At 32.4% G+C, this 220,581-nt stretch overlaps 5 protein-coding genes across 15 annotated transcripts; 3 read left to right on the forward strand and 2 right to left on the reverse strand.

Annotated features, from left to right (window-relative positions):
* Window positions 1-1,387: 1,387 nt before the first annotated feature.
* Window positions 1,388-38,085, reverse strand: LOC126775087 (angiogenic factor with G patch and FHA domains 1). Of its 2 annotated transcripts, XM_050496845.1 has the most exons (11): window positions 37,735-38,085; window positions 37,338-37,628; window positions 36,830-36,982; window positions 36,503-36,550; window positions 36,166-36,415; window positions 35,356-35,522; window positions 34,307-34,435; window positions 32,885-32,990; window positions 31,894-32,098; window positions 30,401-30,500; window positions 1,388-2,600 (listed from the first exon to the last, which is right to left on the reverse strand). In XM_050496845.1, the coding sequence occupies exons 1-11, from the start codon at window positions 37,918-37,920 to the stop codon at window positions 2,427-2,429; spliced, it is 1,809 nt and encodes a 602-aa protein (XP_050352802.1). In that variant the 5' UTR covers window positions 37,921-38,085; the 3' UTR covers window positions 1,388-2,426. The 2 variants fall into 2 exon arrangements, with proteins under 2 accessions (XP_050352802.1, XP_050352803.1); XM_050496846.1 differs by lacking the exon at window positions 36,503-36,550.
* A 738-nt stretch (window positions 38,086-38,823) lies between these two features.
* LOC126775071 (dystroglycan 1) lies at window positions 38,824-131,886 on the reverse strand. Of its 8 annotated transcripts, XM_050496805.1 has the most exons (21): window positions 131,735-131,886; window positions 106,692-106,733; window positions 71,166-71,215; window positions 57,334-57,504; window positions 56,990-57,136; window positions 53,742-53,909; window positions 53,121-53,285; window positions 50,828-50,947; window positions 50,381-50,536; window positions 49,067-49,198; window positions 46,508-46,789; window positions 45,765-45,929; window positions 45,110-45,385; window positions 44,468-44,610; window positions 44,091-44,231; window positions 43,531-43,882; window positions 42,913-43,134; window positions 42,589-42,759; window positions 42,231-42,469; window positions 41,254-41,627; window positions 38,824-40,713 (listed from the first exon to the last, which is right to left on the reverse strand). In XM_050496805.1, the coding sequence occupies exons 4-21, from the start codon at window positions 57,436-57,438 to the stop codon at window positions 40,427-40,429; spliced, it is 3,645 nt and encodes a 1,214-aa protein (XP_050352762.1). In that variant the 5' UTR covers window positions 57,439-57,504; window positions 71,166-71,215; window positions 106,692-106,733; window positions 131,735-131,886; the 3' UTR covers window positions 38,824-40,426. The 8 variants fall into 8 exon arrangements, with proteins under 8 accessions (XP_050352762.1, XP_050352763.1, XP_050352765.1 ...); XM_050496806.1 differs by lacking the exon at window positions 71,166-71,215; XM_050496808.1 differs by lacking the exons at window positions 106,692-106,733; window positions 131,735-131,886 and adding an exon at window positions 88,495-88,651 and having other exon boundaries at window positions 45,110-45,382.
* Window positions 131,887-141,860: 9,974 nt separating this feature from the next.
* On the forward strand, window positions 141,861-146,200 carry LOC126775101 (carboxypeptidase B-like). 2 transcript variants are annotated; one of them, XM_050496867.1, is made up of 10 exons: window positions 141,861-142,003; window positions 142,099-142,129; window positions 142,264-142,368; window positions 142,450-142,506; window positions 142,865-142,912; window positions 143,657-143,711; window positions 144,314-144,670; window positions 144,748-145,014; window positions 145,168-145,356; window positions 145,827-146,200. In XM_050496867.1, the coding sequence occupies exons 1-10, from the start codon at window positions 141,937-141,939 to the stop codon at window positions 145,998-146,000; spliced, it is 1,350 nt and encodes a 449-aa protein (XP_050352824.1). In that variant the 5' UTR covers window positions 141,861-141,936; the 3' UTR covers window positions 146,001-146,200. The 2 variants fall into 2 exon arrangements, with proteins under 2 accessions (XP_050352824.1, XP_050352825.1); XM_050496868.1 differs by lacking the exon at window positions 142,865-142,912.
* Window positions 146,201-148,964: 2,764 nt separating this feature from the next.
* On the forward strand, window positions 148,965-157,493 carry LOC126775100 (carboxypeptidase B-like). The gene is made up of 7 exons (XM_050496865.1): window positions 148,965-149,383; window positions 153,854-153,905; window positions 154,142-154,354; window positions 154,461-154,542; window positions 155,144-155,294; window positions 156,419-156,579; window positions 156,821-157,493. The coding sequence occupies exons 1-7, from the start codon at window positions 149,320-149,322 to the stop codon at window positions 157,445-157,447; spliced, it is 1,350 nt and encodes a 449-aa protein (XP_050352822.1). The 5' UTR covers window positions 148,965-149,319; the 3' UTR covers window positions 157,448-157,493.
* A 2,706-nt stretch (window positions 157,494-160,199) lies between these two features.
* Window positions 160,200-165,856, forward strand: LOC126775116 (zinc carboxypeptidase A 1-like). 2 transcript variants are annotated; one of them, XM_050496891.1, is made up of 6 exons: window positions 162,392-162,511; window positions 162,587-162,620; window positions 163,085-163,184; window positions 163,780-163,875; window positions 164,441-164,659; window positions 165,230-165,856. In XM_050496891.1, exons 1-6 carry the CDS (start codon window positions 162,469-162,471, stop codon window positions 165,839-165,841), a joined length of 1,104 nt encoding a protein of 367 aa, XP_050352848.1. In that variant the 5' UTR covers window positions 162,392-162,468; the 3' UTR covers window positions 165,842-165,856. The 2 variants fall into 2 exon arrangements, with proteins under 2 accessions (XP_050352849.1, XP_050352848.1); XM_050496892.1 differs by lacking the exons at window positions 162,392-162,511; window positions 162,587-162,620 and adding an exon at window positions 160,200-160,262.
* The last annotated feature ends 54,725 nt before the right edge of the window (window positions 165,857-220,581 follow it).

Below are 220,581 nucleotides of genomic sequence, written 5' to 3' on the forward strand. Positions count from 1 at the left end.
TAAGATTAAAAGAAAATTATTTACTGTATTTTCTTACAAACTATGGGCAAAAATAGTTGATGACCGTTTTTTTGTGATATTAAACGCTTAATGTAAAAAAAATTGATTATAATGAAAAATTTAAAGCTGGCATATTATAATTTATAAGTTTCTTTTGTCCCGGCTATCCATCCGCCCGAATATCGTTAGATATTTTAGCGCATAGCATCAATACTTTGTATTACTGTTTCAGTTTGAAGGGAGAGTAAGCCCGAGTAATTACAGACTCAAGGGATATATCATCTCACATGCCATGCCTGGCGGCGTATTGATAGTGTAATGGTACCACTTACCACCAGGTGGCCCCTTGCTTTAATATTCTGTTCTATATTTAAAAAAGTGGTTAGAATATACATTGTATTAATACATATATATACAAAATTAGCAGACTGAAATTGCAGTGCGCTGGTCGTCTATGTCTGGAAGAGCGATTGCCGTTGAAGCAAAGAAGTCCTAGAGTGGAGCACCATTCGGCGGAGAACATCGAGCTTTGGCGCATCTTGTGAGAGGCTTATTTCTAGCAGTGGATTGAAATTGGCTGATGATGATAATGACATGCTATTTTTAACAAACTGAAATAATGCATTATTCTATAACTCTATATACATTAGTTTCAAATAAGACAGACATATAATTACTTGATTTTTAAAATAACGATATATGTGATAAAATGAAGTAATTCTTCATTTTTAAAATAAATTTGAATTCTCATTTTAATCATGTGTTATATTTAAACGAATATGTAACGTTATATTATTTAAGTAATATCAAGTGTTTAATTATTGTTACTTATCTTGTCTGTCTTAAGTAGAAGTTAGAACGATTTAGTTAGTTACTTAACTTGTAATTTGTTTACATTACACGAACGTTAATTCATACTCATGATATAAATGGGAAAGCAACTCTCTCTTTGTTGTGACTGTTGCATTTTCACGACCAATGTCCTGTTACTTTATTTAAGAAAAGATTCGTTTTACTTACGGATGGTTGACTTAGCTCCGAAGCTGGATTCAAAAGCGTCCTTATACGTTTCGTACTTGTAAGTTTCGTAGACGTGAAAATTTAATGAAACGACTAACGACTTCTTACTCTATAAACAACCATATGTTACCGTGTAATAATAACCGTGATCAAATCCTTTAACCATTTTGACAGATTATTTTTGGAGATAATTTGAACAATGAGTTTTTAATTATTTCGGGTACAGGCTATTTTTATCAATAACGTCAAGTGAGTACTTCACTTGACGTGAACGATGTAATTCTAAGTCGATAGAATTATAGTCAACGAAATCCTTTTAAAAAACAAATATATTTTTAACTTAGGATATATAAATGATACAATATAATATTTACAATTTTTTATTCAAATATTAAGACTTCTTAATGTGAAATTACATTGCAATGTATTCATGACTTAATAATTAACACATTATTATTTACCGTCTAGACACTAGACGGCTGGATTTGTAGTAGAATAGTTACGATGAAATATGTAGACTTTTAAATCTTAATTCTTTTCACTATACGATTCATTTGCATTAAAATAGTTTCAATATGTGTCTAGTATCTATAATAACTAATAACTGCCACGATGGTCTAGTGGCTTGATGTAAGGCCGAAGACCCGGAGGTCAAGTTCAATTCCCAGGTCGGGCCGATAAAAATTTATTGGGTATTTCTCTCAGAAAATTCTCAGTAGCAGCCCGGAGTCCGGAAGTTGGAAGCGTTTACACTCCCGCGCCTCAGAAAGCACGTAAAGCCGTTGGTCCTGCGCCTGAATTCTTTCTGGTCGTGTCGGATTGCCGTCCCATCCGATTATGAGAGTTAGGGAATGCACTTGTGTTTTGCGCACTGTAATATCTCCTGCGTAGTTGGCTAACTCTCTTGAGATTGGCCGCCGTGGCCGAAATCGGTCTGGAGGGCATTATTATTAGTATCTAATTAAATATAAATTATTAAGGACAGTTTTTTTTTATTTAATCGATGATTTTATTTTGTAGGTTTCATTGAAGTGCCAGTTTTAAGATTTAATCTTTTCTGGTAATTTAATTATCATAGACAATGTCATTTTTTTTTCTTATTAATCTTCTTACTCGTATATGACGTTCGTATTATAAATAATTCCAAAGTTTTAAAAAGTTATGTTTTTATTATGCGATTAAAGTCCGGACAGGTTTATTTATAATTTAATATACATTTCATTTACCACATTAAAATAAAACACTAGCCGGTAATATATACATTATTCAAACATTACTAGACTGAATTAAACGTTTATTAACTCCTCAAATGATAATCGTATTCATTAACTTTACAACAAGGATTTAAATTGGTCTTTATTTTATCATCACTGATACAGTTAGTTAATTTACATTTATGGATATAACTATTCTGAATCTTCATCCATAGGTTCTTGGAAGGCTTTGGCGGGTGGTTGGAGCATTTTTGTCCTAGCAGCTAGACGGAGAGTTGCTGGTCCAAGGGTCTTGGACGCCATGGGTGCGTCGGGTGCGTTTCTTGCTCCGAGGCCTGCCTTACCATCATTACTGACGAGAGGTACCTAGTGGAAACATTGTAATATTAAAAAAGTTATTTTTAATAATTGTTGAAATTTTTGCAAGCCCATCAAGTTACCACCAACATACCAATTATTGCCAATCATCAATACTTTGCATTATGTATGCCGAGTGAGCCAGTGTATTAACAGTTTAACATTTTAGATTTCGATTGTTGAAGGTACAATAATGGAGTGTCAGTGCCTATAGGCAAAGGTGACTGTTATCCACCAGACCTATTTGCACAGCCTTTTTTTTTGATAAAAAAAGTTAAATAATCATTTGGGTTAATTATTTTATTATACAAATGTTCATTTTGCAATTTCAACAATAGTAGCCGGCAAACATGTTCATTGTGAGTAAAACAAAACAAAATCTTAAACTATAATGAATATAAATAAAGTTATGAGATACACGTATCTGATTATCGTTTGGTCCAACTGTGTTTTTTTTTAATATCTTTAATGACCGTGATATTGGTGAACGATTATTAAATAATTCTGCAATATTTATATGGCTATGGGTACTGTCAGATTGACATATTAGTTTTTTTTAATTTATGAACCCTACCACTGTACCGTCATCATATCACACACGAGGTTGGACAAAATTGAGCGCTGCAACGATGGACGCAGCTTGTAACTTGTATAAACTAGAGATTTAATTGAATTTTCCAAGTAATCTCTTAATGAAACTGATTATTATTGCCTTAATTAGTACGTCGGCGCTAATAATATTCCAATTACATTTATTTCTTATAAAAGGGACTGTATAAAACATATATCCAATAATTAATATAATTGAAACAATAAATTCGAGAAATAAAAACGTTTTAATAAAAAAAATGCGACAGGAAACTAGACAATTACGTCCATCTGCAATGCCAATCAACTAGTTGTCATTAAAAATCGGTTAGTCATTCACCGCGCGAGACTGTTCCTATGACAGCGCAGACTGGCCTAACAGCGATGAATGCGTATTGTGAATTGAAAAAAAGGGGACTACCAGACCGTAAAAGGTCGGTAAGTACGCGTCGATTACATTTAACGATAGACAGACGATTTTATTAGCGGTTCATTGTCTAGCGGGAGAACGGTGAACTTAGACGAGCGGAAGTCAAGATTTCCTGTGCCATACGCGTCTCGGGTTAGACGTCTATGATCCACGAGTTCAACAGAATAGATCAAAACAACTCCATATACGGCGACTTCAATGCCACTCAGTTACTAATATTTGCCGCACGTCTAAACGCCGTCGGTTAAGGGTTACGTTTAATTTAATCGCGAGTGTCCCGACGATTACAATCATTCATGATAAATTATTAGCGATCGAAGAAAAACATGGCGTCGGAAATATGGCTTCTGTTATTACATGATATATTTCAAATTTATTACGAAATAAATATTTTTTTATTGAGTAGTTTGAATCAAATTCTCTGCTTTAATTAGAATAAATTTAATTTACTTTAAAAAATGATATTATAATACTGCAATAAAAAAGGAAAATCACCGACTGTATTTGTGAAGTCAGTATTTCTTATGTAAAAAATATATAAAAAGGAACAAGTTTATTATTAACGTTGCATCCAAATACAAAATGCATAAAAGGCATCTTATAAATGAACTTGCATGATAAATAAAATGCAAAATAAAACCAGATTTGACGAGAACCTCTTAATTTTGATGGCTGTTTTAAATTATACCTACACACTGGACATACGAGAGGTGTGTCTTAGCGACTCATAAAGACCATATCCGAGAAAGTTAAAAGCTTTATATAGAAATGAGTTATGACGCAGGCCCATGGAGTCAACCTACGGTGATATAATTTAAAAATGCTAAGAGACGGCGTCCTCTTACGTCTGAATATGGGCATTGTCGCTTTAAACGCAAACAGTCCAGGGATGCGGGCGCAGTATTCACGACTAGCGTTCGTCATAGATTATTCGTATTGGAAGATACAATATTTACATTTACATTGCGCGACTAACTTCAAAGTATGCAAAGAAATTATAATTATTATATTTAGTATATTTTTCATTATTAATAATTATATTAAAAATCCAAGCAACTCGCTCTCTCTGGAGTAAGCAGTAACTTAAAAGGAGAGGAAGCCTATGCTCAGCTGTCAACACATTTACGGGTTGTTCAAATATTAAAAAAAACATTTTTATATATTTGGATTAATCCAACTTTTTTTTTACAAATCTGGCAGGCTAATTTCGATTTAAATGCTCGTTTGATTGGACTACTATTAAAGCAATTAGTAATCCATTGTCACGAAAAGGGGAAAAACATGTGAGCAACTTTTTCGAGATTACGAGTACTTAGAAGTGAATTAAGTGATTACGAGTACTGCATGTAAATATATTTTTTATGTTTTTTATAAAATATTTAGAAAAAAGTAAGTATTTTCAATGAAACAAAATTTACAATCCATATAATAATATTTTGATTCATATATATGTATATCTGGTGTCTGCGAGTTCTGTTAAAATTAAGTTGCACACAATCGCAGACAATACTGTAGATTGTCTACACCAATTTGACATTGTGTGTCACCTAGTATGTGTCATGGCGTTAATCATCGTCTTTTAACGTAATAAATATACTTCATCTTGCTTAAAAATCGAAAACAAGATTAGTGATTCAATATTTATTTGATTTGTAACCTCAATTCGAAACCAATGAGAATTCCTTTTAACCTTGAAAATAAGTAAAAGTTTATTTTTGGATCAATTTTAACTTATTAAAATAAAGAAGGTCTTTCAATAATTATTTTCGTTAATTATATAAGATAATAATTACGCTGTCGCATTAAAAATATTTTATAAAAATCAATTAATACATTACAGTTTTATTTCCTTTTTAATTCGGTATTATATTTGTATGTAATTCATTAAGTATTATTTCACGGCCTGCAGTGTTAAGTGCATTTTTTGTTATCTAAAGTATCTTACTTATTATCTAAAGTAATATGGGTAGGTATTTGTTTTTAGTTTAAAATCATATTAATAATAAATATAGGGTAGATATAATTATGTTACTTTGTAGCAAGATTTTCACACTCGTTTATAGAAAAAATGAAACGAATGAATACGAGTACTATGTAAAAGTTAGGTCAAATGCATGTAAGAAGCATGTTTTTGCGTAAGCTTACTGTCCACGTGCGCACACGTGGCCTATTTTTGAATAAAACTGGGAACTCGAGCGATTTGTCAAAATCCTCAAACTTATTTCAATCAAAGTATACTTTATTTTTCCGAACTCGTGAAAGACTGCTTTGGTGCACCCGATACCAAAAAAGGGCAACCGCAGAGAACCAATAAATTATAGTCCTATTGCCATCACCTCCTTGTTCTCCAAGATAATGGAGTCTATTATCAACGGCCAGCTTCTGCGGTACCTAGAAAAGCACCAGCTGATTAGCGACTGTGAGTACGGTTTTCTTTTCGTTTTATTTTTGGCTCGTACAATCACTTTGTGGCCAACCAGCTTTCGCCAGCGACTTTTACGAAGTGATATAACATAGAAACCTTCAAGAAAAGATCGTATTCATTCTTTAAAGGTCGGCAGCGCACCTGCAAGCCCTCCGGTGTGGCAGGTGTCCATTTTCGGTGATAGTCACTTTCCATCAGGTGAGCCTCCTGCCCGTTTGTTCCCCTCTTACATAAAATAGAACTCTATCGAGAAAAAAATATTTTAATTTTAATAAACCTTATTATATTCTAGGAACCGAAGACTCATAAGTATAATGACTTAAAGCAAACTGCTAACAATTGCAGTTATAATCAAAATGGGAACTAAAGAAAATAATAAATGGTACGTGTTTTTATTTAATTTTATATTCTATGACTCGGTTAAAGGATCAGGCGATGCAGTTTAGATCGACGATGCGCCCGCGCAATGACTTGACGAGTTTCCGACGATACACGCTGAAGATAGACGCTGTTCGCGGAGCACTTTGTAAATTAGATAGGTAATGCTGATCTTTGATATGCTCATTTTGATATCTTTGTTTAAATAAACAAAGGAGTTGTTTAATTACCTGAAAAATACACTAAATTCAATCTTTGTGTTTGTTTTTTTTTTTAATATATATTCATCATTTCGATTTAACGGTAAAAGTTCGTGACTATTCTATGAAATTTTGCTGAATAAATAACATGAAATCTTATCGGTGTTTTCCCAAATGAGTATTACTTTTAACAGAATAAAAAAAAGTCTTATATGTACAATAAATATATATTTGTATAAGTGTTATAGTACATTTAAGTTACATCAATAACCACAAAATATTAATAGATTTAAATGTAACATGCAATTACTAATAATATTTAAATACAGCAATATATAAAGAATAACATAAAAACGAAATCTCACGAAGACTTTTAATAAATATTTAAAAAAAAAATAATAATTCCTCAGTAATTTTTTTGAAGTAGAAATTTAATGCCTCTATGTGTTTTATTGTTAAAAAAGCATAATAGAATATAAATATAATATAGCTACCAATCCGCCTATCTCAATAAATAAACTGTCTAATGAATGTAATGTTTTCAAATTAAACTAGTAGTGTTGAGATTAGCGCGTTTAATAAAAGTTTCACATTTATATATATACGTATTATGAATTAAAAAAGTCGTAATGGCCTAGTGGTTAGAACGCGTGAATCTTAACCGATGATCGTGGGTTCAAACCCGGGCAAGCACCACTAAATTTTCATGTGTTTAATTTGTGTTTATAATTCATCTTGTGCTTGGCGGTGAAGAAAAAATCGTGAGGAAACCTGAATGTGTCAAATTTCATTGAAATTCTGCCACATTTGTATTCTACCAACCCGCATTGGAGCAGCGTGGTGGAACAAGCTCCAAAGGGAGCCTTCTCCTCAAAAGGGAGAGGAGGCCATAGTCCAGCAGTGGAATATTAACAGGCTGTTACTGTACTGTAATATTATGAAACAATTATAACCCATACATATACATACCATACATATATCAGTCTAGCTTTATAAGGATATGGATATATACAAACAACTCCAAACAGCAGTAATGACGAATACACGCATAATGCAGTCTGATTAATGTGCGAGATAGTCCAGACGAGATGAGAAGGTCCTGTGCATAAATCAAATTGTACGACATCTAAGCGACGCGTCAATGCAGAAACCTAGACCGTCGTTGGATACGCTTCAACAAACAAACTACTAACGATTGCAGTTATGATAAAAGTGATTAATATTTTGTACTAAAAAATAAAACCTTTCTCATATTATACTCAAAAATTTGTCGATAAAAAAAGTTATGGCTCCGTTAACGCGGGTTGAACTGCTAAATCTATAACTATCTGGACAAAATTTTAATAATTGAAGCATCAAAAATCGATTCAATTACAAAGTCAACCAATGAATTTGGTCGCTTAAATCGAAATTTACAATTTTCGACTCTTTTACACTTTTGTTGAGCAACAGATGTTGAACAAATAAAATTGTACCGTGTAAATGTTCTATTAGTACTACTTTTGTTTATTTAGTTTAGTTTTATTCGTGAAAAGGTCATACGTTCATAGAAAGTGTTAGTGTAGTAAAAAATTAGATGTTTATAAACATTTCAAAATATTTGTAAAATTGCATAAAACCCGTACTAAGAATGTGAATTGCCAGATATTTCTTAATTTTTAAATGAATAAATATTACCATTGCCTACAAGTACATAATATGTCATTATCTTTATATAACTCTTCTTTTTTCATTTTAATTCTATCAACTTTCAAAGAGTCCAAGTCCAATGTAGGTACCACCCTCTCATCAGATATTCTACCACAAAACAGCACTTGGTATTGTTGTGTTCCGCTTTGAAGGGTGAGTGAGCCAGTGTAATTATAGGCACAAGGGACATACCATCTTAGTTCCCAGGGTTGGTGGCGTTTTAGAGGTGTAAAAAGTGTTAACCATCACATTTTTTTACAATGCCAATGTCTATGGGCGTTGGTGACCACTTACCATCAGGTGATAAGTAATAAAATTTATGCTTGGGATAAGTGACTTTGAGTTCATGTGACTTCATTCAGCATACTCAAAAGGGAAAATATAATTTAGACTGAATTATTGGCTGTTGATGATTGATGATATTGGAGTATAGTGCACAAGTGTGTGCGCAAACACAGGTGCACTCTCTCTTCCCTCACTCCCATAATCCGATGGGACGGCAATCCGATACGCCTGGAAAGAGTTCAAGCGCAGGACCAACGGCTGTACGTGTTTTCCGAGGCACGGGAGTGTACACACTTCCAACTTCCAGACTCCGGGCTGCTACTGAGAATTTTCTCACAGAAAAACCCAATAACTTTTAATTAGCTCGACCTGGGAATTGAACCCAGGACCTCCAAGTCTGTGGCCTTACATCAAGCCAACCAACGAAGCAGTCTATAAAATATAGTGTATAAATACAGGAGACAATTAAAAAGGCGACTAGTCCTTCAAAATTAAAATATACTTTATAAATAAATGTCACGTAATTAACTCTTGCAATATCATTTACAAGCGACAATAATTGTACACGCTTCTTGATGTAATCCCAAACTATCTTGAAATATTTACAAGTGGTATTTTATTGAAAATACCTCGAAAATTATCTGACAATTAAGTCCATAATGAACGTCAAGAAATACCGACATACGTAACATAAATATTATAATTATTAAACTAATTACAATACAAAATCGCACCGAAAAGTTTTCGAAGTCATTTCATATGAAATCTTGGAAATAAGAATGTGAGTAATTCTACGAAAAAGAAATATTGAGGAAATATGTTCACGAGAAAAATATTAAATTATTTCATCAATAAGAAATTATTATTTCATAGAAGTTATATATATATCAAAAATGAATTACTGAGAATATATTTTCATTATAGAGTTTTCGAATTAGGTTCGTTTGTTTTAAATAGATATGTTTACCAACATGTTATTATTTTTTCCGATTATCGAGTGATACCTTATGTCGATATTCTACCATCAAGAAAAACTTATTATTTATTATCTGTACGAATAAATCAAATTGTAGTCTGTGTTAATTGCTGTAATAACTGCCTCTTTCTAAGTGAATATGGCGAGTTATCAAAAACAAAAAAAATATTTTTTGTCCGTCTGTTTGTGTGATTCGCGAATAGCCATATTAACTAAAAGAGAGGAATTTATTTCAAAATCACAGAAAAATACTTCAATTTTATTTATTTTTACAGATTCAGAACATTGGATTGTTATGGATTGAATACTAGCAAATTGTCCCGGCTTCGCATCGGTAGATAAGAAGAACAATGTATTTTGGATACGATTTGCGTGAAATCCGTTCTTAGTGAGCGTCTACATCGGGGACGGAGTAACTGTGACAAATTTAAAGTCAATCGAGCGGATAGTTTAGGAGATCTCGTGATGAGTGGTATTTTGCTTAGTATTTGTTTATATAAAGATTAATTTTATTGATATATCTAATATAGAATATTTATTTACCGGTGGTAGGGCTTTGTGCAAGCTCGTCTGGGTAGGTACCACCCACTCATCAGATATTCTACCGCAAAACAGCAGTACTTGTTATTGTTGTGTTCCGGTTTGAAGAGTGAGTGAGCCAGTGTAATTACAGGCACAAGGGACATAAAATCTTAGTTCCCAAGGTTGGTGGCGCATTGGCTATGTAAGCGATGGTTGACATTTCTAAGGGCGTTTGGTGACCACTTACCATCAGGTGGCCCATATGCTCGTCCGCCTTTCTATTCTATAAAAAAAAATTATATAATAAATACGCTTTCGCTATTTGGTGGGAATTCACGTAGATAATCAAAGTCGACGTTGCAAGTACTGTTTACAACAATTTCAAACGATTACTCCAATCAGTTCAAATTTAAACCAAACCAGAAACACCGATTATATAAAAACACAAAACACAATTATATATATTTTTTCAAAAAAAGTTTCGTTTTATTATATAAAATATTAATACATGTAGTTATTTATAAACGTTGAAGTAATAAAATAACAACGATGTAACGATTGGGGCTTTATAGCGGGAGTAAACACTAATAGTAAGGCTTGGCTCGCGTGGTGTTTCTACATCTGCATACGAATTGCAGTTCTTGGATATTTCGTTTTACGAGCATCGTTGGCCGCGTCGCGAGCCGCACACAAATGTTCATGTCGAATGACCGACAAGTTAATACTTATACTTTGATTGATGAGACGGCTTTTGAGGACTAGACGACGATAGGTAGTATTTACATTTATATATATTTAATTAAAAACATATTTTGGATTTCATGCTGCTGAACTTGTATGTACGTTTATGTAGAATTGTGTGAACGTGTTTAAAGCAATTAATAAAAAATAATCAACGTCTATTACCTTAACTCTAGTTACGAGATTATAAACTAAAATGGTGATCGAATACGTTAGTTAAGAAAATTGAAGTTATAGTTTTATGTATCTTTATCTCCATCATCATGTAATATTAAACGTTCGAGAAGAAACTCAATAATATCTAGTTTTATAGAAATAAAACTATACACAAGGCTTGATTATTATAATTAAACGTTTAAACTTATAAGAAACTTTTTTTGACATTTGTTGTCTATCAGTAGCACCTTAGACTTTTTACTTTAAAAAAAAAAAGATACAAAGAATAAAAAAAAAATAGGAATATTACGATCTTCAAAATTCTTAAACGAGTCTTTCAAGAGCGTATCTGTAGCCGTTAAGATTAAAATATCTAGCCTTGGTGCCTCAAATTTCCATTATGAATATAATATTCTTGGCACAATATCATTAAATGCATTATTCGAAACTTATTCAGTTTAATAAAAGTAAAATTCTCTATTAACGATCAATAAAACCATACGCTGTGAATGAAAACGACCCATTTCAGCGGTTCTTTATGTTAATAGTTTTTATAAACCGCCTACGATATTAACACTGTCCATGAGATCGGTAAAGCAAATATGAAATGTCATATTCAATTACCAATATCAAGCGAATGAGATTAAAATTTAACGACTTGTATCACGTTCTCGTATTTTGTACAAGCTGGTAGTAATCACCGTCTGTTTTGGTAGTTATCACATACCGATTATTCTAACGACAAACAAAAATGCACTGTGTTCGTATGTTTCCAAGAAAGAGATAAAATCAAAATATTATTTATTTGAGTAGGTTCCTTTAACTATATATATAAATACTGCGTAATATCTTTTTCGATAGGAGGGTGCACACACATTCGGTTTGGACAAATTCAATAACTGTAATCTCGAATATCGAATATTATTTATAGTAAATCAGAAAATAGCACAGAAAATGCTTAGAACTAATTAATGTTTAGTACAAGGGGCGGACTTATGGCTAATTAGTCATTCCGTCCAGACAACCGAAAACAAAAAAAAATAAATAGAAACCATAGATATATTTTCATTGAACCCGCAGGTATAAGTGAATTGCCGGAATGCGGCTGACGTTTTATTACTCATGACACAGACAACGGCATATTTAATACCTCGTTTAGATTTTCAGAAAACCCCATTTAATTCGGTTAGTCGGAAAAAAAAACAATTCACGGCATTATTGACTCCATTGGTGGACTGATTGGCATTTTTCGAAACCCACGACTTGTCGTGATGATTCACATCGCGGTTAATATAAGCCAAATAACACAGTTTCTTTATGTTTAAAAGTGGATAAAGTTTCGAAGTTCGGCGAAAATTCGCCACATAAATCGTACTAATATTATAAACGCAAGTTTGAGATGATGGAAGGATCTTTTTTACTCTTTCACACAAAAACTACTGAAGGAATTTGAATGAAATTTGGAATTGAGTTCACTTAACAAATAACGCAAAAGTAACTGCGGGTGGAGGCCATTAACAATTAAATTATTATAAACCAAACATTGATTTTATAAACCGTAATTAGGATTTTAATTACGTACAAAAAAGCTAAAATCATTAAACCGTTTTTTAGCAGTAGTAAAATCAACACTAAAATCAAGTTTTTTTTTATTTGGAAACAAATCTTGTTTATTCATATATGGAGCTCGCATCTTATCAGCAGTTTTTGTAATACAAGCATTCGCCCAGAAACATTTAAATTGAAACTTTACGATTGTTTTTATCGATATAATATTCGCGCCAGGCGTGTAAATAATGTACATATCGTGCAAGAATGGACGTGGACCTACGGACAAACGTCGAATTTATCTAACTTATATTTTTTACAGGCATTTACAGACGTACGAATAAAGCGTCTATTTTATAGACTCCTAAACGTCGTAACTTCGTAATGCGTTTGATTGGCCATTGACAGTTGGGATTTCTTGCCGGACGTGCTCTGTACGATCATCTCATCAAGAGATCGGTTTATGGTACAGTTGGAAATAATACAACTCACTTTATTGGCTAAAAATATAAGTTAGAAGTAACTCTACATTCAACTTTACAAATTAAAGAATTTATCATATTAATAACTAGTATCTAAGCTATTACTGAGTTTTGTTCGGTCTTAATAATTAGTTTTTTTGTGAAAAATGTCATTTCTCTGGATATACACTCTCCAGACCGACACAGTGTATTGATGCTACAAGCACGATAAGATTAATTTTTGTTTTGTGTCACAGTTATATATTTTTAAGTAATATATATTTTTAAGATAATTGTAGAAATGCTTTTAAGGACTAATATTCCTATTTACATCTTCAATTAAGGGTACAGTTCTATAAGGAATGGGTTGCTCGAAGTCCAAGACGAACCTGCGACTTTGACATCGCTAGGCAGCCTTATAACCATTGCTCTATTGGCGCTTGATATTCCTTTGAAATTTGTTAAAGTCAGCGTCGCACGTAATACTTTTAGAAATCTATATCATATATCGATTATTATAGGCCGATTTGTAATTAGGGTAAAATGAAGGTGATATGACATAACTAGTTCTAGAAAGACAATTGATGTCATAGTATAATATAGGTATGTTGAAACGCTGTCTGGAATTTTTAAATAGCTGGAGACTACCTGTTACCTATTATAACTAAATTACTAGAAATATTAGAAGACATATTTCTATCAAAACGAATTCAAATGAAAACGATCGTAAAGAGATTGAATGATTTCATACATATTATGATAATTCAAAATTTGATTTGAAATTATAAGTAATGTGATAAGTGAATATCGGTCGCAACGCGCATATCAACTTTCAAGGAACGCATTCTGATGGCCACTTTAAATATCGCTAGTCGCTTGCTTAAAAAAAAACTTAACTACTGTTTAATACTAAAAACTCATGTAAAAGCAAACTGTATAATAAAATTGAACTACTTCCTTCCTTATTATTTATGGCGTTCACATTTCATATGTTGCTTTCAGTTCAGTGACAATGCATTTTTATGGTAAACATGACATAATTCTATACATAGGATTGGCTCCAGATAAAGGATTCATTCTTTAGCATAGACACCGAATCTTGTATTTAAAGGCTTATTTTAAAAAGGTTTTTTGAATACATAACGAACGTAAATAAATAAAAATACTTAAATTAATTACACTTTTAATATATTTTCAATTTACGAATCAACTAATTAAATTTTATTTAATAACGCAATCTTTTTGATTGTGTAAGAACATTAAAAGTTTATTCAGATTAAATTTAACGCGTCAAGTAATAAAATTAATTATTTGTAAGAAAATCTATAATAAAGTGCTAATTAAGGCCGTAATTGATATTAAATTTTGTCCGTTAATAAATAAAACAAAGTAATTAAATAGAATATATTGTATATACCTCAAATAAATGTATATCGACTGCTTCATTCTGGAGTGGCATTTGAATTTGTTAAATAATTATAAAAATCTGTTGTTTTTTTTTTCGAATAATTGGGTAATAAAAAAATTAAATGAAAACATAAGAGTTAACTTCCTACAAATAGTATAAAACATACGTATTATATACAGATACGTAAAGATAGATAATGATTTATGTTATATTATTTTCACAAATATATCATATATTTACTCTTAGAAATTAAATGTTACCAATCAATGAAATAAAAAGTATTATAATATTCCAACTTTCATGCAATACCGTGTCTGTAATAAAAATAATCTTTATCTTGGCCTATGTCTGTCAATGTCTCAATGCAGGTCGAATGTCTCCTCTTCTCTTAAAAGAGGTTTAGATATTACGGGATGTATTTAGGGGTATATAGTATATGACGGAATGTTTACAACTTTGTTTGAGCCCTGCTGGGTAAGTTTATTTAGTTTTGTTTTGTTCCGGTTTTAAGGGTCAGTGAGGCAATGTAACTACAGGGACAAGGGACATAAAATCTTAGTCCACAAGGTTGGTGGAACATGATTGATGTACGGAACGGGTAATATTTATTACAGCGCCAGTGTCTATGGATGGTAGTGACCACTTACCACCACGTGGCACATTTGCCCGCTTACCTTTTTTACATAAAAAAAGAATGACATCCGATACATGCAGATTTCCTAACAATGTTTTCCCTCATAGCTGAGAAAGACAGGAATTATAAACAAAAATTAAGCACATTAATCTCAGTGGTGCTTACTCGGATTTGTACTCAAGATATTTAGTTACTTAATCTTTGCAATTATACTAATATTATATTATAATAATTTATATATTTTTACGTTAATCGTGTGTTTGTAATAATATAATCAATAATCATAAAAGTTAGTATGCACTTCCATATTTTGTTTTATACGTGCAAAGTGATCAAGTAGTCAATATAAAATATAAACCACGTGAAAGTCAGTGCCCGAAGGTGACATATATTTGCACCAGAAATATACGTCACGTTCGTTTCACTTAAACATTAAAAACTCACATTCGAAATTGATGATTAGATATAATTTTACTCTTCAAGCGCTGATAATTTTTCATTTAAAAAATCTTAATTGACAATCATGATTTCAGCTTTAAATTATTCTGAATATAAGCTTCACAATTATTTAAAAGCACACACATATTTTGGCATACCTACTAACTAAAAATATAGTTCGTGAAATATGAACGAATCTTACATTATTTATCACCGGATATAACACACGAACGTTTGTTAAAATTTACATATGTATCGCCCACGCGTCGATTGCAACATTGTAGCGTAGGTCCCGTTTCAATGACGTACGTTTTAGCACGGCTTTATCATACGAGTACCAACTTAGCCGCAAGCGTGATTTATGAAACAGGCATTTGTTAGATAAATTGGATTTTTATTCGTAATGCGAAAACAGATGAACATGGGCTTTAAAGTAAGGTACGTTTTTAATAACATTCGCTCACTCACCCTTCAAAAAGGAAACACATTATATTGTTGTTTTGCGATAGAATAATTGATGAGTGATACAACTAGACAACAACACAAAGAACAAAACTCTAGTAACATTACAATATCTAAAGATATTGTAATTTAGCTGGAAGCCATGCGCTGCTTTTCTTGAGTGTTAAGTGAATTATTTACAAAGTTGCAAGTACGAAAACTAGTTCACGACCCGTTGTAAACGGTGCATAATTGGTAAAACCGTACACTAATATTTATCCTACAATTATAGGTGAAGTGTATTTCGTAAAATATGTTATTACGTCTAGACTACAACTTGTATTTATTTTAATGTGAAGTTTTTAAATGTACGACTCTTTAAAAGTATCATCGCAAAGCGAGCCTTTTTAATTTAAATTCATATTTTGTAATTCAGATAAAGTATATTACTTTATATTTGACGGTAGCGAGTAATTTATACTTATATGTATCTTTTAAATGTAAAACGCAAATGGAAAGCGTCGCGGTAGATTGATGGTAACATTTACTAAAATTTTGGAACATTCATTTTATACCTTTTCGACCGGTTAAACAGCAGTTTCACTAAAAATAAAAAAGGGTGGATTTTAAGACTTCGCATTTTTGAAGTCCCAAAATAAAGTTTATTGTCAGCGGCGTGGGATGGGATGGAGCGGGCGTTTTTTTTTTACAAAAATAATCTGCTCCATACGAGTCCACTTTTCATATAAAAAGCTACATACGTCGCGTCATTTATTAGCAACATTGTATGCGAGTAAAAATTTCGCGTGAAATGCCATTTGACGTGTGCGATTCGTAAGCGACGCAGAATGGGGCTCGTACAAGCATCTTTCAAGCGGGCCCGAGTGGGGCGACGACGGTGTTTGTTATTCACTTATTCGCATTGTCAACAGCTAATTATGCAGGCTGAAGTTAAAGGCACACACTTCCTTTGAACTTTTTTTTTCTTTTTTATCTGCATAAAAAATCAAGGGAGGGAATCTATTGATCGCGGGCTATTGATTTAAAATCACTTATCGCAGTGAATGGTTCTCGTTCAGTATTTCTTTTGAAATATTACTGACGTCGGGTCTAGTAAATGGCATTCTCCGGCAACCCGTTACACTTGAATAGAACTACTTATTATAATTGCATTGAAATCTAGTAAATCATAGAACTTGGACTGTTCGGGATACGTCTTTATATTTTATTGTGTTTTATTTAACCGCCAGTCTTGTAAGGGTATCGATCCAAATTTAATTCTTATGGGAATAAATAACGCACTTTTAATTGATGTATACAATAGTTACTATGTATACATATAGAGTTCTCTGTACCGGTAATATGGTTCTTTTTATCATGATTTTTTTAAAGAAATTATATATTTAGTTACTTGTTTGAGCTTGTTAAATTATTGATTTTTAAACAAAAATAGTTTAAAGATTTATAAATTAATATAAATAAATAAAAATCCGATTAACAAGATGACCTTTACGGCTGTTGTCAAACCCTATTTTAACGGAATCCGTTAAGACATTTCCATTCAAGACTTTCAGCATAATATTATGAGGTACGAGCTGATTTCAATTTTCAACAGAAGAGTCGGTATGTCATGTTGACACAACACTCACAATTGTTTGAAATTCTCGGCCGAGACGACGGCGTTCGGACGAGATAAGTGCCCGTTTATATTACACGCTAGTGACCCAGCCTGGCTTCATACATGTAAAATTTAAGTTTTTAATTTTATTTATTGCGAGCTTTTATTTAACTTCAACTTAAGCATGTGTGGGTCGAACATTCGGACTGAATTTTAAACCAGTTCTACTCAACTAATTGAGCTAAAAGTTTGCATAACCTTTTCGTTTCACCAGGATAATACAATACTATGCAAAAATTTAAAATCGTTTATTTTGCTTTAACCTCTGAACAGAAAAAGCATATTCTTCATGGAATTTTATCTATGGCTTGCAAGCATATTATAAAATCGGTTATGTTTAATAACATTTTTGACATTGCTTGTTAAATGTGTAAAATTTTAGATTCTATGTTTAACAGTGGTTTAAGCATCATACATCTCCAATATATATATATATATATATATATATATATATATATATATATACCAATGTAAAGTATTACACCAAATACAACACTTATTTGGTGTAATACAAAAGAATTAATTTTTTTTTCGATATGATCATACTTTTGCAAAGTCAGGCTTTTGTAACCACAATTTATTTATATTTAGATTTCTTTAAAATTTTAGATGTTATTACTTATGTATATATTTTAACGTATTTCATTTTATTGTTATGCTTTATTTTTTATTGTTTAGCTTTTGTGTATTTATATAATGCTTTGTGCTATTTGTAATAAACTTATATATCTATGGACAAAGATTATTCATTCTATTAACAAAACTAAGTTCTCTTGACCGACCTTCTGTCGAGGCACTTAATGATGCACAAGTGTGTGTGCAAACACAGGTGCACTATTTAGTCCCTTAGTTAAAATATACATATACAAATATAAACATAAATAATAATGGGTTTTGAATAAAATTTTATACTAGTTTCAGATGTAAGGGTATTTATGATGATCTTAAGGTATATTTTTAAATAAATTGCGTACAATATATTATAGTAAAAACGACAATTTTAGGAATGGCTGAAGCCACATAACTCTCATTAAATTAATACATTATTAAATATTTAACAGTAACAGCCTGTGAATGTCCCACTGCTGGGCTAAGGCCTCCTCTCCCTTTTTGAGGAGAAGGTTTGAAGCATATTCCACCACGCTGCTCCAATACGAGTTGTTAGAATACACATGTGGCAGAATTTTAGTGAAATTAGACATATGCAGGTTTCCTCATGATCACGAAGGAAAACTCCTTCACCGTCAAGCACGAGATGAATTAAAATCACAAACTAAGCACATGAAAATTCAGTGGTGCCTGCCCGGGTTTGAACCCACGATCATCGGTTAAGATTCACGTGTTCTTACCACTGGGCCATCTCGGCTTTTTATTAAATATTTACTCCATATAAAAGTCTATAGAAATATGTTGTAAATTGTTTTAACAAAACGACACTCGTTTGTTTAGTGGATCCGAGAGTTTATAATTGTTGTCCTATCGAATCATCAAGTCAAAAACGATTAAATAGCTACTATAATTTTTTTTAATAGTCATGTCGAGATGTCACAGTAGTTATGACATGTGAATATTACACTTAACCAAAGAAGCGGGTTGAAATCCAAGGAAGCATCACTAAATTTATGCATGCAACTTGCATTATTTATTATACGATTTTTTCCTTCACTGCTGAGTTACATACTCAAAACTCTAACTCAAAAATCGTGAAAAAAATCTGCATGTGTCGAATGAACATTAGCTACATGTGTAACCAAACCGTATTGGAATAGCGTGGTGGAATACGCTCCAAACATTATCCTTAAAAGGAGAAAAGGCCTTAGGCTTTAAACGTTTAGTCATTCTTCATATGCCACCAACAATTATCTATGGTTTACAAGCATATTATATCATACTTTTGAAGCGGTAATTTAAAATATACTTTTTTTAATAAAAAAGAATATAATATTAGGTTTTATTATCTGCGCTGAGCCGTCATGTTACTTTTAGTTAATGGGGTTGATAATGCAAGTCACCACGATGTGGAAAAGTGCATGGCGAGTTCCCAGACAAGCGGACCGTGTCCTGATGTCCAATTTATGCATGAATTTATTTATGAGTTATTAAATTTTATTCTGTTTAGCAATTACTGGTTTACAAAATGTCAATATATTTAACGTTTGCTGGTAAACGTGTTATAATTAATTATTTATATTTAATTTATACAAATCTGTATTTAGTCATTTTTACTAACAACTGCCTGCTTTATTTTCGTTTTTAGATTTATTATTGTTTTTACTCTTTTAGTGTACAATAAATTATATTGAGTTTCTAATCGCTTCTGACCGGTAAAATCTACGTTTGTAACAATTCTTCTTCTTCTTCCTTGCCCTTATCCGTAGGGTTGGCACAACATGTATTTCCCTTCTCTGTCATATCCTTTCTTACGCAATCCATCCAAACTTTCTTCGGTCTCCCCCTTCCACTATATTCATCAACATTCATTCATTCATTTGTAACAACTATTAAAACTAATTGATTAAAGTAAGTAAATATGACAGATGTAAATATGGTGGACCGACGACTTAGAACGAGTCGCGGGAAGAAGTTATGAGATGTGGCCAGCGCAAGACCGGCCAACGTGGAAATCCTTGGGGGAGGCCTTTTTCCAGCAGTGGACGTCTTTCGGCTGATATGATGATGATGATGATGAAGTAAATATATTTTTGAATATTTTTTATTTGACCTTAGTTACATATATTGATGTTATAACGAAAATGCAATTTAAATATAATCTAATATAACTATGTATAAGTAATAAATATATATTTATTTATCGGTAAAATTATTGGTAAGGCGGTATCCAAGTTGATGTGCGGTAGCGCCATCTAGGTGCGAGTTACAGCATCCTATAAGCTGATAGGATAAAACCTTCTTCATGAAAAATATATACATATATGTCAACTTTCATGATGAAAGGTCGAAGCATATTAATCTTAAGCGATTATACCAACTTCGCATATATTATGTGAATTTATATACATTTGTCCTTTTCACGCTTGTACAGCTGGGCGGGTTTTAAATAAATTCAAAATAGACGTCGATCATCTTATCAATGATTAGGAGATACTATACTTTTAATGAAATATAATGTAGTTGTGTGCAGCGGCTACAGCGTAAGTATTTATAAACAATCATCATTACATATGTAAAGTTAATTATTAATATGCATGGGTTACCAATATTAATGATAAACTTTAAATTTAATTGTCATAGACTGTGTTAATTTTGTAACCTTGGCTTCATTAACGAAAAAAAAGGGTAGCTTTCAGAAGTCACCTAATGTATATTCCAATCGAAGAAGGAGTAAAGTAGTAGAGTAGTATTAGTAGTATTTTAGCATTTCAAGAATACACGCATTAAAATAGTATTGACCATCACCGAAATAGTATAGGTCTATCACCATTAATCGGTCAACGTTTCCTGAGTTAGTAATGAAGTGAGTTCTTACTGAACTACAGGCACAAGGGATATGACATCTTGATACCCAAGTTGGTGGCGCAATGGCGATATGAGGAGTGGTAAATATTTCTTCTTGCGTCGCCAATGTCTATGTGCGGTGATAACCACTTAAAATCAGGTGGCCTATATGCCCGATAAAAGCGTTACATTTAATTTATGTACAATTATAAGTTGTTATTAAATAAAGCCAAACAGATAACAATACATGTACAATTTGTACTGGTGGTAGGGCTTTGTGCAAGCTCGTCTGGGTAGGTACCACCCACTCATCAGATATTCTACCGCAAAACAGCAATACTTGATATTGTTGTGTTCCGGTTTGAAGGGTGAGTGAGCCAGTGTAATTACAGGCACAAGGGACATAAAATCTTAGTTCCCAAGGTTGGTGGCGCATTGGCTATAAGCGATGGTTGACATTTCTTACAATGCCAATGTCTAAGGACGTTTGGTGACCACTTACCATCAGGTGGCCCATATGCTCGTCCACCTTCCTATTCTATAAAAATAAAAAAATAAGTATAATTATAATTTAATCCAAAGGGTATGTTTAGACAAACTAAAAATCTTACAACATATTAATACTTTATGATGCTAATGAACAAGAAGTATGTAGAACTAACTATATAATATATAAAATAAAACTATGTATATTGTATATAACTGTATGTGTATGTGTGTGAGTGTGTGTTATATTATTATGTCGATGACAATGTAAGTATGATTTTATTATATAAGCTTTGTTTTAAAAATTAATTTGATCTTATTTAGTAACTTATTACGTGTCATATATCTATCATCTACATATTTAAAAAGCATTCATATGAAAATAAAGAAAGGTATACGTGGAGAATCGAGACGTCTCTTCACATGTCAATTCACAATGAAGTACCGTAAGTTTGCTGGTGTCGTATCATTAAAGGCATATTTTATCGAAACATATATATATATATATATATATATATATATATATATATATATATATATTAATATTATAAAACTGAAGATTATGTATGTTTGATCGCACTTATATTAGGATATAAGACTAATGACTAGAATTAACTTTGCATTAAAAGACCTATTTATTAGAAAATTGTGATAAGTCGATATAGGTATAGTATAGGTGACTGCCTCGTTTGTCTAGTGGCTTGATATAAGGCCGCAGACCCGGAGGTCCTGGCTTCAATTCCCAGGTCGGGCCAATAAAAAGTTATTGGGTTTTTCTGTCAGAAAATTCTCAGTAGCAGCCCGAAGTCTGGAATTTGGAAGTGTGAACACTCCCGTGCCTCGGAAAGCACGTAAAGCCGTTGGTCCTGCGCCTGAACTCTTTCCGGTCGTTTCGGATTGCCGTCCTATCGTATTATGAGAGTTAAGGAATAGAGAGTGCACCTGTGTTTGCGCACACACTTGTGCACTATAATATCTCCTGCGTAGTTGACTGAAATCGGTCTGGAGGACATTATTATTATTATTATAGATATAGGTATATCACGCTACGACAAACGGGAGCAAATAGGTAACATTTATCGCGGGTGAAATTACAGCGAGGTCATGTCTGTGCGTGAAGTAGTTATTATTATTTAATCATTGATGTCATTATCAAGAACCAATAAAAAAAAAACAAATTATACTAGTAGAAAGTCGGCGTATAGAAGCAATGAACGCTTAAGCAAACATCAACAGCAGGACAAAACCCATACGAAAATTGTCTTACGCGGTAATTCAACAGAGGCCACGTAGCCACTTGCAGTGTAATGTGAAAACTAATCGTCATTAAAAAAAAAAAAAAAATATTATAAACAACAAACACATAACTACAGAGTATGATAAAATATTTTCAACAATTTATACATGTAATTCGTTTTCAACAAAGGAAAAATCGCGATTTCTTAATAAACTTAAAAGGTTTACATAATAAAATGTCAAATATATACAGATTAAAAACATAATTACTGTACAAATTATAACCGCGTGGAATGTTATCTAAAACAAATCATACTACTGATATTATTCATATAAACCATTGAAAAATACATTTTTTCATACAATATATAAATTGTATGTAACTAATGGAATAGGTATTATCGCAACGTACTTAATTCATAACGAGTTTTTATTATAACTTCATCAACGTGAATCCGATCTGATGTTAACCGCAAGAGTAAAAACACGTGTGGCTCTGATCAAGTCACCGTCATCTAATCTCAAGCATAAATTACTTATAATCAGCTCAAGTACGGTGTACCACAACTTCGATACATCGATATTGAAATTTAGTCCTTATATCTAGGCGTACAAGAGATATCAGTGCTAGCGACCGATTGTACACTAATGACATATAATACAACCACGGTCCATATCTCATTGGTCGATGAAATATGATGTGTAAATCGTGTTCTACAACAATGTTGCTCGCGGGTCTCATACGGTATTAGTATAAGCAAGCAGTCGATTGCGCGTGTGAGCGCGTGACCGCAATCTGTGGAGATTCCTTAGAGCTTCTCGGCCTCGGACGCAACGAGGGTATTTCCCTCGTATACTGTTTCGCTTTGATTTACATGGTACGTAAAAAAAGCAATTCACATGTATTGTACCAAGCAAGCATTACATCAGTGACTGTATAGACGTAAAGACGAACGTTGCAAGGCGCGCACTTGTTATGTTATAACTTCACTCTACTGATATTCGCGACATTGCCAAAATAACTCAATCAATGTGATACACATACGAATGGTACTAATTGGTAATAGGGCTTCGTGCAAGACCCTCTGGGTAGGTACCACCCACTAATCAAATATTCTAATGCCAAACATAACATCTCAGTCCCCAAGTTTGGTGGCGCATTGGCCATGTAACGAATGGTTAATATTTTTTACAGCGCACATGTTTATGGGCGGTGGTGTTACTATACGGTGGCCCATACGTCCATCTACCTACCATGAGATACCATTTTATGTTTTTGTTTTAATTTATGAATACAAAAACATAAACTTTACACTATACGTTACATACTCGGCTTGCGAACCTATAGCATTCCGCGCGCCTGCAACCGCTTCATTAGTGAACACACACGGAGTTCACTGCAACGTTGCATGCTTCGTGGTGAGCGCTTGGCATTTTCTGTACGAACACAAAATGGATTGCAGTGTGCTCATGGATACCATCTCCATTAGGCCAGTTGAATATGCACGAAACAAATTAAGTTGAATGGAGGTGCGTACCTTACTGTAATGTTCGAATCATAAATGGTCTTTCGGCCAGTACTGTGCCGCTGCCGCAATTCGGCATTTGTTACATTGCACGCAAATGCTCTCAGCCAATACCACTCTAATATTTTGTTATAATAAATTCCTTATTTTACTGAAAATTCATACTCCTAAACGTTCGAGTATAACTATGATTTTCATTTCAGTTGAAAGTGTAGCGACTGTAAGTAAATATTGTATGCAGCGAAAGTATTCGTTACATCGTCAACCAAATGAACGGAATGTTATTCCTTAAATATTGAATATGGACTACAGTAATTTAGTCTAGCTGGCGTTAGGCAGGCGCAAAACTAATGAGCATAATTAAATACAAGTATAGAAACGAAGACGCCAATGACTGAACAAAGACAGTGTTTGTAATATATTAAATACAGATTCTTAACACAGATATTAAGTGTGCCATGTATAGTTCATAGTATTGAAAATATGATTATGAAGACCATAGTGTATATAATATAATGAATGGCATTGGACTTTGAAGTCTTGAAATAATTAAATAAATCTCTTTTTGGAGAAGGAAGTCTGTGTTTAATATGGAAAATTCGAATACATCAAAAATGCATGGAAACAAGTGTCGTAATACCATCGTCATTTTAATGGTGGTAGTGTACTGTACAAGTCAGTCGGAGTAGTATTAATACCAGTGAGCCAGTGTAATTACACACGAGAAAACCTATTCTCATCATTGCAGTGGGTTCGACGTTTAAGAAATAAAAATTCTTACTGTGCTCAAGTCTAAATGCTTCACTTAGTATCAAACGACCTGTTAGTCTGCCTTATTATTTAAACGAAACATTTTTTTTATAAAGTAGGAAGGCGGACGAGCATATGGACCACCTGATGGTAAATGGTCACCAACGCCCATAATCATTGGCATTGTAAGAAATGTTAACCATCGCTTACATCACCAATGCGCCACCAACCTTGGGAACTAAGATGTTATGTCCCTTGTGCCTGTAATTACACTGGCTCACTCACCCTTCAAACCGGAACACAACAATACCAAGTACTGCTGTTTTGCGGTAGAATATCTGATGATTGGGTGGTACCTACCCAGACGAGCTTGCACAAAACTCTACCGCCAGTATAAATTATCGGAATATATTATATGTGTATATATTAAAAATGAACCCTCGTACCGTTGAAAAATGTTAAATAACGAGCTACAATCGTTTTATTCGTTCGATATAATACCTAATAATTACAGGCACGTATCGATGATGATAGATCGAGACAATTCGAATGATTGCAATAATGGCAGCCCTGAGCCCTGACGTGCGACAAATGACTAAATTGCGCCTGAACCTATAACGGACTTACCGTTTCACGATATTATTATGCAGCTGCGCACTCATTGTGAACTACTGAAAAATATTCACGAATAAACTATAATAATAATAATGTCCTCCAGACCGATTTCGGCAACGGCGGCCAATCTCAAGAGAGATTAGCCAATTACGCAGGAGATATTACACACTTTCAACTTTCAGATACCGGGCTGCTACTGAGATTTCTGATAGAAAAACCCAATATTTTTTTATTGGCCCGACCTGGGAATTTAACCCAGGACCTCCGGGTCTGCGGCCTTATATCAAGCCACTAGACTAACGAGGCAGTCGAATAAACTATATAAGTATATACTTTGAGTACACGCAAAAATATGTACATTCTATATGTATATAGGATATACCAAAACCATAGACGATACAGATGACATACGAAATTAAAACAAAGGCATCATTATTTTTTTGTCAAGTGCCCATAAAATGCTGATTGACTGTTTTTCATGTAAGTATTATTTCATTGTATCGGAGCAAAAAAGTCGTGACAGCAGAATTTACTCAAATATCGTCTGTTTGTCTGTCTGAATACGATAAACTCAGGATTTTTTTAAGATTTTCACCAATAAACGGAGTGAATCATGAGAACGGTTGAAATGTATAATAGATTAAGGTGTTGTGTAAATTGGCTGATATATGACCATGATTGTTGAACATGTCGGAAAAAAAAATCGTGCCGAATGGGCCGCATTACTAACGTGCGCGGCGTAAACCAGTAGATATGTGTTACGATATAAACATTCTATGTAGACCTTTATTCCACCCGTGCAAAGCCGGGACGGGTGCTAGTTACCATTTATTTTGGATCTTTATAATTCAAATAAATAATAAGGATTAATAATATTAAATAGATAATAAAATTTATTAAAACAGCTATGACATAATAGACTAAAATTGATATTTCTCAGGAAATAATTTATTGCAACATAATACGCAAATTAAATAGTCATTTCGGTATGACCTCGTGGCATTCAAATTGCAGCCATTCCTTTTTTCTTATTCACATTCATTTTTAGGAGATTAATGTAAATTATAAACAAGTAAAGTTAGTTTAGTTGTTAGAGGTACTATTTATTTATTTATTTCACTAGGAAGCCAACATAACGTGTGTATCTACAATATAATATTTTCTTATTCTTTAACACATTATAATCTTAACATTTCAATATACATTTTAGTATAATATAATTTTTTACTGCTTTTAAAAATAATGTAATTTTTGTTTGTTTTTTCTTTTGTTGATTTTTTTCTATTTAATTCAAAGAATGTCATAATTTTATGCGTGCTGTAAGTGGCATTGTACACGCCGCAAACAAAAATTGCATTATTTTCAAAAGCAGTAAAAATATATATTATACATAGAAAAGTTACTAGTATTATGATGCTAAAAAATCTTTAAATGTTGAGGCGGAATGATAAAAAATATTGAATGAACTTCGGTATCATACAATTGCTCAGCCAATTTCAGAAATCTTTTCCCGTATTTAGAATACATCTTAAGGATAGTCATAGGCTACATAGTACTCTGTTAAAATGAAAAATTTCGTGTACAACAGTTTTGCTAAACTAAAGACGACGGTCGAAGCGAACGCATTTCTTACGCACGCTGGATACTTTCTATAAAATAATTGTAGCGCTTAAAAATCTTTGTAAAATAAGGAACAAAATATCATATTATAACGGTTACGATTGGTTCCCGATTCAATTCCTAATAGGACCAAATAGCAACTTTATCGTTTTATGGTACGATGACGTTACAATTTGAATGCGATAAAATGACAATGTGCTAGTAGAATTGGGCTTTTTTAATTTGGAATTCACAAATTAATAACATATGACTAATATATGTATACATTCAAAATTAATTTTATAATATTATAAAGGACCACGTTTACCGGATTTTGCTGGTTAAATTACAAAAAAAATGTTATTCCCGCTGTGCACAGATTAAACATCAAACGAAGTAAACATTACTCATTCCCTTCACTCGAGATGTTATCGGTAACATTAAGGACTCATGATATGAGTGCTGATTTGTATGTCAGCGAGTTACTGCGGCATTGTTGAGGCTGTATATCAAAGTAATATAGCCATTTGTACTGTACAGATTAGCATGGGTTTAGCTGAGCCGACTTAACTTGACTTGGATATTTATGGAGTTATTATCTGTTTTTTTTATTGAAATAATACTCAACTTTTGAATTCTTTATATTTAATAAATGGATTAAGAGACAAGATTGTCCAGTTGTTAGTATAAGGAATTCTTAATCGAAATTGCGGGTTCGAACCCGTCCTTCCTAAATGATTCATCTCGTGTTCAGCGGGGGTAGAAAACATCTTGAGGATACTTGCATGTATCTGATGAAAATCTGTCTCGTGTGTCCACTAATCCGCATTCGAGTCGCGTAGTTCTCAAAAGGAATTTAATTCACTGATAACCTTAAGAGTTTTGCCTATAATTTAAGTCGTTTGTAAACAAATCTAAATTTAATGTCAACAACAAAAGCACGCACTGCAAATATTTTAATCTACTAACTATTATTTTATTTCATTTAACATTAAATATCGTATTAGCTGTGTCAAATTTCTTATATCATAAAAACTGAGAGTAAGCATACCCTTAACGTCACCGTCTGGACACAAGTTAATGGCAGACCGTCATTCGGCCGGGCTCTAATGCGAAACATCGAAAAAAAAATAAGCAAATTGTTTTAAATGGGCAGGTAGGCCCACGCCCGGCTGACCTACAGACGGCCAGTTATTACAGAAAATAATAAAAAAAACGTTTTAGGGTCTCGTGGATAAAGATAAAATAATTGTAGTACTTATAAATCAATTACATTAAAATGTATTTTCGATACAATCGTTAAAAATACATAAATATGCAAAATAACCTAAATCGAAATTAATGTTTATAGTTACGTCGACGTTTTTGCCGATGGAGAATTATCTATACTAATGTTATAAGTGCGAAAATAACTCAGTCTGTTTGTTACGCTTTTACTAATAGAACACTGAACCGATTTTGATGAAATTTGGTATGAAGCTAGCTTGAACTCGGAGGAAGGACATGGGATTTTTCATAACAACCCCTCCTCCCAACATCAAATCTCCTCCTGACCTAACATGCAGGTGATGCCGCGGGCGAACGAACACTATTAATAAAATAATAATAAAACATGCCGAGTTTTCGTAATCATTTCCTGACCCTTCACGTTCAGCAGCGTTTATAATTTAAACTAAAACAGCCAGTCAGCTAAACAAAAATAAAAAATGACATACACGACATACTAACCGTGTAAAGTCCTAATAATTGAAATAAGTTAATAACAACGATGTGAACTTACTTCGACCTCGGAAGTCGTCTGAACTGCGCAGGGTATATCTATTATATACCCTGCGCAGACCAGACGACTTCCCTTGAACAACTGTAGGCTCAAACACTGTTGCACATTATTTTCTGTCACTCTCTCACATTATTGAAACTCGACACGATCGGATAGTGATCAGGATCATCGGCTTTTCGTGGTTTCCGGCATAGAATGTGAGCACTGCCAACTACCAGAACAGCTATTGAGTAATTTATTTGAACATTAGAGCAACCGGACAAATTTTCATTGAGAAACAATATAGTGAAGTAAAATGGAATACTTGATATTTATTAGAAAACGATTAATCGATCGCTGGCAACAAATTTTATTACGAAAGAATGAAAACACAAAAACTTCAGTATTTATATACAATGCCAATAATTTGTTCCATTTGTTACGACGGAACCCTAATCGTAACAATCCGACGCGCGATTTTCCAAAAAATTTTTTGTTCAAATTTTTTTGCGCGAACATTAAATATATTATTCAGGTGAACTAATTAGTCACGTCGAACCATAATGGAGATATAATAATTCATCGCGTTAGTTTTTCTCATCGGTTGTCAAATGATGGACGACTTTATCTCGATCTAGTCGAGAGACCCGGTTTCGCTTGCGTATAGGACGTATTAAGATACGTAATGTTCGTTACAGAGATGAGCTCTTAAGTTATTCCGGCTTTAGTTATCTATACTTATTGAGCTGGAGAATATGTATGTTTTTTTACGCTAATCTCGGAAACTTAGTCCGGTTTGAAAGGATATTTTTCAAGCTATTAGTTTAAGGAACAGAGCAGTAACTATAAAAATCAACCAATCTGGCATATCATTCGCTGAAATACATCTGATAACATATTTATCAAATGTGCAACAGGCTTGAATAATCAATATTTAACGTGGTCGAAACCGCGCTGATCTTTAATATAATTTATATAAGATTTAGTATGGGAATATGGAGTCGGAATTCACAGTCTAGGAGGTACATAGGACGTTAATACTTTCTGTATTAATCAAGATTAAAAACTGGAATATTCCTAAGATTGTTGATGTTAATATTATTAATCAATAATCACTTGTTGGAAAAAGTTTAGAATCCAAAAGATATTTATCATTTAAATTCGAATAAAATTTATCGATGAAAATTGTAAAAAAAATTTTTAATCAGAAACTTTAATCAGAAACGTTGGTAATGTTTCAAATCAAATTAAGGAAAACTATAGAAAAATATAGAATTGAAATTTTAAGTTATCAGTATACGACAATACACAGACATGTATATTTTTAATCTGTATAAAGATTTTACAGAGTATAATGATAGATTATAACATATATTTAACTCACCGGCTCCCTGTCCCCTTGGCTGTCCTTGCCGAGTCCTTCGCCCTTCGACCAGCCCATTTTCTCCAGCAACTTGAAGCCTTTGTTCTCAGCTGCTATAAACCTGTCATAAATATAAAGTGGCCGATTTAGTTTCGTATCAGCGGCGCTTTCGGAAGCGATTATGCAAATTGTTACGATGGAAAATGTTTTTTTAACACTTTAGGATGAACACATATGTTAAAGTTGAAGTTCGATTATGTTTTTGGTAATTAATTCTTGTGTTTCAAGCGGTCGGGACACTAATGACTTCTAAAGGCTGCAATTTTCGTGATAAATACCTCGAAGGTGGTACTTTATATATACATATATATTATACATACCTCGAAGGTGGTACTTTATATATACATATATTACTGGTGGTAGGGCTTTGTGCAAGCTCGTCTGGGTAGGTACCACCCACTCATCAGATATTCTACCGCAAAACAGCAATACTTGATATTGTTGTGTTCCGGTTTGAAGGGTGAGTGAGCCAGTGTAATTACAGGCACAAGGGACATAAAATCTTAGTTCCCAAGGTTGGTGGCGCATTGGATATGTAAGCGATGGTTGACATTTCTTACAATGCCAATGTCTAAGAGCGTTGGTGACCACTTACCATCAGGTGGCCCATATGCTCGTCCGCCTTCCTATTCTATAAAAAAAAAAAAAAAAATACAATCAGTTTTTATTTAATGTGTATTTGTACACAACTTATGACTTTTTTATTACATATAATAAATTTATGTATTTATTTTTTATAAGTAGGTGAGCCTCAGGAAAACCTACACTTGGCCAATTGACATTGTCATCGCATTAGACAGACGCGCGTCCTTGAGCTTAAGTTTTTAGTGTTTGTAATTGCACCCAGATTTTTTTAAACTGAATTACTGCAACAGAAAGTGTTGCCATATAGCAGTAACTGGTAAGCTTATCCAGAAACGCCTGAACTTCTATCAGTCAAATGTCACGAAATACATAAATATGGCTTATGTATATTGCCATATTGGAAAAAATATCTTTTAACTATATTATTAGTTAAAATATTTTGTGCACTTACAAAATATAAAATTTCATAGTAATGTTTTCGCTACAGCCTAACCATTATTAAAAACTTAACGTGGACTACCATCGGCTGAGATTCCTTTAACGTTCTTAGATATTGACTAAGACATACAAATCATTTCTTACACAGTCAATGCACCACCAATAATTGCTTGTAAGATGTTCTGCATTAAATTCCACTGGCTCACTAAGTAACAGCGATTTCAAATTCGATTAATAAGTATATATTACAGCACCACCTGCCTCATATCCTATGAGTTATTACATCGTTGGTTGCCTGGAAGAGATCGCTATGTAGCGATAAGATCGCCAAAAGTGTATGCTACTTTTATTTAGTCTGTATCCGTGTTTTGTATTTTTTTTTCTCTTTGTGGTGTACAATAAAGTATAAAGTAAAAGTAAAGCATTCTTACGTGTTAATATCACTGCTCTGCGTTTTCTCAGAGTGGTGCGACGAGCCGACCTTTTCTCTCCTCGTCTGCGCCCTGTCGTTGTACGCGGTCTCTTCTATCGCTAACGGTTTTGGCGCGTATTTGTTCTTCAACCTCGCGAGTTCTAGTTGATGTTGTTTCTGAACGCTGCACGTACGTGTGTAAGCGACTTTTTCTTTTTCTTGTGCTGTACAGATAAAAAAATCTTTATAACTAACACTTTTTATATCTCTATTTGCTTATACATTTTAAATATTATTATTTTTTTTATTCAATATGAAAAACTTTTCCTTTTCCAAGAATTAAAAAAAAACCTCATGCTTGCATGTTTTTTATTTTAGCCTATTGGGCGTGTTATAAAATTGTATTAACTTTTATTATTTAAGTAATTTTATCTTATTTAACCTTTTACTGCACTGAATGTAACGTTTGTGTTGGCAGCATATGTACAAGGCGTAGACTGAAAAGCAGCCTAGCTGAGAATACGACCTTTTCACCAAATTATCAAATATCATATTGTCAAATCTTTTTTATGGTTTTGTATCTTAATTTTGTTTTTGTTTCTTTAGGTGAATAAAGTTATTTATTATTATTATTACTTATAAGAATAGCACAGTGGAATAAGCTTAACTCCCGCAAAAGGTGAGGCTTTAGATCTGCACATGGAACATATGCATGCTATAACTTTAAAATATAAATTCTTCAACGTGTAGCATTATTAAAATATCGATATTCGAAAATAAAAATATTCAATTCATTTTAGTTTCTAGAATTTTTCATTCATTAACATTATAAGCTTGATTGAACAGACCAGTATAACGCGACTTATTTTCACAAGTAAGTAGTCTAAAGAATAAACATTTAGAATTTGAATAGCAACATCAAAGCCTTTGTGTCCACTTCTAATGTCCACGGATTATTTTTAAGACAAAATTATCGTAGTGAAATAACAAAATTACTTGAATCTACTTACTTTCCATTATAAGCCCCGGTTCACAATGGCCACACGTATCATTGCCGGCGTGAATGTGACAAAGCAGCTTCGTTTCACCCAACTGTATTGTACTTCCATGTACTACCTAAAATATTAGGAGAATTAAGTTGTAGTATACAATTATGTTTAAAAAAAAGCCGAGATGGCCCAGTGGTAAGAACGCGTGAATCTTAACCGATGATCGTGGGTTCAAACCCGGGCAAGCACCAATGAATTTTCATGTGCTTAATTTGTGATTATAATTCATCTCGTGCTTGACGGTGAAGGAAAACATCGTGAGGAAACCTGCATGTGTCTAATTTCACTGAAATTCTGCCACATGTGTATTCCACCAACCCGGATTGGAGCAGCGTGGTGGAATAAGCTCCAAACCTTCTCCTCAAAAAGAGGTGCGGAGGCCTTTAGCCCAGCAGTGGGACATTCACAGGCTGTTACGGTATACAATTATGTTTTATACTTTATTGTACACCACACCACAAAGAGAAAATACAGAACATGTGTACTGCCTAAATAAATGTACAATTATGGCGACCTTATATATACATAGCGATCTCTTCAAGGCAACCAACGGTGTAAGTAATTACAGATAGGATATGAGGTAGGTGGTGGTATGAATAAAATAATATTAATATTTAATTAAAACAAAACCAATTAACAAATGTAAATATAAAATACACATATTATGCATCCATAAATAAATTATATTATCAGTAAATACAAAATTACAAGTATATGATATAAATACATGCTATATACTCTTTATCAGAAGAGAAGCCTATCAGTCTCCACAAGGCCAATTTTTTTTTTAAATATGTTTTTTTTTTTTTGTAAAAAAGTATCCGGTAACACCCACGACAAATGAATTGCTCATTCATTTCTATGCCAGAAACATTAACGCAAGTGTCAACAAGACTTGTCCAAGTTTCAGAGCAATCGAATGAACGGTTTAGAAACGCATACAATACGCTTGTGCTTAATATGCTGATAATATATAAATAAATAGTTTCGTTCAGATAAATCTTACATGGTAAATTTACTGGTGGTAGGGCTTTGTGCAAGCTCGTCTGGGTAGGTACCACCCACTCATCAGATATTCTACCGCAAAACAGCAATACTTGATATTGTTGTGTTCCGGTTTGAAGGGTGAGTGAGCCAGTGTAATTACAGGCACAAGGGACATAAAATCTTAGTTCCCAAGGTTGGTGGCGCATTGGATATGTAAGCGATGGTTGACATTTCTTACAATGCCAATGTCTAAGAGCGTTGGTGACCACTTACCATCAGGTGGCCCATATGCTCGTCCGCCTTCCTTTTCTATAAAAAAAAAAAAATCTATTAATTTCCTTGTCATCTTGGATGATTTAAGTAATAATTCATCGATAAGTTAAAAGATATTGTTACCTCTACAGGACTGCTCCTCTCTTGACTCTCAGACATACGAATACCGTTAATTATTGTGCCGTTCTTTGAACCTAAGTCAACTGCCAGATATATTCTTTTATCCATATTGTAATTGATATCCAAGTGATTCTGTAAAATAACATTACATTGTTAGAAACAAATATAAAAAAAAAATAAAACAAAAAATAAAAATACATAATTACGATAGCATTATCAGCATCAGATTAGAAATAAATTATTTTAAATTTTTAGAGGGCTTGTACATAAATTTGCTAAAGCTTATCCTTTCAAACGAATTAATATACTAGAATCTAAAAGTTTAATTTGAATGCATGCATGATCTGTTTGAGGGTTGCATGCATTGCTTTTTTGCTAAAATAATGCTATTTGCTAAAAAAGTGTCAATCAAACAATAAGCTAGAGCTTTAACAGCTAACAATATGGTTTTGTGCAAGCTCGTCTGGGTAGGTACCACCCACTCATCAGATATTCTACCGCAAAACAGCAGTACTTGGTATTGTTGTGTTCCGGTTTGAAGGGTGAGTGAGCTAGTAATTAAACAGGCACAAGGGACATAACATCTTAGTTCCCCAGGTTGGTGGCGCATTGGTGATGTCAGCGATGGTTAACATTTCTTACAATGCCAATGTCTATGGGCGTTGGTGACCACTTATCATCAGGTGGCCCATATGCTCGTCCGCCTTCCTATTCTATAAAAAAAAAATATGCCAGGATGAGATTTCGTCAATCTTTAGAAAGTAAGAGCAGAGTTAAACATATACATATGGAGAAAAGTTACGAGTGGTGCAAACTGTTACAAAATGCTATTGACCGGGTTTTTATACACACACTCACACGCGTACGCGAGCTCACATTTACACACACTTAAAACAATTAAATATCTTTATTATATAAATTATCTACTGAAGTTTTTTTCGATTCAATTCAAGATCAACCACACATAACCTGATTGTTGTGACAATGAGCACATAGAAGCAAATATACAAATTTCATATGAGCCAGCTATTATAATAAATGTAAATACTTACCCGGGACACATTGTGATCCCTTATAACAATAGCATGTTGATCCCCTTCTCTGCCTATCGTTCCACCGTCCTTAGTTATAAGATACAAACTGCCTACTTTCAGTTTAGGTAAGTTTGTCTCCCTTACTATGACACGCATGCATGGTGGATGATGCTTGGCTACCGATTCTGAAAACAAGACACCCTTTCAAATAATTAACGCTTGTTACAATTGCAAATCATTGAAAAATTATATTTCCTATTTATTTTTGCATAATAGTAGAATGAAAAATATTCATTACAAACAATATAATAAACAACATTTTCATCTCATATTTTAAAGAAATAAAAAACCTATTTTTTTTTCTATAACCTATTCTAGGCAAAGGAATAAAGACAAATAAACAATATTGAAATCGATATCATTGGCATTTATAATGAATTTTCAAAAAAATTGCATAGCTGTCATCCGAAATTAAAGTGGATATAAGTAGTTACTTTGAATCTTATTGTATAAATAAAGATACACTAATCAAGGAGTGTTTGCAGTGCTTAATATAGCTAAGCTTTTAGCACATTGTATGGAATATATAAACTTACTTCTTATTTAAATGGAATAGAATATACATCTTATCATAATACAGATAATCAATTTGGAGCTAAAATTTTAATTCATTGGTTTTACGAGGCAATTTAGTGATATAATTATTATTTTTACAATTTGCAACAAGAAACTTTTTAAGTTTATTCCTATTAGATAGGTCAGGTATACTTGTGATATACATTTATATTTGTACAATATAATCGTGGCTGTATTGTGTTCTTCATTTACCGTCATCAGTAGCAGTAGATGTACTTGCATCTGTTTCTGCATCGGACACTTCACTAGAAGTGTCACTGCACTCTCCGTCTTCTAACTGTTCTGCAATTACTTTCTCTTTATCATTCACAACTTCTGATTCATCAGAAGCAATGTCTCTTTTAGCTTCTGTAATTTCATTTTCATTTGTTTCCTGTGTTTTCTTCTTTGAATCTTTAGAAATTTTCTTGCGTTTTGGTTTGCTTCCTTCTTCTTCCTTTTCCTGCAATATAACATTTCAGATGTTGGTATTTGGAAGCAACTTGTGAGCATTGTATTTACCTAAGGCAGTTGCGCCTCGGAGTGAAACCTGAGTGAATTGTTTGGTCAGGTTTTCAACATCGTCAGTTTTAGTAGCCTGAAAGGAGTAAACATATATGGTAACAGTACAATACACATTATGTCGAAAAGTCATTATTTTGTGACAGCTAATATTTAATGTCACACAAAGATCATCTCAGACAGCCTTACTTATAAACATTGTTTTTAATCTCACTTTCTCACATCATTGTTTTGACATTAGAATGAAGAAGACAGCATTATTTAACTTGTCACCAACTAAACAACATTTATAGATAAAGCCGAAAGAGTTTTGTAAAATTTAATTTTACACATTTGAAAATTAAGTTTCATATACCTTTTTGTTTTTCTTTGCTTTCTTCTTCTCATGAGCAATAAGAGATTTATTCTCAGCACTTTTATCAGGATATGAATGAAACACAAATGTTTGTTTTTCATTTGAATAATAGTAGTAACATCCCGTATCTGTATGATAATAGAGTCCAAGTTCCTATAAACAACAAATTCTATTAATCTCATAAAAAAATCATACTTAGCTATAAGCCAAGAATGAAATTATTATTAGTTTGTATGATAATTTAATTAGAACATAGAAATAATAATAACATAATCTCTATATGAGTCAGAGATTATGTTTTTATTATTATTCCTGACTGCTCAAAAAAAGGAGTTTAATGTTTTCATGGTTCATATATGCAAGTTTGTAGGAAATGCCTTAATAGTTTTAAATGTTTGTCATTGCCATAATGTGTTATTTTATTTCTTGTACACAAAAGTTTCAAGACAGAAATAAATTCTTCAACAGATTTAATATTTACAATTTTATGTACATATAAGTAACTCACAGAATTATAATAGTACCCAGTCTTGTAGTCATAGTACATTCCAGCAGATTCTACATACACCATACCAGTATCTTGGAGAGCACTTTGAGCTGCTTCTACAACTTGCTCTGCTATACTTTTTTCACTTTTTCCATTGTTGTGAGTAGTCCATGCGGCAGATTCTTCAATTTTATTATCTGATACTTCTGTAATTGATATATTTTCTTTTCGACTAGTAGTTTGGGTGTGTGAAGATATCAAATTTCTTGATTGTTCGGAATTGGAGGATAGCTTATTTTTACTTGTTCTCACCTATAAATTGCATGTGTATAAATAATAAATGCGGTAGTAATTTAAAAAAATGGGAATCTTATTAAAATGAATTAAAATTAGCCAATAATATTAATACAAACTATACCTTTTCGAGTTGTCGCTTTAGAGATTTTATAAGGGAATTTTTCTTTTTTATGCAGTGTCGCATTTTCAATAGCAAATTTAAGATTTCCGGCCTGTATTTTAAAGATATTCGAAGTGATCTTAAATTAATAAGATGTCGTTTTTTCGGGTATTTAATTTTTTTTTCAGAATTATTAATTTCTTCCATTCTTACAAGAGTAAGTAAAACTTTAAGTTATATTTAAATTAAAATAGACATATATATATATATATATATATATATATATATATATATTTAAGTTTAACTTTCTTAAGTATTTCGTTTATTTTTATAGGTAAACTTATGAATTAACAGGTAAAGTAATCCCTCAAAACAAAATTTCATACTTCAAAACTATGACACTTGACAGTTGACATCAGTGTCATCGAAAGCAACAGATTCATAATTATATATAATTACAGATAATCGTCTTCTATATTAAAAATCAATAATAATTTAGTGTCATGGTGTAAAAATCTAATAGATTTATTACTTGATATAAGAAGGTGAATAATTACGTTCACTAGAAACAGTCTTTCGTAAGAAGTTTATATTTATATTCTCTTTCGGTGACTCAAGGGTGGTTTGGTGGTTGTTGGTGGTGGTGGTGGTGGTTGGTGCAAAATATGGCCATCTTCACAAGACTTCTTCTTCATTTTTGTTAAAAAAATGTTATTTTAAATGTTATCCACTGACTAAGTGGTTTTGTACTTTAATTTAAAAAAATGAAGAGAAATGTCGTATGACGATCGTGAGTCGGTTCGGTTGTAATGTAATTGAAATTGTAAGGTTAGGTACTCAAAGGATCATTAAAACAAATTATTATAACGAGAAACAAAGAGTACCACCACCACACAAACCTTGCCGTAACAACGTTACGGCAAGGCGAGGCAGAAACGAGGCTATTATGTGTTATTATATTTCAAACAAAAATACTTAATTTTTAAATTCTTTTTGAAAAATATTGCAAGCTCTTCAGTCACCACTTTACTTCTTTCTCTAAAAGTTTACTTATTTTTATAATAACATTTACTGTAATTATTTATTACAGTAATAAATAAAAGAAACGAATCACTAGACCATTTTATTAAATTAGAAAAACTCAATAATTACATAAATTATGTGCGTTTTGATGTGAAGTGTTTAAAAATAATATTTGTCATACATAAGTATATTATTAAATTATAATAAAATGGTTCGGTTTTATATGGACATTATTAAGTACAACTACTGAGAAATAAAAATATAATATAATTAAAAGAAAATTTTAGCTGATCTATAAAATTGTATACGACTAAAAACATCTATAAATGCAAAAATTCTAAATGAGTATACAGTAGAAAAAAATACATCCAAAGTAAAAGTTATTTTATAGCTCATTTCGTTTAATTCCCTATCGTTTACATAATCTGATTAATCTTACGCCTATGGTAATAATTAGACAAGTACAAAATGATATTTTAGTCTTAAAAAATATCTATTCGTAGCCTAAAACTAAATTCAGTTGTATAACACATGTTATTGTATAATGTACACGCCAGCTAATTGTATTATAAGTTTTAACTTACTCTTGTATATTTAATTTTAATAATTGCGTGAGCAATTTTATTGACCAATAAAAAAAAATAGCTAACGGCAAATATTTCGTAATTTCCTGCTCCATATTACCGGAGCGTCTATTAAATTAAATATGCGAAACATCGCTTCCCATTTGTAGAGATTATAAACGTGTGTGCTTTTATTTAGTCTTAGTTTTATAACCTCTCTAATACATCATTTTCTGTTCTACGTTCACATACACGCACGTACAGCCTAATATATTTGTGTATGGAAGAACTAAGCTAAAGGCTAATGTTACATTTTCGATATGTTTATTAAAATACATTATTACATAACATTTCTCAAACAATGGCACGCATTTAGCCAACACACGTATCGAACTGTTTTTGGTCTAGCCTTAAATATTTATTTATATATTATTGTTTCATGATATCTTTCGATTAGTTTATCACGTATATATTTTATTCATCTGTTTAAAAATGTAAAGATATTCGTACAACGACGCCGTATAGCCAATGTAACATTACCTACTTCAACAATAACATTCTAATGTAGCATTTATTGTGAAGTACTTTTTTTACACTTTAACATCATACATATACGCATACAACTACGCTTCAAAAACTACTTCGTGACGTAACTTACAATATAAGAAATTCGTAGTCACATTTAATTGTGCACAATTCCTTTTTAGTCGATATGAGGTTCGTTCACGTTATCTTACGTTTACAATAATTTTCGTAATAAATGCATTCATAACATTACTTTTTCGTAAATGCTCGTTAAATATACTATGTATTATTGAAAGAACCGAATTAATTCACGAAAATAATAATCGAATATGTGTAAACGAATGGGTCGACTAGTTTTCTTATTAACAAAATTTGAGAAACAATATTTTGACCCGCTCGACGTGTTACGTACATAGAGAAGCTAGGATATATTTGTGATGGGGTAAAAGAGAATTTATAATAAGTCTTCCATTCTTAAGCCAACCATCAAAGCCGTGTTTTACGAGTTTACTGAATTTCAGAGATGATCGATCTGACTTTTCTAGCTTCGCCTATAGCTACGCAATGTAAACGGGTTTCTATACTATTGGACGTAGGCAGTTTTAGGGTGGGACGTATGGAGGTGGCTTCCTGTATGTTGGGGTCGCTTTAGGGCGTGGAGGTGTACGAGATGCGGCGAAGGGGGGCGGAGGGCGGTAGGGTGCGTCTTCCCCCGAACGGTATTCAGGCGCAGGGGGTAATAGTGGCGGTTTCTCCTCTCTCATGATGACGGGGCTTTTGTCAGCTGGTTCCGCATCAGCTCTTTCTTCGAGTTCATCTTGGAAAATCACAGGTATTCCTTTCGAACGGAACGCTTGACGTTCCTCTTCATCGCCAACGCTCATTTTACCTGTTTTTAAAATAATTACGCCATTAATTGTAGAACTATTAAAAGCTATTAATAAACTATATAGCTCGAACAATGCTTGCGAAAATATTCTAGCCTTTTAGTATGTGCAAGTGCGAATATAAGACAGATATGTGCATAGATAACATCGTTTAATTAAGCGAACATTAAATCTAAGAGCCAGGTCTAAAAAGAAAAAAAAATCAACCATAATATACTAATTTAACTGAAGTGCTCTAAATGATTAATTAATAAATCACCTTTTTCGTGTCAAGAATTTGCATCCGCTATAGTTAAAATTCTCGTTAATAATTGATATATAAATATTAATGTTATTTAGCGAATTTATAATATTTTGAATGTTGTCTACTGTACATCCAAATTGGAAACATTAATTAATTTGTTACGTAATATACTACGATAATAATAATAATTGTTTACATAATTATAGGGATTAAAGTATGTTAAAAATAAACACCAGATGGCGTTTTGCATCTCACCGATTTTAATTAAATATTTAGTTGCAATATATTCGATTCTTACCGGTTCGCCGTCTTCTATATAGAACGCATGCGATAATTCCAGCAACGACGATCATACACACGATCACGATGGCCGGTATAACGAACGTCACCAAGTAATCGGAATATTCTGGACTTGCGTTCGTTGCTTTGTTTTGCGAATTCGTACCGGGCTGTATCGGGACTAAGGCCTTTGTTGTTTTGGTGTTCTGATCGGCACAAAGTCCGAGAGGAATGAGACGTATGGACATAACCTTGAGATCTTTGTCAAATATTTGATCGACATGCTCTCTGAGGTTTCCCCCAATAGCTCCCCGTTCGTCAACTATAATCATTTTACGCAGTTCCTCGATTTCTCTCTTGGGACACCTGTCCATCGGTAGACTTGTGTTGTACCTGAGAAAAAATTTAAATAATATTAATAATATAACTAAATGAAAAATCTAAGACGTGTTTTTTGCAATAGGCTCTATTATATCCCATTTTAACCAAGTGGGTGTCGGAAGAGTCGATTAAGGGATCTTTTTAACGAGTGCGCATTCATAAATATCATCAGTACCTTTCGTCTAGTCGGCTACGTTACTAAAGTTTTTCCGTCAGGTTGTAATAGCCTGCCAAAACTTTGCAGTGTTAATAAAACACACTTCGTCCGCCCCATATAAGTAAGTTATCCTAATTATATAGTAGCAACAGCCTGTAATTATCCCACTGCTGGGCTAAGGCCACCTCTCCTTTTTTAAGAAGGTATGAAGCTTATTCCACCACGCTGCTCCAATGCGGGTTGGTGGAATACACATGTGGTAGAATTTCAGTGAAATTAGACACATGCAGGTTTCTTCACGATGTTTTCTTCACCGTATAGTACGAGATGAATTATAATCACTAATTAAGCACATGAAAATTCAGTGGTGCTTGCCCGGGTTTGAACCCATGATCAGCCACTGTGCCATCTCGGCTTAAATAACGCGAATCGAATTCACGAGCCAGTAAGATAATTACCAAATGATGGTAGTAGGATTGTCCGTGATGCTCTGTATCCGGATATTGTCGGTCTCCTTCTGCCCGAACAGAGCCGCCAACTTCTCCACGACCTTGCGCTTGTTGGTGGCGCTGTCCACGAGGTTGGGCGACGGGTCCATCGTCATCTGGAATTCCACGGTCGGACGGATCGTTGGTGCCTTCGCCACTTCTACTATCAAGCTGTCATAAGCACTCTTCTTGCTGGAGTCCTCCGCGATCTGAAATACATTAACGCGCGGAATTTGTAATTGGCAAGTATTTTACTCCATGTTACACGGATGCCGCATTATTATTATTATGCTTAAAATTAGCTCAATAAATACAATTAATTTCTTACCAGCTGGTAATGGACGCTTCTTTCATCGTTAGATGTAGGCAGGCCATAGAATTCCTGGTTACGTGCATCAAACTGTAACCAGTGGGTCGCGGGGATCTCGGAGCGGTCGCTGAATCTAAGAGATAATTGCAGATTGCGAGTACCGCCGTCCTCTGGATCGAAGAATGTATCCTTGAAAAAAATTAAGCAGTGATAATATGATATATCTGGACGTCGCACGGAGTATGTCGATCGAGGGTTTGTTTACTTTAATTCCTCCCGCCATCGACATGGAGGATATGAGTGTGACGTGTGAGCGTGTAAAACGTAAAGGCGGTCCCTCACCTCCGGCACCTTGTAGACGAGCAGGTGGCCCACGGTGGCGGTGAGGTGGTCGACCTGGTTGCGCGTGACGGGCGGGTAGGTGTCGGGCGCGCGCGCCGGGCCGCGCGCCGCCGCGCAGCGCCCCGCGCCGCGCCAGCGCACGCCCGACGCCGCGAGCTCCGGCGACATGGCGCGCGACAGCCCCGCCGACGGCGCGCCCGGCCCCGCCGGCGACTCCATTATCTGGGAATATAGCATATTCGGTCTCATCGAATGGTTTCACGTTCGTGACGAGACAGCCGTGTTATTATGTAATGCAATAACAGCAGTACTTGTTATTGTTGTGTTCCGGTTTGAAGGGTGAGTGAGCCAGTGTAATTACAGGCACGAGGGACATAAAATCTTAGCTCCCAAGGTTGGTGGCGCATTGTTAGCATTTCTTACAATGCCAATGTCTAAGGGCGTTTGGTGACCGTACCATCAGGCCCACGTGCTCGTCCGCCGTCCTATTTTATAAAAAAAAAAAGTAATGCAAGCGAGGTCGTCCGGTGATCTGGTGCGGTATCGGTTCGAGTACGCATGCGTGTACAAATATTCGCTGTGAGGTGTGAGTCGTAAAGCTATTGAATGGGAAATCACCTTCATGAGCCTGTTGATGTCGTCCATGGGGCAGGCGGGGTCTTTCGGCAGCGTATCGTTCGTCCACACGAACTCGTACAGGTCCCCGTTCTGGGTCGCGTTCAGAACCGTCAAGTGATCCATGTCCGTGTCCCTGAAGAGATTGACGATTCCCTCGAGAGCGCGGATTTGCCAGTCGATGACGTTGTTGAACTGTTTCAGGAGTTTGAACTGCATGATGAACTGGTGGTTAATAGTCCGTCCGCTCTTGTGCTGCTGCACTGTGATGTCTAACGGCCCTCGAGCGAGGAGACCTTCGCTGTCTTGTGCTTCTACGATGAAGTTCCAGCGAGACACGTGCGCTTCTAATGGTCTAGAAAAAAAATGGCAGTTAACAAATATTTGATTCCTCGAACAAATCATGAAGTACTAACAATAATTAAACTAAGTACAAGATACTTGTTACTGTTAATTAAACGTTAATGGTACTTTAAAAAAACAAGTACTGTTATTCATAGTGATATTTTAAACTCTATATCAGACAGTTTTTTACGATTATTAAACATGGAAAGATTACTCACAATCCATAGACTTCTCGTTCAGAAGGAATGAATTGAATCCAAGAGTTTTTGCTTAGCGGGACGTTTTCAGCTTCATACATAGTGAATGTAAGGTTGCTTCCTTCTTCTGGATCAGTAAACAAGTCGGCTGGTATGATATATCTAAAGAGAGAATAACCTTTATTGTATCAAATAATCTGTAAGTTAATCTTGAGATCAATTAAATCTTTTAGTTTGTAAGTCTAACCTTATTAATTTTATTGGTGGTTTGAAAATTTGCAGGCTTTTATGGTTATTTATATTTAGAATCAACTTTTTGTGGTTAGCTACTCAATAGTTTATTGTATTGTTAAACAATTGTCCAACAGTTAAGGATTACACTTATGGGAGGTACATACCTGAAGGCTTTGCCGGCGGTGATCGCTAGTTTCTTCATATGATGTTTGAGCGTGGGAGGTTGGTTGACGGGCATCGGGAATGGAACGGTTTCTGTCGTCCTACCGATTACTGTGCTCGATCTCTCCGTCGATGTTATAATCTCCTGTAACATGTAGTTTGCTTATGTCGCTACAGAAGTAATAAAAGTTTAAAATTATAAATATATTACAAACATAATATTACAAGTGAATACTGACACCATTATTGTTACTATTTCGTGAAAATTGTATGCTACCATTGAGGTGAAAAAAAATAATAAAGTTATATAAGCATGTACTTATTTTAGTTATTAATTGTTTAATGTATATTTGTACTAATAATAATATTGTGTGATCACTGAGTATATTTTTGAATTTAGAATAAAGATTACAGTAAGTAAGAAAATATTATTCTTTTAGCCAAAACAACACTCCCAATTCAACCATCATCCAGTCTGATTTATACAATTGGTCCCACAAAATATACACACTTTTACTTGTTTAATACTTACAATTTTCCATGTTTGAAAATTAAAAAAAAAGTTCAATCGAAATAGTTTTTACTTTTTCACCATTTGATAAAATATCTGTTGCATGCAGTATAATCATATTATCGTAACAGACCTGCTTGGTAACCTCCTGAGTGGTAATTTCAGGTGTTGGAGTCGTAGTTGGAATTGTTGTTGGAATGGACACAATCGTTGTGGGTGTCGGCGTTGTTGACGTCGTTGTTGAAGTTGATGTTGTTTCTGTCGTTGTCGATGTTGATGTGGTAGTGCTTGATGTTGTTGAAGGAGTGGTCATCGATTCTGTTACGGTTTCTTCGGTGGGTGAGGGCGATGTCGGTGTTTCAGACGACACAGGCGGTAGTTCGTTTGATGCGCGTATTATAACGGTCTGCTGAAAGTGCCATGCGGACGCTCACAACGTGATGTGATTTGCGGACGTGAAGGCAAATTTGACTATCGAAGACTCCAATTTTTCATATATACAAAAATTTTGGTGACTATTTAGAATCATATTATAATATATTTATCATATTTTGATTGATAATTTTTTTTACATCATCAGTTATTTGTCTTTACGTCCATAAGATTAGTTTAATGTATTTACAGATTAAATTACAATGTGATTTTAAATGGGCGTCCGTTTCTATTCTATCCCATGTTAAGAAAATCCACACCCACACAAGACATAAATTAGTGTCAATATCAAAAATCTACAAAATGTGAGGTTAAATTTAGATGGTGATAATAAATACTCATGTTAGTTCACGTACCTGTTCCGGTTCCGTGGATGTGGTTATTTCCTCTGGTACTATTACGATAGGGGAATGCTCTTCTACTAATAGACGAGGGTTCACTGCTATCGGTTCCTTCGAGAATTTGATGTTTGTCGATTCGGATGCAGACTCCGAGTATGGAGTTATTTTCACTTTGTGATCCTGTACAAAAGTTGACGTCTTTAAAATTGTATAAGCGTGATAGATTCAGCTAAATGTTGGTGTGTTAAGAATAAAAACTACTGTAGCTATTAAACTTGGGTACTTTGCCAAATCATATACATATGCTGCTACAATCTAGTCTATAGAATGCGAATATTTGCAAGAAAAAAGAAATAACAAGTTATCTGTATAAATAAATTGATAAAACTCCATATGTGAAACAATAAAAAGTTATCATTGTAATTGATAAAGCAACATGGTAAAACTTAAATATAAACGGTTATCACTAAATCTACTCAAGACCATACATTTCATGCTTATATTAATTATTGTAACTTTCTGTCGTTTATTTTTTAGAGTTCGATCAAATGTAAGTAATATAAAGTAAGAAATTTATTATTGTCATATTTTGTTTTAGAAAGTTACTTGGATCGACACCACGCAATACTAGCCGTGCAAAGTGAAAGACAAAACGACATCAAACAAACCACCACACAATCGTACACACAAGATTGAAGACGAAAGACAAGGACACGAAAAACATGCAAAGGAAGTCTGGAGATTAGGTTACGACAAACCTCCGTGGTATACGTATTAGTAGAGGCGGAGTCAGGAGTCTCCGAGCGCGTGTATTCCTCTGTGGGAAGCGTCGCGGCTTGCGAGGGAGTCGGGTCAAGGAGAGCGGGGGGAGAGGACGAGGGGGTCGAGAGGGGCGGCTGGGAAGGAGGAGGAGGTGGAGGGGTCGTCGTCGGCGGGTCGGTGAGCTCGGTCTGAAACGTGTCGGTGGTGGTGTGTGGCGCGAAGTCGGGCTGGCCGTGGTGGTGGCGGTGTGGGTGCGGGGGGTTGGGGGGTTCGTCCACCTGGCGCCGCGCGGTACACACTACGTTAGTACTGCCACCCAGTTCTCATACTAGCAATGTTATCTGTCCGTTGCGTGGACTATAAAGAGATAACATTACTAATATTGCAATAAACCACTCTCAATAAACAAGTTAGATATGTCATTTTAATGAATGTTAATGTCGAAAAAATAATAATGTCGAATAGTGCTGTATTAGTTTATTCTTTTTCATAGTAAAAAAATACTTTAGAGTTATGTAAATTTACTTAATGAAATCTGTACTTTATTTTTATATGCTATAAGTAACAACACTGCGTGATTTATGGTCATAAAGTGATCTAGCCTCAAGAACCTTTAGCATAATTAAGTTTTTTTTAAAATAAGTAGACACATTTTAGGAGTGAAGGAATTTTCATAAAATGTCTTACAAAACGGAAAATTAGGATTTCCAACAGTCTGTTGTAGAAAATAAAATAACATTCCATGCTACAATAAGTGATTTTCAAGGTGCATGACTTACATTCCAAATACAATTTTATTAACAATACATGGACTATTTTATAATTAAAAGATAGTAGGTGTTTTTGGAAACCTAATATAGATTTTTCTTCTTTAGTTTTATGACCAATGTGACGATAGTTTACAAACACTTAAGGTGATAATTTATCAAATGGCAACACCTCACAAGATTATTAAAACGACAAAAATATGGAAATATAGCAAATGGTACAGTTTATAAAATTAATTTTATTTAAATAAGCGATGACCATATTCATAAAATTCTCAAATTCCTATGTGGTTTTAAATATAATATATTTATAATAATAATATGTTAATAAAATTGAAATTTCATAATTAAATTATTCATTGGAAACCACTTTAGGAAGATTCGGATATTCCAAATTATATTGATAAATAAAAAAATAGTACAGATTTGTTTCAACAATTTCATATTTATGAACTTATAATTATTGATATGATGTGCATAATTGAAAACTAAAGTAATGAATGATTTTCCAATGAATAAATGAATGTAAAATATGATTCTCAATTAAGGGACTATGCATGACAAATTTTGTTTTATGGCAACATTACAGGAACATTCTATAGATGATTTAGTTATTGTATAATCTAGCAAAGAGTGGTGCGTGTATTACATATACGCATATTATTACGAATTATATTTCGATAGTTAGGGTTTTATAAGAAAAAATTAACCGTTTTATAACGAGTATATTGAAATCTTTGCCAGAGTATAACATGGTGATACATGCAATATTTATTCGTCCTTATAATTAGTAATGTATGACAAAATTATGACAGTTACAAGGGAAATTATTTATATTGTTTCGGCAACTTTATTTTTTAAATTATCTGGATTTAATTAAATATTAATGTATAATAATTTATGTATATGGTAATGGATAAACCGTAAATGCGGAATGATAGTAAATTTGGTACTGTGAATAACTTTTTAAATAGCTTATTATTTTAGTGATAGAAAAACACCCCAATTTTTACAAATACTTATCGAGAAGGGTAACAGATTAAAGCAACCATTATTTACATTGATATCCATTTATTCCCCTTCAACAATGTCATATATTTATGGACATTACACATCGAAACAAAACATTCTGCACATTTAAAATAAAGGTTATATAACTATGGAATAATTATTGTGAATAACTTAAGGTAACCAATGAATATATAACTACTTGTGTTCCTTTTTTTAAATATCTTCTCATATAAATTAAATAAAACAAAAAAATTCTGAATGAATTGTAATTTTTATTTTGTAGCGCGAATAGAGCACTACCACGCCGTTCGAGGTTTGCAACATGTTAAAAACGCAATAAAAATAGTCATAAAATACTATATATACATATATATATATATATATATATATATATATATATTAACATTACATTTTTTTAATATATATATATATATATATATATATATATATATATATATATATATATATATATATATATATATATATAAAAAAAGTAACGGTTATTGTAGTTTTTGGTTTATGATTAGAACAAAAATATCAAATATAATCTATGCCCATACCAAAAGAAACTATTCGATAGACTTAAGTAAAACTAAGTACAAGGTCAATCTTAGTCAACGGGCTATGTAGAATTAATTTTTACAATCTTTAATTATATACACATAATACTTTTATATTACGTATCCATTGGTTACTTTTAAGTACAATATTATTCCATACATTGTAGCCATAATTAATAAGCAAAGAGTATTCAAATACGATTAGAATGTTACTCACGATGTCAGGAATGGCTCCGACGTCTATGTTGCTCGTGTAGTCGTCGTCTTCTTCGACGTCGTACCCGCTGTAGTCGGCGTCGTCATCCCCGTCGTAAGTGTCGTACGCTCCGGAACCTTCGTCGAGCGGTGACTGGAATAGCATCACGAGGCCATCGAATTATAAATATTGAAACAGTCTGCGAATGTTCTACGCCTAGAAATAGAACAACTTTCTTGTTTAGCTTGGTGGGCATGTTTCGAGGGACATGATAGAGATCTTAACGTATGGGTGTCATAAAGCCTAACAATTGAATTTTCAAAAACACGTGAGGAGAAGGGAAAGAACACTAGCAAAACCTTCCCTAAGGAGGTTCAGCGTCAAAGAAGCTACTGGCTTGTTTATATTACAAAAAGAAAATTACAAAAGCGCTTTGAAAAAGGTACCATTCATCTTCCATTTTTTTAAAGATATGCAGATATTTTTATGATTTTTTAACTTCGCAGGGCATAAGGTAAATTCCAGTCAATTTATGTAAACTAAATCATAAACCATTGATTTAACCCTTATATATATATACAAAGGTGGTCATATAATTAGGAGCGCAGAATAGTTTAAGTTTTAGATTTTTTTATTTGAATTAAAATTGAGAACACTCTGTGGCTCTATGGTTGTAGGTCACTATTCGGATAATTTAGGCTCCATATAGTGCTGTAAAAGTCTTAAAGGTGATTGTTTCATATGAAAACAATGGGGAAAAACAAAAGTTGTGAAAAATCTACAAGGTAAGTAATAATAAAACTTCGCGAGAAGAATTGGTCGTGTAAAAAGATAGACTACCATCTGTAATGCTCAAAATGGATTGCTTTTCATGCTGTGAAACATTTTGCCACGTATCAAACTACTTCAAATGTTCCGCGTGTACCTAAACAGAGAAAGTCATCTCGTCAAGATGATCGGCACGAATTAAAAGCCGTGGACATGCTACTATCAATTTTATTTTAAAATGTATTAAATTGCTTTTTTTTCGCACTTCACATTAGTGCAATTTATTTAATTTAATTTGTTACTATAGAGAGTAATAAATTAATTTGTTACTATAAAGAATGAAGAAAATTTGTAAAAAAAAAAATAGTTAGCGATCTTACTCTATATTCCTAATACCGTTTGCTCTATTTATGTGGCTATTTTATAACATAACTAGTTACTTTTAAGAAGGAATACATAATACAGGACAAAATTTAGATAAAAACATTTGGAAATTCAAATGGTTCTTAATTATATGACCACAACTCTACTGTTAAATACTGTTGAAAAAATCTCTGTATTCTTTACCTGTCTCTTAAGCCGTGGTAACGGTTTGATACTAATTAATCGCCACCCAAGTACCGGCAGTCGCAGCAATTGATACAGGGTACCATCCCGGGACTGTTCTCTGAGACCTGCCACCAATACTTTGTGTCGCGACCATAATTTCTCTCCACAACCGACCTGGAATATAAAAAGAAATGTCATAAATATCTTTTGCCATGTTATATACACTTTAAGGACACTTCGATGTGGGCCATTACTACTATCCTTACTTGTACAAATATTACATACATACGAAATGTCATCGTCTGTACTATATTTTATCCATTTTTTAAAAACTCCGTTCACGATGAAAGCTTTACGTCCCAAACAAACTTCATACCATACTTAACGACCATTGAGTCGTGAAAATGACATGTTCTTAAATATCTCGTGTCGTATTTATTAGTTATACGTTAGTAAATAACTTACGTTCAAATAGATAGCGGTAGTCGCGTCGCTTTTCCTCCTCTTCGTTGTTCCGGAACCGCTCATTAGTACTGTATGCGATTGAGCTGATTCTGCTTTATACGGCTCCATCCAGAACTCGTCCTAAATTTAAAATTATTTTTATTTTTTTGAAGATATTTTTTTATCTGGCAAGGTAGAGTAAGGGGTCCGTTACATGATTACAATTAACAATTTAACTGTTATAAGTTACACGGTGCATTTTTAAATAATAAATATTCATAGGTTATAAATCTGTATAATAATAATAAAAAAAATTCAATATCTATGTCAATGTACATTTATTTATAATACATATATTATATTTTTTTTAATTCATTACTTTTTCGTCTCTGCCGTCAATATTTATTCTGAAGAAATAGTTTTGTTTAATAATTTTACCCTTTGTATAATCTATAATTCGATATAGTGTATAGACAATATTCCTAGTCTAGTACTCAATTTTAAATACGAGGTGAGATAATATTTAAAGATATATTAATTCTTAAGAAATCAATGTAAAACTACATATAATATGTGTAATTTATGTACCAATATAAAGGATTGTAATAAAATTATAATTTATGAGATTTCCAACCATCAACTCGACATTGATATAAGTATTAATAAAAGGCTATAAAATATAAGGCTTAATAAAAGCCTACTACGAAAGCAGAACCTAATGCGAATAAGCATGCGACCTATGCACGCGAATATACGCACGTTCAAGGAGAAAAGTTTACTGCGAGACACGAAACAGTACCTCACTGCAAAACACGATCGTGAAAAGTGTTATGCAACTGATTAATATAATTATAAGATATAAAAGATTTAAGCATCAAAATAGCGTATCACGGTAATTCGGTTTGCGACATTTTACGAGTTAGATACGAAGTGAGTTCCGTCACAACAAGAACTCCTTTTATTGCGATGATACTAGAAGATTAATAAATCAAATACGGTATTTCTGAACAAGTCTTATATTTAAATATTAGTGGTATTTACCAAAAATACAAGTACCTGTAAAACAAAGATAAATAATTTTTATATTGATAAAACAAAAAATTTTAACATCTTAATACACCTTATATTTTTAATTTAATTATTTATTCGTAATCGTTTGACATGATCAATGTAGTCAAGTTATGATTATATATCTTTAAAAATAATTGTCTGTATATATGTGTATTGATCGAAGCATAGAACAAAACAATAGATCTGTTCATCGTTATTCAGTGTGATCGCTCAGGTATGGCAGTAGTTTTATAGATAATTTGTTTTCGCTTGACTTGAACTACGTTTACCCTTATACTGTTTGACTTGAGACGATTTATTAAAATTTCAAGTGAAACACGAGAGACAAACATTTTTTTTCGACGTTATATTATTTCATAAGCTTTTTTGTTGCTAACCATACTTTTGTTAATCAGGTCGCGAGCACACGCAACGACTCTTGAATTTATTTACTAACATTAAATTAGAACGAGCATGTCTTATATTCGAAAAGGTTAACTTTTTTAAATTTCAAACCCAATATTTTTTTTATATATAAACCGGGAAAGCAAATGATGGAGTCATCCACCTGATGGTAAGTGGTAGTGGAGTCCAAACGCGTATTATGGTAAATATAAAAATGGATATTATGCTGGATTTATTAACAGCTCTTTATCAATATGTTATTGATTTCATATAAATAACCTTTGAGAGTTTTAAACTTTGAGAGTTTTTAAATCAAAAATACGTTTTACTTTTGCTCAGAGATTCGTTGTTTGTGAGGAATAAAGAATAATTAATTGGCAATACTCTATCCACCGTGACGTATCGTGTGTTGTATCTTGTACTTGTGATTACACTGGCTCATTTATCTTTTACGCTGCAACGCTACCTTATATTAATAGATAGAACGAAAAAATTATGCCATAGAAGCAACGAATCTATTACACTGGAAAATGTCACTCTTGTAGTCGCGTTCATATTTTATAACGAGTTAACTATAAAACATTATACTCCAAATTTTCAACTAACTTCGAGTATATCCCTGGTATGTACTGTTAAACTTAGATATACTAGGATGGGCTACCACTGTGTTACAGCCTAGTAACAACTATTATCGCACATACATATCTATACCAATTGTATTAGCGCTTAGTGTCGGCGCGGCTGCGGTATCGTCTACGCGAGCCCTTACTGTGTCATTTTTTTTACCGGCCATTGTAAATAGTTACTATCGAATTTGTTCGTCTACCTTCGTGATATAAATACGTTAAGTAAAACTTACCCCATCGAGCGCCATAAAGCTGGCCAATTCCATGAGCGCTCTTATCCGCTGTCGAGACGTTATTTTGTGGAAGTTGCCATCTATTAGTATCACTAACACCAGTCTATTTTCGTTCCGGATACATGTACCGTACTTGGATTGCGGCTTCTCGTCCGATTTCTTCACCTGAAATTTAAGATTGACATTTGTTCGTTTTATTCTTACTTAATATAAAGGCTGTAAAAGAGTAGAATATTCGGTAAGACCCTTATCACATTCAAAATTTTTGTTTATCATATTTTTATTTACCTTGTTCTTGATGTAAAAAATCTATTGGAGCGCCTTGAGGATAAGACTGACTCATAAGCCGTGACGGCGAACGGCATGACGCTCTTTTATATTGTCTGGCTTTATGTGTCAATATGTATTTTTTTACTGTTCTGTCAGCTCACTTTTATGATACAATGACGTAATCACTACAAATGCGTGCATTCATATACATACGTCTATAAATATATATTTTCTTTTTAATATAAATGTCATATCAACTAACCTTTTAATATAACATTTTATCTACATATATGTTCTTGTATAATTATATTATACATTTAAATGAGTATTGTAAACCTTAATACTACTTACTTCAATAGTGAAAGAATCAGTAGCGGTCAAGCCATGCGTGCGACCGTGCGCGATCACAGTGAAGGTATGGGCGCCCAGATCTTGCTTCTGAGGCACGCCGCTGATCAAACCGTGCTTTGTATCCACGGCAAGCCAACTGGGCATGTGTATTCCGTCTTCACTTCTAACCTAGATATATTAAAAACGATTAAAAATTATTAATTCTACAAAAAATAGCCTACAACGCTTATCTATGTCTCAAATCAAATCAAGTACGCTTTACAATAAAGCGTTTTTGAATCGTCAATATTATAACTCTAATATCGTTTCGGGAAGCAGCCTTTAGTGAGAAGAAATGTTAAGAAAACTCACTTCGCTGCTTCCCTGCTATGATAGACTAAACTCCAGCCTTTCATTGTTTAAGATATTTTAAGTATTATAATATCTGCGCTACTGGTGGTAGCGCTTTGTGCAAGCTCGTCTGGGTAGGTACCACCCACTCATCCGATATTCTACCGCAAAACAGCAATACTTGATATTGTTGTGTTCCGGTTTGAAGGGTGAGTGAGCCAGTGTAATTACAGGCACAAGGGACATAAAATCTTAGTTCCCAAGGTTGGTGGCGCATTGGATATGTAAGCGATGGTTGACATTTCTTACAATGCCAATGTCTAAGAGCGTTGGTGACCACTTACCATCAGGTGGCCCATATGCTCGTCCGCCTTCCTATTCTATAAAAAAAAAAAAAGGAGGCCCCACTTGTCATAACAAATGCAACAACACAAAATGTAGGTTTGAACTCAGATAAAAGTAAGCAGTTTGTACCTTTAAGTAAAAAGTAAGATTCACGTGCCATAGAAAAATATTGGTGTGTATATATATAAAGTGTAAGTGTATGTGGATGTGTGTGTGGATTATGGCCAGAGGTTACTGGATTAATGTTATTCGAAGTACTTAAGAGATTTTTTTTTTAAATAATAATTAATTTATACAAGTAACAGAGACTCAATTATAAAATTACAATATCAAACGGTTTTATGTTAACATAAATAATAAAAGAAATATAAACAGAGAAATAAACATTAGCTAATGGATTAATCTACTACCCATACTACTTACTACTACTACAGTACTGCTTCAGGCGAAACTTTACAGCAGGCGTTTTATAACTGTACAATATAGATAGCTATCACGTTTACGATTTTAATGTAGAGCACATGAATATTAAACATTCAGTTAATTTATCTATCTCATTGATTAATTACTATTTTTTCGAAATATTACATTAATATCAAAACGACCGTAAGAACTTAATTTTTTTATTGCGTTAGAAAAGTGTTCGTTAACATTGTGAACGCTTATCTGTCTGTTCTGATGATTTATAGCGGATTTTGATAATGTCTCTAGACAGAACATATTAATTTGGCACTGTACCATGAATAAAAACGTTACATTTTTAAGATATAGTATATTATTCAATGTTTATGGATGTAGATGGTATATATGGTCGTCGACATTTAACGCTACATGCTTTAATTCAGTATTATTTATGGATAAATTCATTATCATTATAAAATATATACATATAAAAATATAATAAATTCACTTGTTGCTGTGGTTAACGGTATATGTGGTTTTTTTTCATAAGTTTAGTTACAATAGTGCAGGTTTCCTCACGATGTTTTCCTTCACCGTCAAGCATGAGATGAATTATATACACAAATTAAGCACATGAAATTAAAGTGGTGCTAGCCTGGGTTTGAACCACCGATCATCGGTAAAGATCTAAACAGAAGAGAGAGAGAGAGATAGCCCAGGCTCTGCATTTCTAATTTCACCGAAATTCTGCCACATGTTTATTCCACCAACCCGCATTGGAGCCGCGTGGTGGAATAAGCTCCAAACCTTCTACTCAAGAAAGGAGAGGAGGCCTTAGCCCAGCAGTGGGACATTAACAGGCTGTTAATTTATTTTTATTTCACTAGTCAAGGTGCGATTCTTAAATACATTTCATTTTTTATTTGTTACATGCCTGTTGTGTTCTCTAAATAATAATAATAATAATAATATCAGGACATTTTTCACACACGGCCATCTGATCCCAAATTAAGCTTGTACAAAGCTTGTACTATGGAAACCAGACAACTGATAAACTACATATACTACTTTTCTTTTGTAAATACATACTTATATAGATTATACCCAGACTCAAGACAAACAGACATGTTCATGCACACAAATGTCTGTCCTGGGTGGGAATCGATCCCACAACCTTTGGCGTGAAAGGCAAGTATCTATCAACCACGCCAAATATATAAGAACACTTATATATTTGTTTTTACTTGTTACTTTGCCATACAGGATTTAGAACTTTTAATGTAGCTGACTATGTATTTAATTTGAGAAAAATTGTAACTACTGAGTTTCATTATATCTCTTTTTTTGTAATAAAAGTAAAGAGTTTTCATTTTGTGCAATTACCTGGTTAATTAAAAAAGCTCTCTTCATTATAATTCTGTCCATGTAATAGTAAAATAATTTTTAAAATTTCGTATTTTATTCCATTCTGTTAAAACAATATTTTAACATTAAACCTGTATTACTTTTGAGAACGTTTTAAAAAATAAACTCCATATTCTGGTGTAAAAATACCCATTCGTCTGACTTCGTAGAAATACCTCATATAGTATTCCAATGAACTCTAATAAGCTTTTATGTTAATTACAATAAACTTTTATGTACTTTTTCTTTAAGACTTAGTAAACATGAGATTTATGTGTTAAAAGTCCGATGGTTGATGCCATATATAACATATGTATACCAAATATCTATTTTTGGTCCAAATGATTTGAGAATTATGTTGAGTTGCTTTTTATTAATTTACTTTTCTTCGTGTTATAGAAAAATCGTTTGTTTGATTATATTTATAAGCAGGTTTATTTTTTTGTTATTGGTGGTCTCATTTTTGGATGTCTGTTTCTGTGTTGGTATATCTTTACTTTTCGAAAACTTTCCAAGAGGTTTTTTTCTTACTATGACTGACTATTTTTTGAAGATGGGGAATCTTATCCTTCTTACTTAGTTTGGTATTTTTTAGTTTAGTTAATTTGAATATCATTATTTTTTTATATTCCTACTTTTTATAAATAATATAAAAGGTAACCAAATGAAAAATAATAGAGTAAGTTCCATAAAAAAAGCTCGAAGAGACAAGGACAAAAATAGCTACGAGAAAAGGTTAATGTCTGATTGGAAAAGAATATAGGTACCTTATATGCTAACACGTCCCCAGAAAAGGCCTGTTTAGGGATTTCCATTCTGAATAGGTGTCCCACGTAGGCCGATGTATCAGGAACACCCCATAACCTTCTTAGGCCATTTTTTGCTATCTCTGAATGATTGGCTGTCAACTCCACCTGAAAAATGTATGCATTTAGTTCGTAGTATATTAACCATCCTTACGGGTTCAAGGTAATAATAAAATATAATTTATATTCGAGACATTATTTCATCGTTTTGTTTGCAGTTTTAAATTAATTCAAGACAATAGCGATGCTATCATTGTTTTCATTGTTTGCAAAATTTGATACGAAAAATTACTTAGAATTCGTACCTGAAATTCTTCGTTGTTGTCGAAGGCGAAGTCGTCATCGTGCCTGCTAAGGGCTAGTGGACACAGAAGCAGCAGCGCACACGCGACATAATGCGAGTATTCCATCTCGAAGGTAAACAACCAACAGCGACTCCGTAGGTCGCGTCGCCCTCATAAAATCATCATGATTATCTGTTGGCAAACGAAACAAAAATAAACATAAGTCTAGTCTAACACATTCGTTACAAAACGCACATTAATTTATATATTAAAATTCTTTGTTTAACTCTAAATAAAAACATATTTTTTAAATATGCCTACAAATTGCTTTGTAATAAATAAGCTAGCAAAGAGTGGGGCGGCCCAGCGGAAACGAGTGAGATACTGTTACACAGTTAAAGGCGCGTGCTGGCGCATAATGATCGTACACAAATAGAATGAGCTTTTGTACGGATCCCGCCTTCCTTTAGCATGCTGTCGCGAAACCACTTCAGGGAATACTTTATGCGTTCCCTTAACACTAATACTGGCTTTGCCTACTTTATATTCAAGTAGGTTTAACAAACAACAATTCCCGTTTTATTTCTTTAGCATAATTAGACAAATTAGGAATCTTAGCAAACGTTTAATAGACGATGAATCTCGTAAATTCAAAGTGTAATTCCACTTCAATTATACTCGAGACGATTTCGTCGACTACGGAGGAAAAATAAATTTCCTTTAATAAGACGTTCAACGATAATATTATTTTTATATCCATTTGGAGTATTTTATTTTTTTAAATATAATTGCTTGTTATGTATTAAGTTTGATCTGGTAGCTTTTTAAAAAAATCGGTTTTACATTAATTAAAAAAAGAATATTTTATTATCGACCCATTATTTCCTATTCTGAAATGAATGAATAAAACAAGTTGCTGTTTTCTTCGGCACAATGAGTACCCTTGGACACAAGTAATGTAGGATGTAACTTCATTACATCAATCGCTGTTATCTGCTAATGTTACTTAAGCAATTTCTCAAAAGCAGTAACAAGGCTCATTCATGACGTAATAGTTTAACTATTTCGTCCTGTTTACGAAGATTGCGAAGTGAGCTTTAAGTGCTTACATTACTACAGGAATAGACTCGTATTTTTTTTTTTTTTTTATAGAATAGGAAGGCGGACGAGCATATGGGCCACCTGATGGTAAGTGGTCACCAACGCTCTTAGACATTGGCATTGTAAGAAATGTCAACCATCGCTTACATATCCAATGCGCCACCAACCTTGGGAACTAAGATTTTATGTCCCTTGTGCCTGTAATTACACTGGCTCACTCACCCTTCAAACCGGAACACAACAATATCAAGTATTGCTGTTTTGCGGTAGAATATCTGATGAGTGGGTGGTACCTACCCAGACGAGCTTGCACAAAGCTCTACCACCAGTAAATTGATGACTATTCAAGTATTTATGTATTTCAAGTGACATGGTTTGAAAATCAGGAACACCTTATAAAACTATATTCATGGGCAATATGATAGTAAGTTGTCTGTCTGTTGATTTTGATAAAATTTGGTATGAAGCAAGCTTGAACCCCAAGGACGGATATAGACCGTAGACTGCTATTTTTCAGTTACTCGCATCCCTTCGTCTAACACGCGGGCGAAGCCGCGGCCGATTAGTAGTATATTATATAAACATTGAAATTCAAAATAAAAAGCATTCAATGTGCTTCTAAGCATGGGAGTTAAAGCGTAATGTCTTTGTGCTTGTAATTACCTTTAAACTAAAGCACAGAAACTCAAATTATTGCTGTAAGGCGATAGAATATGAGGTGACTATTTACTTTAGTTAATCTATGTCACGTCATTTTGGTACTAACAAAACAATTGTATTCATAGCAGTTAAATAATAATGTAATGAAATCGTTTTTAGAATCATCTTATTCAAAGTGACATTTAATAAAATTGGTTGTTACAAGGTAATAAAATATCCTTGTTTTTGATGGTGTGGTTACGTTGGAGCTACATTCCCTTCACCCCTTGGACGGGGCCGAGGGGTAAGTACAATGGGTCGACACCCCTGGCAAAATCTCTGCCAAATTCAGACATGTATTTATACAGATGGTTCTATCAACGGATTACAGTTAGGGGACAGCGTTCGTACAATCACTTAGTTGAAGATAAATTAAAAAACGAAGTAGCTATTTTATTTGACTTGAAAGGAAGAAAAATGAGGATTATGACTTTAACAGTATATGTATGTACATATGTGTGATTATATGTTACCCAGTTGACCTTAAGTTAATTTTGAAGGCTATTTGATGTCAGATTAAATACAAGATAAATTAAGTTTCTGTGTATCTGCTTATAACTTGACAAAAAATTTAAAATATTATTTGATATTATTTTACATAAGTAATCAGATTTCTAAACGTTAAAAGAATATATTAATTTTAGAGTATATATATATGATAAAAATTATAATCAGGTAAGAGGGTATAACATATTTTTTTAAGACAAGGAAGAAGAGCAAAAGGCAAGGATTTGTTCAAATGATACAAATAACCTTCGTCATAAAAACGAAATAACCTCGATCGCAACAATAATATATATTTTTTAGGAATTTATCATAAATATTCGAAACGGCCGAGGAAAAATATGAAGACTACCATCATTTAGAAAATGAGATTGCTTATAATAGAGTTAACGGTCAAATGAGGTCATATGGACCCTTTATAAAAGAAAATCTTTTGAAATCTCTCGTGAATGTATGTTAATATAATCAATAGCTTCAGTGAAGATCAATAGGTTCATATATAGTATATGAAAAGCTGCTTCTATTGTAACATATATAGAGTTTGAAAGAAATTAAACTTAAACATTGAGTTTTTTTCCTTTTGACGCCATTAGAGTCAATATTTGTCTACTATATTGTTACATTTTATTAAAAAAGGAAATGCTAAAGCCAATTTAATGGAAGCTTAAACAAACTATTGTTCAGACATTACTCGCCGGATGCATTTATTATGATATGCGAGACGAAAGATATATATACATATACATAGATCTACAAACATATACAATGGAAATTGAGACTAAGCTGATTTATCAAAATATTACAATAACTTAGAATGTCACGATACTTTTCCATCCGTGTGATATATTTAGTATGATTCCGAAATAACCCAATAACCATTATGGTACAGTGAAGGCAAAATTCCAAGCTGTATATTTAGGTCAGTTGGCAATCAGACTCGTCATAATCTGAATAATTCGCCTATCGCTTAATATAACCTTCGAGGTGAGTTTAACTTTATTTTGCCTTATTCCCTATTGGTATGGCCGGTGAGGTTTATATATAAGGGCTCAGCTTATTCACAACGAAGGTTAACAAATTGTTGGGATTAATTTAATATGCCTTTAAATTTACTTATGAATGTTAATTTTTTTTCAAGTATATTTATTCAATACAGAAGCATTATATATACTTATTGATACATAATATATTGAACACCTGGACATGACAAGTTCTGGCAAAAGTAACTCGGGCGTTTAATCTATTATTTTTAATAATAATGACATTTACAATACTTAATATATATTTTCATTCCTAAGGTGTGCTGTCGGCTGTAAACGGACTAATAGTTAAATAATCAGATAAGCCAGTAGCGCTACTAAACTAAATAAATTATTTAGGAAAGTATATATTTTAACGTACAAAGGTGCCCTTTTAGCATTTCTCACTTTGCGAAAGAGGATTGCCAGAATCTTTAGTAAATGGAACTACAGCGGGCGCCATTGAACGCTCCACAAAATCCGCTCTCGTATTCCGAGATTGAGGGCAACATTACGAAAGTTCACGAAAAAAGGATAGCATCGAGATAAAAATTGCAACTACAATATTATACAAATATTACTATAAGGCCTCTATAGCAAAGAGGTTTTACCATTTATATGTAAATATATTATTACTTGAGGACCTAGATTAGATAATAAAGAAAAAAAATGGTAGACAATAATAACAAACGAATATTTGTTATAAATTTATTTCAATTTGGTATCGATCCACGCTAAAATATAATCATAGTAATGTTTTTAAACAATTCGATTTCGACAAAGGAAATCACGTGCTGCTATTTACTGACACTGCTTCACTATGACATTAACAGTTCCCCGTATTGAGGTACTAAAAATATACCTACGTGTGACTTATGGGCTCTCGTCTCGACCAATAACCATTGACAGAAGACCTCCCACACTGGCATTAGATGTATTTTAAAAGGGGAGTAAGGGCATTGTTCCTTTTGTAGGGTGCGAGAGACCGGCCGATGCAGGTGATGTGAGAAAAATAACAATACCTTAAAGGTCAGGCTATATCGGTTTTAAGTATGTCGTAGGAAGGTCGTTATTGATGAAAGCAGATGTTAAAAGTTTATAAAGTTTTATGTGCCTATTGTTAAATCGAATATGTTATAAGTTTTTTTTTAAAAAACAATAATAATAACTAGTTAAGGATAACAATAGCTTTGTAATATTTTGATGAGTTAAATATGTAGAAAGTAACCCCTCCAGACACTTATTTTCAAAAGAAAATAATAATTCAATTATTATTTCAGTTTCTTTAAGCGCATACAAATTTAAAACAAAAAATGTAATTGTATTTAATTATATTGTTATCTATGTAACATGAGTTACGTGCCGGTTGTTCTCGGTAGAACGTACATACATACATTCCAAACCGGTAGCTGCTAGCTTAAAATTTAATTTAATCTTGTAAAGTGACTCAAAAATGCTTGTAAGAGCTTACTTAAATAAATTATATTCGCTTTGAACTCTTCTACTCAATAATAATTGAAATGTGGTACGCAAAATTGGACTTCAGCACGACCGTCGTTAGTATTCAACTCTGCAATGATCTCATATAATGAAGTAGCGCATTTTAGTGTCCTCGACTAATGATAACAAGGTTGATGTTGCTTGAAATATTGACTTTTAACTATGAAAATATTTGTACGTCTCTATTACATGCGACATCGTGTCAGCCTCATTTCAATAATTAACAACGTTGGTTAGGTTTTTCGATACAATGATTAATGGTAAGACTAGGTTAGGTAGTAACATGAATGAGATGTAGTTCATTTACGTATTGCAATTATTATTTTTAACAAAGAACTTTATGTATAATCTTAGTTGTTGAACAAAAAATAAAATACTTACATATATGTTTTTTTTATAGAATAGGAAGGCGGACGATCATACGGGCCACCTGATGGTAAGTGGTCACCAACGCCCTTAGACATTGGCATTATAAGAAATGTCAACCATCGCTTACATAACCAATACGCCACCAACCTTGGGAACTAAGATTTTATGTCCCTTGTGCCTGTAATTCCACTGGCTCACTCACCCTTCAAACCGGAACACAACAATATCAAGTACTGCGGTTTTGCGGTAGAATATCTGATGAGTGGGTGGTACTTACCCAGACGAGCTTGCACAAAGCCCTACTACCACTAAATATCATGGTTAACCAACGTTTTGGCATTGTAAGGATTATTATCTAATTATTGACATAACATATTTGTTTTAATAAATTCGTAGTCGGACTGGCAAATCGGCCACCTGCTGTAAAGCACCAGTGTCCATAAACATTGGCACCGTAAGAAATTTTAACCATTCTACATATTACGAATGCACCACCAGCCTTGGGAACTAAGATATTAGTTCCTCGTGTCTGTAATTACTGGCTCACTCATACTTCAATACTAAGATGGAACACAACAATACTTAGTATTACTGTTTGGCGGTAGAATATTTGATGTTTGGGTGGTACCTACCCAGACGGGCTTGCACAAAGCTCTAGGACCAAGTAAATGTTAGATATTTCATTTATTTATATATTTTATTATAAAATTGAAAAAAAAAACCAAATTGATTAAGATGTCTCAATATAATTCCACGGAACGCCACAATAACATTATATTACACAAGTGTGTACGAAAAAACAGGCCTAATCTCTATTACTACAGACACGAAATCTCATAGGACGGCAATCTGTCGACCGGAGAGATCAGACGTAGGTCCTACAGCTTTATGTGCTTCCTGAGGCACGTTTCGTAACATCATAACTCCGAAAATTATATATATTTCATCGGCCAGTACCTGTATTTGAACCTTAGATCAGAAATTAACTGATCAATATTCTGTTTCATAAATATATTGTACTTCATGTTTTCTAAACGTCAAAAAAAAAGTTACATAGATTCTGAATGTTTCCATTCTACCAAGCCATATTTTAAGACCAGTGTAGTGATGCACTGGTCTTAAAATAAGTTTTTATAGCTAGTTAATGAATTGGCAGCTAAAAGTAGATAATAGTAGGATTAGTAGGACGATAGCAGTCTAAAAGATCAGGTCGGAGTTTGTGTGCCAAGTCGTTACTCTATTATTGAAGACGAAATTTATTGAAGACTATTATTGAAGACTGGTCGCTGAGGCCTAATTTTATGACAGCCTCTAGTCGTAGGTGTCACAACTTTATCGCTGTCATAAAATTATATATTTATATATTATTTTAACGTTGGAGTTGAAAGTATTGATATGTAAGTAGGAAAGTAGGTTTAAGTTATAGTCTTAAGGCACAGTTCCACAGCTGTCAAATAAAAATCGTGGGTTCGAATCCGGGTTATAACTAATTAAGTGTTAATGCGTGTAGTTTGTTTTATTATTTAATCTCAAATGAGAAAATATCGCGAAGAGAGTAATATTTGTCGAAATATATGTTGCCACATTTAGATATATGTATATATCAACATATTAGCAACGAAGTCCAATTTTTTTATTATTTATTATAAATATTTTTACTATAAATATTAGTATAACATGAGTAAATACGATATAAGAATTTGCTTAAATATAAAGAAACAGTACAAAAAGATTTCTTCTTTGTTGCATTTAAAAGACAAACAGCAAATGCACTCTCTTTGCGACTAAAGAACTAAGATGTGTATTTGCGTTTCTTTTGCGCATTTCACAGACGACAGTAAATGTCTGGTAACCCATATTTTTGTTGGTCAAGGTAATGCATGTATTTTTTTCCGGCCAAGGTTACAATTTATGCACTTTACGAGTGATTCTGAACGTTAAATAAAATATAAACTTCGTGGCGTGATATTTCGTTTCGGATGCTTGTAAAATTCATTTTCTCTAGTCTAATTAGTTTTGTAGTTATCTCGTGCAACTCAATCCAGCGAATTTTAAGGCGTTGTAAAGAGGTTAATTACTTTGAGCGTGCACATGACCTAATGTTCAGATGCAAGAAAGTTTATTTATTTAAAAGAAACAACTCATTAAATAGTACCTAGTGGTATTTGTTCAACAATTAGAATTTTAATGTTTGTAGGTCACACCAATTCATAAGCTGGTATTCTGTCGTCTGTGTTATTTGTGTTCGAATTTGAAGGGTGAGTGATGACAAAACATCTCCAATTCCATAGTTAATGAATTAGGAATGTTTAATGTATTTTTGGTGCTGATGTATCTTTGCAGCGGTTGTGATCGCTTATCGTAAAGTTCCCGTCTACTTTCCTATAATGGTATTGTATATATAATTTAAAAAATATATAATCCTCCATGCACTAATGCGTATGTTTTTAACAATTATTAAGTATGAAATACTTTAGTATATGTGTAAGACAAAGTATTCATTTGTCAAGTTATTCAATAATCCTTTCATAAAATAGGACGTTTTCATGTCGGTACGTATAGAAAATTGAGATAAATGATGTACATATAAAATGAATTAAAGCGTACTACCATGCGTTATATAGTGTTGATATACGATACACATACATCGTTAATCAGGGCTGACTGATATTGAATTTAGTTACAAAAAAAAAAACAAAATATACTTTATTTAAGTAGGTTTTTACAAGTACTTTTGAATTGACATTTTATAAAATTATATTAAATGTAAAGTTATCAAAGGTTCGAAACGTAGATTCTATCAAGAAGAAACGGCAAGAACAGTACAAAACATATGGTATAATTAATATTCAAAACAAACTATTTATAAATAAATATAATTATATTGCCGTAATGCCGTAACAGCCTGTGAATATCCCACTGCTGGGCTAAAGGCCTCCTCTCCTCTTTTTGAGGAGAAGGTTTGGAGCTTATTCCACCACGCTGCTCCAATGCGGGTTGGTAGAATTCACATGTGGCAGAATTTCAGTGAAATTAGACACATGCAGGTTTCCTCACGATGTTTTCCTTCACCGTAAAGCACGAGATGAATTATAATCACAAATTAAGCACATGAAAATTCAGTGGTGCTTGCCCGGGTTTGAACCCACGATCATCGGTTAAGATTCACGCGTTCTTACCACAGGGCCATCTCTTATCATCGCTTTGATGGTACGTACGCCTTCGCGGTGTGCGGGGTATGGTTATCAAGACATACTCAACACGTAATTTTTGTATACAGGAGGCAGTTGGCTACCCATAATTATATTAAATTTTGTAAATTGTGTACATTGAATCTGATCAAACATCAATTTCGAGAAATATACAACACATAAACATGACAAATAAACTATATTTATTCTCGAAACTGAAATTTATTTTTATTATATTTCGTAACTAAACTTTTTGTACATTTTGTTTTCTTAGTCAGAAGTACATATTAATTAATTCCTACTTCGTCAATGCGCCACCAACAACGCGATCAAATATGTTATGTCCCTTGTATCTGTAATTGCACTGGCTCTTCTTACAAAAAGTCAGAACACAATACAAAATTTCAACAAAAAGTTGATTAATTGATTAATGTGGGCTACTAATCTATAAAATAACCTGCATAGGTCAAATTAAAATATTATATGAATGTAATGTCCACTTTTTCCTGTATTAATTAAAGATGGCTACTGTACTCGTTTAATATAAAATTATTAACAATAACATGAAGCACTATAAAGATAAGAAAAAGTTTGACTTTACAGTTGAAGCGGGTGGCTTAAAAGGTTTTGAAAGAACACAAAAGTTAAATTTAGCGTGGAATGTTTCATTACGCTGTATATATGGCTGTCCTGACAATATACTATACGTGATAAAACAGTGGTTTGCTTGGGTTGATAGAATCGTTTATAAATATATAAATATGAATTGTAAGAATACAAAAACAAATACCTATTACTAGTATATTAATTTATTTTTTCTGCCAGCCCTGTCGTTAATATACTCGGTTGTATATGTCGACGATATTGCGAATGCACAATGTCAGCTTTTCCCTGCAGCATGATTTATAAGCACCCGTAACAACACTCCCCCTTACAGATGCAGGTTATAATATCCTACTCGAGTTCGAGTTTATTTTCATAACGAGAGCTTGATTTAACAAACCGCCTGAGGTGTGTTTTCTACAAGTAGGGCGTAGCTTTTATCATATACTTTTGTAGGTACATATTTATAAGTTTCAAGAAGTGGGTTGTATTGACATAATGTCAGTAATACAGAATATATACTTTACAGAATCAAATATTAAAAATGAAACATATTTTTATTAAATATTTTTGTAAGTATATGAAGACGTGATTATTCGTCCGCGTCCTAAGCAACAATTGTTGTTCCAGATTGTATTAAGCCAGTGTAATAGCTTAATAATTTATTGTTTTTTTTCCTAAATAAAATAAATAAAATTATTTAGTTACAAATGCTCTGGCCGATCACAGCAAGATTACAGAATCGATATAACTCATTTAATTGTTACAATTGAATAAGTAAAATTAAATAATGTATCAATACTATATGAATAAGAACAAGAACAAAATCTAATGAATAAGGCATATTATTCTGTACAAGACAATACTGGTAGATGACGAAAAAGCTAGGAATCAGAAAATTATGTAAAACGGATGGTTTTTAGTTACGAGGATGTCTAACGAAAACATATTTATTCGATTGAGTAATAATTAGTTTTCACAGTTATCCTTTATTTTTGCAGCATTTTCATTGACATTTTATATTTTGGAAAAGCTACATCGTTCTTTATATTAGCAATATATGTATGTGACAGTAAAATACTAAAGAAAATGGCGACAGATGGAGACTATGCAAATGTTATGGAAGACATGTTACGGTTGTGTTTTGTTTAAATTCATAAACAAATGTACCTACTTGCACTTTCGAGCGGTTTCGCTATCCATGAATTAGTTTTAGTTATTTAGTACTAATAATGTCCTCCAGACCGATTTCGGCCACGGCGGCAATCGCAAGAGAGATTAGCCAAGGAGATATTATAGTGCACAAGTGTGTGCGCGAACACAGGTGCACTCTCTTTTCCCTAACTCTCATAATCCGATGGGACGGCAATCCAACACGACCGGAAAGAGTTCAGGCGCAGGCCCAACGGCTTTACGTGCTTTCCGAGGCACGGGAGTGTACACACTTCCAACTTCCAGACTCCGGGCTGCTACTGAGAATTTTCTGACAGAAAAACCCAATGACTTTTTATTGGCCCGACCTGGGAATTGAACCCAGGACCTCCGGGTCTGCGGCCTTATATTAAGCCACTAGACCAACGAGGCAGTCAACAGTAGTAGTACATATTGCATTGACATTATATAACAATTTGTAAAAAAATCTTTTAAATTTTATTCCCTTAAAAGAAAAACACGAATAATTCATTTTAATCATTAAGACTAAGTGTGGGGTTGGAATCAAACAAACGATTTATTTAAATTGGAAAAATAACATATAGATAACAAATAATAATAGAAAATAAACATTATTTAAATGTTATTATAATAAACAACTCATTAGTTTAAAAGATAACAAGTAAAGGACTTCATAATAAATGAAATATTAATTGGCATATAGTTAGGCTCAATGTAAAAAAAATAATTAAATAATATAATTTAACGTAATAAATTTATAATAATAAATTTTATGTTTTTATTAATATATATAATGTAGTGTTTTTTCAGAAAAAATTGTTTCTCAAAATCATATACATGCCTTACTTAAAAATAAGAAAATTACTTTTAATTTTTTATTTACGATAAATCAAAAATGATTTGTGCAAGTTTGTCTGAGTGGGTACCACTCATATTCTACCGCTAAATAGCAATATACTTAGTATTGTTCTGTTCCGGTGCGAAGAGTGAGTCCGCCAGTGTAACTAGAGCAACAAGGGACATAACATCTTAGTTACCAAGGGTACGTATTAACGTTGTAATTGATGGTCAATAGTTCTTGCAGTGATCTCTATAGGCCGTGGTGTTACCATCAGGTTGCTTATTTGCAAGCCTGCCTACTCTCTAGTGCCTACTCGTATTTTTTTAAACACATTTAGATATTAAAAAAACGGGCACGTGTGAGTCGGATTTGCGCTGAAGGTTCCATAGTACCAAACAATACTAAAAAATTTACCAGGTTATTTTAAGATTTAGACTTTTAATAGGTTTTCCTATAATTTGTTCGTAACAATTAATTTCCTTTATTTTTTTAAACAACAAATTTACGGTTTTCGGATTTTTTCTTATACTTGTACCACAAGATATTGCTTCTTGCTAAATTTCATTATTCTAGGTCAACGGGAAGTATATAGGTTTTATTTCCCTTTACAAATGTAATGGGGGAAATGCGATATAAACGGCTATATCTTTTAATTGCGTAGACTCAGAGGTTATTTTAAAGCTCCAAGGGACCGCAGACTTCAATATTTGGTATTAATTTTAATTTTATCCTTCTACGCATTCCTGAGAAAAAGTATCTTGATGGACGGACAGACAGACAACGTTCGACATCGACGGTGATCTTATAAGAATTTCTTTTTTCTTTTAGAAGTACGGAACCCTAGGTTATGGTTAAAATGCTAGTGACGTAATACAGTGTTTTACATAAATATATTCCATATGAGTTTTTGTTGAAAGATTATGTTATTTTTTTTATAGAATAGGAAGGCGGACGAGCATATGGGCCACCTGATAGTAAGTGTTTACCAACGCCCATAGACATTGGCATTGTAAGAAATGTTAACCATCGCTTACAATTACCAATGCGCCACCAACCTTGGGAACTAAGATGTTATGTCCCTTGTGCCTGTAAGTACACTGGCTCACTCACCCTTCAAACCGGAACACAATAATACCAAGTACTGCTGTTTTGCGGTAGAATATCTGATGAGTGGGTGGTACCTACCCAGACGAGCTTGCACAAAGCTCTACCACCAGTGTAAATAAATAATAATAGATTCGTTTAAGATTTTATTATCATATCATACCGAGTTCTTTAAAGTAACTCGAGGTCCCTGGTATATACAAACTTAATAAAATGGTAATGGCTAGGCCTAATTTTGCAAAGATCCTTTCAAGTATCTATGTCTGTAATTTACGGCTTTGCGATAACAGTCACTTTGGACATTTTCTTTGGCTTACATTTCTACAAATTAAAATGTTAAGGATATCATTTATGTATTTAATTTTTCTCTTTTTCTAAATAAATATTAAAATTACCTTTTTGTAGAAATTCATTCTTATATATAAATTAACTAAAAAAAATACAAAATCTTAAAAAAAATATTTCAATATACATAGCTTCATTACTATCCTTTCGCCCAACACTTAATCAGGATTTTGTTAAATTCCTCGCTTTAAAGTAAACGTTATGTTATGAAAATAAGTTGCTGTATTGCTTTTATTTTTAACATTTATTTGTTACTAAAAAACATTTAGTTGCGTATTTATTCAATTAAAGCACTCGTAAATTTGAATTTACACTCAAAGAGATGCCGTATTAAAAGGTGTAATATTCGGCTAGAGTCATCATTTACAATTCTTCGGAACTTAAAGCCCATAGATATGGCTTAGAAGTGACGTGATTTATACCAGACACTTACGCCCCCGTCTAGACAGGGCACTAAACCCTACCCGATGCTGTTTTGCATTCGTATCAATACAAACATTTCTGCTATTCAAAATACTGAAAATGCTGGAAACAAATTAACTATTTCACATAATAGACATTTAGAATTTTATGTCAAATTTAATTTATATTTATGTAATAGGTAAGCGAACAGGCAAATAGGCCGTCTTATGGGAAATGATCCACACCTCCTATAGCTATTAACGATTCCTTACATGGCAAACAAATCTGGGCGAACTAAGGAATTACGTCCTTGTAATTAAACTGGCTTCTGTTACTTTCCCTTCAAACCGAAACACAACAATCTTAGGATTGTTTTTGTTATCGCTGTTTAGCGGTAGAAGAAAGCCTACCCAGACGAGCTTCATCAAAGCCCTATCACCAATAATATTTATCATAGTTATCATCATGTAGTTTTACCAAGTATCTCATAATGGCTCATATTCACTCTCATATGTCAATATGGAATATAATAATGATAAAATCTGCTATTTGGCATAGTATCCGATGCAGCGTGCAGTCAGCAGTATGGCACATTACCAAGATATTGCACCGATATCGAACATTACTTGCACGAGGCTCCCATATCATGTACATAATAATATATACTCGTCGATAAGGACAGTCTCCTAATATGGAAATCATACAAGACTTGGTGTGGGCCTGTTTATTCTGTTAATAAGTGACTTTAAAGTTTTAGCATGTATTTTTAGGCATATTATGTCTACATTTAAAATCTTATGTAACTACAAAACAAATTTATGCCAGATTGTAATTTAACTAAGGATAAAAAATGTTTAAGTTGTTTTATAAGAAGAGATAAATGTAATAGAATAAAGAGCTTCATGAGAGAAAAGCCATTTCCTCATTCCTTTAAGAGGCGAAAGCTAAATCTTTTTATACCATAAAGATATAAAATAAAGCGAAGATATAACAAAGGCTTACTTGTTTAATAAGAAGCCGTGACGGACGGCGTAACAGGAACTTTGTATGACCTGGAAAGAATAAAAAATATCTTAAGTAAAATACTTTTAATAATTTAATTTCAACAAAGACGAATAATGACATTGTAAAAGCCTTGGTATCCTTTCTAAATTGTGTAACATGTACGGTTTGATCTGCGTCAAGAGCCCAGGTTTGGAAAACCTGGTCTGGTCGATAAAAGTTAACACACATATTTCCAATTCCTCGGAAAGTACGTAATAGAGTTCTGTTCTGTCTGATCTCTTTCCGGTCGTGTTGGATTACCGTCTCATCGGATGAGGATTAGGGAATAGTGTCTTGTCTCCATTTAGAAAGGCCTCTGAGGTAAATCGATTAAGATTACCTACATTATTATTATGATTCTGTAAGTTAACTTGGAAAAAAGAAAAAAAATATATATTTTTCACGTAAAAAATGTATCTGTTTTAATCGAGTCTGGCCAAAACTTGATATATTCGAACACTGAGATATTAATCGAATTGGTAGCTACTTTCATCTCTCAAAAGAGACAGGTTTGTTTCATAACCTTGTGGGATAATTTGCTCTTTTAAAATTCAAGCCTAGTGATCGTTAAACGTTCCTTCAGTGAATGCATTTTTCTCCACAGCTGGTTATAACAGTTTATTATTATTTCAATGTATGGACATTAAAACTCTGGTGCATTGCGTGCGAGGCGTTAACATCCGTTTCAACTTCATCCTATCCTGACCTATTTCGAACGGGAAGTAACGGGTATCATAAAACGTAACTAGAATTAGCTACAGACTGGGATAAAGTTCTATTGTGTAAGGGATGTAGATGATTCCATAAGCTCTTTCATTTCATAGATATGGATTTATTTTGCATTTCATATATTACGTTAATGCATAATATAGGTAAGTGAAATTAGCAAAATTCTTGAATTTAATTTTAGTCAAACATCTTATAATGTTTTAAATACTCAATTTGTAAAACATCCCTTTGCTCTGTAAATTTATGTTTAGTAATTATGTCCGTAGATGACGAGGAATATTTTAGGAACGAAATTCCGACAAATGTGAACCAGTCGTTCTATGTTAACAACTTATGAGTATACGACTCATATTGTCGTATTCTTAGAAGAATTTAATAGTGTTCATTTTATTTATATTTGAATTAACTAGAAAAAATGGCTAATTAACCATAAGACCGACTCTTGTAAAAGTATTAGCTAAGTATCTTTGTACTGTTTTCATATAGAATAATCAAGTACAAAATCAATAAATAAAGTACGAGTAACAGTATGTACGTTGCTCCAATGGTGCTTGGTAGATAAACATATGGTAAAATTTATTTCGACATTTCTTTTCTGGTTTCTTAACGATGATAACCACGGAATCATTTAAAAACAAACTAAGCACACAAAAAGTCAGTGATACTTGCCAGAGCCTTAGATATTTTTGATACTTGTATAACATGATGTACCGAGTGTATGTAGGTTCTAAGCAGTGTCTAAGTACTGAATCAACCGTAAAACATAATATAAGCAGTAAATGAACAATTCTATTTCAGAAAATTGCTATGAAGTAGGTTCGCGTAGAATGCGATGGTTAATCTACATGCCGCGGTTTACATTCTGCGAAGCCGAGCGTACTTCTCTCGCTTGTTTTACAGAATTTGAATTTCAGTTTTACATTTACTCAAATTTCAAATTGACGTGATTTGAAAGTACAAGTACATCATTGTCTTGCTTTATAGTAGTAGTAACAGTACCAGCCTGTGAATGTCCCACAGCTGGGCTAAGGCCTCCTCTCCCTTTTTGAGGAGCTTATTCCACCACGCTGCTCCAATGCGGGTTGGTGGAATACACATGTGGCCGAATTTCAGTGAAATTAGACACATGCAGGTTTCCTCACGATATTTTCCTTTACCGTATACCACGAGATGAATTATAATCACAAATTAAGCACATGAAAATTCAGTGGTGCTTGCTCGGGTTTGAACCCACGATCATCGGTTAAGATTCATGCATTTTTACCACTGGGCCATCTCGGCTTTATAGTAGGCTCATATTTAAATATAGGTACAATTCTTTCACTCTATATTTGATATTTTTTAATTTACCGTTTACTGATTTTAATACAAACGATATAAATATTCTACTTTTAAAATATATTTTTTATGATGAATATGGATTTTGTCAAGTCAATTGAAATAATGACACCGTTATTTAGTGAAATGTGCATGTATGAACAAACACCGGAAGTCAGTTCTATTCGAAGAATAAGCAGTGACAGAATTTTACACGGTTTTCGTTAACTAACATAAAAATATGATTCATTCGTTTTTGCTATAATATATTATGTATCAATTAATTTACAAATAGTTTGGGCCACTTGTATATATATTTATAGCAATTCTATGGAATGTTCTTACAAGTAGTCTTTGTTGAATACCGAGACGAGCGACTTCAAGAGCCTCGGCAGTCTCGAAACTACGTCTAACTACCAAAAATCCAGGCTGCCTTTTGTGTTTCATATTAAAGCTTGCTTACTTGACATAAGTTAAATACACAACTGTTGTTTTGTTTATTAAAGTATCATTATTATGTACTGAATAATAATGAAACTTGTTACTTAGTGAGTAACAATTTGAATAATTCAAAATTTCTAAAACAATCTTACATTTTGGCAGAGGAAATTCATATTTTCACGAGTCAAATATTTCGTTATTTAAGTTTACTTATCATAGCAGCCAGAAACTAACATTTAAAAGCTCTTCGCATATTCATTCCGAAACTTTAGTAATTCCCTTTGGTTCTCGCCGCGAGAAATTCACGCTAAAATGTTTTCAACTTGAACTGATCCTGAATGAACTTCTAAATGGCCGCAAAGAAACATTTTACACAATACTTTCGTTTTTATTTTATGAAATTATACATTATTGTCTTTATACTTTTATGTAATATATTTGATTGAATTTTTTACTTTATATATTAAGTTGCTACCCTACCTTAGTTTCGACATCATACGGGTAAAATTAGATTTTTACCTTATGATACACTGTAAGCAAATGTTACTACCAGTATCGAGGCAAGCGATCTATCCGCCCGTATAAGCATACATCCCCCGCACGTCCTAGTTCCTTTATCCACGCATTTATTCGAATATCTTGTATAATAAAAAATGTGATTTATTATTTATAGATAACGTTTGAAATTAATATAGAATTTTATTTTAATAAGGATTAATTTTGTGTATTACACAAATTGAACAGCGATATCGTAAATTTTTTCCCGTTACTTTTAAACAGTAAAATAGTTACAGATAATTTATTGTAAGAAAACCGATATACATTTTTGGTACTGTTCGCTTGAAAAGCGCTCGGACTGACTTTTGTCCGTATATGTCCGACATAAACAAAGACAAAGTATCTTAAAAATAAATAGCATATAATCCTTTTTAACTTTATGCTTTGCCCCTCTTAAACTATAATTTATATAGTTTTAGGACAGTCAATGGTCAAAACAAAAGTTTCATATTAGTATATTTTTGCGATAGTCCGAAAAAAACACACTTTTATAACATAAGTAGGATATTTTTTTTTTATAAATATACAAATGTATTTTTATTTAAGAAATTAATGTTGTCTGGCGATACCGCGGTTTTGATGGTAATACCTATCGTTTCTTTTGGCGGTCCTAATAAAATAAAATAAAATAACGCTATTTGCCGGGCATTAGCTAGTATGTAATGATATACAATCGACGTCTCTTCTATTACACTTTTAAAGCCATTACTGATTATTGTATCGCATGTTTGTAAAAACAAAAATGACTCGTCAAGTCGACAACTAAGTTTACTATATGAGATCATAATAACTGTGAATCATGAACCGTATGAAACATTACGCATATCAATTTTATGAAGAAAAGAACAAAACTTTATACTTTATGATATTAAATTTTAATTTTTCTTATTTTGCTAACCGCAATGATGCCATTGTTTTAAATAATGACTCTTTTTATCAAAAATAAATATTATGGAATAACAAATTTAGTTCTATAAAAACGATATATATATTTAAGTTGCAATTCACTTTCAGATAATTGATACTTTCAAAGTTGATCTATTTCATTTTATTGTAGTCAAAAAAATGCTAAGAATTGTATTGAAATCTAACTGTCATCAATATTTATAAAAGATTATCGGAGATATCTGTCTGTTTGTTGCTTATTACGTTAAGTAATAAACGATGATAATTGAAGCGATTGTAATGAAATTTACATGAAAGGCCTCTTCTTTTGTGGAGTAGATTTGGAGTTTATTTCACTACGCTACTCCAATGCGGTTTGGTGGATACTCATGTGGGTGTTTTTTTTTTCATAGCCGAGCATGAGATCTATTAAAAACACAAATTAAACACATGATAACTTCGGTAAAGATTCATGTCTTCTAGCTAAAGGGTCATCTTCGCTTTAATGTAATCTAGGCTATAAATAAATAATTCCTTAAAACTTGCGCTATCAAATAATTAGAGGACTTTTGAATATACGTGTGGCTCGTGAAATACTACATACTTAGGACAACTTTCATATGAATAATTTGTCAAATTAGACCAGCTTGACAACAACTGGCTTCCTACGAGAGGGATGATGATTTAAGAACTGTAATGTTAAAACCTAAACGTGGTCGACCGGAAGCAACCTTTTAATGTTTCAACGGAAGCGTAAAAAAACACGGAACTCATTTGCAATGAACCACAACAAACAACGTCTGACCAGTATCCATGTATATTGTCTCTACTTTACCGAGACTTTTAATTATCGTCAATAAACTGAGTCAAGACTCAAAAACTCTTATGGTCAGCCATTTTTATTTTACTGGTGGTAGGGCTTTGTGCAAGCCCGTCTGGGTAATTAAAAAAAAAAATTACAAATTGAAATATTAAAATTAATATGTCTAATGGTGAAAGTTGCCATACTTATAGGTAACCACGACATCGATATTAGTTTTTATTTATTTATATTACTTTGTTCTTTCATTGTCTAGGTTTGAATCGAGATTTGAAGCCAGCACAGAACCAAATTAGAGCCATACATTCAGTTACAAATTAATGAAATTTTTAACACATTTTCGTACTTATAGTTTTCGATTAGCTTAAAATTATCAAAATTATCAATAAAATATATAGTGTTTAATGTCAAACCCATATTGATTTCCAAGTCAAATAGTTCGATTTGTTTAACCGTTGAAATGTTAGAACGATCGATTTTTTCTTACAGCGGCTTAATTGGGTCGTAAATCGATAGCAGCCGTTACTGAAATTAATTTAAGTGCCAATTTGAAATTGATTGAAATGGGGGATGTTATGGAGCGTGTCACTGGTTTTGTAGACGACCGTTTTTATTGTTATTTGACAATAACGTGAAATATGGAACGAATTAAATTAGAAGAATGATGTATTTTTTATTTATTATCACAATATTTATAAGTAAAATTCAATTTGAAAATACATATTCGATAATTGTAATGAAACCTCCATTACAATTATAGGATAAGGTGTTTAAACGATTTCTACAGCCAAAAGTATAGAACTACATAGTCTTAATAGTATATTGGAATGATCGTTAAATGTTATCAGAATCATATATAATTAGTCAATTAAATAAAATATGCATAATACATCTCAGCACTGTCCCAAAAGGAACTGATGCTCTAATATTTTATACTTGATTAAGAACCTGTTCTCTGTTCTGTTTTATTTTTTGTTTTGAATTTTGAATTCAAAATAAAACTAGTATCTACTCTTACATCAATATGTATCAAACGTTATAAGTCTCACGTAAATGTACGACTCATATCAATCAACTAAACGAAATCCTCAAATTATCAATCAGCTGAAACAACCTGGTCCGTATAAACAACTGAGGCTACATATAGCCCACACAAAGATATCAAACTTCTATCGTACTAAAATAAGCAATAAATCACAATATTAGAACATTTTTAGCACCGAACCTGATGTACTAAATAAAAGTTTAATAGTGCGTGGCAAATTAAGCTATAGGAGCGGTCCAAAATTTCCATTAGCCCACGGTTTCGACACCATCGATTAGTCGCTAGTGAGTTATGGTGTAGAGGTCGTCATATGATGTCATCTGGGCCGGCAGTCAATTGACGCTGCAACGCGACGTTACTTACGCAACTGTATTAATAAATTTACCAGTTAAAATAACTTTCGGTTCGTATAATGTTAAGTTTTTTTTTTATTAATAGTAGGAGGGAAACGAGCAAATAGGCCTTGATGGTTATTATTCGATTTCTCCGTAGACAATGGTAGAACTTATAATGTGTTGCTACCTATGCCTTGGAAGTGAGCTGAACGGAAGCGTGGTATGGGAAACTGAATCTTTGTCGGATACTGATAAAAAATTTATTTACACTTGGGTTCAGTACTTATCCTTTTCCTATCAGACATCTTGGACATTCCATCTATTCGAACGAAGTATTTTGCTTCCTCATTTCTCATACGTTCAGCCAAGATGAGGAATGTCCTTCCGGCGTTTGAGTTTCCTGAGTATTAAAATCCGGGTATATTCAAGGCATAAGTGAATTAAGGCAAGCGCGTTCTATCTTTAAGCTACATCATTACATTCCAGCAGATATGATTGTGTTCAAGCGTAAGCAATATGTATAGTACAAAAAAGTTGAGCACATAATTATAACTGATAGCCTAGCCGTCTCATGATAAAGAGAAGATTCTAAGCTTATATATTCTAAGCTATACACAGGATTATATCACAAGTCTATAGTTGTTATTGTTATAAAAATATTTATATATATTCTTAACACTGTTGTATATATCAGAAGTAAAATAAATATTTAAATAGTTATTATTTGTAAATAAAACAACGAGGTCGAGCTTTAAAAATAAAAAAGAAAGCTTGATAACATCAGAAGTCACTATTCACATATTAGTTTTAGTGTGACCGAGTGAACTTTAAATCACACACATTATTATTATCTACTTGTAAATTTCAAACAGAAACCACGACTAAGATAACGTAATCTTAACCAAGTTTCAATATATCCGATAATCGAGTCTAAGCATATTATTAAAGTTTTAGACCAAATGAATACCTACGTATGCATCATTTAGTACTAATACCATAAATATAAAATGAAAAATAAAGTTTTTTTTCGGTCTACATATGTGGAACGTTTATATTGAAGGGCAAACACAAAAAGAAAAGCGTTTTTTTTTTCTTTTGGACCTTAACTGGCCTACGCAGAATAAGTCAACAGTTTCATCACAATCGGATGATTGGTTTAGCAACGCATAGAGGACAAACATATAAAGATTCCTTTTTATTAAAAAAAAGAAAAATGGTACATATAGATGTATATGTAGAGGCTATCAGATTGATACTTGTTTAATTCTCTCTAGACTATAATCTAATAGTGAAAAGAATCAAAAGTTTCAACAAAATGCCTTGTTTTTTCAGGCATTATTAATATTCATAGTTTCCTCTCCTATTAAATGTTAGATTATTCTAACGGGCCAGTCAGTTCATGCAACTAGCAGCTTTGACATCACTAGCTACCTAGCATACCATCTAGCTATTTTCATATTCAAAGTTCACGCAAAAAGCGCGTGTGAATATCATACAAATTGTAAATGCATACTTACACGTTACACGTAACGTTTGCTTTAAAGAAAAATGTATATGGGAAAAAAGGTTGAAATGTTTTCAAAAACGACCTTCACGTTGGACATTTCTAATTTTTTATTAACACAAATACTTCGCGTTTTAAAACTCGAAACGTGGTGAATACGTCAATTGATTAATCAGATACAATTGTTGCGTGACAGATCTATACAATGACAATATATTTACATAGATGAAATAATGTATAGATGAAATAGCAACGTCCTCTCGCTTTTACATATGTACGTTACAAATACTTTCTTACATTGAATAACATAATCATGTAATATGACGTTAAATAATTACACAATAATCTTACTATGAAATGAACCGTAAGTTTTCATAATATTATTATGTTGCTATTCCGGGTTGACTTACGTCGAAGAATACATCGCGGTGTGCTGGCAAATTTTCGGGAACACTATGGTTACCATCAACAAGGAACTCACGCTTCGAAATATATTCTAATAACAATATTAATAGTAAATAAAATAGTTAAATCTAGCTTATTGACGTATTTGCACGATATACTAGTAAAAAAAAAAAGAAAGAAACATTATTGTAAATGAGGTTTAAAGGGAACTTTTATATGGAGTTAGTTTTTTTAAACATTTTTATTTTAAAAGAAAAAAGTTTTAAGTAGTCATCATATCATCAAGGTTCATCCATATTTTGCATTAAAGTAAACATTTTATCTTATAAAAAAAATTAAAGTTTTAACCTAATGAAGTATCAGCAGTGCTCTTCTGTAAGAACTCACTTCATATTTTATTTTTGAAATGTTAAAACCGACATAAGGTGATACGCTATTTTGATGCGTGTATTCTTTTTAATATTATAATAATTATAGTCAATGTCGCATATCACTTTCTGACATCCACGAATGTGTTCTGAATTGAGTTTCGGGTTTGCTCTTATAGAAAAAGCTTTACTGTTCAAACACATACGACACAAGCATTATAAAATTTATTTACATTAAGGACTAGTAAATAGAAATCAAACTTAAAAATAGCTACTATACAAATCATGAACACGTTGTATTGTGAAAGAATGCTAGCAACATTTTCCCGTTGAATCGTAATTTCGATTCTCTGGACAAAAAATGACCCAGCCCTGTCATCAGTGGAGGCAATAAGAATAAGTGTTACACGTTTAATAAAGATTTTTCACTATAATTCCAAGGTCCAACTGTTTCAAGTCATTGTAATGAATAATGAAAGAAAACAGCACGCATACCCGATAATTTTCATAGCACTTACTTGGTTGAGTTTTAATACATTCTTATTGAATTCATAATAAATATTAATAGACTTTAATGTTTATTGAAAGACTTTTTGTTTAAAACGAAGTATAAATAAATGGGAAGGAACATATTACACGTATATTTTATAGCACTAAATTGAATTTTGCAGCTTCCTCATATTCCATTTATTAATGTGTTGTAAATACGTGAATTGAATTAAACTTGATCGTGAATTTATTTCCGTATGCCTTATCTTTGAAGGTTTGTAAGGATGTACGCGAATACCCTTCAATATTCCTAAAAAAATGTATGTAAATGAATACGAATTTAATTAGCTATTAAACGCAACTTTTGCCTATTCAGATATAAAATTATTGAAATTTATTCAATTAAAAAATATAACCCTCTTAGGAAAGGTAGGCAACCTTACCTTAGGAACGTGAGATCATTCACCTCAGACTAAATGAGTTATTCGATGGTAAGTTTTCACCGCGCTCATAGTTATTGGCAATACAAGAAGCTTGACTAACATTCTTACTTAGATGTAAACAAAGCGAAACATGGCAATGCGAGGCCGGTATTGATGGTAGAAAACTGACTAATCCATATAACCACTAACTGACTATCCAGGCCCTCGCCTGGGTATTAACGATGAACAATACCCTAAGGCAGTTAAAGCACCTTTATTGTATTACTAGTAGCCCGCCCGACTTCGTTCGTGTTGAACAATTATTATCTATCTTAATAAATATTTTAAAGAAAAATTTTTGATACCTTGGGCTACATTTACATACAAATCTAAACACAAATCTCTAATTATTTTGAAAATAAACTGCAGCATATGTCCGGTGAAAGATTTTTTAAAATCGATTTAGTAGTTGTTGAATTCATCCATACAAACAAACATACAAAAATCAAATGTTGTCTCTTTTAATAGTATAGAAGTAGATATATTCAATAACGACGTACCTCATAACAAAATATACAAATTGCCTTTTTTAATATTAAGAATGAATAAATACATTTTACTAAAACGATTTAAAGCACAATCGAAGTGAAAAAATAAATTTCATTTCACACTTACAAATCTGTTACATTATCTGAGATTACGTAAGTCTCTAGGGCACTCGCTTCTGTTCCATTTACGTTTATATCTCTATAAACACAATGTACAAATGCATTATTAAGTGGTAAATTGAAATAGGTTGAATTTACCATCAAATAAAAAGAATACGAGTATTACATGAAGTTCATTCGTAATGAAGACTACCCAGAGCACATACGCACACAGACTTATTTGAGTAGTGAGTTTAGTCAGACTGTCTGGCAACCAACTGACGGTAAGGACCAACCGCCAATAAACATTGGTACCGTAAGAAATATTAACCATCCCTGATATCGTTAACGCGCCACCAAATTTGAGAACTGAGATGTTATGTCCCTTGTGTGTGCCTATCGTAACACTGACTCACGTACTGATAAGTGGGTACTACCTACACAGGTATACTTGCACACAACCCTACCAAAGTTAATTAGCTTTGTCCTTAAATGCCTTTTTAAGTATTTATTAAACTTTTTGAATTAGCGAATGTTATAAGCATTAGTAGAAGCTTGATACAATCTTTGTAATAGTTGTCACGGCATTCATCTATTAGGCTCAAAAGCATATCAGATTAGAAACTGTAATTATACATCGTCGTTAATACATGAGGTTAAACGTATTAGTTAAGCCCATGTATTTAATAAATGTACACGGTTTTTCGAAAATAACCCTGAGGTACAAGTGACGACAGTTTTTGCTCGTAATAGATCGTGAATTCCTCGGCGATATAGGAGCCGAGTGGCGTGGTGGACAAAACATGATGAACCGTCCTAAATTTCTATTTAAAATCGTGATAGGCATTGAAGAAAAAAACTTCCATCGAATGTGTACCTATCGCTTGAAACTCTGATACATGTATACGAATCGTCTCAAAACCTTCTCTTTGAACAAATATGTCTCAGGACTCTGCCCAGCAGTGGTATGTTTTGTTAGCGAAATAATTACGTCTGCAATAATGCTCTGAATACACTTTTCGCTCAAATATAAAAAAAAACCTCTGAGTTTATCAGCTAAATAACAATTTTATAAATTACTTACATTTAAATATTACCGACCTTGTCGAGATATAGGATAAAATATACATAGAATAGGTATAATGATGCTTTAAACCCTAGTAAAAAATAAAAATAAACTAACTACAATGTCGACAAAAGCGACTTATTAGCAGCACAAAATGTAAGTGATAATTTAATTAAGTCACTACTCAAGAATTGTGTGGGAAAATTTAAACAAACCAACAAAGCAGGTATTTACTAATAATAAAATATTTTATATTCTTTCTAGGTATTACTCGGGTGGATTAACAATGTACAAATGAAAATTAAGGACAATATGACTAAATATAAAACTGAAAGAATAATAAGACACGATGGTACACAATACATCAGTGATAGTCAAAGAGGAAATAAATATTTATATTCAAGAGATGGTTTTTGTGTACGTAAACGTGACGTCGATATTACGTCATTGGTTTCGAGTGCAGAGTTAATTCATCTGAGTGTTAGTTATCCAGCTTCTTTTAATGGTGTAAAAGATTGTTCGTGAAAGATCTTTTAAGGAATAAGCCTGATCTGTGCACATTTTTTTACTGTTATAATCTCGTGTGATGCCTGCCTAGTTGGTCTGGTGGCTAGCTTATTACACGAATAAAATCGGTCGCCATGGGAAGGGCCATTCATGCGGTATATCGACAAGATTCCGTAACGTCTCCGATCTGTACTTAAGACGACCGTCGCAATGGTTTTAGTAGGTAAGAATCCCACATACACGAGTTTCCTTCCCCAGGGGCCCGGGGAACTTTCTGAAAGTTCCAGTGCGTAAAAAAAAGCTTAGATGCCTGTAGATGTGAGTTCATGGTTTTAAGCCCTGGGACGGACCAATAAAAAGCTATTGAGTGTTTTGGTGACGAAATTCTCATTAGCAGTACGAAGTTTGAAAGTCGGCAATATTAACACTCCGTGAAAGTACGTAATGCCGTTGGTCCTGCGTCTGAACTCGTTCCGGTCGTGTTGGATTTCCGTCCCATCGGATTATGAGAGTTGAATAGCGAGTGCAAAATCTACATACAAATGATCCATCTCTATACAATATACAGACAAGAAATATATCATTAAATGTACCATACATAAACTACTTATATGGTATAAAGTTCCATGTATATTAGATTCGTTATTTTGGAGTGACATTGTATCAAACAAATCCTTTTTTATTAGTAATCATCATCATCGTGATAAATATTCTTCACTAAAAATAATATTTATTATGACACAGCGAGCGTATTTTCACACGAACATTATTTGAAACAATAGATGTTGTAGATCATTATCCTATCCATTATCTGCTTAAATGACATAATTTTGAACAAGTTTTTCTTTACAGACATTAATTGCGTGAAAAACATTAAGTTAATAATCATATAATTTTTTTTTTATACAATAACAGCTTTTATTTTATGTTAATATAATGATACAAATAATAGTGACAGATATATATTATGTTTTTTATTTCAATAAAAACAAAGTGTATAACGTCGAAAATATTTCGCGCCAAGCTAAAAATATACGTATATAAATAATTACAGTCGAAGCTTTACTCTTGTCAAAATGACTTTTGACCTAAAACATAGATTGAGTTTTGGTTACTTTTATTTATGTAACGTTTGTGATATTAAATGTATCACTGTACAAGCTTCATGCGGTCATGTTATACCCATTTCCTAGATGACATGCTTACATAAATGAAAATGGCACAACCACTAACCTTTCTCATAAATCAAATTAAAGTATTTTTGACTGTTTCCAGACAAAATTATTTTATCCGTACGTAGCATGGCATTCGGAATTTAACTTGTAATATAATATATACAAAATACGATAGCATTACCGAACCCCTATCGATTTCATGCTTCAAGAATTGACATCAACTCAGGATAGATTCGATTTATTCTCGACTGGTAAAGAATCCACAGTAATAGGGTTCAAATAGAAATGTCGTAACACCCGAACTGGCTTCCTTGTAAGGAATCGACAACGACGCTTATTCAGTTTCAAGTGACGAAATTATTGACTATTTATTGCAGGAAATGTTTTGATGTTTTGGGTTTTATATACAATCCTTGAAGTTGGTCAAAAAAATTATAAAACAATTGAAATTTCCATTAGCAGCAACCTTTGTGTATTTGATTTATACATATAGTTAAGGTATTGTTTGTTTTAACGCGCTCATTGACAATGTTAGGAATACCAAAGGCGGTGGTGACAAAGTACCACCAAGTGGTCATCGTCATTCTTCAAACATCTTTAAAATATTAAGCGTAATATATAGATGACAAAAAGTTATACAAGTTTATCCTTATACTGAAGTTTGTTCTTAAAGGCCCCTTGTTGGTAAAAAAAAAAAACAAAATTTAATTCGCATTCTTATTTGCTAACTTCAAAGGAGATTTCCGACACATACTCAGAAAAAGGCACCCCTAGTAAAGAAGGGATTTGTTAAAATTGGATAATGCTTTTTTTCTACTACACGAAGGATATTATTAACATATAAATGCATGAAAAGTTTAAAAAAGTTCGCATATTGTCACACTCAGACATTTAACGGTTACTTAGGTTATATATATAATAAATAAGGAGGCGTCTTTTTTGTAAATCTAAATTATTGAAAAAAATTACAGAGGCAATATACACATAACTTATACCAGAAGATGCAACGCGTTTCGGATAAGGGTTTAGTATATAATATTATTATATAAATATATGCGAATTGAGTTTCATTCGCTTTAAATTCCGACAATTTACGTGAAAAGCATGAGTTTTATATTCTTGTGTCAAAGATAATGATAAATAACGAAATGTTTTGTTAACGTATAACGTTAACTGTCGTAGTCATCATCTTACCTATCTCTGGAATTACCTTTTTTATACTAGCTACCTATCCCGGCTTCGCACACGTAGAATAAGGGTATTGAATCAAATGAAAATAAATAAAATCTTAAGCTTATTACATTATATTGCTTAGACATTAGCTTTAAATAATCAAATTATATTGATTGCAAGAACGTTATTTTAAATTTCCCAAGCCTATTCTCTTAGATAACAAAATGAATAGTCATATAAACAAATGTGATTTTCTTGTTAGACACGAACTTATATATAGATGTATAATAATAATGTCTACATAAATCACAATTATTATCAAACGTTAAAAAACATGAATTACATTATTTTATATGCTTTATTACGATTAACTCTTAAGTGAAGTGAAACAGTTGCGTGTTTAGTTTTTGTCAACATATACTAGAATAATAACAAATAAACATTCAAACATAGAGAAATGTTTCCCTTCACTGAGTAGCAGACTTCGCGACAATGTACCCCTTGAAGTCACTTACAGGAAAACTACAAAGGTGTTGGAGTATACAGTCGGCGACGCGTAAATATATCACGTTAGCATTTAATGTAATACGAGCAAGGACTATAAGACGACGATAATGAGTATGAAGCGAACGGTTCACTGTACATGTCAAAGGTTTTGTTTTGGAGTTGTTTCTGTGTTAGTCTGCACCCCTTTGCACTGAGTGCGTAGTTCGGAGTCTAGTGCTAAGTGCGACGCTGACTACGTACTCATAAATGCCTTGGCAGTTTTCATAGACTTTCTCTCCTTTTACACTATAGTGATATGTCAATATTCGCTTTTTAAAAAAGTCAAACATACCTCAACGTTAAGTTTCTAAATTTACCTTTTGTCACTAGCGTTACTGTATATAGGGGGGGAGGCATGTTATTATATTTAACAATGAATTGAAAATTACAATTTATATTATCGAATTTTTAGGTTGTTAGATGGCTTATAAATCTGCAAATCCCGAAGTCTTATCGAATATTGATCAGAAAGAAATGATCATACATTCATTTTCGAGTAACTATACATATATATATATATATAAGTTTTTTTAATTAAATAAAAAAATATACGTACATGATATTTAATAGTACCAATAGTTGCAGACGGTATACGATTCGAAGCGCATACTTAAGAGTTTTAATGCATAATGATCGTCCATTTATTCAAGCATATCATTCGACTTGTCTGGGTATGTGCGTATCTACAGTAAACATCAATTATTTCATGTCTCAAAACTATGCAATTGAATTCAATGTTTATATAAAATTTTATTGAAATTCAAATGTTACATTATATATTAGTATGGGTCAAACCTTGTATAATATAAATAGAATGTTAAAGTAGTGACAAAACTATAATTACTTAATTTTATTTATTTCAATATATAGTTATATACATACAGATTCAAAAAAAAGTTTTGCATATTATTTGCATATATTAGATTATTGTATGCAGATTGCTACAGAACGATACTTACATATTTAAATATTTTCTATATTGTCAATGTTTGTGTACGACTTATCGCTATAAGATATTTCTCCAAGAAACCTTAGAGTGGGAGTAATATGAATTTATAATTACAGTGGTTTAAGTTCAGAACAAATTATTATTTATCTGATATTTACAGTTAAATAAAAAAAACGAAAAACTTTTGATAGTGTAATATAATTATATTCCCAAATTAAGCATATTGAAAGAAAATGAGCCGTAACTCGAGGTGTTTACTAATAAGCTGAAGAGATAGACAATACTGGTAGTATTATCTATGTATAGTATCTTACTGTAAATATTTGTATGGTTTTCAATGTCATTTATAAAACAAAGCTCACTGTCAAACGTAACAGTGCACAACAGTATACCTAACATTTACTTATAATTATAATAATCATATCTATAACATGTATTACACAAACATTTAAACCGAGGATGATTTTATCAATTAAAAATATAATTTCCATTTTAAAGTGCTTTAAGCATTCGAGTTGCCTTAAGTTTTACTGAATTATGATCGTGAGCTTAGTAAGGCATGGCATAGGGCTCGTCTGGGTATGTATAGTCGACTTCAATTATTTCTTCTGACAGATATTTGTTCATTCATACATGGATAAAATTATGATATTATAGTATGAAATATGTTATTGAAGCTCACTGTACAATCTGAGATTTTGTTGTAGCATTGCATAGTCGAGGCGACAGTGCATGACGACATTGCGTGCCTTTATGGCAACCTAACGTTTTCTACCTAGTATCAAGTTAGGCTTAGTCTATAGCCCAGGTAGTTTATCTCAAAATTTGCATACACACTCACGTTAATATACCTAAACTTCGTTTAATTGACAGCCCATGACGGAATTGCGTGAAACATCTATTCTTCCGTCCCGAGTTATTTTCAACCATTGAACGGTTGAACACGTATTAATTTTTTGTAACACTTTTATGGTTAAATGCATTTCAGTTAATTTTTTTTTTCGATTATATACTTTATGTCGACTTAAAAGTAAAAACAGAAAATGTAAGTTTCCGTGCTGTCGTTCATCATCAAATATACCGGTATAGTTTTTTTTGTGTATAATGTATATAAACAATATTATATTATAAAAAAATAGCAAATAACTACCAATAATAATTGTATTACTCACTCTGCCAACTTTCTTCTAACATAATATTTAATTTTGTTTTCAAGAAACATAAAAATAAGTAATTGGTTCAATTAGTTGTATGTGTTTAATTCACAAACATAATAGTATGATATAACTTTGTAAATTGCGCTCACATCGTTGATAATGTCAAGTTCAAAAGATTAAAGAAAATAGCTATTAAAATGTACATTGACCTCTGATAATATCCTATTGTTACATTCTTACTGACAATTTATTCTTTAAAAACTAATTACAGTAAAGAAAAAATATATAATTCGATTAATTTACTTATTGTATAACTAAAATGACTTAAAAAATATAGAATATGGAAACATGTATTTAAAATTGAATGAAACAAAAATTGTTATGACAATCACCATTATAGTATAGTAGTTGCTAAGGATATGAGTAAGATGGCTACAAAATTTTTAAATTACATCTCTCGGATTGAGTCTCGGTTCGGCCCCCAGGCGTTTGCTTCCCTTCTAATAATGTACGATGAAATAGGAGACTTCTCAGTGCGTGAATTTTATTAGGGGCACGAATCAATAGACGACCAAATGTACCCCAAAATTATTATAGAAACAATAAATTTTTATTAATGTGACGTATGATATTGTATGATAAATTGGTTTAAATTGATACATTACCATTACTTTCGTCTGGTTTGGTTAAAAAACATTAATCATTTTAAATAACTGTACAAATGAAAGACGATATCAAATTTTACGTACCGTTGATTTTTGCATAAATTTCAGCATAGATATTCGTTTTCAAATAACACAACACAGTAAAATCCGAATTTTTGTGGTATAAAATGTCTGCGACACTTGAATCGGCGTTCGGTGTGAGCCGCGGTAAAACAGAAACGGTCCGACGCGATTGAAGCGAGGAAGGCGACTGCACTCCGATGACAATCTGAGCCCCCCGCTCCTCGTACGCACTCCTCTTTCCCCAGAGATCAGCTGAGTTCTAATTATTACTATTAATACTCACATAATATAATATCATAGTCATCATTATAATGGATTAACATCGACAAATTTGTAACACTTAATACACTTCCAAGGATTTAGTACTTATTTTAGTATGTTTTCAATTACTTAATTGAAACAAAACGGAAAAGTAAAATGTTATTATGCCTATTGTTTTTTTTTCCAGTTATATCGTAAATTAGGCGTTATTCTAGAAACTCTAAGTATCGGATGAAAGAATATTGACAGATTATGTGTTATGTATTTAGTAAGATACATATGAATATATAAATTTAAATTTGCTTAGAATCTTAATATTTCAAGAGAAAATTTACATCTTTCTGAAGCGGCACACGATTGCATTGTTTTAATGATAGCTAGATGTCAAAGTATTTTTATTTCTGGTCATAAATCTCTCTGGGTATTCTTGTACTATCACCACAGGCATATTTAGTGGGTTATTCTTTTAATACAATCAATCACTGTCTCGCAATAAAGACTCGTCCCTTCCAATATAAAACCATTTGACTGCTAATACTTTTGTTCTATTTCTAGAAATCAAGGTTAAACATAGTTAATAGTGCACGCCTTAGAATATAATGCTACCTATTCCGCAGAATCTATCTATCTATCTTGGTATTTTATGATAATTTATTTCCAATATGTTAGCTATACAGTTTTGTAAAAGACACAATTTGTAAAGGAGCAGACTCCGGAGCTGGTTAATAAATTAAAAAGAAACATCTATGGAATGTAATAATTCATTAGTGGCCGAAATGAAACTCGATTCGTAAAGTACATCTTAAGATGTTTTCGAAGAGGAAGCGACGATCCAAGACTGTCACGCGAACAAGCGTGGCCAGCCGAAGAAACGGCTTCTTCAAACAATAGTCAATCAAATAAATCTAAGTTTGTTTATTAAACTATTTGATTTAAAGATAGATTACGAAAAAGTTCGTCTCGCCCAGCAAATGTTATCGTTATATTTATTAAAAATATTATCCTCATTTAAAATAACATCTACATTTACTTAACCACAATGATCAGTTTAACTTATTAATAAGGTATTTAAATAAAGATTCTTGTGTCGTAGATAGGTGACCGCTTACCATCAGGTGGCCCATATGCTCGTCCGCCTACCTATTCTATATAAAAAAACTTATCAAGTTTACTTACCAATACGAAATCTCTTCAGAGCAGCAAATAAAATAAAATTCAAAACATTAAATGGTCTAACTACTAACGTGGCCCTATTCCGAGCAAGGGAAGGAGCTAGCACGTAAGTAATATATTCAGTGCACAGTGATTACAGAAAGTAACAAACGGTCCCTGGCGACAGCCCGAGTGAAATTACGGAGCGAGAGACGACGAAGCTTTTCATTATCAACTTGGAAATTTAGGTCAGACAAGCAAAAGCAAACAAGACGCGAAGGTATTGCCTGACGAAATTTTTGTTACATTGAGTTTTATTACAGAGTCATAATGATTAAAGTATAAGCCAAAAACTTTTTGTACAGATGAATGTTTTCTCTGAAATTTGAAACTTACAAATGAATATAAAATAGAATAAATATTTTGGATCTAAACATAACGTCAAAGGAAACGAAAATAATTCTAACGATAATAGCTTCGCAATTTTATTTAAATCTGCTAATGCGAGGGGAAAAAGCGTAAAGATTAAAAATAAATAGAAATGCGAGCCGAGATTACTGCTGACAAAGAACTAACAGAACTTTGCAGTACTAGTACGCAACAGGTCGTAAATGTTGCGGTCACAACTGAAATTACATAGCTTTGTTTTCTTAATACGTAATTCAATAGTTTACATTGAGACGGATAACGGTTCACCAGGACACTATGGCTATATAAGCTAAATAGAACCGACTTTACCAAACACTCGCTTATAACTTTTTTTTTTTTACAAATAACTGCGCATTAGAATCGTATATGTATATTTTTATTTTTTTACGTGATTTTTACTAATATAAATATATATTTTTTTTATAGAATAGGAAGGCGGACGAGCATATGGGCCACCTGATGGTAAGTGGTCACCAAACGCCCTTAGACATTGGCATTGTAAGAAATGTCAACCATCGCTTATAGCCAATGCGCCACCAACCTTGGGAACTAAGATTTTATGTCCCTTGTGCCTGTAATTACACTGGCTCACTCACCCTTCAAACCGGAACACAACAATATCAAGTATTGCTGTTTTGCGGTAGAATATCTGATGAGTGGGTGGTACCTACCCAGACGAGCTTGCACAAAGCCCTACCACCAGTAAATAATAACCTAATAAACCAATTCACTATAATTATCCTAAGATTTCTCTTGTTAACATTGTATAATATAATTCATTAAGTTTAAAATAACATCAAAAGGATGAAAAGACCAAGTATCTGTTTGATTTAAAATCATTTCATAATATGAGAAAGAAGATAGTATTGATGTTTTCATTAAATAGACTGGAACTCAATGTTGATTTGTAAGCGCGATATCTGCAGATTAATTGATCCGGCTTCGTTTTGCCGTTCTAGCAACTGAATCAGATCAGCATTATAACAATAGACGCCAATATGGCGCGACCTGATTGTGCAGGAACTATTAAATTGCATATTATTTAAGAGTCGGACAATTAAAACGTGGATACTTAAATAAAAAAACTTGCATGTTGTGCCTTAGATATTCCGTATAATATAAACGAGTTATATTACTTTTTAATTATACATTGTGGTGTTGTTTATGTAAGGAACAGTGCTAATAGTATTAATTTAATGTTATGTAAACCTTGCTAAGATATAAGTAATTGTTGTTACATATTGGATAATCTAAATAAGATGAATCACAGACTAGGATGGAATCATTTATTCTTGTCTTATAAATAATGCAAAACGAATAAGAATGAATCTTGGAAAACCAAAAATTCGACTGTTTTTAATTCGCTATTCATTTCAATTAACTCACGCAAAACTAACTTTTAATAAATAATGATTTGATACAAACTTCATGTATATTTTAAAAGCCGAAATTTGGTAGATACTTGCCTTTCACACCGAGGGTTGTGGGTTCGATTCCCGCCCAGGACAGACATTTGTGTGCATGAACATGTCTGTTTGTCCTGAGTCTGGTGTAATTATCTATATAAGTATGTATTTACAAAAGAAAAGTAGTATATGTGGTATATCAGTTGTCTGGTTTCCATAGCATAAGTTTTGCACAAGCTTAATTTGGGATCAGATGGCCGTGTGTGAAAAATGTCCCTATAAATAGTAATTTTATTTACATTTTCATTGTTACCACTCTGTCTATATTAGTCAAGATGCAGCTGCTATTATTTGATATACACATCATTTGAGTTACCTATCCCAATGCGATTTTGAACGAGTTTTGTTTATAAGTACGTTTATGAGACAATAAGATAAAATATCTTTATAAAACAAATCTAAAATTCTAGACAGCACGTGGTACATTAACTGAAACTAATAAAGTTTTTTATTTTGAGTAGAACAGAATCCGAAGAAAATTGTAAATTAATTAAATTTCAATTGGCTAAGCTGTGAAGTCCTTTGCGAAGTTTTCCAATCACGGTATCCAGGATTACTGAAGTTAGACTAGATTTAAATAAAATAGCATTAGAGGAGACATTGAATTTTACTGTTGAGTGAAAGCATGAAAGTAACCAATCCATTATTTCAAAATTGGAGCTGAAGCCTTATTACAACAAGAGAAACTTTTTTCGCCGGGAGCTAAATCAATACTCGTGGGGTAACCAAAAGCGGACGACCTCTGAAGTTAGAATAAATTATATAAGACTTTTGTTTAGTTTATATTTTCAACATTAGAGTAGTATTTTATATTATGATTTTTAACATGTAATGAAACTGTAACATTCCGGAAAAACTACAGAATCTGTTACTTACATGTATAATCGTTTGTACCATGTTTGTTAACACGACAAACTACTGCTGAGTCCGAAATTTGCAATATAGCTTTATTTTTTAATGTAAGTAGTATTTTTTGCATGAGTAGTAAATGAAACTTGTATAATTGGGAAGGTGTTTGTTGCATAGATGCTTTCTTACAAATTGGCCGACTTCCGCCCAAAATAAATGGATGAATGTCAATTACATGCAATACTAAAGATTATGACGTAACAATGAATATAAAAGATAATTATCGGTCCAGTGGCCAATGATATAAGAAAATGTAGTCATTTCTGTATTTGTTTCTGAGCTTTTGTTTCATAAAATTTATATTTAAAGTCTTAAATATCGAACCCTAACATCTGGATGGTCGTAGCAATATTTCTATTCGGAATCAGATTTAAATTTTATGAAGCAATATAGTCTATTCTATATGTAGTTTTCATAAATAGTTCTGGAAAGTTCTAGGTCAATCAATAGATTTATCCTAGATGTATTCAAAGTTTATGTCTTATCGTGGAATACTTACAATATGATAAATATGATATCTAATTACAATCATGTCTTTATCTTTGTTTGTTTTCGTTGAAATAATAAAAACTGATATCTGAATTATCTCAATGAAAGAATTCACCGTATTTATTTAATTATGCTGAATTAATTATAAAAGTATCTAAAAAATATATACAACCCAGACAATAAAAAAGTCCTAAAACAACATTCGGCGAGTGCCCTTTTTACTAATAAATAAATAAAATTACGCTACTGTAACTGGACAACGATAATGTAAGTAACTTTACACGTATAAAATCATCGAAAGGTCGAATTGTGTTGAATTAAATATAGAATCTATTGAAAGTTACGATATACGCATGCAGATACGAGAAATGTTATTTATATATCTCTGAAAATCTGATTCATCCTGTGATGCACATAGAAACAGGTCAACGTCTTCTGTCAGAAATAGAACGCGTTGGTCGTGCTCCTGGCCCATGTCTTTCGACGCTCACCCTAACAATTCGTTTCGACATGTCGTTAACATGTCAACGGTTATCAATATAACGTAGATTAATATTGTTTACTTCTCAAATATGCTTCTCATTTCTTTTGAAGGTATTTTTTTTTCAATATTTTAGATTGAATCTCACCTAGTTCGAGTGTTGCAGCTAACAAGCTAACCTTTTTATTATGGAATTTCAGGTCGTCGACCGTCGACCTATTTTAACACAATAAATGGGTGATAACCGTCAGCTCGTCAAGCTATTTTCTTCTAACAATGTAATACTTTCATTCTTTCGTATGAATATACAAAGTTTGTTTGTGTTACGACCTTTTAGCTGGAAGACGTTCGTTTTAAGTGTTATGTAGGGATCAAAGTTGTAGATTTATGTTTCGTAGTATTCTCGATCTATACAAATATAAACATTTATTTAGCCGTCTTTAACGATTGGATTTAAAGAAACTACATAAGTATATAAATTTAATAAAGTCGAGATGTAAGCCATCCAGATAAAACATGAATATTAATCGGGTTAATTATTAATGAAGATTGCGGGTTCAAACTCGGATAAGCACCACTGAGTTTTTATGTGTTTATAATTCATGTCGTGCTCGGCACTGAAGGAATATCGCGAGGAAACCAACTTTCACTTGCGAAGTGATGGAATAAGCTTAAAACTTTTACCTCAAGAGAAGAGAAGACCTCAGCACAGCAGTGGGATATTTAGTGTATGTTATGTTACTTATTATAAATCAGTTGAGTTGTCATGGCGCCAACCGTGTTATCATATTATATAGTTTTCACTGAACAATAAAATTATGCTAAATTTTGATAAAATCAGTTCATACGAAATACATTTCATGGCAATTAAAAGTACCAGTACACATATTTAATAAAATTCATGGAAATTAAATTAAGAAAATATAGTATAACAAGAAAATATGTGTAAAAATTTGACGCAGAACAACAACTAAAATGTAGTTAAAAACCTTTGTTGGTAAAAATATAGTAAGTAATTTTAGGATAATGACAAAATATAAAAAAACGACTGTAACAGTTATGTGCTATACATGCGTTAACCGTAACAGCCTGTGAATGTCCCACTGCTGGGCTAAAGGCCTCCTCTCCTCTTTTTGAGGAGAAGGTTTTGGAGCTTATTCCACCACGCTGCTCCAATGCGGGTTGGTAGAATTCACATGTGGCAGAACTTCAGTGAAATTAGACACATGCAGGTTTCCTCACGATGTTTTCCTTCACCGTAAAGCACGAGATGAATTATAATCACAAATTAAGCACATGAAAATTCAGTGGTGCTTGCCCGGGTTTGAACCCACGATCATCGGTTAAGATTCACGCGTTCTTACCACAGGGCCATCTCGGCTTTCATTGCGTTAAATGTCCTTCAAATGATGCGGTAATGAAGCTCGATCTCATTTAAGGTATAATGTACACAAGTGATAAATTACCTTTATCTAGACATTTTGTCTATATAACACCAATTCATCACTGTCTGCATCATGCGTCTTCTGCATTAGTGAAAGTGAATTGATTCAATGCGAAAAAAAAGAATAAATTACATCATCCCACCCATTAAGTTTGTAGTGCGCGTGCCATATGCGACGCGAAAGTTTTTGCCAAATTGGCCGCAATTTAAATCCCAACTTAAATTTGAAGGGATTCCATATTAAGTATTGTCTATGGTAATTTTCTTAGATGTATCATAAAAACTAGGAGGTAGGGCTTTGTGCAAGCCCGTCTGGATAAGTACCACCTTTTTTTTTTTTTTCTCGCTGGACAAACACATTTATGTGTTTCCCCCACATAAAGTGGGGGGGTATGTGGGACTCGCCGGCGCTGATGGCGCCGGAATACCCACTAAAAACCAGCGGTACCCACTCCATCTTGTCGGGGGACGTCACGGGATCGCTTGCGCATACTACCGTGCCGGGATAAGTACCACCTACTCATCAGATATTCTACCGAAAAACAGCAATACTTAGTATTGTTATGTTCTGGTTTAAAGGATGAGTGAGCCAGTATAACATATATACAGGCACACGCGACTTAACATCTTCGTTCCCTAGGTTGGTGGCACATTGGCGATGTAAAGAATGGCTAATACTTCTAACATCGCCAATGTCTATGAACGGTGGTGACTACGCAATATCAGGTGGCCCATTTACCTGACTGCTTACCTATAACATACAAAAAAAACTATTAGAGAAAAGATATACTTTAGATTTTTAATGATATTAAAATCTTATTTCTTTTTTATAACAGTAAATAAAAACAATTTCTGTGGCAAAATACGCTATAAAAATACTGCAACCATGTTCAATATTAAATTTTTATCTACAAAAAAAAATACATTTCAAATAAATTCGGTCGAACAAAACAATATTTTAGGCTATTGAGTAAAACGCAATGTAGAGTGGCTTACAGCACCGTCGATTGTTTTATTGCTTTCCTGCGCGCCAGCTGGTTCCGAAACACGAGAAACTTCCATATGCTGCTGGCCACAGAATAGCGGTATTGTCCGAGCCTGAATAAGCTATTACCCTAACATGTGAAGTTGTTTATTGTAAGCAATTGACGCTAACGGCCGAACAATTAGCGGTGTTACAATAATGCACTACATGCATTTAATGCAATTTCACCGAGCAATTCGCAATTAAGAACAATGACAATAAAATTAAGTCAAACATATTTCATTGGAACTGCTGGTCATAATTTATTGATTCAACATTAAACATGTTATATAATAATTCTATAAATACAGTTTGTTGTTCAAAATAGATATCGAATTAAAGAGTTCATATTTTAATGCATTGGAGTTGTACATTAAATAGTTCGACGGCAATAAATTCTTTCAGAAGTCATTTTTCCGAACGAGCTTCTAGTCTAGGAACTCGTGAGGAGCTTATTTAGATGGCGATTTCATAAACTGGGATATACTGCTATTTTATATTTTCAGTTAATGTTTTCGAGTCACGAGTTAAGAAAGAAAAGTTAATTCTGCAAATCAAATAAATAAAAAAATACTTATATTTAAAGTTTATCAATCAATCAATCAACAGCCAATCGTTGTCCACTGCTGAACATAGGCCTCTCCCAAGGTGCGCCAAAGCTCCCTGTCCTCCGCCTTCCGCATCCAGTTGGTGCCCGCCACCTTCTTAAGGTCGTCGGTCCACCTGGCTGGAGGGCGCCCTACGCTGCGCTTGCCGATTCGCGGTCTCCACTCTAGGACTCGTCTGCTCCAACGGCCATCGGTCCTACGACATACGTGACCAGCCCACTGCCACTTCAGCCTGCTAATTTTGCAACCTATGTCGGTGACTCCGGTTCTTTTCCGGATAATCTCATTTCTGATCTTATCCTTCAAAGATACTCCGAGCATAGCTCGCTCCATAGCACGCTGAGCGACTTTGAATTTGTGGACTAGTCCCGCAGTTAGTGTCCACGTTTCGGCACCGTATGTCATGGCAGGTAAGACGCATTGGTTGAAGACTTTCGTCTTCAAACATTGCGGTATAGACGACTTGAGGACTTGACGAAGGTTGCCAAATGCTGCCCATCCCAAGCGAATTCTTCGATCGGCTTCCTTCTCGAAGTTGTTCCTACCGACTTGTATTATCTGTCCTAGGTAGGTATATTCACTAACAACTTCGAGAAGTTTCCCCTCGACGTATATCGGTCCCGGCACGACATGCCTATTGAACATGACCTTGGTCTTTTCCAAGTTCATACCGAGACCGACACACCGGGAAGACTCGCCTAGGCTACGCAGCATTTCGGTGAGTTGTTCCAGCGACTCTGCTATGATGACGATATCGTCGGCAAATCGAAGGTGTGAGATGTACTCGCCGTTTACATTGACTCCATACCTAGTCCAATCCAGCGTTTTGAAAACGTCTTCCAACGCGTTGGTGAACAGTTTCGGGGATATTACATCCCCCTGTCTCACCCCTCTGCGCAGTTGGATCGCCTTCGTCTTACAGTCCTGGATGTGGACAGTCATTGTAGCGGCGTTGTACAGACATCTCAGTACCTCGATATATCTCCAATCGATATGACATCTCTGCAATGAGTCGAGCACTGCCCAGGTTTCGATGGAGTCGAAGGCTTTCTCGTAGTCCACAAATGCCATACACAGCGGCTGATTGTACTCTTCGGTCTTCTGCACAATCTGCCGAACAGTATGGATGTGGTCCACGGTGCTGTAGCCTGATCGAAAGCCGGCTTGCTCTGGGGGCTGGAACTCGTCAAGTCGTCTGGCGAGACGGTTCGTGACGACTCTTGAGAACAGCTTATACACGTGACTCAGGAGGGAGATTGGTCTGTAGTTTTTCAAGAGGGTTTTATCACCTTTCTTGAAAAACAGTACCACCTCACTCCCGCTCCACGTTTCCGGGGTCTTGCCATGTTGGATGACGGAATTAAAGAGGCTTGCTAGCTCTTTCAGGACCGGAGTCCCGCCTGCCTTAAGCAACTCTGTTGTGATTCCGTCATCTCCCGGAGCTTTGTTGTTTTTAAGCTGTTCTAGAGCCGCCCTAATCTCTCCTTGGTCAACGACCGGGAGCTCCTCGGAGTAATGGCGCATAAGAGGGGCGCGCTGGTCATCAATACTGATTCCCACGGGTTTATCCGATCTTGAAGAGAACAACTGCCCATAAAACCTCTCTACTTCTCCGATAATCTCAGGCCTAGAGGTAACGACCCCACCATTTTCAGTTTTAAGTTTTGTCAGACGCGGCCTCCCAAACTTGCGAGCGAACACTTTCGATCCCCGATTTTGCTCAATCGCAGCCTTGATGGCACGGGTATTGGAGCGTCGGAGATCGCGTCGCGTCAGCGTTTTTATTGTTCGGTTTAAGGCCTTATCTGACAAAAACGATGGTAGTTCTCGTCGTTTTCTCATGAGCTCGAGTGTCTCAGCAGAGAGTTTTGGTGCGTTGTCTCTTCTCTGTGGCGGAAAACACTTGCGGGATGTGTTTTGCAGTATTTTGACCAGCGTGTCGGTTCTCTCATCAATGCTGCTTATGGTTTCCAACGCGGTGAATTGATTTTGAAGTTCCATTTGGAACTTTTCGGAGCCTTGAGCAGCTTGGAGCATGGTAGGTCGGAGAGTAGACCTCATCATTCTCGATCTTTCGGCTTTTAAGTTGATATTTAGAGTGCCTCGAACCAAGCGGTGATCACTTCCGGTATTAAACCTGTTGATCACTGAAACATCTCTAAATATGTGCCTTTTATTCGAAATGATAAAGTCTATCTCGTTCCTTGTCACGTTATCGGGGCTTCGCCAGGTCCACCTCCTCTGAGGCTTCTTTTGAAAGAAAGAATTCATCAAAAAAAGCCCCTGCGCTTCGAGAAAGTTTACCAGCATTTGCCCCCTGTGATTTCTGCTGCCCAAGCCGTAAGGTCCGACTTTCGATTCACCGCTATCTTGTACTCCCACTTTAGCATTAAAGTCTCCCATAACAACATTGTAGTGGGCCCTCGAGGTGTCGTTGAGGGCCTTTGCGATGTCCTCGTACATCGCTTCGACCACATCATCAGAGTATGTCGAAGTTGGCGCATATACCTGTACAACCTTCAGGGAGTACCTGTCGGAAAGTTTTAGGACAAGGTACGCTACCCGATTCGACACACTACTGATTTCCACAATGCTGCTAATGAGATCCTTTTTGACAAGAAAACCGACACCACCCTGGGAGAGGTTATCACCTTCGCGGAAGTAGAGTAAGTTACCGGACTCTAGAGTTATCGTGTCCTCCCCCTGTCTTCGGACTTCAGATAACCCCAGTATATGCCAGTTTATATGACTTAACTCTACTTCTAATTCGGCGAGGTGATGGTCCAGCCTCATCGAGCGTCCATTATACGTTGCCATTTTCAGTCGTTTTATACGGTAGCCTGCCGTGAACCGGTGATTCTTAGCACCCCCTGCCCTGCCGATACCGCGACCGCTACCTTGGTCGGGCCTAGCGGGCTTGCCGGTAACTGGGGGCCTTTTTTTGGGCGCATCTGCCATTAAGGGAGGGGTTTGCCCATACTCGCCGCGCTGGGCAGGCGTGTTGGCGAGCGCAGTAGGGGGTAAGATGTTTATGGGAGGGGGGACGCTGCTGCCCATCCCCCCTTTTCCCCGTCCCTCAGTCGCCTCTTACGACACCCACGGGATGAGATTGGGGGAGTACTATTCTAAGCCGGTACTCCACGGCGATGTTGATTTAAAGTTTAAACGAATACAAAACATTGAAATTCTTCTGACTAGCTTGTTTGAGTTGACAGATTATTGAATAATCTAATAAAAGAACCGGTAACGAGGGTATTGCACCTTGACGTAATTGAAATTTGACGGTAAACGTACACTTCCTGTTCAACCTTAAACTGATCACTCTTCCGTGGCTAACTTTGCATCGATAATAGTGTGGGAAATTGTCACGTAACTCAAAAATAAAATACATATAATTCCATACGTGTAAGGCTGGAGCAAGGCACGTCCCGCCCATGCTATTCACAACCGGTTATTGTATGCAAACGATGTCAGGACATTTTTCAAGCCGACTGCCGGATTAGTGATATTTGTATTCGCCGTTTTATGTTCGTCTACCAACTTATTTTAAGTTTACTAGTAATATTTAAGCCCCGACATAATATCGACCATTTTAAGGCTTATAGGTATTAAAAGTTCATATACTATTTAAATTTTATTTCAATTTATCAACAGTATATATATGCAAAATTATAAAACTATTTGTTACACATAAAATATCTTAAATATGACCTTCAAAGCTAAGGAAATAAAAACAAACGTATTTTTGTAGCACATATCTAATTGAGCATATTACACAAACATATTAATTGAAAATAGAACATTTTTTTTATTTCCAGCAATAAGCCAGGTTTAGTCGATCAATTAAGCGATCCCGCGGCGTCCCCCGACTAGACGAAAAGGATACCGCTGGTTTTTTAGTGGGTATTCCGGCGCCTTCAGTGCCGGTGAGTGTGCCCCACATACCCCCGTACTTCGTGGGGGAAACGCGTAAATGCGTTTTTCCAACGAAATATAAAAAGGAACGGTTTAGCCAATTAAATAATCATCAAAAATAGCAGGTCGTCTGTGGTAGTGCACGGATTGTCAACTTAATGTGTAACAGGACAATTTAAATTCTTAAATTGAATTCAGTGTAATCTCAAGGCACTGATGAATAGGCCTTGTACTGTATTAAATCCAGGCGTCTGACCAATCATCGTGACCTGATTCACGCTGAGGGAGCACGGAAACATTTTACTCACAAATCTATGTAAAGTTGATTTTAAAGCAGACAATGTAAATTATAGCAAATAATTTACATAGTGTTTTTTCGAAAACCACCATAATTATTTTGATTAAAATTGGTCTACTGATGTTTTGGGATACAAGATGGAGGATAAGGAAATAATAAAAAATAAATGTATTATTTTAAAAATATATCGTCTATTCATTTTTTTTAAATATTTGATTAAATTGATGTTTGGCTTAATGGATAATATAAAATAAAATATCATAATCCCCAACGTAGCTTGGTTATACTAATTAATTAATCAATGCAAAAAAAATGTTTTAATTTAAAATAAATTAATTCAAAAGTAAAAAACATGGCGTGTAAATATATTCCTTTTTCTCGTATAAATCAGATTGTATAAGATCTTATTAAAGATATCATAAATAAGAATAGATATCTAATTATCGAGGCCTTAACGTTTATATTAAAGTACGCATATCTGCTATGTCAATGACCTCGCATCAGTTGCTCGCGATCAAATTGATTAAACGCTAATATGATACAGCTCTCGACGGTTCCGTCGATGCTCTTTAATTGTCATAATTGCTATCTCAGAATGAAATGCTGACCGAGAACATTAGTACAGCTGACATTAACGATGGTATGTTCCTAATGTATTTTGATCATATATATGATAAATAATTGGAATATTCAAACTAATTTGTAATTTTCGATCTCATTTGATAATTACATACAATTAAATCGACTTTAAATAAATATAAAAGCATTATGAAATGAAACATCTATCGAAATATCAAAATATTTTAAATTTTAATGTTTATGTCAGATTCATATAAAAATAATCCGTAAAAAAGTAACAATAAACTGAATAGTACAAATAGTACATATATCAAAAATTCTCAGAAATATTGACAATAATACGATAAATCTAAAACATAAATATTATGTAATGTATCTGATATACTCGGAACATCGACATATATAATTTACCTGCTCTCTTAAAGTAATTAAGAAAAGTAAATTAAGTATTAAGTAATTCCACAAATCAAACGATATTGGTTAAAATGAATGATAAACGATATTGGTATAAATGTGAGTTACTCATACAGTTAGTTACATAGTCGCTACGCTGTAGTTCGACTTAAAATCAAGTTTCATTCAATTTCACTCTGACTCAACAAATAAGACAGATATTATTCGTTAACCGTGAAACAGTATGTCGTTATAAATTCGACAAACAGTTACAGAGTATTCGAAGCAGTCATAAGTTTTATGCGCGTGATTGCGTTCGGCGGCGCACGCGCATCAACGAACTCAAAATAGCCGCTGACTCAGACAACCAGAACCACTGTGCGTTGGCGGTGAAAACAAACTACGTTTTGCTCAGTTTGTAAATCGAGGCTTGTATTGTGATCTTTAAATAAACGCTTAGTCGATTAAGTAACTGCTCGCTACTACGACAAAGACCCTTTTGTAATTGATATAATATCATTTAAAAAGAAGAGGTTTCATATGTAAAGATTTATTTGTATAAACAAGTTGTCGATTAAAGGTCATAGCAAGGTAGGAACAGGATTAGATAATAGTAATACTTGATTCCGTATTAGGATAACGACAAACCAGAGATACCGACAACATCTAAAATGGAAGAAGTGTTCGCTTAACGAGTACGCTGACTCTAAGGACTTCCACCTTAACTAACAAAAACAGTGACATCTAATACGTTGCTTTCTCGCTCTTGCACTGCCGGTATGTTGAATGGAGGCAAAGGACCGACAATTTTAATATAGAAAAGAAAATAAATCTTTTTAACTGGATACTAAAGCAGAAGCTGCCTTTTTAATTGCTAAGGGATCGTAAAAACAATAGAAAGTGGTTTAAGTTAATGTAATTTACAAGAAGTAAGAATTTCTCAACAAAAAAAACCTAATGACATCGCTGTGTTGTGTCGTTAGCAACTTCCTTTGACTTACAAAAATACCTGCGTCAGCAATACTGATCTATGACTTATATACTTCTATTTTTATTATAAATACTTATCGCTGTATATAGATATATTATTATCGAAACAAAAATACGATTTTCAGAAATCTATATTGTACTAACATAATGAAGCTTTAGAGATTGTTTGTTTTTAATTTGAACGCGCGATATGCGCGAATCTCGGGATATATTTTTTCCATTTGATATCCCGATTCAAAAAAATTTAAGCAGCCCTGTCATCAGTGAAGCAACGGTAACGAATATAAGAATCTCTTATTACATGCCTAAACTCTAGAGCTCGTAAAACCCATCGATTTAGTAATAGTAAACACATTTTTAACATAATTACATATCAAAGAATCAGCAGTTAATTATACGATAATAAATCATTTCCCAAAACATTTATTGTTCCGTTGGGATGACAATTGCCTTATCTATAATTTCATTTATAGATTATTCTGATTCACAATAGACATCGGCGGAGCAAATTTATTGTTAGTCTCCCGGGTTTCAATTCAATTACACAAGGCCAATTCAAGTCAGTAATTAGCAGGAACTAGCATGTAATTGTATTCTAGTGTATAAGTGACGCGCACTGTTTTCCTTATCTGGCCTGAGGGTCGCCAGCGACTTAGCGTATCAATGTCAAATTGTCTGCTCCTTATCCTGTATAATTATACTGGCGTCAGTAAAGACGACATATTAATCTTATTAGTGTTCTATATTATCATAAGTGACACCATTGGTAACATTATATAAATCGATTAGTGATTAGATTTTTCTACAAATCATATTTAAGTCATTTTGAGTGACTCCATATGGACAAGGAATCCTTTGTACATTTTTTCCATCACTCTCTGATTTTATATTTGCAATGTTTTTATCTATCTATATTATCTATATATATAAACGACGATTAATGGTGACAATAACAGTTAATATTTTTACAGTACCAATTTACGGTGGTAACCACTTACCATTAGGTAACCCATTTGCCATTCCCACCATAAAAACATTAAAGTTGTTTGAAATTAAGATACACTTTCGTTTATCATCTTTTCACTTTATAATCTAAAAATAACAATTACAATAAGCAATTATGTTAACAGCTAATGCATTACGAGTGATGTCATAGCCATTTCTATCTATCGTCTTCCGGTGTGGGACGTTGATAGACGTATGTGGATCTTGAGAATGGACGTGCGATATCGTTCGGCGCCGGCGCATTCTTGTTTGGCGAGGACCGGATACCGCGAAATAATGCATCAATCAGCGTTAGTGGGATGTAGAGGATATATCATTATTCGTGCGTGCTTCTGTTGCATACGTTTCAACAAAATCATATTCATATTAATAACGAGTGTCAGAGTAATAACGCTAATGTTTTATACTATATTATATTTTATTTCAAACTTCAAGTAATTTACAAGCAAATTTAAGCAATTTTTTTTATCTTACAAATTCCTTACAAGGGATAAAATCGCTCAAGTCCATTAAACAACGACAAAAAGTAAAAGGACACCAAATTCGTATTTCAACGTCCATTAGACACGTAGCTGTAATCTCAATCTTCAGCGCTGATAACGTGAAGAGGGATGTCAGGGGGTTTTTATCACGGCCTTTCTTCTTAAAACAAGAAACTGTTAGTTTTAGTAGCGAACATCGGTCTTGTATTAAGGGCTATTCAGATATTATCGATTTTATTAGCTGCTTATTATATTTTCAAAGTATTCTGAATTGTTTCAAGTTAAGTTACTAGGCATTATATAAAAGCGAAAAGTTTGTTTGTGTTAATGAGATATTGTTATTATTGGGAAGACTATTTACAAAAAAATAATGCATATTTGATATTAGAATTATTACAAATATGGTCGCGAGTGCCAATTCTATAGCACCAAAAAAATATTTGAATAGTCACTTTGAATACAGTTAATGTATCGTAATGAACAATGTAAGATAATAAATTTAATAAATTAATACAATGTCGACACAACTCCAAATCAGAAATTCAATAGAAATTTTGGACTATGATTATTTTAAAACCACCCGAATATCACACATGGGATAATAGCAACAATATAGAGAATAATACAATAGAAGTTTATAAAATAGAAATGATTCGTATAAAATAAAATCGTAAAACATTTCATGTTATTATAAAATGAAGATGAAAATAGTACAATAAACTCAGCATCGTCAGTTACATCGTAAAAAGTTAACCTAAAAATACATTATAACAAAATCGTTGGGTTTATTTATAAGGTTGAATGATCGGCAAAAAATATGATCTTTCGACGTGCATAGTAATCATATAACATTCATCTGTTTATTTTCACGCACACGAGTTTTTGCGTGGCGTACTTATATCTCATGAACATGCATGTGTGCGGGAAGTTCGTGTATATACATACATACCATACATTCTTAGACATTCTTAAAAATAAGAACAAATTCTGTAAGTCTCAAAACTTAATTGCCACCTTTTTAATATATAAATTGTACCCAATACGAAAGTGGTAGTCATGTTGATATTGCGTCAGTTTAATAAAGCGAAACTATGATATTATATTTAAAAAAAATGATTATATATTGTGTGTATATTATTATTGAAACACATACAAATACAAATAAACCCGACAAAGTACAACATACTTTGATATATCAATTACAAAGATTTGAATTCGTTTCGACAATTGTGTTGTATTTAATATGAATTATTAAATGAAGCATGCAATGGCTCGCATTACCGTTTTTTTTACCGATTTTGCTATTTATATTTCATACACAGTAAAAGGTTAAATTATAGGAACTTATATTAAAGTGTAAGTAGAATGAATGATTGAGTTATACGAACCATCGTAAAAATAAATATATTCTTAGAAGTACCAAAAAGAAACTCATTAGTAAGGGTTTTCCACCAATTAAATTGCAGAACTATGATACTTAAAAACAATCAAATTATTATTTATCCTGTATGAAAAACAACAAATACTAACTTTACGACTTTTATCGTCTGTAGTTTTATCGAGTAATAAGCTTTACTCGTATTTATTGATGTTTTTTTTTTTAACTACACGAGGTTTAAATTTATTGATAGAAAGTAAAAGTACTTTACTTATCGAAGTAAAGCAAAGTAAGTTGTTAAAAACACTAACTTGTTCCCCTTTTTATGTACCCTTCAATTCACTTATTGCAATAGAACTCATGAATATGATTAGATTATACTTGCAAATAGAGTATCCCCTATTCTTATTTTTGTTTGTGTAATAACAGCCTCGAAAATGGCCCATAGCTGAGAAATTAAATGAGAATATGGGGACCAATTCTACTAAGAAATTATCACTTAATCGCAATTGAATCGAAGCGTGATCGTTGCCGTTTATCCGTTTTCCTATTCTTTAATTTAATTATCGACTATTGGCATCAAAAAGTTTTGGTTTGACACAACGGTATATGTTAACATCATATCGGTTCAGTTCCGATCCAAATAAATATAGAATAGTCAAAGTTGAATTGGAATTGAATCGGGAACGTATCGTAATCGTTATGGATTAGTAGAATTGGCCCATGAAAACTTAAAGATTCTCATTCAAGCAAGCGCTATGCTTGAATGTGAATCTTTTATATTTAGTTAAGAGCCACGTATTTACTGGGCTTTATCAATTTCAATTGGTTTATAGCAGAGATCAAAGAGATTACATTCGAAAAAAATTGAAAACAAAAACAGACTTTAAATAAATATATTTCCAAATATCTTACCTTAAATATTATATCCTAAACATTAGACGTTGAATAATTGACCTGAAACAGAAAATAAAAACAATTTATTTAAAAATATATATATATATACATATAAAAAGTTATAAATTCTAAACTTTATAAAACGACCTCACACATTGTACTGTCCTGAATTCTGTACTTTTAACAGCCTACCTGACCCTAATTCAAGTAAAAACTAGAACTTTTTTACCGAGAGTTCTCTGTGTCGTTTTGTTTTTAGAGTGGATTAAATTTACGTTAGCGTTTAGTAACAACAAAGACAGTGATGATGAAATCGAGATAGCATGCAAATTTTAGTATTATAATTAAGGTGTACCATGAAACATTTTATGTTAGCTAAAATAAGTAATGTCTCTAAATGCCTTTTCTTAGTTCTTCAAGCTAAAAATAATCATCTAGACCAGACAAGGAATCCTTAATCTCACAAAGACCTAAAGCACCCCCCCTTCTTGAAAGACAACTGATACTGGAAGTCGTCTTCGTAGAGTCCAAGGAAAATTAGTTTAGTAATTAATAAATGTACCTAAAATAAGATTTAGCCTCTGTTAATAAAAACATGCAGGCACATTAAATAACATGAATCCATATTATAAAAAATATGGAATGGTAAGGATGGGTATTTCATAATATGAATATGCAAAGACACCGACAATATCCCCGTGGAGATACGATATTCGAAAAAAAGCATACTCATTCAGTTTAAATTACCCATACAGACTAATAAGACGGTGTATCTATATATATAGATATATCTAGATCTAGACTAGATCTATATATATATATTTATGATATCTCTACAAATTATATAGTATGCCGCCAATTTCATTGAATGTTTTAGTTTAAAATGCATATATACATATATATCGTGTATGTTGAGTATAATAATAATGTCCTCCAGACCGATTTCGGCCACGGCGGCCAATCTCAAGAGAGATTAGCCAACTACGCACGAGATATTGTAGTGTATGCGCAGACACAGGTGCACTCTCTATTCCCTAACTCTCATAATCCGATGGGACGGCAATCCGACACGACCGGAAAGAGTTCAGGCGCAGGACCAAAGGCTTTACGTGCTTTCCGAGGCACGGGAGTGTACTGACAATTTTCAGACAAAAAAACCCAATAAGTATAATTAGTCTATTAAGGTACATATAGGCGTAACGTTTATATTGAAACTGAGAATGCACTTATAAATATATATATTTGGCTTGTTGTACTGAAAAGTATAGATTAATTATTAATGTAATATAAATTGCTTTCTCGTGATAACTGCTCTTCTTAAAATCAGCTAAGTTTTAAATATTTAGTTGAATGTGATATTCAGTAAGAACTTATACTATATATATGTAGAATAACGTAAAATGTTTTAAGTAATCTAAATTAATTTGCCCATACGATAAAACCGTAATGAATTATGTTGGTTTATCAATTATACTTACCGTATTAAAACCCTTAACCCTTTCGTTTAAACTTTAAGGTATTAAAACATCCACGCATAACAATTTAAAATGCCATTACAGTATATGAAGGTAACATTAATAGGTCAATCAATGGTAGCCACATTTAGCTAGACGTAGAGTTATGGGTGCGTGCCTATAGGCCTTCGACATAAGCGATTAGGAACATGCACGCTTTCTAGCAAAAGTTTAAAGTACATTTAATTGTTCAATAAAAATAAAACATAAAAGTAATCGTAATTTACAATTTAGACCTTCGCCTATTAGTCGTCTGAGAAAGAACAATTAAAAAAAAACACGAAATTAATATCGCTCACAAACGATTTGTGGCACAAAAATTAAATTATTTAGTTAAGTATTTTAAAAGACGCTATCTAAATAATAAACCTGTACTTACTCTAATCCATCAGAGTTTTAATGATGAAAATGAAAATTTCATACAAAACAGTTCCGTAATCCACGTGCCAAACATTAGAGCGACGCCATTGTAAAAAGCTACGCACAAATATAGAAGTTAGTTCATACAAATATGAAGACAAAATTCAAAAGGTACTACGCACAAAAGGCTCATACGGAAATATTTTCCGTGTCTTTTCTTACATCATGTCGAGTGCCTCGCTAGGTGTGAACTTAAAGTGTTCAGTCAAGAGTTATGATTATTAACGATGCAGGCGAGTTGACGTCCGCTATTCAGTGTCTCCAGACATTCTCGAGGAAGTTTTTAAATTTCAATTTAATCTACAAGCTAAGGATTTCGTGCGGAATATGTAAGAAATACAGAACATATTTAAGAGCAAAATATATAGTAATACATTTACTTAGAGATACATGGCACAAGGGACATAACATCTTAGTTCTCAATTTTGGTGGCGCATTGTCTTAATAGAACCAATGTTGTATGGGTGGTGGTGACCACTTATCATCACGTGGTTCATTTGCCCCTCCACCACCCATTTTATATAAAGAAAAATAATAGCGCAAAATTTTGATAATTATCATCATTACAATAAACGCGAAAAGTTTGTGTGTTCAGGTGTGTTACTCAATCACGTTTCACGGCTGGATTTTAATATTTTTTTGTCCATAATAGTAAATTATGTCGTAGAACTAAACATAAAGTACCTTAAAAAGTTTAAAAATATATATAATTTACTTTATACAGAGCGAAGCGGGCGAGTAACAGCTATTATTGGATAATAAATTAGTAAGAGACTTGCGTGTAATTAGAACTAGTGAATGTATGGCTGAACACGTAACGTAGTCTAATTACACGCAACAGGGTTGTTTCAGAATTTGGGACGAAGTTGCAGAGTTTATGTAAAGGTAAACACATGTATGTACATCATTTACACATACATCTTACATATTTACATTGTAATACAATTCTCTGTTCACTCGCAAACACGGTCTTTGTCTACATTTCTTTTATTATCCAAAATAAAAATATTTTTTTTTATTTCCACATGAGAACTTTGTTACTCTTTAATAGATATTAAATGTACATTATTTGAAATAGACGCCAACATTGTCGCAAATAGGTATTAACAGACCAAGACAATCATTAAGTTCTATGATAATATAAACATTTTAATTAATACTGGTTTTATATTTTTATATTGTGGGAACATTTAGAAATATACTTTTGACCTCTATTGTTTTATCTCATGTTTGCAGATTTTTTGTTGCAAATCATTTTACCTAAATACATTACGACGGAATTTCAAACAATTGAATTAAATGATTTAAGCATGTCTGTCTGTATTATAATCGATAAACCAGATGTACCATATTGCTGTAATAGGATCTCTACTTTTTATACATAGATGTATATAATACATACTAATAATAATTATTTATGAATTTGTGAGTTTGTTTTTTTGTTTTTGGCTCCGGTAAGTGCGAATTTCAATTCTAATACATTTTATATTTATATTTACATGCTACATATATAATTACATTTTACAAGGGATTTATAAGAGTCGATTTTATGACATCGCGAAACTCGACCGGGTCAATAGTAAATCGACTAAGCCACAAAAGACCTGAAAACGCAAATGTCAAAGAAGAGTAGATTTCGATTTTTCCGCGCGGCGCGGCGATAGGACGCATGCGGCCGGTGACCAAAATCGACCGTAAAAATGGTAATTCGCAGGCCACGCAATCCTTTCTGCTCAACATTAAAAAAATCAACTTAGTCGCTTGCGATTTCAGCGAACAGAATAATTGGTAAGATATTAGCCCCGGACGAAATTTGAAATTGAATTGAAATTTGACAACTGTGAACGCTATGCCCCAAAGATTCATTAAAGAAATAGAAGCGAAGCTGCAATCGGTTCATTTACTTTATTTTACATGCAGCATAAAACCGAAACAGCAATTTTATTCAAATAAAATGTGTATCTGCCAACCCGCAGTGGTGCATTGTGGTAGAATAAGCTCCTAACCTACGGTAACAGGAGTATAGGTCTGTAATTAGAAGTGACTCATTTAGACACTGTTACCAAACCGCCGTGTAAGTAAATTAACAAATCATTATTTGAGTAGTTTATCTAACTAACAATTGGATACGACTGTGTTAAATATGTATAAATATTGTTTTTCCATGTGTGTATAAACATTGTTTTCAAATTTAGAAATAAATTAAATATATTCATATTTATGCTTGTAGTTAAAACTACAACAAACAGACTTGGCATAGCTAATATTTTCCCTTCAATACAAGCAAGTACTTGTGTAAACAATGAGCTTTACTTGTTTTAGCCGAGTCATTTTGTTTTATTTAGGCACGCTAAGATAAGTTACAGGTTTCCAGGTTTGCAAAGCAGTAAGGCTTTTACTAAATTTCACCCGGCCGGCTGTTCCGTTCTGATTAGATCGCTATCATCCCACGCAAGTAGGTCACACAATGCTTACCGTTTGAACACGCGATCAGTACAACTTTGTGCAATATCTGGGCGCTAGTTTAGTAAATTCGACCTTTTTCTTCGTAAGGATCATTCTTTCTTCAATCATCATCAACATTCAATTTAAGTTTGACGTTTAACTGTCATCGACTGTTGTAAGTTACGAGGATAATGTGACTTAGAAACGTTAAACATACCAGAATTTACTTAGAATTGTCTGTATTAATAGTTTATATAACAAAATACAAATATTCGTAAAAGTACAAGATCCACGAATGTTGTGACGAAACAATGACAATTTTACAATATAGATAGACAATTTTGGTAAGGTAATATAACCAGTCTATATGTAAATTGGACGAAGATGGTCCAGTCCAGACAAGTGGGTGGAAATCGTGAATCTTAATCGAAGATCGCGGTTACAAATCCGTGTAAACACGACTGAGTTATCCCTGACTTAATTTGTATTTATATCTCGACGTTAATGTAAAACATATATAGTCAGAAAATATATAATAATTGTATGAGTGTTAAGTAGGCATAGTGTAACCGGAAGTGTTCATTTTAGCAGTATGGGCCTTTAAATATTATATGCATTGTATTATTATTATTAAGTTCGCGATATACTGTAAAATTAATACAAAACATGTTTATCATTCATAACTTTTACGTAATCTGGAATAGTTTCGTTCTGACGCAGCAGTTCTATTCTGTTAGAACTAATTTCATTACTCATCCGTTAAATGTTGATGCGTGTGTTTCTGAAATGTTATAATTATTACACTTTCTGACATTTGATTACCGTTTTCTGCGATGAGTTTCGAGTGTGTTCTTACAGACTAGCCAAATACTGATGTCAATAATGAATAACCAAATGTACAGAATATCAATATTCCTTGCATTAAGCACGAGATCTAAGATTCTATGTCCCTGGAGCTTTAACTATATTTTAAGCCGCAACATGATATTACAAACTAACTAAGTTTTGCGGTAGAATAGCGTAAGAATGATATCCTTATGGTAACGCATAAGATGACTTTCATTGCCACACATAACATTTTATATAAATTAAAAAAATACAACGCTTCTAAAATCAAAACTGGGTAATATCGACTAAAATTGTATTCAAATATTATATTGATTTAACGGAGTTTAGTATTCGCATTTGATTAATGCAATTCTATAACAGTTTAAAGCATATGTTTCAGTATTATTTGCTGCGGTATACTTTGACAAATAAATTATGGGTTAGCGCCGTTACGAGGTATAATTGGGGATTAATTTGAATAATAGCCTCCAAACACGATATGTAATGAACTAAATATGTCTAGCATTGTATGACTATTTGAACTGGAAATGAGAAAGAATTTAAACTGCGTTAAATGTAAGTTAATGGGAAATAATTCTTAATAGTCTAAATATGTCAGCGACTTTTTGCTATCGAGGCTATGTTATAAATTTTATTAAGCCCCAATTAGCAAAAACGAATGTAGGCAATATACTTAATATGTCATGCTAAAATGCTATGGGTTATTAACCGATTTTTAGGATAATTGAAATAAAGTAATAATTATGAAAATGAAATTCTGTGTTTTTAGGAAGGGTTATGTGTGAGTGTGGGGTGGTAATACATACACACAAATACATGGAACTCTTTCTTACATGCATAGTTATATACGAATGCGGACTTAACTAAATATATTATACGGTGTGGAATGGTGGTAAGAATGCTACCAGCAATTTCCCAGTTGAATAGCAATTCCGATTCTGGGCGGAAAATTACCAGCCTTCTTGTTACCAGTGGAGTTATAAGTGAGTGTTGCATCTTTAAATTTTTAATCGCATATCGTATGTCTTGATAGCAAATTATGTTATTGTAAACCAATTTATACTGACTCATAATAGATAATTAGTTAATTTAATTAAATTCGGATAAACAAGTTTTTATTTATAGTAAAAAACTTGCTACTACGTGTTGATGAATTTTGTCATTAAGGCTTAGTGCGCACTGCGATTGCGAATGCTTTTTAGGAATAACTGAAAACGCCAAACCGCATACGATCACTCTCGATCCGTTTAAGTTTTTTTTTTCATTTCCATAGTGGAATTCTGGTAAGCAGCGTGTGTTGTTGCGCTTGCTCTGTTGATACTAAATACCAAAACCGAACGGAATTAACCGCTGTCCGTGGGACACCGTACTAAGATAAAAGACACAGGAAAATCGTATGTTTTCGTGTTAAAAATCAGTCACTGGCAGTTTTGAACCGTTTGCGTTCAAACGCAGTCGCACTAAGCCTAAGGTCGTTAAGGGGAATGATCAAATTGAAGAATAGGGATTATAATTTATAAGATATCTAATAAAATAAATTTATATTACAATAACATCACAATCCTTATTGTTATTAAAAAATATATATTATGCTGATTTAATGGTGCACTTTGTAATTTAAGATATTTGTATGTAATATGTGCAATATTAAACGTTCTTAAGAAAAATAGATAAAAGGTAAGTTAACTATGTGAGCAGATCAAATAGAGCCACAAAACAACACAAAACGAGATTAACTAATTTTAATTCATTCGCCGTCATTGGTCGATGCCTGCTGATGACGCAATGAGCGACCAATGGGCGTTTAATATTTAGCAAATTTAGTTATCTTACTTTGAATTCAAAAACTGTCGTTATGAAACACACGATTTTTTCACCGTTTCAATATTCACGTTTCACGGATTAGCTTCTTTTAATAATAAAAGTATTGTTTTACATTTACAAATATTAAACGGCTAAATAGAAACATTTGTTTATTTTATTCATTTCGGATTGAATGCGGCCATTTGGCGTGTTTGTATGGACGCATCGTCGTCGGCTGATTCATCGTCACCGACGCGTGTGGTCTGACAAGGTTTGTTTAACCTTAAACTGATTTCACAATAAACCTTTATCAGACCCACAAATATTTGTTCGAGATATAAAAGATACAATGTTAAAATACTGATGAAAACGAGCAAATTTTTTGCATCTTATCTTTACAGTACAGTATCAGCCTGTAAATGTCCCACTGCTGGGCTAAGGCCTCCTCTCTTTTTTTGAGGAGAAGGTTTAGAGCTTCTTCCACCACGCTGCTCCAATGCGGGTTGGTGGAATACACATGTGGCAGAATTTTAGTGAAATTTTTACACATGCAGGTTTCCTAACGATGTTTTCCTTCACTGTCAAGCATCTTATCTTCATCTATGTTCAATTTTTCAAGTGTGTGTCAATCGTTCAAGTGTGTGTATTTACATATATGGGTTCAAATTAATAATATATTTTAATTCGTTGGCTTCATATTTTTAGCTTTATGTTTTCATCTTATTACGTGTTTGACGGACAAGGTTATATATGTCAGTGCAATAGGACCTAAAAATACCTCAACATTGTAACCAATCCGGTATCTTTATATTCGTTAAATGTTTTGAATGGAATGGTTAGGTCACATTCAAAAAAAAAATCAAATCACATTCAAATAAAAATATAATTGTATGTGTGCGTACTGTATATATACATATTATCAAATGGTTTTTACTGATTATCATCTCAACGATAATGGAACTTTACTAAAGTATAGTATTCTTTTTTTGAATTTATTAATATTATTAAGGCAGATAACCAAATAAGCCACCATAGCAGACTGGTGCACTTTTAAATAGGATCTAAGATGTTATATCCCTTGTGCCTGTAATAAATAACACTGGCTTACTCAAATACGTCGAGTCGAATAATTGATAACGATGCATCCAGACGGTCTTACACCTAGCTATACTACAATATCGGATGCCATAACTTAAAAATCTTAAAACAGATACAATATAAAAACTTTAATTAATATTAATATAAAATAAAAGCATTTATATTAACTTCGAGCGTAAAAACAGTGAAATGTATCTTTGTAGTGTATTTTATTTCTTGTTACAAGCAGCTGTTCTTAGTGGATAATATGACCATGTTTATCAACTCAGTATGGGAGATTAGGACATATCCCGTTTATGATAAAAACATATTGTTTTTTGTCCTCACAGCAACTAATACATATGTGTTCTTTTTTTTTAAATGTTTCAAATAAGCGAAAAGCTTGCATTAGAAAATGAAATAATTTATCGGTTTTTTTTTGGTCAGAGAACGACATAATTATTGAAGAGAATCGGGTCAGTCCTGCTCAAACAGAACGTATTATCGCCTTATCTACGGAACATAAAACACAAACAAAACGAAATGAACAGATTTAAGTCAATGTCAAACACATGTGCAACCCACAAACGCATTTCAAACAAATAATAAAAAAGTCTTATCATTAGGGGCTATAAGAAAACAGTAATATAGGATTTTGCATAAATAGTAAGTATTACTCGGTAATGATAAGATTAACAAAATTTAAAAATTTATTTATTTGCCAAAACATTGCTAATTAATATTATAATATCCGGTGTTTCTGTATAACCACAAACAACTACATATATATAACTGAAAACGAATGTTTGTAAAGTACCTACTCGAGAAATCGAGATAAAACTTAGAAGGTCGAAGTTTAGGCATAGAATGGGGCTTTCGGTTGACATCAGAGAGAATTGTAATTAAATATTCTTGATAATGGTATTCAGGGAATTCTAAATTAGAAAACTTTTGTAAATTTATTTTTTGACTAGAGTGTATTGTAATATTTTACATATTTAAACATGGAGGATATACTTTAGGTAAATCGTTTGACTTACACATTTTCAGGTTTATTTTAAGAATATTTTACAATTATACATATAACGTATGTACAATAGTTTTATGTATTTTAGGAAGGCAGAAAGTGAGCAAATTGATCGTCAATGCTATGACATCTATGGGATCTGTGACATTATTTCCCTTGTGCCGGTTACAGAAAAACTCTGGCTAATTCATCCTTCAAAACGAAATACAGCCATAGAGTTTGTCACTGGAATCATCTCTAGGTAATTTATTAAAATATTTGCAGAACAATATGTGAAAACTTAATATTTCTTCATTTAAATAATTATTAATTTATACGTGTTCAAGAAAGAACGTACTTGGTAGAAGTTTGTTGTGATTTTTTTGGACTTTACAAACTTATACTTGGTAACGAAAAAAACATTAAGCAGCAAATACGCCAATCGAGTTTCCATCTAAAACAAATTCATAACAAAGTATAGAAATATTTTTAAAATTAAAAATTATGCTTAATTTTTACTACTAAGGTCAAAATATAACTGAAGCTGAGTCTAAAGTAGATAATTTAAATAAAGCCTAAACTTGGTTTTGAAAGGCCTTCCAAATGATAGTCAACGTATTCCGTCTAAAATAACGTCAAAATAAACCCAAGAAATAAGAAGTTGATGTTTGAGAAATAATTAGTAAACGAAAAAAAGTTTTCATCTTCATTTCATCATTAATTTTAGTTTATTTTATACGATGTAAAAGTCTAAATGTCCACAGCTGGGCAAAACCTTCTTTTCCGAACCGGTGGTAGTTTTTAAATTTTGACAATCAAAAAATAAGTGTGTGTGAAATTGAATTTAAATCCTCTTAAGCCTCCGATGCAGATTGGTGGATAAGCATGTAGCAGAATTACATCGGACACTGCATGTGTGTTTGTGACATGTGCGTGGGTTCCTCTTCACCTCATAATAATATTTTATTTATCGTTTCGTCTTGGTTTGCAATTCTGTTATTTATGTAATTTAATTAATATTATGTAAAAAGATAAACTTAGATTTAATTTATCATTCTTTTGAAATTAACTTGTTTACGTCATATTCATGAGGTCATTGATAAAAATTAGCTTTAATTAATTATTTTAAAATAATTTTTGTTACTATATATCCGAGTATTTATTGAAATATTATTATTTATTTTGTGGTTATCCACAACTGTGAATCAAGGTATATTCTTATTTTAGTATGGAACCCTAATGAACGCAAGGAAAAGACCAACCAGATTGCGTAGTAAAAAAAATGTTAATTCGGTTTTAAAGCAAAGCCATAATTTAGTTAAACATTTTTATCTTTACTTCGAAGGCACACGTGAAAGCGAATTTAATTCAAAAGCATTATTCATTCTTCAGACTATACACAGCTTAAGACATTTAAGAATTCGTTTTCGTAAATAAATACCCACTAAGGACGGATTTTTCGCAATACGATCCCTAAGAGGATGAAAAGGGTTAAACGTGCTCAAAGCGGGCTAAGCTTGTGAAGGCTTCGTATATACAGACGATAAATAGGCGGCGAAACGGATTACCGTAATGATACCGTACATTACCTACTTTTACATATATTCGTATGGTTTTTTACCTTAATTTCGATTTCCATCTAATTATTTCATTATTTTAACAATTTAAATTTGTGTAAATATTATTAAGCACTAAAACATTAATTTATATTGAATAAAAACTGTTTTGTGTGCAAGCAGGGTGTTTAGCAATATTTGAAGGTCAAATTGAGTTCCGATTTATGTACCTGTAACGTTTGATTTACAGTTTCTTTTAAATTTTTACTGAATTTCCGTGTATGCACGCGCTTTAATTTTATGTAATAATTATATACATAACGTATATATAATATACATCCATCTATATTGGTCATATCTTGTTAAACTGGTCCAACTATTATACCATTATCACATTAGACCATTTTCTTGACCCTAAGTTTGCCTGGAAGAGATCACTCTTCTTTCATATGTTAAATAACTTTAAATAATATCTTGTACATAACCTTGTACATCAATAATTTTAAGCCGAGATGGTCTAGTGGTTAGAACGCGTGAATCTTAACCGATGATCGTGGGTTCAAACCCGGGCAAGCACCACTGAATTTTCATGTGCTTAATTTGTGTTTTTAATTCATCTCGTGCTTGACGGTGAAGGAAAACATCGTGAGGAAACGTGCATGTGTCTAATTTCATTGAAATTATGCCACATGTGTATTCTACCAACCCGCATTGGAGCAGCGTGGTGGAATAAGCTCCAAACCTTCTCCTCAAAAGGGAGAGGAAGCCTTAGGCCATCAGTGAGACATTAACAAACTGTTACTGTACGGTACTGTTACATAATCTTAACATTATTGACTTATCTTAAAATCAATGTTGCATTAAGTATTATAACTTAAAATTGTTCGTTAAAAATAAACACGAAGATTTAATCTACGTGCGCGAATATAAACAGATACCTGTTGAAATTTTAATTTTCTAATGTGTTGACAATAATTATTGTGATCTTTAGTGAAGGCAAACGTCGTAAGGAAACCCTACATGTACGCAAGTAATCCGGCAACCTAGTGCGGTCGAGGAGCTTGGTTGAATAAGCTCCGTATCCTTTTCCGTAAGAGGAACGGAGGCCTTTAATCCAGCAGAGAACATTTACGGTCTGTTACCTACTTTACATAAGAAAACAAAGTACCTACGTTAAATCACCAAAACAAGTAACTACGATGCCTACGATTGCATTCATTTTATATTTGAAGATAATCTTAGACTAGCCTGTATATATGTTTGTACATGTATAATTTTCATTTTTATAAACATTCAACTTTATAGGTGATATCTTGTAAAACTACAGGTTACAACATTATTAGATAATTTCCACTGGGGCGGGACTCCTAAATTGCCTTTAAGAGATCATAGTAAGTGCGATTGCGTCTATTTTCTATTTGGAGATAGTTTTGCGACCGTTATTCCATAATCTATTTTAAAAATTACCGATTGCGTTGATGCCACGTTTAACTAGCACAGTCATTTAGTGTTTAGATAGTTTATAGACTAATAAAGAGCTATATATATATATCTTTAATTAATTATTCATGAACAGACGCGTGTTATTTGACAAATTGTTTTTATGACTGACCATGAGTGAGTCTACATTATTTAAAACCTACTTATGTTAGGTATTCAGGATTTATGTCTTTTAAACATGACACATCACTGAGTATTAGGTATCCATTTGAATCTTAAAACATGATTTACGCAAATGCAAGCCTATTACAAATAGCACGCTATTTTACAAATGTCAACCAATAGTAAATTATTATGACTAATTAATATATCGAGCACGACACGGTAATCTTTAGACATATATAATATTATCTTAAAGACAAAGAGTAATTACTGTTCGTAAAGCCGATATGGCCTAGTGTTTAGAACGCGTGAATCTTAACCGATGATCGTGGGTTCAAGTCCGAGCAAGCACCACTGAATTTTCATGTGCTTAATTTGTGATTAAAATTCATTTCGTGCTTGACGGCGAAGGAAAACATCGTGAGGAAACCTGCATGTGTCTAATTTCATTAAAACCACATGTGTATTCTAGATTAGAGCAGCGTGGTGGAATAAGCTCCAAACCTTCTCCTCAAAAAGGGAGAGGAGGCCTTAGCCCAGCAGTGGGACATTCATTAATATTATATTCTATTTATATAGTTTGGACTATTCATTATATATATAGTTTGGACGACTCGTCATTGTTTATCATATATTGTTTATATCGAGTGATGACTTATGTAGATTAATTTTTAATTTTGTTTTTATAATAGAAAACATTAACTGTTTTTACCTTTATTATAGTTCACTTTCATAATAGACTATCGGCTTTATTTATAACCTTTGCTTAGCGGCTGTTTAGGACTGTTTCACACTGATTTCTTTCTAACTGTGTATATGGGTAGGTGTATTTGCAAAAAACAAAATTCCTCAAAAAAAACCTTTTTAAAACTAATAAGAATTGAGCGTAGCTCGTCCAAGTAGGTATATACGATCTTGCAAATCGTGATACATTAAAGTACTTTCATTATATATATTTATTAAAACATCTCTGCTGTTGTCACTTCTAAAGGAATAATACAAAAATAAAACACTTAATTAATTTAACGAAAGCTTTAATAATGAAATGTAGATAACAGATGCACTGTGACTAATTGTGTTGTGTTTAAAAATACGACTATATACTCGGTGACATGTTTACTGCTAGAAAGAAAAGACGAATAACCAGAAAGTGCCTACTTAATGTCAGATTTAAAACGAATGAAACTGTTTCGACACATCATTATACTGTTTTATTAGTGTAATTGGAAACTTGTTTTAGCTAAGTATCTATATGGGTGTAAGCCCGTGTACACCTGCCAAAAAAAAAACGGAAATTTCTACTAAAACAGATATTATAGTCAGCATAGAGCATCCTAGTGGATTATCCAGGATTATATAAACGCGATTCCTGTACAGAATTAGTTTTTAGGTATTTTTTAGGTTTTATAAAAAAAATAGTAATGTAACCTAAATAAATATGTGTGAACGTTATGTATAGCAGACAACTGTGTGTCAATTATAAAGAGCTTAACTTTTTCAATTCAAACATCGATATTACTTCGAGTTTTATCGAATTTTATAGTTTAACTATTAAATAACTAAAAATAGTTTGAAATTGCCGATTATGTATTTTTCTTCCATTGCCGTACACTGGATTGGTTTCCGTATATTATTTTATAATAAATTATATTATTTATCACGCTTCATATTAGCTTTACTTTTATTTAATTAACACTGTGAGTATGTGAACAAATCAAGGAAGTCGATTTTAATATATTTCTAATTATTTTATCGATCTGAACTAAAATTCATAATATAGTTAAAAACGTTTCATACTTAATTTAATACGAAATTGTACATGTATGGAAATTAAAAATAAATGCGATAAAATGGATTAAATGAACAGTCTGCACAAACAATTATCATCAAGAGTGCATTCAGTTTATGAATGACTCTCCGGCAGCTCGCAGCAAATGGATATGTCCTGGTTGTGTTACATTTAAGTCTAAAGGTGAAAGCAATATAACTCTGACGTTAATGAAGGGTCAGAAAACCTCTGACAAAAAAACAAGTTTTTCTACCGAACACGCCGGTTTTTTTTCCAACTCTGTTCTTTTTTTATATCATAAATAGGCCAACGGGCAAATGTAAGTAGTCACAACTACCCATTGATATTAACGCCGTAAGAACTAAGTACTAATCATCGCCAAAGCGCAACCGACCATGAAAACAGTAATCTTATGCCCCTTGTGCTTATAGTTAAAGTAAATGCTAATTATCAATATGAATTTAGTTTGATGGATTATGTGCATCAACAAATATATATAAGTATATATGTTATAAGTTTATATGTGTGTTATATATAATTGCGTTTTACTTTTAAATAAACTTCGAATACAATACTTTATTATGTCACATTTCTTTTCAAATACTTTTTATTAAATTAATTAAATATAATATTGTTCAAATTGTCGGAACAAATGATAATATCACTTAGAATAACGACGGTATGACACGAATGAAGCATTGAACACTAGAAAGTTTTATTACAAGATTACACGGCATTAACTAGATACTAGACTACAACATATCTTAAAAGAAATCTCGTTCTTGTAGGCGTACCACGTGGGCAGTCGCCGGGTAAGTCAATCGTAGGGTCTTAAAATTGCAAATCGAGTCAAGAAAATGTCTAATCTAAATTCACTATTGCGGTTATTGCGGAAATATATGACTATGAATAATATAATTTATTTTCTAAATGATGTTTACGCAACTACAACGAGTAGATGAAAAGGTTTTGCATTTGTTCAGTTTTTTTTTATTTGAAACTACTATTCATCGCTACATTTCAAATACGTGTGACGTTTCTATGTGTAACGTTTGTAATGCAGAAGTTTCACTTCTGTCACGTCACCGGGGTTGCATGCTTATTGTTTATTTTATTTTTTTCACGCTGAATCTTATCTACTTGATATGAACATTGTGATTGTTTCACGATATGTATTATATTTATATACAAAATGTATATTTATATGTTTAATATTTTAAGATACAAAGTCAATGACGTCGGAATATTAAATCGTCTTGAGTGCATTTTATGACGAAAGCTAACAAAATTATAATAGATAACATGCAACGACAAATGTCTTTGAATAAGTGTGATAAACTCAATCTTATTTTAAGAGCATAAAAATAATTTAAAATAAAATAAAAATATTCAAAAACAGGCTTTTATTAACGTCATACAACAGAACCCTCAAAAAGAAATAAATGAGCTTAATCTCGAGGCTTAGTAGTTCCCCTTGAACAGTTCCACTATCTGCTTTCTCGTTTTATCAACACATCACATCTGTGGTACGAAATGAAGACATTAAAATTACATAGACTTTCAAAGTTTCAAATTGAACGATATTAATGAATTACAAGCACAAGGGCGATAACATCTTAGTTCCCAAGGTTGGTGGCGCATTGGCGATGTTGACCACTTACTACCAGGTGGCCCTTACTACATGCACGTCCACCTACCTATTTTATAAAAAAAATAGCTAGCATTCAATTTACTAGATTAGCAAGTGAAGCTAATCTGAAGCGGGTAAAATATGCATAACTTTGGCTACATTTATTTATCACAGAGTTTAAATCTTTATCAAAATAAAATAAATTTTAAGCAAATAAATACTGCATCTAAAATTTGTAATTGGAACATTCAAAGATTGTAAGCAGTTAATACAGATAAAAATAATTAAGGTAAAGGTGTATGCGTGACATTGACGCATTATCTAAGCGGGCTACGTTTAGACATTGCGCTTGCGATATTTGCGCACATCGTTTGGAAAATATTGTTTATAATATGCTTATTTATTTCCCTTTAATATATGTTTACATTAATAAATGTGGTACCTAGATAATTTTCAGTTACAGCACCATTTTTTTAGGACACAAACGCATGATAAGGGAATGTGTACATAAGATCACGCACACAACATTGTAAAGGCGTCACTTCAATTGACATTTTTGTTAACGTTTTTCTATTGGTCTCAGATAATATGTTTTGTATTTCGTGTTGACCAAAATGGAGAAAGTCGGACGCAAGACTAACGGCTTTTCATGCTTTACAAAACAGCGAAAAGGGGGGTAGTCTGTAGCAAGCGTGAACACTAACAACTTCCAAACATTGAACTACAACTGAAAATATATCATATATGACAGAAAAGCCCATTTCATTTACCCGGGGTTTGTCCTTGCCTTTAACTAGCTAGCCACTAAGCCATCGAGGTCCATTCAATAAATTAAAAAAAAAATGTTAAGCGCCTCAATCGTGCCCACGCAAAGTTAGATAGGTTAAGATAAACTAAGAAAACGGAGTCCTTCTATATATAAGTCATGTTAGTATAAACAAGGGAACTGGTTTGTCCGAGTTTTCTAAATAAAGCTTCTCTAGATTATTTGCTTTATTTTTCTACATATTTACTTAACTAAAAAGGCTACATTTGTGAATACATATTTCCATAGATATCTGGTATATTGCTTTATAATTTGGAATGCACATATGTGAACATAAATAAATTATGTACCTAAACCCTTTTATTATCGGAAACTATCAATGCGAATATTCGATTTTTTACCAGTACAGAGTGAGGAAGGTGGCAGGGTTTGTTTATCTTTTCATGCCTCAGAAAGCACGTTAAGCCGTTCGTCGTACGTCTGAGTTCTGATTCGTGTTGGATTGCTTTTCGTCGAATTATGTGAAACAAAAATGAGTTAATAGAAGTAGCATTTTTGTTTCTGTAGTATACTATAATCTAAAGTGCAGTTAATCGATCAGGAAGAATTCATCACCAAATTTGTTTCTTTGGGAAGTATTATAAATAAAAACATTCTTTCTATAATAAAAGAAATATATTTTTCTTATTATTATTATATTATATAGTAACGAAAAATATAGTATGCGCGCCAGGCACACACAAGGAGCGGCGGAGAGATGGTATAATGGGATAAGAAAGCGTCATGTCGTTTGCCGTCACGACACCAGTCACGCAGGCAGTCGATGTTACCCCCAAGGCACGGCAATACATTTCATATCGAAAAAACGTGTCGGTATGAACAACTAATTTTTCTCATACACAGCCAGGATGAATTGGATATAAGATCAATTTTGCGTTAGCGTAAGCGATACTTTATTCCTAGTAACTTTTAATTTTTCTTAAAACATAGTAAAAAAGAAATGATGTCGCGAACGTAACACGTATAGATTAAATTCCGTTGCATTATAAAGCGTTGAGAAATTAACTGTTATCATACAGTGTCAATTTTTCTTGATAAATACGATTGTTCCATTTGCACGCATCTTAGTTATTCGAGTTCATTGACCTCTACTATTAAATACGTAAATAGTATTGTAATAATTCAATTTTAAATTCCTATGTATAATTGATTAATATTAAACTTTAATTAATTATTTTATACCGACACACTAAATATGTATTAATTAAATTTATTTAATCGTATCTCGTTTTTTTCTGTTACGTTTTATCACATATAATTATGATTTATTTAATTATGAGAACGGATTTAATTTATTCTTATTTTAATGTTTCTTTTGAATATTTGATTAACTTTTTTTACACAAATAAAGAATATTATTCAGAAAATTTAACAATAGTCTGCTTGTTTTTAAAGGTTTTAGTTAAAAATAATTGAGTTACCTACCTAAATGTCCTAATGAGAATGGACAATGGATGACGTAAATAGTTCGCATTGGCCTTAATTTCAAATGGATCGCTAGACCGCATTTCTGTCCTGAATTAATCACTTTATTACCCACAATGGTAACGGGTGGAGTTGAGGATAGGCCAGACCAGACCATTGTAATAAAGTAGAGCGGCTGTTGACCCATTATTGTTGGTGTAAACACGTTTGTAAAAATAAATTTATGAGTTATCAGGAAGATCTGATTGGTTACAAAGTGTTTTGGACTATTTTAGCGAGATAAATGTTATAACGATCAATCTTAATTTACTATAAAAATAAATAAACATACGGTTATTTTTTTTTTTGAACATTATGATTCATCTAAAAACGAAGATTTAAATTATTATTCTTTTTTGAACAGTTACATTCTAAAATAAAATATTTTTTATTATACCTAATATAATATACTAAAAACACGACCGAACGATTACTTCCGAAACATTTAGATTTCATTAATTAAAAGTAATTTAGGTTTATAGTAGATACGTGACGTAAAAAGACTAATATTCAATAAATTGTTTTTAGTCGTGTCGATGGTCGATGGGATGCGACAAGTGCGGTTAACGGTTTATTTCCTACGATCGATGACATCACGTCGAATGATAGGACGGCTTTGATAGATGCGATTTGGTTTTCATTAAAGTAAAAACTATTTCGATGACGTACGAGTTTGAATTGCTAGAGTAACTTTCAACATTGTATTTGATATTTGAGTTTGACTTTGAATACTTTTACGTCCTACAGTCATATAAATGTATAAAATAAACAGATAGAGTTGAATACGTCAATCTATACAAATAAATAAAATTGAAGTGTCTTTCTGTATTTTCATAATAATTGCGTCTTTTTAAGTTATTATGGTATAGTTATGTACTATTTGTTAGTTACTAAAACAAAAAAGGCATTTTTCAGTTGTCTGTCTGTCTGTTTGTCCGGCGTAATCTTCAAAACCAGTGCAATAATATATCGGTTGAGTCTATCCAGAGTTTTAACATTTAAAATTCACGTACATTTTTGTCGTCTATTATTTTAGGCTAAACGTTAAAATGGTCGATTTCATACATCGAGTACGCAACGCTGAGATTACTCTATTTATTTATTTTATTTATGAAACGAACAGTACAAAGCGACACATTTACACAAAGAAATACAAAGACAAAACATCGACCAATACAGTTTCCAAACGTACACGATTCATAATAATACGAGCAAATGAAAAAAGAAGTGCAAATTACAAGGCTAAATCAAAAAAATACAAAATGAGCAACAATTAAACAACAATATAAACAGCGACTAGGACAAGAGTCACATTTTTTTTTCTTATAGCCGTCCACTGTTGGACGAAAGCCAACCATTCCGATCTTGGGCAGCCCGCATCCATCCCGTATCTTTTTTAAATCGTCGGTCCACCTTGCCGTATTTACATTAGTTACATTACATTATATACATTAATAATTAAACTCGTGCTCAGTGATAAGTTAAATATCCAAATATTGCAATTCTGCCACTTTTGGAACAAGCGTTGCAAAATAAGAGAGCTGGTATTTGCCCGACGGTGGGACATTGCAATATTACTGAACTGACTATTGACAGTTATCCGTTTATGTGTTTCAGATATCGACAAACATTTGCCGTTAATTAAAACCAGCAACAAGCTATCAAAATAAATCATAATTCTAAAAATAGATAAATCAATAAATTCCATACCTAGGTGTATTGAATGCGATGTAATTAATGCGACGCCGGCTTTACTGGCGCCAAACACGTTAATGATATATTGAAAAAAAAAAACATTTTATATAAAGCCAGCGCCTCCTTTCTCATTCATTTCATAGATACACAGATAACAATCTTTCTATAGGATATATATTCTACTATGCACCTAAATTTAATAGGTCGTATATTTTTTTAAATAACATTATTGTAGTAATCATAATTATATGATATATGCGTTATAGAAAATTACTATATGATTTTATTTTAATTTTATTTATTAGGTTTACTTACAATCACTTACACTAATACATTTAAAGAAACAACAAATACAAACTTATTATCTAAGTGTAGAGATGAATTAAAAGTAAACACAACATGCGCATGAAAAATGGAAACCAGTTCAGAAATAAATACAAAATTACATTTTATATACTAACACATTCCCATAAGTGTATAATAGCCCCCATAAAAATATAACAATAATCATTCGTGTAGTTTATACGTATACATTAGAAACCAAATATTCTTTGCTAATTTTGAAATCGTATGGAATGTTTAATTAACACATTATATTTTATTATATTTTAAATAACACAATACAAATACGCATTCGTTAAACAAAACTCGGTAAATCCATATTTGTTAGTATTACGTGTTCATTGCATTCGTTGCAAGTTATTAGTGGCACCATTTGTCACGTCTTGACCTTCTATAGCAGTGCAGCTAGCAACGAGCGAATCGCTGATAGTGACTCATCCTAGCAAGCCCGCTAATGATACTAGCTAAGTCTCAGTATACACGGACGAATTAAAACTTCGATTATTTTTTATTCGAACTTGCACCTAACGAACGAAGTATGTGTTCTTTTTTTAATATTTACTTTTTAAATTTAAGTATGAAAATTTTGTTAGTGTTCAGTCAGTATAAAAAAATTAAAACTCAAACAAAATTTTGTTGTTCATAGCAGAATATTCAAAAATGTATATAAAGTAAAATTGATAAGACAGAAACCATCTACTAGTAATAATATCAACGATAAATAATTCACCATACATTAATGAGTGATTTTTCTTAAATATTCCAGATTTTTGAACAATAAATGCGTAACGACGAAAGTTTGTTTCATAAAACATCTTTTGACGTAACGAGAAACATCACGAAATTCCCTTCTTGAGACGCCTTGTATAATGTCATTCGCTAAAGATACTTGCACTGTCAGAACATATAGAATACATTTTTTCCAAGCCGTCTCACAGTTTATCGATATATATCGGTCATATTTCAGTTTATATATTTTAAAAATTTTAAAAATTCGGAGAGCACAGTCTATTCCTCTTTTTTAGTCCAATGGCAACGTCAATCCGACATGAAAAGAGAAATTTGTCACAGGACCAACATTTTTACATGCTTTCCGAGACACCAGATTATTATATTTTTAACTACTTCACTTTGGACTGCTGAGAATTGGGTTACAAAAAAATCCTATAACATTTATGAGCCCAACCCAGGCTTTAAATCCTTTTTAAACAAACTAGTAATTAGATTAAGGATTTTTAGAATATAAGGGCAAGATATATTGTCTAAATCACATACTGCACTTAATAGTGAGGTGTCAGAAAGATCGTTGAACTGCAAATTATTTACGTCTGACGTCCGTGTGTACTAAGCTTAATTTTTATTGTATAATGCAAACAGTTAGATCGAGCGCAAAAAAATTAAGAATCAATGTCCATCATTGTTGGTACCAATACTGTCGGTGATTCATTTAACCCAACGATTTGATCAAACAATTTAAGGATGCGATAGTGATACGTTATACGACTGTGTTATAAGCGTTAAAAGTAACCTTACTTTTCCGTCTGCTAATGTATGTTGTTAACTTATATCAAAAAAAGATTATAAAATATCGTTTGATATTTTTCATGTAAATTATATAAAGTAAGTATGTATTAAAGTAGAAAATTACCTATATTGCTTAAATAAATACTTTTTTTTAAATTGAAAATTTGTAGCAGGCTGGCAAATGAACTACATGACGGTAAGTTGTCACCATCGCCAATGAGCCAAGTTTGGGAACTAAAATGTTACATTTCTCTCCACTCACCCTTAACAGCGGAACACAGCAATACTAAGTATTGCTGTTTGGCGGTAGAATAGGGGATGAGTGGGTGGTACCCAAACGGGCTTGCACAAAAGCCTCCATTAATTAAATAAGTCAACAAGAACGTTTTTAATTGTTTAAAATTACCAACATAATAATTCTGAATTCATTATTATAATGGACTAATTAATTATTATACGCCATGAATAGTTGAATGAGAAACTTAAGCACTTTTGTTTTACATAAGCCCTAAATGCAAATGAATGTAAGTGGGTTAATTCAGTTAATTCGATCTCAAGTAAGACGAGAAACAGACAACTAGGATCGTTAACTGATGGCTTTAATTAAAATATGGCGTTGTAATTCATACAATTTATATTAAACGCTCTCACAGTTCTAATACACCTAACCTACTTTCATTTAAACACGTCGAGTTCAAAGAATTTCAACGAAGAGTACTCGCTTTAATTGTACCAATATTAGTTATTTTAAGCCAAGACCTTACTTGTTTAAACAATAAATTACTAGTTTATATATTGTTTTTTTTTTAGCTCTTTTGATTATTTATATTATATAGCTTAAATATCATTGAGAAGATTTTTAGCACATACTACCTTGGGTATGAAGGTTCACGTCCAGGCCGTTTTAATAACAAATAACAGTGAAAGCTAAAGGTACATAAATATGAAAAGAAAAATTATTTGAATACTGCTAGTTTACAATTTTATTAAATAGAAAAAAATGTATCGCTGGCACGCCAATTTTACCAGTATTAAAATTTACACCTACACCACACGTTGTTTCAAGATATCGATGCAAATACCTCGATGTAATAAGTCTACATGGCAAACTTAGCAAAGAAAACAAAATATCTTTATATTTATTTTTTCTTTGTCTGTTGTTTGTTTCATTTAAGTAATTTTTATATATTACAGTTTTCTCCCGAGTAGAATAAAGCAACCCATTCTCAACCAATCTCAAAATGGGTGTCGTAAGAGTGAACTAATTTTTTTTTTGTTCATCAGCACTAGCATCCCAGTAAAACGTATTGTGGCGAGAATTTAGATTCGCATTCAATAAGGATGATTGGCGACGGGCAGGCGGCCGGCCATAAAAGTCTGTCAATTCATTTATCTTCGCACTGTTATGAAACACTGCGGTCCGAAATGATGATGATGATGACAAATGATTGACATATTTCTGAGAACGTCATTTGCTCCACATACCTTTAAGTATTAATTTCTGTCTATCTACCTATAAGCAATGTATAAGCAAATGTAGAACGGGGAGCTTTAACGCCCTTTGGGAGAGTTCTATGTCTAGAAGTGGGTTGCAATTGGCAGACAATGATGACAATCCCTAGCAATATATCTACAATATACCTAATCGTATAGATAATACGACTGATTCGGTCTCGTTGACTTAGTGGCTAGCCTGTTCGCCTGAAGAACTTTTTTTTTTTGGAAAAACGTATTACGCGTTTCCCCTACGGAAACAGTGGGGAGAGGGAGGGGTATGTGGGGTCTCGCCGGTGTCTTTCCGTCTTAACGAACGAGCGCCACGGGATCGCTTGCGCATGTTACTGTGACTGAAGATACCCTGATTAAAATACTAGTTTATTCTTATTTCTTATATTGATAATTCTAACCCATTATGAAAATTTCCTTACACTATTCTTATTAGACGTTTTCTTTATTTAAAACTCCGAGCTAGAAAGCATAGTGGGGGGGAGTATAATAAGTGAAATAATGTTGTGGGGGGGATCACCCAGATTTTTCTTATATGTATGTAAAATAATACTATTTGTTTGTTCAATACAATGAAATGATGAGCCGGTTGGCGTGGTTGGTAGATACTTGCCTTTTCACGCCGAAGGTTGTGGGTTCGATTCCCACCCAGGACAGACATTTGTGTGTATGAACATGTCTATTAGTCTGAGTCTGGGTGTAATTTTCTATATAATTATGTATTTACAAAAGAAAAGTAGTATATGTAGTATATCAGTTGTCTGGTTCCCTTAGCACAAGCTTTGTACAAGCTTAATTTGGGATCAGATGGCTGTGTGTGAAAAATGTCACAGGATATTATTATTATATGTCTACCCACGGCAATAAATCACAATCAAATTCTAATTATAAATAAGAACTTAATTCTTATATACATAGATATTCGTGACAGATTACTAAATGATGATATGGTAAATTTTAAATTTTTATTTTCCATAATTTATAACATATTTTATTTTATTATAATCAATATTATGATACAATTTTACATAATTATAGTAAAATAATCAATAACAACAGGAAATGACTTGACTAATCATAATTTAATTATATTGAAAAATGTTTTAAAACAAAAATAATGGATCTAATTATCTACAGCAGTAATGTCAGATTTTGTATAATTGGTTCGGTCATTATATTAGTAACAAATAACTATTAAAGCTTTACATATCACTAGACATCTATAAAATATAGGCATACATAATTTCTCGTCAAGCTTATATGAAGTATTAAAGGTTTGTAAACATTTTAATAATTTTAAAAAGGAATAAAATATGTCTACAATCCTTATCATATACATTAAGAATATAATAATTAATTAATTACTTAAAGTAATTCACGGAATTATTATACGTTTTATTTCACCGTTAACAATATATTAGAACAAAAATTTGATAATTGGATATAACGGTATAACTTTAAGCAGAGAAGTTGTAGTTTAAATTATTTTAGAATATAAGTAAACTAATTGTAAGTTTACTTAAATTTACCTTGTTTATTTTATATAATATATAAAAAAATAATTGTGAACTTTTAACTGATAAAATTATCTAAATAACCATCTTAAATAATGGTGATAAAGAAATTATATAACTGATATAATTATATATATTGTTACCGTAACTCATGTGTCTATTACTAGCCCGGTTTGTAGTAAACTATGGAGTTATAAAATAATTTAAAATTGAAAAATGTAGCTTATAAAAAATTTTTTTTTTTTCATTCAGCTGCATGAAATGACATCACGTGAGATAAAACTTGTTGGCCGCTTATTTTTTAATACTTAATGTGGCTAATTATTATTAATACCTTGTATGTATAGTCGCCTTTTTTTGGTTAAACGTCTTGGTTCAATATGTTACATGAACAACATGCCAGTATTGAATTAGATCATAGTAATTCATTCATATTTCTCGGGGTACTTTCTAAGCGCTTTAAGTAAATATTATTCTAAGTTATAAAAACTTTACATACCTTTTCGTTAGTTTCTTTTTAAGAAAAATAAAAGAGTTCTGATTCATAAACAAATCACAACACAAAAGTATCACTCAGCACACAACACCAACCACTATCATAGCCCACTAACCGGCCGCTCAAAGTTCCAGTCTCCAGAAAGCGATGCACTCAGAAATCGGATCGCTTTGACAAGTTTGAGGAGTTGTATTCATTCAGGTCATTCGCTCATATAACCACAGATTAAATTCGCTCATATAACATTTTCTGGGAGACGCCCAGGTTATTTCTATTTATTACTAACAGCAACACTGAATTATTAAAGAAAGTTATATGTGGCGCCATCTATTAAAACTTAGAAGAATAATTTCTTACAAAGTTTGGTAGTAGTACTTATACATTCTAGAAGATGGCAAGTCAGCTAGGGAGGTAAATATAAGCGACACCTAGTATTGAGTAGTGAATTATAATTATCTAGATGGCGGTGATAAGAATTAATAAATGTCTTTGAAAACTCAATAGTAGATGTCACTAGCATAACGAAAAAAAAATTGCTTGAACCACCACCATAGAGGACCAATTTGGTGCTTTTCTGATTACAATGTATTGGTGCAACTTGGTGCCACCAAGTATGAGGTAGATAGCTATGCTTTTTATATTTAACTGAATGGTAATATCAGATTCTGGCAGGATTTGCTTGGTTGTAAAAGATCTATTTTTTAATTTAAAATAATTTACACAAAGACTACTCATACAAGATTATGAAATTCGAATACATACCTCTCACATTTATAATTTTAGATTTTTATGCAGGCAACGAAATACCTGCTATCTGCAACGAAATATATGCTATATATTAGTTGTTACATATAGTGGTTGCACATTGGTCAAAATTTGACCATAATTTATTGTTAATAAAATAAAACTAACACGTTAGAAATGAAATGAAAAAAGATTTATTTATTTTTATAATCACAAAAATTATAGGTAAGTTAATTAGTCAATATAAAACCGTTTTACAAAGTACACATTTCTTTGTGAGACTGGTATTCGTACTAGTTTAATTGTTTGATTACCAGGCGCGGATCACGCGGACCGATGCAGTGATAGTAATTAATATTAACTAAAGTACAAATTTTATACACCATATCATAAGAAAATAAATATAATTACCTAGTTAAAAATATAAAATTGGAATAGAAAATAAAAATAAATTAATTAAAAAATAATAATGGTAAACGATACAATAATGTAAGCATATCATTAATGTGTGTGTGTGTGTGTGTGCTAGTGCGTATTAGTGGGTGAGTGTAGAAGTATGCTATACACAATTTACAGAACATCTGCTGCAACGCTTATATTAAAGTAAGTAACAGCCTGTAAATGACCCACTGCTGGGCTAAGGCCTCCTCTCCCTCTTTGAGGTTTGAAGCTTATTCCACCACGCTGCTCCAATGCGGGTTGGTGGAATACACATGTGGCAGAATATCGATGAAATTAGACATATGCAGGTTTCCTCACGATGTTTTCCTTCACCGAAAAGCACGAGATGAATTATAAATAGAAATCAAGCACATGAAAATTCAGAGGTGCTTGCCCGGGTTTGAACCCACGTTCATCGGTTAAGATTCACGCGCTGTTACCACTGGGCCATTTCGACTTAACGCTTATATTATGATTTTATATATTTTTTCAATTCAATAATTTTCATAAATAAATAATACGAAAAATTATGAATCATTGTCTTCTTAGCTAGACGATCTTCTATTAGTATCTTATAGATCTTATTTTTAACTAGACGAAACTTTTATTAGTATTCCAAAAAAAAAAAAACTAATTTTTAGTATAGACGCAGTCCTTCCTTTTAATAATGTGTGACGTCGAACTCACTGTATTTCTTATTAGATAAGTAATATTTAAGATTTATTTTTGCTCGTTCGTTATATTATATTTTATCTATGCATGTACCTAATATGAATAGAGTTAGAGTATAAATCAAATATTTAGTGCGTTTTTAAAATAATATTATTTACATAATTACCTAACGTTAAGCATTCTTAGTACCTACTACTACACTACACAATTAGATTAATATTATAAGGAGTTTTTCCAGTCAGCAGTCATTTCGTTATTGTCACAGTATCTGAACTCTTTAATAAGAATGAATTATTTTACAAAAAAAAAAAAAAAATCTTGGATTGCTAAAAAGTGTTGTCTGTCATAATATCAATAATTATTGCTTCGGTACCTATCTATTCATTCGAAATAATCTAATTAAATGTTTGTGTTACGTTTCTATGTATAAAAATGAAAAATGTATCTTAATTTAAATAAGGAACCCACATTTATTTAAATTTTTATTTTTTCTATATTAATATTACAATAAATATGAATAAAAGATAATGTAAGTTCATGCTAAAATTACAATTTTTATAACCACATGTTACTATTCCCACTCGGCTCCTGGTTTTAACGACCTGTCATATATTGTGACAGTCCGACGTTGAGTTCTTGTATCTCCGGCTTTCATCAATTCCGGATCGGCTGCTCATTATTTTGTTATTATCGTGTTTTCACATTTAAATCTCGATAAACCAACGCTGTGCCATGCAAGTTATTAAAACACTTTACCTTTTCAGTTATTCTAACTTTTTTTTTTTAGTTAAAATAATCTACCATGGAACATGTTTAATTTATCTAATCACCACTAATTTAATCATTGGATGTCCAATAATACCAATGGGTCATCAATATGTACCTCATATAGGTATAAATTATATAAAGTAGCAAAATATAATTATATAAATATAAAAGCGTTTTCTATTTTTTAATTACTCAGAGTTTTGCAACTTAAAATTTATCACGTTGTCGACATATTTGGTTTCTTTATTTAAACAACTGAAAAATAAATTTACGTTTTTCTTTGAAAAGACATTTCGAAACTTGATTGTTGTTTCTTTTTTCAGAAAAGTTAATAAATGCCTTATTAAAAAAACAATTGTTACGAATCCACGAAGTCAAACAATAGGTAAATAAGGTAGCGATTTTGTAAGGATTCCGAGTTATTTAAGCGTAAATAAAATTAAATCGCCCGTGCAACGAACTGCCATGAATTTAACTAAACGTTTTGACAAGCGTATTGGTACATTTGCATTATGTCGTCGCAAACTCATCGGGGCAGAAAACTTACAATTAATATTAAAACATGCGCAATAAAATAAAGCCAAGCAGTCGGAAAGTATTCGCGTCACTCGAGCAGTGCTTTTGACATGGCTATTATATTGCTACACGGAGTAAGCGACGTAGATACAGTCATATTATTTAGCGAATTTATACCTTATATGAAATGTTCGTTAGGATTATAATCGCAAGTATAAAAATGACTAAGATGCTGAAAACATTGAAATATATCGTAGGCGATGAACAGAGCGATGCAAATGATGAGAGTATTTGGTTTTGTTATACAAAATGTAATACGGGATAGACCCGCTTAGCAGCTCATGAAATGTATTATATTTAGAGTAGTTTATTTCAACAGAAGTTGAACAAACTCTAAACAAAGAAACGTTAAAAAATTCCAGTCTTTTAAATTTAACTAGATTTTTTTATTGAAAATTTATACATAGGTAATTTTTTTATAATATTACCTGTTAGATAATTAATTACAACAATAAACCAATTTTGTACCGACATTTAAATTAATGCGAATATTGTATATAATTATATGTATAATGATTATAAAAAATATTAGTAAAAATAAAAAAAATTGTTTTTTAAGCTGTATATTTTTGAATTCCTTATGATGCGAGTATAACCAAGGAATGTTATTAAAAAATATAACCAGCTGTGATTATTTATTATTATCTTAACGATCAATACGGTGTAAGCAAAAAATAATATATTTTTTTTCTTTCCTTCACTTACTGTAAATTATAATGCAATAAACAAACTTCCTTAGGTAGTACGTTCCTTAGGTAGTATATTATTTAGATACGAATTTTATCATCAAAAAATTCTGGACTAGAAGCCAAATAATATATTAATATTGTATAAAAATTATAACGGTAATGATCTAACGTACAAGAAACAATTTATTAGAGGATAATTTTTTATGATAAATAATATTGAAAAAATATTGACGATATTGTCGTATCTGTTTATTTATCACACGAGAAAATGATAACTGTGACAGGTTTATTACGAATAAATCTTTAATATGAAGAACGATACTTTAATCTCAATTCGTATGATTCATTTTTTAACAGGAAAATCAAATCAATATATTTTAATAAGCTCCCTTTGCAGCGCAGCGGAGATTATTTCAATAATCTTCACATCATATTTTGATGTTGACATATAAAGATTTCTAATCTATCTAAAAATAGGAGGAAAAGAATAACTACAGAGTTTCTTGCCTAATTCTTGGTTTTTCTCGAAATATTCTTTATTTCGAAACTGTGATAGGCTTAAATTAAATTTATCTTGTAAAATAATCTGTATTTGAATAAAAACCACTTTTGATTTTGAAAAAAATATCTCTTATGACAATGTATGTAAGATATAAAAATATCACTTGATAACATTCTTTGGCTGTTCATGATAATAATAATAATAATAATCCAAAGCCGACTGTTATGTCATCATATTATTTGATAGACAATAAGATAATATACTTTTAAATATTATATTATATGTGTAAGGAAAGTCTGTCTCGGTACTGATCCGTATTCTATCAAAGCAATCTTAAAGTGAGCAAGCACTGCCAGGGCAGCTTCAATCCCCTATCTCGTGAGCAATCAGGGCAAGTGCATGCATCAGTCCGGTATGTAAATGTGGCTGGAGTGAGATTTCTAATGTAATTGACATTGGAAACGAGATTGTTTCGTACCTTAGACCATTTACCTATAGGATGGAACACGCGATCCTATGGGGATCCATTTTAATATCATCCTCTTTAAGCTACTATTTAAAATAGAATGATTTTAATTCAGACGTATCCATTGATATATACATATAAAACATAATAAAATAAATAAGGCTTTGTTTAGTTCATTTTTAGGAAAATTGTGTTAGCGTATTAAAACTTAGATCTTTAATTTTTAAATTTTCCCTACGCCCATGACTACTTTTAATAAATTTTTGTTCTGCCTTTATCATGTTTTAGATATAAGAAGAAACTAAATTGTACATGTGCATATTTAAATATTATAGATGTAAGAATGAATGTACTGTTTGTGTCCCAAATAAAATAAAAATAAAATAAATAATAGATTACAACTGCAATTTTCGTTTTCATCTGTGGGATTAATTTATAGAAGACTATATTAATGTATTATTCATGCAGGCTTGTGTGATATTTGAGATAAAGGAACCTGCTTCTAAAACACAAACGCTTAAACATAAATTCACACCACATTTAAGTCCCAACGCGTAGACGCGACTCGTAGAAGGGTGAGTGACTCCGAGCCCTACTTACTTTATTACTATAATGACTTGACATTTATTATCAGTTATGAAAATAAATTTTTCCTCATGAAATAAGGGAAAAAATGAATTAAGCTCAGTCGCGAATGAAACGTGTTTAATTGAGTAATATATTTTGTGTTAGGGCCGGCTGTTTGTTGCAGTTTTATGATAATCATTTGTATCGTCGACCCATTTGTTATTTTACGGAGATGGTACCATTTAATTTATATTTTTAGTCAACCATATCATTTGTACAATTCGCAGCTACATCCGGGCAAATTGATTTATACTTTTATGGTGGTAAATGAAATTATTAATGAGTTTCGGCTTTTAGTAGAATATCTGAGGAGTTGGTGGTTGCACAGTCATAAGTGTACGAACGCCAAATTTTTTTATCGCTAGCTAATTATTAATAATTAAACATTTAATTACCAAAGCAACATCTCCATTATTGTTTTTTTTTTAAATTATGTCTGCAATTTATATAAAAGTTATCAAAAGAGAATGTAAAATATAATCCAATTTAAGAATGAAATTCCTGCAATACTAAGAATTTTATTTCCTATTTACACTCTAGTCAATATTAAGGTTGGCTTTCGTGACCGCCCCGTGTTTCAAAGGTTTAACACGTTATAAATCCAGCCATAAAAAATACAATGTTGTGTACTATATGTTTCGGCTTCAAAGTACATTCTTGCTATTGTTCTAAATTAATAAGGGAGAAATGACACAGGGTATGAAAAACAATTCTCGTAGCATTATGAAAATGGTCGCGGCAAAATTAATATAATATTTTTTTCACTAAACATATACATAGGTGATTACCTAGTTCGTTTAAATATTGAATTTCGAAAAAGAAAACAATAGTACATTGAAATTCTAGTGTAAATCTAATTAAAATTAAAATGTATGAAAAAAAGTAAAAAAAAAAGTTTTACCTATTTTTTTCCATCATTTTATTTAGGATATCTATTATTTTAATTTATAACGTACCTATGACAATAAATTACGATAAACTCTTAATTTAATTATTTTTAAATGCATGCTTTTTAAACAAACGAAATACTAATTTTTTCAGTGGTTTTTAAAAGTATGATAATAAAATTTATCTTTAACAAAAAAATCTAGGCGATAGGTTAAACTTATTTTATAATAATTTGCAAGCAACGACGGTGGAATGCTTAATGTATTATTAATTAAGTGTAATATTTCTCAAGTAAAAATATTGAGCATGTACATTATTTCTCATGATAATATTCTTAATTTTATTATTATCTTTCAAGAGATTCCAATAATACGTTAACAAGGCATCATATTATTACTTTCCAATAATTTCGGAGGCCTTCTAAGCTTCGGCTTATGTCAGGGTTTAAGGCTTAGTTTGTATAAAATGTAATTTGAATATATTTAAAATCACTTTGTCTGTTTATAAAGATTAAAATTTTTCAAGCAGTTTAATATTAAAATAATAAAATTTATTCAATATATTTAAGAAATGTTGCTCAGTACTATGATGAATTTACTTAACTTTAGTGCTTCTTGGGGGAAGCCTATGTCCAGTTATGGACTCCGATTGACTAAATGATAATGTTATTTGATAGAAAATATGATTGTTCGATCGATATGTAGTATCTAATATTATTTATTAATTTAAGTAATCGTAAAATTCTATGGGCGTAGACACAACAAATAGCTAGTCTACTTAACACAAAATTTAATATTGCAAAACAATATTAAAATAATATTATATACAGTATAAGTAGGTATATATTACCGAGATAATTGAGGCTTTATTTCGTAGAATACCTAAGAACCAATTTTGAAGATCAAATTAATAGGTATAAGTCTGCCATTTAAAGGATCTTAAGTAGGATTTATTTTATATTTATTTATATAAATAATATTTTTGAAGTGAAACATGATGGCACCTCTTGGTGGTGAGACCTACTCGCATGCCGTGACGGCAAACGGTATGAAGCTCTTTTATGCCGTCTTGCCCGCCCTCCACTCTTTTGTATGCATTATGCGTATACTTATGTTTATTGATGAAACCCTACTTGTTTATTTTTACTCCTATTTATATAATGTTTTTTTTTTTCTAAAAACTTATATTAATCATAAATTGCTGGACGTCCCGTAAAGGCTATATATTTTTTTATAACATTTGTAGGTTAATGTAAACGTTTATATTTACATCAACTTATTACTAGTAACTGTTATTTTTTTGATAAATAAAGTAATAAAAAGTATTTACTAAATTTTGTCATTAGAACAAGCAACAATAAATTATTTCAATTAATATAACAAAACAAAATTTCTGAACATTTTCTTAAATTAAAAGGCCTATTTTCAACTCAACCTTGGATGAAGATTAAGGCAAAAACCCTAACAGTTTTTTTGTGTAGGTGTAAATCTTAATGCGCATTTACGAGGCCCACTATTACATGTTATAAGATTTAGCGAATTTGTAAAGAAGAATCGGAATATTAAAAATGACATAATACCTTTGTTTTGTCTATTTCAATTTTAACATTATAATGTATTATTAACTATTTTGCTTGATAATGGAAATCATTGGTAGTAAATTTAATAAAAAAAAAATTATATATATTAACAATAAATATGTCATAAATTAAAAGAGTACTTTTACTGGTGGTAGAGCTTTGTGCAAGCTCGTCTGGGTAGGTACCACCCACTCATCAGATATTCTACCGCAAAACAGCAATACTTGATATTGTTGTGTTCCGGTTTGAAGGGTGAGTGAGCCAGTGTAATTACAGGCACAAGGGACATAAAATCTTAGTTCCCAAGGTTGGTGGCGCATTGGATATGTAAGCGATGGTTGACATTTCTTACAATGCCAATGTCTAAGAGCGTTGGTGACCACTTACCATCAGGTGGCCCATATGCTCGTCCGCCTTCCTATTCTATAAAAAAAAAAAAAAAAAAAAGAGTAACAGCGAAGAATTAATAAATATGTTAAAATGCTTAGTCTAAAAATGGTGTACTGTTTCTGCTATACGTTTTTCGTTTGGACTAATGGTACAACCACTGTGACCAGTAAAACAACACTTCTGAGGGATCGTGAAATTTTTAATGACCACACGGTCAAGACTTAAGAGCTGGAATGGCAATAACTTATTTATGTTCTATATGCTCTTTCGCTAGTATTTTAATATTTACCTAATAATATGTTGAAAAATATGAAAATGAACATCACAATATTTAAATTTTATTTATTTTTATTTATTTTTATTTATTTATTTAACACTTTTTGCACAACATATACATAAAATGAGAGAAGTAGGAAACAATCAAAGAAAAAGAAAATAAAAAATGGTGCGCAAAGGAGGTCTTATCGCTTATAGCGATATCTCTAACAGACAACCTTTGGTGAAAGAATTTTGTAAGAGAACAGCTAAGTGCATTTACATATAAAAAGGAGATACTAAATATTTAATAGACTACACATATCTACATCCCACTAACCACATATACATACATACATACACACACATACACATATACATTCATACAAATATATATATATATATATACATACACATATATAATTATTACTTAGCATATACATATTATATATAATTATAGAGTATAAAATTATATATAGATAAATTATAAAGCACATACTATTTCATACATACATACATACCTTACTTGGAAATGGACAAATAATAGCTTTTCAAGCGGTATTTAAAAATACTCAATGAATTCGACTGCCGAATATCTGTAAGTAGTTCATTCCAAAGTTTGATGGTTTTTGCAGTAAAAGAGTTACTGTAGGTTTGTGTCCGGCTGCAGGGAATTATGTGAATTTAAAAAAAAAAAACTTTTTATTTATATTTTGCTGGAGACATAACACTTTATGCTTCTTGTCTTGTCTCAAGTACGTTTTAATGTTTTGATTTTATCCCAGAATCCAAGGTTAGGTTATGCGAGATCGGGGAAATAAAAGGTTAATGTATTTTCTGGCGAGGAATCCTCAAAACAGTGTTGGGTTAGGAAGTTGAAAGTATCACCGATTGGTAAATCAGAGTAAAGGCATCGATCAGATACAACATCTGCCGGTCGTGTCGGATTGGTATCCCATCGGACAGAGTGCTTCTAAGATACCAGTGTATGGTATCTTTTCAGTGCAGCTGACAATATTGAGTATATTGCTGACTATATGGCTATATGGCTGATACTATTGACTATATTGCTGACGACATTGCAGCTGCCAAAAAGATCTCTCTTTCTTCAAGTAAGAAGGCTCAAATGACTGTGAATGTAGCCAAAGGCATGCATCCTGAAGGACTTAGGCAATTTTATATTTGGTGTTCTAAAGTGTACAGGTGTAGGTAATTTTATTATAGTGCTATTTTAACTAGTCTAGTAACTAGAGAAAATGACAAATATATTTATGTTAATATTTTATTGTAATTAATTTTCTATTGTTTTTCTTTCAACTCTTAAATATGTGTGTCAATTAAATTATTTTTTAAGTAACGTGTCTTGCAAATTCCTATACCTGTTAAAAAATGACCTCGTATAAATTACCATTTTTTTTTTCAAAAATATCATGTTCTATTAACTATTTGTAAAAGAGGTTAAAACTTTTAATCTTCTAAAAATATAAGTCTGATATATGAATAAATAAGCATTATCAAATAAAATTTATACTTTTATTTATTGAAATGTCATAAAAACAAAATGATTTCGACATACCATCGCGTTTTGTTCTTTATTGGACTGTAACAATGTTTTTGAAAGAAATAGCATTTGCATCGATATTTTTATGTTTCGTTTGGTGTGAAATCAATAAAAGTAATATTAATAATTTACGCTATTTTTTATTTAATAATGTAATATTAATCAAATATTTTTAATAGTTATATATATTTTGGTTTCCGTTGTTTTAGGTAAAACAACAAAAGACGATATCAAACATTGGTATGTATAATCGTGCATATGTTCGTTGTACATATAAAATATTATAAATATATTATATAAAATCCATTATGAATTTTCTATAACTATACTTTTTTAAATAACGAAAATTGTTACTATTATAATAATTTCACCAGGGAATCAGAAACAGTTGTTGGAAAAAAATCGACAAGTAAGACAAAAGAAATTGATAAAAATAAAAAACCAAATCTTCGTCAACGACCAGTTAAATCCAAAGTCAAGTAAGCATACCTTATAACGTTTTAATTGTTACTTTCATAATATAATAATAAATATTTTTTGTTTTTCTATAATTATTTCAGAAAAGGTGAAAACATTTCTAAGTGGCCCAAAGAATCCAGATATCAAAAAAAGAAAGTGTAAGCGTCGCGCCATTAGTAATTGTAACATTTGTAAATTTATTAGTAATTTTCAAAAAAAAATCTAATTTAAAAACTTTAATCCATTATTTACTAATGAGATATCCATCAAGTTGTTTCTTTTTCAATATAGAGCTGTTAGTTAGATTTATTAAACATAAATATCTCATACAAAGATAATAATCAAATAGTTTTTATACATATTTACTTGGCACTATGAGTGCTATACGTTTATATGCCTGGATATAGTAATTAATTTCATATCATAATTCATACATACAAAAAATAATATAACACTAGTAGATATTATATAACGAAGAATTATTGGATTTTTTAAAATTTTAATATTAATTTCTAGAGCACCTAGATACACTAAAATGCAGATGGTACAGCAACAACATACAACGTAAGATAAAATATGATTTAATCATCTATGATTATTCTTAATATTATCAATAGTCCGCTTACATATTAATAATTATAAAAGATGTAATTCTAAAATATGTATGCGGCCGTTCTCATGATGATAAGTGATCACCGCCACCCATAGACGTAACCGTCATTTACCATTCCTTACATCGCCAATACGCCACCAACCATGGAAACTAAGATACTTGGGATATAATATACTGGCTCACTTAATCTTAAAACCAGAACACAATCCAACTAAGTATTGCTAATTAGCTTCTGCTAATATCTGATAAGTGGGTGGTAACTACTCAGATGGGCTTGCACAAAGCCCAACCACCAAGTTAAATTCGAACAACATTTCAAAGTATTCAGTCCCAAATACCGTAACGTGTTCGTAGATACATTATTAACACAACTTTGTAACAGAGCCGGTTAGCCGGTTATAAAGAGTTTGTACATTCCTTCTCGGATATATACGCTATAATAATAGGATCTCAAACAGCGTCATAAAAATCAGTTTCAAAATATAAAAAAAAAATGTTAAGGAATATTTATATGAGAAAGGTAATAAATGTAACGATTAACCTTGGGAGTGAGAAGACAACCTCCAGGTTTTCAAATAAAAAAAATCTTTATATATATTGTAAGCAACATATATATTTTGTTTTACAATGATAAATTATATAAATAGGGTATAATAATTTAAAACTTTAATTTTTTGTATTGAATTTGATTCCAGAATGTCTCCTCTTTTGGCGAGTGACGAAGAAATAGATGAATTAAGCCCTTACAGTGTAATTTAATTAGAATTTTATAAAAAAATTAGTTACATGGGCCACCTGGTTATAAGTGTTCAGCGCCGCCTATAGAATTTCATCCTAAGAAATATTAAGTAGTCCTTACACCGCTTACAGCCGAGATGGCCCAGTGGTAAGAACGCGTGAATCTTAATCGATGATCGTGGGTTCAAACCCGGGCAAGCACCGCTGAATTTTCATGTGCTTTATTTGTGATTATAATTCATCTCGTGCTTTACGGTGAAGGAAAACATCGTGAGGAAACCTGCATGTGTCTAATTTCACTGAAATTCTGCCACATGTGTATTCCACCAACCCGCATTGGAGCAGCGTGGTGGAATAAGCTCCAAACCTTCTCCTCAAAAAGAAGAGAGGAGGCCTTTAGCCCAGCAGTGGGACATTCACAGGCTGTTACGGTACACCGCTTACAATGCCCTGTTAATCATAATCACAGTAACTAAGATGTTATGTACCTCGTGTGGTCAAAACTGACGAGATAGCCCATCAGTACTGCGTATAAAAAATACTGGCAGGCATTAAATGATATTTATTCAGAAATAACTCTTTATTTAAACTTTATTTTCAAATTTTTGTTTTAGATTAAAAATTATCTTCAACATATTGTGAAGAACATTTCCGATGCAAATGTAACCGTCGATGTAATTGGCCGTACTGTTGAATATAACGACATTGTCCTTCTTAAGATAACAGAAAAAATGGAGGACCCAACGAAACGATATTTCAGGGCCAATGAAGGCAAATATGCTGAAGATTCAGAAGAGAAAAAGATTATATTTATAATACATGGACTTAGTGTGATGGGTGCAACAACACTACGATGCCTATCACAAGAATATTATTTTCTTACGCTCTTATCTTATTATACTAACCATTTAGATAAATTCGATATATTCCTAATACCAATGGCAAATCCGGATGGTATTGCTAGACTTAGGGTACGTTAAAAAGCTGAATACAAATGATATAAAACAGATGAGACTAGTCTTTTAACATGTGCTCCTTCTTTTTATAGAGTACCAGCCAGTATGAAGAAACACTAATCTGGAATAAGAATGCTTCACCTCAAAATGACTGTCCGGGGGTCGCGTTAGACCGAAATTTTGATATAGCGTGGAACAATAATGTTTCTATCAACTCTTGTCACCAAGACTATCCAGGCTCAGCTCCATTTTCTGAAGCTGAAACAAGAGCAATACGTGACATATTTCACAAATACAGTCACAAAATCATTGCTTATTTAAATGTGCACTCTGGAACTTACGACCACACAACATTCAAGGTGCGTTTGTTAATATAACTACACCAAAAAAAAAAAACAAAACCACAGCAAAACTCTTAGATAAAACAATACATATTTGATTAGAATTTAATGTAAGTCAGACTAAATATATTAAAATAGAAGGTTAATTACAATCTAATGAAATAATTATAGGGTGATGCAGTACTTTATCCCAAAGGCTATACAGACTCTGTATCAGATGATGATAAGTATATTGATCTGAAGGCTGAAATTGATGAAGCTATGAGAAACGCAAGTTTTCAGATAATATCGGTAACTGTGGACACATTGTACAGTTGGTATGGAAAGGTTACTGGTACAAGCGTGGACTATGCTTTAGAGGTAAATATAATTAAAAAATAGTCTGGTTACGACATTAAAATATAAATCAAATTTAATGAAAAACTAAATTTTGCATTATGCTTTAACACGTCGCACAAATGTTATAAGTATATATTCTATGTATATAAGTAGTAAATATGATGTTTTGTATCCTCAAAATATGCAAAATGATAGAATATATAGGATTTTTCGCATCCTGGGTGGGTACCACCTAACCACTAGTTTATCTACCCCAAAATAGGTGACTTTTTTGTATACAGTATTGACTGTTTATTACTGTACCCTAAATGGTTAGTGTGCTAGTGTTGTTACAGATACATGAAACATAACATTTTAGTTCGTACTGTTTGGAAAGTTTAATATTTAAAACAGTGCTAATATCTATAGGCGATGATGACCTCATACTTTCGGGTGTATTTGTAGACGGAGCAGCCATGGGTTGCACCATCTTTAACATCTTTGTCTTACAGGTTTATGGTATACCGTTTGCCTTAGAACTAGTGATGCAAATATATAACATTCCGCAAGATTACGAAGATCATCCCGACTACCACGATAACGCCCTCGTTGAAGTGTGGGGCAGAGTTATTGACGTCATTTTTAATTTTATATGGAAAACACAAAATGGAATCGAAGTTAAATAAGATCTTAGTTAGTTACAGTTAATTAGTTTTTATTTTTATTTTACCACTTATTAAATTTTCTATATAGAAAGTTCGTACATTACTTTTATCAGCGATTTTTAAATATTTTTACCTTGGTTCAATTCGAGTATTACGTTATCAAAATTTTATTATAAAATTGATGTATTTTCTTAATAATCATTATATACAACATATGTCTATTTATGGAAGCCTCAAAATTATTTAACGTACCTAAAGCCTTCAAATCTCCAGTGTCTTTCCACTGCGCTTCTGCGATCTACTGGATGTGGCAGTATTTTATCCGACACAGGGAGGTTTCCTCATGATTCTTTCAAGAGCGAACCCGAAATCAATTATAAACAAATAGAGCACATGAAATTGGTGCTCGCCCGTGCTTGAATGCGTAGTGCTCGGTTAACATATACGTGTAATAAGATTATTTTCTCAAGTGTAATTTCTTTACTTCCGTAAGTGATTCACAAATGTAAAATAATTTTATATTCACTTTCAAAGTTCTGGGAAACAATAAAATTTTGCATATCGGGTAAACATTACTGTAACACTTTCTCCGATCGAGCCTTATGTATTATTGGTTAGTAAGTCATTGTTACTGACTTATATTTTAAAAACATAGAATTGTATACAACAAAAAATTGGTATACATGGCCTGTTATTAACTGATACATTAACGAATGTTACAAAGAACCATCAATGAAAAGCGGTCAAATTTATGCCGTCGCTTAAATTCGAAGTGGGACATATATGTTTTTGTTTATACCTTGTCGTGCATACAAAGGAAGTTGAGAAAGAATAAAGAAAGTGAAGGTACGCTTAAAAGTTTAAATAAAATGCCGGATTAGTGATACTATCCTAGACGCAAAAGAATTTGAGTTTTCGTCTTTGTACAATTTAATTAATTTTATTCGTATGACGTTTTTTCTAACCCCAGCCAAAATAAAACTTTGTTTTTAGTAGAACATAATAGCAAGATTAATACTTATTATATGTCCAATTACTATTAACTATCTTAAAATTAATAGTAGTAATAGCATATAATCTTTAATCAATTTAACCGACTTTGTCCTTTATGGTGAATTAACCAAATTACACTGAAACCTTATTTATGATTCAAAATAAATTTAAATGAAGGCGTAACTGATGTTATCGTGATGTAGCGGCAATCTGCCCCCCATTCTTGTTCTCGCAGCTAACAATGAGGCGCCGTTAGTTGGGTTCCGTACGGATATTGTGACTTTGTTCGCGTGGACGTTCAATATAATTTTTAGGCCATCTTCTAACCCTTTTTTAAACAGGATATAGCCTACAAACATTAGGAGTTTCGTTGAAATACAATAAATGTAAACATTGTGAGCAAAGACACACTTTAAAGTAATAAAAATAGATTAAGTAAAGTTAAATACGAAGACAAAATCTAAGATCCGTCGGCAACATATATGTCAATAAACGCATATGCTAATTGACGGTAGTCAAGTAATTATGGAATAGCCTCTATTTTTTCATAGTCAAATTAACACAACAATTTAAAAATCATATAAGGGTCCAGTTTTATCACAAAATACTCACTCTTAACAGTAATCTTTATAGTTGTTGGTGGTACCATGATACCGGTGCTATTTCAATCAGTGTCACCTAAGTTCATTAAACTCTAGGTTTGAATCAGCCACCATTAGGTATCTCTATTTAATTCAAGTATCCTAATTAATGTTACAAGAAAACGTTTTATATTTATTTTAAAATTGATTTACTTGCAATTATGAATTTAAAATAATTAATACATTAGTTTTTATAATATACTTGTACACCTTATATTTTCTTAATGTCTGTTAAATAAATAAATTAAAATAAAGCTTATTTGAATTAGATTGTGTTATATAAAAAAAATTATATTGACGAAACTTCTCAAAAATAAAAATCTTTAAAATAAAATAATGTGCACTACATGTAAAAATAATCAGTTTAATTTTTTATTAAAAGGTTTTAATTGACTACAAAGCTGTCTGAAGTCGATGTGAAGTGCGAAATAATGTTCCACTATGTTTCACTTAGCAATATAAATTACTTTATTTTTAAAATATAACGGAATAGAATTATAATTATACATGAAAGTGGCAAAGTAACCTGGTATGTAAATACATATACAAATAGTATCGTCTAACAGCACAATTTTTAATTAAAAAATGGATTAAGTATGTTTTTCCAATGACATTCTTTTTCTGTTACTTTTTTTTAATCTCGTATTAATCTCGGATATAATAGTAGGTCCCTATATAACTTATATTTTGTAGACAACGCTTAAGACGTTATTGATACTGTTAAGGATTAATGACTACATCAGCGAAGAAATATGATAAATATCTATATTAATATAGCAATAAAAAAAACCTAAAATGATATAAAGATACTAATAAGTGAGGAGACGTTTATTTGTAATGTCTAACTGCAAAAAATACGAAACAATTACAATAAAACTTATATCAGAAGATGCGTTTTCGGAGAAAGTTTTAGTATATTATTATATGAATATATATGACTATTGACGTGACATGCGTGAATTTATTTAAAAAAAAAACACAAGGAGCATGGTGTTCAACGTAGAGATAGAAGACCTATTTGCATAAGAACACATCTAGACAACATTAAAAATTAAAACTGTAAAAAAAATAAAAATGGCTCTGCATCACACAATTTACACACCGTAACATTTAATCAATAACAAATTGAAAATTATTTTTACGACTTTAGTTATTGACGTATGTTCGATTTTGTAATGTGAAAATACATTTCAGTTTGATTAAATTTTAATAAGCTTGGATAATATTTAAATCTATTTTTAAAAGTAATTTGTTGTGAAATTTAATTATAATATAATCTAATTGACATGTTAAAAGATCATTATTGTCTAAGTTTTATGTTACACGCATGGTTTTTTTTTAGGTACAGGAAAAATGTATATTTACAAGATGTGATATTTATGGAAGGCAAAACAAATTTTATTATCGATAATGAATTAATAAAACTGATTGGAATTTACAAACATAAAAATATTTATTTTTAAAACGAAGGGCCTAATTGGAATAAGGGTTTATTTCGTAGGAGCAAAGACCTTATGATGATGATCGAGATCATTAGAAAAAATATCGGAGAATTCTTGGACAATCTTGCAGAAGGATAGGCATTGCGCATGCGCGATATCTCAGTCAGCAGCGGTTCGTAGAGACGAGTGCATGGCTGCGCGGGAAGTGATATTATTTATTTATTTAACGTCATAGTTTACTGTACATTTAAAAAATAACATCAAATGTATCATTCAATCATGTGTTTGAAAAGTTTTAAAAATACAAATTGGATCGTTCTTTATTTTGGTAAGTTATATATATATTCGATATTCAACTAATTAAAAGTGTTCTGTTAGTTAAGATTTTTTATAAGTATACATGAATATAAATTTCGTTTTAATGTTACAAAACTATACGATATAACGGTGCTTAATAGAATAAATTTGCTGAGTCTTGTTTTGTATCTTCATTACCCTCTAGTTACTATAAATAAAGTACTTTCTCCGATGCGATTCAAGCGGGATTTTTTGAGGTTACACAGACCTACTTTTATAAAATAATAATAAAAAAAAACATTTTAAGTACAAGTGTTTTTTTACTTAATATAAATATGAATTTTTAATTAATTTTGCTCTTTATAATAATAAGTAGATGGTCTTATTGTATCTTCATTACTTAATAAAAACATCATTCAATATCTTTTTTTTGTTTCATCGAATACTTAAAATTTTATCTCAATAAAATATTCGCGTTTAAAACACGAATTTCCTTGTCAACTTTTTTTTTTTTTTCTAACGTAATTTGCATATTTTCAAAGATATTTTTGCTATCTTTAAGTGATTGCAAATCGTTGTGTCCGTGGTACTTAACTTTTATCTATATAATTGTAGGCGTTTAATAGTTGCTTTCGTGAATTCTGATTACATTAATAGTGTTGACTAGAACTGAAATGTCTTAAATATTTTAATAGATAAACAGATGTTGTCATAATTGTTTTTTCGCGTTTTTAACAGATAATAAATTTATCAATTTTTACAATTACAATTCAATTAAAAAAAAAAGCCGAGATGGTTCAGTGGTAAGAACGCGTGCATCTTAACCGATGAACGTGGGTTCAAATCCGGGCAAGCACCACTGAATTTTCATGTGCTTAATTTGTGATTATAATTCATCTCGTGCTTTACCGTGAAGGAAGACATCGTGAGGAAACCTGCATGTGTCTAATTTCACTGAAATTTTGTCACATGTGTATTCCACCAACCCGCATTGGAGCAGCGCGGTGGAATAAGCTCCTAAAAGGGAGAGGAGGTCTTTAGTCCAGCAGTAGGACATTCACAGGCTGTTACGGTAAAAAAAATATACTCCGCCTTTTTAGAAATTCCCGAACCCGAAATACCAAAATACATGTTCTACAACTATTAGATTTTTATATTTTCAACCTATTTTTATATTAATATAAATGCTATTTATATATATTTTTTTGCTATAAATTTGTAATGTGTATTTTGTTTTTATTTTTATTTTGTATATTATAAAAATGTCTGTACATAGTTTACTATTGAATGTAAAAATATAATAAAGAAAAAATTTATGATTCAATATAAAAAAAATGTAAATTTAGTAAAATTTGAAAAAAATACAAAAAGATTAACGTAATATATTTTGATAGAAATCGAAGTATTTTACTAGTCTTATTGTAATCGTAATTAATAATTATAGGTTTAATCTATACTCATTATAAATGCATTCTTTCTACGTAAAAATATAATTATTCTTATTTTAAGTGTGACCAAAGTTTTTGATAAGACCATGGTATGAAAAGAATATTATTAAGCATGATGCGCACAACGATTTTTGTTTTAATTATAATATTAAAAAAAAAAAAAAGATTTGTTACAATCAATTTTGCACAAGTTACAATCACAGCCAATAATTGAATGAGTGTTTCATTCATTGCATTACTAGACCGACATCATTTGTTCATCACCATCATCGCCATCACCGCCCTGTCGTTGGCGCTAGAAAAAATATTAACCATTACTACTTACATCGCCAATACGCCACCAACTTTGAGAACTAAGATGTTATGTCCCTTGTGCCTGTAATTACACTGGCTAACTCAACGTTCATACCTAAGTATTGCTGTTTTGCTGAAAATATGTCATGAATAGATGGTACCGACCCAAATGGTCTTGCACAAAACCACCAAGTAAAATTTTGTTCAGAAAAGCTTAATTTATTTTTATCGTGGGAAAATGTGCACTTAATAATCGAGTTATTGATCAATCCGATGTTGGGCAAGCCGCTGGACTGAACATGTATTTGTATAAAAATTAAATGTATAAAACTGTTCACATTTATACAAATAAAATAACAATCAACAACAAAAAAAATCCAGCATCAGAATTGACATCATGGAATTTTACCGCAAAACGTAGCAGTATTTTCTACCTGAATCGCAAATTAAACACTAAACAAAAAAAGCAAAAATTATAATAACACAGTAACAGCCTGTTAATGTCCCACTGCTGGGCTAAGGCCTCCTCTCCCTTTTAAGGAGAAGGTTTGGAGCTTATTCCACCACGCTGCTCCGATGCGGGTTAGTAGAATGCACATGTGGTAGAATTTCAATGAAATTAGACACATGCAGGTTTCCTCACGATGCTTTCTTTGACCGTCAAGCACGAGATGAATTATAAACTCAAATTAAGGACATGAAAATACAGTGGTGCTTGCCCGGGCTTGAACCTACGATCAGCGATATAGATTCACGCGTTCTAACCACAAGGCCATCTCGACTTAAAAAAAAATCTAATGAATAATAGGAATTATTTTCTTAAGATAATGCGATATATTCTTAAGCATTTTAAATGTAAACAATTTAGGTTAATAAATATACAAAATTATTCTTTTTAATGAACGGTGCATTTGTTTTTTTTTAATAATAATTAATTAAACTAAAATATATATCAATATAATGGTTAGTAGCTTCAATAGTAACAGAAGCCTCTATCATTATTTTTAATTATTTATGAGATGTGTATCAGATAGGTATTTGTACTAGAAAGGCTCTGCAATCAAAGGCCTATTTTCTACACGGTCTTTGTATGAAAGCAAAATGATGCTCATAACGAGATTTGCGATGATATGGTTACTTTCACTACCTAAAACTGTCGGACGCTTAAAGTATGGCGTGCACCTACAATGTACAATTAAAATCATATAGATTTTCAATATGAATGGTAAGATATACTATTTCCGTATTTATATGGTCTACAGTAATATTAGACATATACTACAATAAAAAGAACAGAGTGGCCTAGTGCAGGTTTCTCACGATCGCGATGTTTTCCTGCACCACCAAAAACTTCGGTTAAGACCCCTGAGTTATCTTCAAAGCTTCCTGACTATTCATTCAAAATAAATAAGGTTATTTAATTAACATTACTTGATTATTAAAAATTAACGACTATTTCGAATCAGGTCCGGATATTTTTTTTTCGTCAGAGCGTCACGGTAGCATGTGAAAAGAAAAAAGCGAAGCGATCCCGTGGCGCTCCTCGTTAAGACGGAAAGGGTACCGCTGGTTTTTAGTGGGTATTTCGATGTTCGCGGCGCACTTGGCGCCTTGGACAGCGGCGAGCCCTTACATACCCCACCACTGTTCCCGTGGGGGAAACGCGTAACGCGTTTTTCCAGCGATAATAAAAAACGGGTACTTTCTTTTTCAAACCGGTTATAGTTTTTAATTTGATAATCAATAAGTATATGTATTGCTTCTATCATTTTTAAAGAAACTCTTATTAGGTAAGTCATCTCAAATTTAGATATCGATAGTAATTAACATAAGCAATGATAATTTAAGGATTTTTTTATCGCTAATACTCTATATGAAATTTTTCTTAATATTAAAACTACTCAGAAAAAATCCATCTCTCAAAGAAGTTATAATTAAATATAATACGTGGAAGTCAAAGCGACGTAGACGCAGTAGAAATGCTACAGATAATTAAGAATTTAATATAAAATTTTCTCCAAACACAACTCGGATCAAATAAAATAGAGTAATATTTGATCAAAGGACTGCCATGGCTTCATTCCATAGAGCGTTGCAGTTAATTTGAATCGAAAAATTCCGTCTTTATTAAATTAAAATTATCGGGGATTCAGTCGATCAAAGAGCGGTTCTAATGACATCAATTGCTTCGGAATTGGTCCACGCTGGAAGCCAGATTGTACCCGGCCGTTTTAGGAAACGCTCAATTACAAGAAGCCAAGGAAAAACGATAAATGTCGCCGCAAATTAAAGAATCGTCCCACTTCCAAGCAAATACTGCCTTAGAAATTTAAGTCGCAACCGTCGCCTCCTAATGGCGTGTTTTTAAAGAGCTACCTTCGACTCTCTGGCCCATTAAGGGGAATTACGGGATTTGGCTTATTTATTTATACTTACACGTGTAGAGAATGCGCTGTTTATCGATGGTGTTATGCAACAATCGACTTGTATGGTATCGTAAAATCACATAATTATAATGTCTGTAATATAGAATACGAGGAACATAGAAACGGATTTTGAAACATACAAACATTATTTACAAATGTTATATTTTTTTACTTTCAATTTTATAAAAAAAGGAAGATATATTTTAGAACTGTAAAAATAGTTTTTTTTTCTATGTATTAGATGATAATATAATATACTAGATCAACTTCAACTAACTCGATATGTCCTTACGTGATGCATCACACGTAGCTTCATGAATTATTATTTTCCAGGTCTATTGGGGCTACTTCAGCAAGTGGAGTGTGTAGACAACAAATATGACAAGTATGTATGCCACAAAAGAAGTATACATAGGATTACAAATAAAAAACACCTCTATTTGTATTTAAGTGTAAGCCGCAAACTATACACATTACTTGCACTTTTTAACATTTAAATGAATATGATATTTTTACAAGCTTAGAACTTTCTAGATGGTTTGATTGTATGTATGTATGTAATGTAAATATAACTGTACCATTATATCTGTTAACAAATTATAATACACGATTTTGTTGCAGCTATACCCTGATCAGGCTTTACCCAAGCCATACACAGCAAATAGAAGCATTGGAATATCTTGAAAAACCAGAGCATCATGTTGAAATTTTGAAGAAAAGTCGTAGTTTCAATGATAGTACTGACATCTTAGTACCGCCGAGTGACATACCGTTTGTTAAGGAATTCATTAAAAGTGAAAACTTGAATTACGAACTCAAACGTAACTATGGAAGGTTAGCGCTTTAAAATAAAATGGATTCACATTTATACAAGTATCGATAAATTACGTTTAGAGTATAAGGTATCTGTTGTTAATTGTATTTTTTTTATATTTTTAAGGACGTTCGAAACCGTTGAGCGAACGCCAAAAAGAAGAGTTTTACGTGGATTTAGTGTTTTTGAATATCACTCGTTCTCCGCTGTAAGTACACCTACGTCATTCATTTATATTTTGCCATTATACATTATATTAATAATAGTCGAACAATCAAGAATATGTACTTGATTTTTCATATGTAATGCAACCTACGTTTGAAATTAACAAATGAAAGTTTGAAACAATATAATACTAATTAATATTAAATGCAATTCGTATCGCAATGAAAAGAAGCATTTTGGTACTCAATTAGTATTTCGATAATTATGATTTAAAATCACTTCTGACTAAGCGTACTCTATGATTATTTATAAGCTTAACATTTTCTTAAAAAAAAGCGAAAACATTTTACTCCCCACTTCGCTACTATTAGTACAAGTGACCGTAGTATTCATTTTGCGTTAGAAACATTTCACACATACGCTAAAGTCACACACGTTGCAATAGTTTTCGACTTTAAGTCTTATTAAACATAATGATTTAAGCTTTTTATGTTGCTAAATGATACAATATATTTTAAGATTCGTCTAATTAATAATTAGCCATTTAAAAAACTCATAATGTTTATATATTTTAATTGCGTTATTTGACGTTTTTCTAACATGAATATATTATGAACATTTAAATAAAATGATATATTTCCCAGATCCAGGAATACATAGACAATTTGGCAAAACGACAACCTGACTTGGTAAAACTTCAAAACCTAGGAACGAGCTACCAAGGCCGGCGAATGAAACTTGTTAAAATATCTTCAGATCACAATGCACAAAATCCTATTATATTTGTCGACGCTGGTAAGTTCATAACATATGTTAAATATACCATATTAAAAAATATGATCTTTCTAATCATATTATTATTGTTGTAAAGACGTACCTAAGTGTTGTTTGTTTTTACCAAATTTACGGAAAAACTATTAATTTACATAATTTAATTTATTTACCTATAAGCGTTTTAATATTTTTTATATCTAGATTATTTTGATACTATTATAACAATGGGTAGGTAATTAAGTTTATACAACATCATGAAATTCTAATAAATGACTAATACATAATATCTGATTGATATGAAACTTTTACATTATGATATATATATAGTTTTAACCCGACCACAGGCTATACATACAATAAATATACAACATATGTTCATATGTTGTATATTTATTTAATTGTTAAATTAGATGGATAGGTGAGACGCTGTCCGTATATTAACACTTAGTTTAAAAAATAATAAGATTTTTAGATTTTTAAACATATCTCTAGAATTGTGCACAAGTGCAATATTTTAAAGATTAACAAATTAACAGCTGTTGTTATGTTAGGAATAATTAGAATTAGGAAAAATTATTTTGAGAACAAAGTATTTCTACTTTATTGTTGATTAGAATTAATACCGTTAATTCTAATCAACAATAAAGTTATTGTAATTCATCACAATGCATGTTGATTTTAAATATTTCCAATACAATTTTTCATATACACTAATAAACGCATTAGAAAAATGAAACCGGTTTTTCGGTTCCATGCACGGGGAGAGTGCAAGACACAAAACTCATTGTATTATAATATTTGTACATACCTCATTACTTAATATATTATAGAGTAAATCTTAATATAACCCATGCAAACAAAGGGCTCCTTCCTTCTCGGGCTTGTAACAGATAAAATATATTTATATTTGTTTTCGAATGCTTCGCATCGTTTTTTGTTCTTATAAATATTTCTCGAAATGAAAAAATATCTTAATTGTTCTTCGTGCTTTAAAATGCCAGAATTAAAGTTAATGTTGTAATTGATATTAATAACACTTTAAGCGTGCGTTGACATGATTTGATCTAATAACTCGTAATACATTTCAGCATGAGGTCTTCGTCCCTGATTCAATAACCAGTTAATCTTTAATGATTCATTGTCAGGTATCCACGCCCGCGAGTGGGTGGCGCCAGCGATGGCTCTATACCTGATCCACAGGCTGGTCAACGACCCCGATGCCCGTAAAGAGCTGGACGGAGTGGATTGGTACATCCTCCCGGTTGTCAACCCTGATGGATACGAATACACACGCACTAATAGAGCGGTGAGTTATAGTTTTAGTTGTTCATTTCAGTTACTTTATGTTGCGTCTTAGAAATACTTTGATTGAGTATATTTCTTATTTATAATTTTCAACTCAATTAAATTGTCCGAGTTACCGGTTATTTTTTTAAGATATTTATGTTTCATTTGCAATTATATACTTATTGCATCTTAAAATATGATAATTTTATAAAAATGACATTGACTTATACATTTATTTCAAATTAAATATAAATTTACAGAATCGTTTATGGAGAAAGACCAGATCAAAAAATTCTCAGTACGAATGTTTTGGAGTTGACGGAAACCGTAATTATGGTTTCAAATGGGCTGTTAGTGGCATATCCACTAATCCTTGCGATAAGGAAACTTACGCTGGACCAAAACCTTTCTCCGAAGTAGAAACACAAATGGTCAGAAACATTATGATGGAAAATAGCAAACGAATGAAATTGTATGTTTCCTTACATTCATATGGACAGTACTTGGTTTACCCTTGGGGTTATACAGGAGAATACTTGCCAAAGGAATGGAAAAAATTAGATACGTTAGCTAGAATGGTTTCGGACGCAGTACAAAAAGCTGGCGGTCAGCCCTTCAAAGTTTTGAGTGCTGGAAAATGGTATGCTGCTGCTGGTGGTAGTGATGACTATGCTTTTGGAGCAGTTGGTGTTCCATACTCTTACACAATGGAATTGACAAATGGTTATGAATTCATATACCCTGAACGACTTTTACGCACAGTCTTACCACAGTACTACGAAGGATTCAGAACGTTTGCGGCACAAATTAAAAAAGAGTTCTGTTTAAAATATATTGGACAGCGATGTAAGTTTGCTACGCTAGAAGAATCTGGCACAATTAGCTAAAATTTATGCGAAAAACTCCGGGTTAAAATATATATTAAAAATGAAACGATTGTATTTTTATTTACTCATAAATATACTGAACTCGGAACCTCAAGTACCATAAAGTAACAAGAATGTCATATTAAAAGAAGATAAAATTAAAAATAAATACAAATTTTAAGCATGGAATTCAATAATATGTACCGTTAACTTCATATTTTCGAGCTGGAAGCCGAGTCAATATTGCAAGGATGCAATATCTTGAAAATATTTCGTTGATATTCCGATTTACGTTTAATTTTCCAACTGAATAATCTTCTGATATGGCTTTAATATCTCAAGCGATATTCATTATGTATATTGAAATATTAGGAGTGAAGTTGAAATATATTTAAAAGTTGATAAATCTACTTGAGCTTAATATACTTCGAAATTGACTGATCACATTAAAATTGGCACATATACGCATTCAAATCAAATGAAATAATTATTTATTCAGATAGGCTCATATAAGAACTTCTGAATCGTCATGTGATTGAATTGAATTACATGTAAACTCTATTTCAACATTTTGATTACAGAGTCAATGAAGTTTAACCAAAATTATGCACATAATGTTTGGAAATCAATAAATACTAATAATACTCCACGCTTTTTTATCATAAAATAAATAGTTTTTTATCATAAAATAAGGCAGTAAATAGGGCAAGTTAAAAAGTTTTCATAGAGAAGGATTTTGCACAATCCAATTTGCTATTCCATTATTTCGCCACTATGACACTATACATAGCACATATAGGACATACAACTGAAACAATTAATATATTACACATGCAGAACAACGTCTGTCGGGTTTTCTTTGGCTTATATATTTATTTATTTTTTTCGTTTTTATTAAGTTTTTTAGCATAGTACTATTAGCGCGCAGCGCCGAGCAATCTTCGGCTAATATTCACTTGTTCTAACCTCTGGGCAATCTTGGCTCTCAGAAATACATGGTGTAAATTATTTGGTGGTAGAATGAATATGAGTATTGTAATATGGTATTATATATTTACTGGTGGTAGGGCTTTGTGCAAGCTCGTCTGGGTAGGTACCACCCACTCATCAGATATTCTACCGCAAAACAGCAATACTTGATATTGTTGTGTTCCGGTTTGAAGGGTGAGTGAGCCAGGGTAATTACAGGCACAAGGGACATAAAATCTTAGTTCCCAAGGTTGGTGGCGCATTGGCTATAAGCGATGGTTGACATTTCTTACAATGCCAATGTCTAAGGGCGTTTGGTGACCACTTACCATCAGGTGGCCCATATGCTCGTCCACCTTCCTATTCTAAAAAAAAAAAAAAATATAACATAAAGTACATATCTGGGCGAATTTGAGCCAGTCTACGACGATTGCATGTTTCCAAGTAATTTCATGAACACTTTAATTATTCTTGGTTATTCCATTTAGATCCACAAAGACTCTATTTTATTTTTATTATTTTAGAATTCCAACAAGTTATACACATCACTAGCTTACATTATACATAACACTAGTCTTTGTGCTCCCCCAATTATAGGAAACCACAGCATCCATCTTATATTACTAAGTAACAGCTAAGCTAAGCAATAATAAAATTAAAATATATTATATATTCCAACGTTAACATAACTTAGATCATTTCCAGTCTTAACAGCTCTAAGACTAGTAGGTATTATGAGAAACAAGTTAGTTAGTATTGTATTTGTTGTAAATTATAGTCATCACCTCTTTGGCAACTGACTTTATTTCTTTATCACCAGCCAGGTATAGACTCAACTACAACATCTTCCCTTTTTTCAAGTAAATTAAAATTAAAGTTAAACAAACAAACAAAAACGTTTGTACTAAAATAATAAATATAACTATAACCAAAAAGACTCAACTACAACATCTCTACTTAAGTTTTTGTTTTGTTTATCTTTAATTTTAATTAACTTAAAAAGGAGAAGAAGTTGTAGTTGGAGTCTTTTTGGTTATAGTTATATTAATTATTAATATTTAAAATGTAAGAAGTGCGCTAAATTTATAAAAGAAACGTGAAAAAAGAATTACTTATTTTCGAGGAAATGTGATTGACTATTAAGGCAAGATATATTTATTTGATTCAAAATGGAACACGCGCAACCGCCATCTGAACTAAAAATGGACGGCAGAAGTCCCGTCAGCCAGGCTAATACATGGAAAAAATGGAAGCAACAATGTTTATTATTTTTGAAAGCTTCAGGAATACATGAAGAATCAATGATTGATCAAGCCAGTCTATTGGTAAATCTCATAGGCGCAGACGGATTTAACATATATCAAACTAACTAAACTAAACTATTTAATCAAGAAAATGATCGTGATGATGTAAATGTGTTATTAAAAAGTTTGTAGCCATTTTAACGTTAAATCAAATGTCACATTGATGAGATATAAATTTTTCTCACGAAACCAAGAGATCGGCGAGTCGATTCAAGAGTACTTTACATCGCTGCGCCTTCTAAGTAAAAGTTATGAATTCTTGACATTAGAAGAGGATCTGATCAAAGATCGAATTGAAATTAGAAAAATTGATATAGATTTGTCAGGCAGAAGAAATATCAAAGGAAAGTGAACGTCTAATGAGCAGTAAGAGTGGTGTAGGAGCACCGCGTACGTCGATAGCGTCAAATTGAGAGGTCGCAGTCAAGGTGCAGTTCCGGATTGGAGGGCTCGAGCTTAGACTAGTAAGACTGCTAGCACTTCAGGTTCGGGACGCCAAAGCTAACGTAACATTAATGCGGGTAAAAGGCCTTGTTCAGGGTTCAAACCAAGTGATATAAACGGTGAGTGTCAGGCATGATATCTTCGGTATTTTTCTTGCGGTAATCAAGGACAGGTTGCGCGTATCTGTAAGTTGTATCGTTTTTCAAACAGTGCTCGTAATAAGATCAAACATGTATATGAAATTGAACATGACAATAATTCTAGTAATATCAAATCTACCGATGATAATTTTATAATTTCTGTTATAGCAGGTAAAAAAAATACTTGAGATTACTGGAGTCAGTAACTTATTTTTATATACGGAAAGGAAAATTTTAAATTGGATACAGGAGCTGATTACAACGTTAAGTCTTATCGTAGATTTAAAGAGTTAGGTTTTAATGATCATATTATAATTAAAAAAGAAATACCTTTAGTATCGCATACACAAAACACGATGTCTTGGTCATATAAAAATGTGACATATACAATAAAATTTGCAGTATCTGACATGGAATGTAATAGCGTGCTGGGTCAGAAATCATTTGAGATTTTAGGCTTAGTGAAACGTATAAAAACAATTGAAATATCGAATTATAATGATGTTTTTGAAGGATTAGGATGTTTACCGGGGAAGTATCATATAGTTGTTGATCAATCCGTTTCGCCTGTCATATCGGCATCCAGAAAAATTCCTCATGGCTTACAAGATCGATTAAGAGAGGAGTTAGAAAAAATGATTCAGTTAGGTGTTATTAGAAAAGTTTCATATCCCACCGCTGCCACCATGTTGTAAATTATAGACATCACTTCTTTGACAACTGACTTTATTTCTTTATCACCAGCCAGGTATAGACTCAACTACAAAAGTATCCTAAGGATTTTCTTTTTAATTTAGTGTACCATATCAATACAGGGTGTAGATTTGACAGCAAACAAATATTTGTAACGTAATATTTTAATTAATTTTAAAAATATGTACTCATACTAACATACTTATAATTAAAACATATTTATAGTTGAAATTATTTTGGATAACTGAGGAAACATAACCATTTTATCAAGTTGTACTTTATTAATACAAATATCATGAAAATCTTAATATTTTAGTCAATGTCTCAAAAAATCTAATACCATAAATACTAATCGTGAGATTGAAAGTATATTTATAATTTTTTATTACATTACCCACATTTGTAAATTTAAATCGATATTTTCCAGTATCAGGACTAAGTATTGAACACTCATTGGTCCCTTATTACGTCATCAGTTGCCATCGACCAATTAGAATTCCGATTACAGTATTCACCGTGATGGACATTACCATTATAATTATTAACATGGTAATGTCCATTACAAAAAATATCAACAGCAACAGCCTGTTAATGTCCCACTGCTGGGCTAAGGCCTCCTCTCCCATTTGAGGAGAAGGTTTGGAGCTTATTCCACCACGCTGCTCCAATGCGGGTTGGTAGAATACACATGTGGCAGAATTTCAATGAAAATAGACACATGCAGGTTTCCTCACGATGTTTTCCTTCACCGTTAAGCACGAGATGAATTATAAACACTAATTAAGCACATGAGAATTTAGTGGTGCTTGCCCGGGTTTGAACCCGCGATCATCGGTTAAGATTCACGCGTTCTTACCACTGGGCCAAAAAATATCAAGGAATAAAGGAATTATGACGGTTAGTTTAATGTAATAAAAAAAAAACGAAATTTTAAATCGACAGCGTTTTTTTACTATAAATATAAATAAAAAAAAATACCTATCTTACGAAGGTTTTTTTTATAGTATAGGTAGACGGACGATCATATGGGCCACCTGATGGCAATAGGTCACCAACGCCCATAGACATTGGTATTGTAAGAAATGTTAACCATCAATTACATCGCCAATGCGCCACCTACCTTGGAAACTAAGATGTTATTTCCCTTGTGCCTGTAATGTAACACTGGCTCACTCACCCTTTAAACCGGATCACAACAATAGCAAGTGCTGCTATTTCGCGGTTAAATATCTGATGAGTGGGTGGTATTTATCCAGACGAGCTTGCACAAAGCCCTACCACCAGTGAAAGGTTTAACAATATTCTCTCTTTCGTTTATCCGGCTTCATTCTGACGTACAAAATTATTACTGCTACAAAATAAAAAAACTCACAATATTTTGTTACGATGTGTATAATATTATACAGGCAATTGAAACGAATATAAAATTATATTAAAAATATATAGCATTTCACTCATATTTATGTTATGAATATTGATTGTATTTTTGATTATGTGGTACACAATGTATTTTCTACAAATTCTAATTACAGCAGGTTACTTAAATATTCGTAATGGAATTTGATTTTATTATATGAATGAGATATGATTATTAAAATATTTTATTTTAGCGTTTTTCAATGTGTCTAAAGCGGATCATTGTGGGTGAGAAAAAAAATAGTAGTACATAATTATATTCATGTTATATCTGCTTACAGATACACGTGGGTTTCCTTTATATAACAATCATCATATCATTTTCTTAATTAATTGATTTATTATCTATTATGAGAATTAGAATTATTCCTATTCTTCGTTTCTCAGTGACGAACATAAGGATACCTATATATATGTGAAATGTGCATTAAGGTGTCTTCGGTACTACATTATATGCAAAGTTTTTCTTTTTAATTATATGATTACTTCCTTCGAATTTACCATTACATTTACGAAATATGTTATATGAATAAACTGCCTTTTTTTTAAATATAAAAAGTAACAAGCTGGCTTTAAATCCGTTCTTTATACCAATCAATTTCTTGTGAAAAATAAAGTTTTCACAAATTTATAAAATGATTGGTAACATACTCTTTCAGCTGTATATAATAGAACTTAATAACTTTTCTTAGATGCAAGTCAATGCGTCCGTGTTACAAAAGAATGTTAAGCAAGTTACTTCTCGACGACGAAGATCCTTGTGTGGAAAACGTCTCTGTCGGTGTCAATACTGTAAGTTATTATTTTTCAAATATATATATTAATATGAATGCATTAGTAGTAGTAGTCGAAGACCTTGAAACAACACACGATAAAGTCGTTTTTATTCTAAATGTACATTGCTGTAATGATCGATCAGTTAACTTTAAATTTTTGACATAAAATCTATTTACGACGCATACCAAGAAAAAGTCCTTGTTCATATCCAAAATCCTACATAAAATGTACCTAGTTTTATTATAATACTAGTGAAATTAGATGAGCTGGTTGGCGTGGTTGGTAGATACCTGCCTTTCACGCCGAAGGTTGTGGGTTCGATTCCCACCCAGGATAGACATTTGTTTGCATGAATATGTCTGTTTGTCCTGAGTCTGGGTGTAATTATCTATATAAGTATGCATTTACAAAAGAAAAGTAGTATATGTAGTATATCAGTTGTCTGGTTTCCATAGCACAAGCTCTGCTTAGTTTGGGATCAGATGGCCGTGTGTGAATAATGTCCCAAATTATTAAAAAAAATAAAAAAAATATCTGTAAATGAAAATATGCTTAAATTTTTTATAATATAAATTACCTTTTTTTATAATATAGTTATTACAATTTTCAGGTAACAATATTTCTGAAGGCAATTAAAACATATTGTTCGAACACTGTTAAAGTTTACGACAATTTTACAACAGTTGAAAACAGAAATCTTTATGAGGTAAGTATATTGAAGATACAACAATGTTATTTTGTAAAAAAATACTATATTCGACGCCCGAGATCATTGTAAATTGTTAATAACCGACATATACTATAAATATATACTATAATTTTTTTGCAGTTAATTTCGTATATCACTTTCTGACATTACTTGATCGATTTCTACGTCAAGTTTCGTATGTTCAGATATATTTTATATATTACGGTCGCAATGACTTTATTACTATGAATTATTAACGAAATTAAAAGGAATTTTATTTGAGTATATACCTTTCATTCTTACTTTATACACGCCGACACCCCCGTGTTTCAAGCAATCCTTGTTTTTTCATTTTTTAATCACAATATATACACAGATAAGCAAATGGGTGATCTGAAGTGGACATAAACATCACTTGCACTTACCCAATTGTCGTTGTTAAAATTTTCATATGTCTTTAACTATGTAAGAAATAGTTGTGCCAACTTTAAACTACAATAACTTTGACTAAACAAATAAAAACAATATCGCTTGCATATATTATTCTTATATTATACATTGTTATTATTCGTTTTGCTTTCAGGTTGTGATAAATCGCACAAAACCGAATTTTCAAGATGATGAGTCATTGCCAATCATAGTCTTAGAAGCTGGTCAAGACGCTAGCACGGAGACTGTAGCATTCGCATTGTATGTGATTGAGCAGCTCGTGGCGTGTGCTGAAAATAGAGAAATGATTCGGAACGTTCGATGGGTTATTCTACCCTCCACCAATCCTGATGGAACCGAATATTCAAGAAATGTTTGTTTCTATTTCTTAATAATACTGAATTTTTAGGGATGGACTCAATATTTTTGATTAAACCAGGAGATTGTAAAATAACTTCTCAGTATTCAAATATATTTTTTATATTAGCTAAAGATCTAAACCTATAAATCTAGGAATTTCGTTAAAATCTAACTAATAATTACATACGTTCTGATAGAGTAAAAATAAAAACAAAATGTAAGCAACAGACAGGACGGCTCAGCAGATAGAACACGTGAATATTCGCGGGTTCAAAATCGCAAAACTGCCACTAGATTTTTATGTCTTTAATTTGTACTTATAATTCGCATTAAACACTGCGGTGAAGAAAAAAAATTGTGAAACTTATATATGTGACAGATGAAATTCTGCTACATGTGATACACTAACCCATAGTGGAGTAGCTTATTGGAGTAACTCCAAACCCTTTCCTCAAGCGAAAGAGAAATATATCAAATTATGCAACCTATACATATTAGCAAATGTTGGTATTGAAATTAAATCTTCAGATGTTTAGCATTATTTTTTGGATAATTTAGTTGAAAATTGTTTTATCTTTTACAGGAAATGGAAAGTTGGAGAAAGAATTGTAACAATCTTAACAAAAAGTCATATGGAGTCGATGTAACTAGAAATTTTGATGAATCATGGAATGTTTGTCCAGCCAATACAAATATATTTTCACCAAAATATCCTGGCCCTGCACCAAATTCGGAAAATGAGACTTTATTCATACTTAATGTTTTAGACAAATACAAAAGCGACATTAAAACATACATTTCGCTACGCCGTGATGGCCATGGTATATTTTACCCCTATGCTAACAAAAATATAACGTTTAATTCCATAGAAAAAGTGAAAAAGAGGGCTGGCGACGTAGCCGCTAAAGTTAATCAACGAGCCGGCGGCCTACAGTGGTTTGTGAACGATAGTATCTTCAATATTAATCGAGAGGCACACTGCGGTCATAGTGTTGATTATGCGATTAACAGGGTCGGCATTCCTTTTTCATTCGAAATGCGTATATTTTCGAAAACCGACAACGATATAATGTCAGAGTTTCAAACTTTACCCAAGGGACACGAACTGTCGCTAAGAGCAGGATATTTCAGTGGCATCAGAGATATATATAACTCCATAATTACTGAAATGAAACAAAAAAAACATCCGAAATAAATTCATTAAAATCGATTGCAGGTTTTTATGTAAGCATACCTATTGTCTACATAAGCGGTATATAGGTCATGGAAACTGCAATGATTTTTGCTCAAGGGGCGTATTTTTTACGATAAACTTGCTTTGCTGCAAACGAATCATAAAAATGTTGAATTAGGTCAAAATTATGTACTAAAGCTGGCATCTATTATGATACAATATTTATTTACTACATAATGGTATATCTACGTTGTAGGAGTCTCTCTTCCACTTTTCGGTAGGATGTCGGTCATGCGCGCTGGAGGACGAGCAGCGCGCGTGCGCTAGGGGTGGGGCCCATGTCCGTTCAGCCCGCTACCACTCTGTAGTCAGCCGCGGCGGCGGCGGCGCGTCTTCTCTTAACTTCTCTCAACACCTGCACTGCCTAGTACCGCGATAACTCAGCCGCCAGCCGCGCTTAAAAGTCATATTTTAGTCTTCGTTCCGTTTATTTCTCATTCTAGATTTCTTTGATTTATTATAACATATATAATTTCCGGTGATTTTATATTTTTTAGTTTTTTTACTAAATAACAAAATTTAAATAAAATTAAAAAAAACTTTTTTAATTGGTTTTTTACAATATTTCGTTGTGTAAAAAAACTTCGCTGACCGTATCCTGAGCCTGCACCGCTGTAAAGGATGGTAAGTATAAATTAATCCAAAAATAATTTTAGTAATAGCCGAGATAGGTCCCGAGTCAGCTGATTCTGAAACTACGTTTTCGTGGCTTACATCCGGAAAAGGTTAGTACTTTGTAGCGATGGGCGGAAGGCGTGCCGTCGGCAACAGGTTGCAAGGCTTTGCAGGCGTCGGGAAATAGTCAACGCCCGCTGAACGTATTAATTTTATAAACTTTACGTAAAAGTAGCAAACCAGGCTTTTTGGGTTAAATTCTGAAGATAATAGAGATTTTAATATTAGCGTACTTTTTTCTATAGAAAAATCTAGCGGAAAATTGTAGAAATATTTTTAATGAACGCTTATGCGAAAATTATGAGATATTTCCAAATATGTTGCATTCGTATGTAATAAAAAGCGGAACGTTTGAATAAAACTTCTTTATGTGTAGGATGAGGCACTTATACGAAGTTTTCTGCTTTAATCAATTGAAAAGTTTTAGAAAATGATTTCTGTGCTCGTTACTATTTTTAAAAAAGTTGAACGATTGATTATAACTAATTTTATAATTCATACAAAAAAAATTATTTCGAATCTTCCATTTAATAAGTAGTATTCAAGTAGAAAATTGTCGTATTCTATGAAATTAATTCGATTCGATGAAAAAATGAAAGAAAATTTAAAAATCACAAAAAAAATGTTAGAATCTCGATAATTAAGGGAAATAGCAAAAATCTACTAACGCTGTAAAGAGATAAAACGTTATTGTAAATTATACTTAATGTCAACAATATTGCTACAGTCACAGATTAATATTTTGTTAGCAATATCATTTAAAAAATAAATAAAGGATTTTTTTTGCTCATAAATTAGAGAAGAAATATAATTTGTTGCACAGAGCAATACTGTTCATATAATTATTTTCAAATTGTAATATTTAGAGTATATTAGTTTACGTGTAACGCATTATTCGTAATTAATTTGAATTTAAAACAGTTAGAAATATACAAGGGCTTTTTTTCAAAAAATGTAAAATTCGACTCGGTATTGTGATTTTAAGGAAGAAGAAAACATATTTAAGTAATATACACAAAACAAGAACAAGGGCTAGTTACTACAATTTGAAGAATAAGTCAACTCATTTGAAATTTCACAGTATAAAATGTGATTACTATATTGTTCTGTTTTAAAGTAGTAAAATAATCACATTATAAAATACAATAATAATATTCACGATCGGTTTCAAAGGTGTGCCCAGTATAAAAAATAGATTATCTTCTACACGTAGTCCGTCTGGTTGAGGTTTGAAAACAGCGGTAACGATTTAGTTGAAAATTAGGAGAGGTTTAACTGTTAGAACTGTCCTGTTCATAGATATTTACGGCATCTTCAAAGGACTTACAGTCCATATATTTTAAAATAATATATTATTTACGTCTGAACTTCACTGATACAAGGAATAGGTCTTTTATATTAAAAAAATAGCTTTATTATTTGTATATAAAAAAATAAACTTAAAAAATTGAGGACAAAGGATAAAACTAAGAAAATATCTCTTCTTAAATTATTTTTGAAATAAATGGACATCAATTAGTATTTGAAACACTGGGTAGGTACAGTGCAGCTTTGTTCACGTCATAATTCAGAATTGCTGAACACCAATTTACATCTTTCTTCCCTTTTAACTTATGGGTTCATTTTCTAAAATTCTTCCTAAAGTAGGTTAGCACTAAGGTTGGCTTTTTGATAAATAAAGGCAACCCGTATGCAAATTTTCATGGTGCAAGCCCCAGTAGTTTGGGCTCTGCTTTGATATGTCAGTAAGTCAGTTATATATATATAATATATATATACATATAATTTGTATTATCTACATAATACAAATTCACGCAAAAGATATAAAAGATTGCTATTCAAAATATCCAAAACCTATCATGATTATCGGCATAAATGACGTTTCATTATATATTATAATATATACTCGTTATAACGGTGTTAGGTTTGTCCAGGCTTGATGATGATCCGGTTTGAAGGGTGGCAGACACAAGGGGCATAACATCTTAATTCCCACGGTAAGTGGTGCATTGGCGATGTAAGGATTGGTATGAATTTCTTGCAGCGTAATAATTAAGTCCGACGGCAACTATTTGCCAGTCGTACAATTAGGCAATACTTTATATATTTTACGATAAAAAGATTTCTTAGTTTAACTTAAAAATATTTGTTAATCAAAAACGATAGGAACTAAATCGCTTCGTACATATCGCGTGGTTTATTACTATGAGCTAATAAGGGAACACTCACAACTTTCATAACTGAAGTTTGGAGTGGTGATAACAGTATCGATCCATACATAACATAGGCGTCGCACGTGCGATAACACTATGCGGGTGCTTAGCTGCCTCTACCCACATGTCTCATGGTTTGTTTCCTTAAACGCAAGAGTAGATTATTTGTAATTCCCAACGTATGACATAGCAATTTAATAATATAAAAATACTCTTACAAGGAAAATAACACTAAATATTATTATTATTAATAAGACGACCTTTGCACTTTACTAATAATAAAATTAGGCCAAATACTTTTACCAAGGACCCGTTCATTTTAAAGGCATTTCGTTCTTATTAATATTAAGCCTAACGATTATGATACTTTTTATTTTTACAAAAACTTTTTCATTCTCTCATTCTCATAATCCGATGAGATGGTAGCTCCATACGAAAGAGAAGAGTTTAGACAAATGACCAACGATTATACCCGTTTTCATAATTACCAAAATTCGGATATCTACTGAAAATTATTGTCAGAAAAACCCAATTTTTTTAGTGGCTTGACCCGTGATTTCACCACTACACCACTTTTTGGGGTAGCAACTAGATTTACGAGGCACACATGTTTGAATTAATATGAAATGAAATAGAACAATTTTAATTAATGCAGATAATTTTATCATTCATTTATTTAATGAAAGAAATAATTCAAATAGGCTTAATTTTTTTTATGCTAATGACATGTCTAAGCACAGTTATACATATATACGAACCAAAAAGTTGAAAGCGCCTGGTCATTTTATTCCGCAAAACAAATTTAGGTGTAAACTTTATGCATGCTATATTTTAACAAAAGGAGTTTTAGAATTAAATTATATATAATGTAAAATAAAATAAATAATATATATAGGAAATAAAATGGAATGAAATAATTTATATTAGGATTTTATTGAATCTTATTGCAATGATGTTATATCATAAAAAATATTTTAGCAAAAATATGCATAGGCCGTAAAACACGAAACCGTTTAATGAAACAAAGGACAACTATTCTCACGATATTGGTTGTTATTGCCTCTCTATGGAATTTAATTCGAGAAGTTACAATATAGCTCACTTGTCGACCCCTTTCACTATGCCACTTCAAAGGGTTTACGGGTCTTCTATTTAATATTAAATTTATATTTAGGGATATTCGTTGTATTTAATATCAGTTTAAAAGTTATACTCCGTATACGTGTTTTATACTAGAAAACCGTTTTTAAACTTAATAAGTAATAAATGAATAGAGATATTAATGTTATACTTATTTGAAGACTGCCGGTCGTGTTTTAAAGGGTCTGACGGTAAAATTAACAATTAAGTTTTACCGTCACACATACATTTGTGGTTTTTTAATATGAACAGAAAATTGTGTAAGAATTATGACCATTAATAAATATAGTTATCATTATTAGAAGTATCATTACGGGATCCCATCAATTTGACTTATGCGATAACTCTTTCGTTTCCAGCATGAAATGTCTTATCCGTTGCGCCCACTGGGAGCATACGCTGTTAGCCTACTCAGTTTCATTAATTTACATTTGTTTCGTGAGAGGGTTGTTTTTGCTTAAAATCAATATTCTCTATTCTATTTAGAAAAAATTGATACTTAATTCCATTTTTTATTTTTCTATCGATATAAAATTTACAAATAATAATTATTACAATATTTACTTTATCGTAAAATATTCGAACCATATCACAATAAGGAATTCAAATTCCTTTGATATCCTAATCATAAAGGGTAAACATTGATATTATCCGAGTTTAAGAGAATTCGAAATTTAAAATGTGTAAGAGATAATTTGAGGGCACTAATTACGAAGAGCTCAAGAGTAAAACACACAAAACGTAAAGTTCAAACGATTCAACGGATATTGGATATTAAACTCAGGTTACGAGTTCCATAGGTCCATTAGTAAAACCTCTGTCACAGTGTAGTGGGAATCGCTGCGATTGAAGCTGACTGGCTTAATCAAAAGGGCTGCGTTTTATGAGATGTGCTCGATTTACTTTATTGCTATGTTGAACATATGAATTAAATTTAAAAGAAAAAAAAACCCTGTATACATTGCTATTTTTTATTAAAATATAATCATTGATTGGTATCGCATATTTAGACTGACAATGCATATTTGTTTGTTGATAACTATAACGCCGAAAATTAATATTTTAAAGTAAAATTTTAACTGTATTAAATTCCTTTATCTTCTACCGTTCTCCGATATAAAACTTACTTTCATTAATATATTTTATATCCTTATAATATGATCCCGAGGAAAATTAATTTTAAATTAATGATAATGACTAATAGGACTATAATTAACACAAACAGAAATTAATTGAAAAATTCCGTTCGTTATTCACTTAGCTTGAAATATTCTTTATGAACGCGTTCATGAGGAATATCATTTCTTACATTTTTTTATTTAAACAGCGATGTTTTACAGAATTAATACTTTATAAATTTAATTAGGATCCCATTTAACCTCAAACGTCTAAAACGTGTAATCACATTTAAGTCTTATTAGTTTTTCAACTTTTAAAAAATATTTCGTTATATTGAGATAAACATTATTTTGCCTTTTGATATAAAAATATAATTGCAGTGATTCTTAAGAAGGATAAAGATTTTATATATGTTTATTATAATAAAAAAAAAAACAAAATATAATAATTACTAAGTACTCCACATTACATCAACGTTACCTTTTCTATTTAGAAGAAGGTATGAAGCTTAATTTACAAAAACGCGCGAATACATGGCTGAATTTTTATCAGATACATGCAGGTTTACTCATGATGATTTTTTAACCATCCACTATGAGATCAATTGTGTATAAGCACAAATTAAGCAATTGAACTCACGGATTTTTACCTATGATCATTGGTTAAGATTCACGTATATTATCCACTGTACAATGTAGCTAAGCTTTATTATAAAAAACATCTTAATTCGTGGATAGCCGGATATCAAATAATGCTCCAATATTACGGTTCGTATGTTGATGGTCTAACTGTGTCCGCGGCGGGTATTAAAATTTGAAGCGCTCAAACTTGCCTCCTAGTGTTCATTACGTTGGAAAGTTGGTGAAAATTCATACAAGTCTAAGTTCTAATGAACACCGGGCGGGGAAGTTGGTCGGATGTAGCGATCGCTCAACTCACACACCGCCTTTTTGTGAAGAATGCCGCAAAATTCCAGTGTACCGCTTTATTTAGGAAATTAAAGTGATTTGTCAGTGTATAAGCGAGTTGAAAGTTGAATTTAAAGTATATAGGATTACATGATCGAAGAGAACATATTATAATCATAGGATAGTTCGCACAAATAGAAGAATTTACCAACAGCCATCTAAATTCGTATTAATGTTGATAATGATATTTAATGATTGTTGATAATGATAATTAATGTTGAAATATACTATGTTTACTCCTATTTAAAAAGAAACAATAACTTTCAACCTTTTCGACAATTACAACAACAAATGTACGACCTTGTCGACGGCCCGTATATTCTAATGTATTGTTCGAATCAACTATATCAGTACATCAGACTAAACAAATCGTTTAAAACATTTAATCGCTATACTTACAATGCTAGAGATTTAATAAATTGGTATGAAATCCGACGCGAGACGGTAAGAAATGCGGTTCTGCGGTAGACATTAGCCGTGCTGTTATTTTAAGTGGATTAAGGACAACGCATTTCAGATCTGGTTAAGCCTCCTACATAAAGCTTGACGGAGGTTGCACTTCGCTCTTAAGTCTCCGAAATTCGTTTTAAAATTTTCCTTTTGTTTTCATTAACGGATTGACGATGAAACATTTATTACAGAATAAGTTCCGATCTTTTAATGTTTTCTTAGATAACGTGCCGGCTTGGAATTAAATGTACATTAAATCGACAATCTGAAGATTGATCTTTTATTTTTAAAGATATTTCATTTTTTAATAATAATAGTTGCTACTTCATAAGCTTATAGCTTCTTATTTTTAATCGATTAATACATCAAGACGTGTCGAGCGCGCCCAGCAAACAGTTCATCAATACTGGGAGCGGAACAAACTCATTAGATAAATGAAAGAGTTCACAAAACATGATGATCGGTCGACAGCTGATGATTGATCGATGTTACTCAGTGGTTATAGGTAATCAGCTTTACTCAATTTAGAACAGGCAGTACAGTATATATGATATACAAAATAAACGTTGATTAGATTCGTCGAGCACAGATTAAACATATTTTAGAAAATTTGTCATTCATAATGTAATACTTATACTTATTATAGTACGTATATATTATATGGTTATGTAATTAAATTAAAGTTTTTAGATGCAATTGAAAAATATAACAAAAAATTATTATATTTTAAAATTTTACAAACGGCAACTATTTGAATATATTTTTTTAAAGATTAAGCTCATTTTGGTAGTTAGCGTTGCTATTATTTTTTTATTTTGTCTTTCAGTCGAGCCTTAGTTTGGATATAATAATTATTAGGTTGCTATTTATAAGCCTCATCTGTTCCGAGTAACCCCGCAAGGAAACTCGCAAGAAATATTGGAAGGCGCGTCGAATTACCTATTTATTCACTTACGTCGAGTGTTTGTTTGAGTTGTGACACGATACGTCTGCTTCGTACGATGAGTGTGATAAATTAGTCGTCATCGCTTCATAGGTTTTGGGTTTCGATGAAATTGGGGAATGTTTATTTTTAGATAAAATATTATTAAAATACTTCATAGAAGAAAGATTTTATGAGATTCATATTGTAAGGATTTTTTAAGTTTCGAAGACATAGGTTTTCGGGAATAATAGTATCGCTTAACAGACTAGATAAAGATTTATGCAAATCAATTTCTATAAATTTTAAGATGTTTTTGCACTACGAATCTTTTATTTCTCAGGTTATTTCAAAAGAGTACTTTAAAGAGTTATTTTTTTTTGAGATTTATAGAAATGATACAAATAAATAGTTATGAGTTAAATATTATATTAAGAAATTTTTATCTACATAAAAAAACAAGTTACGTAATAGCATTATTAATAGAATAGCTTCGTTCAAATTTGTGCCAAAACCTTATATTTGTTTAGGATTGTCAACATTCATCTAACCTACTTACTTACGTTTCACAAACGTACATTTTTATACGAATATCGTTGAAGTTTTCATTGTTGAAGAAATTCGAATTTCATACATACTTGAGTGCTTATTTGAATATGGAATTTATTTTTTAAGCATAATAGTGGCATCTAATAAGATTCCTCAATAAGAAGACAACATTTTTCATCTCAATAATGCGTACTTGTGTTTGGGAACAATACATTTTTACCCTAACCAGACTGGGGCAAACTTGGTATCGGACCCTCGTTCACTCACAATAAAACTACTTGAAAACAAAGTCAACAAGCATAAAAATCTATTTTGATCATACTATATGGAAAGCCAGACTTCGGTCCAGTATGGAGACAAATGATGCGACAATTTTGGTATTCCAATATTTGTAGGTAGACATGCTATTGATTCTTTACCTATCATGTAAAATGCCTCAACTGCCCCGTTGGCTTAGTGGCTTGATGTAAGGCCGCAGACCCGGAGGTCCTGTGTTCAATTCCCAGGCCAATAAAAAGTTATTGGGTTTTTCTGTCAGAAAATTCTCAGTAGCAGCCTCGGAAAGCACGTAAAGCCGTTGGTCCTGCGCCTGAACTCTTTCCGGTCATGTCGGATTGCCTTTTCGGATTTTGAATAGAGAGTGTACCTGCGTTTGCGCACACACTTGTACACTATAATATCTCCTCCGTAGTTGGCTAATCTCTTTTGAGATTGGCCGCCATGGTCCAAATTGGTCTGGAGGACATTATTATTATTATTAAGTAAAATAAAGTTTAACAGGCACCTAGGCATTTGGTCTTAATAAAGCTATTCAAAATATTTTTTATCGTAAGAGCTTTAGAAAATAACATTAAAAAACATTATCCCGACTTGCTTAACCTATTCCCCGGCTTGACAATCATGTATCTTTAATTAAAACTTGTATAAACACACAAACGTAATACTATATTTAAATTACGATATATTAATTATTAATATTGGTTATAAGATAGAAACAAAAAAGCAAAATATAGTCTGTCGTCATAAAAATACGTCACGATCACGTCTAAGCAATATATCTCCATAACGAACTAATGAAATCGCCAGTGGAGTCGCTTAGGTCGAGAAGTTGGAAACAGTTTTGGACGCTATTTCCTAAGCGAATAAACACAGTACGAGTCGTAAATTAGAGACAGCAATCTCTAGTCGCTGTGAAGTTTAAAAGCCGTGAAATAATTCAAAAGAGCCCTCGTTAAAATGCATTTTAAAAACAAACCGCGAGACTTCTTTATCACCTGGTCCTAACCTCTATGAATCTGTTTTATAGTACAAAAAGCGTTTTATAGTAGAATAGGGAACGCACCATAAACTACAAGGGTAAGTAAAAGCGCACTTCGCTGACATGAAAAATAGTTTACAAGCTGTCTATACGTTACTTATCCTGTTTATCTCGACTTTACTACTCGATAGTACAACGTCTTCTCTAATCTGACGAATAAAAGTTTATATACCATTTTTAGGGAGCGTTTTACGGTTAACACTTTGTAGACAGAATTAAACCTTAAATGCTTAATGAGTTGTTTGCGAACGGCGTGATTAAAACTTTTTAAGATGTTTTTGAACGCCAAATCACGACTGTTTGAAGATGGTTTTCGTTTACGATGCTATCTAAATAGTTTTCGGGACTTACTGAACTACTAGAATAGGACAATATTTTTTTCAGTATTTTTTGGTATATTAATGCAGCAACAGAAATTCCCATGATATGGGAATTATACCAGATAATATTTAGGTATTCAACTGATTACTTAACCTGAACGAGCCGACCGCAATATGTGACTTGACTCATCAGTGAAGTAATGTTGATCACATTAGCACTTAATCGTAACTAATTAAATATATGAGATAAACCTATTGTAACAAAGTATATAATACTAATAAAATCTTATATAAGTTTTTTACAATAATAGATAGATACGAAATCCATATAAGTAACTATCAATGTTATATAACCTGAAGTATAAATATACTTGCATAAGACAATGTTTGTAATTTTTTTGCTTATACCTTGATTTTAAAATATTTTGTACATCTTAATATTTTTTATGATAACTAATAAACGTAAAAAGAACCAGACAACTTCGATACAGGTATAACTGAATTGTATAACGAAATACCAACGAACCCTGTTTGGAAAACTCGTATTGTTCAATAAAAATGTTATGAGGTATATTCAATGAACTCGCCTGTTATTGAAATCGGCGTTTTGGTTAAAGTATTCTTTCTTGTGGGGGAGGCATAATAATCGGGAATCTGTATCGCCCCCATTGTTGCTTCTCTGATTGCTTTTATGATGATTTTGAGCTAAACAATGCGATGCGATAGGCAAGATTTTACCCTTTAAATATCCTTTAAATTTTATCTTACAAAATTCTTAAAATTTAATCATTATTTGTTACGGATTTTTCCTTTAAAATTAAGTTGGTTTGTTATGTCTATGTTTATTTTTTACATAATAAAGGATAACTTTATATTCTTTAATTAAAATACAACTCTTATAATTTGACTACGTTACTCTAAAGTTGAAAGTAACGAGATTAGAAATAAACCATCAGGGGAGATCATATAAATTGTTCAGAAGTCTCGTTTGGCGCTTCATAACTTTCCAATAGACATTTTGCCGTAATAACCCAACTCACCTGAAACTAGCGGAAACAGAAACAAGCGTTGGTGCAATTCCCAAAAGGACGTGCTTCCATTTCCCTGTCTGTAGCCAAAGTCAATATGTCGTCGGATATGAGTTATTTTTCCATAATTCTGGAGCGTCGAGTGTCGGCGCGCCTCGTGGATTCCCAAATAAATAATAAATACGTCAAGACTCGAGCCACATAAGCCCAGACATAGGCTCTGCCAATTCTGTTTGCTTATATATTATATTTTATATGCAACAGGAAGGCTTAGTATCATTTGGGCTTGCTGTTACGCTATCAAAGTATCAACTGAATACATATATAATGAATTAGTTTTATCAATTATTAGTTAAGTCATGACAAATTAAAGATACAGATAAGAAGATTTCAAATAAATGAATAATTAAATAGTAAAACTGAGCTAGTAAAAAAATGCCTAATTTGATCACTCAAGGAATTGTAACTGCGTAATAAAATTACTATTAAATTGATCAATGGTTTTCCCGTGAAGAAATAAAATATTTTAGAGACCTCGTCGTTAAATAAGTTTGGACTTTTGCGAGGAACTGCCAAACGTTTGGTCAGCGGGGACACTTGAACTCTTTAAAAAACTTGCACATTGAAACGTCACCTATTTCCTGGCCAATCCTGTGGGTATTGAATTATTGAAAAACACTTAGAAGTTAAAAAACTATTCTTCAGCACACTGACACATTTAAGGCAGTTTAATGTGGTTTTTTACAAAACAAATTCTAAGCTTGTCTATTAATTCGATCATCGTACTGAAAAAAAGCTGACTTATTTCGTCACGCTTAATTAATTATTACAAAATTGTAGTAAATATCGCATAAAAAAGATTTACAATATTCGTGATTTAAATTACGTGGTCAGGAATTAGTTACAATTAGTTTTTTCGCCGAGTTTTTAATAATAATTGAATATGGAACACATATGGATTTTTTTAATTATCTATTAAGCTCCTCATTTTCATTATTTAAAATATACACAGACGATTAGTCCATATACAAGTGTAGCCTGTCTCGGACAAATAGCAACAAGAGCGTATAATTTAATAGCCCCACTGAAATTCAGGTTCAATATGACAATTTTAGGGTTGCCTAAACATAATTGTTTGTCGCGCTTAATTAAATTGTGCAATAAAAAAATGCTATATTGTATGTTATATCAATACCTGTCAAGGTATAATGGCTAACTTATAAGGCTACAGATCCTGAGTTCAAATCCCGAGTCAGATCAATAAAAATATATGTAACTTTTCGTCAAGAAATTGTTTCTTTGATTTTATAGGAGATAATATGTATGATAAAAGATATGTAAATTTTCAATCGTCTCACCAAGAAATATATTCTTCAATTGATGGTAGTACTTTTACTCCACTAGCGTTTGCGCAAACAAGCATTCATTTTTATCAATCAAATATTAACATAACAATTAACGACTAATTTCATACCTTCTGTTTATTGATATAATATTAAAAAAAATAATTAATTAATAATCCAAAATGTCTCATGTATTTTTGTAGATAAATATATTTTTCTTTTAAAATAATCGAACACAAAGAACAAAATCTGTATCCATTTTTTAAATGATGAAACATCTGAACATGACATTTATTATGATAATAATTGAATGAATTGTATTTAGTAATTATTGTATTGAATGAAAAGTAAGAAAAATCACATTTTGTTAAAATTTATAACGTTATTTACACATAAAATACATTGTGGAAGCCCTGCCCGTCCATGTAGGTCGTAAGGCTACAATTTGCACCGGACGCTGCGCTGGGCGCTATCTGCTGCACATGTATTTAAGAACAGGCTGTGTTTTATTCTATAGGCCCTATTCGCCACATGTAGGCCCGTAAGCCGTTTTATTTCGTTCATTTGTTAAGTCTGCTTTGGATGTTTCACTTTGGTTAATTGTTCTTTAGTACCGTCGTGATGTTGACGGAGATAAAATAACCTTTACATTAGTTTGTTGGTAACGTAGTTTATAAGTTTCATGGATTTTTTATAATAATATTTGTTTAATGAATTAGAAAATGTCTTACTATTGAATTTCTTACTGATTTTTATAAATATAGTCTACAGTTCGAACGGTCGATTGATTGACAAGATCTTGTACAAATATCAAAAAAATACTTTTAAAAGCCAACTTGTTTAAACTTGATTTCGATCTACATGGTCAGTTTGTATTGTATATATGAGTTTCAGACTTCTTTTCTATAAATTAAGTAAACGATTTGATATTGAATCGTATTATTTTATAACCGTGATATATGTATATATGTTCAAATACATACAAGTAATTAAACTTTCTTCAAATAGAATTACGCTTCTAGTATATTTTTTCGTCAGAGTACTCTGTTATTCCGAGGACCATCAGAGAGGGAATTAAAGATTGTCAACAGATTTATTATTCGCTCCAGTGAACCCAACGCGGCTCCCGGGAGACTTCAAGTATAATTATATATATATATTATATATATTCAAGTATATATATATATATATATATATATATATATATATATATATATATATATATATATATATTTGCTATACACTCGATATAATTAGGTTATCACAGTGCTCAATTACAACCGACATAATTGGTCAATTTGAAAATGATGCTTGGAACCAACTTTGTATTTTGGTTGTAAGCCGTCAAAAATACAATTTTGGCTGCGATAATGATTTGACGAGCCGGTTGGCGTGGTTGGTAGACACTTGCCTTTCACGCCGAAGGTTGTGGGTTCGATTCCCACCCAGGACAGACATTTGTGTGCATGAACATGTCTGTTTGCCCTGAGTCTGGGTGTAATTATCTATATAAGTATGTATTTACAAAAGAAAAGTAGTATTTGTAGCAAATCAGTTGTCTGGTTTCCATAGCACAAGCTTTGTACAAGCTTAATTTGGGATCATATGGCCGTGTGTGAAAAATGTTTCCGAAAAATAAAATAAACAAAATGATATTTATGTCTTTTAAAATAATTATAGTACAATAATTAAATTATATATTAATTATAAAAAAGAAAATGTTTTTGTCAATGACAAATAAGTCTGATAAAAAATAAATCAAAGGATTATTATATTGAGCTCTACTCATTACCATTCGCAAGTTACGATCGTCATTATTTGCACTAACAGTTTTGAAATATAAAATTATTTTTTTAGAATATAATTACAACACAAACGGCGACACATTTGATCATAATGTGTTAGAAAATTATCAATAATTTTGAATAATAACATAATTATTATAAGGGTTAAATAGTAAATCTAGACCAATGGACCAGTTTATAGTGAACAGTCAATTACATCGCCATAGGTCAAGGAGACCGTATCCGACAGTCTTGTGCACCACTAATAGGGTATTATGAACTTGCTCTAACTCAAGGGCTGCGGGTCCCGATGAGGGGACAGGGGCGGCGAGGGGGGGCAGCAAGGTATTCGAGTCATCTCGGTAGGGCGAGATTACAGATGGCAGGATAAGCCCTGAATTAGATACAACGAATTTCGTATGAAGTTGTAAAGATTATAAACGTCTTGCAGCTTCGCTTTGTGAATGAAATATTAAGTTTGTTTTACAATAACCTCTTAAGTGAGCATTATGATGAGATTTATTCTCGAATGTGAACATACCAGAACAAAGATTAGCTTATCATTTAACATTAATACTGTACTTGAATATATTTGAGATCGTTCTTTGAATAAGTTAAAATATTACATTTTCATACACCAGTACACGAAGTAAATTGTTAAAAAGTTAATAGCAATATATTAATAAACGAAAATTATTGTTTTTTTTTAATTAAATCTTATGATATTGTTATCGTTTTATGTCAATGTGTCAATCATAGGTTCAACATTACCTTTACATATTTTTAAAATAGTAAAATCGAGACCAAATTTTATGCGATAATTCATCAATGTTTTAATCGATATCCTAGGATATATATTTAGTTAGTAATATTATATTAAGTAACTATAATGAGCTTATTCCACCACGCTGCTCCAATGCGGGTTGGTGGAATACACATGTGGCAGAATTTCGATGAAATTAGACACATGCAGGTTTCCTCACGATGTTTTCCTTCCCCGAAAAGCACGAGATGAATTATAAGCAGAAATTAAGCACATGAAAATTCAGAGTTGCTTGCCCGGGTTTGAACCCACGTTCATTGGTTAAGATTCACGCGTTCTTACAACTGAGCCATCTCGACTTATTATGTTATATTAAATACAGTTAATTAATTCAAATTAGGAATCGCGTCTCAGTACATTAAACATCTTATCGATTTAACCTTCAGATGTTTTTTTTTATCAAGAAGTAGAACGTAACCACCAGAGCACAATTACACCGCGCTGCTCAGGCTTAGGGAAGCGTGCCCGAGGCGGCTAAACAAAAACATGCCGCCGCAGGCTCTTCTTAAATCTCAATTAAGGTACAAAACCGTGTCTCGGAGCCACGTACACTGAATTAAATTAATGGCCCCACATATTGCAACTGCCGCTTGCTTCAATTAATTGTTCTTTTTTCGTTTTCTTTGCGGTCGAGACTTAAATGTTTTATTAGAGTTGTTTATTTACTTCGGAATTGGATTACTTCTAAGGTGATTTGATGGGACACTTGAGGAATGCAGTGTGTTAATTGCTTTTCTACATTTTAATTAAAGCAATGGCGATTAACTTGAAGCAATTTTTTTTATCTTAGCTTATCTGGACTATCATTTAAACGTGTCTGGAAACTATTATCTGTAGTAATTTGTTTGCCTTTTAATTCATTAGTTGTCATCACCGAACACCTGCTCCTTCCCTTCGTATGCGGGTGGAAGGGCGATGTGAATCTCTTGCATCAGTCACGTTTCACTGAAACATTAGGTTTCGTTAGCTTAGAAACCATATCTTATCACGCCAAAAAAAAAACATAAAAAAATCTAATTTCAAACATTGTTATATCGTCTTTACAAATTATATAGAAACACACTCACCATAAGCCCGACGGTATTATTGAATTAACTCAACAAGTGACAAGACGCAGCCGAATTAAGTTGTAAACTAGTGCGCTGACGTCACACAAAATGACTTTATAACGCAATATTGTTTAACAACGTGGCAGAACTTTAATTATTTACCTAGTGAAGTTTCACGTGCCTGCCGGATACCGCGAGTGTTCCGCACATTAACACAAGGTGCAGATTTAAGTCACGACAGTGTTTACACGAAACATTAAAAAAATTTAATAATATATTTGCAATTATTTTTGGCGTATCTAAAATCGTATTTATTTACCACCTCTCATATTTTTATTTACTACTGTCAATACAAAAGTGAAAATAAACCGTAAAATTATTAAATATTAATAATTGTTATACTTTTGATTAAAATTAGAAAGAAAACCGTAAAAATAGAAAAATATAAATACTTTATAATTATTTATACATAATAGACGATAAGTTACTTAATATCAATATTATTTTTAATAATTGTAACATTGCAAAACTGTCACTCATTAATTTAGGTAAACGAGGCCTGTTTTACTGATGTCTTATGTCTGCGTTGACCTTAAAATAGAAGATAATCTGTATGCTGTGTGTCGAATTTTCGGCAAATCCAAAGCTGGGGTTGCCATAGCGACGGCCCTTTAAAACCCCACAGAAGATCATGGCGTGAGGAGAAATAATGACGATATGAAATATGGCAGTCACATGTGAGAACATTATCTCATAAATCCACTGAACACATGTTTGATCTTATTTGAAGGAGAAAACTGCGAAATAAATACTATAACAATATCGAATATTTTATAGTAAATAGTTTAACAACATAATAGACAGCAGAGTTTTCAACGTTCGCATGTGCGAACATTTCAGAACAACAATTTTCAGGCAAATTTTTTAAGTTAAAATATTTTGCTTATGAGATTGTTTAGTATTATAGATTTTCAACAGTAATGTTATAAATAAAGATACAAATGACCTCTAGGCCTTTTCAAATAATAATGAATTAGCAAACAAAAAATATATATATAAAAGAAAAATACATGAACAATACCGCTTAGATTCTTTCGAAGGTTCTCTTCAGTCACTTCTTGTACTAGTCGTAGTATCTATGTTCAGTATGTATGTATATATGTTCAGACATTAGGTAGTAAATGGAATATTACATAAACAACAAAACAATATCCCTTAAGTGATCCATATATCGAAATTAGGATATATACAAGTATATAGTAATTTTATTACAAGATTCTGACTGCATTGCGATGTCGCGCACATTCCACTCTATCTCTACATAGGCAAGCTATGTATTATGTACATATAGCGGAAATTAAACGCTAAATTAGATCATACAATCTCTTGAACATGATATATATTATGACAATTATTGGGCTGTCTAGATTATTATCTACGTCATATTGTTAGAGTAAATTCATTGTAGTATTTAAAAAAAATATAATGTCATATTGAATTTGAGTTGTTTCTGCCTTGCGTAGGTAGTTTTATATGAATTGGATTCCTATTTTAAATAATACTTAAAAATGTCTCCCTTATTATGAAATAATTTTCAAAAAATCTTTAAATTCTCAATGCTACATGTGCACTTTAATATATAAGATGAAAAAATATTTTTAAGTAATTATTATATTTTTAAGCGTTCATTCAAGTATGGAAGGCAAGTGTAAAGCTATCAAAACCACGTAATTTGAACACTCTAAACTTATATAAGAATTTTGCGCTTGACTTAGGCGTTCCTAAATAGTTTTCCGGCAAGCGCTTCACGAGATATTACAGAAACTTAAGAACTATCGTCAGAAAGTAATCTCATTAAGACTGAGGGTATATTATCACGTTTGGGTAATGTGAGTAACGACTGAAACTTTCGCATTTATAGACATCGCCTTATATGATATATATAAACACATACTATTGGGTTAAAGTCACTCCTTTTGGAGACTTGGAACTTATTGCACAATGCTGTTCCCAACATGGGTTGGCGGACATGTGGTAGATTTTCATCCTTCACAAATGGCGTTTTGTTTTACCACCAGTCACGAGATGATTTACAAGCATAAATTAACACACACGAAAATGCAGTCGTGCTTGACTTGGTTTCAACCCATAACCATCGGTTGACATTCACACGCTCAACTACTGGACCATCATGGCTTTTGATATGACATATGTCATGTTTATATAATAAAACTGCAACGAGAACTGCTTATTAACACTGATAATAAAACATAATTATATATGGAGCGTTTTTTTTCTGTCTATCGGTACATCCATGGGTGAATCGAGGGTTCATTTAATGAAATTTGGTATGGCTTTTATGCCCTGGGTTAACATTTACGATACTTGAAAGAGTAAATAGTTTTGCGGTGACATATCCGTTGTCGTATACTCGTCAAACAAAGGTGTTATCCAAACTGGATATTTATTACATCGTATTACTAAAGTTATAATGTTTTAAAAAAATAATTAATACGATAAAAATAATATAATTCATGAGATAGCTCATTGTTTTTAAACATCAAATAAATATTCGGCATCCGTTTACATAACGAAAATTTTCATAACGAATGGGCGCATTTTAAAAGCCTTATTACGTGTTGTCATAGCTTGTGATATACGAGAATGAACGGGCACGTCACAATCACGGTTTCATAATCGATTATTGATTTTCACTTATTCGTGATTAATCATTTAAAATAATGAAGTAATTATAATATATTTAAATTTTTGGAGTCCACTCCACTAGCATGTTTCTCTCTACCGGTAGGCAGAGACGTATAAAAAATAAAGTACTAGCCTGTTAATGCCTACTACTAGTCTAAAGCCTTCTTATGAGGAGACTGTTTGAAGCATATTCCATACTTTGTTTCAATCTGAGTAGATCAAGATACATACGGGTCATGCAGTAGAACGAGATGAATTATAAGCACAAGTTGAGCACATGAAACTTCAGCGCTTGCCCCGGATCGAACCTACGATCTTCGGTGACCATTAACACTGCGAAACAGATACAAGCAATATAAAATTAATAAAACTATGAAGTAGACCCACTGTCATACATTTTTAATAAATGAGATTTAAAACGAATGCCTCTTTATGGTAGAAAAAAATAGACCAACGAGTGACAGTTATTTTTGTATTTAAAATAGTATATTCGTTAAATAGCACTCAGTAATTATGCATTGAAAGTAAACAAAGGACGCGCCTCTGTAATCTATAAAACGTTATTTACTTGCAAAACGGTTACCTGAATTGAGTGCACCGAAGTATTGCTTTTGATCACATTAATTAAACTTTTAAGAGCCATACTCCGAACGTGAGGCTCGTTCTGTTTTTATTGATAATAAAATTTACGCTAATTATTTTTGGTAACGTTTATATTTAAAAGCATTACCCTTAATACAATTCATTTTCAATGTTATCTTAATTGAAAAATACTTTTGACTATTCGCCATATATATCATTTTGTGTTACTGTTATTACATTTTTGATCTGTAATAAAAGAAAGCTTTGTAAAATAATACAATACAATACAATTAAAACAATATCATTTTGAATGAAATTTTATATAATTTATTCACTAACATAAATCTATAATACTAAAATCACTCATTGTTTGTTACGACGAATTTAACGACACTAGAAGCTCGTATGCGACAGGAGCTCAAATATTGTTGGTCGGTACAATAAATAAGACGTTAAATTTTATTTACAGCTGTAAACGAAAGAAGCTAACGAAATTACATTCAATTACGAGACTCTTCCCGCACATTCCTCCTCCGCAATAAAGGCAGAGCAATGTTCCCCGCGTAAATATTTCGGACGTAAAACTCTATAAAAGTAAAGTTAGTGGGACGCAGACTAACAATAAATGTTTATGGTGGAAGGTATCGCTGCAGCGCAGGATTCCGTCCCCCTCTCAATTAAGTTTTCGCGGAAGTAAAATAAAAAATTTCTAATGTACTTCGTACAGAGTAAACGAATGCGGCAAATTAAGTGAACAAAATAAGGTTCCTTTGAATTAGGTCACGCAGCGAAAGCGAGTCGAGGGTTCTTGCATCTTGTTACCGAAATGAAAAATCGTCCATCTAACGTAATTAAATTTTGCATTTTTAAAAATTTCCATGATTTTATTCTTAAAATAATTTTATGAACCTTATAAAAGTCTATAAATAGATTTTTATACATGTAAAATATATACGTGTTATTGTTATCCAGTTAATTATCATCTGTAGAATAAATACAAATCAAAAAAGAATAAACCAATTCAAAGTAATTGATTCTATTTATTTACTTAATAATGACTTTATAATTCGAAACAGAGAATAAACGAATTCAAATGGAGATATAATTAACATCTATCTCGGTCGAAGGAATTACCACAGCTAGTAGCCAATTTTCTTACCTTTGACAAAATCACAGCCACAGCCTATTACGTAACATTACCCAAAGGACGCACGCGAGACGAATACCTTCAGAGCATATGTCCTATCGTTTCATGACATGACATTTTGAATCATATTAATGTGGATTAGAGTACATCTTAGCGTGTAGCATAGGTTTTGTGGCGGGTAAAAGGCAAACGTGGAGTTAGCGAGCAATAAGCCACTTTGAACGAAGGGATTTAGGCTTAGAATGGCTTTTTAAATGCTGTCACCATATGTTCGTGCTCGCGGCACCCACTTCCTCGTAAAAGGAGTCAAGATGAGCGAACAAATTAGAAAATCTTTTGGAGAATAATTTAAGAAGTGAGCCGTCGCGGTTTTGGCCCCAACTTTGTTTTGAGCCTCAGAGCGCTGTGATCTAATCAAAGCCGACGGTTGTTCAGTTTAGATAATATATATAATAATATATATGTAAGCACCTAGGCTTAGATTTAACACGTTATTAAAATTCCAAAACTAACTTATCGTTTTTATTTATAAAATTGAAATGTTAATTTACACATTTCACTTCTTAATAGTAAAAATATATTTAGAAAAAATACAGACATATTACTAAATACCTACTATTAATATATATATATATATATATATATATATTATAAGAACATTATGAGAACATTTGAAAAATTTGAACTATATTTTTCCAAAAATAAAATCGCTTGATTCAAAGCTCTTCGACATTTCTAAACAACATACAAGTTAAAGTTTGTTAGCCCTGCAGAGCTGCTTTCCTGCGCCGCGGGCTACATCCACCTTTCTTTGTCTGAACGCCACACAACATATTTAATTAAGCCGCTATTCTGAAACAGGACAAAACGCTTCAAATCATGTATACCATAATTTACCTCAAATATGAAAAATGAAAAAAAACGCATTTTGTTCTTAATTACTTTTCTTACTGCTATGGTTTTTATTTAACTTTGTAAAAAAAATTGCATTAACACATAATATAAAGTATTATCAGGATCAAATATAGATATTTCTACTTCTCACAATTTTTCATTTAATAGCTTTTAATTTTCATTTTCGAACAACATACCTAGAATTATGTATATAAAAGTTCAATTACCTTCAGAAAATACGTAGTAGATCTAATCTAAGAAATACTTCTACTTCCCCACTTTGTTTTTTAGTTTTGGTAGTATATGATAACAGCAACGTCTGTCGGTCCGTGCGTATCACAAAGCTATACAAACATTACGTACAAAGACGAAAGTTCTCTTTAGAAACTTTATCTCACCCGATCACATTTTCGTATTTTTCTTTTTCGTGACGTGAAGCGTTAAAATGTATTCCATAAATCTCGATACACTTACGAAATTCGAACAAGGCGGCCTAACAAAAATACTTACTTAACAATTTGTCGGAAACTCGAGAACGATTAGCAAATGTGCCGGCGTAACGTTGCGAGGGAGTATAAATTGATAAAGTTTGTCAGGTATTTTGAATGAAATAATTTTATCCATATAATGATACGTACAACCTTGGAAGGCTTCCGCTATCCTAGTAAAATATTGACACAAATCCCTTAACTTATAAAATTGTACTTCCGTCCTCGTCTCAGGCAATATGGGATTTCCGTCATTTTGATGTAGGGCCGGGGGCCTCGGGAGTGGGTCGCGGGCTCGAGGGTCGTGTGTTTGCGCGGGGGACACCTGGATACTTGCGGCCCGCTTGTTTGTTGATCGATATTGCTTTGCGGCCCGACTACGCACGCTAATGCATTCCGAAGAAATATGCCCACTCGAGAAGGGGTGTCGAGTGGGCATACAGCAGAAAGGCTTGAGAACTTAATTTGGTTAAAATGTCTGTTTACTATTTTTATTCCTTTTTATTTTAAATAAAATTATATTTCTATGCAATTCAACAAAGTACATAATAATTTATTACACATTTAATTTACATTCTAATTCGGAGTACAGGTAATTTTTTTAATATCCCTTACGACTGGCGCTTTTACGATTTTTTTTGTTCATGAACATACATACATTACATATAATATATAATAAAGTAAAAAATATATAATAAACAAAAATCTAAAGACCTCAGTGAAGATTTATAAAAAAAATTTGAAATATGAAATAAAAAAATAAAAGTAATGAAATCGTTCATAAAAATGAAATGAAACTCATAAAAAAGAATTCCAGTTGTCCGTTGCATAAAAACAAAAGCAAAAAATGTCATAAGTAACACAATGAGTGTATCGGGAGCGTGAGTGCCCTCAAAGCCCGATTTAGACAGTCTGTGTGAAAATGGAAAAATATTTGTCTGGCGTCCCGCCAGCTACGGTATCATACACGTAGTACATTAATGGTTAAGTTCAGACCGAAATATGTTGGGCTTACTACTTGTACACTTTAAGACTTATTTTATTTGTTTGGCTTTGCCACCCATCCGGGTGGGTCAAACCACCAGTTTTGCTACCGCCAAGGAGCAATATTTTGTATTACTGTTTTCGGGTTTGAATGGTTGAAGACAGTGTAATTGTGTATTATGTGTAACAATATTAAGATCTAATATTTTATTTTATAACAATCTTCACCTTTGTTTTTATTATTCAATAAGACTTTAAAACAGATTTTACATGAAAGTATTGATTAATAACGTAAAGTATATTAATTTTTTTATTTATCATGAAATGTATAGAGTAAGTTTTCTTAAATTTCTGATTCAGTTCTACGCCGTTCTAGAGACCTGCAACGTAATAACTTGTGAATTTGGTGTCAAATTATTGAAAGCAAAAAAAAAATATTTTGGAATACCGAAATACATACACTAAACCTGTTGTTATCAGTTCCCCACTTCAGCGGCTTTTATTATAAACTAAACGGCAATGTCGCGGAAACTAGACACTTGAATCCACAACAAATTCGTTCTATTTGATAGGAAAATCTCAACTTAGCGAAAGTCATTTAAAGTGAATGCATTCATAGCGTTCACTTTGCAACTTTTCAAATATGCTCAGCTACTTGTCCCTTACGAGGACATTATGCAAACTGACTAACATCATATTATTATTGAGGTATAATAACTACTGATAACGTTTGGTACAAGGGGTAATATCAAAAATTGGCATTAAGCAGGATTCATGCTTGTCGGTGAATGGTTTCTGAATATTGATCAATTGATCATGACAGATGCAAAATGTTTTTTTATAATAATAGGCTATAATTATAGGTAATAATTAACTATTGATAGCACCTACGAAACCTTAAATATTTTTTACTAGCGGTTGGTAATCCGTCCTGACTGGCTGGAATCTAAGCTGGTACGTCGTAAATATGCAATTTTTTTCATTTTATTGGGAACAACTTGGAAAAGTTGTTTCCAATAAAATTAAAAAAAAAACTTGTCATCAAATACTGAAAATGACCACAATGTTTTCCCAAATATATGCAAGTCGCTCATCTGTAGACCACTCTTGAAGCAACCGCAGACGCTCCAGCGACCGAGACTTGAGCGTTTTAATGCCGCTTTTATGCCGTGTTCCCAGATTGAGTCCCACCCGTCCGGCATTTAAACAGGATTGCTTTACACTCATCAATTCCGCTTTAGAGCCGTTTGCTTTTATACTTAATGACCGAGTAAAATGCCAGGTTTCTGCAGTTAGCTGAAAATACGTCCATTTTATTAAAATTATTTAATCAATTAAACTTTAATGCATTGATAGAATTGAAGTTAGAAATTAAAGTGTTGGTAATATATTTAGCAAGCAGAACAATTATCACAAGAAAGACTTTATTTTAAAAGTCAATGTTATATTTAACAAAAAATATTTTCAGTACACCTTCAATGATAGAACGAGTTTACTTATATTTGTAAACATTCAACATCTTCATAGTCCTTTTTTTATTCGTACTAATTTTATTTTAAATAAGATTTTGACAATCGCATTTTTCCATCAGATACATAATAAAAAACATGATGCACCCGTTGCATCGCAATAGCATCTGTTGGAAGAATCCAATAAGAAATCCCAGCTGCAAAATTTGCCAAGAAACTGAAAACAAAACAACTTGTTGCACGAGCTAATAAATGTTTCGTGGCACAAGCCGGTGGAGGTGACATCAACTTGGCATAAAGTGAGCGTGCAATATCGAGTTAGCGCACAGACAGGACTTCCGCCCGTAAACTACTTAAATCTTGACGCTTGCGAAACTTACTCGCCTGCGACTGGCGGACTCTATGACCGGTGGATTTAAGTTTTCTACCGCGCGCCGTGTAAATAATAACTTGGAGAGTTTCGATTTTAACTTTTGCTTTGTTCCAAGACTTTTGGTTCTATACAGATTTCAATTCAATAAACTATTTAAGCTTTGAATTTTAAATTATTTTATCAAACGGAACATTTTATGCAGATGGCATTCTATCATAAAAAAACTGTAATCATTTATAATAATAATAATAATAATAATAATAATAAATAATTTTATTCACCAAAAAGAAACAAAGGCAAAAAGAAAATTAAGGTACAAAACCATAAAAAAAGAGTTAACAATATCATATTTCATAATTTGGTCAAAAAGGTCGTACATATTCTGCCAACACAAACGCTACATTCAGTGCAGTAATAGGTAAAAGAAGATAAAATTACTTAAATAATAAAAGTTCATACAATTTTATAAGACGCCTAATAGGCTAAAATAAAAATAAAATAACATGCAAGCATTACTAAAACAGTGAGGTTTTTTTTTGTTAAACTCTAGAAAAAGGAAAATATTTCATATTGAATAAAAAAATGAAAATAAAATAATAATAATAATATTTAAAATGCTTAAACAAATAGAGATATATGTTTTAATAAATTACAATCAATAATTTGACCAATTTTTTAAAAAACGCACTATCAAAAAGGGAAAATACCAAGGAATTATAAGTAATTGAATGATGAATATAAAAATTTAGGGACATTACTACTCGTACTATATTATACAGAGCAGTTCAAGAATACACCTCACAAGCACCCGACATCCGTAGCAATCAAAACTTAGTCTTTACCCTTTAGCCGATAACCGGCTCTTAGTCTAATTGTCTACAGGGGCTCGGCTTACGTGTTGATTGACGTCGACTCGGCTTTCAGTATATTTAGGAAGCTAAAAGGGCATGACTTGACTGCGGCTATTCCGTTTGATGTCGTATGGCACTGTTTCAGTCATATAAGTAATCGGTCAACCTGCTATCATCAGATACGTGTGTTGGTTTTAAGACCTATTACAGGCGCTGATGATTTAGAGAATATTATCGCACTAAGAAATAGTATAGCAAATACATTATTATGAGGTATTTTAAGGTAGTTAAAAATATAAAACGCAGTAATAGATATTTGATAGAATATTTGAGTTTGAAAATGGTTAAAAGGACATTTAATTATTGACATATTAATTTAATAATGAAGTCGAACGAAAAGTTGTACAATTAAAACTTTTAGCACAAAAAATGTCTTGCTGTTTAAATCTTTTATGGAGAAACTTTCTATAGCCGTTACATGAATGGCGAGACCCAAGAGTTTCAAAAACGCTCAAACGGCAATTACATTTAAATTGATGAAAGGAGCCACCTGTTGACTCCTATACTTTGCTCAAAGCGGTAAACGTGCTCGAAAAAGATTTTATTGGTAGAAAACGTTGGCGACATCTGTTCTGCAGGGAGATTTGCTGCCTCGCCGGAGAGTTCTGTTTGAGCATTCCAATGGTTGTGGACGCCTGTTCCATATACTATGCACTTTTATTCTTAGCTTTTGAAAACTGAATTGCCGTCGGCTGATAAAAAATCTTTTTGAACGAGATGAATGAATGAATTAATGCATGAGATTAATTTTAAGTGATTTTGTTGACGTGTATTCTCAAGCAATATATAATTTATATGAATAAATGAAAAACTAAAAACTAAATGAATCGACTTTAAACTTTTATCATTAATTTTCAAGAAGAAGTCTGAACAAATTGGAAAACAACTACATTTTAAACTTAGAAAAAGGATCCGTAACTCTCTCTCCGCGTGCGTCGTTAAATGATTGCCTTTAAAGACCTACACAAAGAGTGTCGTAAAAGACAAATTAATTTATACTTTCATAATAAAAGTCCAATAAAGCTACTAATGGCTATATGAAGTCGTCGTAAAGACCAATATGTGTACTGCAAATTAATAAAATCTAAACAAAACGTAAGCCGCTGTAAACGTACGACGCTCACGGAACAATTACCACAAACAAACAAACATTTTAACCTCGAATTTCACTAATGAAAATTTCCATACAAGTTGAACGCGAGGGCGCGCCTTATCGTCTATCTGTGGCTTATTGCTTTGTCCGTCAGTAATTAATATGGAGTTTCGATGTATATGTTAATGTGTAAGCAACGACACAACCCCGCCCCTATTACAATGAACTTTTTCATTCCCATATATGTAGGTTAAATTAGATAAATATAAATCGGAACAAATCCAACTTATTGCGTTCACACGATTTGTTAGATACACATTTGGCAGAAATGACACATACGAATAAGTTTATTTAAGATGTTGTTCTTATAAAAACAATTAAGAAAATGCAACTCATCACGATCAGCCGCTATCTTGGATTAAAATCAACATGATATATTCAGTAGGTTATTTTCGGTTATTCTTATCAAAATAAAATACTATATATGAACGAAGGAATGAAACAGCTCATTCCAGTGAGTTTCCACAAATGCTAAATTAATATGCACAATATGTTACTTTATATTACTCAATTTAAAAATAAATATTGCGACTCAAATTTCTTGTAAAGGAGCGGAGAAAGTGATTGCCTTCATTTAATGCAATGTTACAATAAGTAAATTTAAATGTTCCCGCAAACAAATGTACAAGGGGTGTAAGAGAGGCCGAAACAATTTATACCACCATTACGCACCGGTCGCCTGTATCGATGTCATTTGCATCTGAAATCTTTCGAAGCAGGACTATATTAGAGGGGGAATCGGCTGGATCTTAATTTATCGAAGTTTTTATGGTTTAATTAACGGAATTCACTTAGGCGAGGGGCGCGATGCGACGTCGCCGTCGTCGCGTGGTTTGCGCCTTATTTTATATACTATTAGACTATTAGATGTCCTCTGGGCCACAGTATAATTAGCAGCGGCGCCATTGAAAGTTTTAATTGAAAAGGCTTTGTTCAGTTTTATAGGCTGTGAACAATTTTAGACTTTATTGCGAGACGCGGTGTGGCTTTCCGCTTTATCTTGACTAACGCTCTGCTCCGACAAAAACCGGTGACTGCGGAAAATATTCCGTTACTTAATTTTAGTAAACATCTCACAAACGGGAATATGAATTTATTATCTTCTAAGCCCTTGTTGTGCCTTTTTTAATAATACCGTCTAAGAAAAGGTAATTTTCGTTCTGAAACTGCCTAAACTCCGTATAAATCCTTATAATTTTTACTGCTGAATTGTTGCTTAATTTATTTTTAAAATTTTGTTGCATTTATTTTGCAAATATCTTAAGCCAAGAAATTATTATAAAATAACATTTATTTGTATGCATTACCAATATTGCATTTATGTATTGTTTCATAGGGAATATAAGATAAGAGATCAAATAAATGAACATACGTTGAATTCGTGAGAAAGTAAGCAAGCAGCGCGATCTCAGTGCTAAAACGATAAACACTCATTCTATTATTGTTAGGTTGTTCTTGAAACTCAAAATTAATTCACCCTTAAAACTGTAAATTGTATCTTGCCCCAATTATTATAACATTTATTCTTTATGGGGTAAACAGATCTCTATTTATTAGGGTTCATTATACGAATTAATTTGTTTGTGTTATGTTGTGGGCGCGGGCTCGAGATAGACGGGGTGAAGCAGCGTGGAAAGTTGTTTTGATATTTAAATGAGGGTTAGGCTGATTGTAGTCGTACCTCTGGGCGAGGTCCCGCTATCGGACCAGCACTCACACGAGCCCTCTAGTTTCACCATTTTCTGAATATTAATGACTTTATTATTTCCGCGAAGTGTAACGTTCGTGTTGATATGGCCACTTCAGTCTGATCTTTCACTGTGAGAATCTTCGATAATTATTTAGAGACTATTCAGACTGACATATCTCTTGTGTCTTTTTAAAAGACTTTTTAAAAATAAAATGTTCGAAATATTAATTTCTCTATCAACAGCGAGTGCCACCTTATACTTATACGTATGCGATCATTTGCACCCAAATAAATTTAATGGATAGTTTTATAATTTCAATTAAAAAAGCATCATCTTTTGTCTTACAATTTATACATGGGAAACATTACAATAACCATCCGCTTAAAGTAGATCTGCAAATAATTTTAATCTCTATAAAGTATTTAATATCAATAATAAAATATACCAAACTGGGTCAGAGTCTTAAGCTTCTTATTGTTATATAATTTGTCGTATATTTCACGGTAACAATAGCATCGCTAATTTTTAATAAGGGTTCGTATAACCAAAATTGCGAGTTCTGATTACACCGCTAATTACAAGTGTCGCTTTCTAACTGGTTACTCCCAAGTCTTTCCCTATCTGTGTTTACATCGGGAGGTCTTACAACTTTGTCGAGTTACTTTTTGATGGAACGAGGGTAACTCGTAATGAATTTGAAGTTTTTCGAGATGCTATTATCTTCGAAACTTACTAATGAAGTGTTGTTAAATTTAATTATTTATATATTTCAATTCTTAATCTATAAATTGATTTTTGAAATTAATTACTAACCGATTTCTCTTTTTAAACATAAATGTTCGAGTTATTTTGTGTTGAAGGATGTTTTATTTTATTTTAATAAAAGATTATGTTTCTACAAAAAAAAAGTTCAGTAAAATTGAAATCCATATTTCGTTTAACAATGAATAATTTTACGGCAATGTTACACACCCACGGATCTAACATATTTCAACAATTTATCGCAAAAGGAAAAAAATAAGTGAATATATTGAGTGGATCATACATAAGCTCTTACAAGCGCCATGACGTTCTCGACTCGATATGTTTTTAATAAAAGGCAGATTACAAAATCGCCTCGCCGCTTACATTATAGGAGGTGCAAAAGAATGTCATATAAGGCGTAGCGCGCTCGGATACATTTTACACCTCGCTTCACGCTTACCCTAAATCTGTTGTCATTTCGACGAGATCCCGTGGAAATAGGGGCAAGAATCCCTCGGATACTCACGAGATATTTGGAGCTATTTCTCACACGAGTTCCGACCCGCCCTCCCGACGACCTAGCAACGGACTAACTTCTACGTTTTAATATTTTAGTGTGTTGAGAGTAAAATCATGTTGTCTTGTTATCTGACTTGTGCTATTCGTTCGGTACATTACAAACATACGTCGTTCTACGATACCGAAACAGATAGAGAAACAGGTAGACAAACACTACAGACTAAACACTATGTTAAATTAAAAGCCTAACAGAAGAGGTATATTTTAATAATTTTATAATATAAGTGTTCTTAAAACGAATCTAAAATCACTTTAAGTGTATGAATTAAATTCGACAATATATATGTATATTTACTTTTTCTAACGTAATTAATTTAGTTAGTAGTAACTTGACATTAATTTTCAAGGTATAATAAAGAAAAAAGGTAATTAACTTTTGTTGAAATGATCAATTGCTTAGCATTTGTTACGGTTCTCTCGATAAGATGGGTCCGAGAGACCGCAGCGTTATCGTTAACATCGCCGCGTTCAATTAACAAAGAGCTTAACCCCCTCCACGCCATTTGTGTTTTTCCGTGCAGACAAATCGGTAACAATAAAGCGTGGGCCTCCTTCACAATGCCCGCACGCATGGCCTGCTTTTAATTTGTCGAGCGTATATCGGATCGCGCGCTCCGTCGGCGATCGCTTAAAAACACTCGGGAAAATGCCCGGTCGTTCGTACCCCGCTCTCTATTCAAGGGTTTCGTCCTATTTTAATACTGTTAGTGTTATTGCGTGAGCAAATTTGATGTTCGTTTTATTTACAGTATAAGCAAATTAAGGTGCCTGCAATTAAAACACGATCGATTACTCGAATCTCATCCGATTTTGAGATGATACTGGGGAAGAGTAGAAAGCAATTAAAACGCGAATGCTCTCGAGCGTACGATGTTTTGTTGATAATTCAATAATCCGGCCTCGAGGCGCTCTCTTTACACTACGCCTTCCCGTCCCGTTTCCCTTCCCCCGAACGATTTATATAACGTTCTTACGTAATCAGTTACCTTGTTTTTTCATTTCCCACACAATATTTAGGGACTCCTTAAGAACCCACTTTGCAAAAAGTTATTTAGATAACTTTAAGTCCCAAATATTACTTCGATACATATAAAGTTAAATTGGCAAAGTTGTTTACGAGGTGAGGGCGCTGGGTGACATCGATTACTTTTTTAAATAACTCGATATAAGTCGATTTATAGAAAACGAAACGAAAACTTGCAAAAAATTCAAAAGAGACGATTTCGTTTTATTAAGTTTTATTTTCCTTTCGCATTTTCTCGTCTGGAATCGGTAAAGCCTAGCTGTAACGTGGTCAATTTGTTGGCTTTCTGCTTAAGTGAAAAATATCGTTGGTTCGCTACGATGCGGAGTGCGGCGAGGAGCGGGGTGCGTGGGGTGTTCGCAGTATGTGGGGAAATGAAACAATTAATTAAATTAGTACTTAAATGTATGCTTACACTCGCAGTGGGTGCGCCGGCTATCGGCGCGAGCCATGCGAACGCTTTTATTAAAACAATATATCTTTAAAATTGTCAGCCACTTAGAACCCTGCTTGTTACACTTCATACCATAATAAACTAATGCAATATCATTCGTAAAAACAAGATCGTGAACTAATATTTAACAAGTCATTGAATAAATGTTATTTTAGATAAATTTGTATTTTAATAAAATGATTTATAACTTATAAAACCTAATATAAGTTTTAAAAAGATGCTCGTTTCGCCTCAAAGTTTAATAAAACATTTTATAATACTAGTTTCCAAACACAGCTTCGCCGAAACGCAAAGTTTTTTTTTATATTTGCCAGGAGAGCAAATGATTCCACTCCACCTGATGGTAAGTGATAGTAGAGTCCAAACGCGACGATGGCCAGTACAGTCGGGAAGAACGTTCTACACCAGCCGCCCTAGCCTTGCCGGTCCGCAAGATGACTCTTCACGCCTCGTTTGAAGGAACTCGGATTGTAAAAGGAGGAGAACACGTGAGCTGGTAAAGAATTCCATTTTTTAAAAGTGCGACAAAGAAAGGAGTTGCCAAATTTCTTTGTGCGCGATGGAATTGATGTCACAGTTAAGCAGTGACAACGAGAGCCAGCACGCGTAGACTTTTGAAGGAAGCAGGAATTAGAGAGAATAGTTAGAATTAGCTAAAGTACCATGTGTCCATCCTCATGGTTCAAGCTTGCTGCGTACTAAATTTCATCAAAATCGGTTTAATGGTTTAGCCGTAAAAGCGGAATAGACAGACAGAGCTAGTTTCACATCCTTCAAAATTACTATGAAAGCTAGGAATCATTAGGAATAAAAAATAATTCGTTTAATTGAACCAAAAAAACAAAATGGAAACAAAAATTTAAATAATAGTTGTAAATTTGCGGCTAATCTACTTCAATTCGCAACCGCGCCCGCCATTTATCATACGTCACAATTCCATTCATTAGTGACCGAATTCCCTTAAAACGATGTAATTCGCACTTTATGCCTTCGTCTATAAACCACATATTGCTTTAACACTGAATTATACCACTTCACTAATGTGATAATAGAGAGAGGTTTGGACACGATACCTTTATAGCTTATTCTTCGCCGACTCATTAGTCGATTGCCGCTGTTGAATTAATTGAAGAGTTGTTGGTTTTTGATGAGTTTTACAATAAAACATTTTAATAAATACTTACGTAATAGACGACGAGCAATGTTTTTCTTCAAAACATTACTTTTAATCTCAACGTATCTATATATAACGCTTATTGAAAGCGTTTGGGAATAGTTAGAGGGCGGGTTCAAGCCTACTACATTCGCATTGCGTAGTACTTTTTGAGATTTTTTATCCTAAATATAATGTCTGAGCAAAAAAAAGTTAATATAAATAAATTTTTAAGGCCAATTTTTAAATAATCATAATCATAAATATCAAGATAATCATTTAGTTTTAAGGTCGTAATAGAAAAGAAAATTCCTCATAACCTTATTCAAAATAATGATATTTTGAGTACAAATTATCTAAAGTTCACCTATTAAAGTAGTGAAAAACTTTTTTTAGTAGAACTCGATACATACAAGCCCTTGAATATTGCGTAGGCCGTACAATCCGATGCAATTGGTGATTTTTCGTATTAATCCCGAATAGTTTGTTTCCGTAAGCTCGCCGGTAAAAAACTGGCCAATTGAAAGTTATTGGCACACAAATACACGAAACGATCCGCTTCCCCTGATAAAATATCAAAATTTACTATCATTGCAAAATTGCACTTTGCCGAAAAATAGAATTTAGTGAGCTGATTCATATGTTCTTCTTTAAGTTTTATGTGACATGATATCTATTTAAATACATATCGAAAATACTTTGGATAAATTTAATTTACTCGTTCATTAATTCATTATAAAAGAATAAAAGGAACATGATGACTCCAATTTTATTTTATTTTTTTAATGTTAATGTAAAAGTTTCTCGCATGCAGACTGATAAAAAGTAATTTAAAAGTCCGTAAATGCCACAGCCTACTCTTCTTAACGAGACTTAGCTTCAAGATTTTATGTCAACATAAATATAATCATTCGATTATTAATAGAACTACAAGTAAATAATAATTAACAGTACGAACAGTTGCTTACATTCAATCAACTTTCTTAAAACATATTAGAAATTTAGGCAGTCATTATTATAGAACTGATAAACGTCTCGAGAGCAGTACTCGTGGGAGCCTGCAGCAACATTAGAGCATTCTTGAGAGCATAAGCCTCCACAAATACGTACAGTAAAGTTGCAGAAGCGTTTACGGGGACCTATTTTCCGGCTCAATCATCCTCTCGAGACGGCCGATGTCTACCACGGTCGCTTTCATACGGATTGTTATCGACGTTACAAATCTATTGGGCAGGAAGTTTCAATCGCTGGAAATAATTTATCAGTTCTGAACGTTTCCTTGTTCTTTGGTAATAACGGTTGAACTTTTATGTTTTTTCGAATTTTCAGTTGTAATTCTAGTTGTTTAAAGCCGATTTAGGAATTGTCTCGCCGGTATTTTTTCCAAATGCAATTTTAATATAAACGTTTCGACTGCTCCGAGGCTGGGAAGTGAATATCTTTAAATGTTGAAAAGCTTTATTAAATAAGTTTGTTTTACATAATAAAACTAACCACTAAGCATAATTTTACCAAAATGACAAACTCTATAGAGTCATTCATTATAATTTCTATAATCGAACAAGTGATTTAGGCACTAAATCCAATAAAAATTATCTTGTTATTGTTTGCCACAGTAAATCAATTTGACAATCTGAAATATTTCCTTGAAAATTATTTTCTGAATATTAAACAAATACTAACATTTTAAAAACTTCCCGCTGACTTTGAAGGTCACAATGTGTCTAAGAAAGTTTTTTAAGTGATAAAGGTAAATAATACTGTTTTGAATTTCACGATTTTAAAATAATATTTTTAAAATAAAAACCTATGTACGGAATGAATATTGGATGTTACTATCCAAACGGATAGATCTATAGGTTTGTTATTTTATCCCAATACAAATATGGACATATTAAAGGACCGTAACATTTATTAGTTAAATAATGTTACATTATTTCAGACGAGATCATAACGTGTATTATATAATATTAATAAAAATATATACCATCGTTCAGAAATGTTTTTTTTTTAATTATAATAATGTTCTCCAGACCGATTTCGGCCACGGCGGCCAATCTCAAGAGAGATTAGCCAAATACGCAGGAGATATTAAAGTGCACAAGTGGGTGCGCAATCACAGGAGCTCTCTCTATTTCCTAACTCTCATAATCCGATGGGACGGCAATCCGACATGACCGGAATTAGTTCAGGCGCAGGACCAACTAATACGCAGGGCTTTACGTGTTTTCCGAGGCACGGGAGTGTACACACTTCCAACTTCCAGATACTGAGCTGCTACTGAGAATTTTCTGATAGAAAAACCCAATCTTTTAATTTTTTTAAATAATGATATCATAACGATAAATATTTCTTTATTTGTAAGATACGATCTACATAAAATAAAGCCATAGAGATATTATATAACTTTGAAAAAAAAACTTGACGTTAACGTAATGACTAAGCATGGTGACAGCTTATGACGTAAACATGACAATAGGAAGGTTTCCAGTTGCACTCAGATAGAACTATTATATCATTCCATTAAAGGTATTAAAACGTCATAGAATACGATTCGACACCAATTAAAACAGACATAAATAATTATAATAGCTGTATATAAATATTATTTGAAACTGTTAATTAAAAATAGTGATGCTCTGTAATCTGTTGCCAACATTATTATCGATGAATATATAAAAGTTTTCATTTCAGCTCCGTTTACATTGAGCCTCTGTTGTGTTAAGGGCGTCGGTGCTCCCTCCCCCTATTGATTACCCAAAAAGCGGAAAATAAAATTGTCTACCTTCAGCTATAAGCACAATGCCTGCAAATATACGGCTATTTCAAAATACTGATCGCCCCTTACTACAGACCACCACTTAAATAAATTAAATAGTCTAAGAACGTAAATCTCACTATCATTATTCAAGTAATGGTTATTTTGGTAATATTTATTCCAAGCAGTTTGTTAGCAGAGTTTTTTTTATTAGTAGTTCGTTATTTTTTGGTAGACAAACTAATATCTATTCATTTGAGTTTTAATTTCGTTCTGACGTAACGATATACTTACATAACGTACCCTTGTATATTTGAGGAAACATAAAAACATTATTATCATGCTGATGAGATCTTGACGCGCTGGGCTATCAAGTATTATACCCAATCTTAGCATAGGGTTAATATCATATTATGTATGAAACAAGCATTACTAAGATCTTTTGAATACTGAAGTGTTTGATAACAGTTTAAACAAATAAGTAATTTTCTAGGTGGTAAGCCTTTGTGCAAGCCCGTCTGGGGAGGTACTACCTACTCATCAGATATTTTACCGCCTAACAGCAATACTTAGTATCGATGCGTTCCGTTTTGAAGGATGAGTGAGCCAGTGTAACTACAGGCACAAAGGATATAACAAATTTGTTGCCAAGGTTGGTGACGCATTGGCGATGTAAGGAATGGTTTCTTCTTACATTGCCAATGTCAATGGGCGGTGGTGACCACTTAACATCAGATGGCCCGTTTGTCCGACCGCCTTATAGGTATAACATGAACAAAATATGTATCAGTAATGTGGTTGGTATAAAAAAATACGGTTTTAGTTCTCAGTTTATACACCGAAAGCGAATATCGATTCAGCTTACTATAGTTTTGATAGGAAAATAATATCCTCTTTCAACGTACAATTTCGGCCAGGTATTCTAAACTCCACTTCACTCAACTATAATTTATTTACAAAATGTGAAATAACACACCCTGATATTACATAAACACAAAATAGACCGTGTTTTATTAATAATACAGTCAAAAATAGCTTGGTAACATATAGTTTGTAGCTAATTGTACACGACCGAGGTTCACTCACGGTCGCAAAATTGAACGTCTCGGCTCCACTCCGCAATCTTTATCAAATAAAGCAGTTTACTAAACCGCTGCTAACTTCGTTCGCCACCCTTTATTATCTATTTATGAACAAATTTAAATAGAACACGGAATTGCCTCTAGAGATTCCACGGGCCTCGTTTCGCGAGCTATATTTTGAGCATTTATTATGCAATATGAGAAGGTTTAAGACTGTTTTTTAAAGGATTAATTATCTTATTTAAAATTACGTAATAATCATTGAAATTGATACAATGTTATTATCAAACTTATATATGTATAATAGTATATTTATATACATAGATATATATTTTTAATCTTTAACTTTAATTACTATTAGAACCAGGCGGATGTTGTCCTGTCTGTGTATAACAAATGACATTTCAACGGTACCTGTCGTAGTCTTGAGCTGGCAGTTCCAGCAGCCAGTGTTCGGGCAACATACCAAAACATATAATAGACCTTTATCGGCAAATAGGCAAAACAAACATTTTTTTCTGTTAGTAGCTATTAAAGAGCGTTATTATTAAAAAAAGGGAAATAACAGTAGAAAAATAAATCGAAAAATTCAAGCTTATACATAATTACATCAAATTGAAAATAATGATTATGGCCGAATTTCTACCATTGAACAAACACTAGTGTTAACAAAAACCTAAATAAACCTAATAGCGACAAGGTATTTGATCGCCAATCGTTTTTAAAATCAGAAGTATTTCAAATTAATATCGCTGGATAAGATAATTTCTTATTCATTTAAACGAAATTCCAGACAAGCCTGTTACTATGAAAGGAATTCGTAGCAGTACTCGTATTTGAACAGGAAAAATCTTGAAAATTAGTGACTTGGAGATCAGGGGACGGTCGTGTGTTATATTTTTGTGTTCATCATAATAATAGAGAAGCTACGTAGGGAAGAGGGGTTTGGATTTATTCTGTTTTTATTACTTTTTTACGGGTCCCGCGAAACGTATAGGCCGCTAACAGTATATTACGACCTACAGCATATTATGTTGCAAACATAAAAAATCTACAAATTCTCTTTCATAACTAGTTTATACCAGTTAATATGAGTCAAGATTATGAATAAAATCGTTTATTATTTAGAAATATTATAATTATTTAGTAAGATCGTAATAGCTTAGTTATAGGCAGACTTAAAATATTAAAAAAATATAGATTCATAGCCTATTTCGTCGATAAAACAATCGTATCAAAGCTGCAACTTTTAAAATAATAGAAAATCCCTTTCAACTGAAAATCTATCGAATACTAAAATAAAAACAAAGAGACCACAAGCATCAAGTCAAACGATCCATTCTAGCGGGAGATGTGTAGAAATAAAAATAATAGAGCACATTTCGCGCCCAATGACCGGAACGAGTGTTTACATTTGATAAGATACTGGGGAACGAAGAGGGCGTACGGGGGCATGTACGAGCGGGTTTTGAGATTCAGATATATTGTTACGAGATTTATCATGTTTCCATTTATAATGTGACGTAGATAATATAGAAGTGTTTTTAATAGAAAATGGCGACTAAGATTTTATAGTTCTTATTATTTTATAGATTGACTCCAATCCCAGTCCTGTAGTTACTTTATTGATGCATTATAAAAAACAAATGTTGGGATAACCAATACATTCTAAAATCAAACGATGGTCATTATTGTTATTGTAACATTTTTAATTAAGCGATCACACAAATGTTTGTTCAATAAATTCATTCGTTTTGTTCATTTCATAAATTTGAATATACAGCAGACAATAACAGTCGTATCTATATTGCTATGTCAAAAAGATTCATATAAAAACAAGCTCCTTAAACCGCGTTATTAATGCAGGGGCCGGCGACCGGCCAAAGGACACGCGCGGCAAAAAGACCAAAACCAAAACACAATTTAAAAGAGAATTCTTAAAGAGCGAAGACGCTGCGAAAAAAGATAATTTGGTCTCTCCGCCCGGGGCCCGTTTGTCTTTGCTATTGTGAACTTTTATTTCGCTCACTTTTATGAATTATTTTCATTTGTTTTTATCACCGGCGAATTCAAATAGAGACCTCGAGCTCTCGACTGCAACCGGTGTTTCATTAGTCAAACGTTATTACGTAACACCAGACTTTCCGTTTGCTCTTTCAATAATCATACCATTTTCTGTGTTGAACGATACGAAAACAGGATATATATTATGAAGATAATATTATATTATTCTCTTATAACTCTTATTTGATGTTTGTAGCACGTACTAAACTTTAATTTTAAGTTAATACATTGATTAATTTATAAATAGAAAATAATTATGCTACCCGAAGTAGTCATAAACAATTATATTCAATGAAATTATTCCCACGAAGATACTCGTATCCGTTGTTTACCATTTTATTAGAACGCAGCGACTACAGAATACTGAATACATGACAGTTCAAATTAGCTGTTTGTTCGAAACCGAGCCGACTTGTTAGGTTGCCTTGTAATGTTAATAAGCAGTCTGCCTTAAATTAGTGAACACTCATGTTATTAGTTCTCCCATTGACTCGACTAATTGTTCTTCACAGTGCGGTACTACTAAATAACTGCACATGAAGCTGTTGATATCTCGCATTTAACTATTAATTCGAGCGCACTACGTCTACTTTGAATTGTTCGAAAAAAATTAAAATTGCAAAGACGTAAGACCATGTGGGCGCAATTTATCGCCCTGTTAGATAGCGGTATTAGACGTAGAAAACAACGTGAAATGTACTGACAACTACAAACAGGAGCGCGAATAAAAGAAGCAGACGAAATAAGAAAAAGAATGATAGAACATTACTAAGTTTAAAAATTTACACGCATAGTGAGCGCTCGCCCGCCCGTGAAGAATTCCTGTTTCAACAGAGGAAGGAAATAATGTGGACAAACAGTAGAAAGCGTTGACGAAACGAATGAAAAAGAATGCTCTGTGAGCAGTCTCAAATCCAACAAACGTAAAAGAGATTACCCATGCTCCAACTGCTCCCAACTTGTATAAACAAAAAAGCTCAATTTGTCCGCTTTAAAACAAGGCGAAATTGCCATAGAATGGGCAAAGACGATGGAGGAATATTAAAAACGTTTTTAAAAAGACAATAAAGAGCGCGAATAGAAGTTATTTGAATTTATATTGTGACAAGTGACGCGATGGGAAGCGCGGGTTTTCGATGTTTCCTTTTTATTTGAATTTGATTGATAACGTTCAATCTGATATCATTATTTGTTTTGTTGGGCTTGTAAAGTCTTATTATTTTTTAATCTGTTAAATTAAAATATGTTTATCAAAAATATATTTATATTAAATACTGTTTTTAGAAGTCTTTTGCAGCTGAAAGTTAAATCAGTTCGAATGTATTTTTTATCAAACTTTTGGTGCCGGTGCTAGTGACAATACAATATTGTCGCAGTATATATGTACAGTTCAGTATAAGGATTAATTGAAAAAAGGTTATTTTAATAATAACTTACACGTATTATAAATTAATTTAGTTCATATTATGCTAATCAGTTTAAATATTCCTATATGTTACATAAATATTAACTAAATTTACAGTTTTGTCCGTGGCACCACCTCCATATAATTACTATTAGTACTACATCACATTACCATTGGTAACATAATAAGCGTTTCCGTGGCGCGATATAAAGGTTCTAAGTATTTTTGCGTTAAACTCCCCTCGCTGATTACGCACAAATTGTTATAAATTGAATTTTAAACCTAACCGTCGCCGAACGAAGCCCGAGCCGGCTCAAATACAAGACGTGCCGAGAAAACTGCAGAAGGGTTATTTGTTAACTTTAGGGTTGTTTAGGTCGCTGGACTTTTTTTACTTATTTTTGTTTATTGACGTATGGAATATTCATCCTTACTTAAATGTTTAAAAATCAAGTTATATTGAAGTCAGTTTATATTTTATAGATATTCAAATTATTTAAAAATCAGTCATCAGTCAAAAGTAATCTTAATTACTCTGTTACTCTCTTAATTTTATCATATTTGGACCTCAACGAGGTACAAATTGCATCACCTCCTTATTCCTGATGCGGTTCCTAAGATTGGCTGGCTTTTAGCGTTGAACCTAACTTTTGCTTATTGTTTTGTGTTTTGCAAAGTATTAAATAAATATATACACTGCAATTTTACTTTAGCTGTCAACCCTGTATTGCTGGAGGCAGTATAATGGGAGCGATGATTTCTTGGCTTAGCGGCTGTTTCATAACAGGCAACTTTCATCAACCCTCGTCACATTTAACTCACTTTGTTCGGACTAAACTATACAATTTTTATTCACATTTCAATAAAAATAAATATTATATCATCAGTAACATTATTTACAAAAAAACGCAGTTTGAAGGCCAGCACTACTGAGATTTGAGTTTTTGTACATTATATAGGGTAGGTAACTATTATTATCCTTAATTCATATATACGTATATACCCACGTACATATATGATTTGTAAAAAAAATATTTTATTATAATTATAAATCTATATATTTGTCGTAAACACTGGTTATACTCTCAATATATTATTCATAAATAATAACACGCACTGTTTAACTGAAAATAAACATAATGAAAAAATAAATCATAGTATATCAGATTATAAATTGAACACAAATTCAAATAATGCCGTCTTATCTAATCTAGCTTAGCCAGAAGGCAGGGTTTACCGGACACCGCGGTGTAAATTAGTACGAGTATAGCGCTCGGTTCGACCACGACCATTGCATTACTGCGGGGAGCCAGCCTTTATTGCTCAATTTGACTTTATTTAACGCAATTCGCCGGGAAAGGGGGGACCACCCACTGTCTCGGCAGCTGACGGCGAATAGACGAGGTCCCACTTCAATCCACTTAGCAGTACCCAGTAGGTCGCAATCTAACCGCTAACACTAGCGCTTTGAGCGGCTCCCATGCGACACACCATAATGGTTATATTCGGATCTCATCACTTTATCGATACTGACGAAACACTCTACGTTTCAAACACGTTCAAGTTTCCCCTGACCATTTCAAGGCTTGAAATTTCTTAATGTTTCATGAAACAAATGGGAAACTAATACATTCTACATTACACGGTTGCCTTATGAACACCTGAATGCAACTTGGCTCTCGACTTCGGGCTGTTTAAATTTAATTAGACTCTGCGCTGTCTAACACGCGCTCTGTCGTTTATTTTGGTTAAGTCGCGAACAAGTTTACACTATAAAGTAATCTTCTTAACCGTCGTGTTTATTATCAGGGAAATATACGTACTTGTTTCAGGTCGGTTATTGAGGGTTCTTTGAGGGGAATTCGAGTGTCATTTTCACGCTGACACTCTACCGCCGCCGAACATAATTGAATAACGAAATTGTTGCGAATTTCGGCGCACGGCTCTTTGACGATACGTTTTTAGCGAACGTCCTTATATTACTGAGCGTTGAATCTGATTTAAGACATTGGGCTCGACAGCCACTTTAATATTAATGATATAAAAAAGGTACCGAATATACTGAATAGAAGTACAGTCGTAAGTAAAAATAACATTAATTTCATGATCTGTTATGTATTTTATGAGTTCAAAAATTGCCTCCCTAATTTAACGGTGCTGCATACTAAAACCGAATTTCCATTAACCGACTCTGTTTACGGCGAAATTCTTTTTCATCAAACGAGATTTATTCCCTCTCAAAAATATGTAAAGTTGGGTGCGAGACACCGCGGATAGGAGCTGGAAGGGGCTGAAATTAAAATCATATCTCCGTAGTCGAGTCACGCGAAACATTAACTTTACCCCGCAATAAACCGCGCCCTTAAGAGCTTCATTGAGAATTAAAATTTGCCGCCTGATCTCCTCGGTGACGTTTTCTGATGGATTACGAACTTAGCTATTTTGTTGTTTAATTTCGTCTTGAAATTATTCTTACGTCATTACAGTGACGTAAATACGATCGTATTCAATTAAATCCAATGACGTTGATATAAAAGAAACAAATATTTCGAATTTCACTCATCTGTCTGATTAAATTAAATTTATCACTTGTATAATTATTGTTATACAATTAAAATAACTAAAGATTATTTTGACAGTTATTTGAAAAGTTTAATTTACGCCTGGAAAAGTAATTATAGGAGATTATTTGTTATATTAAACGTATTTTGGACAGGACCTTTATTTAATATTCTAAATTAAAATACGATATGGTATAAATATTAAAATATTCATAAATAATTACGCAGTAAAAACATATAATACTAACTTATACACATTAAAATCATTTCATAAATACTAATAGAATGTCTTTATTAACTTGTTTCTTGAATATCTTAGAAAGTTTTTATATATCTAAGAAAACTCAGCGTATTAAGACCATCATAAACTTCTATCACCTAATAATAAATAATGAATATTAAATCCAAAACCATACTATAAGGTAATGTTACCTGATGCAACATGTTTAAGATAACTGCTTTGGTAATGCTGAGCCTTAACATTACAGAGCGTTATAAATAATATTATGTACGTTGTAGAAGAATATGAAGGTTAGGAACGCGTTTTAATTTCTGTAACGCTTATAGAATTCCACGCATTTGTTTTTATTATCACGACACAATAATTCATATTTAATTTCTAAAATTAAATCTAAAATTTTGAAAGCGCTCGTTATGCACTAAAATATTTCAATTAAAACATGAACACCAACATGTTCGTTATGTAAAACCGAACACGTATTTGGTATTTTTACACGAGAAAATTGAGAATGTTTATAAAATCATTCGTTGTAGGATTCTGCTTAGTATTCATTCGGGAGCTGAAGGGGCGGACATATTTTAAATTTATTACACCTACCACGGCCGATGCGATGCGAAGTTGCACATCTCTAATATACAAGGATGCTTTACACGAACCTCATATCCTGTAATAATAGTATTATGGTTTTATATTTATATGTAAAATAGGACAATTGATATAAAGCCGACACGCGTAAGGTTTTATGTAATGGTTATTTTTGTTATTTAAATAATAAGGAGATTATATACATGCTGTTATCTAATATAATAATAAAACAATTTATTGATAGTAAATGGATTTGCGCGTTCCGATCTACTTAGGTACTACCTACTTGATTTATTTTACTAAAGGTCTAGTGAACCAGTGTAAGAAGCACTAGAGACACGATAGCTTAGTTTATATGGTTGGCGGAGCGTTGACGAACATCTGTTTCCATATTTTGGAATATTTTTATATATTTATGGTATAATTTCATAATATAATGTGCTTAGTGATGAAATAAACATAACCGCTATATGTAACATCATAAATCTTAAACGAAGTTAATCTAATATAAAGAAAGTTGCATTGTCACACCGAAGATGTCTTCCTTAATGAATGTTGATGGAATCAATTTTGCTATAATGAAATGAGTAAACATTGACCCCCAATAATATCGGGATATCGATGGCCGTGTTGGCACAAGAAATTTGCCGAGCAATATTAAGGGAATCCCTCGGAGGGTATCGCCAATTTAAGGGCAAATCGAGGAAGATAATTATGTTTGAAGTTAGTTATTGAGGAGAGTCAACACGCGTCGAGATTAGCCTGTCCGACGACGCGCGCTGTACATATTAAATTATACCAACAATAGAAATGACCAAATACAATAAAAATATAAAAACATTTTTTTATTCTTAGTTATATTTATCGCATTTGTGAACTGTAAGATTTTGCCAGTACTAAAATTTTTAATAATTTAATTTAATCTGGAATAAAAATACGAATTTTTGGTAGTAATAATCCCAATAAAAAAACAATTAAAGATCCGAAGATTATATATATATAGATACACATATATGTACTAAAATATAACAAGTGTCTAACAAATAATTTTAACTAATGTTTTCAATAGAAGCAAATATATGCATCCCGTAATGAGAACGCAATTTCCAATCAGTTCTTGTAAAGTTGATACAAGCTCGTATTTTCAACAGCATATCAGTAAGTTGATAGACTGAAGCCTTAGTTTATGTGATAGGTAATTGCCAATTCCCTCGGGCGCGTGTTCTTAGAAAATCAACACTAGTTTAATTAACGAATTCATTTATGGTCTGGGAATTATTTCGAATTAACCTTTGATGTGTCAATGATACGTGTTTCGACACATGTATAATTTAAATCGAATATGTTTTGGTTAATGAGGCGCCTCCGTCAACTTAGATAAATAGACCTCATTGAATTTTATGTTAATTGAGAATATAACAGATGGTAATCAAGTAACATACAATATATTTTGTAGGCTGTCGACACCAATTACTTGATCTTTTTTTAAATTAATTAAATAAGTTAATCACCTGAGGATAAGTTGATCTTTGCTCCACTGAAACAGGTATTGCTCGCGATCAATGCGCCAACAATCATGGGAACTTAAATGTCATGTCACTGGTGTCTGTAATTTTTTACACTAGCTCACTCATCTTTGAAATACATATGCAAAGTACTGATATTTTCAAGCAAATGTGTACAAGTCTTACTACTTCCACTACTAGCTAGGTAATAACTTTATTCAATTTTAAGCCCACCTATTCTATCGTTAACCAATCACTTGCAGGACCGGTCGTAAGTCAGTCTAAATTGATCTAGCTATAAATAACTTAAAATTGTTTTATTACAAAGTCATAATACCTTTCGAAGATTCTATTTAACTTATCGACTATACAAAGATGTCTGCCAAGAAATGAACTGCCAGCAAAAATGCATAATGTTCGTAGCACCAAAGGGCTGGGGCGCAGGTGCCGTCTGGCGCGTGACAGATAATTAAAATGCTAATGAGCGGAGCGACCGCTTAAACTGTCCTATCTGCTCATAAAATAGAAACTAAAATTCATAAGCTGCCTCGAGGTCGCGGTTCGAAGAAAACTTGATGACGTCGCAACGAACGGATGATTAGCGAGCTTATTTATCTCTAGCCAGGTATTACTTAAAATTATGCTGAAAAAGATTTTTTTTTATTTAAAAATAATAATACGATAGTAAAAAGTAAGTTATAATTACAACTTAAAATAACAAAAAAAGCGTACTGCACGATCAAATAAATTAAGATAATAGATTTCAATCGGCTTAACATCCATTTCTTTTCATTCTGAGAAACTCCCCAAAAACAAGCTTTTATTAATTCATGTACTAAAGCGAATAATACTAAATGCCTAAGTCATAAGCACTAAAAGTGTAAACAAATTATGATATAATTTAGTTTTTATTTTATTTTTGGCAAATTTACATTTTTTGCCAAAATTTTATTAATAATTAATTAATATATATAATAACTTAAATTAAATTAATTTTATTTTGTACCCGAATTATATTATCAACTGACTTCAAAGGTTACCTTTGCGCGCTTCACATAAAATTCCAAAACGCCCAATAACAATGAAATTGAGACACCACCTTAGAGCTATACTAAGCCATACGCGTAAGTCATAACCGAACATTTGATCGACTGAACGAATTGAGAACCACCACCTTTTTTGAAGCCAGTTTAAAGAAACAAACACTATTTAAAACTTTCTTTAGCTATTTAATTTTCATTATATTCTGAGAAAAACCTACAATAGAATATAAGTTTACATTAGTTCGTCATCTCGGCTCCTTTGTTCCATGTCGAGATTGGCAGTTCGATTATCCCCAGTCTTGTAAAGAGATATATAAAAATTAGTCAGCTACGTCGTAGACTACTTAAGCGCCCCGCGGGGAGCGCCGTAGCTTAGGAAAATTAAAACGTCTGAATTACGAGACTGCTGTACGCCCAAGAAAAATGATCACTGCTCAGTATCGCCACCGAAATTAAATTAGAATAGCGCATCCTTTAATGAAAAACTTTAATATTGTACTGTGCTTTATTTTAAAACGTTACTCGTGGAAGGTATTATTATGAATTGTGTTTTTTGTAATATTAAAAACTTCTTAAAATTACTTACTAGGTTTACAAGAGGGTCACACAGAGTTATAAGTTCATAATTTTATATAACGAAGCTGTACATGTTTTAAAAGAATTTACAAAAACATTTAGATTCAAATTTAATTGAATGAAATTTTTAATAAAATTTTCAACCTCCTTGTAGGGTAAAAAAAATTATATGATTGAATACTGATATCGATTGCGATTTTGAATATTCGATTTTGAGACATGAACCGACTCATACTGACAAAAATATCAACTTATATAAGATTGACATTATAGATTCAAATAGAGAAAATAAGAAATCTCAATAATACAATTTTATAAATTAAAATGGTAGTCCTGGTCAAAACGTTAAAAAATCGTCTTTATTATTTTTAAGTCGTTCGAGTGCTCCCTCGTTTGAAAGTTTCACCTTGCCCTCGGTTGTGGGATGAAAGTTAATTTCTTTTGGTGTATTTTAAAATTAATATTGCTTTGTGCGACCGCACGCCTCGGGAAGAATTGTGAGCGGCCGAACGGCGTAGCTTTTACTTATTACAGGGCGTAAAAATAGCGGAGTACTCTTTGAACGTTTTAATGTTCCACAACAATTACTGGATGAACTTGCAATTTAAAACAATTTTTTAGAAGTAAAGTGAGAAGCATTTGCAGCGCTGAAAGCTACTTAAAAAAAACCATAAAAGCGCGCTGTTACAATGAAATCTAAAATAAAACTAAGCATTTTGTGTGCAATTTTTATTATTGATGAAACATACGAATATTTTCATGACAATAAAATGCACCACGCGATATTGCTTCCAACAAAAAAAAAATCAGGACTATTTTGAACACGTAAAAGTTTTTTTTATGATTTTCAAGCTTTAGAATTTTTAGTGCTCTTTAAAATTTATTAAAATTAATTTCTACATTTTAAATTTTATTTACAGTTGCTTATATTATTATTAAACTACTTCCCTAAAGATAATATGTACTACTCGTAAACATTTTATGTAGACTATAATAAAGTAGTAATAATTAAACAGGAAAAAATAACTTGTTACGTTAGAAGTCGTAATTTGTCCAATATATTAAAACATTTATAGCTACAATAAACACATAAATTATATAATTAATAAAAGTATATCAAATATATCAAAAAAGTTGTGTGGCGAGGCGACGTCTCGTTACTTCCTACAGGTGGCCGCTTAGCCAGGCTGTTTACCATCTAATTGTAGTTCATATTTATGAGTCTTTTTATTCCAGTCCGTGCAACGCTGCACTTGCGTTAAATCTTTTTACTCTGACCTCTTCTTTGCTGTTTAATTCAACGCGGAGCTTTTCATTTGCACCGTTTCAAACTTTTATATTTCTCGTTTTATGTGACCTTTTTTGTTGAATATATGTATAGTTTTGCATCTATTTGTTTTGTCTCTCCGAAGTCGTGTTAGGTATGAAACTTTAAGCTTTATTTTTGTTTTGTGTAGTGTTTTGTTTTTAATTTTCTTACTTTGATATCAATGAATAATAACAGTTTTTTTTAGTTTATGATTTTCAATAAATTTGAAGCTTCTTTTGAGCAAGAAAAGAAAATCAAATTATTTAAAATTCTTAATTTTTACATATTTAAATAAATACTTAAGTGGTGTAAGGAAAATAGTGTTATAATATTATCCCTAATCTGTGCAGGTTTCACAAAGCGGGCCGACTTCAAAGAGGCGGATCAAAGGCGAGATAGCAGAGGTCGGATAAAATCCACCGTTTGATATCCGATTGTCGGTTGGAGATCGTCCCACGACAGCGAGGTGGCGAACAGTCTTAGATTGTTTGAAAATGTATCCTTTTCACTGTTAGATTTAGAGATTAGTGTATATAATAAAAATATATTTTAGGTTATTTTTAATTTTATCATCGAAATATTTTTCTACGTAAAAATTTAATTTCATTCTAATTTTAAAATTCTTTTATTTTCTTATCGTAGAATAAATATTAAGTTGAGGATAAAAATTTTACAATGCTCAGCTTAACTTTTAATAAGAGCGAAACATTAAATTATCTTTTCAGTTAACATGCAACAGAGTTTTTATCTCTATCGATTCCTATGTAACATGAAATAATCCAGAGTAGATTTGAGTAAGCCGGTAGCTAAATGAAACGTGACAAACAACGACAAAGCTCACTACAACACGGTGGACTCACGGTTAATCTCGACAATCAGTGTGTGTCTGTTTCGTTTCAGTTAAATCCGATGCAGCCCAGTCCGGATGTCCGAACGACCGGATTACCGGCCTATCCGGATGTGCCGATGAGAGTGATCGTGCCGCGGCAAACAGCCCAGCGATTAGTTCCGATGCCCTCCTTGCGACGAGTTCTATCCGGGAATGACACGGATAAAATGAAAACAGATAAGGATATTGTGCCCTAATTTTCATTATCGGTTTTTAGATCTCGTTTATAGACATAAATATAACCAGATGGTTATGGTTTCATAAAATATTTATGTATCATGCAATTAACAACAAAGCTATCATATTAAACTAACCTTAGTTAAATTTATCAATTAAATAAAAGCACAATTAATTCTTATACGTTTTTAAAGATGCTTAAATAGCTTTAGTAACATAATTTATCGAATTTATCTTTTATAAGTTTTATTAGGCATAATACCGTCTTCTAGTATTCTCACATCAGTCGAAATTGACTAATAAAGAAGAAATAAAGCAGCTTATCTAACCTGTCTAAGACATATTCAGCGTGCCTATTAAACCGTAAGTTATTTACTATTGTAACTTTCATAAAATATTCATTGGTTATATTTAGTCTTCATTATAATATGTGCTGTCTTTAATATTTTAAATTATTATTAATATTATTTTAATTATAATACTCGAAACCTGTTTATTTTTTTATTGTGTTTGTATAATTATTAATTTATATCATGCATCAAGCAAAGAACAAACAACAATATCATACTGACATCAGTAAAGAAGACATTCTCTAACTTGGAGGTCACGCGTATTCTTGGGGAATTAACACAATTACGAGATGTTATTGCTTGAGAATACACGTAGCTGACAAGGAGAATAGCATCGTAGCTAGGAAGAATATTTTGAACATCCTGGAGCATCAGAAGATTTACTATAAATCTGATTCAAGATATGTTTACAATGTTCAATTAATTGTTTTTATTTGTTTTGATAATAAGTAAGTGTCTTTCAACATTAATGTAATACTACTACTTATGTATGTAAAGTTAATATATTTAAATGAATTGTATTTTTGTATTTATCGTTGCCCTGGAGAGAAAACCTTTTAATAACGTAATTTTACAGAAGATGAAAAATGTTTAAAAAAAACGTCTAAAGCGTGCTCTGGCTTGTGTTACCGAGTTCTTTGAGCAAAGTGACCGTCGTGGTCTTTGATTGAATAAGTCAGTTTTCCAAGGTTCTCATTATCATGGTTAAGGATTATAATCCAATAAGGTAACCAAAAAAATTCCATATAAATTGTTGTCTACTTGCCATTAGTTTTCCGCGTTTTAGGACGATTTTGCATACTTAATCAGTTGGGCGAAATCGTGTAATACATGCATAATGTGTTTTTGGACGGAACATATATACTTTTAATAAAAGTTTTATAATACCTTGTAATAATATTTTTATTTTCTTTCAGATGGAGTCGGTGGCCGCCTTATCCATTGCATGGAGTCATTTTTGTCATAAATATTGTTTTTCATAGACATTAATCAAATTGTTGAGTCTAAGAATTCAAAGACAACGTAAAAATGATTGTTAAAATAAAAAAAGATATAAATATAAAATGTAAATAATTATGAATTTTGACATAACCCGCTGAGTTTTTTTCGCCGGTTCTTCTAGGGATTGGGACCTATTATCCGAACCGGTGGTAGCTTTAACTTTGAATAGCGCAATATAAAATAATAAATTTGAAATAGAAAAATAATACTAATGTCAAACGTAACATGTACTCGTAAAATGATTTTATTTAGAGTTACCTCACAAATGATACGCATTTGTTATTTGATAAAGATAGTAATTAAATAAATAAACGTACACAACTATACATTTCTTGTTTTATTGTATCCTTTTTTTAACCCTTCTAATATTTTTAATATATTTTGTCCTTCGATCACCTATTTTTGGCATAGAAGTCGATACAAGTTCGGCCGCTGAGAGAATTCATTTCTGACGTCTGTCAGTTGGTCATACCTAACGATACCCTATAGAAATAAACAGTGGAAATAACCTTGTAACAGCACAATATGGATTAAAAATATATTACTTCCTTTTCTATTATAAATTAAATTAAACGCAAAGTAATGACATTTCTTGTAATTATATTGTTTATAATGATAATACTCGTCAGCAAACAAACGATAGTGATTTTTTTTGTCGTAAATTCTTCTTCAAATTATATCCAAAGTTACGTTCAAATCGATCATACGGACTTAATTCAGCCAATCAGAAAAGCACTCTTTCAAAGATATTTAACGTTCATTATACCAAAGTTATATCAAAAGGGTTATACCTTATTATTACAATATAATTTATGCCTTGTGAAGAGAACCTACGGGTGTAGCTTATATCTTAAAAACATATTTTAAACGTATTTAATAATTAACTTTATACTTATTTTCACACTTCTTATGCTAACTTTCACTCTTATTGTTTATTTACTTATTTAATTTTAATAAAATTTATTTTATTTACTTTAATAATTAAAACCACACATTTCTCAATAGCAAACAATATAATTGCAGCAAATCTAACTGAACCATTAAATCTAATCTCTCGCTAAACTTGTAGCAAAATCTAAACTATAAAAATATTATTTAAATTCTGTGTAAGGAATTCGAACTTTAAGCATAAAAAAGTATTCTAATTCGCAAAGAAAAAAAACGAAATTAATAACTTTTTATGTAATAATTTATAGCATCATATAAAAACTGTATTTCTTTTTTTTTTTCTTACTTCTGTATAAAAACCGAAAACTGCAATATGTGAAGCAGCTGGAATAAACAATGTTCCTTGACTGAATCGGATCCGGCACCAAAGATTTTACGCACTTTTTGATGGTCACTTCAAATTATAAGCCGCTTCTCAGCATTCTTTACGGAACAATCCAAGACATCCAGTTGATACAGAATTTGAATCTGGCGATAAGTTCACCCTTAGACCAGCGGTTGAAAAAATTGTTTTTTAATTTTAATGATTTAAGAACTTGAAAGAAATTCAACTGTTATATCCTTACAAATTTATGTGTATTAGTTATTTACTAAAGATTTTAAACAATAAAGTTAAAACCGTTACTATAATTAAGATATATTGGTTGAGATCACAAACAAATAAGTAAATAATTTAATTTTCATAAATATCAATAGTTTTACTTGTAATACTAACATTTAAATAATTAAATATCTAATATAATATACAGACAAAGTTTATGATTAAAATATGTAACTGAGAATCGACCTCATGGAGAAATGATTTTTTTTTTATAGTAACGAATGTGTTCACAACCTGATATTCTAATGATTTGAGACGATACAAACTAATAACTAATAGATGAACGCAGTTAGAAGGATAAGATCAGAAATGAAATTATCCGGAAAAGAACCGGAGTCACCGACATAGCTTGCAAAATTAACAGGCTGAAGTGGCAGTGGGCTGGTCACGTATGTCGTAGGACCGATGGCCGTTGGAGCAGACGAGTCCTAGAGTGGAGACCGCGAATCGGCAAGCGCAGCGTAGGGCGCCCTCCAGCCAGGTGGACTGACGACCTTAAGAAGGTGGCGGGCACCAACTGGATGCGAAAGGCGGAGGACAGGGAGCTTTGGCGCACCTTGGGAGAGGCCTATGTTCAGCAGTGGACAACGATTGGCTGTTGATTGATTGATTTGATTGAACGCAGTTAAATATAAATAATGAATTAATGAGATCAAATAAATTATCATTTCTACTTAATAATATATAGAAACAACCATTTTCTGTAAAGTTAATCAATAGTAATGGATCATAAGAAATCAATACTTCGTTCTCGTTAAAATACATTGCTTATAATCTCCTTAAAAAAGACATATAATATATACTACTATGTGGATTGAAATATCATTTTTAGTAGCTACGACGCATATAATACAATTGTAGTTACTATCGTATATATTTTTTATGATATGTATTAATTGTTCAAAATAAATAAATAATATATCGTCTTTATATAGTAGTCTTCTAAGAATTATGCTCGTATCTTGTCGTTTCGATTGTTAAGTTTATATACTCATCTCAGATTACCATTTACTATATACTGACTAGAGAATACAATTTTGTAGGCTGGTGCTAGTTACTTTTGGTAATAAAAAAAGAAACAATGAACGGATATTGGTTGTCTTATATAACATAGTATGCTTTTTAGGTAAATTTATTTCTGCAAAAAATAAATTTATTTATTTTAAATCATTTGGAAAATGGAAAAATCCATTTGACATATATTTATTATGGGAAATATTTTAAATTAAAAGTTTTTGGGCACCACGAGACAAAAGTTTAATTTAAATATAAGTACAATGTTTCTCACGCAAAACGGAATGATTAGAAGAATCATCATCATCTGTCACGTGTTAAAAAAACAATATTTTTTTCAAATTACTTAATATACAAATAAAAAAAGGTTATGTATTTATGAGTGAATAAATACCTTGTATAAAGATTTAGTGTATCTGTTGAATTTAGTTTTTCGTACGATCGTCGCAAAAGCGCCTGGGTCGATGATTGGCTTCGACTTTGTTGTGACGAATATGGCGTATAAACATGATAAAAACGAAATATTAATTCGTATAACATGTTAACTGAACAAGTTAGCTGAAGATGTACGGTAACATGTTCTATGAAAACGGATTTCCTGATTAAATTTTTTAAAAGTACGTAAAACAAGAATTAACCTTTTGTAACATAATTATCTGTACAATATATAGTACAGGTTCTTTAACTAGGTACACAATTTCGTGTTTCGGATTCGACCATAAAATCCCACTGAAAATTTCACCTGTATACTATATAACTGACTTGCATACTTATTTGAAAATGAAAATGAAAAGCTAATAGTTGGATTTTTTGTAAGGTTGCTTGTAATGTTATTAAAATAAATACAATTGAAAAAAGGCTTGTCATATTCATGTATAATGTGTATGTTATAAAATTAAAAAGTTGACGCAACAGTATTATTAGGATAAAAAAAATTACCTTAAAATTTGAAAATTTTGTGTAGATATAATATCTCTTCCAGGAAAAATTTGCACATACGTTAAGAAAGTTTAGTATAATGACAGATAACGTACGTTTTAAAAACGAAAATTATTAATTGATTTTTTCATTATTATGTATGTATTTATTAATCTTGCTGCAACATAAAAATATGTTTTTTTTTATAGAATAGGAAGGCGGACGAGCAAATGGGCCATCTGATGGTAAGTGGTCACCAAACGCCCTTACACATTGGCATTGCAAGAAATGTCAACCATCGCTTACATAGCCAATGCGCCACCAACCTTGGGAACTAAGATTTTATGTCCCTTGTGCCTGTAATTACACTGGCTCACTCACCCTTCAAACCGGAAAACAACAATACCAAGTACTGCTGTTTTGCGGTAGAATATCTGATGAGTGGGTGGTAGCTACCCAGACGAGCTTGCACGAAGCTCTACCACCAGTAAAAATGTTGTATAGTCAGCGTCATATATAAAATTACAGACAAAATTATTATAATAATAATAATGTACCGATTTCAGCCACGGAGGCCAATCTAAAGAAACATAACCAAATGCGCAGGAGATATTATAGTGCACAAGTGTGTGCGCAAACACAGGTGGACTCTCAATTCCCTAGCTTTCATAATCCGATGGGACGGCAATCCCAGACGACCAGAAAGAGTTCAGGCGCAGAACGGGACTGTACACACTTCGAAATTTCCAGACTCCGGGCTGCTACTGAGGATTTACTGACAGAAAAACCTAATAACCTTTTATTGGCCTGACCTGAGAATTTAACCCAGGACCTCCGGGTTCGCATCCTTATATCTAGCCACTAAACCAACAAGGCAGTTAATAGCAGTTCCATTTCTGCTGTCAGAAATATTACAATAGTTTATTAATATTTATATAAAAGTAAACCTAAAATGTATTGCGATAAGGTTTGTTTCCATAGTGTGTTCCATATTTTTAAGTACTTTGGATGCTTAGAAACCACTGACGCTTTGATTGTTACTATTTTAATGACGGTATGAATGAACTCATAACTTTTTTTCGATGTTCACGCTCCGATATATTTGGCAAAATGGATAGTTTAAATAATTTGGCGGCTTTGTATGTATGAATGTTATTGATCACTATATATCTATGTATTTGATAAACTTGTGTTACATTATATACGAAGTTGACTGTAGAAAAAAGTGTGTGCAAGCCCGTCTAGGTAGGTACCACGCACTCATCAGATACTCTACCGCTAAACAGTAATACATAGTATAGGACGAGCCGGTTGGCGTGGTTGGTAGACACTTGCCTTTCACGCCGAAGGTTGTGGGTTCGATTCCCACCCAGGACAGACATTTGTGTGCATGAACATGTCTGTTTGTCCTGAGTCTGGGTGTTATTATCTGTATAAGTATGTATTTACAAAAGAAAAGTAGTATATGTAGTATATCAATTGTCTGGTTTCCATAGCACAAGCTTTGTACAAGCTTAATTTGGGATCAGATGGCCGTGTGTGAAAAATGTCCCAGGATATTATTATATTATTATTATTATTATAGTATTTTTGCGTTCTGGTTTGAAGTGTGAGTGAGCC

The sequence above is a fragment of the Nymphalis io genome, chromosome 17 (assembly GCF_905147045.1).
Source record: "Nymphalis io chromosome 17, ilAglIoxx1.1, whole genome shotgun sequence".
In the NCBI taxonomy this organism is placed as follows: domain Eukaryota; kingdom Metazoa; phylum Arthropoda; class Insecta; order Lepidoptera; family Nymphalidae; genus Nymphalis; species Nymphalis io.

Bases quoted from the DNA above. Each gene is read 5' to 3' on its own strand.
- LOC126775100 (XM_050496865.1), top strand. From the start codon at position 149,320: ATGTATCATTCAATCATGTGTTTGAAAAGTTTTAAAAATACAAATTGG. The intron at 154,543-155,143 runs GTAAGTACACCT...TATATTTCCCAG, and splicing joins AATATCACTCGTTCTCCGCT to ATCCAGGAATACATAGACAA. The intron at 156,580-156,820 runs GTGAGTTATAGT...ATAAATTTACAG, and splicing joins ACACACGCACTAATAGAGCG to AATCGTTTATGGAGAAAGAC.
- LOC126775116 (XM_050496891.1), top strand. From the start codon at position 162,469: ATGTGGTACACAATGTATTTTCTACAAATTCTAATTACAGCAG. The intron at 162,621-163,084 runs GTGAGAAAAAAA...AACTTTTCTTAG, and splicing joins TCTAAAGCGGATCATTGTGG to ATGCAAGTCAATGCGTCCGT. The intron at 163,876-164,440 runs GTAAGTATATTG...TTTTGCTTTCAG, and splicing joins AAAACAGAAATCTTTATGAG to GTTGTGATAAATCGCACAAA.
- LOC126775087 (XM_050496845.1), bottom strand. From the start codon at position 37,920: ATGGAAGAAATTAATAATTCTGAAAAAAAAATTAAATACCCGAAAAAA. The intron at 36,416-36,502 runs GTTTCACTCCGA...GTTATATTGCAG, and splicing joins TGACCAAACAATTCACTCAG to GAAAAGGAAGAAGAAGGAAG. The intron at 34,436-35,355 runs GTAAGTATTTAC...GTTATTTTACAG, and splicing joins GGGATCACAATGTGTCCCGG to AATCACTTGGATATCAATTA.
- LOC126775101 (XM_050496867.1), top strand. From the start codon at position 141,937: ATGTTTTTGAAAGAAATAGCATTTGCATCGATATTTTTATGTTTCGTT. The intron at 142,369-142,449 runs GTAAGCATACCT...TAATTATTTCAG, and splicing joins CCAGTTAAATCCAAAGTCAA to AAAAGGTGAAAACATTTCTA. The intron at 145,015-145,167 runs GTGCGTTTGTTA...AAATAATTATAG, and splicing joins ACGACCACACAACATTCAAG to GGTGATGCAGTACTTTATCC.
- LOC126775071 (XM_050496806.1), bottom strand. From the start codon at position 57,438: ATGGAATACTCGCATTATGTCGCGTGTGCGCTGCTGCTTCTGTGTCCA. The intron at 45,930-46,507 runs GTTTGTCGTAAC...ACTTTTGTACAG, and splicing joins CTAATACGTATACCACGGAG to GATCACAAAGTGAAAATAAC. The intron at 42,470-42,588 runs GTAAGAAATTAA...AATGTATTTCAG, and splicing joins GAAGCGTCCATTACCAGCTG to ATCGCGGAGGACTCCAGCAA.